At 39.2% G+C, this 288358-nt stretch overlaps 15 protein-coding genes across 27 annotated transcripts; 7 read left to right on the forward strand and 8 right to left on the reverse strand.

Moving 5' to 3' along the window:
• Window positions 1-200: 200 nt before the first annotated feature.
• Window positions 201-5231, forward strand: clpp (caseinolytic mitochondrial matrix peptidase proteolytic subunit). The gene is made up of 7 exons (XM_067478428.1): window positions 201-347; window positions 973-1074; window positions 1725-1796; window positions 1876-1972; window positions 3246-3433; window positions 3574-3679; window positions 4658-5231. Exons 1-7 carry the CDS (start codon window positions 336-338, stop codon window positions 4885-4887), a joined length of 807 nt encoding a protein of 268 aa, XP_067334529.1. The 5' UTR covers window positions 201-335; the 3' UTR covers window positions 4888-5231.
• A 774-nt stretch (window positions 5232-6005) lies between these two features.
• Window positions 6006-12757, reverse strand: aldh3b1 (aldehyde dehydrogenase 3 family, member B1). 2 transcript variants are annotated; one of them, XM_067478426.1, is made up of 10 exons: window positions 12607-12757; window positions 11553-11722; window positions 11194-11304; window positions 9464-9584; window positions 9145-9230; window positions 8850-8931; window positions 7867-8259; window positions 7577-7743; window positions 7398-7497; window positions 6006-6599 (listed from the first exon to the last, which is right to left on the reverse strand). In XM_067478426.1, exons 2-10 carry the CDS (start codon window positions 11712-11714, stop codon window positions 6412-6414), a joined length of 1410 nt encoding a protein of 469 aa, XP_067334527.1. In that variant the 5' UTR covers window positions 11715-11722; window positions 12607-12757; the 3' UTR covers window positions 6006-6411. The 2 variants fall into 2 exon arrangements, with proteins under 2 accessions (XP_067334527.1, XP_067334528.1); XM_067478427.1 differs by lacking the exons at window positions 9145-9230; window positions 9464-9584.
• Window positions 12758-14028: 1271 nt separating this feature from the next.
• LOC137100550 (serine/threonine-protein phosphatase 4 catalytic subunit B) lies at window positions 14029-19124 on the reverse strand. The gene is made up of 9 exons (XM_067478430.1): window positions 18966-19124; window positions 18066-18233; window positions 17554-17605; window positions 17412-17462; window positions 16720-16821; window positions 16279-16452; window positions 15981-16107; window positions 15334-15523; window positions 14029-15174 (listed from the first exon to the last, which is right to left on the reverse strand). Exons 2-9 carry the CDS (start codon window positions 18173-18175, stop codon window positions 15045-15047), a joined length of 936 nt encoding a protein of 311 aa, XP_067334531.1. The 5' UTR covers window positions 18176-18233; window positions 18966-19124; the 3' UTR covers window positions 14029-15044.
• Window positions 19125-19627: 503 nt separating this feature from the next.
• cln3 (CLN3 lysosomal/endosomal transmembrane protein, battenin) lies at window positions 19628-38405 on the reverse strand. 3 transcript variants are annotated; one of them, XM_067478433.1, is made up of 15 exons: window positions 38138-38405; window positions 38015-38051; window positions 36939-37035; window positions 36743-36820; window positions 34566-34645; window positions 33856-33941; window positions 31450-31522; window positions 30173-30316; window positions 28669-28811; window positions 25868-25917; window positions 25720-25788; window positions 25547-25602; window positions 25353-25446; window positions 23855-23995; window positions 19628-20957 (listed from the first exon to the last, which is right to left on the reverse strand). In XM_067478433.1, exons 1-15 carry the CDS (start codon window positions 38190-38192, stop codon window positions 20841-20843), a joined length of 1320 nt encoding a protein of 439 aa, XP_067334534.1. In that variant the 5' UTR covers window positions 38193-38405; the 3' UTR covers window positions 19628-20840. The 3 variants fall into 3 exon arrangements, with proteins under 3 accessions (XP_067334534.1, XP_067334533.1, XP_067334535.1); XM_067478432.1 differs by having other exon boundaries at window positions 25868-25920; window positions 38138-38404; XM_067478434.1 differs by lacking the exon at window positions 38015-38051 and having other exon boundaries at window positions 25868-25920.
• A 2714-nt stretch (window positions 38406-41119) lies between these two features.
• LOC137100553 (tryptase-2-like) lies at window positions 41120-43441 on the forward strand. Its single transcript, XM_067478435.1, has 5 exons — window positions 41120-41234; window positions 41792-41972; window positions 42203-42480; window positions 42861-43000; window positions 43116-43441. The coding sequence occupies exons 1-5, from the start codon at window positions 41183-41185 to the stop codon at window positions 43281-43283; spliced, it is 819 nt and encodes a 272-aa protein (XP_067334536.1). The 5' UTR covers window positions 41120-41182; the 3' UTR covers window positions 43284-43441.
• Window positions 43442-47445: 4004 nt separating this feature from the next.
• On the reverse strand, window positions 47446-56867 carry dus1l (dihydrouridine synthase 1-like (S. cerevisiae)). The gene is made up of 14 exons (XM_067478431.1): window positions 56764-56867; window positions 55267-55512; window positions 54967-55075; window positions 54799-54849; window positions 54589-54701; window positions 54325-54407; window positions 54079-54182; window positions 53790-53937; window positions 53307-53403; window positions 50164-50249; window positions 49848-50017; window positions 49715-49752; window positions 49094-49169; window positions 47446-48045 (listed from the first exon to the last, which is right to left on the reverse strand). Exons 2-14 carry the CDS (start codon window positions 55501-55503, stop codon window positions 47897-47899), a joined length of 1461 nt encoding a protein of 486 aa, XP_067334532.1. The 5' UTR covers window positions 55504-55512; window positions 56764-56867; the 3' UTR covers window positions 47446-47896.
• A 3684-nt stretch (window positions 56868-60551) lies between these two features.
• Window positions 60552-73401, reverse strand: slc16a3a (solute carrier family 16 member 3a). Of its 3 annotated transcripts, none has more exons than XM_067476011.1 (6): window positions 70282-73401; window positions 64935-65205; window positions 64657-64800; window positions 63063-63667; window positions 62762-62942; window positions 60552-62183 (listed from the first exon to the last, which is right to left on the reverse strand). In XM_067476011.1, exons 2-6 carry the CDS (start codon window positions 65155-65157, stop codon window positions 61801-61803), a joined length of 1536 nt encoding a protein of 511 aa, XP_067332112.1. In that variant the 5' UTR covers window positions 65158-65205; window positions 70282-73401; the 3' UTR covers window positions 60552-61800. The 3 variants fall into 3 exon arrangements, with proteins under 3 accessions (XP_067332112.1, XP_067332111.1, XP_067332113.1); XM_067476010.1 differs by lacking the exon at window positions 70282-73401 and adding an exon at window positions 67490-68257; XM_067476012.1 differs by lacking the exons at window positions 64657-64800; window positions 70282-73401 and adding an exon at window positions 67490-68261.
• Window positions 73402-73539: 138 nt separating this feature from the next.
• Window positions 73540-88714, reverse strand: csnk1da (casein kinase 1, delta a). Its single transcript, XM_067476014.1, has 9 exons — window positions 88241-88714; window positions 82489-82599; window positions 81261-81409; window positions 79349-79577; window positions 79016-79186; window positions 78732-78880; window positions 78039-78207; window positions 77757-77869; window positions 73540-76594 (listed from the first exon to the last, which is right to left on the reverse strand). The coding sequence occupies exons 1-9, from the start codon at window positions 88314-88316 to the stop codon at window positions 76544-76546; spliced, it is 1218 nt and encodes a 405-aa protein (XP_067332115.1). The 5' UTR covers window positions 88317-88714; the 3' UTR covers window positions 73540-76543.
• A 1048-nt stretch (window positions 88715-89762) lies between these two features.
• Window positions 89763-98263, forward strand: engase (endo-beta-N-acetylglucosaminidase). 2 transcript variants are annotated; one of them, XM_067476007.1, is made up of 15 exons: window positions 89763-89965; window positions 90877-90956; window positions 91049-91250; window positions 91966-92114; window positions 92549-92703; window positions 93416-93564; window positions 93751-93922; window positions 94016-94122; window positions 94255-94366; window positions 95726-95913; window positions 95996-96132; window positions 96295-96342; window positions 96654-96753; window positions 97054-97165; window positions 97259-98263. In XM_067476007.1, exons 1-15 carry the CDS (start codon window positions 89859-89861, stop codon window positions 97658-97660), a joined length of 2220 nt encoding a protein of 739 aa, XP_067332108.1. In that variant the 5' UTR covers window positions 89763-89858; the 3' UTR covers window positions 97661-98263. The 2 variants fall into 2 exon arrangements, with proteins under 2 accessions (XP_067332108.1, XP_067332110.1); XM_067476009.1 differs by lacking the exon at window positions 96295-96342 and having other exon boundaries at window positions 89764-89965.
• A 136-nt stretch (window positions 98264-98399) lies between these two features.
• Window positions 98400-105323, reverse strand: scpep1 (serine carboxypeptidase 1). Its single transcript, XM_067476013.1, has 13 exons — window positions 105170-105323; window positions 104801-104940; window positions 104196-104285; window positions 103853-104008; window positions 103605-103679; window positions 103097-103169; window positions 101438-101475; window positions 101219-101347; window positions 100160-100244; window positions 99894-100007; window positions 99640-99777; window positions 99374-99537; window positions 98400-98609 (listed from the first exon to the last, which is right to left on the reverse strand). Exons 1-13 carry the CDS (start codon window positions 105234-105236, stop codon window positions 98547-98549), a joined length of 1332 nt encoding a protein of 443 aa, XP_067332114.1. The 5' UTR covers window positions 105237-105323; the 3' UTR covers window positions 98400-98546.
• Window positions 105324-110631: 5308 nt separating this feature from the next.
• On the forward strand, window positions 110632-121431 carry coil (coilin p80). Its single transcript, XM_067478109.1, has 7 exons — window positions 110632-110917; window positions 111752-112592; window positions 113781-113870; window positions 116796-116843; window positions 116982-117051; window positions 120086-120174; window positions 120990-121431. Exons 1-7 carry the CDS (start codon window positions 110655-110657, stop codon window positions 121035-121037), a joined length of 1449 nt encoding a protein of 482 aa, XP_067334210.1. The 5' UTR covers window positions 110632-110654; the 3' UTR covers window positions 121038-121431.
• A 1591-nt stretch (window positions 121432-123022) lies between these two features.
• rab11fip4a (RAB11 family interacting protein 4 (class II) a) lies at window positions 123023-152240 on the forward strand. Of its 3 annotated transcripts, none has more exons than XR_010910853.1 (15): window positions 123023-123330; window positions 128559-128646; window positions 129724-129812; window positions 136993-137153; window positions 137304-137465; window positions 138844-138978; window positions 139502-139537; window positions 139760-139868; window positions 142599-142702; window positions 144531-144671; window positions 145684-145765; window positions 147057-147194; window positions 147666-147808; window positions 148528-148671; window positions 148769-152240. XR_010910853.1 is itself a non-coding variant. In XM_067477834.1 (15 exons), the coding sequence occupies exons 1-15, from the start codon at window positions 123079-123081 to the stop codon at window positions 148883-148885; spliced, it is 1905 nt and encodes a 634-aa protein (XP_067333935.1). In that variant the 5' UTR covers window positions 123024-123078; the 3' UTR covers window positions 148886-152240. The 3 variants fall into 3 exon arrangements, 2 of the variants coding, with proteins under 2 accessions (XP_067333935.1, XP_067333936.1); XM_067477834.1 differs by having other exon boundaries at window positions 123024-123330; window positions 147666-147812; XM_067477835.1 differs by lacking the exon at window positions 123023-123330 and adding an exon at window positions 123344-123362 and having other exon boundaries at window positions 147666-147812.
• A 4092-nt stretch (window positions 152241-156332) lies between these two features.
• Window positions 156333-170679, forward strand: LOC137099999 (zinc finger protein 646-like). 4 transcript variants are annotated; one of them, XM_067477538.1, is made up of 8 exons: window positions 156333-156557; window positions 160002-160255; window positions 160471-160717; window positions 163745-163834; window positions 166242-166475; window positions 166588-166761; window positions 167907-167943; window positions 168776-170679. In XM_067477538.1, the coding sequence occupies exons 1-8, from the start codon at window positions 156423-156425 to the stop codon at window positions 169141-169143; spliced, it is 1539 nt and encodes a 512-aa protein (XP_067333639.1). In that variant the 5' UTR covers window positions 156333-156422; the 3' UTR covers window positions 169144-170679. The 4 variants fall into 4 exon arrangements, with proteins under 4 accessions (XP_067333639.1, XP_067333642.1, XP_067333640.1 ...); XM_067477541.1 differs by lacking the exon at window positions 167907-167943 and having other exon boundaries at window positions 166588-166713; window positions 168776-169088; XM_067477539.1 differs by lacking the exon at window positions 163745-163834 and having other exon boundaries at window positions 156334-156557.
• Window positions 170680-183107: 12428 nt separating this feature from the next.
• igf2bp1 (insulin-like growth factor 2 mRNA binding protein 1) lies at window positions 183108-242348 on the forward strand. Of its 2 annotated transcripts, none has more exons than XM_067477474.1 (15): window positions 183108-183825; window positions 184995-185055; window positions 220467-220515; window positions 225529-225580; window positions 226582-226645; window positions 227877-228170; window positions 231101-231235; window positions 231323-231445; window positions 231549-231684; window positions 232376-232492; window positions 232713-232829; window positions 233372-233446; window positions 233546-233677; window positions 233820-233933; window positions 234693-242348. In XM_067477474.1, the coding sequence occupies exons 1-15, from the start codon at window positions 183651-183653 to the stop codon at window positions 234840-234842; spliced, it is 1794 nt and encodes a 597-aa protein (XP_067333575.1). In that variant the 5' UTR covers window positions 183108-183650; the 3' UTR covers window positions 234843-242348. The 2 variants fall into 2 exon arrangements, with proteins under 2 accessions (XP_067333575.1, XP_067333574.1); XM_067477473.1 differs by having other exon boundaries at window positions 183110-183825; window positions 232370-232492.
• Window positions 242349-248562: 6214 nt separating this feature from the next.
• LOC137100072 (proline-rich protein 15-like protein A) lies at window positions 248563-248928 on the reverse strand. Its single transcript, XM_067477693.1, has one exon. It carries the CDS (start codon window positions 248926-248928, stop codon window positions 248563-248565), a length of 366 nt encoding a protein of 121 aa, XP_067333794.1.
• Between the last annotated feature and the right edge of the window lie 39430 nt (window positions 248929-288358).

Raw genomic sequence — 288358 nt, forward strand, 5'->3', positions numbered from 1 at the left:
GTTTGTCAGGGGTGTACAGTGAGCAGCCTATAAATTTATTTTTTATGTTTTTATTCTTCACAGGAAATGAACCAAGGCCCATGAGTCTGAAAAAAATTAATCAATTGCGTAATTTTTCTTCTAGCAAACATTAAAAACACAGACCCGAACAACACACAAATGTGAAGAGCACCACCGCCTTTACTCTATAGAGAGTACATCGAACCGTCAGCTAGATGGCGCTAAGGAGATGCTCACGCTCTATTTGTTAAGAAGAAGAAAAAAGTTCAGAGGTCAAATTGTGCAGTGCTGGAGCTAAGTCAGACAGAGGGGGTTTAAACCTAAAATACTTAAAAATGCTGTTACGAGTGAGTACACCCAGCAGTTTTTGAACCTTGTCAACGCGGGACATACTTTAAAAATTGTTGTATATAAAATATGTGGTTATTTTAATTTTTTTCTTGTCGCATTAAGCGTGTTAGCTAGTAGGTAGATAGTCGTCTTAACCTGCAAGCTAGTAGCTTACACGTAGGTTGCTACGTATTGTCACGTTACTGATACTTTTCTTAAACAGAGACACAAGAGACAAAACTTGTGTTTGTCCTTTTCCATATTCTCAATTTGACATGAGCCGTTGTATTCGTATAAATAAAAGAGAACATTTTATATCAATAAACATTAAATACACATAAATCTGGATGCATAGATTTTGAATGAATGTAAGTTTGTGTTCTGTTGCAATGTTGTCATAATCATTTTTTTGCGATGTCTTACATAGAAAATACTTATGTAGGGTTGCACCGATTTGAAATTTGAAATTGATATATTACTAGCTATATTTACAGGTATTGTCATATGAAAGAAGATTAAAAGTTAATTGAAACCTATTTTTAAAAATGTATGATTTTATTGTGCCTTTGCAAACATTGTGTGATTAAATAGCAAAATTTGTAAACGGAAGAAAAATTAATTTTCTGCATGTCGTTGTCTTAGAGGGTGTTACACATCGGACAGCTGACGTTGAAACACAGCAGGTCCATCCACCACAGTCCTGTGTGGAAGAGTCCTCTTATACCAATAGTTGTGGAGCAGACAGTGAGTAAAATGATTGTGTGTGAGTGAGAAGCAACACTGTGAAGTGCTTTGGATAAAGGTGCAATTTAAACAGACCATTTACTGGAAACAGTACTTGGCAACACTTGATATATGATATGAGTATTTATTTGTTACTTGGTGATTCTCCATCAGTAAGTGCAAATGTTTTAATTTTTCTAGTGTGTCCATTCTCTTAGATCCGCACTTTATACCCAATCATCATACTGACCTGTTAAATAAAGTGTGAATAGTTGTAAAACAGCTTTACATATATCTTGGCAAATTGTTTATTTGGTTGAAGTCACACAGCATGCTTCTAACAATTTTATGTTAAAATAAAAAACTGTAAAGGTTATTTTTTGTACAGGTACTCTATATGCACAAATAGATTACCATAATAACATAGCCTATACTATATTTTAGATTTAATCTAATTTTAATCTGAGGTTGAAGGTCGGCCTTTAATTTTGAAAATGACACAACAAGGGGAATTTTAGTTGTGTGCCAGCAGTGATTGTCTTCACTGGGAGACAAACACAAACTAATAGGATTCCTTGAAGCTCTTTAGTTTTTTAACTAGATGTAGTTGATTTGTTGTTGTGATATAACAAAAAAAAAAAAAAAATACAGAATTCTTTGTTGTTTTTCAGGGGAGAGGAGAACGAGCATATGACATCTATTCTCGTCTCTTGAGGGAGAGAATCATTTGTGTAATGGGTCCTGTAAGTTTACTTCTGTATGTTTAGATGCATTTAGAGGAAACTGTTTCCCCTCACACATTTTTCTCTCCTGTCTGCTTAGATTGATGACTCTGTAGCCAGTCTGGTTATTGCCCAGCTGCTCTTCCTACAGTCAGAAAGCAACAACAAAACTATTCACATGTACATCAACAGTCCTGGTAAGTGAATACTACAGGAGACTGATGTAAGGTGTTGTAAACCAGCACAGTATCACTTTACTTTGCAGTTAGTCCTCAACAAAAAGGAGATCAGCAGGTAGGTTTCATTAGTAGGACATTTAGCAAGTGTTAAAGGGGCCTGGGTTGAATGAAATCAGCTGTTGCTGGTTGTGAGTGGTAAGAGGGGGGCCTGCTGGCTTAATGGGTAGAACATTGGGTGGGATGCAGAACGCCGCGGGATTGAATCCCACCGCACCACGTATGGTCTTGCCCAGCCACCAAGGGCTACCTTTGTGTCGAAGTTGCAGCTCTGTGGTCTACAAAAATTGACTCTTTGCTAAGTTGAGTATCTAAAAATGTAATTTTAAAGGATAATTTGGTCTTTCATTAATGGCATTTTCCACATTCCCCATGCAGACACCGAAAAAATGACAAAGTGCTTGTGCTCCCATTCAGTGTCTTCAGACAATGAAGCTCAATGGTTCTCTATATAGTGTCTTTATGGGAGGTTTAAGGGGGTTTATAGTTGTCATTACAAAATGTGGCATTATGATCAGATGCTGGGGGCCCTTTCTTCCTAACTTCAAAGGCAGTGCTTTAGACAACACAGACCAAAAAGACATTAGAAGGACAAAGGGCTCCACTGGGTGACAGGTTTCTTCGTTCCAAAATGCCAGGTTAAGATCTTCTTAAAAAAATATATTTTCTTTACTTTTTACAGTGGTCTTAAGCAAACAAGTTTCAAATGCACATGCATGAGATCCCTTAAAACGTAAAACATGTTAAGTCATGTTTTTTCTATTTTTCCTATTTAGCCCATGTGTTTTGGTATGAAATCTGTCTCCTACTGGATTGGTGTATCTGGTTGATGTGCATTAAATTGTTTTTGGACAACAACAGTCTATAGAATGATAATGAATGCTAATGAATAAGCTAATCTTGGTGTAGACCGACTGACATTAATATGGATATAGCAATTCATTGTTGGTTTGTATCTGTATGAAATTGAGAATTATATATATGTACAATATACTGTATGTAGAAATGGCCAAAGTTATCCTTTAAGATAAAACAGTTGTGGAAAGTTTTAGTTATTGGGTCATGGTCACTCCAAAGATGCTCCCAGGGTCAACTGGACAAATTCATTTTTTTTTTTCATTTTAGTGTTTTCCCTCCCTTTTGTTTTCCCTTTTTTCTTTTTAACATTTAATTAGACTGGAGTATTAGAGTTTAATGATGGCCTATACATTCAGCCTCCTCTCTGCCTTCCTAGGTGGTGTGGTGACAGCAGGCCTGGCCATTTATGACACCATGCAGTACATCCTTAATCCTATCTCCACCTGGTGTGTTGGCCAGGCAGCCAGCATGGGAAGCTTGCTCCTTGCAGCAGGAACAACGGGAATGAGGCATTCTCTACCCAACGCCCGCATCATGGTTCACCAGCCTTCAGGAGGGGCTAGGGTAGGTGGTCTCTCTAGATCCACTGGTGCTGATGTGGAAATCAACCACAGAGTGTGACAGCTGGGAAAAGTTGGTTAGGTTTTAAATATGATTGTTTCCCCTGTACCATTGAACAAACATTTATATTTCTGTGTGTTCAGGGTCAGGCCACGGATATTGCCATCCAGGCTGAGGAGATCATGAAGCTAAAAAGACAGATCAATAACATCTATGCCAAGCACACTGGGCAACCGCTGGAAACCATTGGTAGGTTTTCTCAGCTCTTCATCTAAAACCCTTGTTATGTGATGTTGAGGATGCAACAGCATCATTACAACACTTTTTTTAAAATCACATTTTTTCATTTACTGACACTGAGTGTTAATACTGACATTACATGTACTTTATGACTGACACATGTAACAAATAGCATATATAATTTCCTATTGCAGACACAGAGTCTACAATGGTGTAAGTTGAGAACCTTTCAGCAGATTTGAAGTTGATGTCCACAATTGTTATGGCATTTCTACTCAACTTAAAAATCTGAAGACACCTCAGAAAGATAACATCGCTTATTTAAATCATTTTCAGCACATTTTTTTCTTTTTACTATACACAGTACTCCAAATAAACAATGAATTGTCCTTACTTAGGTCTGTAACCTGGATTAACTTCAACATCAGTGCTATAGACCCATGTTTCTTACCAAAACCTTTTCAAAGGATTGTATCCAGACATTTCACTGCGCTGGGTGACCGGTTTCTTCATTCCAAACTGCAAAGTGAAGGGATTAAGAAAACAGGGTCCTAATGTTTATACAGCACAAACATGTTAGTCCAGGTTGCAGACTAACAGATGATAATTGTCAATAGACAGTTCGTTGTATGTTTGTCTTTATGGAGATTGTTAAAAAAAATACCAATAATTTAGAAAATTACTGGTTTTTATTATTAGTTATCCTTAACTGCACTGCTGTTTAGGATTCGTGTTGGGCATAAAGAAAGCCTTGCATCAGCTTGTCACCTTTTTTTTTCTGGTAAAAAATAAATTAATAAATATTTAATATGATGAACCCACAGAAAACCATTGCACAATTCTGCAGTTGGTTGTCTTTTAGCTTTACAAACACATTTAGGCCCAATACCAGTTCAAATTATTATCCTTGCCTCTCAGCTTTCTTGTCAAACTTGCCATAGACTTGATATTAATGACAATTCTTTTTTCCTCCTTTTATCTATTTAGATGGCGTGATGGAAAGGGATCGTTACATGAGCCCCATGGAGGCTCAGGACTTCGGTCTCATAGACAAAGTCCTAGTCCACCCACCCCAGGCAGGCCAGGATGAGCCAGAGCTGGTGCAGAAAGAGCCGGCAGCAGCAGCAGCCAGTTCCTCTCCAAGACCAGATTCTCTAGCCCCTGATCAGTCCTCCCCAGGGACAAATCCCCCCTCCTCATACAAACGTGAGCCATGAACACTAGAACGCAGTCTTTTTAAAGTTTTGAACACCTTGAACAGAACATTCACTTCATACGGAGTGAAATGAATACTAGTTTAAATTATAATTAAAGTTTTATGTAAATAGCTAATTTCTACATTCTATTAAATGAAGCTTAAAGAAATTATGCATAATGACAGTCTGCAGTTATTAGTCGCCTTTACTTTTTTGACTGTACAAGTTTAGGGGAAGGCCGTTAAGATTATCGAACCATCTTGTTCTGTACATCATTGCTGCATGTATGTCCACTCGAGAGGAACTTGTTTGACCCGTTTTTGAATATTCATATTTGTAATAAAAGTTGTGACCAATTTACAAAACATGGCCTATGCGTTAATTATCCACAATAGATTACCTGAATAGCAGTAACTGCTGTTACTGCTGCAGTTATTTAATGATGGGGGCATTTCATATTCTGACTACGTCCTGGATGATTTAAGGCGACACATGCAGATCAAACAGAGCTGACAACCTCTAATGATGCTATTAGCTCTCTGTAGAGAATTTAATATTGGAAATGTCCTTTAAGTGACCAAGTTAGAAAATACGTATGGATATGGACAGTTGTCTTAACCAAAAATAAATTGAAAAAACAAACCTAAAAACTGACCATAGTAATATTTTAAAAACATGAAAATTAGTACAAATAATTTGATTACAGAAATATTCAAAACTTTCCTATAGTTACCGTCACCTGCCTGCAATATTCTAATCGGCCTATTAGGAGAAAAATAGTCAGGCTGTTTGGTTTGGCCTTCATATTAATTTTTGAATAGACAGATTAAGTCAGATTTTATGAAAGAATCTACCTTTTTAGCTTTTAGATAAAATTGCTTCTTTGGTTAAAGGGTAATAATTTCATCCACTTCTGTGCATGACTGGCTTGCTTGGACTGGCCAACTGAATTAAACAAGTTCAGCAATTATTGCTGTGGCTTCTTTATTTCTCAGTTTAATCTAACAGCTAAAAATGTTAATCTAGAGTGAGAATAAAGTCAAGGTGACAAGACAGCCAGCACAGACCATTGGTAACCTGTAAGGACTCAAATAAATACAGGTGACTGGCTTTAATAAAAAAACAAAACAAAGGAAAGCTTTCATATTTTCAATTTTATTTAATATATTTCCATTCACTTTTTTTTTTTTTTTAAAAACTTGTTAAATATTTGTTGGCAAGCAGGTAAAAGCTAACACATAAACAGTCTTAAATGCCACCACTATTAGTTGATTAATAAAAATTTACCTTTGTACATAATGTGCAAACTACGGAACAGAACAGTGAAAAATAACAGAATATTTTTACATAGTTGAGAAATTACAGTAATATATCCAAGACATAAAACTAGACTTAAGTTTTATAAAAGTCTTATTTAGAAGATGAACTGAAAAGACAAAAAACTAGCATACAAATACAACGTGACTAAAAATATTTTCATTCAACGTTCATTCTCATGTCTACGGTATAAAAGTACTTCTCACACAGACAAACTCCCAGCTGTCATCACATTATGGAGCAGCTGGTCTTGGACGACGTGGTCCAACGCAGCCAGCTCAGTTTATCTTCAGTGTATGGTGGGTAACGCAGTCCATTTAATCGCTCCAAAGCCCAGCCCCGCAGCATGCAGGCCCGCTGGTGGCTGAACGTCTCAAAGCCCCAGCGGCCATGATAATTACCCCAACCACTGGCGCCTGGATGAGGAAAGTATAATATAAAGTGGTCTCGGTGAAGTAGCTTTTAAGTTTTGTCCAATACCTTTGATTTTTATTTGACAGAACAATACAAGTTAATTATAGTCTTGTCTGCTCAATAGTGAAATGGACCTCGCACAGAGAAGAAAACAGGGAAGAAATAAATAAAAATAATCCTGGTGCTATGAAAGATCAACTATACTAGTGGCATTTGCTCTAAATATGACGACAATCCAAATAATCCACCAAAATCAGCAGATTGCTAAACGCTGCACCACTTTAGACTTTGGAGATGAGCTGTCAACCCAATATAAATCAGAAACCTGCCGTGGACCAGAAAAGTCCCATTCTCAAACTAAATCCTGTGTTTCTATGTAGACGTTTTGGTTTGCACCCAAGAGTCGTTGCAGTGTTCAGACCTGCCTAAAGAAACCACACTTTGATTGGATTGAACTAGTCAAAGTAGGTTGGAAAACACGCTAGGAGTCTACAAGCACTACTGGGAGCAAATTGTTCACATTAACGGGGTCAAAAACAACAAGAAAGCCAACACATACAAAACTACATCTAGTGCTGCTGAGGCGGTTTTTATTTCCCACCAACTGAAACTTGACGTGATGAAACCAGAGCGAAAAAATTACAAGATGACTTCAACAGAAAAAACGTTCTTATAAGTAGTGCGATAGTATAATCAACCAACACAATAAACACACTCTGCAGGGTCCAAATACTTTTTACAGCTATTGTAATCTAACAGTAGTGACCTGGGAACAAGTTTTTGATCAGGGTGACACCTACCTACACCTCCAAACGGCAGCCCTGGCAGAGTCATGTGGACAATCCCATCATTGGAGCAGAACCCACCACTGCTTGTGTTTTCCAGTACGGTGTCCACCACCTTAGAGAAAAGAAATACAACATGAGCCAACACCACAATATATGATACTGCTGTGAGGCAGGAGGCTGTGGCTTCTTACAGAGGTCTCATCAGAGAAGACATAGAGAGCCAGTGGCTTCTCTTTATGGTTGATGAGGGCTATTCCATCTTCCAGAGACTCGACAGTGAGGATGGGCAGTATGGGGCCGAAGATCTCCTCCTGCATTAGAGCATCATCTTCAAGTACATCCACCACTACTGTGGGAGCTGAGGCATAAACAAAGCAGGTGTAATATCATTAAATTTAAAAAAAAAGTTCTTGTAACCAGAATCCACCCAGTAATTACAAGATTGCCATTAGTGTAATCATTTACCCGATTCCACACCAACCTATGAACTTGTCCTCCTGGTTGCTCTCTCCACCTATGACAACCCTTCCCTTTGTTTTCCCCAGCAGTTCCATCAAGCGCGTATAGTGTCGGAGCGACACAATGCGAGACACATCAGGGCACTTTTGAGGCTCCTTGCCATAGAATTCCTCTAGGGTCTTGCGCAGTTCAGGCAGCAGAGCCTCCCGCGTGGCTGGCGAACACAGCACGTAGTCCGGTGCCACACAGCTCTGGCCCATGTTGAAAAACTTTGCCCACACCAGGCGGTGAGCAGCGGCAGCAATGTTCACGCGTCCATATATGAAGCACGGACACTTGCCACCCAGCTCCAACGTCACAGGCGTCAGGTTGAGCGCAGCTGCCTGCAGGATTGTGCGGGCCACAGCCTGAGAACCTAGAAGGGGGCAAATTTTTAGGGACCACAGTCAATATGATAAGTCCTAGTCTCTACAGTTCATGAAAATCTTGCTACTAGTTTTTAATCTTGCTATGGAGTGATGCATTTTAACACTACGTTATTGACCTTTTCATTTTCTTAAGTGATTGCTCAAGACTGCAGATCAATCATTTTAATCACAACGGGAGGCCACTTAACTGGACTAAGTTGCACACTAAGTACTGAGCAGTGGCTCAAAATAAAAATTGTATGCATGTATATTTATTTACCTCCTTTTTTCTTCTCAATCAATTCTTGATAAGTCCATTTTAAACTTTCACACCCCTGAATTCATAAGTGATGTATCAATAAATAGAAAGGTCCGTGTCCGGCTACAGCATATGGATCTAGGGTCTGCAGCTACACAGGACAAACTTTCAAACTAAGCTTTGTCAAACTCCCATCTTTAAGCAGAGTGATGCTTTGGGTCTTGCTTGTGTCCTAGATAAATTCCTAAACTTTACGTCTCAGGATAAGTTAAAAAGGGCAATATGCCATGTGTTGGCATGTAAAATGCACCAGCACGCATTTGATCCTGAGGCCAGTACCCGTGTAGAAGATGTGGTCAAAGTGATTCCGCAAGAGTGCTTTTGTCTCCTCTGCTCCACCACGAACAACTGCATAACAGTCCTGGAAAATTAAAGAGACCAGTCAAGAGTCTGAACTGTGCTGAGCACTGTACTGTGATATGGCCAATATAGTTCAACAACCCCTCACATATTGTGTATTACTGTTTCCATCAGTTAAGAGTGTTCAGGTTAGTGTTTCAACCTATGGATCACTACTGAGAACTTGTGAACTTCAAGACTAACAGCTGCCAATAGTAAACTTAAACCACTTTACCTTAGAAAGATACTTGGGGACAAGTTCTGCTATTAGACTCTCTGTGGCAGCACTGACCTCGGAAGGCTTGAGGACCACACAGTTTCCTAGATTGAGACAGTTAAGCCTGACTGAGCTGACAGTTACATTGCACATTTCAAGTGTTGATGTTATGAGTCCAAATGGTGGTTCCTTAACCCATTAACCCAACTTAATTAAACTTTTGCTGTCACATGACACGTGGGACTAAAGAACAGCTGGTTTCATGCAATAATCATTTAATTGTGTAATTTGATTAAAATAATATATTTCTTTTAAAGATCGTTGCAGTAAATGGCACCTGCAGCAATGGCTCCAATCATAGGTAAGAAAATGAGCTGCAGGGGGTAGTTCCACGCTCCAATGATTAACACGACTCCTAATGGTTCCCTCCGTACAAAACAGTCGTCTAGCTTTGTGGCCTGAAAAGTGACATGTCAGAAGTTATAGCAACAGATTTAATTTTTTTGATTTTTATTTTTACATAAACCTGAGAAACAGCTCAGAGCAAGACCAGATAATTCATAAACAGATTTACTTTAATTCAAAGCATAAACTAAGGGCCCCAACTGTGCTTGGCGTAAAAGGAAAGGTTTACAGTTTACAAACAAACAAAAAAAAATTATAACCTCTCAGGTTTGTTGCTGCAACAATTTTTCGTGTTGATAGTGGCCATGCAGAGAGCTGTTCCTGAAGTTGTTTTAATCCAAGTGAACCAAACTTTCAAGTTCAAGTTAACTCCTTATCAAGAGGGACAATCAGCCAGTAGATAAAGTGATGTCTTTTGGACGAGCTGGGTGTGCTCACTGTCATCTAGGGCTTGAATTTAATCAAGCATCTGACTCCCTCCTAAGAATTGCACTGAATGCTAACCTAGGAGCAAACACTCCAACTTTAAACCTGAAGTGGTCTACTGGGACGATATGGTGCTATGAGGTTGTTTTTTATACATCTATCTATCTATCTGACTGTTCAGAGCTTTACATGTAAGAAACAGGGTTTTAAAAATCGATTCTATATTTTATGGGAAGCCAATGGAGAGAAGCTAGTTCTCGTAGTTTACTTCTTGGAAAACTATGGCCCAGGAATATGTCTTCGTATTATAGAACCACTAAGCACAAACTAGCGATGGGTTTTTCTAGCAGTTGAGGACTGTAGTTTTAAAACTGTGGAAAATGATGCAAATGACACAGTGGACAAAGTGGAGACTCGAGACTTTAAGGCAAAACATAGGTATAAAAAAAAATAAAAAATAAAAAGCCAGTGCATGACGCCACTGTGTGCAATTGTCCTCATATTTTTCCACAATCACATTAACACGATGAAGGGACATTTCAGTCTGATCTCACCTAGACCCTTGGAGCATGTGTGGATCTGTCTGGAAAGATGACTCAGTTCTTAAGTACTAATGTCACCTCTTCGACAACCATAGCAGTTGGAGAATCAGCTGTGCTTTCCGTTTATTGTGTGGCCTGTTGCAGCCCACCATAGCCTAATTTCCCGTATTCATCTGGTTAAAATGGGCAAAGACTGAAAATTCCTCAATCCAGATGAATATTGGAAGATAACGCAATTTGGATCATTTTAGTTATTAGGTAAATACACTTAATAAACACACGTTGGATAGCTGGTCAGGTTTTTTGTGAGTGCTACTGGCTGAAGGAGAACAGCAGCCAGTTAGTGCAGAAACAACACATCAGATGGATTTATTTCATTTAGGAAGTGTGTGCGACCATCATCAGGTAATCGCACAGATGAAATTGGGTTTAAATTAAAGGTTGTTTCATTGAGTTTGTGGTGAAAGACCACGGGATCAAGGGCAGAAAGTTATTTGTTTTTTTATGAACTTAATTCTTAGTGCAAAGTCCTTAACATGACTACTACTTGTGTTCAATTACACATTTTAAATTGTGGTACACAGAAGAATACAAATTAGCAATTCATGAGCCTTTGTCAACGACTTAATGGAGAGGAGGATAAAAAAAAAAAACATATGAAACATCTAATCTAGATCATCTGATTTGAACCTACCAGGCTTTTGTTGACGTACTCTGGCTGCATCCAGCTTTTGAAGTTGGCGATGGCATAGTGCAGCTCGTTGATCACCATGTCAACCTCAGACACGATGGCCTCAAACTTTGGCTGATGTAAAGAGCAGCAGTGAGAAAAGGACGTTGGAGCTCATTGAAATGTAGCAGACAATGTACCATACTGTGCATCGGACTGTGGTTTAAGTGTTTGTTGTTGTAGTAACAAACTTTAAAAATGTTGGAATGCAATAGAGTCTGGTTGACTGAACAGACAACTGGCTTGGAATTTGGGTTTGGTTGGGTGAAAGTATTAGAGAAATATCTGGTCCGTCTGTGTGTGGTGATGCATTGGCATAGTACCTTTGCAAGGTCTTTGTGCAACGCACTTAATATCTGTTCCTCGTTGTCTTTGATCATGGACATAAGCTTGGTCAGCTGTGTCCGACGAAATTGCTCAGGCATTGTGACGCCTGAAAGAAACGCTGAGCGCAACCTGTCCACAACCTGGCTCTGGGTTTCCATCCTTTCACCTGGAACACATGCAGAATCCACTCTCAGCTTTCAAATATGGCAACTTAATGGGGGGAGGGGGAGCAAACAGCCCACCGTGCTGTAACAGGCAAATGCTTGGTCTTCTTTAAGAGTTTAGCGGTTCTTTCAGCCAAACTGAGTGAATCAAGCGCACATTCATGGAATTACACAGTTGTTGACTGTTTCCCATTCAGACCGATGTGGCCTATGTAAATGACTCAGCAGAAAACAATGGCGTCATGCAAGGACTAAAATAAATTTAAAAAAAAATTAAAAATAAAAAGCCATTAGCTAATGGCTAAAAAAAAAAAAATCACGCTCGTCCAGCTATGAAACAGTGTATTCAAGAATTAAAAACACTAACTCAAAAAGGCCACGCGGAGCTTTCTCAGTCTGTGTTTTTTCAGCACGCGCCTGAGGTTTATTCCGCAGTTGGAAGAAGCGTCTGTTTGAATTTAGCTATGTAGAGATTTTACGGCTTCGCAGGATGTTGACTCGTTAGGAAAAGTAACAGCTAACTAGTGCTTCGGTGTTGTCACGGTGCCATCCGGCGAACTCACGAGTGTCAAAAGCGCGTGCAGCCACAGACTGTAAACCGGCGGTAAATAACTGTTTTTAAGTTCGCACATCAGACGATGTTTACTAGTGTTAATAAACGCAAAAAACCCTTTACGTTGTCTAATGGATGTGGTGTTGATGTAAGCGGACGAACACGCAACTAACGTTACACAGCGACTTTTTGTGTCGATTCTTATTTTATCTGTCATTTAACGACAACAGTCTGGTCCGTGACGCCATGCTACTCCTTCCCCGGAACTAACGTTAAATTAGCGCTTGGCAAATCAAGGAACCTTAAATAAGGAAGAAATAATGCAACGTTTACCTGTTAGTCTGAGCTTAATCTCTCGAACTACAAGCCCCTATTCTGCGTGGGTGTATGCTGAAGAAAGGGTTTTTCTGTTGGGTTTCCGGGTGCTTCCTGTTTTTTTTTTTTTTTTTTGTGACTACCAATTTATTCTGGAAGCGGGAGGGGAGAGGAATTGGTTGATCTTGAAAAACTACCAATAAAACGAGTCAGACAGCACACGGTGACCTTGCGTGTTCTATCTGTGTAGGAGCTGCTTAGTGGTCTGTTCAGAGGTGGCGTCTCTTAAGTCACTATTGTGCTTATCTTTCAAATGCTTCCAAAAGTCGCCTGATGATCACCTGTGGCACCTTTAATTGTCAGGGCCTAGTTTAAGAAACCAGACTTGTGCACAAAAAGTCCCGCAATTCGGACTGGTGGTCAAGACAATACAATGCATGCGGGCCAAGTCTGTAGATCTCAGTGAGATAAATGACCAAAGCTCAGACTCAAAACTGGGGATTATCATTCGGACACTTCACTGAGCTTGAGAGGATACATCAGGAAGAAAGAGATAAACTGCCGAAATCCTGGTGTAAGAAGCTTGTAGAGATTTGCCCAAGAAGACAAAGCTGTAGATGCTGCCAAAGAGGCTTCTGCAAATTACCTCATTAAGGGTCTGAATAACTTTTTATACATGTGTAAATATCTAAAATGTATTCACTATTATGGTTTACAAGGTGTAGGTGAATCATTTGGTGATTTATGAAATTCAAGTTAAACCTACAAAACACAGTCTGCAGGGAGTGGTTGACAATTTTCATCTAAAGCAACCGGATTAGTTGCAACCAGTGTTGTCTGTTGGCCCTTTAAAGCAGCTCCAATGGAAAAGCTGGTATTAAAAGTACGTCACTGTCAGCAACAGTGAGAATGAGACCAGTGTTGCTCTTTCACTTTGTCTTCTCACATTTTCCCAAATGAGCAACTGTCAACAACCTCACTTTTCGTCTTTAGAGACCTGTTCTACTTTAAAAACAAACCACATATTGCTTTATAGGACAGTGGTATTTTTTTGACCATCTTGCCATTTACAGGAGTGGAAAGTTTAAGAACATGTCACGTGTCTTTCAGTATCAAACCCAGTTTAATCAAACAACGACCAACTGTTAGGCTAAATAACTTTGATGTGTAACAGTAGCACAGGTCACTAAATCACACCTGAAAATTAATCTGCATTGATACAAAAACTTTATTCTCACAATATCAAAAATTGACAGACCTACAGAGATTTGTAGATTAAAAGGAATAGAGATGGAAACAATGGTGTGTGTATATATATATATATATATATATATATATATATATATATATATGTAGTGATTCCTATTTTCAGTCACTACATTTCCGGTATTCATGCTTAGTTGGCAGTTTATTAGATACACCAAGCTTTAACCAACAGTCTCATCACAAGTCCTTTAATACATTCTCCTCCATGAATATGATTACGTTCCATTCAACCAGTTAAAATGTGTTAATGAGGTGTTTTTATTTCGTCATTCATATGAATAAGACTAAAGTACAAAAAGTTCAAATACCAGTTGGTATAATGCGGTACAGTTCAATAGAAGCTTTCAACAATTTTCAGAGTTGGATCAACATGTCCCAGACAGTTTCAACACAAACTAAACATTTTCACCTTTATGAAGAGAGGTTTAGTAAAAGCCTGTTAGATTTGACAGACTTAGTTAAAGCTTGGTGTACCTGATGAACTGCCCACTGAGTGCACTGGTGATGTGTTGAGCAGCAGTGTATGTTAAATAGTAACAAAAATAGTTAAACAGAAAGATAAGAGCAAAAAGTGGTGGGGCATAGGTCATTTAGCATTTAATCCAGGCAGAAACAATTATACAACAACAAAAAAAATGCACTGAAGGAAAATTCCTTGTATGGTAAAATTGAAACTTCCAACAACTGCATATTTTTGAACAAAAAAAAAAAGAAAGAAAACAATTAGAAAAAAAAGAGAAGATCTAACTCCTTTCGAATGTTCCTAAAACTACATGATAAATGTTCATCATGAAAGGACACTACAAGGGTGGTGAGGGTTAAGTCAAGGAGGGAGCGTGTGGTATGTACAGAGTCTGAGAGGAGCACAACAGATGGAAATGGAAGCACACCGAGGGCAGGAAAAAAATGGCCATCTTATATCAATCAAGAGAAGTGACAACAGTCCTGGGCCCAGTATCCATCTCACCCCAAACCTATCACAGTGTATGAACTGTCAGGCTTGGGGCAGTATGGAAAAAAATCCAGCTCTACGAAGTAAAGCTGTGTGTGGAGCGTCATGAAGTTGGGCAGATTTTCTTGTCTGATTGCTGCAAGTTCAAACTGAGAACTGTCAAGCAGCAAGATGGAGGGCAGCTGGTGGGAAATGGTACCCGAGAATTTAACATGTCATGGCTGTCTGCTCAAAGGTTTTACAGGAAATAGTCAGCTACTGGCTTCTTGGAGGGGATGCCTCTGGTCTCTTGTGGTGCTGCCTCGAATATGATGAATTCCCTCTGTAGATGCTCATCCAGCTCCAAGATGGCTGCCACATTGCCACATCTGATTATCCAGACAGACACAAGTGTTTGAGGAATTTACATATTTGCAGTAACACACAAAAAAATAATAACAACGCAGAGGGTAAACCATATTATTAGAGCTCAGACTTTACAAACCCCAACAGAACATAAACAGCTGCATTCAAGTTTGACTGCCCACCTGTAGCAGTAGTTGGGTGCTGACCACACCGTAAGCACCGTCTCATTGAAGTGCCACTTGTAGCCCTCCATGACCAGTTGGTGTGCTCGACAAATCATGTGAATGTCATTGGCAGCGTTGAACTGGGCCACCACATCGCTACCAAACAAGTATCCAGCACCTCTGGGACTTACCCCCCACCCGGTTGTGTCTGAAAGCAGGGAGAGGAGAGAGAGGAAAAAAAAATAAAAAAATTAATCAGGTATATAGGTACAGATCTAATTCTGACAATGGAAATCAGGATTAGGGTCAGACTGTTGTGAAATGATTGCTGTATATAAAATAAAATTGTTTTTCACAGGCATGTTTGAGCGACATCTTAAATAATTGAGTATTTTCAGGTGACACAACAGAGCACACGCAACACTGACGCACACGCAAGTATGTTCCACAACTTTTACAAAACCTTAAGTGGCCCCCACCTCCAAATGTTCGCAGGCCTAGAAAATGCAATTGTTAAATTTATTAACTTTTCCAAGACTAAATATACCAAACATAGCCCCAACTGTCAATTTGTCTGTATCATGAAAAACACTATCTCTAAAAATGTAAAGATATGTCACCTAACAGTACAGTATTTAAAAAGGTCAAAAAAGTTTCCTGCTTACCTTCAGGGTCTGACCACAGGAGGTCACACATGGGCCCATCATGTGGTACTTCCTGTTTTCTGTCAATTGTCCGGATCTGGTCCAGTGTCTGAATGGAGGGGGAAAGGCCACCGTGCACACAGAAGATCTGAAGGACAGACAGAGTAATGGATGAAATCAAATGGAGGACTGGCTAAAAAAAAAAAGAGACTGACAAGTTACTCAACCAGATATTAGAAATATGACATTAAAATCAAGTAGTGAAGTTAGCGAATTACTAGTCAATGCCATGAAAATCAAACAAGACAATGCATCTCACCTTTCCGTCAATAATAGCAGAAAGGGACAGATAGTCAAATATCTCAGTGCAGTATCTCCACACAGTGACTGAGCCGTACTTGCGTAGGCACTCATCATAAAAGCCGTAGACCTGGGTGATTTGCCGGGACTCGTGGTTTCCTCGGATCAAGGTTATTCTATCTGGGTAACGTACCTTAGGAACAAAGTGAAAAATAAAGTTCGGATATAATTATGCTTCCATTAGCTACATAGGCTTTAGCTTTGAATCCGTGACAAAATTAAATATATAAATAAATATGCTTTACAAGTCAGAATAGAACATTTACACAAGTGACCACTGCTACACCGGGGACAAAATGGAGTAATAAATAACATTTAATCTTACTTTGTAACAACACACAGATGATTTGTGTGTTTAAGCATGGACAGAAGAAAAAAAAATAAAATAAATCACAGGTACCTTAAGAGCTAGCAGAAGAAGAAAAGTCTCAACGCTGTAGAATCCCCTATCAACAAAGTCTCCCATGAAGAGATAATTGGTTTCTGGTACATCTCCACCAACCTGCAAGGTGAAAAAATATATAATAATTAAACGGTTTACAAAAGCAATGTCTTATAATAAAAACCTTTCTCACTACACTGGACCTCTATCTAACCTGACCAAGCGGCATGTCCAACAAGCCAGACAATGCCTTTACCAACATGCGTTTTACTAGGAGAAAGAAATCACTATATATTCAGTGTTTTAGATGAAGCAGAAACCCAGCATCCAGCAGATAAAGTGAACATGCTCACCACCTCTCTAAATGCTATTAAAGTCAACTGCAGCTATTAAATAGATGTGGTAAAATTTAGAAATCTTTAATCACAAACACACAGAAATGTATTTTGAACCTTTTGTTAAGACAATGTATTTAATGATTGTCATCATTATTTCATCTACCTCAAACTATTTGAGCTGCAGTTAGTGTGTGCATTAAAACATGTGTAAGTAAAAACATCATTATATACACCATAAATGCAGGATTTATACTTCAGTGTATTGTGCTTTAACAATGCACATAACGAGTACAAACAATTTAATGTGAACAAAACTAATAAATAATGAGTACTTGGCTCGTACTAAACAATGTGAAAGATCGACAAACTTACTCTGAAGAGCTCTTTCAGGTCATAGAACTGACCGTGAATATCACCGCAAACCTATGGAGGAAAATTCAGAGAAACCTTTTAAGACTCATTAAACATTTTCAAATTCTGAACAAACATTTTAATGAATAAAATAATTACTTACTGTGACAGGAGAATCTACTCTCTGGACATTGCTTTCTTCAACCAGAATCTCTCTGTAAATACATCAACATAGACATTAAAAAATGATTTCATGTGCTAATTGGTAGATTTAAAAAAAAAAAAAGCTCAGTAACTGGGCATAAGAGAAGCCTAACTGACTTAAGTATTAAAGGAGTAAGCATATTATTGTCCATATTTTTGTCCAATAAGATCTATACGCCAGCTCCCCATTCTGACTTGCTTGTGACTACGATCAAAACCATACTGAATTCATACATATACATTTTATATTCCTAACAATGGCCAAAACATGCCTCCAAAAGTGCTGTTTTGTTTTACAGCATAGGTTTTATAAGGACTGATTTCAATCTGCTTTGCACGCGTTTTCTGCCTCCTACCGGCAAGGACATATCTAATACCAGTCACAAATCATGATGAAACCCACTTCTACATACTAAGCATTACAACCCTATGATTTTCTTGTTTGTATTAAAGTCAAATTTGAGGTGTTACCTGGCTTTGGCACACAGTGCTTTGACTTCATTTTCCTTAATGAGCTCACAGCGTCTGAGCTGCTCTATCTGTCGATCCAGGTCACTGATGTCCCCCATTGTCACACACATAGGGAGAGCTGCTTGCACACTGTGCTTGTACACACTTCCTCTCACACACTTGAGGTCACTGTAAAAAAAAAAATAATAATAATACCAGGATTGTTCTTCTCCTTGGAGCATCCAGTCACAGCAGAAATTCTACAGGACTCTTCAAATCTTGTACGTTTGGCTCAAGTAGAAATGAGGAACCGTCGATAGAAAATACAGCTACAGCCATTCAACAAGTCAACTTAAGACCAAACAACGCAACATTTGCTAACGGTAACTGTTAATTAATAAGATGGATTTGAGTTTCCAAAATCTGAGTCCCAACTGAAAGACGGAGACAATTTAACCAGCAAATTGAGAAACCTACCGGTTTACTTACAAAAATTGGATATGCCTCGGATAAAAATGACGTTAGTCGTCATAAAATGTGAGGCCTCTGGGCGTAACTGAACAGTAAGCTAACCATTAGCGCTTTAGCTTACATCATTGCTAACGACGTCAGCGAACAACTGATTCTTTGATAAGTTAACTTGGCCAACCATTTTGTTTAGGAACATTTACCAAATCGTTAGCACTAACGCCTGTCAAATGATTACAAATACTTAGCGTATTAATTAAATGTAATAAAGAAAAACAAATGGGTTAACTAGTTGACAAAATAATGTACGGTGGCTGGCTAACAGGAACAGACGGCATCAACACTGGTTAGCACTTCTCGGCTAACTCCGCGAGCAAGCTAATATTAACAGGCTGTGTCCAAACGGTTCATACGCTGCCGTTAAATTGACAAAACACATTCGAAGCCAATTACCGTTGAGTGCGTGGTAGCAGAAACTCAAGAAACAAACATAAGAGTATTTCATTCCGTGGATTGGGGTTTCTTTCGCCGTCCACTAGTCCCTCTTCTTCCCCTAATCTAGTGTTTGCCGGTTCTCGCCTGACGTCCTCATGAACTACAACGTAACGACTTGAATGTAACTTCCGGTTTATGGAACGCGCGTTTCGCACTTCGTCCAGAATTGAGGAAATAATATCATTTTGGTTTTATTCTTCCAAAAAATACTTTGTTGCAATGCAATTTTATAGTTATATAAACGTTCTATACAACTCTCTTGGTTTTAAAACAACCATAAATCAGCTTGAATTATTCGTAATATTCTGAAAATATTGGGAAGTCCCCCGCTGCAGCCTTTATTATGCATTTAATTGCTGTAACAAGGCTAATGTTCACAGGACTCCAGTTAATTCCAGATAATTTTATGAGACTTAATCACGGATTTCTAAGTTTCTAAGTGTAAACTGTAAAATTCAACTATTTACAGTTCTGTCACTATTGCCTCGATTTAGCCATACAGTATAAGAGCTGGTGTAATAACTACACTTGCACTTGACCAACAAATTATACTTTACTGTAGCTAAACATGATAACTGCAGGTTAGGTTCTAATATCTTTCTTTTGCATCATTAGTCAAGTCAGGTTAATAAGTCAATTTTATTTATATAGCATACATACAGGCATTGACACTTGTGCAGTAAGATCATATATTTTAATAAAGTAAAAAGAAATAATCCTAACAACACAAATGCCACGCAGAAACAGTAGCAGCAGGGTATAAAATGTTGGTGGTTAAAATTTCAGTAGGAATGTGCACATTGGTGTGCATTTGAGACATGTCGGGAGAAATTAAGTAAAATTACTATTATTTGAATAAACATGTAATCTGAGTATAGTATGTGGAAAAAATATATCAAAGACAAACTATTGTAGCAATGTTAAAAATCATCACATGGTACCCAGACACCACCACTGATTTGCAAATAATTTACACACATACAGCACATTTCAAGGTCCAAAATGAGAAGTGATACCCATTTTTGCATTCTTTCTTACAGTACATAAAATTAAAAATGTTAAAACTATGTTAAAGACTTTTTTACTGTTACAAATCTGGTAACTTTAGCCGTAACTTTTTGTATGACGACAAAATGAAAAGCAAAAAAAGGTAACAATATAGTTTAAAAAAACAGAATAATATAGGTCAGTAAAATTATGTCAGCTTTTGGTCAATTTCATGTTTGCTGATGAGTAACAGGGAACTCTTTAAACTTTAAGACAATGCGATTGTGAAAGTAAGATGCTCTATTCTGTCCTGTCTTTTAAAAACACCTTTCTTCAATAAACAATTAAAATTAAATGCCTTCATTTTGCTACATAAACTGAACATTTCTTACCAGGCTACTCATTAGAAGCCTTTCACCAGACTACCACAGGAAAGCTTTTATTTTGAAGCAGAGACAGGTACAGCTAGAGCAACTACTGTTGGTCTGAAAGACAAACTGCAGATTCATTCTCAAATTCTATAGCAGTATCATTTGTTTTTCTCAAAGGCTGTTAGTGCAGTTTGTGCAAACCAATACTCTCGTGTTGGTTTTATAATGCCTTCCTGTTGCATGGGAAATCACTCAAATCATTGGCTCTGCTCACATGAGACTCCATTGGTTTATCTCTGAAAGTTTGAAATAAAGGAAATAAAAAATGATTCCACACCTCTCCATTTGGCTTATTAATGGCGCTTCTGCAAAAAAAAAAAAAAAACAGTCAACATTTTTGTGTAGGAGAAAAGTGTGTGATTTTTATTCCAGGTAAAAGATGATTCTTTCTTCTGCAGGTTGTGTGGGGGCTGGATCACAGGTCACAGAAGTATCTGTGAACAGGAAAGGAAAAGGCTCCAGCCAGAGCAATACCCAGGCTGTCTCCTACACTGGAAGCAGCCATGGCAAACTCCCTGTGTCTGTCCTTTATCTGTGGAAGGAAAGAGTCAAGTCAGGATGGACACATGGGATCTTTTTATAAACTGAGAAAAGACAGCTATGACTCAACAGTACAGAATACTGGTGTTTTAGCATATGATTGGCCACATAAATACATTTCTAAAGTTGTTTTAATAAAGGGTGAACAGAATGAATATTATATTATATATATTTGCAGTTCTACACATGACAAAACTGCAGACAGAGAAGTAGTTGAGTGACTAGATAAAAGGAAGGGTATTTACATGGAGGAATTCTTCCTCATATTTCAAATAAGTCAAATTCAAACTGAAATTTAAACTAAACTCAAAACAGTTGTGTGTGCTGCTGAAGTCTAACAAATCGTTTTCCATTATGGCTTGGTTAAATTCAGTTCACACAGAGGACCTCTGCTGTGTCTGTCTGTAGAAGACAGCATCTTCTGTTAACATACAGTAAAAATCTGTTCTATCAGCAATATTTGAAAATACATCAGAGGTCAAAGAGAAATCTACTACTCATCTGCTGCATGTATACACAGATTTACAGTCACCAGGTTCTTGTAGTTCAGTATAAGGTTGTTCCCTGGTTACTTGTTACCATACTGTATTTCTTTGAGAAACCCGATGACTTATGAGCATGTACAGTAAATGTTGAGTGTAAAGCAGGGAAGGAATGATGAGCTACTCAGCAGAGAAACAAATGGACTGATGAAACAGATATAAAACACAAACTCACTGAAATGGTTTTGCTTTGCTTGTGTTCAACTCACTGATGTCCCTCTTTTTGGGCCGAAACACATGAGCCAGAAACACTGCTCCAATGGATGACATTTTTTCCATTGACCAAACAAAGTCCCTTGAAAACATTGTCCACATTCTTCATATTGTTACTTAACTTACTTAATTAACTTTAAATTTCATGCATGTCCAGCTCACCAGGAGAAGTAGAAGAAAGTGCAAAATCTGGAATTTATGGTGTTGTTTGTTTAAAATAGCAAGGTCCTCTCTTTTGAAATAAAAAATATATCATCCACTGGAGCAGTGTGCCTGGCTGCTGTGTTTTTAAATAGATTTTGGAACACAAGGGAAGTCTATGGCTCTAACACGCGGATCCAGGCTACAGGCTGACAACTAACCAAATGTAAGTAGAGATTCAGGTTTGGCTTTAGTAACTGTATGGTGAATCTGGACAATACAAAAATCATTTATTCAAGCTTCAAGCATGCCTGCAAGACATAAAGGCTTGGATGTCCCACAGTTTTTAACTTGTACAAATTGAAGTCATAGTATTTAGGGCCAAAAATCTCAGAAATATGCCGTCTATAAGTCTGGCCTCCAGTACTACTGCAAGGAACCTTGGGAGTTATTTTTGACCAGGATTTGTCCTGTACCACACATATATAAAATAAATCTCTAGAACAACCTACTTCCATCCACGGAAAATTGCAAAAATTAGGAGGGTCCTCTCTCAGTTATGCTGAAAAAGTAGTCCATGCATGTTACTTCTAGGTTGGACTACTGTAATTCCCTACTTTTAGGATGCCCCAGTAACTCCCTAAAGGGACTTCAACTGATCCACAATGCTGCAGCAAGAGTGCTGACTGGAACTAGCAAGAGAGATCATATTTCACCTTCACTAGCTTCTCTCCATTGGCTTCCCATCAAATCTAGAATAGAATTTAAAACCCTGCTTCTGACATATAAAGCTCTGAATGTTCAGGCTCCATCATATATAGAAGACCTCACAGCACCATATCATCCCAGTAGACAACTTCGCTCTCAGAATGCAGGTCTACTTGTGGTTCCCAGACTTTTCAAAGTTAGAATGGGAGGCAGAGCCTTTAGCTATCAAGCTCCTCTCCTTTGGAACCAGCTACTAGTTCAGATTCGGGAAGTAGACACCCTCTCTACTTTTAAGTCTAGGCTTAAAAACCTTCCTCTTTAATAAAGCATATAGTTAGTTATAGTTAGGCTGCTATAGGCCTAGAGTAGTGGACCCACCCCCCCAATGCACTAAGCCCCTTTCCTCCTCTTGTCCCTCTCTCCTCTCACCCCACAATTGTCACCACTGTATGACATTAACTCTGTGTGTTTTCTCCTGTACTTGTCTTTCTCCTTCTCTGTCCCCCTCTCTCTGTCCCCCTCTCTCTGTCCCTTTCTGCAGGTCTCCCCGGCTTTGAAGCTGTGCGTTTTCCAGTGTGCAGCTACTGGTCCTTACAACCTGCCTGATGTTTTGTTCTTGCTTTTGTTGCTCTTTTCTCTCTTCACTTTCCACTAACCAAAACTGGTACAGGCCAATGGCCGCCCAGCCTGAGCCCGGTTCTGCTGGAGGTTTCTTCCGTTAAAGGGACTTTTTCCTCTCCACTGTTGCCTATGGCTTGATCAAGGTGGACTTGTTGGGTTCTCTCTATACATCTTTATAGTCTTGACTTTATTCCTTGAGATTACTTTGTTGTGAATTGGCGCTAAATAAATAATGTTGAATTGAAGTGAATTTTTGGAAATGAACAAAATCCATTATTTTGGATTTATACTTGCGCATTTGAATATTTGTAGAGGAAAGGCTGTAGACTATGTGAATGGGCTATGCCATTCTGAGCATTTATACTTGTGTGTTGGTGTCTTTCACAGTGCAATTACACTGCCAAACTGGTATATGGCAGTGGGGTTTCTGTGCCACTGTGTTGATTTTCTTTGATTTTCTATAAACAATAGTGACTGAAACTGAGCAGATAACGCAGAGTTGGAGCTAACAGATGTGGAACAGCTGTTACTTTTAGTGAAATTACTGCAAGGTAGGAAAGAGAATCGACATTGGAGGAGACTGAGTCAAAAATACTTAGTGGAAAAATCAAAGGTGTTGCAGTCTGCATTGGTACACATTTTCATAGGGTTGGCAAACACTGACCTCCTTGCTGATGAAGTAGAACGTATTCACATACGCAGCTCCTCCTAACAGACCCTCATAGAGAACAATAACAAACACAAGCCAGGCACTGGGCAGAAATTGGTAAAGCACTGCGACAAATAAAATCACTGCATTCAGCACCTGTGGAGGGGAGAGGGGCAGATAGTTAATGTCTTTTCTATTTCACCAACAGGTCAATAATCATAAACTGAAGCTTCACAGGAATGTAAAATCAAAACCAGCAGAGGTGGCAAAAGTACACATATTCTTTTCCCAAAAGTAGAAGGACTCAACTTCTTTACCTAATTAAAAGTGAAAAAGTACGGGTTCTGTATGTAATATAATGTAATGAAAGCATAAAAGTAAAAGTAAAGACTAACAAAGTTAGTTAGACTAACACACCCCACACCAAAAAACTAGCATGTGAAGTATAACGCTGTGTGTGTGTTGCCTCCCTTTTCATTGCCAGCTTTAAACCTACAGGTAACAACGTGGTTCATCATACTTAGTCATCTACACCACTGTAACGGTCTACATGATGGTTATATACTTATTCTAATTATGTTACCCATATGTTCTCATACAGTATGTAGGTTTATGCCTTAAGGGTTTGCATCCATCTCCACCGAGGCACCAGCTGCCCAATAAAACGTTCCTTGGGTAAGTTGTTCTTTGTCGGATGATTCCTTAACTACAAAATTAGGTTTGCTGTTTGCTGTGTGAATAAAGTGATTCATTTAATTATATCTTTATGATGTTCATTATACATAAATCTTGATTTCACTTATAAATGTCACAAAAGACAAGCATCTTGTCAGTTTTTCCCCTCAACATTTCACATTTAGACACACATACACACACACAAACACACAAAATTATGGTGGCTGCCAACACAAGCTTGACCCACACACAGCCTGTTACAATGGGCGCAAATCCTGCCAGCCTGTCTGTGCTGGGTGCGGTTTCTATTCAAGTTGATATCCGCACATGAAATGGCACTAGCCGCTGGTGCCGACCTGAATCCATGGCACATTCCATGGCAAGTCAACAAAACAACACATGGAATCCAATAGAACAGCAAAGAGATACATAACATAACCTTCATGTTGTATATAGTTTGGCAACACTTATAAGATACAAGATATTTGAATAGAAATATTCTGTTAAGCTTTATGGTAATTTTTTTCACCATTGTGTTTAATTAGGATAAATTAATAGGCCAATATAATGCCACATTTGGACATGGTGGTGGCCTAGTGATTGTTGGGACTATTTGATAAAAATAATATTTAACATAGCTTTTTTTTAACATAACCACTACTTAAATTTATTGTCAGTTGTTTATCAGCTAATAAAAGATCAAAACCATAACCCTACCCAAATGCCCTACCACTAATATAATATTGTTTATAAACTTAAATAAAATTATATTGGCTAACAAAATTTGGACTCCAGACTGGACTCGAGTACTACTAGCATGCTATTCTCTGCTTCTCACCTGTAGCAGAGACAGAACCCAGATTTTCCGGATCTTCAAACAGCACAAAGAGGATCGAGACAACAACACACCAAGCTGGTACAGTGTCTGGTACCTGAGTGCACACACAAATAATAACTAATTTAAATCAATGTCTTTGAGCAATTAAAGTAAAGTAATTGCTTCTGGGTAAAATTCCAATAAGATTAACTGACCAGCGATACTGCTCTGCGTGGGACAGGGAAAAGTTTGGGAAATACAGCAGTTCCATCTGGAGAAGGAAACAACAGAATTATTACAAATTTAGTGTAAATGAGGAGGAGGTTTGGTTCATCTTATCAACATGTAGTGAGATGAGAGTGATGGCAGATGGCACCAGAGAACTTACCAAGCCCTGGTTGATGAAGTATTCAGCAAGGTAGACCAGCCCCAGAGGTAAGATAAACCTGAGCAACCCCTGTGCATAAGAATTTAAGAGATATAGTGTGTAAAAGCACAAATACTTAAATCTGAAAAACAGTAAAGGGTATACTCACTTTGATTACATGCAGTTTCTCTGTGATGGTGAGGGGTCCAGTGGTCCTTTCTACTGTTACATTCAGGAGGAAGAAAACATATTCTGTGTAGTTATTCAGTCACAAACAGCAGTACTTTAAAATGACTCCTCATTCACAGAGATTGTGAGAGAAATAGGAAGAAGAATCATATTCACACTAGTTACGTGTTCAACCTGTTTTGCAAAAAGAAATCTGACCATTCATATATATGAGTGTGTGTGTGTGTGTGTGTGTATGTGTGTGTGTGTGTGTGTGTATATATATATATACACACACACACACACACACACATATATGTGCAATTAATTAGGTTTTGATTCTTATGACTTCTAACCATGATAAAAACAAAATAATTGAGATGAAGTCATTACTTTTCCCTGCTCTGTTTAGTGGGAACTACAAAACAAGAGGCACTGTGTTAAAGCCACTGCAACTCATTTCTTTTAAAGTAGTAGGGTTCAGACCCTAACATACAGATCAAACTCTGCATCATGTTTAGTTCAGCCAAAGATTCTACACAACAAGGTGGCTCAACTGGTAGCTAAGCCTGTTAGCTTCCTGTCACATCGCCGGTTCCAAAAGTGCAAACCAAAAATAATTACAACAGCGATTCTTTAGGTCAGTGGTTCACTGCAGACTTTGCTCGGGGTTTAGACCCAAAGAGGCTAATATCCAGACTGCACAATGTATTACAATGAGTCTTTTTTTTTTTGACGAAATGGTTTTAGTGGGGGGAAAACGTGGTCCTCTTGTCAGAACTATATGGGTGCCTCTCTCTTCTAAGATCAGAATCTAAAGGAGAGTCTTTGGATTCTAACTATATACCATAGTGTAGATTGACAGAAACATGCTTTTTCAAAATTGAGATGCCCCAATGTGTCAAAGATGAGTGGGCACACAAACATGCCTTTATATGCTATGAAACCACTTAAGCGCACCAAACAAAAATTACACCAGGTGTTTAATCAAACGAATGCAACGACTGAGAAAGTACTAATCAATATGAATCCTGTTTGCACTAAGCAGCAGGTTATTCTGGCCTCTGTGAAGATTTAAATATCAAGAAGCAGTCCTTTTTTACAATCTATTTTTATTTTTGTTTTGGCTCAGTGTGACCCATCGACTGTAATGCACTAATGAAGTAGCACTTGTAGTGTTCACATTTTCTAAAGAGAATCATGGAACCTGTAATAAGTGCCTTAACTACGATATGAAACTCTAGCACTAATGACTTTTTACAGGTTCTGTCAGCACTGTAATAAATGGCCAAACTGTGGAAACAGTGGAGTATTTTAAACACTTGGGTACTATAATTGACAATAAACTGGAAAGTGTGCAAAATACAAACTTGTTTTACAAGAAAAGTCACCGCATCTATCTCATCTGCAATAGCTGGCCCAGATTCAGGTTCACAAACCCTGATGATGTTCTACAGATCCTTTATCAAAGTGTCTTAACATTTTCTTTGGTTTGGTTCTCTCAGTGGCAAATAAGAAAGGTTTATAAAACCAAGTGGTTAAAGTTAGCAGTAAAATCTTTGGAACTCCAACAACTTGTCTGAGCCCCACAAAGTCAGCTAAAAAGTACAGTCTGCTCTGTCTGACAGATATTATAATGGCAGCTCATCGTTTTTATCTGTAGTTGTAGAGGATTAAAATGAGAAGAAATATACTCAAAGGAAGGGGAAACTGCTGGCTTAGCAGTATCAACATCATTTATCATATTTGCACTCGAAAGGGAAATGTCAAATTTTAACGAATGCAATGTTTATCTTTCACAATGCTGACACACATCAGAATATCAGTAAAATCCTCTACAACGACCAATAATAATAATAATAATAATAATAATAATAATATAAAGCTGAGGCTAAATCCGACCTCATATCAGTCCATCAACAAGTCCGATCATCTACTGGAACTACTTATTGGAAGAGTTTGTGCGATTGCACAATACAATAATGTCAGTGTTCTTCCTGGTTTAGAATGAGGCAGAGTTGGTAATATCTCATGTGCACACATGTACATGCTCAGGCAGCACAGCTTATGTTGCAAATAAATAAATACATGTTAAATCTAGTTGTTTTTACAATAAATAATGAATAAATAAAATCACAATCCTATACTTTCTGGACTTTTTTAAACCGCTACATTGTCCACAGCATGAGAACTTTAACTGTGTCGTTGTTCCACTAAATTTTTCATCAACTGTATTTAGTAAACCTCAATAAAGCTGTATAAAAATATTTCATAGCTTTAAGGGATACCAGTACCAACTGTGAAGAGCATCATCCAGAAATGGAAGAAAAATGGACACACAGAGACTGGCCAAAGGAGGAAAAGAAGTGCTTGAGAAACTTGCTATAGAGCTACTTAAGAATCAAAATAGGAACCTAGATCTGGAAAAGCTGTTGGAATCACAATCTGAGCATCAAAGTGACAAATGTAACATTTGCTTGTGCATTAATACACATGTGAAGCTTGTACATCACAATTGATACCTGAGAAGTAACACCAGATGTTAGAAAATTGTGTTTTCCAGATGTGTTCTCCACACATCCTGTAAAAAATGCATTGTTATAATAAAGTATTAATGTTGTAGTTAAAGATCCCACCAGCCTGATGAGGTGGCGGTAGCATAAAATTTGAGGGGAGGCACCTGCCTTGTAATTCTCTATGGAGGAAAAAATGTTAATGTTAAACTATTAGCTTACCTCACTAGCCAACAAATCATTTTAAACAGTATTTTAGTAATGTCTAATGCAAGCGTGTGACATATACCTATGGTTGATCTTTCCTGCTCCTCCTCTTCTTCTGATTCATCCATCAGCTGCCGTCTGTCCTCTGAGCCCACCACAGCATATTCTGTCTCCCTGCTTCTCCACTGAGGTAACAAAGATGGAGGAACCAGCAGGAAGAAATAGCTGATGGTGGTTGGGATTGAAAAGTTAGGCAGTATGCAAGTATAAGCAAAGACATAAGAACTTGTAAAATTATTTCTCTAATATTATGAGTGTAGGACAGAAAGGAAGGAAAGGGTAGCGAATGTCTCTCGACTTTAGCACATTTTTTGTTAAAACTAAAGCCAGTTTGCTTGTTTTCTAGTATCTTTGCTCTGATTGATATATGTATATATTTGTACCGGTATTAGGCCTGTTTGGAGAAAGATGCCTTTTCAATTGCCCGTACTGGTCTTTTCTTTCTTTTACTTTTTTTACTGTACAAATTTGTGTTTTTACTTAAAGGGTAAACTTTAAACAAAAAAGTTTTTCTTTTTTCTGAAATCATACCACATAAAAAAAATATATAGGCTCACAGCACAGACTGAAATTAACACAAAAATGCAAAAAATGATAAAAATGTTTTCTCTGAACAAATGATAGTTGTTGTGGGAACTTAGCTAATGAAGGACAGCATGGATAACACACTAGGCTGAGAATCTAGGCTCCTTTTTTTTCTCTTTTAGTATCTATTCTATCTTGAACTTATGCCTTGTGAAACTGAATCATTTTCTCTCAAAGCAACTTGCTTGAAAGTCTACTCTGACTGTTTTTCTTGCTTTTATCTTACTTTAGGTCACTTTGAATGAAAAGTACCAGCCAAGAGAAATACAATCTAAATGTAAATGTAGCATCAGATGCAAGCAATTGACATTGCTAATATGAGAAATCTGGCCTTTGATGTTTACTCTTGATTGGGATGCTAGCTTATATGTATTTTTACTGCTGCCTCTTCAACAGCTCATCCACATATACTCTCCAATCTTCTGTCATGCTATGGAGAAATTTGTCTTTCTATTTCTCCCTGGTCCCTCAGCTTACACAGACCATGGCACATGTCTAAACCGGCTGCAGAAACGGCGATGGTGGTGCTACAAAGGAACTGAGGCTAATTACCACTGCAGTAAATGTTTTGGGGAGTTTATGCCATTTTCCAAGTCCATTGAATAGACACATAAAAGCAGAAGAAGAGGAGGTCAGCTGTATTTTAGTGGGTCTTTACTGGTTAGCTACATTCCACAATGGCACTGACGGTATGGTGTCAAACACTACTACTGACCTTTTCCTGTGGAAGTTACTGCTTTAGTTTAAGCATTGGGACAGTCTTTATTACAGGTAAAGGGGCTCATTTCTACTTAAACTAAATGAGGAAAACCTCCCCAACGAGGACAGAATGACAAAGTGATGAATAGATTCTAAACACATTATCTGGTTCATTGATCTCATGATTAGGTTTACATGATTTTAAAAATCATATTTTTTTTATTTGGTGTTTTTAATTTTACCTGATAAACATAAAGAATGGGACCACCAGCATGATGAGAAGTGTGACCCTAGCTGACAGACCAGCTTGGGTGAGGCCTGAATACAGTAGGGCTCCAGAAACACCAGCACCACCCGTACCCGAGCCCCAACCTTCCAGTACATCCCTGATATGGACACAAATTAAAAAACCAAGTTACAAAAGCACCATCAAAAGTTATACACATATACATGCATACACATGCTGGGTTAAATAGTCAGTTGCTACTTTACATCATAGCTGACAATCCCTCAGTGTTTTGCTGTTCTTGAAATCCATGAAATACTCCATGTTGTTTGTGGTTGCAATCACACCAGATGGCTGGACAACATACACAACAGGAGCCTTTGTAACTGTGACTTGCTATTTTAATGACACCAACTAGAAGTTGTAGAGTTCTTCAGACAAGTGTTTTGATCTAAGCACAAACTGGAGTTAATATTGAGACAGTCCTGAGAGAAGCATGTGAGGAGTGCATGGCAAAAAGCCTTTGCTTCAGTCTGATAACCTCAACAATAAAAGGGCTATTTCAAATAGCTAAATGTCTCCTATTTACTAAGTCAAAGCTGGAAAAAAATTACATGACTTCTTGAAATAGGCACAAAATATTAATTTCATATTAATCATAGGCCCCTGAATCAAATCAAAATTGCATCGTTGGATACTTAATTGTATCAGCAGACATCAGATCACTGGCTAAGAGAATCGACAAAACATTAACCCACAATGACAACGGCAATTCACACATTCACATTCTTACAATTTACACATCCTATTACTATGTAAAGTCCACTCCAAACTTAGTATTGGAATGGCAAGTGTTGTATTGTTGCCCAGTTGTGCAATATGTGCAATGCCTTTGATATGGACATAAACAGTTCTCTTTTTTGTGTCAATTTAACCTTTATAACAGTACTGCAGTTTTCACCAAAAATCAACCTTACAGGAAACATCTGTCCGTCACATTCCCAATACATTTGCACACTTAAAGTTTAATTGATATTATACAAAAGGCGCTATGTTCTATTTGTTCAATATATCTAGGTGTAAATTCCTTCAAATATAAAAGCTGAAATTATTAACTTTCAATCATAAACCCAAACGTCTCCAGCATACAGCAAAAACAAACTGGCCTTGCCAGTCCAACACTTTTAAATATTACCTGCCTCTTCATGCCAATTCTTATTCAAACTATACTTTAGATTTTAGTTACATATCAGCATTATTTCATTACTGAAAATTGGAAAAGTAAACATTTACCTGGTGAAGAAGACACTGAGAGACAGGAAAGACAGTTCTCCGAGTCCAGAGCTAAAGCTGGCAAATATCACTCCTACAAACACAGTGGTAGACAGATCATGTTGGTAAGAAATTTAAGTATGGACGGACATGTATTCATACGGTACAGAAAGGTAATTATCACAGGGGAACACAGTCTTTTGTTTGACAAATAACTTTTAAACTTTGAAGTCAACTTGGATTCTTATGTTTGCTAATGGATAAGCAGTTAAGTTGCACCTGAATCATTGAGAGTATAAGTCCCTGATCTAATGTTACTTTTTTAGTGGAATTTTACTTTACAATTGCTCAGCAGGACCTAATTTGTATTAATATTATATATTTCTAGCTTGAGTCAGTTTTCAACAGTTTGATTCACCACTGGAATGAGTGAAAAACTATGTTTTACCAATAAAACAGATACATGTAAATACCTGAATTCCTCTTCTAACACATATCAATTGGTTTAAATTAATATTTTTTAAGTATTTGTTTTTTTATTTTCAGATCAATGTATTATAAAAGGCATCAGAAAATTCCATTTATTACCTGCTGAATTTTGGATAAAAAAACTGAAAAAAGAAAAAAGAAATCCAAATAGTTTCTTCTATTGTAGGCTATGGATTGTTAAGGTGTCAAAATCCAAGCATCTGGCTATAAAAACGAACTTTCTCATAATCATGGCTACTTTTCAAGAAATAATTCCTGTTGGAATAAGGTAAGCCGCCTTCTAATCTATGTAATACACAAGGAGTCTGTGCTATAATTGTCTGCTAACAACTTCACTTTGTAAATTTAGAAATTAAATTTGCCCTGCAATACTAACGCTGCCACTGTTGTTTTCATTTACTTCACCCAATACAATGGTGCACTACACAGGGGGTAAAGTTTTGCATATAAAATGCAAATAAAAATAAATCAGAATGCTCTGCAGTGTATGCTACAGTCACTACTTTTTCCTTGCATTGATGGCACCATACATTAAAATAAACTTCACGTTGTGGATTGTGACATTCATCATTATCTTACAATCTGAAATGGTGTTAAATATTACTAGCAGCGACATTTCTTTAGAACCGCAGCTGCTGACGCTGAGATAAAATGAGAGGAAATGAAACGATAAATAGGATAAAATGCAGATTGAGAACCGAGGCATGCAAAAATATCTTGGGATCTTAAAATGGTGGTATACATTTCACAAGAAATGAAACCGAGGCAAATTTTTTTTTAAATGTATCTAATCCTTTATCTAAATTCTGAACAAGCAGCAATAGTATAGTTCCATCATTTTGGCTTTGTACAACACCAAAATGGATTGGACATGAAAGAGTCAACATGTACTTTTCAGACTGTCTGCTTTAAATTTTTAATTTAATTGTCAAAAATACTAGATGAATTACATTGGATTAATGCAATGCTCATCTGCTACATTTGCAGATGTGTAATATTAGCTTATTTGTTATTTACGAGTAGGCAGATAAAAGGTCTTTCAAGCAGTGGATATCAAGCATTTTGAACCTGCTGAAGTTAGGTGATAATATAAAGTCCAAATAGCTTTCACTGTCAGTGAAGTAAATCAACATTGGACAGTAAAATCTTAAAAGAACCTGCTAGTGATAAAGCACCAACCCTTGATATACCCCAAGTCCCCCCCCCCCCCCCCCCAAAAAAAAAAACACAACCAAAAACATTTGTGAGTCGAGGAACATCAAAAGTGCAGGCCAAACACAGAAAACAACTATGGAGGATGACTAAAGAGTTCTGGTAAAATATACCCCTTTGTAACAGTTGGTGAAATCTCTGGGAGGCACAGATTCAGTAGGTGCATATGTGCCAAAGATTTCACCACAATAAATACAGAGGGTTTACCTCAAGATATACTTTTACTGGTACACCTCAAAAGAGGAAGTCCAGATTAGATTTTGCTAAGAAACAAAAATACACATGAAAGTTGTTCGCTTGATAATATGACTGCAAGTTTAGGGTTATATTATATACTTTGATTCACTGGCTCTGTGTCTATCTGCACAGCAACCAAGGACTATTCTCAGGCAAAGAAGTGCAATGTTCAGTAATTTCTCCAACTGTGCTGCATTTCACTACCTGAAAGCAAAACTGAGGGCAACTAATGCTTCATACAAAGAGGAAATGAGGTTAGTAAAAATCTGGCAGATCACCATAAGAGAAGAAACTCAGCATCTGGTGATGTCTGTGAGTTCCATGCTTAAACTTAAGCAGAAATTTTGCATCTTGACTCGTTCAATTGTAAAGACACTGTGGTGGTGTACTTATAGCAAAATTGATGAGAAATTTGACCCTTTGTAAATACTTATGAACCCAAGTGTAAAACTGAGAAAAATTGTGCTCAGTAATAAATCCCGGCTTTACCTATTATACTCATCAACACAGATGATGAGAAGGACACAAGAAGGAAACTTGATGATGCCATGACGATGCAGAGCAAGACTCGGACACTAAAATTTAAAATGAAAATTAGGCACGAAACCTGGAATAAAATACTAAATATATGTCATTCAAAACATTAAAGGGCCATGTTTTATTTAAACAACAACACTCCTTCTGATCTTTTAACAAGTCACTCTCCAATTACAAAAAATTGCAATGTATCCAGTTCAAGACACGTAAAGTGACATTTTGTCTAATTCCATTAATATAAAAATATATTTTAATTTAAGATAAATACAAAGATCAAATTTAAACAGAAGCCAGCATGGACAAATATGGACAGAGCACTGGTAAATGGCTCCATGTTGCCATTTTTTTTAAATCACTATAAAGCAACCAACAGTGAAGAATTTCTGAAACAATGTGGGTTCATTTATACACATAAATTTAAACTCCACTGAGCCACTGGAAGAAACATTTGTGTACTGTGACCAACAAAGTATTGAGTTCACTGATAGCAGTGAACAAACTGGAAATCTTTAGTAAATGAAATAGTATTTTAGTTTTCCATGTTGTCACCCAGAGAGTAAAGCCATTAATGTAGTTAAACAATGGAATGTCTGCATAGGTACAAGTGTCACTAGTAACGGAAAGTAAACAAAAACAGTAGTTACAAGTAGTAATGATCTTACCCGTAAGGCATTTTGTGGATTACAAAAGGAGCAAACAACTTGAGGACAAGTGTTGGGAGAATGTCCGCTAACAGCACTGCCTGAGAAGAAAAGTATCAAAACTCTCATTTAGACTTTAAGAAATGCTGTTAAAACCTCAACATAATCTGGAATGACCATATTTACCAGGACAAAAGAATTAGATTCAGTCTGTAGACTGAAAATTTTTGGTTTTGTATATTTATTGTAATACTAGGTGGTGCATGTTTCCTGGGATATCTAACATTTGGTGCGTTTGACTGATGGAATGTGTTTGATGCAACTCAGATTGAGGAGCTTTTATCCAAGTTTGACTCTCTGATCATCATCAAGTGAAGCATCAATTTTCAAGGGTACAAAGTTACATACAAACACTACACAGGATAGAAAGACAAAGTTAATTCTATATGGTTTTAAGTTGAAAACAAAAAAATCTTTTCTTAGACTACACTTAACCAGACACACATATTTATTCTTCTGACTATGTGAGAAAACGCATTGACAAAATGCAAATCCCAAGTCCCTTATCTGAACCCTAACAATGAATTCTAACTCTAACCCTAAAACAGCGTTTTTTCACTATGTAAGGAAAATACTTTTTTGGGTCCTCTCTGTAGAAAGTACAATGCACGCACGCGCACACACACACACCCCCACACACTCGGTATAAACTTCTCTTCCTTTCGGCTGTTCTCTTTCAGGGGTCACCACAGCAAATCATCTGCCTATAACTCTGTCCTCTGCATCCTCTTCTCTCACACCAACTAACTTCATGTCCTCCCTCACTACATCCATAAATCTCCTCTTTGCTCTTCCTCTAGACCTCCTGCCTGGCAGCTCCAACCTCAGCATCCTTCTACCGATATATTCACAGTTTCTCCTCTGAACATGTCCAAACCACCTCAATCTGGCCTCACTGACTTTATCTCCAACACATCTAACATGAGCTGTCCCTCTGATGTCCTCATTCCTGATCCTGTCCATCCTCGTCCCTCCCAAAGAGAACCTCAACATCTTAAGCTCTGCTACCTCCAGCTCTGCCTCCTGTCTTTTCTTCAGTGCCACTGTCTCTAAGCCGAACAACATCTCTGGTCTCACCACCGTCTTGAACATCTTTCCTTTCATTCCTGCTGATTCTCTTTTATCACACAACACACCTGACACTTTTCTCCACCTGTTGCAACCTGCTTGCACTCACCTCTTTACCTCTACCTTTACCGTTGATGCTGAAGTACTTAAAGTCCTGCAACTTCTTTACCTCTGCTCCCTGTAACACCGTTACCTTATCAATGTTCCACTTGGGTCCCTCTCATTCACACATGTATTGTCTTGCTGCAGCTAACCTGTTGGACTCATTCTAGGCATGAAACCATATTGCTGCTCACAAATGTTCACCTCTGCCCTTAGCCGAGCTTCCACTACTCTTTCCCACAACTTCATTGTATAGCTCATCTGCTCTATTTCTCTTTAGTTGCTTCAGCCTCTGTAAACAGTTTATACATTTATACATATAATGTATAAACTGTTCTAAAAATATTTTGTCACTGGAGTTTTTGTCCAAGCCATCTGTTTCTGTTTTAGAGTTAACTGGTCCAAAATAGCTGGAACTGTCCTGTGTGGATACATCTGTCTATAGACCAATGGATTTAAGTAGCAGTCTATAAGGCAGAGGTTGGTATGCCTCAACTCATGGAAAAAAAACTGAAGAGACACTGCTAAAATCTTCTGTGTGCGATGGAATTTCCCAAACTTGGAAGACATTTTGATGACAAGTGACCTACTATCAGAGATGATTCAAAAACTTTTTTTGTGAGAAGTTGACCGGTTTTTCTTTTGTCAGGCCAGTTTGTCATTTAGCATCCAACACTGTGTAATCCTACAAAACTGAAGAGTGCAAGAAGTGTAAGTTCCTCTACTTTCATATACAGATTTAGTTTAGCATAGTAGTTTAAGTATTTATTTATTTATTTTATTACTTCAATTTTAATCAATATAAAACAGGGAAACTTTTTATAAATCCAGATGATAAAACCTTGGCAATTTATATATATGTCTTTTGTGCTGTTTAAAACAAAATCCTGTTATAGAATAATCATTAATTCATTTTAACATATACTGTACACTGATTATTTTATGTTGTGGTATAAATCTTCATTTACCGCAGTAGAGACGGGATTGCAGTCATAGCGACTACTGTTGCTACCATTCCCAACCTGAAGACCCAATGTTTCAAAGTTCTAGAATTAGAAGAAGAAATTTATTAAATATTATTTGCATTGAAGCTTTATATCTTAATAGACATATTTAGCCTAAACAATCACTGCTGATACAAAATATTTTGTGAAAATTTCTTACAGATGCTGTGGTGTTTCTGGACTCTTGTTTTACGAGGATGTCATGTGCAGCACTCAGCATTACAACATAGGCAAAGTTGTTGCACAATCCAAGGAACCTGTAAAGGTTAGATTAGATGAATAACTGACATGTAAACCACATATTCTTTTTCTCAGGAGGAAACAGCAAAAAATCTCATCTGGATCTGGATCTAACTCATACATTACAAAACTGTACATATAAAACTGCCATTTTTCACATTGTACCCCCACAAGCTATAGTTAGGAATTTAAATGTATTTGTAATTCTAAAGTACTTTTTCGAATATAAGCACAATTTTTTCATGCTTTCTTAAAATTAATCTTCTCTATCAGTGTTTAATGTTCTCAATAAAAAAACAAACAAACAGGAAAGAGGATTTCAGAACGTGACTGTTTGTGGCACTAGTTTTGGTGGTATTCACAAGGTACTGGGGTTCGATGCCTTCAGAGGTGTTTAACCTATTTACATTAATTCAGCTTGTGATGTTTGCATGCCTGGTTTACATTTTTTGTTTAAAGACTATCCAGCTTTATTTTGTAGCTTAAAAATGACTTTGAATTCAAATAGTTAATTAAATATTTTGTAAAAAAAAAAAAAAAACAGGCCTAAACATTATCTTCCCCTTACATTGTATTGCACTATTCTGATTAAGACATTTAAAAATGACCTTGTTTTTTAAATGAATAATCAACAATTAAAAGAACTCTTCTGCAACAACCTATGACCAAACATTATCAGGTCTGTTGGCTCATGGCACTAATGAAACTAAAACATTTCTTCTCATGGTACTTTGCTTCCAGTGTCTCTGAACTGCTGCTTTTTTATTTGCCAAATGACTAAATGTACTTTTCCATCTTTCACTGTTAAACTTGTCTGGAGTGAAGTTTATTTCCTAAGATCACAGATTGACCGAAACAGTATCTGGACATGCTGAACTACTGACAGTAAGAATACATACTATTGTTTGTCAAGTTTGCGTAAGTTAACTGAACGACTGTCAGTTTCTAGTAACATAAACTTTCATCTCCACCTTGTTCAAAACATTAGAAACTCACCAAAATCCAGCCCAGTTGCGCCACTGTGTGAAACGACCTATATAAACAAGTACAACAAGACATTTTGCGACGTGTACCAATAATGTTGGAACATTCTGTGACTTAGTCTATTCAGAAACCCACCATTAGTGTCAGAGGGTGGACCAGGATCTGCGTTGACGCTGCCTGACCGCTCCATGTTAGCTACACACGAGCGCAGACTAAATGTACTGAATTGGAACTATCACCAAAACGCATAAAATAATTCTAGTACACCTGGTTACACGTTGCATGGCTTATTATGCTTCTGCTATATCCACAAAATGCTAAATTGATGTTTACTAAATAGCGTCTATGAACTGCAGAGTGACAACTTCTTCTTCTTCTTCTTCTTCTTCTTCTTCTTCTTCTCTTCATTGGGCGGCTTCAAAACCCACGAAATAATGCATAGCGCCACCTACTGTACCGCAGGATGTAAAACCAGGGCACTGCATCGACTTCAGATTGCCTTGTAACATTTTAAAGAAGTGGTTTTAAAGAAAAGATCTAACGCTCTCTTTTTAATACATCTTGCCAAACGAGATTTAATGTTGTGGAAATATTCCTTGACATATCTATCCCTCTATTTCCACCATCGAAGCTCTCCAGCAACTTTTCTTCTATCACTGAAACTGCGTAGCTACTTCCCCATTTGTGGGCCTACGTTATAGACTGCACACCAGCTGCATAAAGTAAAAAGTACATTTATTTAAGTACTAGGGTGAGGTAAGGTATTCCACCTTACTTGAGTAATTCCATTTTCTGTGAGCTTATGCTTCATCTTCACTACATTTCAGAGGAAAATATTGTACTTTTACTCTAGATTCAAGATTCAAGCGACTTTATAGATTCCATATGGAAATTGTGTTGCCTTGGTACAGCTGCTTTCCACGTGAAAAGTGGAGAGCAAAAATGTCTCTTTTCAGCCACAACATGTAGAGGGTCCAGCTTCTCCCCATAACAGAACCAGCCCTCCTAAGTAGCTTGTCAAGTCAGTTACTGTCTGCCACCTTCATATAACTGCCCCAGCAAACCACAGAGAAGAAAATAGAACTGGCTACCACATACACTGAGTTGTACCTGAAGTCAAAGGTATACAGGGTGGAGAGAAAGGGAGATATAACTATCCCTTGGGGAGCACCTGTGCTGCAGGTCACTCTGTCAGACACAGTTCTGCAGATGAACATACTGGGGTTGGACAGTGAGGTAGCCCAGAATCCAGGCAACCATGGGGGTTTCAATGAGTAAGCTCTTTAATTTCCCAGCAGTACAGGCTGGATTGTGTTAAAAGCAGTGGAAAAGTCAAAGAACATAATCCTTACAGACCCCCCAGGCTTGTCCAGATGGGTTGTAGATGGAGTGTAGGAGGTGGATGAGAGCGTCCTTCACCCCCAGCTGAGGCTGATAAGCAAACTGGAAGGGGTCCGGAGATGGTTTCACTAGGGGGCCGGAGAAAGTCCAGGACCAGTCTCTTCAACACTTTCATGATGTGGGAGGTTAGAGCACCAGGTCTGTAGTCGCCGGGGACACTGTGGCAGGCCGCTTTTGGTACTGGTAGTAGGCATGATGATTTCCATCGCACAGGCAGCCTGTCCATCTGCAGGCTCAGGTTGAAGATGTGCTGAAGGATGACACATAGCTGTGGGGCACAGGCTTTCCTGATATAAGAACTTTAACTTGTAGAGAATATTTCGAGACCTTGTTTAGGATACTTAGGTAAAAAACGTGAGCACACATCACATTTTACTTTTACTATTCTCACCTGCTATTTTGTGGAATATTTTGTAATACAAAAAGGTACCAGATTTTGTACCACGTTTTAACTTTCGGCTCGTCCCCTCAGGGGTCGCCATGGCAGAACATGTTCTGTATGTTGATTTGGCATTTTATGGCAGATGCCCGTCCTGCCGCAACCCTATTTTTTCCTGGCTCAGGTCCAGCACCAAAGTGACCCTTGGTGGCTAGACAGGACCATACCTGGTGGTGTGTGATTCAAAGCCACAGCCTTCTACATCCCAACCCTGTGTTGTACCACTGAACCACCAAGCCCTGTTCTAGCCAAACACAGCAGATCTCCTTAAAGCTGCACATCCCCCCTATTTAATATTTTTATCACATCTCTTAACCTCAGACTAATGTTTCTTCATTTGGTTAACTGAGAGAGAACTGCTTTATTTTTATTTTTTTTTCCAATTACTTTGTTCCTTGCTGTTTTTCTTTAATGCTTTATTATTAAAAAAAAAACCTTGTTCATAACGTAAACTTGTATTTTTATACATCATTTCCACATACACACTGAACTCCCCACTATTTGCATCTTAAATGTTCTTTTGCTACTTCCTTCAAGTTTGTTTGCTTTTTATGCTTTATTTCAAAGTGTTTTCAAAGATGTACTTTGCTATTCTAAGAAAATGGACTTGAAGGAGCTGACACATTTGCTGGGAATTATAAATATTTATGAATTCACTAATCCACTAAACTTAATTAATGATTTAGATGTCCCTATTTTACAAGTAAGTTAAAAAATGGCATTAACAATTTATTGTTACTGTGTTTATATCATGCTTATACTTATTATTTTGCAACAATAGGAGTTTTAGGGTTGCAGATAAAATATAGAAATGTTAATGAAATACAATGATAATACAATGAGAAATTTTATATTGGGAAATTTACATTATTAATGGGGTCATGACAATAATTTTTTGATTTTATAAATATTTTCCATTAAACATTTCACTATTTTAATTACACAGAATCTCCCCACACGAGGAGACTTTGTTCAAAAAGTGATTTTAGAATCTGGCTTTAAAATGCTGATTATTATATGTAAAACACTTTGGACCAGAATATAATTAATTTAAATGACAACGCCTCGAATGCGCTCTTTTCTTAATGCCACAACTGTGTGATGAATGTGAATGGAACTTGAACTGCATTTCTTTACAAAATCTAAATGTAAATCCTTATAAATTGTAATCAAGAAAAATGCCAGTGTCTTATATTTTAACTTGAGTAAATGTTTGCGTGCCACAAGTGATTAGAAAGGAAGTGGAAGACTGATAAGAACTTCATCTCTTCAGCAGTGTATATAAAACTGCAGCTGCTCCCTTGCAGCCTGTGGATGTACTGCTTCACTCAGTCACAGCCATGGCTTTCTGCAAATTCCTGTCTGTGCTGGTGCTGATCCACAACATCACGGGTGAGAAAACAATTCTTAATATGTATTCAGTATATAGAGTTTAGCCATTGTTGAATTTTCTATTCGGCATCTACTTGTTGAAGACGTTCTAATAGAATCAAATGTTTTACCTTGATAGACTAATCGAAACTATTTAATAAATCATAACCGAGGCGGCAAAATCAGTAAAAAAAAATTTTTGTTACTTGAATAAATAATTTTTATGATACAAGCAGATGTTTGACGTTTAGGTGTGATTGTATTTAGAAATGCATGAGTGACTTAAATTGCTAATCGTATTTCTGTGATTTAAAATACACATGTTCACTTTCTTGCCAAGATGAGAGAGATGAGTAAATTCAAATAGCTTTATTAAACTGCAGATTTTTGGTTGTTAAATGTACAACTTGCAGGTCCTGCTGCATAATGCCCTAAAATAAATTACTTTAGGATTAGATAATATAAAACTTGTCAAATGACACCTTTCCTAAATTCTCTATGTGTGCATGTCTAAATATCTGATGGGGAAAACAAATAAAAAAGATAACCTTTCTAAACATTCCTTATTTCTTTTGTAGGTTTGCTTGGAGCTGAAGTTAGGACTGGTATTGTCGGTGGGAAGGATGCTGTGAAGGGCAAATGGCCGTGGATGGTCCTCCTAAACATCACCTCTGATGGCGTTACTAAGTGGCGCTGTGGAGGCACCATCCTCAACAATAAATGGATCCTAACTGCTGCAAACTGCTGGGATAAATCCATGTAAGTGTGTTTAACTTAACCCTTGTTGCCGTACAGTGCACATAGATATTTAATCCATGTGTATTATAAAAACTGATTACTACACTTTCATTGAAGCACTGCATTTTGTCAAGATCGGTCAAATACGATCGTTCCTATACATCCCACATTAAGTGATGTGACACATCTGTTAAACCTATACTCAAAATAGAAAACTACTGAATAGTGTATGTGTGTGTTTGTGTTGTCAGACACCCCGAGGCTAAGTTGTCTCGATCGGCTGCATGGATCGGCTCACATGAACTGCAGAAGAGTTCTGTTCGGTACATGCAAATTGAGTATGTCTTACCTCACTCTAAGTACCAAAACAAGAATGGCATCTTCCTAAATGACATTGCCCTGGTCAAGCTGAAGAAGAAGATAGATTTTCAGACATCTGTTCAGCCAGTGAGTTTGCCCAGTGTTGATGAAACCTTTGACTCATCATCTGAGTGTTGGATCACTGGCTGGGGGTACACTGGCACTGCTGGTAAGCTCTATATGCAGCAAATAAACACATCCACTCACGGTGGCTCTGCAAATCAGTGTCACTTTTAATAAATGGCCTTAGAACCACCTCCTTTCACTGTGTGGACGGTGTGTAAATAAATACATTAACTATTATTATTATTATTATTACTATTATTATTATCAGCTTAAGCACTACAGGTGTCAATAACAGAAAAGCAGATTACATGAACAACACAAAGAGACTGTGTCTCAATGGCAGTTTTCCACATGTATTAGGACAGGAGACTGTGGGACCTCATGACAAATTGTCTTTTGGATAGTGCTGGGTTGGTGAACTATGATAGGGTCCTTGGACCCCAATAATAACTAATGCTTTTGTGTGTGTGTGTTGCCATACAGTTCCACTGAAAGATCCAGAAACCCTTCAGGAACTGAAGATCAACATCGTCTCTCAGAGTGATTGTAAGTCACGCTATCCTGACCTGAACTCTGACATGCTGTGTGCGGGTGACATAAAAGGAGGAAAGGACGCCTGCAAAGTGAGTTTTACTATTCAGATGGCTGCAATTCGCCACTAAATCCTACACGCTGTGCCTTTAAAGACAATTTAAAAAAAGACGATAAGTGAGAATGTGTGTTTGTTGTGCTCCACAGGGGGATTATGGTGGTCCGCTGATGTGTCGTACAGCTGGTGGCTTTGTACAAGTTGGCATCATGAGCTCTGGGGGTCCTAATGGTTGTGGTCTCCAAGGCTACCCTGGCATCTACACCCGAGTGTCAAAACACCTGCAGTTCATCAATGACTATATACATCATGGCTAGATCTAAGCTGAGGTCTAAACCTCCAAGTTCAAGATGTCCTTTCTCCTGACTGTCATTCATAGCTTTTCTCTTTTTCTTTCTACTATCAGTCAATGGAGTTCTTCATGCTGGTTGACATCTACTCTGGTTTATTCAATGCAATAAAGCATTAAAGCATACGTCTCTCGGTGTATATATTGTACATAGTTACATTACTGCTGACTGGTGGCTCAGTGGTAGAGCATTGGGTTGGGATCCAGAATGAAGTGGGTTCAAATCCACCAGGTGTGGCCTCACCCAGCCGTGGTGCTGGTCTCAAGTCCAGACAAATAAATGGTAATGGTAAATGTTCTGCACTTATATAGCGCTTTTCTACCTATTGGCACTCAAAGCGCTTTACACTGCTTCTTATTTACCCATTCACACACACATTCATACACCGATGGGGGAGCTGCTATGCAGCTGGCCAACACTCACCGGGAGCAGCTAAGTTGGGGTTCAGTGTCTTGCTCAAGGACACTTCGACATGTGACCAGAGGAGCCAGGGATTGAACCAACAACTGTGAGATTGGTGGACAACCGCTCTACCTTCCTGCGCCACAGTCGCCCCAAATAAATTAGAGGGTTGCGGCAGGAAGGGCATCCGGTGTAAAAGCTCATGCCAGATCAACTTTCGGAACGTGTTCCGCTGTAGCGGAAAAACTGTGATCATACATTGATAAAAACACAACCAATAAGACTGAACAAATTACTAAATACATTTGAGTTTTCAAATTTAAACACTGTCACTTGTTCCAGTTCTCAAAATAAACTTAAGTTTGACCAGCTACAGTCCATCAACAGAACAAAAGCTACGGAACAAACGTTTGAGATCTAACATTCAAGCTTCCATTTTACATGTCTCACATTTTGTATTATATCACAATATTTCAGTGGCCAGACGGGACAGAGTTGGGGGTTGCTGGGTGACCCCAGTCATTCTAACCACCATCTTACAGAGATGAATAAATGATTAATGTTGTTGATCAGCTGATTAAGATCAGTGTCTGTATGTAAAGACACTATGTGACAAGGGTCTACCAATACAATAAAGTGGAGTTCAGCTTCTGTGGCGTGTCCCTTTAAATTCAACCAAACCCCACCGGTGGTTTTGATCAAAGATTTCTGTAACTATTTTTACGTTACCTCATCATGAAGCCGTTTATAAAAAAACTGGTTAATAAAATGACTATTAAATGACACACGTACACCAGATACACATACAGCTTACCACTACCAAATCCATCCATCCATCATCATCCTTATTAGGGTCATGGGTGGTGCTGGAGTCTATCCCAGCTATCATTGGGCGAGAGGCGGGATACACCCTGGACAGAGCTCCAGCCTATTTTAGGGCCTACAAAGAGCGAAGAAACAAAGACAGAAAACAATTCACACCCTAAAGCAACTTAGAGTCAGAAATTAAACTAAAAGCCGACCAGCTTTTACTGCTCAGTATCACTAAGGCCGATTCACTCACTAAATATATGCTTTTGTGCACTTTCTAGAGTAGTTTTAAAAACAAGAAACTGAATATATTTCTAATCAAACAAGAAACCTGACTTTGACAGAACATTGCAGCAAAAATAATAACTAATGTGTTTGTGGAGTAGTTTTCATTTTTTGTTTTCTTAATTAGTATTTATCTTGATTTTACTTTTCCTCTAACAGGGAGCAAAAGGAGTAAAGTCATTTCCGGCCAAAGTTCTTGTCCCTGCAGCTGAGATGAGCCTCCACAGCATGATGCTGCCACCATGTTATGAACAGGTGATGAGCTTTGCCATAATTGTTAACAAGATGTTTGTCCTTCTGCAAGCTTCTCCCATCCCAAGTTGTGTTCGAGTTACTACTAGGTCACTCATAACCTCACTGACTGAGGTCCTTCACATTTGGTTATTCTCTCCCGAGAGTCTGAGGGTCCCAGATGTATTTCATTTCACAATTATGGGGAACATGTAATTAACATGTACATGTAGTTCTATGAGATGAGTTTGTTGTGAAATGGCGCTAAATAAATAAGGTTGAATTGAACTGAATACTCCCCAAACTACAACCAAACGAAGCAGGTACAATATAAGTGGAAGCATCCTTTAATAACATGGGTGGTTTCCCAGAGCTGGATCTGGCAATGGCACCTAGCCAGTTTCACCAGAATCTGCAATGACAAGTTTTTAAAACTGTAGACAGGACACCTCCAACTGCAAACAAGGTTAATTATCCCTCTTTGGTTTATCAGTGGTGTTTTTCTACACACTATTCTTTAATCCCTAGTGGTTTTATACAGCATATTTAAGCCCTATTCTGAGCCCACAGAGGTGACTTATTGTTGAGATATCAAACCAGTGTAATGTCTAAGAACGAGGTGGGAGAAAACAGGAAGGACCTGTTTGCATGGACAGGGGGAAAACACAGCGCTAATCCAAACCTGGAAGCTGGTAAACATTTCAATGTCCGACAATTAAGTATCCAGTTCTCTTAATGCATTCAAGGGTAATACTAAGGGTAGCAGGGTATTGGGAGGATGAGTATAATGCAAATAAAAACAAAATGCAATGATTTGCAAATATCGTTAACCCATATTTCATTTACATTATAAACAGCATATCAGATGATGAAACTGAGACAATTTGCCATTTAATGGAAAGCTTAAGCTCATTTTAAATTTGATTGTAGCAACAACCAAAGCTTTTAAAATGGTCCGTAGCTAAATGGAAAACTGTTCTGTGAATCAAAATTTGAAACAAACAGTTCAAAAGCCTGCATCTCTGATAGCATGGGGCTGCATTAGTGCCTATGCAGCTTACACATCTGGAAAGACACCATCACTGCTGAAAAGTAGAGGTTTTAGAGAAACACATCTGTTTCAGGGAAAGTCTTACATATTTCAGCAAGACAATGCTAAACCACATACTGCATCCAGAACTGCAGTCCAGACCTTTCACCGATAGAAAACATTGGGTGCATCATAAAACAAATAATCAGGCAACAAAGGCCCAGAAAGTTTAAGTAATTGGAATACTGCACCAGAAAGACAACAATCCTCTCCCAAAGCTCCAGCAACTGGTCTCCTCACTTCCCAGATGTTTAGACAGATGTTAAAAGAAGGGATGCTACACAATGGTAAACATCATCCACTTTTTTGAGATGTGCTGCTTCCATCAAATTCAACATTAGCAAATACTTTCCTTGACATGTTAAAACGTCTCAGTTTCAACATCTGATATGTTCTGTTGTGAATAACATATGGATCGATGAGATTTGCAAATCATTGCATTCATTTTTTATTTACATTTACACATTCTCCCAATTTTTTTGAACTTTAATATTAAATGTTATGGGTTTTTGTAACCAAAATAAAAGCAAGTTGTAAACAAATACTTGGACATTTCACCTCCTAGGTTAGTAAAAATGGTGGAAACCAGCTACACATCACTACCAGCACCTGTGGATCTTCTTACCTTTTAGCAGTTAGACTTAGACTAGCAGTGTCCGCTTTAGAGCTAAGCTACATTTCTACAGCACAGACAGGAAGTCTGTACCAATCCTTTAAGAAAACAAGCATATAGTTTAAAAATGATACAAATTCTTAAGGTAATGAATTGGTATCATTCATCAGTCTGTATGTGCAGTAGAGACTTTTTCAGCATCAACGTTAGTTTAGCAAAAAGACTAGAAACATAAAAAATAAAATGGAAAAAAGTTAACACAAATGCTATCATGACAATATATAATTGTGTATTTGTCAAAAACTCGAAAATATGTTAACAGAGTTTTTTAAGATTATTTCATTTTCCCTGTTTTGGATTTTAGCTAGCTTTTAATCTTTATGCTAAGCTAGGCTTAGCAGTTCAACATGACTTTGATAACAAGCTTGCTGTACCAAAATGTCAGTATTCATTTTTAAACTGAATGCAGAACAATATAGGGAGGCAAACCCTTCCCATACCTTTCTTTTGTGTGTGTGTGAGCACATTTTAGACACAGCAGACTAAGCACCACTTTAAACTTGTTTCCCTTTTTTTTTTTTTTTAGGCAGTTTTACCTATGTACGTAAGTCAGTGAATTACAAACCAACCTTATCCGAAATAAACCGAAGTGTGAAGGACTTATGAGATTTGGAGGCTCAATAAAATTATGTCTAGACCACAGTAATAAAATCTTTTTTTGAAAAATAAAATACATGGAAAAAAGATATGGGAAAATCCAACTTTCCTAACCAAAAACAGACAAACAAACAAACAAAAAAACCAAACAAGCTCATTGTTCACAAGGAAAACCACATTTCATTATAAAAATTGTTTTGTTGGTTTGTCATTAATCTCTTATTTGTGCAATGTCCAATACAGAAGTTTCTTCTTGTAGAACACCCAGAGTTTACGTAGCAGCTCTGTATACTATCCAGTATCATGGAGCACACACACAAATCCGCTTGCCTGAAGTATGTATATCTATTGCCTAACGTATAAGCTTGTCTGTCACGTCTTCATTACCAATAAAGTTTTTCAAAGAAATTGCTTCAACTGGCTTAGTCCAAATTGTACACGTGACAGGTGGGAACGGTACTAACAGCAGTATGGTCTTGCTCTTAGCAGCAGCTATGCCTGAGCCTGCTCCTGCTGCTCTGTGCTAGCATCTGGTATCGGCTGTGGCGAGTTGTAGCTTTTCTCCGTCTCTGAGTTCTCCTTCCTCTTGTCCTCCTCAGCTTTCCATTTCTCTGCCTTGGTCTTGAACCTCAGTCCATGGCCTGTCAATTATAGATCACAAAGATTTTATTCATTCAACATCATTCTTCCAATTAATGTTCCCTTATTTGGCATTTGATTGATGATGGCAGAGAGTGCCATCGACCATGTTGGTGTTTAATTAGTTGGAATTCTGGTGAATGTGGAGGCCGTTACATACAATTCAGATCCTTTCCACAGTCAAACATTCAGGAATCCGGGCCCTTCATTTATTCAGGTTCCCCCCCTTTAATTTGTTACAAATATACAAGACAGGTTGGAAAACAAATTTTTCCATTGATCTGAAAAAGATCATTGGAAAGCTTTCATGTTGGCAGTATACATAAATGATTAATGCTGAAATACACCAAAACATGTTTAATGGTGTGCTGATGCATTTGTGTTGCTAGGAGACGAGGGATTTGTTGGGGCCTACAGCCTCTTGTCACTTACTATATAATTTACTACTAGCCAGCTTAATGTGATATTTAGATAATGTATTCAGTAATAAAAGAGAACACACCAATTTGTGTTTTAAAAAGCTGTTATGCTTGCTGACTGAGTGTCCTGACACAAGACCAGAAAGGTTTAACCCAGTCTCAAATTTTAAGACATTTTTGATGGCACAAATTTCAAAATAAGCAAATATATATATAAAAAAAAAAAAACAGTATATTTTATTGTTTTAAAATTTGAAATTTTGTCTCTCTAATATTAATAGTGAAAAATTAGTTTAAAACTATTTCTAAATTATTAGGGTATTGTTTACGGTATCAATTCCAATTAGGATTCTGCTTATCAAATCAGGATTTAGGGAATCTCAGTTTTGAATATTATATTTCAGGGGAGAAAACATAACCCAAATATTTCAAGAACATAAGTTAGCCATTTATTTAATGCACTATATAGTAAGTGTCAACTGTGATAGAGGGGTCTTTTACCCTTCATTTATAAAACAATTATTTGACTCAGATTATACATTATAATGTTAGTGATCAAATGATCCGCATATGTCAAAAAAAGCATTCACAGGTTGATTATAGGTGTGTGTGTGTGTGTGTGTTTACTGACTTGGACAGTCTGCCACCTCTTTAAAGGCCTTCTTCTTACAGCATCCTCGACACAGGTTGAAGACACACTTATTTCCCTGCAGAGCAAAAGAAAACAACTGTTCATGGAGGCAATAAAATAAATGGAGGACAAATCTTTTACTTTTCATAGACAAGTCCTAATGTATTAGTGTTCAGCTAACTCTTCTGTAGAATGGCTGTCTCTCCACACGGAGCTAATAAAGGCAAGACAAATATCAGCCAATAAACATGTATGGTTGGTAAATCGATACAAGTTTTTTTTCTATGCAAGACATCACAAATAAGTGCTATTATAACAATCTTACAACAGCAACAGAAATTATTCTGGTCACAGATGCAGCAACATGTGCAATGGCCCTGGAGCTGGAGGAGAAATGCAAAGATTCTCTGCACTACTGTAGAGTTATGTCTCATCACTGAGACGCATTACTCAAACAAATCCAAAGCTGACTGACTGATCAATATGTTGTGCATAATCTCATTCAAACGTTGTTTCTCCTCCAATGTAAGAGAAAGAGAGACTGAGGAGTAAAAAGACTAGTAGCTGCTCTCATCATAAAATATCAATAATAATATAAAGTCATCAGAACTGACTACTTACCTTTGGGTTCCCACACTGTTCACATTTTATGTACTTGGCTGTGGGAAGAAAGAAAATAAATTTGTGCTTAAACTACTGAGTTCCTAGTTCTCCTAACACATCTGATCTGACAGTGTTTGTGGGACAGACTCACGTTTCTGTGTGGGACAGAAGTTCTTGTTGGGGTTGCGGGATCTCTTCTTCTGCTTATTTTTGGAGAGTGTGTCAGCTGATCCATCAGAGTCTTCTAATGCTCTTTTCTGGCACACTGACTTTTTCACCTCTGAACTCTGGCTGTTACCGTTGGCAACTGGCTCCTTCGGCCTGTAGGATGTCATGAGGATACATTTTATGATATGTAGAGATAAAATTCTCTTCATAGGATGTATGGATGTGTAATATAACCTTATGAAACCGCCCCAGTGAAATGTTAATATAGAGAACAATCAAACCAAGTTGTGCTGACTCACAGGGGTCTGACGTATGGCTGGCAGATCCAGTGGGGGAAGGGCAAGTTGCCCTTCTCGTTCACATTATTTCCTTTAGTGATCTCCTCCTGTACACAGACACATGCAGTTACTGGTGTTGAACACTAGTCTCTCTCTGAGCTAACTTCAATTATTACCTCATCTAAACCAACAACCTGTCTGCTAGACCCTATTCCAACTAAGCTGCTCAAGGAAGCTTTACCCTTAATAGATACGTTCATATTAGATATCATCAATCTATCTTTAGAAACAGGCTATGTACCACAGGCCTATAAGGTAGCTGTAATTAAACCATTACTTAAAAAACCCTGTCTTGACCCAGGTGTTTTAGCCAATTACAGACCAATATCTAATCTCCCCTTTATTTCTAAAATAATTGAAAAAGTAGTCGCAAAACAATTATGTGATCACCTCCATAGGAATAATTTGTATGAAGAGTTTCAGTCAGGATTTAGAGTTCATCATAGTACAGAAACAGCACTGGTAAAAGTCACCAACGATCTTCTCATGGCCTCAGATACTGGACTCATCTCTATACTTGTTCTGTTAGATCTTAGTGCCGCATTTGATACCATTGATCATAACATTTTATTACAGAGACTGGAACATGAAATTGGAATTACAGGAACTGCACTAGGTTGGTTTAAATCCTATCTGTCTGATAGATTTCAATTTGTTCATGTTAATGATGAATCCTCCATGCACACAAAGGTTAGCTATGGAGTTCCACAAGGCTCTGTGTTAGGACCAATACTTTTTACTTTATATATGTCCCCTTTAGGCAACATTAGAAAACACTCCATAAATTTCCACTGTTATGCTGATGATACCCAGCTATATTTATCTATGGAACCAGATGAAAATAATCAGTTAATAAAGCTTCAAGCATGCCTACAAGACATAAAGGCCTGGATGTCCCACAATTTTTTACCTTTAAACTCAGACAAAACTGAAGTCATAGTATTTGGGCCCAAAAATATCAGAGATATGATGTCCAACCATATTGTTACCCTAGATGGCATAAGTCTGGCCTCCAGTACTACTGCAAGGAACCTTGGAGTTATTTTTGATCAGGATCTGTCCTTTAAGTCACATATAAAACAAATCTCTAGAACAGCCTTCTTCCACCTACGGAACATTGCCAAAATTAGGAGCATACTGTCTCAAAGTGATGCCGAAAAACTGGTCCATGCATTTGTTACTTCTAGGTTGGACTACTGTAATTCCCTACTTTCAGGATGCCCCAGTAACTCCCTAAAGAGCCTGCAATTAATCCAAAATGCTGCAGCAAGAGTGCTGACTGGAACTAGCAAGAGAGATCATATTTCACCTTCACTAGCTTCTCTCCATTGGCTTCCCATTAAATTTAGAATAGAATTTAAAACCCTGCTTCTTACATAAAAAGCTCTGAATGGTCAGGCTCCATCATATATAGAAGACCTCATAGCACCATATCATCCCAGTAGACCACTTCGCTCTCAGAATGCAGGCCTACTTGTGGTTCCCAGAATTTCCAAAAGTAGAATGGGAGGTAGAGCCTTTAGCTATCAAGCTCCTCTCTTGTGGAACCAGCTCCCAGTTCAGATTCGGGAAGCAGACACCCTCTCTACTTTTAAGTCTAGGCTTAAAACCTTCCTCTTTAATAAAGCTTATAGTTAGGTATAGTTATGCTGCTATACGCTTAGACTGCTGGGGGACCCACCCCCCAATGCACTGAGCTCCTTTCCTCCTCTTGACCATCTCTCCTCTCCTCTCACGCCGCAATTCTCACCACTGTATGTCATTAACTCTGTGTGTTCTCTCCCGTAGTTGTCTTTGTCCTCCTCTGTCCCCCTCTCTCTGTCCCTTTCTGCAGGTGTCCCCCGGCTTTGAAGCTGTGTGTCTTCCAGCGTGCAGCTACTGGTCCTACCAATCTGCCCGATGTTTTGTTATTGCTTTTTGTTGCTCTGTTCTTTTCTCTCTCCCCTTTCCACTCACCCCAACCGGTCGAGGCAGATGGCCGTCCACCCTGAGCCTGGTTCTGCTGGAGGTTTCTTCCGTTAAAGGGAGTTTTTCCTCTCCACTGTTGCCTATGGCTTGCTCCAGGGGGAATTGTTGGGTTCTCTTTATATATCTTTATAATCTTGACTTTATTCTGTAAAGTGCCCTGAGATGACTTTGTTGTGAATTGGCGCTATATAAATAAAGTTGAATTGAATTGAAAAAATTGAATAGTCTCACTAAACAGCCAGATAATGTGTCCAGATCCAGGCTACAGTTAAATGTGGAAACAAGTCATAATAACCAAAGACTGACTTAAGACTTATAATGTTGGGGTGGGGCTCCACATTAGAAGTCACAGGCTTTATTATAAGGGACTTCGATCCAGTATTAATTTTAGTACGTTCCCGTGTGCCACAAGATTAACTGAAAAGTTCTGTTGACAACCTCAGTGTACACAGGCATCCAGGTTTGTACAATGCAAACCCGGATGCCTGTGTACACTGACGTAACATTAGAACACAACTCAGATTTGAATTGTTTAGTGACAGATCCTTCCTGTTTTTGTTGCAGTATGTTTCAGTAGGATGACGGCAGAGGGAGAGAGACAGAGACAGCAAATCTGCACAACGTAAACTGAATTAATTGTGAAGCCTTTCTGATGATACAAAAAAAAAAAAAGCCAATTACAAACATGCTTATGTCAGAGAAATCAGCATTTTCCAAGAGAAATGATAACCTGTGGGTATCGGATGTGGACAACTGTTGCAGGTGATCTTGTAAGTAATCAGAGCTGCTAGTGGAGGTCAGGATGAGAGGGCGATATAATGCATCAAAATATGTTGATATAAACAATATCCTATACCTTTATTAAAAACACAGCAATATAACATAAAAGTCGATATATCACTCACTCCTAGTGGCAACTGAGCTTGCTTGAGTTTCCTAGAGACATTTTACTTCTCCTTTGTTTTCACCACACGTTGGTTTTTCATGGCAACCATCTTGCCTCAAAAAGCCCATCTCAAATGGACCCTCCTTGTCTTGTCAGATGCAGATGGACTGCTGAGTCTCGCCATGTAAAGCTGGCCCCCCCTTGCTGTTCCAGGCTTCACTCACAACATAGTATATAAGCTGGGACATACCTGGCATCGCAGCCTCAGCTGTTTGCTCACATCAGCCAAAGCCTCCAGGGTCTTCACCTTGGCCAACTCCTCCCTGAGGTCCTGGTGAATCTGCAGCCTAAGTACGCGCATGCACACACACAGACAGTACTGTTAATATAGCAGGGACAAATTGTCAACTGGGCATGATGAAATATTTTTAAATTTATTTGATGTGACTGTTATTTGATGTGACTGTTAAGATAAAAATAATTAAAGAGAAATCTCTGTATGGGCTCATCTTGTGCCCCCGTGATATACAGCACATTAAAAACTCATATGCCGTACATCTGAACCCCGGTACTACAATAATATTTCTACTAGTAGTAAAAATACTGTACCACTTAAACAGGTAGCTGAGAGACCAGTTGTTAGTTGGTATGGTATTTGTCACAGAGGTGATTAGGGCTATACAGTATTACGTTCAGCCCAGTAAGGCAAGTATTTGTACCCAGAAGGACATACGTGTAGTGCCAGAGCTTGAAGAAGTGGGCTCGTACATAAGACAGACTGCAGGGAGGATACTGCTTCACCAATTCGAGATACTCCTCAGCCATCTCCCACACTTGCGGGCTGCGGCCCTCAAACACTGCTGGGTTATGGAGGTTCCCCTCTAAGAACAATAATTAAAAAAAAATGCAGAAATTACTTTCAAAACCATTTAGTAATGCACATTATCTAGTATCTCTGAGCCAAATATAATACAATAGGAAAAATGTTGTCCATAATTACAGTGTAGATATGTTTTCCGTACCTGCACTCATAACTCCCTGCACTCCTGTCTCCTGAATGCAACGCTCCACATCACACAGGTGCTGAATGTTGCCATTAGCAAACACTGGGATATTTACTGCCTTCCTGTAGCAAACGGATGCCAAGGAGATATTCAGCACTGCAAGGTATTTATTAATGAGGCTTTCAGTTACTAGACTGAGACTCCTGGAAGCTGCTGGACAAAATTTCAGACTAAATGCTGTACAACAAAGGGGGGATAGCTCACCGTACTGCCTTGATGTGCTCCCAGCTAGCGATACCAGTCATGGCTCCTTTCTGGTCTTTGGTTCTCCCATGCACTGTCAGGAGCTAGGAAAAGACAAACGTCAAAGTCATAGTTAGGATTTTAAAAGATGCAAAGGCACAAAAAAACCACAATATGGATGATTGATATCTGCTAACAGTACCAGCTGAAACTTTAATATGAACAACAGTGATAACTACCAAAATAAAGTAAAAACTAAATCTTGAAATAAATGTATCACCGTACCTGACATCCAGCTTTTTCCAGCATCTCGGCATAACGGACGGTCTTTTCAATCTCCTTGAACACACGGATCTTACATGTGATGGGCACTGAGAGCTTTTCATTGGCTAATCTGACTGTAAAACAAATGCGGCATTTTATTTTGACATGGTAAAACTTTACGTTTTTGGTTGTTTATATATTATATATGAAAGAAAAGATGACAAGACTTACCCATTTTCTCTAATAGCTCCCACTCGTCTTGAAGAAAAACTCCATAGTGCCCTTAGAAACATCAGAACAGGTTAGTGTTCCTTTAACTGTTTGCATCAGTGTCTTTTTTATGTAACCACCAGAGAAGTCTAGATTTTAGGGGTGAATTAAGGTAGAAGCCGTGCACACCTCTCTTAGCTATCATTTGAGGACAGCCCAGGTTTAGGTCTATAGCGTCGCAGTAGTCCTGGGCAAGCAGACCCGCTTGAAGGAACACCTCTGGATCATTGGCACAGAACTGAAATACAAAGAATGGAGAGTTGTGACTTTTGTTCGACATTACATGAGGATCAATATATAGCAATTGTGCATGAAATGATAGAAAGTAATTTGTGACAAGCCTCTGATGGCTGCAAAAGAAGCAGAATTTAGAAAACATGGCATTTCCACTGACAATCTGTGAATGTCAGTGCCTGTGTAGGTCCTGACCTGGGTGATGAGTGGTCTGTCCTCCTCACAGACCTCGTTGTAGAGGTTTTCTTTACGGTAGTTGGCATCGCGCACAAACACCTGAGCGTGCAGCATGGGCGTGTAGCAAAGATGAGCGCCATGCCGACGGCTCAGCAGGCGCCAGGCGAGCTCACTCTGGTCCACCATGGGAGCCACCACAAACCTTGCCTCTTTCAGAGTCTTTCTCCAGAACTCAAAGCCCTGGAGCTTAGGCATCACGATTCACTTAACCACGCAAGAGACCACAAAAGTTAATTACAGAGTCCACAACAACAGTTCTGCTTGGAAACAACAAACACATCAAATCTCCTTCTGCCTTGCTCTCAAATGTTTTAAAACCAACTGTGAACTGTGGTGAAAGGAGAAAGTAAAATGAGTTCGTTAAGAGTTGAAAGCTAAGAAAACTATGTTCTTTCATGTGTGTTGTCTGGGAGGGAGCTCAATGGTATAGTACGCCCTCAATGTCAGGGTTGGAGTAAGACTGGGGTTTGGATAACCGTCATTATAACTGCCAATCACCTTCTTCGCCCCCTTTGTCCAAATGCTTACATGCCATAGTGGTTCTATGACACAATGCTCACAAGTATCTGAATGTGACTCTATCATTAATATGTTACACATGATGCACAGCAACTTTGCTTAAGGTTAAAACACATCATACATGTTGTTTCTGCTTAACTGTATGTGGGAGAGTCTCCCTGGAGAAAAACCCCTGGTGACTAGTCATATGAAATAACACATATTCACACTCTTTCGACCCCAAGCCTCCTTTTATGAAGAAGGCGATGAGGCAATGTCATTACCTCCTGTACGTGCACAAAGGAGGACCCATATTGACAACCCTACCCCAGCCCACCCAATGCCATGTCAGGACTGTACCCTTTGTACAAGATATTATGGCAGAAAATTAATGCACTACATCAATGTAATATGAGATAGATACACAAGCAGCTACAACATAAGCTCCACCCAGTGGTTCTGCTGTTGTGATGCTAAGGTGTGAATCTCATGGATTTACCCTGCATTTGAGTCACACAGATAAACAGCCAATTATCAACAAACAATTCAAGTTTTCCTACGTCCAAGAGGAACAACGGTCAATTTTAGGTGGAAGAATATAGTTATGTTTTTCACGAATGTATCAAACACTACATATATCTGATACCTTTTAAACAAGGCAAAAATACCTCTAACGTTAACACACTTTCGCAACAATACGTTGTGCGGACTTTGTTAATGTTTTTCATACCAGATCAAGCTAAAGCTAAACTCAGTGCCACGAACTTGACATGTTTTACTCCCGTTGGAAGCGTTACCTAGCTAAGCCAAGACGTGCAGCTAGCACATGACTTGTACAAAACTATACCCAGTGCAACTCAATAGTTATCAGTTACGTTTCTCCGGTGGCATTATACACTAATCTGGTCACGTACCAACTGTATGTAACAATACGTGGCGTCACAGTTTGTGTTTTACCTGTTAAAGTGAGAGATTTGGAGAATATTCTTGGCGCAGCACTTTCCAACTCAGTGCCACGATGAATTAGCACCGACGAGAAACAGTGACGCCGATTTTTCTCTTTTCAAATTGAGACGCTTCCAACGTTCGAATTTTATAATATTATATTCTTCTTAGGCCACATCCGGTCCAGAATAACCGACTTTATTGACCTCATTATTATTATGAAAACATTCATATCCATGCTTTAAAATGTTAAGACTGCAGACTTTGATTTACCTTAAATAATGACTGAAGTGGTTAATTATTTTAAATCCCTGAAATGCCTGGCAAATAAAAGCAGATCGACCTCTAATTTTATAAAGACAATTTATTTTATAAATGAAGAAAAGGTTGAAAAGTGGCCTTATTTTAAGACAATATATACATATTTATATCGATTTTAGTCTTTTGTTTTTTTCTGTTATGGCTGTGTTCTCTTGGTGCTCACATGGTGTTGATGCTGTAGTCTTGTCAGTTATTTATCACTTGTAATTAGAAATCGGCGTCAGAAAGTAACGCCGATTTATTGTTTTTATTGTTGTTGTTGTTGTTGTTGTTGTTCTTCTTCTTCTTCTTCCTTTTCTTCTTTTTTTCTCCCCCCGCCCCATTATCGCCCTCTTCTAATTTCATTTTATGGAAGAAACGTGACAGTACTTTCGGAAATATATTTAACTAACCTAACATCATATTTAGGTTTATTTAGCATTAAATGAAGAGTTTTGGTATCAAAACCTCACGTTTAGTCTAAATTGTATGCAGACAAAAAGTTCTAATGGTCCCTGTACAGTTATTATAGGCTAAATAGTAGCTTTTTTTTGTTCTTTCGGCTTATCCCGTGAATTCAGGGTCGCTACAGCTGATCATTGTCCGCATGTTGATTTAACATAGATATTACACTGGACGCCCTGTCTGAAGCAACCTTCTCCAATTTCTTCTGGGCTTGGACAGGCAGAGCTTGGGATGGGAAAGGGCTGTTAGGGGTTCAGTGTCTTGCCCAGAGACACTTCGACATATAGCCAGGACCAGGGATCGAACCACTGACCCTGTGGTCCATGGACGATTTCATATAGTGACATAAAGAGTATTAATGTGTTGCATTTATAGTTTGTATATGACATGTTTAGTATTGTTACATATAACATGACTAACTACAAATTAAGCTTCAAAAAGTAATATGATTCCAAAACCTGGTTTAAAATAATTAATTTGCCTGTTCACCACATGGATTCTGTCATTGAAAACATACTATAAGCTTCACATATTTACAATGTGAGGTTTTCTGTCACACTATCTGCCTCATAACCAGTTCTACTGCAGCTTATACACAGCAGCTTAGTCACTCTGGGACACACAAACATTGTATTTTACTTTTACTGTTACTTCAAAATGTTTTTTGCTGAATATCTAATACTGCGAGCCCTATACTATGTATCTGTAAATCATTTATAAGTCTATGTTAAATGATCAAAACGAGGATAGCACAGCCTGAGCAGAGTGACACTTCATATTAAATCGCACATGCTATTCATCATTGAAGTCATTCATCACCATGGATACGGAAAGGTAGATGCATCATTCCCCCAGCTGTTATGTTACATTATGTGTTGTTTTTCTGCAAATGCATCGCCAGTAACAGAATAAATCTCACTATAGTATATTATGATAGTAACAAGTCTTTTGAGTCTGTTAAGGACCAATTAATGTTTTTATTCTCATTTTACTTTTACATGCACTGTGATTTTAATTTCTCCATGAGGAGGAAATCAGAGGAAAAAATGAGAAATGTTAACATGCAAGATCTGTGTTTATTGTGGTGCTCAGCTAAAGCAAAAACCTCGAAAATAATGAATAGATGCTTGTCCTGTAATGATGTATTGTAATGTAAATAAAAATATAAGGGAATAAAGTTGCAATGTTCTCACATTTTGACTTTCTTTTTCCAGATTTAGGAATCACATGATTTCAGAAGTGCATTAAGCCATTTCGTCTTAACAGCCATACAACAATGTACTGTGTATTTAATATTGACCTAAGCTGATATAATGGAGGTTGCATTGCTTGGCAGTTACAGTCTCCTCTGCATCATTTCCTTATACTCAGTAAGGACTGTTTAAATCTTTTTCGGAAATACTCAGATCATACTTATACAGTGACTCACATTCACACCTGAAAGGTGCCCAGCGCAACCACAGTCTGACCTGCCGGCCACTAAGCAGCTTCACTGGAGCAGTTAAAGCAGCTTTTTCATTGGTTGCCACAGTGGAAAGTCTGGTCCGCACCGTGATTTGGCACAGTTTGATACTCATGGTGTCAGCGGTCAGTGTGCGCTGACTTCTGCAAAATTGAGCGAGTATAAATTTGTTTTTGGGACAAAAAGGGCTCAAACAGATTGACAGTGTTGCCTCTTAATGAGACATTTTTGGACAGAGTAAATGGTCGGCACTTATATAGCGCTTTTCTACCTTCTGGTACTCAAAGCGCTTTACACTGCATCTCACTCCAAACCATTTGCAGTCACAATCACACACACCGATGGGGGAGCTGCATTGGGAGCAATTAAGTTGGGGATCAGTGTGTGAAAGTGATGTACAACAATCGCAGAAAGATGCAAAAGGACTCAACAATGAGGAACAAGACCTAAAAGTATGCAAAAGAGACGCAAAACGTCCAAAAATAAACACAATGCAACTAAAACCGACGTAAAAGAGCCAATATTCCCCCATGAAATCTGCCTGAGCTTGCACACTTTGAACATCATAAAAACACTGCAATGCTCCCAAAAGTTAAATATTTCAGGTTTGTGAAGGAAACAGGAATATTTGTCAAATGGACACACAGCCCCGGTTTGCTTCACACCCATTCACTCACACTTGCCTCCACCCTGTTGATTGGTACATCTCCCTGTCTCCACACACACACACACACACACACACACACACACACACACACACACACACACAAACTGGATTCTTGTTACAATTGACTATAAGAAGTACTCACACACACACACACACACACACACACAAACTGGATTCTTGTTACAATTGACTATAAGAAGTACTCATTCTTATCCCTCTGTGCCAGATTATCGGATCAGCTTCTTTTTGGTATCTTTTGCTTTTCTCTTGTTTAGTCTCTCTGGTCCTGAAGTCTGGTCCACTTTTCATTAGCTTTGCCCATGCTGTGCATATTTAGTTTACCTTACTGTCTTTGTTTTTAGTCCCCTAGTTCATTCTGCCTGATTCATGTTGAGTCTTTTTAGTTTCTTCAGCTTTCAGGTTCCATCTCAGTTAATTCATACTAACCAATGATAGTCTTTTTAGACTTTTGTAGCCTGCTTCAGGTTTTGGCTTTTAGTTAATTCACAGCTCACACAACCTGATTCTTATCTCCTTTCTCCTATTTTCTCAGTGTAGCTTGTCTTTTCCCTATGTTCTTGTTTTAGTTAATCTAGTGCCTCGCTTTATGTAGTCATCCAGTCCAGTCTAAGTTCATGCTAATTCTGTCTTCCTACTGAATTTTTATTTAGTTACCTTAGTTTCTGATTTTTTTAAATCCTGATCACACTGCATTTTTTCTGGTTCCACTAATAAACTGAATCCCAGATGGTTCACATTCTGAAGAGTCTTTGGGCAGAGACCTCAGGTCTTTATGAAACAACTACAGCTGGAGGATAGATAGGAAACTGGGATGTTTAGAAACATCGAAAGTCACAAATGCATTTAAAATACACTCATCATTAAAGAAAAGGAGTCCAGAGGAGCCATAATACCAACTCTTTAATACTGATCTGACAGACCCCACCTCTCACCGAGAACCTCTAATCCGCTTCGACTGTGGAAACACAGACCATATGGGAAGATGCCTTTGCTTGGATTAGACCAGATAGTGAGGGGATTACAAGCCTTTCGGGTTTGTTCACAGCAAACACTAAACACTTGAAGCATATGTTCCTACTTAGACAACAAAGCTGTCCTGACTCTTCATAACACACTGTAACAACAAAAAAAAAAAGCATAATTATGTTTTTAAGGACCGATCTGACATAATTCAAAATTTTTCTTACCGTCAACAAATCAGGTATAAATGATTAAAACTATTTAAAGTGATAACAGCAACACGACATTGAAGAAAATACAAAGACAAAAGAGAAAACAGGAAAATTCATAAAACGAAGATACTGGCCAAAACACAACAAGAGAACACACAACTGCATTTCACAAAACGTTTTACATAACAGAAATGAAAAAGGCCATTTCTCATTATGTATGAGGTAGGGACAACACTGCGTACTTTTGTTGAAGTAAACCTTTACCATCAGGCTCATGGCTCTTATGCGACTGGTTGAAGTATTTTTTATACTTATGCTGATCTTCACTTACTTTTGTTCGGTCCAATCAGGGACAAGCAATGTTTTCGTTATCTCAAATGTCATATTTTGTGAAATGTCAGGTGAAACATTGTTGTGTTTTCCACACTCTAAAGCGCTGGTGTTTCAATTTGAATAAAGTATGTTGCTGAGTTCATGCAATACTGCTTGTTCTGCACTGGTGGTTCAACTGGTGATAAAAGGTTGGACAATGAACTGAAGACATGACTCTGTTGTGTCAGCTTCAACTTAGCTTAACTTTAACACATGCAGTTGTGCCTTCAGCCAGTAGCAAACCTCAGCAGTGAGAGCTGGATGAAGAGTTCATTGACAAGAACAATATTGTTCTTATTGTTGTAATATTGGTCTTTTTGTTGGATTTGTTGACACTAAGAATATAGAACTTTTCTTTTTTATTTGCAGGTGAGTACATAAAAAATCTATGAAACTCAAAGTTACATTGCAAAGTAGCAATATAACTGAGCTCATCTATGTCTAGTACTAACTACCACATTTAAAAAAATAAAGTGATAAAATACTGCGGACATATAGTAAATATACATATATATGTAGTAACGACTCTTAACATTTGCTAAGGCAGTGACCAAGGTTTAAGCAATAGCTCCTGTCCAATACTTTCCTGCTCACAGGCATGTTTCAGGGCTGACGGTCATCTCACCATTTGTTTGAGGCTCTTTTAAGAATCTTTTCACTTCCTGTGAGTCCACTGTTTCACTTCCTGGCCTGTGCTCCTCTGCTTTCTCTTTACCTCTCTCCTTCTCATCCTTCTTTTGCTCCTTCTCCTCGCCTTTCTCCTCCTCAACGTTCTCTGCGAGTCTGCTGCACACCTCGGTCTTCATTTCATCATTTGTCATTGTGATGTTCTCAAGCTTGTCTGCTGGTGTTGAAGTCTTCTTTCTGATAAACAAAAGGTTACAAGTAGCTAGAACCAAAGCTGAGAGGACCACCTCACTCCCTGCCAGCAGGAAGACATACATGTAGTTCTTGGTGGCATCAAGAAGTCGTCCTGAAATATAGGAAAGAGACACAAGCCTTAGGATATCAAACGGAAGAATGCAATCAAACAGTCTTTTGTTTTCTGAGATACTGGGATCCTAATTTATATTCACAGTTAAAAGCTGGATAATACGGTGGCCCTAAAACCAGCAGCTAGCAGCTAATGGAGAAAAGACATGCAAATAGACAAAACACAAGCAAATCATCAATTTGACAACACAGGTGCAGCATTAAGAAACGCGCTGCAAAAGCAGAACCATTGTGAAGACCACTGTTATAGCAATGCTTCCAGGGAACACTAGAAAGTAACAGACATTTAGATTTGTAAATGTATTTAGAGTTTCTCCCAGAGCCATTTCCATTGAGTTGTGGTTTTGCCGTGAGCTCTCAGGTCCACCGTATGATAACATACAGTTGCACTTGCTGTGTATTTGTCCAAATGTGTGTGTGCACCATTTCTCCTAGAAGTTTAGTTTATACATAACTAATTTGCACATGCAAATATGGTTTGTTTTTAAGGAAACATCATGCTAACTAGATTTCCCAACTCTCATGTCGGTGCATGCTGTAATTCTGTTGCCTACTGACCTGCACCCGGTGGCCCCACCAGCACAGCAATGGCCTCCATGAGCAGGACCAGCCCAATGGCACTGGAGAACTTCTCAGTGCCAACTATTGCCATGAGAACCTCAAACTGCAGCGCTCCCACCATGCCGTACGAGATGCCAAAGAAGACACAGAAAACCACTAAAGATTTATAGTCGTTGGCCTAAGGACAAGTATGAACATATGAATGAAAGGCAAAGAGGGACCAAACCAAGCATGTGCAGGTTTTATCAAATGACTTAGCAGTTCCTTTCCAGTGCATTGCAAGCAAACATTCACATACCTGTGACCCAATCAGGTCTGTAACCCCATTGAAGATCATAGCAAAGCTGAAGAGGTAGACACAACGAGGACGCACCCATTTGAGTCCTGCAATCACGCCACACGTGGGCCGTGCAAAAATGTCAATGAAGCCCAGTATAGTGAGCAGCAGAGCTGATTTGGTGTCTTCATTTCCCAGCTCCTTGGCATAGCTCACAACAAACACTGGAGGCACAAACAATCCAAGCACCATGATGGATGCTGCCACAGTATAGATGACAAAACCACAGTCTTTGAAGACAGAGAAATCCAGCAGTTTAGCTTTGGGCTTCTTCCCTGATGGTTTTGTTGTCTCTGCTTTGTCCTGTTCTAGGCCCTTGGCCTTGGGGGACAACAGAGGCTTCATTAGGGCCCCACATACGCAACAGTTAAGTAAAAGGCCACCCAAGATGAGGAAGCCCCCCCTCCATCCGTACTGGTACTGGAGGACCTGGCCAAGTGGCGAAAGGCAGCACAGGGCCACAGGGCTTCCTGCTGCTGACAGCCCGTTAGCTAAAGGACGCTTTTCACTGAAGTAGCGGTTAAGCATAATCAGAGATGGTTGGAAGTTCAGGGCTAATCCCAGACCTGCAGAAAGCACAGAGAGTTTTATGGCTCCATCGTTTAGTGAAAACATGTAAAGTGCAAATTCCCCAGAAGAAGGCTGGTCAGTCTCTTGTTTCATTGTAGGATGTTTGTTCCAAACCTACAGACAGATCGGCGTTGCACCAGCTGCTCTTAATAGAAATTGATTGATTAATATTTATACACACAGATTACAGTGTTACAATCAAAGCGTTTCCTGCTTTTCACATTCTCCATAAAGGTTCCTACCTGAAATCCGACCCCACTGTAAGAATTTAGGGCCATAATATACAGACCTTGTTTTGTGGAAAATCTGCACATCAAATCCACCTGAGGCTCCTATTAAATTTCAGCAGTCCGCAAGTTAATCGAATTGAAATTTATCAACTTTACAACATTTTAAAGTCAAAAGTCACTCTTTTTTCTACATGATGTTCCTGGTGCCATGTTAGAATACAAAAGTTGTGCCTCCATTTTGTTGATTTTACAGTGACCGGCTCTGCACTTTGCGAGTAACTTGGAGGTGAATTTGTACATTCAACAGCTGCAGTATTTTTGCAGCGGGAGGTTTCGGGATACAATTTGACAAAACTCGACAAAACAGCATTTCATGGGTTTTCATCCAGACAGTGGGAATTTGTTCCTGCATCTGTTCCTGGCTCTTGTTTGGGCAGGTAGTGGCTCAAAGTGATCAAATTTAAAATAAAAACATAATTTGAAGATTGTGACTATTTCTCATACGACAGCTGATGAGGGGTAAGTAGAGAAGAATACGTGATCTTTATTTTTCTGTCAGCTCTGTAGAAACAAATGACTAAACACTTGTCTTTATCTCTTTTATTTAATATTCTGCAGATTTTAGATCAGATATAAATCTTGCTGACATTGGCCCCCACAGCCTTATAATCATAATGGAACTAGCTGGAGCAGCAACACTGAAAAAGTCACTACACTTTATTGGAAGGTAGGAAGCTTTTAGCAGACAGTCAGACCTGTAATGACCCCAGTGGAGAGGTAGATGTGGATGATGCAGGTGGAGAAAGAGGCCAGGATCATTCCCAGAGATGCAAAGACCCCACCCACCATCATCACCGGACGACAGCCGAAGCGATTGACCAGCACACTACACAGAGGACCTGGACAAAGTGTATTTAATCCAGTCAGCTGGGTGTGTTTAGGGGGCGTCGTACAGATATTGGTGTAAAGGTTAATTGCAGGGCTGCAAAACTCCAGCTGTTGTGTATGTGGTGTTGTACACGCAGCAGCCTACCTGTGCCATACAGCATGGCCAACAGTATGGACGAGATCCAGGCCGTGTCGCTGTATCCCACACCAAACTCCCTGATTAGCTCTTTGAAAAAAACACTGACTGCTTTGGGGAAAGCATAAGAGAAGCCCGTGATGACAAAACAGCCAGCCAGCACCGCCCAGCCCCATCCTCCGTCTGGAGCCTTCACTCCGCCTGTGTCCACGTCAACCGCTACACCTCCCATGATGTTTTATTGCTGTTATTGCTGTCTTAATGGCGGCAGACCAAGAAGCTAGAAAAAGAGGAAACTGACAATAAGTGCTTGGATTCTCAGTAACTCCATCCTATTCAGTTTCACACTTTGAATATTCGAATAATACATGATAGTGTCTGTGGCTAAAACACAAGGTTCCTCTTTCCTACATATTGGAGTGTCACTAAAACCCCTTCAGTAGTGCCATGTTCTATGTGTAGCTGTCCAATAACAATTTCCTCACAGGATTCAATACAGTCTCTATTATTAATAGTAGTATTAATATAGATCTGAAAACCAGGCTCACAGGGAAATACAAGCAGGTCCAGCTCAACACTGCAATACTGATGCTTTTATATCCAGCAGAAAGAACTATTCTAATGCTCTCCTCTCCGGTCGACCCAGATACCTCATAAACCAGTCACAGTTTCAGAACTCTGCTGCCTGTCAGCTTCTGTAATAATTCAAAAATTCTTTGACCCACCTTTTAGCCTTGCTTTGGATTAAAATATTATTATGTGTGCTTCTCATTTATTGCCTTTATTTAGATGTCATTTATGTTACTTTCTTTTATTCTTTTTTCTTGTATGATGTTTTACTCCTCATTTTTATATGTTTATGTATACTTTAATTAAATTAGTTTTACTGTCTTAGCATTTTTTGTAATTTTATTTTTTTTTTCGGTCTTACTGTCCTATAGTCTCATAACCTCATCTGGTGGTTGTCATTGACTTTTTTTTTTTTTAAAGTATACTTATGTTATGGACATTATCATTATCACTGTTTTGAATGTTTTTTAGCTTTTTCTGTCTTTGCTTCCTACACTTTTCTTCAGCTGTCAATCATCTGTGCTATATAAATAGTTTTGTTTGATTGATCGATCGATTAATTGACTGATTTGAAATACAATAACCTTGAAAAAGAAACAATTATGCAACCACCTGTACAGGAATAATTTGTATGAAGACTTTCAGTCAGTATTTAGAGTTCATCACAGTACAGAAACAGCACTGGTAAAAATCACCGACAATCTTCTCTTGGCCTCAGATAATGGACTCGTCTCTATACTTGTTCTGTTAGAGCTTAGTGCTGCATTCGATACCACTGATCGCAAGATTTTATTACTTATTATTTACGTAATAAATATTACTTATTATTAGGTGAAGTCTCTCTGCTGTTACTGTTCAGATAGTGAGGAAGTGGCTCTTGGCTCCATCAGCTCATTTACAAGCTCTTGATGGAGACAAATGAGCTGGTTGTGAAGTAAAAAAGGAGACCAAATAAGCCAGCACCCCGGTGTCTCTGGGAAACATGATCATTTCAAGCCTCACAGTACCAGGATTGTGATGTGAGCAGTCTAAAAAAAAACATGGACCACCTGAGCCTGAGTGCCTCTCCCCAGGGTCATTTGTTGGATTTTTAAGCAACCATGAGCAGATCTGCAAACACAAAGGTCCTCTAAATGTCCTTGCATGGCAGACGAGGTATTCAAGTTACATCTGCGCCAGAACCTTTTTGTTGCTACTCTACCAGAACGTCTACACAGTACCTCTCAGTTTAAAGATTTAGAGCTCATGGTTCTGAAGTTATTTCCATCACATGTGGTGCCTCTCTGCCATTTTATCCCTTGTCAGCAAACCCGTTTTGATTAATCTGCTGTCTACTACATGTCCAGTGATAAACAAATGGTCAAAGCAGACAAAGTTATCAACTAACTAGTGAAAATGTTTGAAATATTGGAAAAATTACTCCAAATGAATCCTGCTCGTGCTTGGAGTGAAAATTTGATTTTAAAATATTGTAATTGTTAAAAATTTCACAGAAATTGACACTTTAATGTAATGTTATGTACATTGTCACCAACATCATTGCTGTAAAAGAAAAGGTATGAAAATATGTCCTTAAAACTAATGTAGAGGTAATGTCATTTATGTTTATGCTTCTTAAACAAACAAGTTATTAGTTGTTAATTTGATAAAAGGTTATTAATTATTTCACTGTTGTCTGGTAAATACCATCATCTGAAAGTACTTGGAATTTTTCTTCAGTCATTTTAACTTCGAATGGAGGTTTGTTGTTGAATTGTTGAAGGTTTAAGGTCACGCATCACATCCCTGTTTACATCACGAGCTGCACGTCACGAACACGCGAGAAAACCCACAATACTACATCAATTATATCGGATCCGATGTAAAAACGGGGTTAATAAAATCCGCCGGTCGCCGAGACTAAGACAAACTCCGTCCCGCGTCCCTCCCCTCACTCCCTTGGACATTACAGGAGACATTCGAGGCCCACAATGCGACAAACTGTTGAATCTTACCGGCTGATGCGGCTTAGACCTGCTTTCCCTCCTCCAGCGTCCTGCCTCAGCACCGGAGCCGCGTTTCTCCATGCACGTCTGCCTGCAGACCGTGAGCAGGACAGACAGGGCCAAGTCCCGATACTGGGTCCTAACGCCTAAAGTTCACTGTCCTCAGACAGCGGGGACTAATAACGGCCGTGATTTTGAGCGTTTTGTTTGATTGCAGTATCGGGGAGACTAGCTGGACTAACGCTGGTATCAGTTCTACAGAGAAACGCTTGGAACAAGATCACTGTAACCATGTTTTTCTGCATCGTGTAGGATTCTCCAGCATCTCAGTGATGTGGGTAATAATAATATTCTCCTGTGATAATTAATAAACAGCAGGACACTACGGTACCAAATTTCACTGGATAACTTCACGCTCTTCTTCCGTGTCACACATACAACCGTCCGCCGTAACCCGGGCAGGTAGGAACTACACTCTTAATCAAGGGACACATAAAATAATTCAAATGAACACGTCAATTTGTAAATAAAGAACTGTAGCTGATGATAAAGTAATAACTGTAAATAGAAAATCAAATCAAATCAACTTTTCCAACATAATGTTATGAACTTAAAATATATATTTTGATTGTGTAGAGATTTAGAATCAGAAATACTTTATAAATTCCAGAGGCTCCATGTCAGAGTAGGAAACTGTGCATAAGAACATGACATATAAATATAAGAAGAGAATAAAATAAAAATTAAATATAAAGTTAAAAATGTAATCAGAGTATCTCAGAGGAAGGAGTTATGAAGGTTGAAGGCCTGGAAGCAAGGATTTCCTGTGGCACTCAGTATTACACTTTGTTAGTATGAGTCTTACACTAAAGGTGCTTCTATGCATCACCAAGCATGTCATGCAGAGGATGGGAACCATTCTCCCTTCCAGCTTGGACAGCATACTTCTGCTTGACACTGCTGTTAAAATGTCTGGCAGGGTTGTGTCAGGAAGGGTATCCGGCATAAAAAATCAACATGTGAACAAAAGGATCCACTGTGGCGGCCCTGGACTCACAGGATAAGCTGAAAGGCCAATAAATAAATAAATAAATAAATGATTAAATCATGGTCAGTTTAATTTGGATTTTATGCCAAATATTTACAAGGAAAAAAACTTTTTTTGCATCAATGTGAAAAAAGATTTCTACAGGGAAATTTCAAATGGAAAAAAAAAACAGTAACTGAAATATTCCCCTCTTTAAGTCAGTATTTGGTAGATGCACCTTTGTGTGGATCTTAATCAGCTTCAAATATCAAATAGCAATGTTTTACTCTTCTTTGCCAGACAGATTATAAGCTGTGTCAGGTTAAATGGCTGTTGTGAATGAACAGACATTTTCAAGTCCAGCCGCAAACATCCACCAGTTACTTTTAACTGTTACACATTTAAAAAGATTAACAGTTTTCAGCTTGTCCCCACAACACAATGTGTTCTGCATGTTAATGTGGAATGAGTTTTTACACTGGAAGCCCTTCCTGCCATCACCCTTCAATTTTTGTATGGACTTGGAGCCAGCAGCAGGAGGGACACACCTGGTGGGATTTGAGCCCACAGCCTTCTGCATCCCAACCCAATTCTCTACCACTGAGCCACATGGCTCCCTATAACTGTTCACCATTTAAACTGCAGAAATCAGTTGGACAACAACATCTGGGCTGGGAGTTGCATGTGGAACAGCTATCAGCTACCTAACATTAGAAACAGTAAGCAACTGATGCATTGGCTTATCAGCTGATGCAGCTCTGAGGCTACTTAAAAAAATAAAAATTAAAAAATTAAATATATATATATACATATATACATTTATAGCTTATTTTTACATTTTAAAGATACTCTCTTCCCCCCTTCTAAGCATTAATGCTGTTTTTTTAGCGTGTTAGAACCCAGCTCTAGTGTAAGAGGAAATGTCTCATTGAGGGAAAAGAGTTGGACACAAACAGAACAGCATCTCCCAGGATGTGAACATGACGTTCAGAAATTTGATCAGACAGATTTATCAGATTTTGACTACAGTTATGTTATAATTAGACTGTGTCATTTAAAACCCACCTCCATAGACTAGTCAGACTTTTCAGGAGGCTCAATGCCCAAAGGTACAAAGCCGGGTGACACATAGGCTTTTTATATGTTGTAAATACATATAACCTGTGTTTAAAGTAAGCGTAAGATGTTTAGTGCTCAGACTAATCTGTTCACTAATCTGTTGCTCAGCTTCGCCTAAATATAATGCTGCCTCTTTCTCAGTACATAAGATCTGCAGAACAGCAAGAAATGCAGAGAGTCAGGACCCTAGATTATGTGGTCAGGACACATTCAAACATACCGAGTTAACAATTATTAATTTTAGAAAAGCTTATTATTAATTTCATTACTGTTTTGCAAATACCATCATATGAAAGTTCTTGGAATTTTTTTTCTTGTAAAATGACCTGGAGAATATTGAGGTGTATTAAAGTCAGTTTAATTTCAAATGGAGTTTCCTTGTCGATTAGTTGTATGTGAACTAAGGTCGCTACAACATCCCTGTTTACATCATGAGCTGCACGTCACTACTCTGTCACGTCACTAACATGCGAGAAAACCCACAATCATACATCAAATTTATTGGACATCAGCGGACCTGATGTAAAAACGGGCTTAATAATATCCGTGAGTCACCAACACTAGGACAGACTTCGTCCTGCGTCCCTCTCCTCAATCCCTTGGACATTCCAGGAGACATTCGAGGCCCACAATGTGACAAACCGTGGAGTCTTACCGGCTGATGCTGCAAAGAGCGTCTGTCCCTCCTCCAGCGTCCTGCCTCAGCACCGGAGCCGCGTTTCTCCCTGCACGTCTGCCTGCACACTATGAGTAGGACAGACAGGGCCACGTCCTGATGCTGGGTCCTAACGCCCAATGTTTTAGTCCCATTATTTTAATAATGAGCGTTTTGTCTCAGTCTTGTATCAGTTCTCCAAAGAAAAGGTTAGAACAGGATCAATGTGTGTGACTTAAATGTTGAGGTGCAGCATCTCCCCTAAAAACTACAACCATTCGACTACACAGGCTGCTGCCCCCTTCAATGTTTCCCATAAACCAGCAGAACCTTGATGATAGTAGTTCATAAACATTTCAGCTGATGATGTTTGCATTTTATTCAGTTTGAGTACTTGGGAGAGGCGGATTTTTAGAAAAGAAATGGTCAAAATTTAAAAAGAAATTTGTGGTATCTGAACGGCTTATGTCTTCAGCTTTTTGAATCCTAGAGTTCAGTTCAGTTCACTTTTGTTTGTGTCATGCATATATTAGTGCTGAGCCCACAAGAACTGACAAAACATCATAAATACTGTAGCATCTTTGGCATGAACACAATATTATGTTATAAACAAAAAACTCTCCTATCCCAGTTTCTGCATACAAACTCCAATAAGCTCAAAGAAAATGATTTCCTTAAACCTAATTCATTACTAACTAATTACAAATTGTAGCCATTTTACAAAATACAACAACCCACATTCATTAAATAATCATATAATGAGCAATAGAGAATAGAAAAGACTTCATTTTGTCCTCAGAGAGCCGAAAAACCGGCCTCTTTCTGTACCTGACTTCCAAAATCTGCTGCAGAGTCTCCTACATGCCTAATTACCAACATTTCATCTGGGATTTTTCTCACTGCAACTCTCTCTTAAAACTTTGAGTGCTGAAGAACATTAGATGTCTGTACAGTCTCTCATTTCAGCTGCTTAAGCCTTCAGAGGAGGCCAAGGTGTCTTGGTGTCCTTCCCTACTATAAGCTCCTTCTTAAAAAGTCACTCATTTTTTGAGAACAACCGCCAGATTTTACTTGTGCGGTGTTTTGTTCATCTTTAATCTTTTTAAACGGTAAAATGGTAAATGTTCTGCACTTATATAGCACTTTTCTACCTATTGGCACTCGGAGCACTTTACACTGCTTCTCATTCACCCATTTACACTCACAATCAGATACACTCACACAACAACTGCAAGATTGGAGGAAGACCGCGCTACCTTCCTGCGCTACAGTCGCCCTTTTTTAAAATAATGACTGTTCTCCAAAAGATATTTAATAAATTGAAAATATTTATTTTTCACACAGTTAATTGGAGTGTTCTTGCTCTTTGTGCACGACACTGATTTACTAGTAACTGAAACTTCTAGATCCATGTGTATTTATACTGTGATCCTTCAAAGACACTCACTGCGCTCAGGTCATCTCCATTTACTGCTTAAAGGGTTTGTATGAAGTTTGTTTGGGCTGCAATCCTGTAACTGACACCATTAGAGGCCACTAGAGGGCACACGAACAAGCTGTTAACTCAACACTGACACACCTTTACCTTCAGAACTGTGGAAGTGAGAGTTATCATGATGATGGACACATTGACCTGTCTATGTAAAGAATCTATGGCTCACAGTCAAAGTCTACTTTTTTCCAAAGCTTTTTCATATAAACAAAAGTATAGGACCATTTTCCTGCTTTGTCAACAACCGTCACTAATCACAGGTCATAACACAACTGAGGAGTTAAAGAACAACAACCTTTATTGTCATTGAGCACTTATACTTTTTGCACATACACTATATTGCCAAAAGTATTCGCTCACGCATCGAAATAAATGAATTCAGGTGCACAAAGGTCCATAAAGACATGGATGAGTGAGTTTGGTGTGGAAGAGCTTGACTGACCTGCACAGAGTCCTGACCTCAACCCGATAAAACACCTTTGGGATGAATTAGAGCGAAGACTGCGAGCACTGTGTATTATGTATTTCATAAACACACTTCCCAGAAGAGTTGAAGCTGTTATAGCTGCAAAGGGCCGACGTCATATTAAACCCTATGGATTAAGAATGAGACATCACTAAAGTTCATATGGGTCTAAAGGCAGGTGAGCGAATACTTTTGGCAATATAGTGAATATATTACAGTGAAATTGTTTCTCTGCAAAAGACCCATCCCCTTGTATTTGCCATGTGTCTGTTGAATGAGCTGACAGTCAGTGTTGAATTTCACCTTGTGTTTGGGATGAAGCCAAGACTTACATTTAAACTGTAACTGAACCGACATGAATTAATTGAAGACTTTCAGTCAGGATTTAGAGTTCATCATAGTACAGAAACAGCACTGGTAAAAGTCACCAACGACCTTCTCATGGCCTCAGATAATGGACTTGTCTCTATACTTGTTCTGTTAGATCTTAGTCCTGCATTTGAAACAATTGATCACAATATTTTATTACATGAAATTGGGATTAAAGGAACTGCACTAGGTTGTTTCAAATCTTATCTATCATACAGATTCCAATCTGTTCATGTTAATGATAAATCCTCCATGCACACAAAGGTTAGCTATGGAGTTCCACAAGGCTCTGTGTTAGGACCAATACTTTTTACTAGGTTGGACTACTGTTAATTCCCTACTTTCAGGATGCCCCAGTAACTAAAGAGTTACTGGGGTTACCAAATCAACTAAACAAAATGAAAGAAAACAATAAATCATCCATCATAACATGATTTACTCTCGCTCACTGTATTACTAAAACATGTTCAAAACTAATTATGTTTATTTGACCAGATGCAGAATTAATGCACCTACAGATTTTTGGAATTGTCACACATTAGCAATAAATACAAAATGGAGTTGGGGCTGATGGAAATGTTAGTTTTGCAGATTGTTCGGGACTAAGTTTTACACCGAGGGGGACATTTCATGGCAATATGTCCAATAGTTGAGATTTCACTGTTAACCACGTTCCCGGTAATAGAGTCAGAGCATGACCAAACCTAATGGGATGCATCCTATGGGGAACATGCAGGTAACTACATTTCATGGCAATCTTCTGAATAGTGGTTTATTATTTTAGTGTGGACACTGGCTCTTCAAAGGAAACTCAAACCGTGCTTCACAGGGTAAACATCACCTATCAGAATTTTCTTTTAAAGGACCAGTTCACCAAAATTCTTATGTGCAGTTTCATTTCAGCCAGTCCAGTCAATAAAACGACTACTAATATAAGTACTTGTTAATTTATTTACACAAATTTAAAATACACAAATACAGTGGCAATACAAATAAGAAGAAAAAGTCTGGTGGGAGTGGAGAGAAAACATTCCCAAGAATCCAGTTATGAGATGCATTGCGGCACATCAGCAACCATCTCCACTGCACTGAGATAACAAAAACAAAAACTAGCAGACACAAAAGACTGAAAAGGAATCTATTGTCCCGTTTAAGTGTACTTGCATGTATCATAGCCATCATCAGTGAGACAAACAAGTTCAACCATCGTTTTTTTTTTTTTTTTTCCAAACTCACAGGTGAAATATATATTTATATATTTAAAAAACTGCCTCAAGCAGGAACTCTAAAGGAGCGGGGCATTTCCAGTTCCTCCATACACTGTCGTCATCATCCAAAACCATTCAGAGGCTCACCTGGATGAGGTAGACAGAGTAGGCACACCCAAAACACAACAACTGAACAAATGTACAAATTACCACTACACTCGTTCTGCTTCAACTAGAGAAAATGGCCTACAATACTTTGCAACCATTCTACGACATAAAGAATCTTCTACTTCAAAATCTGCACATCGGGTCAGCTGAACGCTCAGGAGGACAAATCACCAGGAGGAGCCACATGAGGCTTGTAGCTCCAACGTTGTTGGGACTTGGCCTTGACCTCCATGTTTAAGACAACACTTAACTCTCCAAAACCTCCTCGCTCCCATTTAGCCCGAAGTTAAAGCACATCGTCCATCTTACACCTGGATTCTCACAACTCATCTTCCTAAAGTGGGTTTCGAAAATTTGTAAGAGCTCCTCCAGGAACAGTTTAATTTACTCTGAGTTTTATTCTTGCCATGAATATCTTTAATAGTGATTTTGAAGGTGCTGCTGTCTTTTCAACAGCTATTCCAACTGTGCAACTAGTTTCCTGTAGTTCTATGCCGAGAACTACATTATAGATAAGTGGCATCCAACTTTCCTTTGCCTTCCTTCTATTAAAGTTTCTCTCTACGTCTAGTTGTTTTGGAGGCACAGGCCACCAAGATTACCGCCTCCACAGTACGAGCATCCACATGACATCATCAGTAATGGAAATGTGCAGATGAATGTATTTGGAGCAGTTCAGTTCAGTAGAGAGATATTTTGATACATTGAAAGCAGAGGAAATCTATCAATTTACATGTTTTCCCCAAACTAGAAACATAGAAAGCTAGTTGATGATTTAAATTTCATTTTCAATTTTTACAATAAAACCTCTGTAGTGTGGAATTTCTGTAACCGGAAATACCTCGTGTCTGCTGTGTTGCCCAATTTGTTCTAAATAAAGTTTTGGTTTTCTATGATTTATTCACCGTTTAAAAAATAAATAAATTGGCACGCCAATTTTATAGTTTTATATCTTTTAAAGAAACACTTGGCAATTTTGTGATGTTTTCCCATAACTTTATGAAAGCACAACGTAAGAAAAAGCTATATTGAGGCATTCAACGTTGAAATTCAAGTAATCCCCATGACTAAAACAGGTGTAATGTGTAAAAGTGGTTCAGTGTACCTTTAACAAGGCCAGATGCCAAGGGGATGTCACCTAAACTGCCTCTTCAAAAGGTCGTGTAGTTTAATAGTTTAGACATAGCAAAATGTGTGATGGCACATTACCAAATTATTTACACCCGGTCAGGCTTTAATAATGGATTGAAACGTTGCTTGATCTTTATCAAACTAACTCGAGAGCAGTTTGTCATGCGCAACATTTCTTCACATTAACCTCGCAAAGTATCAAAAATGTAACATCGTTGTGCCTCAGTCCCAGTTTTAATTCTGTCTCCTCGATGGCTGCAGATTATTAGAGAGTCACATCCAGACAAGGAAGTTGGAACATCCTCAAATGTTGGTCCAAGTGATGAGTGTTTGATGACGTCTAGGTCAAAGCAAAGGACATTTATCTCTCTAAATGGACTTAATGGCGTGAGGTCTAGGAGTTGGACCAGTTAAAAACTGAAAAACTATCTTGTTCGACCCCCTCCCCTGTATAACCCTAAGACAGAAACACACGTACACAAAATCCACATCACTACGCAACATGTTAACACACCCCATCCATACAGTACTGACAGCTCTGCCTCCCCACTATGTCACTGTTACTTTCACAGCTTCTCCACAGCAGCAAACTGGAGTCACAACCTGAAGACATAAAGAAATGTGCTAATGTGCTGCACGTTTTTGGATTTACTACAGTATCCTTATTCCTACGCACATGAGGAAAACCAGAAGAAGAGGAGAAAAAACAAAACCCAACTGTGGGATCACCTTTAAAAAACAGAATATCAAAAGGCCTTATATCCCATTTGAAAACAATGGATGTTATCCTACCATTAAATTTAAACATCCACATTGCCATGATGGATCATGTGTCTTCTTGATTTCATAATAACAAAAGTTCCACAAAATATTTTCAATAACTAAGAGACTTGTCATTCTCCATATTTTGACCCTTATAAAGTCTGACCAGTGGAGCATATGTAGGAGAACTTTTAATACTAAAGAATAAAATGTAAAACCAAACTTAAAAAAAAAAGTAAAACAAACAAACAAACAAACAAAAAGGTGTCAGAGAAAAGGGAATCCATGGCTTCTTCAACAGTGAAGAGGAGCAATGCAAGTGTTTCCACATCTTCTGTGGGAGGAGAAGAATAAGGTTGTGGCTGCTCCTTTGCTGAGGTGGGTAATGCAACCAACTGCACTCCACCCACTTCTCTCTCTCTCTCTTCTGTTTCACACACACACACACACACACACACACACACACACACACACACACACACACACACACACACACACACACACACACACAGGGTTGTGCAACTCTTCCTGTGTCAAGTGAACCTTGATTCACTGTTCACTGTGTCATGTAAGAGTCCAGTGTATATGTGTGTCTGTGTATATGTTTTGTGCGTGCAGATGGTGCATGTTGAGGCCTCCATGGTGCACAGGTGGAAGGGAAGGTTTTCATCGTGGAGCTGCAGACTGGAGGCCACTAGGTGTGACCCGGGACAGAGCCTTAAGAGGACAAAAGAAAATTATTTCATTACTGATGTGTCTAAATCAAATAAACCCACTGCTTCAAATAGATCAGAAGGTCCTTCAATAACTACACAACTGTCTACAGGTTTACAGAGATTGCATATTAATGCATGCTACAGATTTTAATTACTCAGCAGATTGGGTTATTCATGAGCTCTGATCAGCGAGATCAAACAGCCAATACGCAAAGGACGACTTTTGTTCAAGGTTTACCGGGGTGAGTGATATAGACCAAAAAAATAAACAATAAAAATCTTAGTGTTTTCACCATACTGGATGATTCATTACTCCAGAATATTTTTCATTTAAACTATATGTTGTTTGACGGTAACTGGGGCCAGACGTGCAGCACTGACAAAAGAAAATCATCACAGTGCTGTTCTCCTTTAAGTTATTGGAAACACTGTAATGACTGAAAAAAAAAGACAAATCTAAAGCAAAGGCATGCAGAACCCACTTAATGCAGCCAAAACACAGCTGACCTACACTCTGCACTGACCCTGAATGCCTCCAAAAACCACGTAGCTATTGTTAATAAGCGCCTAACAAAAAGATTTCAATGTAGACATGGTTTCTTTCATATTGTGAAGTCTGCCTTTTCCATAACACTAAGGAAAGATGACTTTATTTAATATTATTTCATTGCTTTTACCAGACTGATAACTAGCAAAGCTCACATCTCCAAGGAAATGCAGACAGCAGCTTCCATTACTGTCGTAACTCCAGAATGTGAGAGACATAAGAGGATTCACCAATCTCCATGCAAGGGGGTTTTTCCCGTCAATCAAAAACAAAAGTTTGGATTAATCAAATTAATTCAATATCTCACCCAGATATGGATAGTGTCTACTTTAAAAAGGGGAACAATCAAATATTTCACAAGTAAGAAGGGATGGTCTGTGTCCTACACTGTCTGAAAAAGACTGATCAAACAATACACACTGAATGTTCAACTGTTATATATGGTTTCTTTGTTGAACATGTGTTTGCGTGTGTATTTTACAATATTTAGTATTGTTTAAATCAAAGTTTCTCTCATCTAAGAAATCTTGCTGAACTGTGTAACTGGGTATGTCAGAAATAGTAATATCTTTTTGTGCCTAAATTAGCATAGTTCTGTCGCAGTTTCTGTGTTTACCTGTGAGGTGGACATACGAGATGTGTCCTGGCGCCCTGTCAGGTCTGAGGAGGAAATGTTGACAGGCGCCCCACGATGAAGACGCATGCTCACTTTCCTCTCTTTCTCTAAACCTGAAAGACAAAAAAGAAATCCACTTACTATAATGAAGAACTTAAAACTGTAGTGCTTTAATAACTTGGCCAATGAACATTGAGATGTGGTTGTAACAAAACACAAAAGTTTAACACCTTTAAAGACGCACATAATAAGCTGAAGAAAAAAGTGTGTGTGTATGCTGACCTGTGTGTGCGGTGGGGTTAAGTGGGGAGGGGGCTGCGACTTCCTGAGCTGCCCTGGCTCTTCCTGAAGCAGAAGCCATGCCCCTGGCCCCGGGGTTTCTACTGTGTCGCAACCTCTCTTCCCGCTCCCGACGCTCCCTCTCTGCATCCTCCACAGCCCGATTGGCACCCTGAAATACACACACACACACACACACACACAATTTAAGTCTAAAAGTGAAAAGACATCAGTCATGACACAAGCTCTGTTACAAAAGCTCTGATCTATCACTACGCGAGACATTTTATTTAGCATGCTTTGGGAGTGGACTAGCATAATATTTGTTTTCATCTTTGTTGCTGGTAAAACTGGTTTGACTTGAGGTGAAGTTAACCTTCTGTTTTTATTGCGCAGTTAACCTTGTACAAAAAGGTACAAGATCAGACCCATCAAAAAAGGTAGCGCACACCATGGCTTGTGGTTTTCCTGTAATTAAACTGAAAAGTACTGTAACTATGACAGAATCTTATGCAGTTGGAGGCTCAGAAAAAAAGCTGGAAAGCGGGACTTTAAGTTGAGATTAATTTCTTAGACGTGTATAGTCGTGTTGGTGGCAGCAAGAATGCTGTTGTTCTAGTGGAACTAAACTAAAACTACATATCAGAGTCAATTGAAACTGAGATGACTCAACAGTGTGTGTTAACACAAACTTACAAATTTTAGCATGTTCCAGTCAAACACATAGTCATATGAGAAGCCCTGTCTGTGGAAGAGGTTCCTGAAGAGCTGGCGGAGATACGAGTAGTCAGGTTTGTCATCAAACCGCAGAGAGCGACAAAAGTTCAAGTAGGTGGCAAACTCCGCTGTGGAAAGCAAGAAGATAACAACTTTCACAAACCGACTTCCACCAGAAAGAGCAAAAGAGGACACACACAAAAGACATTTTACTGAAATCCTACAAAGACCAAATAATACACATTAGTAACAGTCCAACATACATGGGTAGCCCTTGCAGAGGACCTCAATGGGAGTGGACATTTTCTTCTCACTGATTCGTTCGTACTTCTGCCTCTTGGTTGCAGCTTTGAGGCCCTGCCAGGGAAGAGAACCCAGGTTGAAGTACATGAGGACGTAGCCCAATGACTCCAAGTCATCCCGCCTGGACTGTTCTATAGACACCGAGAGAGAAATGGTAAATGGTCTGCACTTATATAGAACTTTTCTACCTATTGAAAGAAAGCCATTAAAGAAAGACCATAAACTCAGATCCACAGGTTATGTGAACACTATTTGTAGCAGTATTTCTTAATTTTGTGAAGGACAGGTCTTACCAATGCCCAGATGGGTGTTTATGGAGGCATAGCGGGCTGTACCAGTCAGATTCTTGTTCTCGCGGTAAGGGATGTGCTGGTGTGTGCGAGCATCACGGTATTTCTTGGCCAGGCCAAAGTCGATGATGTAGACCAGGTTGCCTTTCTTGCCCAGCCCCATCAGGAAGTTGTCTGGCTTCACATCTCTGTGGATGAAGTTCTTGGAGTGTATGTACTCAATACGGCTTATCTAGAGGGAAATGCAGGAAAGGAGGAGACATGGTGGAATGTCAGAATACTGCCGTGGTGGATTTGGCTATGACCTCAATTCTATCCATCTGTCTGTCTTAAGACAAACAGCCTTTGTACCCTTCTTTTTCAATTAAATTCAACTTTATTTATATAGCGCCAATTCACAACAAAGTCATCTCAGGGCACTTTACAGAATAAAGTCAAGATTATAAAGATGTATAGAGAAAACCCAACAATTCCCCCTGGAGCAAGCCATAGGCAACAGTGGAGAGGAAAAACTCCCTTTAACGGAAGAAACCTCCAGCAGAACCAGGATCTGGGTGGACGGCCATCTGCCTTGACCGGTTGGGGTGAGTGGAAAGTGAAGAGGGAAAAGAAAAGAGCAACAGAAAGTGACAACAAAACATCGGCAGATTGGTAGGACCAGTAGCAGCACACTGGAAGACAAACAGCTTCAAAGCCGGGGACACCTGCAGAAAGGGACAAAGAGAGAGGGACAAAGAAGAACAAAGACAACTACGGGAGAAAACACACAGAGTTAATGACATACAGTGCTGACAATTGTGGAGTGAGAGGAGAAGAGAGAGGGTCAAGAGGAGGACAGGAGCTAAGTGCATTGGGGGGTGGGTCCCCCAGCAGTCTAAGCCTATGGCAGCATAACTATAACTAACTATATGCTTTATTAAAAAGGAAGGTTTTAAGCCTAGACTTAAAAGTAGAGAGGGTGTCTGCTTCCCGAATCTGAACTGGGAGCTGGTTCCACAGGAGAGGAGCTTGATAGCTAAAGGCTCTGCCTCTCATTCTACCTTTGGAAATTCTGGAAACCACAACTAGGTCTGCATTCTGAGATCGAATGGGTCTACTGAAATGCTATGGAACTATGAGGTCTTCTATATATGATGGAGCCTGACCATTCAGAGCTTTATATGTAAGAAGCAGGGTTTTAAATTCTATTCTAGATTTAATGGGAAGCCAATGGAGAGAAGCTAGTGAAGGTGAAATATGATCTCTCTTGCTAGTTCCAGTCAGCACTCTTGCTGCAGCAATTTGGATTAATTGCAGGCTCTTTAGGGAGTTACTGGGGCATCCTGAAAGTAGGGAATTACAGTAGTCCAACCTAGAGGTAACAAATGCATGGACCAGTTTTTCAGCATCACTTTGAGACAGAATGCTCCTAATTTTGGCAATGTTCCGTAGGTGGAAGAAGGCTGTTCTAGAGATTTGTTTTATATGTGAGGTAAAGGACAAATCCTGGTCAAAAATAACTCCAAGGTTCCTTGCAGTAGTACTGGAGGCCAGACTTATGCCATCTAGGGTAACAATATGGTTGGACATCATATCTCTGAGATTTTTGGGCCGATATGCTATGACTTTAGTTTTGTCTGAGTTTAAAAGTAAAAAATTGTGGGACATCCAGGACTTTATGTCTTGTAGGCTTGAAGTTTGATTAACGGATTGTTTTCATCTGGTTCCATAGATAGATACAGCTGGGTATCATCAGCGTAGCAGTGGAAATTTATGGAGTGTTTTCTAATAATGTTGCCTAAAGGAGACATATATAAAGTAAATAGTATTGGTCCTAACACAGAGCCTTGTGAAACTCCATAGCTAACCTTTGTTTTAGTTAAAATACAACTCAGGAAAAAAACGGGGAAATACACATAGACCTAGTGACTCTCACCATCTGGTCTGCCAGTAGCAGGACTGTCTTAAGGCTGAACTTGCGAGAGCAGAAATTGAACAGGTCTTCCAGACTGGGCCCAAGCAGCTCCATCACCATCACATTGTAGTCGCCCTCAGCACCACACCACTTTATTGTCGGAATACCCACTAGCAGAGAGGAGGGAGATGGAAACAGAAGAAGAGAGAACATGTATTACTTTGTTATTTATTACTGCTGTTTTAAATGTGACCAAAGTTGCTCAGCACCATTTAGTATCTGAGCCTCCATTTCCTAAAAAAATCCTATCATGCTGAAACAAAAATACAAATGCACAGTTGTGCTTTCAGAGACAGAGCCCCTCTACTACTGTACATACTCAATTAGACAGTTTGTTTTGAAGCGAGGAAAACTACTAAGGCTAGATTGAATTCATCAGCCAATAAAGTAACCATAGTTAGAAAACCTCATTGTGGTTTGGGCTGTAGTACTGTTACCATGAGGTATTCAAACATACAGACTTAAGTGTTGTGTTCTTTTTCCCCTCTTTCCCACACTTGCCATTTTCTAATGTTGCCAGTACCTGACAGTGTCTGTCTGGTGGGTGATTGACTGCTTTGGCCCAGACTGACATACTAGTACTTCAAACTATTAGATGGACTGCAATGGCATTTTCTACCGACACTGATGGTGCCCAGAGGACCAGCGATTTTGACTTCTGGTTTTGTTTTACGTTACCTCCGGTTTTCACCACCATCAGGTCTTGTTGTTTATTTTATGACCAAAATACCTGCCAGTCTAATGTAACTGTTTACTAAATATGTCATATTACCACGTTAACATCCTCAGTAATGAGAAGTAAATTTACTCAATCCAGTACATTTCAGTGTGTGGTACTTCTGTGGACTTCTTAAACTACATTTACTTGACAAGTGTAACAAAACATGTTTTTATATTTAAATTAACAAATTTAGTTGGCCGAAGTGGAACAACAAAATCACAAACACACTGTAATATGGGTTGAATGTGGATGCACACACACCACTTATATACACAATATTCACCCGTAGTTAAGTTAACTAAGTTAGTTTATGATTGTCAGAGGCTGATTTACAATGATTGATAGATGGTAGCTTATATTTGTGAGTGCCTTTAACTTTTAATGTGGAGCACTTAGTTCATAAAAACAACAGCAGAGTCTTGCCTAGCAGGATTTGTATGTGCAGTATGTGTCCTAGTATTCCAGTACCTCCACCCTGCATCATCTTGTAGATTTTGCTCTCTATGTGGAGCTGTGGATGTTTGGTCTTCACACATTCCAACTTGATGGCGACCTCCTCTCCAGCAGAAATGTCAGTGCCTGGACAAGGACAGACAAACACATTAGCATCAGGGTATCACATAATGTCTTGCTGTTTTAGATGGGCAGCATATAAAGATGACCTATCCAATACTAAATACATTTATGTAGAAGTTAGACGAGCAATTATCTCAGATTAAAGGATATGTTTTCTTTATTCCGTGTTCATCCAAGCTTCTTACTTTAATGAAGCAAACTATATATTAATGAAATAGCTAGATCATCTTATAAATAGCTGCTACAATTGAACAAATTGCTGAGGTGATCGTTAAACGGAGAAGTCCTGCTTAAACAAGGAAATATCAGCAAAGGCAGCCAAAATGGAAGAGAACCCAACAATCTGGTCTGTATGTAGCCGGCTGTTCTTTCATGTACCTACTTGTACATGCAGCCCTAATTCCTCAAAGCTTTTCATTTTTCAAGTCCTTTAACCTTTGGGAACTGACCATTGCAGTTCTGTGTTTACTTAAAGATCTGTGATTCAGCCGCTTCCTTCCATGTTCATGGGGTCCAGTTCCCTCCAGAGAAACTGGACACCTAGTTACATAATGCCATTTCCCACTAACACATGGTCTCATATGGGCAGCAGTGGAATTCCAGAATGAAGCATCAATGATTTCTCAGTATAATGACATCTGGGTGCACCGAGCTGACTGGGTGGAGCATTCTATTGATGTCACGATAACATCTAAAGTCTAAACCCTATATGATGTAAACACTGTTTAAAACTGTTTAATTACTGCTGAAAAAAGGCAAGTGGATTTGTGGATGTACTAGGTGGATGATAGATGGATGGTAGATGTACTAGGATGTATTTGGTGCTGTGGTTTGGCAGGAAAACAGAGGCTTGACACAAGGTAGTTCTGCTGCTGATCCAACTAAATTAAATGGCATTGACCTACACAAATCCATATCCACATCAGTATCACAGCTGTTTACTAACGGGTCATTTCACAGAAACAACACTATTCCATTAGTCTTCATTATGGGCTACTACAAACAGTAGTATTAACAACTGTTCAAAACCCAAAGAAACAGAAAAATGAACATGAGAACCAGTAACCAGTGAATGTGGTTCCAGTTGAGGCTGTGTTTGTTAGTTATTTGACTTGAAATAATTGAAACTAATAAGTAAATATCAGACCAACTGCAAACTCACCTCCTTTTTGGACCTTGCTGCACATATTTGTATTTATAATGATCTTTATTATATTAAACTATATTGAAACTTATATTAAACTACATTGATACAATGAAAATTCATCAATTATTTCCAGTGAGGGAATTTATCATGTCAACAGCTTGGTTCCTCTTTTACCTTACTGTAATTTGCAGTGTTAGTCTTCAGTTCATTTACACTATTTGATATTCTGTTCAACATTCCAAGTAATTGATCTGCATCCAAAATACTCCTTATGGATACTTCTAAATTTCACATTATTAAATATGACAATACTGTTTACCAGTATTGATACAGTGAAGCTGGTAAACATGGAACTTATTTAAACAACAATTTTTGCTGTTTTGATGGTCAGGTTTTAATTACTTATAAATTTCATATATTAACTTAATTATACAATTAATTTATGTACTAGTGTGTAACTTCTGAATTTCACACCAGGGATAATTAAAGTCTTGCAATCATACCGTACGATATTTACCTCTGAAATGTATTGAAATCCAAGTATGAATCCAAATGAATTAAAATACTCAAGTAGAAATACCTCAAAACTACACTTAAATAAAATACCTATGTAATGTACTTAATTATTTTCCATTTCTGGTGATTTAAATACTAAGTAACAGTACATTAAGATGGAACAATTTTTGCTCTAATAACATGTCATATTTTAATTTTCTAAACAAGATTAATAAATAATTGACAGGTTAGTTAACCGTGAGGAACCATAACAATGACATAATGTTGGTTTCAGTACAACAATGTGAAACACACCCAAAGTTATCAAATACTCCTGAAGACGTCACGTTCTAGTCTGGGCTTAGCCATTACTACAATCACTCGCCCAATCAACAAGAACAGTGCAAGTATCTGCTCTATCAGCTCTTCATGATGTGCGCCACACATCAGTAGACTGTCTTCTTTCTCGTGTCATTGGAATTTGACTTGTCAGGACAGAATTTTCTGGGGAATGCAGCCCCCTGATATCAGAGACTTGAGGCGTGCATGTATACAGTGTGTGTGTGTGTGTGTGTTATTGGTGAGGTGGTGTATTTTATCCTGAGTGCTGCCTGCTGCTGGAACATGTTCAGGCACATCTTTCTACACTGGCTCACAAGGCAGCAAAAGCGCAAACTATCTTAAATATGCAATGAATAAATAATATTGTAAAAATTTTAAGTAGTAAATCATCAGTCAATATGAATATGAAATTAAACGGATTCTGTCAATTATTTACATACTGATAAAATACTATTTGATGCCACTCAGTATTTGCATAATGATAATTACGACAGAAATGTAACATGGCCTACGTGAACATAACAAGCCTTATTTAAAGTTTTTCTGAACTGAAAATTACAGCAAGACAGACTGATGATGTGAAGCAAGCCCAGTAGGACCAGTCACATAATGCTAACACCACTCATTCCAAATACTGAAACGAGGGGGCGGTGGGCCAATATTTCTCTGCTCCCAATTTTCTGAACAGCTGTCACAGATGACGTCAAAACGATCACTACAAACACGTCAACTTTTGAAAAATGGCAGAAAGGAGGCACCAGAATGTGTTTGACAACTGAGTCACCGTAAGCATTAGTCTGAGCATGTCACAGGTTTTTTGTTATTGTTACAGCTCTAAACAATCCCCCCCCCCCCCCTTTTATGCTGCTTATGTAAGAGGACACATCCCTTTTGTCATAAACTGCAGGAAGTGTCACTTCACTACATACACTCTAGGGCCTAGTTACATTTTTTGTTCAGGATCTGTGCTTTAGCATATTCAATTTGCACTAAAATAATAAATACTTAATTGCTACTTTAATTTGGGAATGTTTTCATCAATATATAAAGAACCTTGTGTGAAGTGCAAGGACTTCTAAGTAAAAACGTCATAATGACGATTATACAGGCAAAACTATGTTACAGGAAGTTGCATTGCCAAAATCAACTGTTGGGTATTTTGTTTTTAAAAAAAACAAAAAAGCAGACGTTTGTGGGTGTATGGGTTTCATGTGCTGATGTGACAATAACTCCAGTAACATATATTAGTTTAAAGCATGAATATAGGGATTAACCCCATTTAACCCACTAGGACATAGTTTTACTGAATTTGGATACTAGATTCACATGGCTGCTTTTTCAGCAAAGATCTCCTGCAAACTGGACTAAACGCAGAGTAAAATGCAAAGCCGACAAAACACTCTCTTTATAGGATACGTACATTTAAAAAGGTCTGATAACAGATTGTTATATCCTGCAGAAAGAAAAATCAATGGACACGTGGAACTGTAGAACAATTGTAAAAGCTAAATTTACTAATCAATACTTGGCCATTTTAATCAGTAATTGTTCAATTTTGCTGGAGCACTCGGTTAGATATCTTAATCATCCTTATTATTATTACTACTATTATTATTATTATTATTATTATTATTATTATTATGACTTCCGTACGTTTTTGGCATCCAACTACTTCGGCACAATTTCAGCTAGAGACACTGTCCAAACTTAAAAAGGTTCAGTTTATAAAAGGTCATTATTGCTTGAATTCTGATTTTTAAATATCTTTTATACTTTTTAAGATTTGTATACTTAATTTTTGTAGCTCTGATGATGTTGTTGATGATATATCACATAACTGCCTTTAAGGTTTAGCCTATATAGGGAAGGGACATTTCATTTCAGCAAATGCAAAACTTTCAGCTTTTTCAGCAAAAACAATTTTTTTAGCGCCCGATCCTTCACGTTTTCTCTCAAATATACCGTTTGTGTGTAGCAAAACACTTGACTGAAGCTTCAACTCCCATTTCTCACCAATTACTGCCCACGCAACATCCAATGTAATAATCATTGCAAACAATAAAGCACAATCTCCAGAATTTATTGGTTAGTATATCAGACTGTGTTGGACATGAACAGTTACAACAAAGTTAATTTTCGTATATCAAAATGACTGCGGCCGTCAACATTGAAAAAAAAAACGGAACCACTTACAAATAAACACGAAACAGGTTACTCCAGTCTAGCCACAGCAAGACTGCTGGTTTTAAACTGTTTACTGCCATCTTATATAGACACACAGTTCTATAATATATAGTCACAAGTTACTATGACAAAGTTATTAAAATTCTGTATTCAGTCAATTAAATCAGTTTGACTGAAACTCAAACTTTCCCACACAACACACAATAAATAAAACACAATCTGGAGTAAATTTTGTTAAAAAAAAATAATATTAGAAGTCACAGCTAAACTATTTGTCAATTGCTAAACTCGAACACACAAAATCTCAACAATACTGCACTGAATCATATGAGCCAGATTGTGTGGGAGTCCCAACACTCCAGTCCGAGTACTGCTCCCTTCAGAGTGATCAGATGTCAGGTAAGGAGCCAGCAAAAACACTTCATAAATTAACAATTTCTCTACTTCCCTGTTTTTAGGTGACTTAAGCTCAGACATGTGATCGGCTGGAAACACTGTTGCCAAGAGCTGTGGACCTCCAACATGCTCACCAAGAGGATGCATTATAAAAGAGGTGCTGGAAGTCAATGTCCAGTGGGGGTCTCGGGTGTTTCACAGCTCCATGTATAGATTCAGTGCATGTTTTACTTTTGCAGATACAATCCCAATTTTTTCTCCAGCTTTAATTCAAGGTAAGACGATCGGATCATAAAGCTATAGCCTTTGTAGATGAACTGAGAATAAGAACGAGTCCCCAACATGCAGCTACACGTATGAACCGTGCCTGACAACTCAACCAATACTCACCAGGCCACGGAGTCTCGTCTGTTCAAACGCAGTCCCGTCGACCCAAACTGGATGCCACAGACGTTCTCACGTGATAAATAACGTTGTTACTTTCAGACATTACCCTGTAAACCTTCCTGCGGAAATCAAGCTTTTTGTGTGAAACCATAATGTAGTTACTATGCTAGGTAGCATTCAGATCAACCTCCTGCCAGAAGAAACTGTTGTATTATACGCGATTGTAACGCTACAGCTTCAGCAGCAGCTATATTATGTCATTCGCCACTTCAGGCACGAATGTAATCACCAATAAAAGCCTAATCGTGCCGTCCTTGTTCCGTAGTGTAGCTTCCCAGTGAGCAGAAGTAGAAACTCAAGCACTAACGTTAGTGCTTCGCTACGGACTGATTGCGGTTCACTTGGACATTAATCTCCAACTATTACAGCCAATAGATGTTTCTCAAGCGTGGCACTTGAGGAATTAATTGCTTACTGTTAAATTATACAACGTTTCAGAGGACTTGTTGTTGCTAACGTTAGCGGTTTCACCAGAGTAATGTTTAGCATTAGCAGCAGCTGGTCGCCTATCAGCTCTTTTGAGGAACCAGAGAAAAGCAAACAGCTGGCAAACTCGTACAGTTATATAAACAGTGGTGTAGTAAATAAAAACACATAGGAACAACACAACAACTTTCTTTGATTATAAAGTACCTAGGTAGATGTCTCCAAACGATCCACTTCCAATTTTCCTGCCCAGTCTGTATCGGTTCCCGACTCTCAACTCCATAACCAGCAATGTGTGATCGGCTAGCAAGCAAGCTCGCTAGCTCCAAAATGTACAAAAACGATAAGTAAAAGCCCGAGTCCGTTTAAAAGTAGAGTGCAAAAAAGAACAAACGCAAAAAGACTTCTTCAAGAGACGAGCTGTGTCTTCTGTAGGTTGTCTCCGGATGAAGTCGGCGCTCACAGTCTTTCGCCACTTGTTTTAAAATATCACTAACCTCATATTGTAGCAATACTAGGCTTGTTAAAAAGGGTTAAGTGTGTACTTTCTGCTCCTGTTGGTTTTGATGTCGTTCGGCTTTAATTCTGCACGGATGAAGACGGATGTTAAAAGGGCAACATTTGGGTCTGTGCTCGTATCGTCTCCCTCTTGCTACTGTCTCTTCTCTGTGTTCAGATCCTGTTTGGTGAGCTTGTTGGCTGTGTCTGACGTCACTTCCCGAGGAGCCTTTCGCTGGAGACTGACCAACAGATACCACTCTCGGTAACAACACGATCTAAAATCCTTTATCACCGCCTGTAAAAAAAAAAAAAAATATAACATAGGACGATTTAAACACTTCTTATTTTTATTAATGAAGTACGGGTCCGCAAATAGCTGAATTGAATCCGCAAACATTAGATTTTTTACAATAAATGATATTTTTTTCTACTGTAAATAACTTATTTAAATCTAAATTCAGACGGGAAAGAGTGCAGTTTATAATCGGTTGTCTTTAAGAAAAACCTAACCTGAAACTCGTAGCCACCAGTTTCACCTCCGCCCCCTTAGTGGTGGTTTTCTGATTTGCTATTGGGGACAAATCTTATCGGAGTTAAAGTGTCTGGTACTGCACAATAACAAAAGATGGGTTCCTTTGTCCAGCTGACCGCAGGCCTTTCTCTCATGGACAGTTGACTGAAAAAGTTCTCATAATAAAGAATGAAAAATCATACCGTTTTCTTCTTCATGTGCGTGTGTGTGTTTGCAATACAACTTGTATACCTGTATAATTGTTAAGTTACTAAGCAAATAATATAAAAAGGCATTCTATAGAAATTAATAGCGTAAATGTATTTACACTGTGGAATCTGAGCATTGTTTAGCAATTTGCAGTTTCTTACATTGTCAGCGTAAACCAATACGTTACTTAGAAAAGTTATGGTATTACATTTTAGCGTGTTTTGTACTCGTGCATTTTCCTTTTTATGCAACAATTCAAGGAAGTTGTGTCTTTATTCTGAAGGATTGGGGTCAGAAGCGGTTTGTTGTCGTTGCTGAACGTCTTTCTTCATGCATTAACAGGTATAAAATACATTCAGCTAAATACGAGACACGACGTTTTGTCTGACACAGATCAAGTGATGTTCTGAGGTGAGCTGAGCAGAGCTGGAGCAGAGAAAAAATACCATGACAGTCTTCTTCCACAAGGGGGCGGTAAAACGTGTTTGCCCACGGAGAAGAGATTAAGTGTTAACTGAAAGAGGAAGAAGAAGAAGCAGCAACTGCACTTCTCTGTTTCCTTGTTCCTAGTATTTCTACGCTTTCTCGGCTTCGTTGAAGGAAATGGCTCTGGCTGTGGATGCAAACAAGAATCCTTTGCGAAGAAAGCGAGAGGACGGGAAAGATAATGAGGATGTCGGTGTAAAGAGGGACAAAACGGAGCCCACTCGGTAACGTTACCGCTTTTACTTTTGATTTCATGTCACAGAGTCTACTTCCTGTGAGTTAACGGTGACTGAACTAAAATTTCTAAATCAACGGGTTCCTAGTTTTATGGTTTCTTTATAACGTTACTTTATGAACAATGTAGATTTTAAGTTAAAAATTTCAACACTCTTTCACGCATTTTAACAATTTTAACACCCTGGCTAACGAAAAGTTGCTCTTACAGCTTAGTAATTACTAATGTAATAAGTATAAGCAAGACAATTGTTATTGAGAATTAAAAGTCATAAAGTACAAATGATTAACTTTCTCTTAAGGCTGTTTTATATGAAAGTAGCAGCCTACTAGAATTCCTTAGTACCGTTATGTGACATTTATCAGATGTCTACATAATTCCTGACCTTAAAGCGATGCTCCTGCAACTAAGTAATGCAATTACACTAAGCGAGAGTACAATTAAATACACATCTCTGGTTAATAATTCTTCACCTCTAAGCTGACGTAACCCAGGACATCATCAGGGTTATTTTCTCGTACTTGATAAAGCTCATCCTGAGCTACAACCGGAGTAATGATGTCACTGTATCTTCACATATATACAAACAAATTACAAAATGTTTGACGAGGTTGTTTGGATATTGTTGTGAGCCTTGTTTGTACATTTGTGTTGTTTATTAAATGTCACAAACTGTGACCTGTGACATCATCAGCCTAATCAATGTACCTGAGCAATCAGCTTGCACAGCTGGTATTTATTATTGATTGTTTATTTCTCGTCTCTACTTGCTGCTGTGTCCGTTTTTGGTTGAATACTATTGGATCTCCAGTTTAGACGTTTTACTACTCCGATTTATATTTGCTGTACAACAGAATATTCTCAGTTGCAATCGAAAATGCCAACTTTTCCTTTCACCAGGTTGGAGTCTTGTTTGGATCAACCTATGGATTCAGACAGTATCCATGAAGTTATCAAGTATATAGCTTCACCATTACCAGGTCAGGTCACTATATTGCCAGTATTCCAGCTTTAAACTCTGCCTGAATTGACATCAAACTCCAATAACCTTCCTCATTCTGTTCTCTTCCAGCCAAACATTATGATGGCGACACCACTGAACCAATCAGCTGTGGTCTTCAGACTTTAGATGAGCTACTGTCATGGAAATTAAGTGAGGCAAACCTCTTTAATGTGGCTGGAGTCCCTCTGGCACTTCGGGAGCCTCCTCTAGCCAGTTGTCCACGTCGGACATTGGTTTCTCACGACATGATGGGCGGGTACCTGGATGACCGGTATGAATCACACTTCCATTCATTATCTGTGAACACTTATCCTGTTTAGGGTTGCAGGGAGCTGGAGCATATCCCAGCTGCCATATTAGTCTGTCTCAACACAATTTAGAGCAGAGACTACTAGAACTGTTGAATCTTAAATGCTAAAGGTCCCTTATCTTGTCATAATCAGCATTACTGAGGTGCAGTGCTGATGTTGGATGGAAAAGTGATTTGACGGCCTGTGTAGGACAGTCAAGCTTAGAAGAAAGCAATTCCCCATCCTAGTGGTCATATAATGTAAAGTATCTGAAAAAACACTGACACTGGCCTCTTTTGAGTAAAAACGCTGTTCATGGCACGTTTTAAGCCATAAAAACAAAAAGTAAATGCTGGGTTGTGTTACTCCTGTTATTCTTTGTCTTGCCTATATTAAGAGATGATCATAAATTTGAACGTCAGCCAATTATGCTGTGCACTGTTGGGTTTTTCATTTTAAATACATTTGTTTACACTTTTTGTAAATTGGCTACACCAGGTATTTTGGAATGTGGTACAGTACATATCAAATCATTATCATTTGGGCTCAAATTATGTTTTATGTGATCTTGTGAAGCCATTTTTTAAAATTTCGCTGTAATGATGAACATATGTCAGTATCTATTTGGTAGTTGTATCAAATGGTACTGTGGCTCTTGTGCTATAATCTCTGTCATGCTTTCTTCTGTCTTTGAAGGTTTGTTCAGGGAACAAGCTCAGAAGCTCCGTACTCCTTCTACCACTGGCAGTACATTGATATTTTTAATTACTTCTCACACAACCTAGTGACTATTCCTCCTGCTGTGTGGACCAATGCTGCACACAAACATGGAGTCACAGTTATCGGTGAGTGTCAAGGCTCAAAATAACACAAAAAGTGTCCAATTTGCTTTCTTTTTTACTTTACCGTGATAACCTGTCTGTAATATGATACAACATCATGCATTTGGCACTAGCAAATTATTGACATAAATTATACTGCTGCAGCTCAAATTATATCTTATCAGCAAAAAAAAACTATTTGAATTGGCTTTGATATCTCGTCTGTCTGCCAATGTGTGCTCGCTTCTAAAAACCTTTCTGACAAATATTGCACCAACATGAATAAGTCACAACTTAAGAAACGATTGGCCAATGTTAATTACAAAAAAACATTTATTTTGAAATATTATAATATTATGTAATCTGACTATTTCAAACTTTTTTCTAACAAATATATAAATGTTAGAAGATATTTGATTTCTGTCATGTTTTCTGTCACCATTTCTGTTGTCTTCTAGGGACATTCATCACAGAGTGGACTGATGGAGCCACCATGTGTGAGTCCTTCCTGAAAGATGAGGAGTCGTACAGGGCAGTTGCTGATAAGCTGGTTCAGATCAGCTACTCTTATGGCTTTGATGGCTGGCTCATTAACATTGAGAACCCCCTAAGTGTAAGTCAAATACTTTTACAATGGCCCTAACCACAATACCAAGAATTTCTCATGCTGAATGTGGTATTACAAAGTATGTGAACTATTTGGAAGGGCCTGGTTTTCTAGATAGGTTAGTCATGAAGTGAGATCTGATCTTCATCTAAGCCAAAAGCAAAGAAAAAGACAACGAGACTCATGCAAGAGCCACTCATGTAAACAGGTCTGTTGTTTGCCGCCACAGACAACAACAACAGCAAACATAATGCTAAATTAATATTCTGTGAAACTTTACTAAGCGTACAGTACAGAGGGGAATGTATTATGTTATGTTACTATCAAATCAAATGGCTGCACAACTCCTTGTTAACAGGTGTCACTAATACGTTTGAAAAATACATTTGAAATGAGGAATTTCTGACAACTTTGTCCAGGTAAGAGAGTTTGATGTGAATCTGATGTGAAACAGTCAAATGAACAAGACTCACAGACAAAAGTAGAAGTGATTTAAGAAAAATGCTTAAACTAATAATACTCAACAAGTTCTATCTAAACAGAGCTCTACTCCTACATGTCCACTGTGAGGAACATTGGTCCAAACTTCCTCCTCACACAGATAGAACTTGTATGAGGTTATTTCTGCACACGGAGGGCAAACCGCTTTTTCTTCCCCTTCATAGTATCCTCTGTTACAGTCAACAAACAGGCTGAGGGTGATGTGCTCTGCTTGCAGGAGGCGGCAGTGAAGAACACACCTTTGTTCCTCCGGTATCTGACCGACCAGATGCATGAGCGAGTCTCTGGCAGCATGATCCTGTGGTACGACAGTGTCATTGAGAGCGGACAGCTGAAATGGCAGAATGAACTCAACCAGTCCAACAAGTAGAGACATTTTTCTTTTGTGAAAACATTTTGCAAACATTAAAATTAGTCACAAAACGCAATATAAATGGTAAACCATTACATTTAGTTAATAATAACAGGCCCATTTTGTAGACTAGTTTTTTTAGTTCATAAATTTGTTAATAACTTACCTATGAAATACTTTATGTGAATGGCTCATATTAGGATGTATTTCGATGCCTGTGATGGTTTCTTCACCAACTACAACTGGACTGAGCACAACCTGGAGTTGATGAGAGATTACAGTGAGATCCAAGGCCGCTGGGCTGACGTTTACGTCGGGGTGGACGTGTTTGCTCGAGGTGATGTTGTGGGAGGAAAGTTTGAAACTAATAAGGTACATACTGTGGATAATGTACGTCTGTTTGAGCATGAACTTTAATCCCTAGCACATCAATGCCACTAAGCTTCTTGTTCCTTTTGTCTGCAGTCCCTGGAGCTCATCAGAAAACACAACTTCTCTGCAGCCATCTTTGCTCCAGGCTGGGTGTACGAGACCCACGATGACAAGACCGAATTCTGCAAGAATCAGGACAAGTGAGATCAATGTGACATTTACAAACATGTTAACCATTACATGAGTACACAGATGGACAACAACTGTGTGCATGGTAGTTGGTGGAAGGAGAGAATCCCATTTTGTCTGAGATGTTCCCTAACGTCTTACAGGTTCTGGGCTCTACTATCAGACTATCTGTACATCCACCGGCCAACTTCATCTCTCCCCTTCATCTCCTCCTTCTGCCAGGGCTTTGGGAAGGCTATCTACTGCAGAGGAAAGGTACACAAGGAGTTGGGGAAATAGAACACTGTTTCTAAAAAGTTGGGCTGCTGTGTCCATGAGTAAGAATTTTCATAGTCGAACGTGAATCGTCACGTCCTCTGTCTATTAAAAAAAAAAAAAAATGCGACACTGGTTTTACATTTTTTCGCACCAAACAAAAGATCTAGTTAGGTTAGATGTAATATAATAATTTTGGTTGCTTTAATTTTGAAAGCAATATTTTCTCATTATTGCTTGATAAAGGATTTCAGCTGCTTAACAGTTCAGCTCCTATTTTATCACGTTTTTTGATTTATAATGCTCCTAAAGTTTTAGGTAGGTAACAAGTCTTGACTACAGGTAGGTTGGTTTTTACTACAGAGCCCTGCTGATCTAATATGTGCAGAAAGTGGTTGGACATAGTGTTCCTATAATAAACAAACCTTTCATGAAAAAGATGTTGCCTCGATGGCAACATACATCTAAAATCTGTATGTATCTTTCATCATTAATCAGGCCTTCTAAGATGTGTAAATTACCCAGGCTGTGTTCATTAATGCAGCCCCACACCATTGTAGCTGCTGAATTTTGACTTTGACATGTGCACTGATAACAAGTCAGATGCTAGTTGCAGTTGTCTACTTCACCTCAGTCCATTTTAAATGAGCTCAGGCTCTGAGTAGATGGTAGCGTTTTTGTATCTTGTTTCTATATGGTTGTTTCTGTGCACGGTTCGGTTTTAACTTACATTTGTGGATGCGGAGACAAACTGTGTTTATTGAGAGTGTTGTCCAGGTGTACGTGCAGTGATTTCCACTACAGAATCATGTTGTGTCCTGCTCTGCTACGTGATAGGCCTGATACGTCGCGTCATACTATTTACAAACAAAATATGTCTATAATGATTTGCAAGTCACTGTATTCTCTTTTTATTAACATAGTACACAATGTCCCAACTTTTTTGAAAATGAGGTTGTGGATAAGACCACTACTGGAATGATATTTTAACGTGTACAATATTAGATAAAGTGCAGGTAGAAAAAGCCAAGAATGGTGCGACACAATGAAGTGAATACAAAAATACTTTTTGTTTTCATTTGCCATCATTTACATCAGTTACGTTTTCAACAGTCTACTTACAGTGCAATTTTATTCACAATTTGTTACAACTCTTAACTTTGGCTATACACAGCCCTACATGGATCTGGCATATTGCGCCCCTCTGACACACTTGATAAAAATGCTTCTCTCTGTGTATTTGTTCAGTTCTAGTGCTAATGAATATGTGACCACAGTGCTACAGTGTGAAGTTGTTCCATAAAACTAGTAGTATCATGTATAATTTGCTTGCTGGATTACTTGTTTCCATGCTTGCAGCATGAGACGAGGAGGAGCTGGTTCAACCTGACTGCCCAGGAGGTGCAACCGCTTTACTATCACAGAGAGTTGGAAGGTCAAGGCTGGTTGAGAAGCCGGGGCTGCACGGAGGATGCATGGAATGGTGGTTCCTCGCTGTTGCTGGAGGGGCTTCTCCCGGCCTCTGAAACATCACCAGTTTGTGCCAAGTGTGTGTGATTTCTCTTCACCTTTTCACATTGTGGGAAAAAGGTGATCTTACCATTGCTCTGACTGTTTTGTACGTATCAGGATCTTCTCTCTCCATGTACCCCTGCTATCCAACACCCTGCTGGTCCTCGTCTATAAGGTTTCTGCTGGGACTACCGTCTCTGTGGAGCTGAAGACAACAGATGGTAGTACACACATGGACATTACAGATGACAAACGTGAGTTACAGTCCCCCCATTGTCCATAGCAACCTATCCTTTGAAGGGTGATTATGAGGTGCAGGAGGTTATAATGAGTTTGTATTAATTATTATGACATGTAAGGCTCTTACTGTGATGCATAATGTCTCCTGTGGTTCTGAAAGGTGGTTTGTCTCTCAGACTTAGGCTTTGGTTATTTGACTACAGAGTTAAAGGACAAACATGAAGGTAAATAGGCTCTAAATACAAATAAATGTACAGTGGTGCCTGAATGGGTTATGACCCCCTCACCTTGGACTGTTATCCTGCCTCCCCTGTCTTCTTTACACACATACACAGCCCCAGCCGGCCTCACACTCTTTCACACACACCTGGTGTACCCACCTGATTTCGGTTTCAATCCTCCCTAGCCAGGTTGTCTTGGTGGGTTCCGCTGGCTGCCACACACACCCAAACCAGAAGAGGTCTCCCCTCCATGAGTTTAATGTTCAGTCAGTTATTTCCAAGTACGAACTCAACGTGTTTGTTTGTGTCTTCAGTTACCAGTGTTTCTCCTTCATTATTGCAAGAGGGGCACCCACTGCTGAGCCACTTCTCTCAGCTGTGTGAAAACTCAGATCCAGATGGCTGGTTGGTGAGGTAAGGCAAGTTGCCTACACACAAGACATAATGTGGGGAGCACATTAGCAGCAGTAGCTCCGAAGCTCTGTAAAAGTCTACACAGGAGGTGTTCAAGGAGCCGCACTGATTATATATCCCCTAGAAACACACCCATCCCAGTATCAAATCACACTGGTTACACACAAACACAGGAAACTGGGCTTAATGCATACGGATGGATTACAATAAAAGCTTGTCTGTGTGAGACGGGGGACTAAACCCCTGAAACATTTAGTTAAATCCATGTTGCTTCTGTCCTCTACATATCACTGCCTGCAGATTTTGGCAGTTGGAGCTCGGTAGCTGTGCTCTGAGAGAAGTTTCTTTGAGCATCCAGAAGAACGAAGAGCTTCAGGGGACACCCTTCAGCTGCAGGGTGGGAGAGATCATGGTGAGACTTTCATTTAGTAGTGAATGTAGTATAGTTTTAACACCTGAGAGTTCTTCTCTGTTTAATCCCCTTGTCTCTGTCTCTCTTTACAAGCTATTGGATGTAGCCAATTTGCAGGCTCCCTCTGATCAGGTTCAGGGCTTGTGCATTTACGATGTGGTGTGGCTGCGTGGTGCCAGTAACTCCCTAGATTCCAGCTCTCCCATACTGCACCTTAATGCCACCTTGCGCTGGCAATACCCTACTAAGCTTGTACGCTACTTCAGGGTGTACTGGCGACATCTAAGAGGACCCAATCCCCGAATCCCCTCGGGTCAGCTGGTTTTGGTGGGACGGGCATATTCAGATCTGTTTCGGGTCACGGAGCTGGCCGTGCCGGAGCCCCCTGGCCTGCTGGAGCTGGTGGTGGAGCCAGTGATCAAGAATGGCTTTTCAGTCCCAGAAAGCCACTGGGGACGAAGAACCCTCAGCTACTCAGAGGACATCAAACAATGACTTTAAATAACTGTTACCAGGGTGTTGCTCTTTCTCTTTCAGAAATGGTGCGGCAGAAAGGAGTCTGTCGAACCATTTTCAAGTTAAGACGAATTATCTTTTTAAATGCTTACTCAATTTTCTCAAGCTTTTGAATCAAATCAAACCTTTCATTAGAGCTGTAGATTAAATTATAATAGTTACACAGTTTGCACGTCACCAATTTAGCAAATTGCAGCTCAATGTTTAAAATAGTTGTAATTTCCCTTACATCGTGTTCTTTTACACTGGTGGCATACAGAGCCAAAATTATGAAAATATATGTGGACTTTTACGGTATGTGCCTAAGCAAATTGCACCTTCAGCCTCTGCTGACACAGATTTCCCTTCATGTTAAGGATTGTTAGTGGAAAATTATGCCTTTTGAGGATGACATTGAAATAAAAGAATACTTAGTCTCTTTGGAATAGGCAGGAATAGAAATTGCAAATACTTGAAAAACATTAATTATAGTACCTTGTTAAATGTATATATTATACATATATATTTTACAATGATTCTTTTGTTCAATGTCAGAAAGTGACTTTATTACAGTATAAAATGTATTAAAGGCTTAAAAGGTCATTTACTCTTGTTGCTTTGAGTCCAACGTTAACTGAGATTATTATTGGTTTGAGGTTCACTTGTCTTGTTTTATGTCATTTAGTACTGATGGCTGTGAATGAAATAGCCCCCATAATAAAGTTACCCTGAACCTTAATGTGGTAAAAAAAAAATCTTTATTGGCATTGGTGCTGAAATTTACACAAATCATTTAGCAGAAATTCGAATTCTAAAAACTAAAAACAAATGTCATATGATCATTGTGATTGTCAGAGCCATTCCAGCTGGCATCAAAGTGGGGAGATCAGACCTGATTAGTGATCATCTTCAGCATCTGCAAGGCCATAGGTCCCTGGTCTGAGGGAATCTGTGAAAACAGAACACTTGCAATTTCAAAACTACACTTTTAATTCTTGTAATGTACTAAAGTTACATCATTTCATTTTGTACAGTGTTTAAGGTATTTTAACAGTAAACACCCTTATGCCTTAAAGGTTGCTTTATATTTTTTAAGATCCCTGCACATGCACGGTTGTTAATGACATGTATTGTAGTTAACAACTGTTAACCGTACATTCCATATTTAAAATTCTTAATCCCCAACTCAGTTCTGTAAATTGTGGAATCAATTTGTCTACTTCTGTGACACTTGGGATGGGTGTTAATGAAAAGGAATAAAAAAAAAAAAATGCCAGTCTCCTTTAGTGGCAAAGTAGTTTTTTTGAGAAGGAAAAGCAAAGCTGTCGTCGTGTTACCGGGGCAACAAAGCTGAAATGAGCTCACGTTGGAGCAGGTAATATTGTTATAGGTCAGTGATACAGCCACATTCAGAAAAGTGCAGCCAAAATCAAAAAGGAACTCATCTCAGTTTACTTTAAACGTGAAGTCAGGGACCTTCCTAAAGTGTTTATCTTCTGTATGTTACTGATCTTTAGACCAGGTGGCAGTTAGAAGTAGCCAGCATCAGTGTTGCACAATGATGCACACTTTCTACTTATGCTATTTGTTGACAATAAACATAGACACACTCAGCAGCCTTATTATTAAATGTTATCCCATTCAATAACTTTCTGGTCTGAATCACAGTGTGTGTTGTATGTGTATTCCACAAACTGAATACACATGTATTACCATGTGACCAGCTTTGAGGATCCAATAGAAAGCAAAATTCTTGTAAGTCTTGTAGAAAGCTCCTGTGATTCCTGGGGAGGTGGGGTCATCCAGGGCAGTCCACCTTAGCTTATTAAATCCAGGTAGGCCCTCCCACTTCAGCCGCTTCACCCACAGCTCCTGACCTGTGAGTACAGAGTCATGAGACAGACCAAAATACACGTTAGAAACCTCAGCAGTTTTACATCACACTGACAGAAAACATAAACCAGCCGTCAGTAACTTACCCATGGTGTCCACTATGAGGTCCAACTGTCCATTGTAGACGGTCACATTGACTCCAGCAGTTAGCAGCTGGTCCACTATGTCCACTACTGGTCTCATGAAGTCTCCTGCCATGTAACTGAACACCTGCTCAGCCTGGCCTGGACGAAGCCCGGAGAGAGGACAAGAGAAGGGAATATGTGTACAAAGTTAGGAAAGTATCATGGATGTCAGGTGACAAATCATATAGGACACAGTAACTGTTTGGATACAGTACCTCCCCAGGTGACATTGTGAGGTATGATACCCAGTTTCTTCCGGATTGGTCCGTTCATAAGCTCACTCAGTGATTGGGCGTGGAGGGGAGCAATGTGGCGATGTGTCTGCAGAGCTTGTGGAAATGAGAAACATTAGAACAGTGCAAAACTTTAAAGAGATATCATATTTTAAAAGTTTGAGCTAAAAAAAAGATCAGATACAAAGATACAGATGTTTTGTTTTTTTTACAGTATAACATTTCCTGAAATTATGATATTCTCTTACCAATGTAGTTCGATTCTGCTGAAGAGAAGCGTCTCTCATCCGGTTGTTGAGTGAGGATGTTGTAGAAGTTCACTCCATTGGTGTTCTGCCAAAACAAGACTACATCAAAGCCTGTTTGTCAGTACGCAGCATGTTACATGATAACGATGATTTCCCCCCCCAGTGTCTGTCTTCGTTGACAGTCAGTAAAGAAATAAAACTAAATAAAATAAAATTGTCAAAAAAAAAAAAAAGGCCCATTGTGGATTTTATGAAGTACAGGTATTTTCCCATTATAGTATAGTATATACAGTAATACAAGAAAAAGTAAGCGAAGCCTTTGGATGCATTTATGTATAAATCTGTCTAAAATTAATTAATAACAGACAAATGAGTATGTTATATGTGTCCATACCAAATACATCTTTCAGCACTGATGTGGAAAAGTTGACCTTGAGTCACGAGTTAGCAAAGAAACGAGTCCAGTCAAAGAAAAATAATGTAGTAATGGAGATTATTTAGTACCGAGGCTCTTTATTTTCTACCTTAGGTTACTTTTTCTTTTTAATTCTACTTTGGAACTTGGATATGGACAGTCAAAACAAGCATTATACTACATTTCATACTTTGTATGGTTGTGTATGTGACAAATGAATTTAAAATTTTAATTTCAATAAAGTTGGTCGCGTGGTGACTCTCTCTAGTAGTGGATTACAGCCAGAAAGACTCCAAAAACATAATCCCAAAATATTAAAATTAAAAAAAAAAAAAAACCAGATGGTGATAAAGGCTCAAAAAGAATTAGGGCTTATGGTATATGATGTCTAGTTGCTCTCCCCAAAAAATAAATAAATAAATTACTCAAACAGCTCACATTGTTTTTTTGCCTGTGTTCCTAATAAAAGGACACATTCAAAATCAAGCCTTCTTTAAAAACAACCACATTTTAAATGAAAGCGTACAGGCAGCTCTGACAGCAAACCACCAGGAATTTAGCGCACTGTCTACTGCATAAGTCTCTGTGTGTGAAAGTGTGAAGCTCTTCCTAACAAACTGTGGGTGCTGTGCTGCGAGTCCAACCTGCTCCACCACAGTCTCAGTCACAGACCACAGTTCAGTGGCCTTCACAAACTGCTGCTGCTCCACGGCCTGCTTCACCGCCTCCGCCGCAGAGTTGACGTCATCCAGGCCGTAATCATCCAGCAGCGACTACACAGAAAAGACACCATAGCCAGATGAGAATTTGAATGCGTCCAAACATTTATTGACAGAAACCGTCACCTATGGTTTGTTACTTACAGTGGTGTAGAGGTATTGTCCCCACGTCATGACAGAGTCTGTGGATGAAGCACAAGTGTTAACAGTGAGCACTTCTTCACCTACCAGTTAAAGAGAAGGTTCTAATTATTCTAATGTTCATCCTCCCTTTAATAACATACTCAGTAGCACTTCCTGGAAAAGTCCCCATAAATATAATAAACGGGGCAAAACAAATTTGTGCCATCCCTCACCTCCTGAGGTCAGTGATACTCTGTCAACAATTTTCTCAATGTGTCCCACTTATGCTTTTACAACAGGTAATCTGTTATATGAATCTACTCCACAGCCCCAAGAATGCAGCTAAATGTTATAGCCAATTCCCAGCCCACCATATCCCACTCAATTAAAGTTGTTTTTCGACAGAAAGTTTTACCTTTGTAAAAGGTAAAACCTGCCAGGTGTGATTTTCTAAAAGTTGAATCACGTCAACTGGACTTTCTCCTTAGCTGGCAACGTTTCGCTACTTCTTAAATGTGAGGGGCCACCAGTGTCAAGAGCAAAGCATCAGCATCATTAGTGGTGATCCTACGTTCCAATGGGACCCAGGTAAAGAATAGTACTGAAGCCCCCCAAACCAGCCCCCCTGTGTCCCCTCAGGTTGAATGGGTATGATACTGTGGGCGACTGTGGCCAGGAAGGTAGAGCGGTTGTCCACCAATCTCACAGTTGTTGGTTCAATCCCCGGCTCCTCCGGTCACATGTCGAAGTGTCCTTGAGCAAGACACTGAACCCCAACTTAGCTGCTCCCGGTGAGTGTTGGCCAGCTGCATAGCAGCTCCCCCATCGGTGTATGTGTGTGTGATTGTGAGTGTGAACGGGTGAATAAGAAGCAGTGTAAAGCGCTTTGAGTGCCAATAGGTAGAAAAGCGCTATATAAGTGCAGAACATTTACTTGTAGCTGCAAGGGGCCGTTGATTTGGGGACAGGTGTGGTGCACTGTAGTGTCTTTATGCAAAACATGGTAATTTGAGTTGCCTCCTCCCCTTTCATGTAACCACAAATTAATCTGTTCACCTTCTCCATCTCTCACAAAGAGATGGCTGAAAGTTTCCATCCAGTTCTCTTCTCCTGATTAGTCTCTCTCAGTAAGAGTTTATTTCATACAAGCTGTTTCAGTCAATCAATTAATTGGCAGGTATCCTCTACACCAGAGCCCACTGTCCTTTTGAAAGCCAGTCTTCCCAGGCTCCTAAAATTTGACAGTCACCGACCTTCAAGTCTGCATGTAATGACGAACTGTGGTTTGTCCTTACTTACTGTAGTTAAAGGTTCTTTCTATAGTACAGGTTACTACAACAATACAAAAATGACACTACTTCAGTGCAGTACCACTGATGGTCTCAAACACATGAACAGGACCAGTTACCTCGGATTAGACATACCTATTTAAGGTGACTCTCTTATAAAGTTTATAAAATGTATAGCTTATGAAGATTTTGCCATTGGTTTAGCGAGTCATCATCAGCAAACAGCGGCAGCTTTTTCAAACGTGTGCTTTGTCTGCTTATTGCATAATTCAATGCGAGTCGTTTTCCATAGTTTGGTGTCTTCAGAATGTTAAGTCTGGAGTATTTGTACTGTGAGTCCTTAATAAAATCCAAGTGTTGAGAGTAGGTGTAATGTCTCAGTAAAACTTACCCAGTGGGGAAATCCATGAGTCTCCAAGGGCCACACCAGCAAAGTTACATTTCACTGTACCTTGTTTTATGGCCTTGATGCATGAGAGAGACACAGATTAACCACACTATGGGAGTGTCATTTGTATTTTTTCATTTTAGTTTGCTCATTTAAATCAAAAGAATGTAGGATATTGTAGCAGAGTTTGCTGATTAGATTATCTGAAGTTTACCTACAGATCATAAACCAGTTGGGATGAAAACAATATTAGGTAAGTAAATTAGTAACCGGGCAATACACAAATCCAAATCCATCCGCTGCACATCAGCTCCCAGCATGCATGTGGGGAAATACTGTTTTTTAAATATCCCAACCACACGGATTGGAATAAAGAATCACGTCTTCCAGTGGAGCAGTGTGTCTTGCTAATGTATTTTTAATTATAAACTATACTTCCATCATTTAACTTTAATAATATCTGTGGGACATGAGGGGGAAGAGATTGTGACTCGAAAAGCTGTCAACTCACCTTGGTCAGTTCCAAGGAGATAGCAGCTGCCATCTTCCCTCCATATGACTCAGAGAAGATGTAAAAGGGAATGTTCTGCAGAAAATAAGCAGTTGAAAATGTAGCTGTGGCAGCTATAGTTCAGTATATGCTTCCTGTATAAAATGTCGTTTGAGAGACTTCTTGCAGCATTACTATTTATTAAAAGACATCTTTTTGATTTAATGTGTATTTTCTCTTAGCTCTGATTCTGTCTCCATCCGACATACCTGGAACTCTGCTTTCTCTATGAAGAAGTTTTTGAGCAGCACCAACATGTCAGCGGCCACCATAGCCACATTGGTAGTGTAGGCACTAGACCGGTCAGTGTAGCTAAAGCCAGTTCCCACAGGGTTGTCCACAAATAACACACTGGCTGCCTGGACCTGAAGGTTACACACACACACACAAATTGCATCTTTTCAACATTTTACAGACTTATTAGTTCCAGGACCTTTTCATGTTGGAAATCTTCTTTATAAACACCTCTGAATAGTCTGAGCTTCATTTTCCAATAAGATTAAGTCACATTTTAAAATGAGTTCTGCAGTGATCCATACACCACTATCTTACCCAACTTGTCTTTCTGGGCTCTAGGTCCCTGTTCAAAGGTCCAATCTCCTCAAAGTTTCCAAAGCCACTTCCTGATCCTCCTGGTCCCCCCTAGAGACACGTGGACAAAACAGTTAGACAGATGCACGAGGAAATGAGATATTTAGCTGAATTCTAAGATACATTTATATTTATATACACACACACACTGTATATACAGGGTCACAAGGTAATTCACAAACTTTTTATAAAACAGTGTTTATTGAGCAGTTCCTTCATAGATTTTCTGTCTTCTAACAAGACTGCTGGTTTTTTTTTTGTTTGCTACCATGTTGGTTTTCCTATTTTAAGATGTGACTCAGTTCTAACCTGATGGGACTAACATGAACTGGAGCTATGACTCACTTCTAAATAGTTTTAAAAAACCTATTTTAGTTTCAACGGTGTGCTGAATGCACCACTGCTTTCCCAGAGTTACGTGATTTGGAAATAAGCTTGCTGAGCCTTATAACCTGCTTCACGTCACATTTCGGTATTTGCATTTCACTGTAAAGCTGCATCCAAACAAATTTGCAACTTGGACTAGAAACCAACTACAGTCACCCAACACAAAACATCTCTTCTACCTGCAGCCACATGACCAGAGGCAGCTCCTTGTATCCTGCAGACTGGTTATCAGCATAGTAGAGCCACCAGAACATGTGAGCTCCGTCTCTCACTTCCACATAGTTCCAGGCTTCTTTGCCTGTCAGAGGACTGGAAAGACCTGCGTAGGATTTTTGGGTAAATTGTTTAACTTGGTATTCAGTTACAATGTTGCTCACATTCTACTAAAGAAGCAAAGCAACACAGGCGTTTGTAAAGCTGAGTTTTAGTTTCGGAATTAGCTGAAACAAGACAAGAAGTAACACGATCCCTGTACTTTATTAATATCTGCAGAGCTGGTTCCAAAACATTACATTTAAGCAATATAACGAAGAGGTAATTTTTCATACCTTTACTGATGATGATGATGATACCGAGTAAATACAACAAACTGATGGTTGCTCCTGTCAGGCCCATTGTGAAAGGCAACTTTGAGCAGATCTGTTCAGCACCGCTTCGTTGCAGCAAGAAACCACGTGACCACACCCGGAGTCAGCTGACAGGCCTCGTGCTTACTTTCTCCCTCCGTAGGAGAGTTAACTTTGCTTTGTGTTGTTTGCGATGTTGCTCATTTAATGGACAACTATGGCAATGTGTTGCCTTATGGTGGGTTCTCCCAAAAAAATTGAAATTCAATATATGGAAAAGAAATACAACATAATTATAGGAGCTCTGCCAACCACTGTAAGAACAATGGTGAAGGAAGAAATGGTATATTCCAGCGGTTTCCCATAGTCTGTGACAGCCAGAACAGAAGGGGACAAAACTGCACCAACAAATCCCTTAGAAATATTTTGTCAAGCGTCTGCCAGCCAAATCCTATCAAAAGGAAATATACAGTGAAGGGATTTGAAATTTCTGAAATTAAAAAAGACTATATTTAAATGCCATGAATATTATTTAATTTAATTCAACTTTATTTATATAGCGCCAATTCACAATAAACTCATCTTAAGGCCCTTTACAGAATAAAGTCAAGACTATAAAGATGTATAGACAGAACCCAACAATTCCCACTTGAGCAGGCCATAGGCAACAGTGGAGAGGAAAAACTCCCTAGGGGTGAGTGGAAAGTGAAGAGACAAAAGAAAAGAGCAAAAAATTGGGCAGGTTGATGATAAGTAAAGGCTCTGCCTCCTATTCTACCTATGGAAATTCTGGGAACCACTAGTAGGCCTGCATTCTGAGAGCGAAGTGGTCTACTGGGATGATATGGTGCTATGAGGTCTTGTAAATATGATGGAGCCTGACCATTCAGAGCTTTATATGTAAGAAGCAGGGTTTTAAATTCTATTCTAGATTTAATGGGAAGCCAATGGAGAGAAGCTAGTGAAGGTGAAATATGATCTCTCTTGCTAGTTCCAGTCAGCACTCTTGCTGCAGCATTTTGGATTAATTGAAGGCTCTTTAGTTACTGGGGCATCGTGAAAGTAGGGAATCACAGTAGTCCAACCTAGAGGTAACAAATGCATGGACCAGTTTTTCAGCATCACTTTGAGACAGGATGCTCCTAATTTTGGCCATGTTCCGTAGGTGGAAGAAGGCTGTTCTAGAGATTTGTTTTATATGTGAGTTAAAGGACAAATCCTAGTCAGAAATAACTCCAAGGTTCCTTGCAGTAGTACTGGAGGCCAGACTTATGCCATCTAGGGTAACAATATGGTTGGACATCATATCTCTGAGATTTTTGGGCCCAAATACTATGACTTCAGTTTTGTCTGAGTTTAGAAGTAAAAAATTGTGGGACATCCAGACCTTTATGTCTTGTAGGCTTGAAGCTTGATTATCTAATTTTTTTCATCTGGTTCTTTAGATAGTGTGGAAAATGTTACTTGAGTGTGCCTTAATGTTTTTGGTTTATTTGTATTAATAATTTAGTTTCATATGTAACCTGTATAATTATAGCTTAAGTGCACAGAACATATTATGACTAGAATATTGTGCAAATAATAGTAGGATTGAATAAGTCGAGTGTGTACGTGTAGGGTGAAGAATGTATGTGAGTTGTTTTACAGATACTAAAGCAGGAGGAAGCTGAAATAAGGAACAAGCTGCAATGGCTGCAACAGGCCAAATAAGGAAGAAACTGCCAGAAGAGCCACACCCGGAAGGGACAGCTGCAGCGGCAATAAAACAGACTGACTATATAAGATGGTATCGAATGCAGCACTAAGATCTAACAGAACAAGTATAGAGATGAGTCCATTATCTGAGGCCATGAGAAGATCGTTGTTGACTTTTCCCAGTGCTGTTTCTGTACTATGATGAACTCTAAATCCTGACTGAAAGTCTTCACACAAATTATTCCTATGAAGGTGATCACATAATTGTTTCGTGACTACTTTTTCAATTATTTTAGAAATAAAGTGGAGATTAGATATTGGTCTGTAACTGGCTGAAACACCTGGGTCAAGACAGGGTTTTTTAAGTAGTGGTTTAATTACAGCTACCTTATAGGCCTGTGGTACATAGCCTGTTTCTAAAGATAGATTTATGATATCTAATACGAACGTATCTATTAAGGGTAAAGCTTCCTTGAGCAGCTTAGTTGGAATAGGGTCTAGCAGACAGGTTGTTGGTTTAGATGAGGTAATAATTGAAGTTAGCTCAGAGAGATCGATGGGTAAAAAGCAGTCTAACAGGGATTGGGGCCTTATCGATGACTCTAGCACTGTTGTAAATGAAGATCTATCTGTAATATTTAGGGGGAGGATCTGGTGAATTCTTTCTCTAATAGCTACAAATTTATTCATAAAGAAAGTCATGAAGTTATTGCTGCTCAGAGTTAAGGGAAAACTAGGCTCAACAGAACTATGGCTCTTAGTACGGGGGTTGTTCTTGTTTTCTTCTATTAATGATGAATAATATGATGTTCTGGCATCGCGGACAGCTTTGTTGTTCACAACATTTTCACTTAAGCACATGCTACAGTGGAATTTTTTCCTAACTGCTATGTAGTCTGTTATTATAAATCTATTTACTGTCAGAATCTACATGAATGTTAAAGTCACCCACTATAATGACTTTATCTGTGCTAAGCACTAAATCAGACAGAAGATCAGAAAATTCAATCAAAAACTCTGAATAAGGGACTGGAGGACGGTACACAATAACAAATAATAGTGTTTTTTGAGTTTTCCAGTTTGGGTGTGAAAGGCTAAGAGTAAGACTCTCAAATGAGTTATAACTATGTTTAGGTCTAGGAATTATTGATAAGCTACAATGGAAGATTGCTGCAACTCCTCCACCTCGGCCTGTGCTTCTAGGAACATGATAATTAATATGACTTGGGGGGATTTACTCATTTAGATTTACATATATTTCCTGATGCAACCAAGTTTCAGTGAGACAAAATAAATCGAATTGATGTCTCTATAGGTATGTGGGAGTTGAGAGTAGAGAGGCGTGTAGGACTGGATCTCTGCATCCTAGGCTCAACTCTGGATTGTCATTCTTTTGGTTGTCTAATAAAACCAGCCATCTAAAGTAGGATGGATGCCATCTCTCCTAATCAGCCTAGGTTTTCCCCAAAATCATTTCCAATTGTCTATGTAGCCCACATCGTTTGCTGGACACCACCTAGACGACCAGCGGTTGAATGACGACATACGGCTGTACATGTCGTCACTGGTCAGATTTGGCAGGGGGCCAGAGAAAACTACGGAGTCCGACATTGTTTTGGCAAAGTTACACACCGATTCAACGTTCATTTGGTGACCTCTGATTTGCGTAATCGGGCGTCATTAGCCCCCACACTTCACTTACATCATTGAATTTGTATTTTTGTTTTACCAAAATATTTAACTTCAAGCTTAAAGTTGAGGCATCTTATGAGGTGTATTGTTAAGTTTAAGTATCTTTTATTCAACTGGAATAATTCCCTCTTTGATGTGTGCAGCCAGCAAAGTAAGTGTATTTACACCTGCATACTGCTATGAATTTTATTTACGTTGTCATAAAACGTGTAGTCACTATATGACCTGTTATATGTTGGAATAGTTCGATGGTGGATATGATTAACGTCAAGACCATCAAGTTCTAAATAAGTAATAAGAATAAATCCATCCATTACTCAGATACTACGATGTTGTGTATTTCCTCGAGGGAGTGACACTATGTATCACACCCCTTAAACACTAAAATTGCATTTTGATTTAAATCATTGTATTTTCTTTAAAAAAGATCTTGACAATTTAAATCACTTGTCTTTCCACTGTGAATTGGTAATGCAGATACTTTAATTTAAAGCTCTGTCTGAACCACTGGAGTGAGTTTACACTGTGGAACAAGTCAACGGAATATGTAAAAAAACAAAAACTGAGATTGATGTCACTGCTAAATGACTTTGATTTACTTTTTGTGTATTGTGCAGGTCAGGGTTCCGAAAAGTACAATTACAGTTATTAGATTTAATAAAAGGGAAAATATGAGCCACACAAAATACAAAAAGAGCCAGATAAATAAATAGGTGACGATTTAAACTAACAGAGGGACATTTTAAATGGGATTGGGATTCTCTGTATGCCATTGCAAAGTCTGGGGTTGGATTGTTCCATGGCTCAGATCATTATCTGGGCCTCTTACTCAGAGCAGTTGTCCTGGTTGGTTGCTCAGGTAATTCACATTGTGCCAGGTGGTAAATGGTCTAATGGTCTGCACTTATATAGCGCTTTTCTACCTATTGGCACTCAAAGCGCTTTACACTGCTTCTTATTTACCCAATCACACTCACAATCACACACATTCAGACACCGATGGGGGAGCTGCTATGCAGCTGGCCAACAATCACCGGGAGCAACTAAGTTGGGGTTCAGTGTCTTGCTCAAGGACACTTCGACATGTGACCGGAGGAGCCGGGGATTGAACCAACAACTGTGAGATTGGTGGACAACCGCTCTACCTTCCTGCGCCACAGTCGCTCCGGTGCAGTTTATAGAATTCACATATACTTTATAGTGTTTCTAGAATGCAAACTTCTGGAGGCTATATTCGAATAAAAATCGGAGTTACTGTGACTCAAGTTCCTCTCAACATGACATACTAGTAGCCTACACACTCGAGAGACAAATTTAAAGGGCAACTTTACCTATTTTCACCTTGCTTCCTATGGTTAAACTAAAAAAAGTATGATATATGGGGGTGGTGGTGGCTCAATGGTAGAGCAACAGGCGTAAAAAAAAAAACACATGCCAAATCGCTTTGGCGACCCCTGGAGGGACAAGCTGAAAGCCTTTATTAATAAATAAACGGGAGTTTTACCCCCACACCAACAGAGGGCAGTGTTGATGTGTTGGCTTAAAAGAGAACACTTTCAGGTTAAACGAGATTTTTTCCTGCAAATAAAAAAAAATAAAAATCTGCTTCTATTTTAAAATCTCTTTACTCTGAAAATATCAGACTAAAAATCAGCAATATCAAATACAGTATAACGTTTACATTAATACACTCATGAGTAGTAGGGAACCAAACACATTAGCTATGATTGCTACTCCACTAAATTTAAAGCCTATCTGAGCCCTGTATTAACATTTTGTTTTTGAGGAACAAACTATAGATCTTTCAATTCAGTCAACAATTTCACAACTCTTAAATAGCATTTCATACATTAAAGATAATAATACTTTACTCTGTTCTGTGCTTTATTCAACTTTGACAAATGTCAAGTTATTTATTATTGCCGGGTGTCACAAGATATGTTTTTTTTTTTTAATTTAGTTTTTGTATGCTAACGCGCGTGGTGGTATTTATTTATTATTAGTTCTTTATTTTGAAAAACCAAATCGGAATTACGTCGCTTTTTTTCCGGCCGCGGAACATGACCTGTGCATTGTGGTCATGGCTGCCTACAGCAACGGTAACAGCAACAGCTTCATCCGCGTGCGCTTGTACTTTGACTACCCGCCGCCCGCTGTCATTGATAGCCGTATGTGCTGGCTGCTCGTGGACATGAACACATGTCGCGTGGTGGCGGATCTGGAAAGTATAATCAAAGATAAGTTTGAGTTCAGCCGCGGCAGCATCCTGAACCTCTTCATAGATGACTGCTACCTGCCGCACACGGAGAGCATCTATGTGGTGCGGGACAACGACAGTGTCAGGTACGTGTTGACTGGCAAGACATGTCCCAGGGCTACACTTTGGCGGTGGTGGTAGTTGTATGTGGTCCACAAACTAACCCCAACAGGCCCCTGGACATTTCTGGGGTCCAAGGCAACGACAAGCACGGAGCTACGGCAACTTCACAGCCCTTAAGTGTTGGATGGTTGTGTTGGATCTTGGTGTGTAATCAGTCACTGTTCACTGTTACTGTCACAGGAAACGGTTATGAAGTTTACATTGTGTCGTGCTTGCATTAAGCAGTTATCCCAATAAAACTCATGATGTCCTCCTCAAAGTTTCTGGAAAAATGTAGTGATGCGTGTACTGAAATGGAACAATAAAATCTAAAATAAATATGTACTTAGAGAGTGAGACATTTTTGGGGGCCTGGTGGCTCAATGGGTACAGCATTGGGATGGGATGCAGAAGGCTCGCCCAGCCATCAAGGGCCTTCGTGGTGCTGGTCCTGAGCCCCGATAAAATGGGAGGGTTGCAACAGAAAGGGCGTCCGGCGTAAAAACTGGCTTCTCTGAATAGGACATCGCTTTATTCCCTGAGGGGCTCAGGAAGATTTAACTTTGCCATCAGCAGCAATAGAAATAATTCCTACACCACTTGATAAAACCTGATTTGATCTACTTTTTCTGGAGATTTCATCTGCTTAAAATGTCTTTCGTGTTTAGATTTATCCGATTCTATTTCAAATAATAAATTCTGATGCTCCAAACTGATACATTAATATCTTCTCATCTGCCTCTGAGCAAAGTGACAAAACCATACAATACATTTTCTGAAAATGCTGTTATAATCATTATAATGTGTTTGCTTTCCAGGGTGAAGGTGCACTGTCTGACGGAGGTGAATGGGCACAGCAGCTGTCCAGACAAACTAAGTAAAAACTGCAAAAAGCGACGGAGACCCACAGAAGAAGATGACCTAGGAGGACACGTAGAAAGATCAGAGTTTAAGGAGAAAAAATGGAAAAAATTGACCGAGAGAGGAGAAAGCCTAGAGGAAGGTGCCAAGCAGGCTTCAGATGATAAGAAGAATAAGATGTCACAAGGGAACATCGCAGAGGAGAATGTGAAGAAGAAGAAAAAGAAGAAAAGGAAGAATATAGATGAAGATTGCGCTGCTGTCATCCCCAAACCAGCTACATCTTCCAAAAATATCCCAACTAGGCTCAAACACTCAGTTAAAATCACTAAGAAGCCGTCAGCAACACAAGCAAACACGAAGACCGTCTCTTCTTCAGATTCCAGTAGCAGCTCAAAAACCCCATCAAAAACCAAACCTATAACCTCCTCTTCTCCCAAATGTAGAACGAAACACATCTCAAAATGTCAGGAGGCCCCCTCAGTCCTGCAGCCCACAAACTGCACACAGAAACAGGCTGCCAGCGCAGCCACGTCCCCAGATGTTGTGGAACCTTGTAACGCGCACAGCGGAGAAGAGTTTCAAGCGGTTAAGCAACAACTGACAGAGCGGCAGGCAGGATCTGATGTTGGTAGTCAGTGGCTTGGTAAAGGCTGCGGCAGGGGGAAAAACTGGCATGGTGGTCCTGGGGAGAGAGAAGGAGGAGGTTACAGCAACAGCTTTGAGTTCAGCTATAGTGGAGCTAACAAGCCATCTTACCAGACTGATTCACTGACCAACGTGTCTGTGGTCCTCAAGGTTTGTCTACACATGTCATCACCTGTATGCATGTGTCTGTGATTCCAAGACTAGAAAGTTGTATAGTCAGTGTACAACACTATAATATAAATCCTTCCCCAGGCTGTATATTTAAGAATAATAGGTCTGAAACTGACCACAAAAGTCAAGGTTGAGAACTAATCATGGTTTTTGGGTCACAGACGTTAGAGGCATTAGAGGGGGGCAAAATAATGTAGCTCACTTTTTCCATTCATGACTTGGGATGATTTAAAGAAACCAAAAACTAAACTAAAAAAGAACTTAAAACAGCATTCAAGATATCCAAGGTTCCTACTTGGAACACGTAAAGGCAAAGTAGTAAAAAAAGGACAAACAATAATTATATAACTTCAAATGCTTTTTCACAAACAAAAAATTATCATCATCTAGCACATATACATATTGCTCATATATGGTAAAATGAAATCTTGCTTTCATTCTAACGGGGGGGGGGGCTACTATCATGATGGCAGTGTGAGTGTGATACATTTTATAGCATTGTTATTAATTTTCAATTGATAACAATACGCATACCTGACGAACTGCAATTCGCTTCACTCAATTGCTTAAGAAAAATAGTTTTCTTAAGCAAAAGATTATTTTTATATTGGATTTTGAACATTTTACTGACATTTTATTTCGTCAATAAGAAAATATGATACAAACTCTAGTAGTGGTCTTTGTGTAGCCTTGGTATAGTCCTCCATAATAAAGATCCAAAATTTAAGGCTTTATGTCTTTTTTTTTTCTCTGTGGTATTAAATATAGATACAAACTTAAAAAATGTTGGCATTATACTAAGTTGTATATTTATCATACAATGATAAATGTATCATTTAAAAAAAAAGGTACTTTTACTAATTAAACGTGGGCAATAAGTCAGACTACTTACAAACGGAGTCATTGTGTTGTAGAGCTTCAGTTTTAGGAAAAAAGTAAGATCAGACTGATATTTCATTCTAACAGTTTGCCTGCTTAGCTTACCTGTTTCTGTGTTTTCATTATTAACGTTAGCAAAGAAATACCTTTTGGAAAAATGACAAACTTGTGTAGCTTAACGTTTGAGCAGAAAAATATATTATTTAATCTGTTCCTCACACTTTTTGGTTTAGAAAATCTTAAAACATGCGTATTAATAATCTCTCCTGCATTTGTCTCTGAATATAGAATGGTGCAGAAAGTGCCCCCAAACCAGACTACAGCTCTATGCCCCTGCTAGCTGCCCCTCCACAGGTGGGGCAGAAGATCGCCTTCAAGGTAAGACTAGTTTCAAACTGAGAGATGTTCAGTAAACAGGCAGAACAGACAGTCCCCATACTGAAACTGTACATGTATGTCAGACAGAAGAGCCTGACGGTGGACAGTCATTCACACACAGTAACGCTGCATCGTTTGTGCTGCAAGTCACAGCACTACTGTGTGTTATCAGTACTATATCAAGAATGATAGCGTGACATAGCAGCCCTAGTATAAAAAACCCCTGCAAAGTAAGATATATGTTTCATCAAGGTTGATGCGACTGATTCCCAACCTGCTGTCACTACCAGTACCTCAGGATATTTGTTGAGCCTTTCTTAAAAATAAGTATGGTTTTGTTTAGTTTTTTGGTTTTTTTTTTTTCCTAAAAATATAATATATAACATATCATATTATGGAAAACAGGCTTGAAAACTTTCTCAAATTTATGCATGATTTAAATGCATTAAGCAGCACTTTCTGCTTGATTAGTAGCTTTGGAGTGTTGTCAATTATTGTAAAAGCTTACAGCTATGGTAAGCATAATTTTTCAAATACAAAAATGCTCTCTAATTTATTTTAATGTGGAAAGGTGCTGTCAAACCCTCCCGGGACAAACTCGCTGAACAGTACTGGCAGCAGTGCAGTACTGGACAGTAAAACTTTTTGCACTGCTGACAAATTAGACATGAATTCAGCTTGATTAGTAAGATTTTAGCATTCTCATTTTTTGTAATCTTAAAACAACATGTCTACCTGTAGGGCTGTGCAGAGTGTAGTGGATAGTAAAGTATGAAGGGAAGCTGTATTAGACCAGGGGGAGAGAGCTTGGCAGAACAGCAAGGACCGATTCTGAGTCTTGTCCTTTATCCTAGCACTAGCAGAACTGCTGTCCTTTCCTAAAGTGTGTGTTCATATTGTCCACAACATCACCACACAGATTTTAAAACCAACCATGGATCCTCTGTTCAAGTTGCGAGGCTTGTCAGTCAGCACCCTGGAATAGATTGTTTGTCTTTGATAGACCTCTGTTGTTGTCCAAAAGCACCAGCCAGACTCACTACTTCACTGGATGGAACATATTTATTCATTTTTAAACATGTGGTTGACAAAATGTTTTTGAGAAAACGTTGTCCAACATTCTCTGAATAAGCATTGTACCGTAGCTAGTCACATGCACATGTGTGAGCTCTCTGGTGGCATTATAGTTATAATATTTACAGGGTTGTTTAAAATAATAGCAGTACAATGTGACTAACTAGAATAATCCAGGTTTTTAGTATATTTTTTTATTGCTACGTGGCAAACAAGTTACCAGTAGGTGCAGTAGATTCTCAGAAAACAAACAAGACCCAGCATTCATGATGTGCAGCTCTTAAGGCTGTGCAATTGGTCAATTAGTTAAAAGGGGTGTGTTCAAAAAAATAGCAGTGTGGCCTTCAATCACTGAGGTCATCAATTTTGGGAAAAAACAGGTGTTAATCAGGTGGCCCCCTATTTAAGGATGAAGGATGTTCACTTGTTGAACATGCATTTGAAAGCCTGAGGGAAATGGGTCGTTCAAGACATTGTCCAGCAGAACAGCGTACTTTGATTAAAAAGTTGACTGGAGAGGGGAAAACCTATAAAGAGGTGCAAAAAATGAAAGGCTGTTCAGCTAAAATGATCTCCAATGCCTTAAAATGGAGAGCAAAACCAGAGAGACGTGGAAGAGAAGACAACCATCAAAATGGATGGAAGAATAACCAGAATGGCAAAGGCTCAGCCAATGATCAGCTCCAGGATGATCAAAGAGTCTGGAGTTACCTGTAAGTACTGTGACAGTTAGAAGACGTCTGTGTGAAGCTAATCTATCTTCAAGAATCCCCCACAAAGTCCCTCTGTTAAAAAGAAGCCATGTGCAGAAGAGGTTACAATCTGCCAAAGAACACATCAACTGGCCTAAAGAGAAATGGAGGAACGTTTTGTGGACTGATGAGAGTAAAATTGTTGTTTTTGGGTCCAAGGGCCACAGACAGTTTGTGAGACGACCCCCAAACTCTGAATTCAAGCCACAGTACACAGTAAAGACAGTGAAGCACGGTGGTGGAAGCATCATGATATGGGCATGTTTCTCCTACTATGGTGTTGGGCCTATTCATCACATACCAGGGATCATGGATCAGTTTGCATATGTCAAAATACTTGAAGAGGTCATGTTGCCTTATGCTGAAGAGGACATGTCCTGAAATGGTTGTTTCAACAAGACAATGACCCCAAACACACTAGTAAACGAGCAAAGTCTTGGTTCCAAACCAACAAAATGAATGTTATGGAGTGACCAGCCCAATCCCTGGACCTTAATCCCTGGACCTTAATCCAATCGAGAACTTGTGGGGTGATATCAAAAATGCTGTTTCTGAAGCAAAACCAAGAAATGTAAATGAATTGTGGAATGTTGTTAAATAATCATGGAGTGAAATAACAGCTGAGAGGTGCCACAAGTTGGTTGACTCCATGCCACACAGATGTGTGAAGCAGGTTTAAAAAACTGTGGTCATACAACTAAATATTAGTTTAGTTTCACATGATGCTAAATCCTAGAAACAAAAACCTTTGTACAAAATAGTTTTGAGTTTGTACAGTCAACAGCAGACACTGCTATTTTTTTGAACACACCCCTTTTAACTAATTGCCCAATTGCACAGACTTAAGAGCTGCTGGGTCTTGTTTGTTTTCTGAGAATCTACTGCACCTACTGGTAAGTTGTTTGCCATGTAGCAATAAAAAATATACTAAAAACCTGGATTATTCTGGTTAGTCACATTGTACTGCTATTATTTTGAACAACCCTCTATGTTAACCAGTGGACCGGTTTCATCACTTAATTTAGTGCACAATATTATGTTATAGCAAAAAACCTCCTTGTGTCTAATTGTAAGCTTTATTTCCTATGTGTGTTCACAGCTGCTGGAGCTAACTGAGAACTATACACCAGAGGTATCAGAATATAAGGTGAGTGTAATCAGTAATGTAAAATGATTGTTGATACAGACTTGCTGGAAAAAATCTTAGAAAAGATCGTTTCAAGTTAGTCTTTACTGTTCATCCTTAATGGCATCACACCTCTAACCATGTAGCTTTAATTTGTAGGAGGGAAAGCTTCTGAGCTTTGACCCAACTACCAAACAGATTGAGCTGGAACTACTCCATGTTTCTCAAGGTAGGGAAGAATTCATCCCATATATCAACTTGCATATTAATTTATTTAAGTCTTAAACTGCAGGGACATTTTCCCAACACAGGAAAAATAGTCTTGAGGAATCCAGGCCTATTGGGAATAAGTGTTTTCTTTCTTACTTTTTTGTTCTTTTTTTTTTAATCTCTGGAGTTGGATTGTCTTCTGTTGACGGAGACATGCTTGAAACCCGGCGATGATAGTATTTTCTCTGAGTTGCTTTCTCCTGGATGTTCTGTTCTTCATGCTCCCTGTTCTACTGGCTGTGGTGGAGGCTTGGTAGTGGTTTTTAAAAATGGGTTTTAGTTGTAAACCAGTTTCCAGTGGGAATTATCTTACCTTTGAATATAGAATAAATGAGTTTGCTTTTTTAACTTTTATTGGATTCATTTGATCTTATTCAATCCTTGTCTAGTCCTTCTCATATACATGGACATACACAGGAACTCTCTCTTGCTATGAAGGGCAAGAATGATTTCTTTATTTCTGATCATTTCCCAGTGTTATTTAACATTTCCATTCCTCTTCATTTTGTTTGGATTTTATGACAAATGGTAACCCTGTAATATTGATCTTATATTGAAATATTGAAATAATATTGAAGTCTATCTATTTTTTTGTGCACTGGAACCTGTGGACTTTTTTTTTTTTTGCTCTCTCTCCATATGTGTGTTTATGCGTGTGATGTATGTTGTGTTGTGACAAGGCGAACAGGTGAATGTATTGATTGCTGGCAGGTATGTTGGATGTTGTTTAAAGCCTTTTCTGTCAGAGGGTTTAAAATGCAGTGTCTCCCAGTCCAACCCTGGACGCTTCTATCTCTCGCTGCCAGTCCACCAGACACCACAGTTAAATGTGTTGCAAATGACGTTTTACTTGTAGCCTCAACATACAGGAACTATTCTGTAAGGGTTGGGTTAGCTTTTTGTTTAAAATCTAATTTTCTCCTGTTTATTCGTAAGGAGTTTAGCTAAGTTAATTGTATGTTTTGTTATTTTTGCCTAGGTAACCATAGGGCAACTAGTTTAGCTAGTTTAGCCAGGTAGTTTAGTTTTGTTTGTTCTTTTGCTGGACCCACCTTGAAGTAATTTGTATTCCCGATTTAAAGAAAAAAAAAAGTGCAGTAAATTGCAAGGGCTGGAATTTGTTTGTTCTGGTGATTTTGTAGGTGCTGGGATGAGGGGTGTCTCTATATGTGTAGCAGCCAGGGTGTAACAGCAGCCTGAATTATATTATCTGTCTGTGCTCTGTGACCTCCAGCCAGACAAACCCCTCCACTGAAATTTCTTTAAACCAAGACCCTAAAATTTTCAAAAAACATCGCCCCACATGCTCCAAATCAGCACCTTGCATTGCAACGATTAACAGCCTGGTGTGGAGCAAACAACCTGTCTCTGAACGTTGACAAAACTAAAGAGATGGTTGTGGACTTCAGGAGAGCACAGGGTGACCATTCTCCATTGATCATGGATGGATCCTCAGTGGAGATAGTCAAGAGCACCAAATTCCTTGGTGTTCATCTGGTGGACAACCTCACCTGGTCAGTCAACACTAGCTCCATCACCAAGAAGGCCCAGCAGCGTCTCTACTTCCTGAGAAGGCTGAGGAAAGCCCATCTCCCTCCCCCCATCCTGACCATGTTCTACAGAGGGACCATTGAGAGCATCCTGAGCAGCTGCATCACTGCCTGGTTTGGGAACTGCACCGTCGCGGATCGCAAGACCCTACAGAGGATAGTGAGGACAGCTGAGAAGATCATCGGAGTCTCTCTGCCCTCTATTATGCACATTTACACCACACGCTGCATCCGCAAAGCCAACAGCATTGTGGACGACCCCACACACCCATCACACACACTCTTCACACTCCTGCCATCAGGAAAGAGGTTCCGAAGCATTCGGGCCACCACATCCAGACTATGCAACAGTTTTTTCCCGCAAGCCATCAGGCTCCTCAACACACAGAACTGAAATAGAACTTAAACACACTGCAAACCGAACTCAGCACATTCTCATCACTCACTACTCATCTCATTCCACCACCACTTATTTATTATTTATTTACTTTTATCATTCTACATTTACTGCACTACACTGTTTACCTGCTGTTTTTTTTTTTTGCACATTCCAATGCAATTGCACTTTTTTTACATGCTGGACATTTAAATGCACTATACCGTTTACATGCTGCTCTTTTTTTTAACACCCCTAGCACACTTAACTGAACTGTACTGTACTGTAAAATAGTATACAGTAGGTTTACTGGTCGGCACTGTCTTGGGTCTTGTGTCTTGTGTCCTGTCCTGTGTTACTTGTGTTGTCTGTCTACACTGTCCGTCTGTACTGTTTTTTTCGTCTGCACTGTTTGCACTTGGTTGCACTCGATGCACTTTATTATAGCTTGTGTTGTTTGTAGCACCTTGGTTCTTGGAGGAACGTTATCTCGTTTCTACTGTGTACTGTGTACCACTGTGTATAGTAGAAATGACAATAAAAGCCACTTGACTTGACTTGCAGCTGGTCAACTGCACATGCGCAGCATTTAAGAGGGAATTACAGAGACTCTGCTCAGTTGGACAATATTTTTAAGGGTCTTGATTTTTGGAATAAAGAAACATGCCGATCAGTGTGTCTGGCTGACACATGTCGGAGGTCTATGGCAACAATGAACAAGGTAATCCAGGCTGTAAACTAACCAAACTTGAGTAGAGAAGATTTGGTTGTGATTTTATCATGGTGAATATGGAAAATATGAATATGGTAGAAAATTAAAATGATCCTTTATTTTACATTGTACTACGGCCGTGGCTATATGTTGAAGTGTCTGACACTGATAGAAATTGGGGAGGGTTGCGTCAGGAAGGGCATCTGGCGTAAAAACTGTGCCAAATCAACATGCGGACAATGATCCACTGTGGCGACCCTGAACTCACGGGATAAGCCGAAAGGACACAAAACAAAACAGTGTTTTTCAGTGGATCACATATGTCTTTATTCCTAACTTTCTGCTCTTCCCCCAGCTCCTGCAGAGCCTGGGAAGTTTGACCTGGTGTATCAGAACCCAGATGGCTCAGAGACAGTGGAGTATGCTGTGTCCAGAGAGGCTTGGGTAGGCCTTAGTGTTTAATTACTACTTTCTTTGTAAGCTTCAACACAGAAATTCTTAAAATGGTATACATTCTTATACATTCAGGATTCCACAGCAAAATAAGGAATCGTAATTATTTCTGGCCACTAGGTGGGACAATAATAAGCCGGAAATATAATGTGACTTTTGACTATGCTGTTAGATCTTGATCAGGGGGTAAAGCTGAACAATCTCTGTGTGTGTACAGCCTAAGTTGTCAAACTTTGTTGTTCATCACCATTAAATATTAAGTTCCTAGAGATGATTTTGTTATGAAATAGAGCTATGCAAACTAAATTGGTGCTAAAGCTACAGCGTTATATATTTGGGAGTCCTACAAGGGTGTGCCAGGAATTTTGTAACATTAATCTTAAACATAGGTTCAGGATTTGTAAGTCTGCCCTAAAACAGTGTTGATCTGCCCATATGTGAGTGAGAAAAGGAAGCTTTTCATTTAGAAGACAATCACACTGTAAGAAACTCGGCTCAACACGACTGTTTTTAAAAGTTGTGTAGTAGCCATGCTGAAGTTTATATAACCCTCATTTAAACTTTCAAGGCCATTGTGGGTACATTAGTATTGTTTGAAGAGTAATGTGAAACAATCTGAACATGTACGTTAGGTTTAAAAACCAAAGAAGAGAAATTTCACTTTTTTATTTATTTTTTAATCCCTATCTTCTAATTTAAAAGCCCTTTTGAGAAAGTGAAAGTCTTTGTTTTATTACTTATCCAAACAGAAGAAAGAACCACAGTGATATTACGTAATCATCAGTGTTTTTACTTCCCTCCCACAGGTAACAGAAAGGTGGGATTCCCTGCTGGAGCCAAGATTAATCATCTAAATCTAACTTTGAATTTGCCTGGTTGATAAATTTGTTTTTCTCTAATTAGCTTTTTCTTAAGGTCCTTCAATTTGTTTTTCAGTGCCCAGGTTACTTTTTCACAAATCTTCTGGGTGCTAAGAAACGATTATGGGTGTTCAATAATCATCACTTTGTACTGAAGAGCATAGCAAAGTACTGGGGTGGATATTGAAAGTTTTTATAACTGTTAATTTTAGAATTGGGTTAGATGTCATGCTTTTTATTTTTCTACGTTGCTTTAATATGTAGTTAAAATAGGTCGCTGTTTCCAGGTCTGGGACATAATAGTTTTATGTTTTGTACAGAAATGTAACTGTGAATACCAGTCTTGTAAATACCGCTTTCTAATAAAACCCTGTATTGTCTGCTTTCACATTAGGGATAACACCTGTTGTATAATTCCAGTGTGGAAGATTTGTTTTTTTAATAGATGCTTATTTCTGTCAGTAAATATAGAAAAAGGGTTTAAAGATGGAGTCTATATCGGCGGTAACTAATAGGCCATGTGCGGTCCTGGTCCGGACCCAGACTATATCCTGTCCGGATCCAGAGCTGGAACCACACATAGAGACTTGTTCAGTTTTGGCGGAGATTACATTTCGACCGGAAACTCTTCTGACATTGTTAATACAACGCTACTCGGGGACATTGTACCTGTTATCGCTTTAGTCATGAGGAGTGAGATTAGTCAAGGTGACAATTTGAGCCAATCACAGGCCGAGTAAGGCGCGTCTCACTGAGTAGAGGTGCGGAAAAACTGCATTCCGAGTAAAAACCGACATGGACAAAAGAAACGTGAATGAAAAGTGGAGAAACTGTAAGTCAGTCTGTCAGTCTGTCATGGCTAAATGGCGAGAGGTTGTCACGGAAAACCTTTAATGTTTATGTCTCCCACTCAGTCATCTGCTCTGAGACTGTTCCAGTGGGTAAAATTTAAAATGTAATACGTAACAATGGACAAAATTAACCACTAAATTAAGCACAGGGCTACAGAAAAAAGAGATCTTGAAGTCAACTACACTCTAGAGTTTCACAGAAAAAAGGGTTTTAAAATAGCATTGAAATATAGCTTTTTGAGTTTGATTTGAGTCGTCTTCACTGCAGATGCCGATGACGGTGCTTCTTCAATATAAATTAATTGTAATGTACAACTAAATTATAATGCAACTTCAACATGATGATGCTGCAGACTTGTACATGAGGACATGTTCTCCATTCGAACCTGCTTAAATCATAATTGACCACCGCTGGTAATGATGCCTACGTCGAAAGTATGACCTGATGAACACTTGTGTCAAAGTTAGAACATCTACTTAACGTATTATTTAGCTTACTACATACAATTAAAGTCAATTGCTGCGTCCCAAATATGCAGCATACTAACTAACTATTGTTTTTGCATACATCAACAATTTACAATTATAGCAAACTATAGTAGTTGGATGTTGATAAAGAAATATATCATTAAAATGACTAAAGTAATATGTACTCAAAGTTGATACTTTTTATTGTTTACTTGTAACCATGCAGAGGAAATCCACTGAACAGTGTTAATATTAAAATGTATTGTGACAGTAGCACTAACGTTAATAGAAAACATTAAACAATTTCACTCGTTGACTTGAGCTACAAAGCTGCTCTGTTCACCTTAATCTATCTATTATACCAAACCAATTTCTACTATAGCTACTGTTTATATACTATATTTAAAAACAATTTGGATTATTTGCATTGCAGTATTTTTTTTTAACTTATTCGTTTATTTTCTGAAATGGAAAGTTTTAACAAAGCATCTGACGGAGAATTCGAAGTAAATATATGCCTCATATTAATGTACAATTTTAGTTAGTGTGGCATCACACCGGGATGCAGATAATTAGCGGGTGGCCTGTGACGCACGGTCTCGTGTCCAACATCGTAAACCATCGCGTTTTTCCGTAACTTCCGCCGCCTCCTCTGCGACCGATGCAGCTTACGTCACAGCAGTGCTGAGCACCAGTGGGTTTGAAGGGAGTTGAAAATGAATGATGATGGCGACCGTCATTCCGATTCTCCGACAGTCATTTGGAATACAGTTACTTGGAAAAATAGGACTCCCGCCGACGAATCAAGCTCTGCAATGGAAAAGCAGTTTTTCCCCGACCAAGCACAGCTCTTACAGTTTTTGAGGAGGCTCAAAGAGGTTTTCGACGTCTGTGACGAGGATGCTGACGGTTTCATCCGGGTGGAGCATTTGGTGGACCTTGGTCTTCAGTTCGGTCAAGGAGACGAGGTGAGAAGCTCTAACGTTAGCTAAAGGACTGGGTAATTTTAATGTTAGACAGTTAATTTTTATTCTGTGCTTTCGGTTTTTTTACATTCACATTCATTCCGTAAGGTCTTGACAACAACAGATAGTCTGTCCCACTGTAACGTTAAATGTCACAGGTGCGCTTAGAGGTGTTAGCATAACTAACTAACGCTAGCATTTACTCAATGACGTAAGCTAGTGGTGCGATGCTGGAGGACAAATATCTCTAATAACAGATGCCTCCTAAAGTTCTGGCATTTTGCTTCTTCCCAGTTCACGTTGTCTCTCTATTCATTGGAGGGTATTGTCGTGTGCGTTTATGGAATTTAAAACCCCGCGAGGACCGGTCACTTTCTACCTATGATGCTTCAATCAATACTCTTCTTATCTAAAGAGTTGTATAAATTGAGGCCTGTACAAGGAAGTAATTGATGTCCATACGTGGTCTATTCGGTTGTGTTGGCTGAAGAGGGGACCAGGAATCAAAAGAAAAAAAAAACCAAGTTTTCTCCAAATTTTTATCCATTTGCCAAAACAAACCGTGTTTACGGTCTTCACATGTGTAGCCTAAGGTCCCAGGGAAAAAACAAATCCACCAAAAAGTCTAGATTACACAGAAAATGAACCAAATTAATTATTCCAAATACAAGTAAATTTTTACTAACTCAAACAACAGTGTGCCAGTGTGTGTCAGGTTCAAAATGGCTGCCAGCAATGGTAAACAGGTGTGTGTGTGGTCAGTATCAGAAACTTATCAAGTTGGTGTTTTTATTTGAAAGTACACTGTTTTTCATTGATGGATTATAAGAACATGATATGACTTGGTATGCTACAGCATAGTTCTTAAACTCATTACCCTCATTATTAAAGTTCATTATTAAAAGCAACATATGTCAAACTGTCTCTGGGCAAGACACTGTACCTCCAACAGCCCATTGCTATCCCCAGCTGTGCAGTGCCGGTCCAAGCCCGGTAGAAATTGGGGAAGGTTGCGTCAGGAAGGGCATCCTGTGTAAAAAAAGGCAAATCAGCATGCAGACAAATAAAACAATAAAAAAATAAAACCAAATGAGTGCTTGGCAGCTATAGAATGCTGTTATGCACACACAGTATTTAACAGTTCCGCCTTACTTTAAAAAGATGAAGCTAGAGATGAGCTATATATATATATATATATATATATATATATATATATATATATATATATATATATATATATATATATATATATATATATATATATATATATATATATACACAGACTTCACTTGTTGTAAAAAATAAAATAAAAGTTATGTAAGATAGTACAATTTTGTATCATGTAAAAGTTTAGGTATATTATACTTGCACATAATTTGGCTGTTTACTGTAAGTTAGGAATAATTCAGTCAAAGAGTTTGTCTCAGAATGTTTTATTTGAAACCTTTATCATACCAAATTTACCCGCTTTTCACAGTGTAGGAATGTTTCCATATGGAACACCACTACATTGTAAGATATATGGGTCATGGTTTGTTCACCTGAGACTCGTATGACACCCATGTTACAATAGGGTACAGTGATTCTGAATTTATCAATGTTGGATGGAATTTTTTTTTTAGAGAAATTTTACTCCTCATTATTTTCTCACTTTTCTCCTGCGTTGCATAAAGGCATATTATGTAGTGGCTTTTTGAAACGCTATAACTTTGTTAGATTTAATTTGAATGGCCTATGGACTGCTAACATTTCCTGAGTCTCAGGTGGACTCCGAATGTAAATATTCATGGACATTCTGATAAGCATGAAACCTCAATAACCAACAGCCTGTTCCATATTCATCATATGCATAATCACTTAAGTCTCTATTAAGATCACATTGAAAAATCCTAAACTTTTCCTTCAACACTAGGAACGCTACATCTCAGTTGTGTATCCAATGTGCCATTTCGGGGCTCAGGGTACAAGAAAGGTGCAGCAGCTAATGCTGTTCTTAGTACCACGGACAGCACCCTGCCAGTTGTGCCAGAGCACTTTCCATGGTACTGAACTTGAAACTAGCAGGAGACTGTGGCCAGATTGAATCCCCTTTATTAAATGTTCTCTACTACTTTGTATGTTCTCCCTTTGCTTTTATAACTTTTTCCAATGTCTTTGGGTACTCTGTCAGTAGTGTTTTAGTCCTTTGAGGTCTAATTTAGTCCAGTATTTGTCGCATAATTCTTCCATGTATTTCAGATTGCTTGGTTGTCCTCTGTATATAGACTTTTTCAAATGTCATTCACAGGCTTTCAAAATTATTTAAGTTTGGAGACTAAAAAGGCCTTGGTAAAGGATTCACTTTATCTTTTTTTAAACCATTTCTGATGGGCTTTGCTTTGTCCTTTGGATTATTACCTTGTTGAAGGACCCACTGTGTCTCTTGACTAATGGTAGGAGGCTTTCCTTTAAAAAATTTTTTGGGCTGTGTTCATTCTTCCTTCCACTTTATGCAGAACTCTAGTGCCTGACGCAGACATAAATCACCAAAACATTTCTGACCCTCCACCACGTTTCTCTCTGGGGTTTTTTTTTTGTTTGTTTTCCAAGACTTGTGCAGACTATACTTCAATGTGGAGATGTGTACTGTTACTCAAGTTGCCTCTAATGACCTTGTCAGGTCAACTGCTGTAAATTTTAGATTTTTATCTAGCTCTGGAACAAATTTGCTAATACTTCTTTCAGTTATTTTTCTTAGTTGTCCACTCCTTGAAAGAGTCTTAGTGTGTCACATTTATTCCATTTCTGAATAATGGTTTGAAAGTTGTTAGTGGCATCCCTAACTGCTTTGAAATCTATCTATACCCCTCTTCACCTTTTATTAATGTTTACTAATTCTATGTGATGTCTGTTTGAAGCTTTTTTTCGGATCCCATTTTTTTCGTTGGTCTTTGCAAACTGCTTAAGACTGTCTTTGGAAATCTACCTACTTGCACATTTAAAGTGCAAGCCAAATGAAACACACCTGCTGCCACTTTTCAAGCTTTAAATGTGGACACTAATATTTTTATTTTATTTTACCATAACATCGATACACTCCTTGACCATTTTTGTTACTTTTGATGATAAAGGACATTATTTGTTGTCAATTTGTCGAGACAGTAACTGAACACAGTGAAGCAATGGGAATCAGTAATCGATGAGGCACATTCTAGATGCCACTGTTGGCATCCAACAGTGAGGATGGATTTCTTTTCCTGAAACTGTCATGGCGGTTGAGCACTAGGAACACATCACTAAAAGTAACTCTGCCGTACTAAGAGGAAGCTGCTTCCTTCTCCCCTTGCATAGCCTCCTCTCGTCATGTGGTCTTTGTCACCATGGTAACAACAGCTTCACAAGGATTGTAGCTTCCTGCAGCATGTCAACATACAATACAAAATCATTGTTCCTTACTCTATAGTGCACATCCACAAACACACAATAGAGACTATTACAGTACAAATGCAATGTTTGTTAAATGAAAATACTATGGATTTTATTCTGTCCAAATGTTTTTCTCTGTATTTGTTCACTATTTTTCGGATTGGGAAAACATAGGTTTTCCTGTTTGAAAGCATCATTTAAATCCTTTCTTTCAGCCTTACATTATGTGTTTTGCATATTGAATTAAATCTCCTCTGCAGCTCCAAGCATGCATTATAATTTTAGTAATACAGTTAAAGTTGCATATTAAAGGTTAATTTATAACCTGGTTGTATTTTAATAAGATATTTCAAACTCAATTCTGTTTCTTTTTTCTTTCTTTTTTTTTCTTTTTCTTTTTTTTTAGGTAAAAGCCTTTTTAATGTAAAAGAATTATGTTTTTTATAAAAATACTATGGAAATGCTAAAGTTTTATTTTGCTCTTTACAATCTGCTGCACTCTTCACAACCCTTAGTTAGTTATTTCATTTCAAGTATTTATTTTAAGTCTTTAGACTTTAGACTAACTAAAACTAAGAAATGCTGAGGTATCATTATGTGTTAATAACCAATCAGGACATAAAGCGTTTAAAAAAAGCTCCACCTTTACCACACTACACATAATATATCACATTTTGCTTTGAATGGGGTTGTGTGACTGCAGACTGCTCAGAATGGCCATGCTGACTCATTATTAAGACCACTAATGTTTTAATGGCCCATCAGTGTATTTGCCTGTGACACAGTCATCATTTAGGCTCTGTGTTGCACCACAAGAGCAATCAATGAAGCTAAACAGCCCCATTTCCCCAAAAAGCTTGGTCACCGTGTAAAATGTAAACATAGGCAGAAATGAATAGGCTACAGAGTATTGTTTAAAAAAAGATGTAATTTTAAACAGTGGTAAACATGCGTTTTTGAAATAGGTTACTGTCATCAGATTTAAAGTGAATCAATATTTTCCCCCCAAAAAATGTTTTTTTAAACATATTGGATTGAAACCATTTCCATTCTTTGACACCAAATTTTAATAGCTCAAACATATTTTGACAATCTAATTTAACTTAAATAAAATTGTAAACTGATAGAAATCTGCAGATGTTAGGTTTTTCCCTGTTGATCTTCTCCTAGGTCTTCTTTGCATCTGTCTTCATACAAGCTTGTTGCTGCTTTTGCGAGTTTTGTCTTCAGTTTTGCCTTCAGTTACATAACACTTTCAGCAGTAATATCATCGATTTAAAAACAAGGAAACCAGCTCCGTTGGGCGCTAAACATGCCCACACCATTACACTGACTCCACCATGCATCACTGATACATTGGTACTGGATGGTTCACATTATGAGCAGCTCTTCTTCTTTTGATCTTTTTCTCATCTGTCCATTAGATGTTGTTTCAGAACTCTACAGGCTTTTACATAACAGATCTCCTTAATGATGTTGCTGAAGTTTTCTTTATGAGTTCAAGAGCTCTCCCTTATAAACCACAGTTGTTATTAGTTGTGCTCTGGACCTTTTGATTTTCCTGTGCTCACGAGTGTGTTTTGTTTTTGAAGAATGTACCAAATAGCAAATTTGGTCACACTGGTGTTTTATAATATTTAGAACATTTTTTAAATTAACTCCAGACACTTTATTTGATTATTTGTAAATCAGCCAATAAAGGAATAAAACATAACTCTAAAGTAGGGGTACGATGTTATAAAAATGTAATTCCTACATATTTCAAACAAACTATCCTATTAAAGTGGACTGTAAATATAATATGAAATACTTTTTGTCTCTTGCAGGTGAAGAAGTTGACCAGGTATCTGGATCCTAATGCTCATGGGAAAATCAACTTTAAAGACTTTTGCCATGGAGTGTTTGCTATCAAAGGTAAGAAATAATATGTGCCAATAATACTGAAACTTTAGCTGATAAAACCACCTTGATCCCATCCATAGCCTATCCATTCATCCATTTTGTTTTTACCCTTTATCGTGTTTAGGCATGCAGGGGCTGGACCCTGTCCTAGCTGTTATTGGGCATAAGGTGGAGGGTACACCCCGGAAAGGTCAACAGTCCATTTCAGGGACACACTTAGAGACATATAATTCTGACCTTTTTTGGGTTGATATGTTTCTCCAGGTCTGCAATATACATTTTGTAGAAACATAAATTGCAGTTTTACCACCACCACTGCTAAATGAAAGATTGTCTGTGCTGATTTTTTGCTTGTTTCACTAATATTCATAAAAAAATAATAACCACAGCAACTTTCTATGCTGTTCCACCTCTCGAACTCTGAACTGAGCCTGCTGTTAGTCTACAAATTGTAGGACTGCTTGTAATGGAACAATGCATCTTTAGTGCTTAACTAGCAGACTCTTTTACAGGGACCCCTGTCATGGAGCAGAGAGTGTATGGGTTTAGAGGAAACATCCATCCATTGTTTGTTTCTGCTTATCCTGTTCAGGGTCACGGGATGGCTGGAGCCTGTCCCAGCTGCCATTGGGTGGGGCAGGTCACCAGACTCTCTTAGGACCAGCACAGGGAGATCATGCAAACTCCACACAGAAAGGCTGCAGCCAGCCAGGGATTTGAACCAGGGACCTTCTACCTTTTGAGGTGGCAGCACTAACCACTCCATCAGAGGAAACGTATGCATCTTAATCAAAGATAGTTCTGTCAAATTACAGATTCATATTTAGAGAGTGAGTGATGAGTGCGTAACCTTCCACTGTACCTAGAGTTTTGTTAAGCTCAATTATCTGACCCCTTCAAAATGATGATGAACTAAAACTGAAAAGAGAGAGGGATGCAACAGAAACATGGAGAAAGTAAGGAAGGTATATAAAAAGGGCCCAATTCAAACTTACTTTTTTTATTCATTATCTAATTCCAACTAATGTCAAACATTTCTGTTAAATTACTAAAGTTTACTAAACGTTCTTTCCTTAATTTTTCTGCTAGGTTGTGATGAGATACTGAAACTAGCAATGGATTCTCATAGTGCTACCTCCAACCGGCCATCTGTTACGGACAATGGCTACATTTACCAGGTAAGATCTTTTCTCTATCTCCTAAGCACTTTAACAGGGATTCTTTGAGTTTACTCAGAGTTCCAGCAAAATGTTCACTTTCTTATTAGAAAAAAGCTCCAACGCTTATTGTACTGTGGAGAAGTGTGGTGGAAGCCTCCTGTGATACAGGCTTATTGTAGCACTGGCAGCAGAGATATTCTAAGTATTTTGAGACTCGCCCATTTTAAGCAATCAGAGAAGAGCAATAATTTATGTCAATCTGATGGCAACCAAAGGTAGTATGTTTAGTAGCGTTCTTATTTGTTGTATTTTCATAACTATAAACGTAAATGTACAAGGATGCAATGATACTATCTGGGATGTTAATTTAGTTCTAAAGACTTAAAATAAATACTTGAAATGAAATAACTATAAGGGCTGTGCAGAGTGCAGCAGATTGAAGCTTTATCAGAGCAGGGACAGGGAGGGCTGGGTAGAATAGAAATGACTGATTCCAAGTTTCATGTTAGCACTACCCTAAGTGACAGACAATAGATTAAAAAGTACAATATTGTAGATTCAAGATTATTCCACACTTGTTGCCTTGCCCTTCCTCTCCCTCCTCTGTGATATGTTTTACACTATGCTATGCTATGTGCAGCCCTTCAGGTTATTGTAAAATTGTGATAAATGAGAAGCTGCAAAACTTAATAATCATACTAACTGAAATGCTCTGATCGGTTAGAAGGGCAAGACTTTCAAAAAACTGTTACAAGTGAATATGTCTGCACTGAGCAGTGCTGTTCTGTAGGTGCAACTTCATGGAAGCTGCCGACAGCATCTCTCCACGGTAAGATAAGCATTAGTTTGTGTCTCCTAAAAGTTTTTTTTTTCAAAGTTACATACTGTACTTTTAAGAACATAGGTAGACTAAATTAAATTATTGACTAAATGTATGGTTTTTACAAATGCAGTGTTCAAACCACACACAAATACAAAACAATTTGAACAAATGTAAAACAGTTTCACAAATAATTTAAACTTGGATATATATGACCATTTAATGCAACCGCAAGGGGTACAAGCCAGTGTCTTCTTGTGATTCGATTGTGTGTTGAAGACGAAGAAGGAAAGGAGGAAGGTGTGTTTGTAGGGAGATAGAGAAGAGGAAAGCTAAGAATGTAGGACTGACAGTAGGGACTTTGAATGTTGGGATTATGACAGCGAAGGCTAGAGAGTTGGTTGACATGATGCAGAGAAGGGAGGTGGACATACTGTGTGTCCACGAGATCAGGTGGAAAGGTAACAAGGCTAGAAGCTCAGGGGCAGGGTTCAAGTTGTTCTACCATGGGTCAGATAGGAAGAGAAATGGAGTAGGAGTTATGTAATGTGATGGGCAGATTCGGTCTTCAGGACAGGAACACAGAAGGACAGATGGTTGTAAACGTGGCAAACAGGCTGGAAATGGCTGTAGTAAACACTTTCTTCCAGAAGAGGCAGGAACATGGGGTGATGTACAAGAGCGGAGGTAGAAGCACTCAGGTGGACGACATCTTGTGCAGACATTGTAATCTGAAAGAGATCAGTGACTGTAAAGTATTGGTAGGGGAGAGTGTAGCCAGACAACACAGGATGGTGGTGTGTAAAATGACGCTGGTGGTCAGGAAAATGAAGACGAAAAAGGCAGAGCAGAGGATGAAGTGGTGGAAGTTGAAAAAGGAAGAATGTTGTATAGTTTTCAGGAAGGAGCTGAGACAGACTCTGGGTGGTCAGGAGGTGCTTCCAGATGACTGGACCACTACAGCTAATGTGATCAGGGAGACAGGTAGGAGGGTACTCGGTGTGTCATCTGGAAAGAGGAAAGTGGACAAGGAGACTTGGTGCTGGAATGAGGAAGTTCAGGAGTGTATACAGAGGAAGAGGTTAGCTAAGAAGAAGTGGGACACTGAGAGGACAGAAGAGAGTAGACAGGAGTACAGGGAGATGCAGCATAAGGTGAAGGTAGAGGTGGCAAAGACCAAACAAAGAGCATATGAGGACTTGTATGTTAGGTTGGACACTAAAGAGGGAGAGGTGGATTTGTACAGGTTGGCCAGACAAAGAGATAGAGATGGGAAGGATGTGCAGCAGGTTAGTGTGATTAAAGATAAGAATGGAAATGTATTGACAGGTGCCAGGAGTGTGATGGGAAGATGGAAGGAGAACTTTGAAGAGTTGATGAATGAGGAAAATGAAAGGGAACGAAGAGTAGAAGAGGGGGTTAGGAGCAGGACAGGACAGTGAGAGGATGCCTGAGGACTGGAGAAGAAGTGTATTGGTGCCAATTTTTAAGAACAAGGGAGATGTTCAGAGCTGTGGCAACTACAGAGGAATAAAGCTGATGAGCCAAACAATGAAGTTGTGGGAAAGAGTAGTGGAAGCTCGGCTAAGGGCAGAGGTGAACATTTGTGAGCAGCAATATGGTTTCATGCCTAGAAAGAGTCCAACAGATGCAGTATTTGCTTTGAGGACGCTGATGAAGAGAGAGTGTGGAAAAGAGGTGAAGAGGTGAGTGCAGGCAGGTTGGAACAGGTGGAGAAAAGTGTCAGGTGTGTTGTGTGATAAAAGAGTATCAGCAAGAATGAAAGGAAAGGTGTTAAAAGACGGTGGTGAGACCAGAGATGTTGTTTCCGTTAGAGACAGAGGCACTGAAGAAAAGACAGGAGGCAGAGCTGGAGGTAGCAGAGCTTAAGATGTTGAGGTTCTCTTTGGGAGTGACGAGGATGGACAGGATCAGGAATGAGGACATCAGAGGGACAGCTCATGTTAGATGTGTTGGAGATAAAGTCAGAGAGGACAGATTGAGGTGGTTTGGACATGTCTAGAGGAGAAACTGTGAATATATCGGTAGAAGGATGCTGAGGTTGGAGCTGCCAGGCAGGAGGTCTAGAGGAAGAGCAAAGAGGAGATTTATGGATCTAGTGAGAGAGGACATGAAGTTAGTTAGTGTGAGAGAAGAGGATGCAGAGGACAGAGTTAGATGGAGGCATATGATTTGCTGTGGAAACCCCTGAAAGTCTACCACCATCTGTCCTTCTGCATTCCTTTCCTGAAAACCAAATCTGTTCATCACATTCTCATCACACCTGTTCCCTTCACATACATGTCGATTGAAATCTGCCCCAATCACCACTCTCTCACCTCTGAGGATGCTCTGCATCACTTCATCTAACTCACTCCAGAATTTCACCTTCTCTTCTATCTCACATCCTACCCGTGGGGCAGAACCACTCACAACATTGAACATCACGCCTTCAATTTCCAGCTTAGGACTCATCAACCTGTCTAATACTCTTTTCAACTCTAGATCATTCCTCACAAACTCCTCTTTCAGTATAACTCCTACTCCATTTCTCTTCCTATCTGACCCATGGTAGAACAACTTGAACCCTGCTCCTAAGCTTTTAGCCTTGTTACCTTTCCACCTGGTCTCCTGGACACACAGTATGTCCACCTTCCTTCTTGTCAATGTCAGTTAACTCTCTAGTCTTCCCTGTCATAGTCCCAACGTTCAAAGTCCCTACTGTCAGTCCTACATTCTTAGCTTTCCTCTTCTCTCACTGCCTACGAACACACCTTACTCCTTTCCTTCTTTGACCAACAGTAGTCCAGTTTTGGTGGCAGTCGTTGTTAACCCGGGCCCCGACTGATCCGGTATGGGAGTCATTTTCGGTGTGAAAGTCATGATTTGCATTTTTAATCGGCATGTGTTTTAAGTCGGATGCCCTTCCTGACACAACCTTCTGCATTTATCCAGACTTGGGACTGGCACAAGAAGACACTGGCTTGTGTCCCCTTGCGCTTGCATTTCTCTTTTGAAAAATGTCTGTTCATATTGAATTTGATGCCAGCAATGCATTTCAAAGATCCTGGGGGTGGGGGCATGTTTACCACTGTGTTGCATCACCTGTCCTTTGGCAACACTCTTTAAGTCAGGGGTCATCAACATGGTGCCTGTGGGCACGTAGATGAATATCATTAATTTAATTAATTATTAATAACATATAATTAACAGTAAATTGAGCAAATTTGTTATTTCAAAAGTGCGTATTAAACTGGTAGCCCTTCGCATTAATTGGTACCCGAGAAGTAGCTCTCAGTTTCAAAAAGGTTGGTGACCCCCTGCTTTAAGTGCTTGGAAACTGAGGAAGCTAGTTTCACTCTTTTTCTACATTCAAAAATAGACTTTAAGTTAAATAAAAATCAATGCATTCTCTTTTTATTTAAATTTTACACAACCTCCCAATTGAGGAGAATGAGTTTGAATTTGAAAGTCTCTATTTTTCATCCCATCCTGGTTTTGGCAATATGCTTTGATTCCATCGTTCACAGCAGCTGATAAAAATACAGTTTATGAAGCTATCATAAATAAGTGTGTGTATACTGCACTGCATGACTGTAGATATCCATAGACATTGGCCAAACTGAACAGTTGCCTAGCAACGAGGGAAAGAGCTTGAGATAGAGGTGTGGCTTTATCCCAGCAAAAACATCAGTGTGTTTTCAAATGTGAAGGAGCAGCAGTGGTACAGTATGTGTGTTAGGAATGCTTAGGTTCAAGGGAAACCTTCAAAGTGTCCAAGATTCTCAGATTTCAGATATTATCACGTGGATGACTAAGACTTCCTGAACATCCAAGCTTCAGGAATTCAAGATTCAAGATTCAACAACTTCATTGATCCCATAGGGAAATTGTGTTACAGGAATATCTGTTCTTCATAACAAAAGGATACTATATATTTATTTGGATGACACAGTGCCACATACACATGAACACAATTATGTGAAATATGGCTTGGAATTGGAGAGGAGAAACAGAACACATACAATTGGTAAGGTGTGTGTGTGTGTTGGGCTAAAATAATTTTTATGAAATTTTTCTTTTCTTATTGAAAATGCCATTAAATGCCATTTAATACCTGTTTGCAAACACAGAGGGACATAAGAATGAAGAACCAGTTCACATTGATTAGTTGTTGTTTGTGAATGAGGATTTAAAGACTAAAGCTATATTAAGCTGGGTTACGGTGTGTTATATCACTGTACTTTGTTTACCATGTTTTCATCTAGTTTTGCTGATAATGCAGGCTGCATGGTTTTTGGAGCAGGCCTGTGCAGTTCTGTAATTGCAGCTGGTCTGCAGACATAATAGGGCATTATTATATAGCATTTTGTCTTCCAAAATAATCAGATAACCAGCATGTTTAAAGATGAACATGTGGAAACCTATTACACATACTTTAGACAGATCCACAGTGGCAGAACAACAAAAACAAAAATTCTCTGTTTACTCTACTTTCATATCACTTCACACACTTTCCATTTAGACAAAAATATAATGGAATATGTATAATTGATTAATAAAAGGCCCCTCAGAGAAAGAGAGAGAGTGTGTGTGTGTGTGTGTGCGCGCACGCTGGGTGAGCTTGAAGCCAGACAGTTATGATTAATTTATAGACCTTTGGTTTCTAGCAGATTGACACATTAATAAGAATTTTAGTTTTAAGGGGAAAAAGGTTTAATTGTAACTACAATCTTGGGATTATTTTGTAATATTGAAAAGCCATTAAAACCCATTACATTTATCCAAATCATTCTTCTAAATGTTTTTCTCACCTGTTAATGATATAGTTACTAATGTCATAAATCATAAAGCTCAGACAATTTTCCCATTTTTTTTTTAAGGATAATAACTGCACAGATGTCTTTGTTGTCCAGCCTGAAATGTAAAGCATGTGTATTGAGGACAAAGGTGAGAGGAGGGATAAGTAACAAATGGGGCTTTATTGAAAGATGAAGGAGGGTAAACACAAATGAAAATCGCTTCTTATAGGAGGACAGGAAAACATACACAGGGACTAACTTGATTAAAAATATACAGTAGTATGCAAAGGTTTAGGAACCCCTGACAATGTCCATAATTTTTAATTAAAAATATTTGGGTGTTTGGATCAGCAGCTTTATTTTGATCTATCAAATAACTGAAGAACACTGTAATATTTCAGTAGTGAAATGAGGTTTATTGGATTAACAGAAAATGCGCAATGTGCATTAAAATGAAATTAGACAGGTGCATAAATTTGGGCACCCTTGTCATTTTGCTGATTTGAATACCTGTAACTACTTAGCACTAATTAATTGGAACACACAATTGGTTTGGTGACTCATTAAGCCTTGGACTTCATAGACGGGTGCATCCCATCATGAGAAAAGGTATTTGAGGTGGCCAATTGCAATTTGTTGTTCTCTTTGACTGTCCTCTGAAGAGTAGCAACACGGGGGTCTCAAAACAATTCTCAAATGACCTGAAAACAAAGATTGTTTAACATTATGGTTTAGGGGAAGGCTACAAAAAGTTATCGCAGAGATATAAGCTGTCAGTGTCCACTGTGAGGAACATAGTGAGGAAATTGAAGACCACAGGCACAGGAAGCTGTATGGGAGAGTGATGCGAAAGAAGCCTTTTCTGCACACACACCACAAATGCTTGAGGTATGCAAATTTTCACTACTGAAATATTACTGTGTCCTTCAGTTATTTCATATTTCAAAATGAAATTGCTGATCCACCCAAATATTTATAAATGAAAATCATGGACATTGTCAGGGGTTCCTAAACTTTTGCACACAACTGTAACAGAAACCGTCATAAATCAATAACCAAACCAAAAACTTAAAAACTAACAGACAGTAATAAAATAAAAGCTACACAATGTGTCTAACTAGAAACAGACTAACAGACATGGAGCGGCTGTATCTCAGTTGGTAAGGCGGTCGTCCATGTACCAAAGGGTCAGTGGTTCGATCCCCTGTTCCTGGCTACATGGCGAAGTCCTTGGGCAAGACACTGAACTCCCGGTGGGTCACGTGAGCACCTTGCATAGCAGCCACCGCCATGTGAATTTGAATCAACATTTTAAAGTGCTATATAAGTGGCCATTTACCACTTAGACACAAACAGACAAAGAAATCTCACATTGAAGGTGAATCTCACAATGTGCATGAATGCAGGTGAATGTTAAAAGACAAACAAGGCAAACAAAACAGGACAAACTGGTGAGGAACTGTGGGGAGAACTCCGTTTAACATGCATACGCAATATACTAACCAGCGCTGATAGAATGAGAGGAGGAAGGCCGTACTGTACATGCACTAACATTTAAATTCCTTTGCATTTACAGAATGGCGTAGCCAAGCTGGGCCCTCCCATCATCATGTGTACCCAGTCCTACCCAGAGTGCAGTGTGTATGGTGGCTGTGGTGCTGATGGGGAGTGTGACATGGACAGCAGCGCTGAAAACGGCAACAGCTCTGACTCTTTGGAGCCAACACACCAAGACAGGTCATTTACACTATATGAAGGCCAAATTAGTGCTTCTAGCTTCTAACGCAGATTATGTTGGACAGTCAAAGCTCATTGTTTTATTTAGATCTCTAAAAATAAATCAACCTGATCATTAATATTTGTTGTTTACTACCATTGTGACCCCAGCCACCAGATTTGCTCAGCGTCTGCATCCATAATCTCTGGGGAAGAGCAGTTTGAGGACTATGGTGAAGGGGAGGATGTGGATTTCACTCCCAGCAGCCCTTGCCCTGAAGATGACACCCGAACAAATGGATTTTCCGACCTGGGATCCTCACTGCCCTCTAGGTTGGTCATCAAACTTAAATCACTCTCCCTAAAAATCAGTTTTGTTTTTTCTAACAGAAATTTTTATGGCAGATATTTGGATTTGCCATTGAAGAAAACTTCCTTTAGAATTGTGTCATTGTTCTGAACTACTTACGAATTCTACACTAAGTAGACCCTGGGTATGTAGTATTGTCAGGGCTTAAAATGAAGGCTCGCCCACTTGCCTGGGGCAGGTAAACTGTATGTTCAGGTGTGTGGTAAGTTCAGGTATGTGTCATGCAATTGTCTGATCAGGCAAGTGAAAATTAAGGAGATGGTCTGCAGTGTTCCCCACCATTGTTTTTTTTTTTTTTTGTGTGTGTGTTGCCTCATCACAGTATAACCATTTAGCGGTTGTAACTCAGTTGGTAAGGCAGTCGTCCACGGACCACAGTGGTTCAATCCCCGGTCCAGGCTATATATGTCGAAGTGTCTCTGGGCGAAACACTGAACCCCCAGCAGCTCTTTCCCATCCCCAGCTGTGCAGTGCAGGTCCAAGCCCGGTAGAAATTGGGGAAGGTTGCATCAGGAAGGGCATCCAGCGTAAAAAACTGTTCCAAATCCACATGCGGACAATGATCCGCTGTGGCGACCCTGACCTCAATGGATAAGCCGAAAGGACAAAAAAAAAATTGGTTACAATCTTTTGTTATTGTGGAGTTTGATTTTTGTGTCCACAATGTCTCATTTCAGGTGAACAAGAGAGCGGGTATTTTTCTTTTTTTTTATTTGATGCTCTCTTATCCTGTTTAAAAAAGATCCAACTCTGCTGCAGTTAAAAGAAGCTGCCTGTACTTTTTTCCTAAAGTAGGTTATTTTATATTTTCCACAGCAGCTGTGCCACAGTCAGCATTAACTTGTTAATGAGAAAAAACTTCATACTTTTTTTGACCATTTCAGTAAATAAATGACCGTTTCTACCAGCTGAGCCACAGTAGCCTTGATTTTGAACATTTATTTTAAAATAATATTATTTTTAAAAAATGTATTATTGATTTGTATGTTAAAATATAATAATTGTCTGAATACTTCTATTGAACCTTTAATAGGCCTTTATTTATTATTTTGGACTATTGCTATTGGGGAAGTAAAAGATCCAAGAAAAATTCAAAATAACTTTTGAGTGTGCTGGTGAGTCACACCCTTTTTTCTTTTTTAAACCACAATGCCGTGGACAAAGCAAATGGGGAAAACTGCTGATAACTGCAGACCCTAATTGTAGACAGTGGTGAGAAAGAAAGGGAAAAAATGCCTTACAGACTGCACCTTGTTTTGTACTTCTCTATTACTGACTGATCTATTAATCTCCATCTTTACATGGTAAATATGGCACCTGTTACCTGTTTTGAATTTGCAGTGCGGGGCAGACCCCTCAGAAGATGCGGCAGCTGTACAACAGTGAGCTGCTGGATATCTACTGTTCTCAGTGCTGCAAGAAAGTAAATCTACTCAATGACCTGGAGGCTCGACTTCGAAACCTTAAAGCCAACAGGTGGAACACAGACATACACACGCACACACACAATCAACTCAACATAAAAACTCCTTCTGGGATTTTTACATTGACTTATATCTATTTACTTGGAGACTTGCTACTTCATGCAAACTTACACCAAGTCATGACAGTAAAATTCATGCATTTGTCCCTGCTGCAAGAGTGTGTAATCAGGTTTTTAATTCCCACAATCTGAGTAAAATATTTCTCACACACATCACACACCACGCACATCACACAAATAACACGGTCTTATTCCTGGTACCAGACACTGCACCAATATCAAAGGGGGAGAAGGAGCCGTTGCTATAGAAACTGTATTCCAATCAGGTGGCGTGACAGATTTGAAGCTATATTTTGCGTTGCTTTGTGTAGAAAATTGTCATAGTGCAACATCAAAACCCCTCTTTGTGATATAAAAACACAGACGTGTGCATGACAATATTGGAGTTATAGAACAGGTGGATTATTAAAAGCAGTTATTAAAAACGTGTGTGTGACTTTCCCTCTTTTGTTTCAGTCCTAACAGAAAGATTTCAAGCACTGCATTTGGGCGGTAAGTGGCCACTAATTTAATTTAAACAATTAAAATACTGCTATGAATCTGCACAGAATGAGGAGAGTAGCCAGTAACTTGTATCACATGTCAATGATGGGTTTAGCATGTAGTGGAGCGATAAATCGAGTCCTGTAATGGAAGAGCAGCTTATGCAGCTTACACATCCTGTATATCAACATCTTCACTGGGTCATCACATTTATGTTTTTCCTTCCTGCAGTCAGCTGTTTCAAGCCAACCACACTGCTTTCGGCTCCAGTCAGGGCAGCAGCACAGAGGACCTGTTCACAGATAGCATTGACTCTTGTGACCTTGACATCACTGAGAAGGTACATGGTATTATTACAAATTACACAGGGAAACCAGGATGTAGGTCAACACTGATTGATTTCATCACATATTTCATGTAAAGTTTATTAGTATTAAGAAAGTACTTGAGATTTTGGTAAAAGTGGTCTGCTTATGCACTCACCTGAGCTTGGGAAGCTTGCGGTTCCGTGTCTTGCTCAAGGACACTTTGACACGCAGGAAGGACCAGAGGTCAAACCCTAGAGCTTGTGGTCTGTGGACGACTGCCTTACCCAGCAAAGAAACAGCCCCAGGCATTTTTATCTCTTCTTAGTGGTGAATGCATAACAAAATACTTAAAAATACCCAAAATATAAGATGGAACAGAAAAAAAAAACAGGGAAATTATGACAGACAGTAAACGCAGACTATAAACAAGAGCATAAAGTGTTTCAGCAAGGCACACTGGTGTATACATAAATGTGTATCTTATACATGGAACTTTGCTTTTTCAACAAATTTACAAAAAACTTACTTTATGACAAATTAAAACCAGATGTCTACAGAGTAATTTGCAATAATTTAATATATAAAACAGAAAACAAGGTATTGTAAGTAAATACATGACTAGTAAAAACAGTGATTTAGGTGACTGTGGCACAGGAAGGTAGAGCTGTCGTCCACCAATCTCGCAGTTGTTGGTTCATCCCCCGGCTCCTCCGGTCACATGTCGAAGTGTTTGGAGCTCAGTAAATATAATGGTTCCATAAACTTCACAAATTATATCACATTAGTTGACTACATTTAGCATAAGTATATTATAGGTTTAATGCAACCAGTAGGGGGCACAAGCCACTGTCTTCTGGTGCCTGTCAGACAACGCTAGATGGTGGTGTGTAAAATGACTTTGGTGGTGAGGGAGATGAAGAGGACTAAGGCAGAGAACAGGAAAAAGTGGAAGTTGAAAAAGCAAGAATTTCGTTTTCAGGGAGGGGTTGAGACAGGCCCTGGGTGGTCAGGAGGTGCTTTCAGATGACTGGACCACTACAGCTAATTTGATCAGGCAGACAGGTAGGATGGTACTCTGTGTGCCATCGAGAAAGAGGAAAGGGGACAAGGAGACTTGGTGGTGGAACAAGGTCATTAGTGTATAGAGAGAAAGAGTTTAACTAAGAAGAAGACACTGAGAGGACTGAAGAGAGTAGACATGATTATGCAGCGTATGGTAGAGGTGGCAAAGGTCAAACAAAGACCATATGAAGACTTGTATGCTAGGTGGGACAGGGGGAATTGGACAGGTTGGTGAGGCAGAGAGATAGAGGTTGTACAGAAGGTTAAGGTGATTAAAGATAAGGATGGGAATGTATTGACAGGTGCCAGGAATGTGATGGGAAAATGGAAGGAGAACTTTGAAGAATTGATGAATGAAGAAAATGAAAGAGAGTGAAGAGTAGAAGAGGTGACTGACGTGAAGCAGAAAGTAGCAAATATTTGTAAGAGTGAAGTGAGGAGGGCGTTGAAGAGGATAAAAAGTGGAAAGGCAGTTGGTCCTTCTTGTTTGCTCTGGTGATGGACAGGCTGACAGATGAGGTTAGACAGGAATCTCCATGGACTATGATGTTTGCAGATGACATTGTGATTTGTAGTGAGAGCAGGTGGAGGAAAATCTAGAGAGGTGGAGGTCTGCTCTGGAAAACAGAGGAATGAAGCTTAGCCGCAGTAAGACAGAATACATGTGTGTGAATGAGAGGGACCCAGGTGGAACAGTGAGGTTACAGGGAGCAGAGGTGAAGAAGGTGCAGGACTTTAAGTACTTAGGGTCAATGGTTCAGAGCAACGGAGAGTGTGGAAAAGAGGTGAAGAGGTGAGTGCAGGCAGGTTGGAACGGGTGGAGAAAAGTGTCAGGTGTGTTGTGTGATAAAAGAGTATCAGCGAGAATGAAAGGAAAGGTGTTCAAGACGGTGGTGAGACCAGAGATGTTGACTTAGAGACAGTGGCACTGAAGAAGAGAAAGGAGGCAGAGCTGGATGTAGAAGATGTTGAGGTTCTCTTTGAGAGTGACGAGCATAGACAGGATCAGGAATGAGGACATCAGAGGGACAGCTCATGTTAGATGTTTTGGAGATAAAGTCAGAGAGGCCAGATTGAGGTGGTTTGGACATGTTCAGAGGAGAAACTGTGAATATATGGGAGCTGCCAGGCAGGAGAATAAGAAGATACTGTATATTATAAGTTTAGTGGATGATGAAGGGAGCAGGTGAGTTGTCCACAGGGAGTGTGAGGACATTGTATCTACAGATTTCACCTGGTTTATAAGCTGCTTGATAAATTTCTCCTGCTCTCCTTATTGTGTAAAGCTTCACCAATGTGGTATTCCTTCATAATTTGCTAACTATTCCTTTAAACTTCACCACTGCAAAGGTTTGTGACCATGCTCCTGATTTACGTGGCTTTGGGAGACTTATGGAGAAAACATTCATTTAATAAATGGCTTTACATTGAGTATGTTGTGGATCTGGATCCAAAACTTTTCTACTGACAGGGTTCAACAAAAACAACAACAAAAAAAAAAACAACAAAAAAGTTACATTCCATGTGTTATTTGTCTTTGTGGTCAGCCCTTTAATGGCTCAGCTTACACTGAGTGAAACTGTCTTACAGGTGTATGAAAGGACTCAAATATTAGAACTCTTTATGGTACAAAGTGTACAAAGAAAACGATAGCCCTTTCCAGCTGGAGGATGACATAAAACCCTGTGTGTCTTCCTCAGGTCAGTTATCTGGAGAAGAAGGTTGCAGAGCTGGAAAGCGACAGTCTGGCCAATAGTGACCTTAAGTCTAAACTCAAACAGGAAAACACACATCTTGTCCACAGGTAGGAAAACAAACACACTGGGTCCTTGAAATATGGCTTATTAGATTTTTAAAACAATTGTTCATGGCAGTTCACATTTTGATAGGTCAACAATTATGTGTAAAAATTAAAATGACAAAAACCTTTTTTTGACTTTATAAGATGTGAAACAGCATTTTATAAAAAATAAACCACCACTGAATATGAACTTACACATACATGTTGCAACAGTGATGCACATGTATTGTGGTGGGTCAGTTTACATTATGCTTGTAAACTAGAAAATCCTAGAAAGCACCATGGAAATTTATCACAAGAATTGCCAAAAAATAATATGCCCAAACATTTGACCATTCAGATACAGATGTGTAAAATGTAAATAAATACAGAATGCAATGATTTTCAAATCTCTTCACAAATTGTATTCACAACAGAACTTTAAAGAAAAGATCAGATGTTGAAACTGAGAATTTTTAACATTTCAAGGAAAAGATTACCTCATTTTGAATTTGATCACAGCAATATCTGGGTGATGTTTACCATTGTGTAGCATTCCTACTTCTTTAACAACTGTCTGTAAACGTCTGGGAAGTGAGGAGACCGGTTGCTGGAGTTTCAGGAGAGGAGTTTTGTCCCATTCCTGTCTGGTGCAGCATTCTAGCTGCTAAACAGTCCTGGCCTTTGGTTGCTGGATTTTTTGTTTTATAATGCCTTTTCTAATGGTGAAAGGTCTGGACTGCAGGCAGGCCAGTTCAGCAGCTGGACTCTGCTCCTGCAAAGTCCTGCTGTTGTGATGGCTGCAGTATGTGGTTTAGCATTGTCTTGCTAAAATATGTAATGATGGGAGTCTAAAACCTCTATGTACTTTCAGCATTGATGGTGCTTTTCCCGATGTGTAAGCTGCCCACACCATAGGCACTAATGCAACCCCATACCATCAGAGATACAGGCTTTTAAACGGTCTGCTGATAACAAGCTGGATAGTCCATCACCTCTTTAGTCCACAGGACATGCTGTTTACAAAGAGAATTTTGAATTATCTGGCCAAAGAACCATTTTCCATTTTTCCTTCTTCTTTGCATGATACAGCTTTAAACATACATTTGTGGATTGCATGGTGACCTGTGTTGACACACATGATTTCTGGAAGTGTTTCTGAGCCCATATGGTGATGTCCAGTAGAGAATCCTGGTCACATGCATCCAGTTTTGACCTTTGACTTTGTCCCTTGAACACAGAGATTCCTCCTGATTCTCTAAATTTTTTGATTATATTATATACTGTTGATCGTGGGATCTTCAAAGAGTTTGCAATTTTACGTTGAGGAATATTTTCTGAAATTGTTCCACAATTTTTTGCTGCAGTTTGTCACAGATTGGTGAACCTCTGCCCATCTTGACATTCGAGAGGCGCTGCCTGTCTGAAATGCTCCTTTCATACCCAGTCATATAACTGACCTGTTGCCAATTAACTTAATTAAGTGTCAAATGCTCCTCCATTTGTTTTTGATTTGTGGCAATTACTTTTCCAAGATCCAAGATACTTTTTTGAGATGTGTCGCTGCCGTTAAAATCAAAATGAGCTATTTTCCATGAAATGGAAACATTTCTCAGTTTATCTTCTATTGTGAATAAAATATGTGTGGATGAGATTTGCAAATCATTGTATTGTGCTTTTATTTACATTTTCACATCTTCCCTATTTTTTTGAAATTGCGGTTGTATTTGTTTATTTGGTAGGTATTCAGTTTTCACTTCTGTTATTTTGGCATCCCTTTTTTATAATGTAAAATAATTAGCAATATGTTAACTGCATTTACTCCCACTGTGTGTCTGACTCTGCATATCAGGGTCCATGAACTGGAGGAGCAGGTGAAGGATGCAGAGGCAAGGGCGGATCAGAATCTCGAGGAGGAGATGAAGAGGCACCGGGAGGCTTACAGCAAAATGGAAAGGGAGAGAAACTCACAGATAGACCTTCTCTCTAACAAGTTACTACATCAGCAATATGTTAAAGATGAATTAACATGTTAATCATAATGCAGTCCTTGAAAGATGCTGTTGATGGGTTTGCTTCTGGCTCCAAGTCAAAAACAAAAAATTTCTAGTGCCCCTAGTTAAGCCGTGTATTACAAAACTGCAATGCCTGTCGGTCTTTCTGACTTGGGCGGGGATGTTTGTTGAACATCATACGTATTTCTCCCCACCCTTGTTTATAGTGCCCCTCTCTTTACTTTAAGCCGTCAAATAAAGGCAACATGGCCAAAACGTCCATAACTTAATAACATTTTTAAGATTTTTAAGCTCAACAAGAGGCGACAGTGGTGCAGGAGGTAGAGCAGTTGTCCATTAATCCCCCAGTTGTTTGTTTGAGTTGCTCCCAGTGAGCGTTGGCCAGCTGCATAGCAGCTCCCCCACCGCTGTGTGATAGTGAGTGCGGATGGGTTGGAAAAAAACAATATGTAAAAAAGCCCTATATAAGTGCAGACCATTTACCATTTAAGTGGTCCATGCTGTACACAACTGCTACAGCTAAACATCTTGGAGAAGGTTGCTGCTTCTCTCCATCTTGTCAGATCACCAAGTATCTTATTCCACAAAGTACAACCCAGGACATTTAAGAGTAAACATTTACTTTGACAGGGTCACTCAATAGATTCCCCCTTTTTCATTGTGATGTTTGGTTTTACCTACTGACCAAATGAACTATATGGTTTTCTGATTATCAATCTAGAGATTAAAGTTAGCTCCATACAGCTCCTTGCAAACACTACTGCAGAAAACGCTGAAACCAGCATCTTCACTGACTCTTTAATGACTTTGCAGTGCAAAGTCATTAAAGTTTCTTGTAAATGTACATTCATCTGTTCATTTGTCCACAGGTTGTAGTGGAGATGACATTGCCAAAACTAATAACTGAAGTCCTGTTAGATACTGTAGTGACAGTGTGTGTGTGTGTTTGTGTGTGTGTGTGTGTGTGTGTGTGTGTGTGTGTATGTGCAGAGTACAGCAGCTAGAAGAAGACAATGGAGATATGAAGTTAAATGTGTGCAGACTGAAGTCTCAGACAGAGAAACTTGATCAGGTCAGTGTTTACTTTCTGAAAGCAGAATTTCAGTTTGTTACAATGTCGGTTTCATTGTTTGTAGCTGTAGCCATTGTGTGCATTGGTAATGTGACGTGATAATAACAAGTAGATGTGACCCCAAATACATGACGATTTAATCTAAAAATCCTGATTGCACCTGCCAATTTTAAAGTCAAATTATAGCAAAATTTGGGTCTGAGACATGGATTATTCCATTCTAGCTATAAGTGGATGCTCATTGTCTGAATGATTTTACATGCAACTGTGTCGTTTCTCGAGATATTCATCATCTATAGCATATATAGGTGTAAATATCAGCCTTTAAGTAACTCTTTTAATACAAGTTTTTAAATAACTCATGAGTTTAATTTTAAAATCTCTGTCCTATCACCCTTAGGATGTAAATTGAGGTCTAAGTTGAGTTGGTCTTATCCCGAGTCTATTCCCTTCACCAGCAACAGCATAATGCAATGTATATATCTATGCACATTTTTGAAAGTACTTACTTTTACTTTTAATTCTTACTTGTTTACTATTGTATTTGTATTATATGTTGTTGGTGTTATTTAATAAAATGATTGTAAAAGGATAACAAAGCCCAAAAAACCAAAAAATACCGTAATTAAATTTATTATATTTGAGCACACAATAATGTCTAAGTCTAATTTTATTTTACTTTCAGCACTAACTGCCTGACAAATCTGTGGCATTCTACTAGTTTGAATGCAGACATTAAAGTGCGGATGCTCTTAAATTCATTGTCTATGTCCCTCCCAGGTCTTATTAAAATAAGATCATGACCAGCAAACCAATAGTATGACTTTAGATTTGCCTCTGTAGCTATAGTTAGAGTGACATTCTATTTTCCGTGTAAATTAAAACTAAAAATGGTCAAACAAATGCCAAATGAAAATATGGATCATTGAGCAAAAGAAAAAAAAAATGACTGTTAATAGGCAAGATTTAATAAATTAGATTTCATTATTAAAATTTAGGGAAATTGCTAATAATATGTAATAAAACTGCTCAGATCTGAGCATGCAGTTATATTTGCTTGAAGTAAGAACAAATCATAGTTGTCAAACAACCAGGACATTTAAGAGTAAACATTTACTTTGACAGGGTCACTCGATAGATTCCCCCCTTTTTCATTGTGATGTTTGGTTTTTACCTACTGACCTATTTTTCCTCTGACCTAAAAAACAAACAAACCATGAAACAATGAAACCAACAAATTAATTATTTTGATAACTTTAACCAGGTGTTTCCTGTCCTCTTTCATTCTCAGGAGAAACAAAGGATGACCGATAAGCTAGAGGACACTAGTCTAAGGCTGAAAGATGAGATGGACCTTTACAGGAAGATAATGGATAAGCTGTGGCATAATCGCCATGATTTTCAGAAAGAGAAAGACTCTATGCAGGAGGTAAGGTAATCCAGCTAACTCTGCTGAGAAATGGAAAATAGTTTTAGGAGTCCACAGGCTGTGGACTGTAAATTTTAGTGGATCATAAATGCAGAGTCTGAATATATGAGGAACGTTGCATCCCCAAATTTAATTTTCGCATTTTTATTTACTAAGTAGATTTCAGTACAGACTGTCCATACATTTTTCAAAATGCTTCACTGCTTTGCATTTATGTTATAGATTGTCATTTAAATTGATAAAATTGGTTCTGGGTAGCACTGTGGTGGAATGGTTTTAAAATAGTTTTTATCTTGGTTTCATTTTGGTCATCAATCTACTTATGACAAACCCTGAAAATAGTGTGTAATTATATGCAATGTCAACTATTTGTACTATACTTGGAATGCTGTGTAATAAAGTCAATGATAATTTTCCACACCATGGACAATAAACTATCGTAAACAGACTTAATTAATCTGCTCCTTGCAGCTTATCGATGACCTGCGCCGGGAGCTGGAGTATCTGCAGTTGTTTAAGCTGGAGATGGAGCATCCTGGAAAGGGAAAGGGGCTGTCTGAGTATAACACCAAGACCAGGGAGATTGAAATGGAACATGAAGTCAAGAGACTGAAGCAGGTTCACATGCACAGTCCACAAATGTTTATGTGCACTAAGTTCCACACATTGTGTATGACATTATTTGCCAGACATTCTGTTTCTTGCTCTCTGTTCAGCAGCTATTACATTATAAGAAATTGCAGCACTGCCCAGCCAATGAACAGTCACACACTATACTGTAGTTTGTTGGACTGCCTTTAGCTTTTGCTGTGGTATCATTTCAGTGAGCTTATGTAGCATTGAAAAGCATTTTTTTCATCTAGAGTTGCAGTCATTTTTCACCAGGCTCTTGTATTAATAATTGAAGAGTCTGACTACGAAGTAAATTCTCCTCTAGCACATCCCAGAGATCTTGGCTCTGTGGTCAAATTACTGGCTACAAACACTAGATTTCAAATAGGTGTTATTATAAGCAATATGACAAATCACGGGCATCCCAGTGATAGAGTGCTTAGTGCGGCTGCCTGCCAGCTGTGGCATTTCCGTGTGGAGTTTGCATGTTCTCCCTGTGCTTGCATGGGTTTCTTCGTGGTACTCTGGTTTCCCACAGTCCAAAGACATGCATGTGAGGCACATTTATGGGCCAAAGTACATGAGCGTTCATGGTACAGTAGATGATGCAAAAAGAACAAAAAGAGTTTGTACTGCACAGTGTGGTCTCCCCATCACAGCAACAGAAAGGTTTGTCCAGAGTCTCCTCTTAAAAGGAAATGTTCTTTATTTGCTACCTTAGGAGAACTACAAGCTGCGAGATCAGAATGATGACCTTAATGCTCAGATTCTCAGTCTGAGTTTGTATGAGGCTAAGAATCTGTTTGCTTGTCAGACCAAGGCCCAGTGCCTGGCAGCCGAAATAGACAATGCATCCAGAGATGAGGTCAGTATGATGCTGCTGTTGGTCAATGGATAGATGTAATTACAATTTTTGAAATGAATGTTCTTCTAATGCATTTCTGTCTGTGTGTCCATCTCAGTTGGTAGATGCTTTAAAGGAGCAGGAGGAGATCAACCTGCGTCTGAGGCAGTACATGGACAAAATCATTCTGGCCATCCTCGACCATAACCCTTCTATTCTGGAGATCAAGAGTTAAATGCCACATACATCTGTTTTGCAGTATAATTGTGAGGGTCTTCTGATACTTCTCAGCCCTTACCTTGAAGTTATAATCCTTAAGATTTTTGTCCGGGTTGATTTGACAGTACACTCGGTTACTGGTGGGTAAAGGCAAGAGTAGTTTAATCCTATAGATCCCAGAATTTTGGGGGCAGCAGACACTTTTAACAGCTTTGAAATAAATCCATCTAAATATTATCCAAACTGCTTATCCTGTTAAATGTCACTGTGGTGCTGGAACCTATCCCAGCTGTCATTGGCTATTATCACAGAGCCACACATAGATGCCAGACAGCTTTGAAATACAGTAAAAGTACAACTGGGAGCCAAATAAACTGATCTTGTTTTACTAAAATAAATCGGTCATTAGTCAGCCTTACCCATAATGCTTTGAGCAACAGCAGTTGATTTCATGCTGCATACTATGCCAGTAGTTTATCTGTTGAAACTGATTTGCAGGTTAGTATATGCATTTTTTGATTAATAAGTTAATCAGTTTATTTTTATTTCTGACTCGTGCATGGAGATGGGGTGAATTATGGCAACTGATAAAAATCTAGGTGGACAAAATCTAGTTCGTGTGTTTACAAACATTTTAGATTGTCAGTAAACATTCCAACCAGGGAAATGAAAACTACAAACAGCAGTAAATGAATGGCAATTAATGCATTAAATGAATTTTGCTGAAAAAAATAAAACAAATTTTCCTTAAAAATCTTAAGGATTATAACATTACACCGGAGGCCAAATTATTATTGTCCCAAATGTTCTTATTAGTCACTGTTGCCCAGAAATGTAGTTAGTCTCACAGATGTTTGTCTTCCTCTAGTTGCTAGGAAACTCAATGACGACGCTCAAATTCCCTAGCACCTTACACTAATTGTATCCATCCCAGCTAAATGCTCAACCCTAATCTCAACCTAAACTTACTTCTTACCTGAATCCTAAAACCAAGTGCTAACCCTCAAACAGTCCTAAGAAATTGTGAGCATGCGCCAAAATATCCTCACGATGACTGAACGATACTGAATGAACTAAAGTTTATCTCCACAATCCTCGAAAAACCAGCACATACTTGATTATATAAATGTACTGTTTATCATTCATTTGCACTAGAACCAAGCACTTGTTTATGATGAAGTCTGTCAGTCACTGCAGCACTACATGGGGACTAGAAAATATTAGGGAGTACACAAATTAGATATTTTGCTATTTACTTTACTCGTTGTTGATAATAGTTCTGTTTGTTCAATACAGAGCTCACTAGTGATTTAGACTAAAACTTAGTGTAGAACATAAACAATAAGTGGTTTAAAGGACCACAATGGTGTTTTGCATGTTTACCACAAACCATTTGCCAAAGTAGTCCATAATGTTTTAGAATTCTGAATATCCTGTCACCATCTTCCATGCACCCATTAGTTTCTTTTAGGTCATAGTTGTATAAAACTCAGCTTGTACAGATTTGTTCAAGTTTGGTGTACATACTAAAGTCTTTGTCATTGTCACTCATATTACTGTGCCTGTTGAGCAGATCTTAAAAAACAACCTACCAATATAGACAAATGAACTTTGATATTGTGGGGTTAAATGTAAACTAGGAAGCATCAAAGTAGGAACACTTAAATATAGTCTGAGAATTTGGGGATTTGCGTTCCTTGCTCAAGTTGCACCACACAATTTAAGCACGATGTTATGTCTGGGTGGTGGGTACAGAGATCGTGTCATGGTGTAGTTGGCTTGGCTTAGCATAGGGACTGAAAGCAGTGGGGAAAATGAAATTGCACCTTTAAAGCCCATGGAGTAATAGGTGTTATTTTATTAGTCTGGACACACAAAAAACTATTATACTTATGTTTATCTCAAATAACGATTTAAAACATGAACACTGACTTGAGCCTTAGTGCACATCTCGTATTTAGTTGTGATCAGATGATTGTGTTGCTACCCCTTAACACAACCTTATGTCTACATGATATATGAATAGATGCTTTATATGACATCCTAAAACTTTCTAGTAATATTAAAAAAATGTTACATGTTACAATAAGTAACTACTTGAGTTACCCTTTAATGGACCATTCAGTGCAGTGTCAAACCTTTTCTTTGTTAATGGGGTTTCTATAGACTCTTCCTAATAAATATATTTATAGGTGCCAAGAGCCAATGTTAAGTGCCAAATCTGAATTTTTTTTACTCCTTTAATGCAGCAGAAAAGTTTACAGTTGCTGTTTTCTGCAACCCTGGACTTATCTGGATGTAACCTGTATGAGAACCCAAAAAATATTTGGGAAAAAGTACTGGCCCATTTCTCTAAAATCTCAACTATAAACCAGAGCATTAAGCCATAAAGTGCACCGCAGCTGTGCCAAAAATGCTCAGCGTGGGACACCTTGTAGCCCCCAAATGTCAGCTAGATACTAGGACCAGCTAGCTATCTGCTACTGTAATACAAATAACGTTAGATGTAACTGTCCGTACAATGACGCGAGCATAACTTTCTGATTACTAGAACCAGTACAAAGGAGGAAAATGCAGTGGGGTTGATTTGGGAGGCCTTGGGAGACCAGATCCTAGGATTGCCTCTAATCATATATGTGCATGAGCACTTGGTTGATAAAACCCACATGGTTTCACACTCTTGACCATTCATATTAAAAATCAAATTTGATCTGATTTAATCAATGGAACAATTTTCTGATATTACACCTAAAATCCAGGCAAAATTAAATTGGTGTTGCAAATTTGACTAGGTCACCATAAATATTTCACTTGCATGTTTCTTTTAACCCCTAATGCGACATAGATAAGCTAATCAAATGCACAAAAAAGATATTCTTCAAGTGTGTCACAAAAGCACTGAGCTCCTATAATAAGCACTATATTATGAAAGTTTTGCTCCATTGCACAAATAGTTCACCTGGTAATTTTTTTTTAAATAGTTTACTTGTTCTTCCATTTTGTTCCTTTTGAAATCAAGATATGAACTAGTATATTTAGGCAGTCCGGCTTTCTTTGTTGCATTCATGCTTTTTAATAACCACTTTTATTTTGCTGTATTTGTGATTTCATACATTGTAAATGTTGTACAGATTCTAGTTACTATTTATGTGCAGGTCATTCTACTTATTAGTCTCTGAGAGATTTAACACAATGAAATGTGTTGTGCACTCGTAAAATATAGCACACAATCCAAAATATTTACATGGAATATTGATATTAAAAATGGAAAAAAAAAATTCAGACTGTCACATCTCACATGTGTTCACATTGATAAGTGGCTATGTTGTACAAAGTACATGTGTAAATAAAATGTACTTGCTTTGGCACGACCAAGTTGGCCCTGGTTGTTTTGTCTGTAGTGACATTCAGGATTGGACAAACCTTTGTACCGGACCCACCTCTTTCTACATGCTCTAATTTTCTACTGTTCTCAAACCCTCAGCCACAGTTCACTCAGTGACAGGTGTTGAGGTCTCCTCTCATCTGTTCCTGAAAATCTGAATTTGCCTGGTAACCTGAACCTGACTGCTTTAGATCGTCTCTTGCTTCATTTACTGTTTGTAACCGTCTCATTATTGAATCAGTGTCTGCGAAACCTGCCTGCCTGATCTTTGAACTTAGCTTTTCGTTGGATATTGGATTCTGTCTCTGCCCTCTCCGTCTGCTTCAACCTTACTCTCTGTGTGCATGGCTTTCAACCAGGCCTGCCCCTTACCTCAGACCTCACTATTACCTGCTGGAGATCTCACCTGTTGGTTGTGGTCCTTCCAAAATGCCAGCAAGTCTGCAGTAGAGATTATAACCTCTCGTAGTCCACATTCATTGTTGAGACACGCTGCAACTTAACCTAAGAATATCACTCTTGAAGACTGTACTCACGTGATGTGCCTCTCCAGATCTCTTTGTCTCACCTGCTCTCACCACTTGGGGACACCAGATCCCTGTTAGATTCACCTGCAGAAAATAACCTTGGACATCACCCCCTTAACCTGTCTGCCGATTCCCAAACTTCTCATTCATTACACTTCCATCCATCTATTATCCATAACTGCTACTCTTATCTAGGATTGTGGGGGAGGGCTCGAGCCTATCCCAGCTGTAATTGGGCAAGAGGTGTGGTACACCCTGGACAGGTATCCAGTCAATCTCAGAGCCAACACAGAGGCATACACAAATAACCATTCACACCCACAGGCAATTAGACTCTAGCTCTGTTGAGCCTGATATTCCCTTAATTTTTAGCAGCAATGACCTCACGACTGTCTTTACAAATAAAATTGTAGCTATCAGGGAAAGAATTCACCAGGTCGTCTTCCCACATCCTACAAATAGATATTCATGTACAACAGTGCTAGAATCATCAATAAGGCCCCAATCCCTCTTGAATGCTTTTTACCCATAGACCTCGCTAACTTCAACTATAACTTCATCAAAATTAACAACATGTCTGTTAGACCCTATACTCAGTAGACTGCTCAAAGATGCTTTACCCTTATTAGACACATCTATTTTAGATATTATCAATCTATCTCTAGAGACGGGCTATGTACCACAGGCCTATGAGGTAGCTGTAATGAAACCAATACTTAAAAAATCTTGATCCAGACATTTTAGCCAATTACAGACCAATATCCAGTCTCCACTTTATTTCAAAAATCCTTGAAAATGTAGTTGCAAAGCAATTATGCTACCACTTGTACGGAAATTATTTGTTTGAAGACATTCAGTCAGGGTTTACAGCTCATCAAGGCTCTGTGTTAGAACCAATAATTTTTACTTTATATATGTCTCCTTTAGGCAACATTATTAGAAAACACTCCATTGCTATGCTGATAATACCTAGTTGTATCTATCTATGGAACCAGATAAAACAAATCAATTAATCAAACTTCAAGCATGTCTACAAGACATAAAAGCTGTGCAGCCATTGCAGCTTGTTCCTTATTTCAGCTTCCTCCTGCTTTAGTATCTGTAAAACAACTCACATACATTCTTCACCCTACACGTACACACTCGACTTATTCAATCCTACTATTATTTGCATAATATTCTAGTCATAATATGTTCTGTGCACTTAAGCTATAATTATACATGTTACATATGAAACTAAATTATTATTACAAATAAACCAAAAACATTAAGGCACACTCAAGTAACATTTTCCACACTATCTAAAGAACCACATGAAAAAAATTAGTTAATCAAGCTTCAAGACATAAAGGCCTGGATGTCCCACAATTTTCTACTTCTAAATTCAGACAAAACTGAAGTCATAGTATTTGGACCTAAAAATCTCAGAAATATGTTATCTATCCATATCCTTACTTTAGATGGCTTAGGTTTGTTCTTCAGTACTACTGCAAGGAACCTTAGAGTTATTTTTGAACAGGATTTGTCCTTTACCTCACATATAAAACAAATCTCTAGAGCAGCCTTCTTCCACCTACGGAACATGGCCAAAATTAGGAGCATCTTGTCTCAAAGTGATGCTGAAAAACTAGTCCATGCATTTGTTACTTCTAGGTTGGACTACTGTGATTCCCTACTCCCAGGATGCCCCAGTAAAGAGCCTGCAATTAATCCAAAATGCTGCAGCAAGAGTATTGACTGGAATTAGCAAGAGAGATCATATTTCACCTTCACTAGCTTCTCTCCATTGGCTTCCCATTAAATCTAGAATAAAATTAAAACCCTGCTTCTTACATATAAAGCTCTGAACGGTCAAGCTCCATCATATCTAAAAGATGTCTTCGCTCTCAGAATGCAGGCCTACTTGTGGTTCGCAGAATTTCCAAAGGTAGAATGGGAGGCAGAGCCTTTAGCTATCAAGCTCCTCTCCTGTGGAACCAGCTCCCAGTTCAGATTTGGGAAGCAGACACCCTCTCTACTTTTAAGACTAGGCTTTAAACCTTCCTCATTGATTAAGTTTATAGTTAGTTATAGTCATGCTGCTATAGGCTTAGACTGCTGGGGGCCTCAGCGAAGTCTTTACCTTCTGTCATCCCTCTCTTCTCTCCTCTCACTCCACATTTATATGCCACCACTGCATGACATTAACTTTGTGTCTTTCTCTCCCGTAGTTGTGCTTCTTCCTCTCTGTCCCTTTTTGTAGGTGTTCTCGTCTTTGGAGCGGTTTGATTTCTAGTAGGCAGCTACTGTTCCTATCAACTTGCCCAGTGTTTTGTTTTTGCTTCTTGTTGCTCTTTTCTTTTCTCTCTCCACTTTCCACTCTACTGAACTGGTCAATTCAGATGGCCGCCCACCCTAAGCCTGGTTCTGCTGGAGGTTTCTTCCATTAAAGAGAGTTTTTCTGTCTTCACTGTTGCCTATAGGCTTGCTCAAGGGGGATTTGTTTGGTTTTCTTTACATGTCTTTATAGTCTTTACTTTATTATGTAAATTGCCATGAGATTACTTTGTTGAGAATTGTCCTACTATATAAATAAAGTTGAATTCAATTGAACTCAAGTGAATTAAATGCCCGCAGTCAGCTAGGGATTTGAACTGTGGACCTCCTAGCTATGAGGCAGTAACACAGACCACTCCAACACTGTTTCTGCCTCTTTAAATAAACTTTTTACAATAAAATATTTTCAGACCTTATCTGGAGGTGATTTGTATGTAAAAGTTGTCATCTATTATTTACAATCTTTATAATTCTAAAGATGTGTGTTCCCTGTTAAAGAAATAATTGTTGATAGATTTAAAATATGAAGCAACAAATGGATCCGGCTACAATTTAACTGGAAAATGGGATTCAGTTACTTGACCTGGCTTGTAAGTGACCAGACTTAACTAGAATAATATGTCTCACCTAATTGAAACTTCAACAAAACTTTGTTTCCCCTGTTTTTGTTATACAAACAAAACAAATATTTAAAGTTTTCCTTGTCAAATTATATTTAAGCTTTTCCAATTCTTTTCCAAGGTTTTATAATGAAAGTCTTACTTAGGGTTTTACGTGTAGTTAATAAATGGTATATTCTTATCACCTATGTTCCAGAACTACAGAATTTTGTCATGGGATATTTGAAACAAAACTCATTTGTTGTACAAATGAGGCTTACACATATATATCTTTGTCTTTCTTTCTTATCTGAACTATCTGAAGTTTCATCCATACTTTGGTCTGTGATCAAAGATCTAAAAAAGTGGATGGCAGTGTTGGTACAGTTCCACAAAAAAATAAATAAATTTTTTTTACTGAAATAATTAAAAACTGAGCAAATGAATAAAAGTTTTTTTATTCAAAAGAATATTTAATAATACAACAAAGGCCAAGTCAAACAGCAGAATAACTACTTTTTATTCAGATTTGAACTTCGTTTGCGGGTTTTACATACTCTCCCACTCCAGTTCAGCAGGGGGCAGTAATGACTTGCATGCTTAGAAATGTCCGCCGCCAAAATGCTCATTTTACAGAAGAAATATTTTTCTTTTCGGAAGAAGATCCCGACAAAGCGGCCGTGTTTCTTTTCAACCTGAAAAAGTCGAAGAATCAGAAAACCGACGATGTATGCCAGGACAAATACCGGGAACACACATGGAGACTTTCAGGACAGAAACGGAGTAAATTATGTGACATCGACAGAATCCTTCGGCCACTGTTCTCAATTGTTCTGGAAAAAGGATCCCAACGACTCCGGGGTAAGAAATCCAGCTGCCCCTACCGTTAGCTAGCAAGCCCAGCCGAGAAGTAGCTGTATGAAACAGCTAATGGAGCATTGTTTTACTGCAGAAACAGGGGGCGAGGCGTCTCTTTTAAGACGTGGTGAATGTCTGTAATGTAGTTTAGCAACGCCGGCTGATGTGAAGCTAACCTTAACGCCACATAATAGCTACCTTAGCTTTCTGCTAACGTGCTAGCTAATCATGTTGAGCGGTTCATGGCCTAACTAATGTGGCTCTTAGCTGTCGAGCTACCTACATGGCTAATAAATTGTGAGCACTGCACACTGACTTGCACCGATGACACCCAACGGAGTTTGAGGACACTGGAAGTGTTTACGCAACATAAAGTCGTTGCTAAGGTTTGGAGATGTCCCACAGAGGTGTGGGGTAAAAACACGGCTCAATGAAGACAGGCATCTCCGAGCTAAGGCTAACACCAGGCAACACTGGCTGCTTCAGCCTGAGTAGCTCAGCGTACAACAGAGACTGCAAAACAAGGCAGTGCTGGGAAGCAGTGCTCCTTCCTTGCATTCTCTCCATAAAACTGCTTTTGACGTTAAGCGCCAGTATTTGGGCCCATAATGATTTTATATGAGCAGCAAATGTGGGGCTGTACGTATGAGGCCTGCTATATTGTTACCGAAAGGCGTAAAGTAAACACGGCCAGGCTGCCACTCAGGAAACTGTAGCGGAAGACGCCCCGCGGAGGACTTTGAAAGACCTCTTTGTGATGCCAGACTGTGCGGTTCACTCATGGTCACTCAGCCCACAGATTATCTGAGCGGCTCACACAGGAACCACATATTGATTTATATATCTTCACATTCTCCTCCATTTGAATGTGGGTGGACATAACAGCCTACTCCCGTGTCAGCCACACAAAAGTCTTTCATAGTAGCTGTTTCTGTATATTATGAATGTTTTGGTGAATTTGGTAAGGAAATGGCTTAGAGGTCAGTGAGAAGTAGGTTCTTACAAAAGGGTTTAATTTTTGACTTAATGAATTAGACTTATTAACAATCATATTGTCAACTGAGTTTTTAAGGACAGATTGCCACATTTTTGTCTTCGGTGTTACTAGATCTTTTTACATGATTTGGCTATGTCAGTGCTCCGATAAAGAACTCAGTGGATTGCAAAATGTGATCATACATATGTGATGTAATATATGGTGAAGATGCAGAAATATTACTGCCACTAGGCAGACGTGCCTGAGGGACACTAAACGCACCTGTCTTACATATTACATACTGATAGGACTGTTTGTCCTGATAGCAGAATTAGTTTGTTACAGGAGGTCAACCTGGTTAACTTGGGTTGTTGTGTATTTGTTTGTAATGTTCTTTTTATTTGTCTGTATTGTGTGTGCATTTACATTATGAGTGTGCAGTACATGTGCTGTCAGTCACAGCCTGTCATATTTTTTGTTGCTGTTTGTTTACACATATAGATTTTAAGAACGTGGCCGGTGACAGCTGCCATTAATTGTGAATGGGACTTGCAATTGTGTGCCATTTGTGGGACTAATTCCAAAATTCCCCAGCTACATTAAATAGGCAGGTTAAAAAGGTTACATTTTATGCAAATCTCACTGCACTCGGGACTTAAGGTGACTTGGGCCAGTATGATGGGATCTACTCGCTGCCATTTTTGCAGTTAGGGCTGGTTTGCTCATGTAAAGATGCAATTTACTAACTGGGCAGATAAATTGGGTCTGTGTGAAAATGAGCAAAGAGAGATAAGGGTCACTACTGGATTAAAGTTTTTTTTTTTTAGGTGCTTGATGGTACTGTCTTTGTAATAGGATGCTTTGCTTACCCAAGGCTACATATTTTCCTTTGGTTGCACTTTTTGTCATGTACAGCACAACTTAGTTTACCCTGTTATCTATGGAATATCTGATGATATGTTTTATAGATTCTTTCATGTATCACACATCACATTCAGCAGATTTGCTGTATGAGAACAAGCTTTTCTTTCACATTCTACCATTGTTGTCAGTGGCATGGTGTTTTGTTTTTTTTTTTAGTTTTTTTTTTAAAGCCCTTTGTTAAATTTCTTTAAAGTTCATGGATATGCATTACATTACAGTCTGACTGTAAGTGCTGGTCGGTGAAACTCTTCATCATTCTAGCTCTGTACACCACCACAGGCAGTTTAAAATAAAACAGTGAAAATGTGCCATAAGTATAGACTGTCAGCTTTCATTTAAGGGTTAGGGGCTGTCTGAATTGTGTGAACTGTTTAGGTATTATAACCTTTTTTTATTTAGCCAAAGTTGGGTGACTCAAAAAAGTAATTGCATATACCAAAGCCAGGGATGTGTTAGGCTATTCCCTTTTTAATTATTTAACAAATCAGCAGATAAAACAAGGAATTGAATTCAAGTTTTGTCTTTGAAATTAGTAATGTCAACATGAAGTCATCATTAGACTAAAAAATTCAGAGAGATAAGGTGTGAGCATATTATCTATTTGGTACATGCTTAAAAATACAGAAATCAATAGTCACTAAAAGGCCCTGAAGACTGGAAAACGGCTGTGGTGTTTGGGAGAAGCATTCAATTACTATTGAAGAAAAAACTCTATGACAGTTGCTTAGATCAAGACCTCTAATCAGATCAGCCTCTAAGACATTGGTGGTATCAGTGCTAAAGTTAATAATCAAGACTTTGCCAGAGAAAATACTTGGGGTTTACTACACAATTCACTCAATGTAAACCTAAAAATCTGCAAAGGGTTTGCAACCAAGACTTAAACTAAAAGGCATATTAATAATTGTTGTGTTACTTTTAAACCTCTAAAATATTGATGGTCTTAGAGATGGGCATTACAAGTATTTTGGAGGATGAATAAACAAGGCATTGAGAGTTAATTGTTTGACTAATCTTGACGTAAATTCTGTTGGGAGAACGTAGGAAAGATGGTTTCATTCCACATAATGAGTTTTACATTGTGTTGTCCAGCTTTGTAAAATAAAGCCAAAAACTAGCTTTGAGTTATGCCATCAGAGGACTCAAATAAACAAAGAAACAATGTTTCTATATGATATAAAAGAATAAATGGCTGTGAATAATCAAATATTTGATTATTGATTCACATCACTAGATGGTCTATATATAAAAATGTATGCAGAATATAAATATATATATTTAAATTACAGTTAAGTCTACGGCTAATTCTGGTTGTTTCATTTCAAATACACTTAGTTAGTTTATGGAACCCAAAAAACTGATGGTGATGATTAGTATCTGTGTCCTTTGCCCAAACATTTTAAGACCTAACTGTATAAATGAAGTCAAATTAAATATGTCATAACACTTCAAAAATATCAACAGTAAGGAAAATGATAAATTACTTAGTGATGAAGATTTACTTATGAATGAGTTGGTGGTGTTGATTTCCCTATTCTCTATTACAGCCGAGTTCGACCATCAGCTGGTGCAATCAGCTTCCTTCATCTTCAACAGCCCTCTCCAGCTCCAGTCTTTCGTCAGCGTCACTCTCCAGCTCCAGTCTCTCCATGGAGTCTCAAGCACCAGCGCCCACAACAACAGCATCAGATGATATGGAATCTGATGAGAGGCCATATGTCTGTGATCTGTGCAACTGCGCATACAAGCATGCTAGCTCCCTGCTCAACCACAAGCTCACCCACAAGACTGGAGACTTCAGGTAGGGACACGAGACCATCTTAGATGTGTAGACAGAGGGATTGTCTGTTTTTATGCCAAATAAAGTTAGGGCCAAAATGTTAAAGTAAAACAAAACTCTTAAAACAACACCTCACTCCTTATAAGTGATTGTAAATAGTGGCATTGGTTTATTCCCTGATGTGTCCTAGTCCCCTTTCACCTTTTATCTCCACCTATTTGTTGTCTCTATAACAGGTGCGACTTTTGCAGTAAACCCTACACCAACTACATGTCCCTGCGTAACCATATGCGAATTCATGGTCAAAAGCGCTACATGTGCGACCTGTGTGGGAAAGCTTTCCGCCTTGCGCGGTACCTTCGCAACCACCAGAGGATCCATGATGACGGACCCAATCGGTTCGACTGTCCCTCCTGCTGCAAGAGCTACAGGACCATGCTTGAGCTGGCCCAGCACCGGTGCACTGCTGCTGCATCTAACCAGGTGGGTCTGCATCACGGGGCGTGGTGGCAACACTACAGTCACAGCATGAAGTTCTTGGGATCTTGAGGGACTCGTCTAATGTAAAGTAATTTAGGTTCAGGTTTTACACACACACATAATGAACATGGAGTGACGACAAATGTGAAGATTCAAATTGGGATACTCATGATGGGAACCATCTCATCAATGTAACTTAAGGTAAAATTAATTTACTAGTTAAATTTGCAAAATATTGTTACTGTTTACCATTTCTGACAATGTTATTATGGATTGGGACTGAAATCCCAGGGCTAAATTGTTAAAGATCAGAGGGTCTAAAAGCTTTAACAGTATTGGTTATGGAATCAGTACTGTTAAATTAAGAAAATAGACTTTATATTATTATTGTTGCTACCAAACTTTTGTATTGCACATTTTATCTCACCAAGTCAGGTTTTGATTAAGACATTTGGTTATGATGTATTTTCACTATTCGCACTAGTCCAGAGGAGATCTCTCTCTGAGCCTGTGTGTGAAACCCAGGAAACAGCAGAAGTTTGCTATGTGTCTTATGTGAACTGAAGCTCTAATGTTTTTGTTTTTTAGGGTGTAGTTGTGATCCAGGTGGAAAGATGCAGGAAAACTTTTAACAACCACCAGCTTGTTCCATATGCATAAAGTTCCTATTAAGACCTGGTTGAAAAATCCCAAACTATTCCTTTAATTATTCACAATAGGACTCCAATGAATGACTTTCTACTGTTTAATTTCACAACTATGTTTTGTGAGAATCAGAGGTTGTGTAGAGTTCTGTTTTTGAGACTCCCCTTCTCCCCAGACACAAAAGCAGGAGTACTTTGAAGCATAATTCAGATGGTAACCTCCTCTTCAGCCCACGATGACAACTTGTGGGTCAGTCTTTGTGAGAGAAACACACAGAGGTAGAGGGCAGAGATCTGTTTTGTGGGGAGAAGTGGGTTTAATGCGTGACATAGGACGGGATTGTGTTTGGAACGATGTATGTTGGGATACAATATTATTGCTACTATAAATAGTTTGATTGTGTTTTCTATCAGTCATACAAAAAAAAGCATTGGTAATTTTCCAAAACACCTAGACATTGTTCCTAGCTGTTTTTTAAACAGGAGGAAGTGGGGCGTAGTGGACTATTGTCAGTGAAAGTTTTATAGACCTTGTTTTCTATTCCTTAAGTAATAAATTATATATTATTATATAAGTATAATAAGTATTCCCCTCTTCATACCAGCACAGTACCTGGTTGAAACTTTCACACATTTATTGCTACAGTAATTGTTGTTGATAGTTCCTGCAATAGCCAGAGCAAATGTTTCCCCCTTCCATCTTTTTCACTCTCAATTTTGAAGGTTCGATTTTTCTTTGTACAGCACTAATTGTCACTGCTAACTTTGCCTTTGACATGAGCTGTTGACAGTATAACACATGGTATCACCCACTTGTTCCATCTGCAATGCAAAAAGCAATATTTCTGCAAAGGAGTAGCTCCTATATATATTTTTTTGGTCCAATGTGTTCGGAAAAGTCTGGTAGAGCCAGAGAATTCATTTATTTGATCACTATTTATGTGTGTGGATTATTCGAAAAATTGTATCTATAAAAAAAAAAAACTTTGTGTGAAAAGGGAGTGGGTCTAATTTTCTGACGGAATTGTACAAGTTAGGATTGGTTACAAAAATAAGATTTAAAAAATAATTATTTTATTATTATTTTTGGGGTTTTACAAAATATTAAGAATTAATAAATGCTACACATAAAGTTGTTATAATAAACTCCATCAACTTTGACCTTTTTTTTATTAATAACTGTGCATGTTTTGATAATGACCATAATTGGGAATGTTGGTGAGTACTTTTCACCTTTGTACTGTAAAATGCAGATAATCCACGTTGTACTAGAGTAAACGATTTGAAGTGTTTTTGTTTTTTAAAGGCCAATACTTGTACTTTCACTTGACTATAGAATTTGTTATAAAGTTTTGCTCAGTGACCTTGCTGACCCTTGTCCTCCATGACACTGTGAGCACCACTACTGCTGAGGTTGCAGCTGATTGTTGGATACTCAAAAAGAAACCCTGATGCCAAACTCACCTGAAGTCAGAAACAGTGGAACAGGTTAAAGGACCTGTTCTAGGACCAAAATGTACTAATTCAAATTTCTTATTCTTTGCCTTTTGACAGTAACAACTTACTTTTGACTTCCACTGAAAAACGCTATTTATGCTGATATTCAGTCCCTCCAGGATTTTGTTAAAAATCAAAGGTATCTTGTTCCACTGAGAATAAACCTCACTGTTTTGACTGTTTCAAGTGGTGCACACACACACACAGTCTTTCACTTGCACCTCTGGTGTGAGGCAATCAGGAAGAAGAGAGAGTGTAGGTGAAGTTTACAGAAAAGTAGCAGTGATCAGACAAAATTGTGTTGGCGGGCAGAATTCACAGGGATTGGTTGACTTTGCATTAATTTATTGTGACCACAACATCACACATTCATGGAGGAAGACAATAATGTAACACTCCAATAGATCAGTTCCACTTCCCTCCTAAATGCCCACTCCTTTCAGTTCCTACTCTGCCACTTTACTGTGTTACAGAAAATAACAGTAAAGTAAACTCGTGCTCCCGCTGAAGATGTCATCGAAGGGATTTTGTCAGACTGTAATGTTGCTGTGGACATTGTTTCACATCTGAGTATTAGTTCTAGTGAAGTATGAAAAATTGCAGTAGGTGTGTGTGTTTGTACGTGGGTGTGTGTGTAAATACATGTAAAATACTGTAGAACATTTTCCTTGATCCTCTGTTCTCTCTCCAGCTCCAGTTTTTACAACGATCATGTTCTGTAGAACTTGCTGCCAGCTTTCCTGTAGTGACAGGGTAAGACCAGGACTAGGCTAAGTTTAGGGAAAGTGTCAGGAGTCAGATATCAGACATTGTCCTCACAAGTACAGTAATCCAAATTTATATGTGTGTCTGTGTGTCTGTGTGTGTGTGTGTGGGGTCGGTTCATAAGAACCGGTTCAACTGCCCGTCCTGCTTTAAGAGCTACCGAACCATGCTGGACCTGGCCCAGCACCGCTGCAGCGCCGCGGCCAAAAACCAGGTTGGTGTGAGAGTGAATGTGTGTATCTGTGTGTGAGGCAAAAGCCAGAGGATTGATGTTTAGCTATGAGGAAGGAACTCATACACGAGTATGATGGTCAGGATGTATAACTGCTGATTGTGCCTGCCTCTGATGGGAAGGGTCTCTTACAGTGTGGCTTGTGAATCGAAAATTATTCTCACTCTTTAGCAGCAGACGTATATTAATAATATCCTCATGGTAGCGTTAAACTAAGTGCACTGTTTGCAATTTTATGCAGAGAAACAGGAAATCTGTGCCATGACTTTGTCATGTGACTGTAGATAATAATGATAGCTTTAAAAGTATGTGTCTGCCTGTTGCATGTATTATCCCAAAATAATATAATCCCAAGACACTGGGTTGTGCCCCCCTGAAAGAGAAAATTCTAATTCCTTATTATCATTATTTATTATTATTATTATTATTATTATTAAAGGAAAAACGTCATCAGTGAAACTAGGCTAAATACATAATTATCTCTATCTCTATTCAACTGCAGCATGTTCTATATTTATCATACAGTAGCTGCAATTGATTTGCTTTTGAACAAATAAACTTTGCATTAATCACCGGAATAGGTTTTTAAATGATGAACAGTATAGAAATCTGAATATCACTGAACCTCTGTCCCCCTCTTTCTCTGTCATGTTACTCTCTGCTAAGGAGGTACCCTACTGGGAGGGGGCTGTTAGTCAGAAAGTCCAGTAGAACTTGCTCAGCTTAAACGTTACTATACAGTAGCCCACACACTCAGCTTTCTCTTTAGCGTGTTCTTAGTAAGAACCGATCAGCCAGCCCCCTCGCTGTGATTATTGCAACTGTAGGTGAGAGATCACAGGCCAAGCCATTAAGTCTTTCCTCACCTGGGTTCCCTCTGTTCCTCCCCCCCCCCCCCCGCTCTGCATGAGGAGCCGTTAAGGGCTACACTCAATCACATAGACCGGACACAGAGGACAGACTGCAGCATGAACTATGTGTCCTGGTCTGGTAATCTCACTCACTATTCTCCTGAAGTGCCAATAACATGCATTCAGCAGCGTTACAGGCACAAATATTATGTGCACAAATAATTTTACACATTCGCATGCGTTGATTTTAGTCGCATGTGCAAGTGAAATGCACACACGGTAAACTGCAGGTATCTCTGCACAGATATTTTATTAATCTGCCTCGTGGGTGCAGGCATCTCCCAATGCTGATTAATTAAAAATGCTAAATTAGCCTAATTGATTGTCCAACCCATCATTTGGTCAACCGCTGACAACTAACATAGTTTTCTCTTGTTTTAAGTCATTGTTTTGCTTAATTGGTAAACTGTATGCAATTTTTTTGTGTAATTAAAATGTGTATATATGTCTTATAAAGAATTATACTTTTTTTTATTAATTAATTAATTCAATTATCTTGTTGTGGCAGGAACTAGGTGTGTAAAATGTAAATTATCAAGTTAAGACTTTACTTCATCACAAAAGGCTTATAGTGGCTTCATAAAGTACCTCTTCATAAAGTACCTCTTCATAAAGTACCTCTTCATAAAGTACCTCTTCATAAAGTACCTCCCTTTTTTTTTTTTCCCCTTTTCATTATGTTGTATAGGTTTAGAACTTTTTATTAAAATCAAAAACTGAAATTTTTCCTTTCCCAGTGAGTGGACCCTTTGCTTAGGCACCCTCGTCAAGGTCATGATCAAGTTTTCTTTTAATTATTTTTATGTTCAGACTCATCGCAACTGAAGATGATTTAAAGCACTTTGTGTGAATCCAGCCTTTGAATCGTGTCAAACATAGTGAGGGGGTCTAAGTACTCTGTGAAGCTAATGAACTTTCAGAGGCACAGTGAGGCAGAGTTGAAGCTTTCAGGTTTACTGTAGCCCTAAATGTTCAGGGGAAGGTCAGCGAGAAGATGTTATACTCCCAGCAATCATATGGTCAGATGACGTGTCTTCAGTACTTGGTATGGTTAGAAGAAGACAGATGTAGATTCATGTTAATAATGGAAGTCAACATTTGGTATGGTTTATTAAATCTAGATGTGGCAGACTTAAATGGTTGAGTGTATTTGTCTGTGTGTGTGTGTGTGTGTATGTGTGTACAATTTGATCACTCCATCCCCTCATATCAATAGGTTTACAGACAGGTTAGTGAAAGGTAGTGAATCTGTGACACGGCTGAAATATGTAAACTTTTACACTGACCTGTCACTGATTCAGTGACACCAGTTCATCACATTCATCTGTCATCTCTCCTCTGCTTTATCTAAATATCTCTGGTCACAAACTGTGCATTACTAGCATGCATGTGGTGTGAACAATCTATATCGTGAGACATGCTATTTTAAAATGTCACTCTCCCTCCTGTCTTTTTAATCCACCCCTCCTTCTGTCTAGTCTGGTGGTCGTCGTTCCAATTTCTCCTCCACTCCTCGCCGTCAGCAGCAGCAGCAGCAGCAACAGCAGCAGCAGCAGCAGCAGCAGCAGCAGAACAGTGCTAACTCCATGATGCAACCACAGCATGGAGGACACGGCCAGCAGGAAACTCTGCCCTCCCACTGTGTGTCACCAATGTCTCAAGGAGGACAGGGTGGCGGCGTGACCGGCCAGTCTGTGCCAGACGCGCATCAGGTACAGAGGAGAAATCCGGTCACAGCAGCAGGATCAACCCTGGGGAATCATTACAGGTTTATAATTGTGTAGTTGCTATGAGAGGGTGTGTTGATCTTCTGTCTCCCAACAGGGCCGTCCCAACTCTGTCTCCTCCCAAAGCAGCCAGCAAAACATGAGGAGCTCGTCCTCCAAACATGTTTCCTCCTCCAGCGCCACCCCGTCCTCGTACTCTCTGCTTCAGCCCCTGGTGCCTGAGGTAAAGGAGATGAGCTCGGGATACACTAGGCTGAGCGCCAACCCCATGGTAGGAGAGCGAACCGCCACATTGTCCCCTAACTGCTGGCTAGTTGCCTTCTCCCTATCTGCCTACTAACATCAGGAGCGAGGGACTTGTGTTGGAATGCTTTGTGTCCACTGGGAGCCTTTGCTCAGACATTTGTTAAATTTCAGTGTATCAGTAGAGACGCCTGGTGGACAGGTTTTTTTCTGAGATCTTCTCAGTTTCCTCAGCTGTTTTCTCTTAAAATGTATTTGGGCACAGATGGAAATATTGTTCATACACCATTTGGTAATGATTTAGAATTAGGAGCGAACTGCCTCTCTGTGTTGTGTGGCTGCAGTAAATGAGAGCTACACATAAACGAGTTGGCCTAAAATTAAAGCTCGTCAGCCAAAGAAGATGTTCAAGATACCTCATCAGATGTGACTTAAATCACCAGCAAAACCCCATTTGCAGAAAAGTTAGATCTTTTTCTAAAATTCAATAAAAAGTGTGACTTGTTAATTCTTTTATACCTTTATCTGACAAAAGTACAAATAAAGTATTTTTATTCTTACCATACTTTTTATATTGTTCACAAATTTGACAAGAATTTGATGCAACACACACACGAAAACGTTGGGACAGAGGCATTTTAACCACTTTGTTACATCGCTTTTTCTTTTAACCCCACTTTTTAATTCTTTGGGATCTGAAGATACTAATGGTTGTAGTGGAAAATTTGCCCATTCTCGCTGGATGCAAGTCTGTGGTTGCCTTCTCCTCTTTATGATGCTCCATGCAATTTCAGTAGGAGATGGATCTGGATTGCAGTAGATCATTTGAACACACTGTTGAAGCACATGCTGAATGAATCCTGGCCATATCAGAAATATCCACAGAATTCTTGCACACATATTCAACATACATATACAAGTCACCAATGCCATGGGCACTGACGCACACTCATCACAGGTGCTGTCTTAAAAGCAAGCTAAAATGTGAATTGGCTGACTACAGAAAGCGTCCTACCCGTTATGGTTCATCTGTACAGAACATACATGCAGTGCAAGCGTAATCTGGTTTTTCTACCACACAAATATTTTGGAAGCCTGGCTCACAGATGTTAAATGAATATTGACAGAAAATGCCACTTTCTGACTTTTTTGGCTGTGTTCATGTCTCTGCAGAATGGAGAAGCAGAGAGACCGTGTAGGAGGAGAGAGGGTAAGAAAGGGGTGAAAGACACCTGATACACAGAGCAAATTGTGTAATTTGTTATACTCCACAGTGAAAAGTTACTAAATTTTATGTAAATACACTGAAATCACACTGGTCAGTACATCTACTTAAAATCTTTTATTTTTGCTTGTGTCAGATAAAGATTTGTTTTAATAGCATTTTAGAAAAAGTCCCCACTATTCTGCAGCAGGGTTGTGTCATGATGTAGGTTGGAAAGTCTCAGTTCTCACTGTCCCTGAAAGGAAGTCCTCACTTTCAGCTCTGATCTGTAGAACCTCTCTGGCGGTAGGAAGCTCTCTAACAACACTAACTTGGGGCTGTGCCATTAACTCAGTCCTGGATTTCTCACTAATCATTTACTTGGTCTGTGTTGCGCATCTGGATGTTTGGATTGCACATGAATTTTATTTTATCATAGACAGAAATACTTTTAACTTAAAAGCAACAAAATGTATCAGATGATAATTGATGACATAGATTGGATTTTTCATTGGTCACAAAAGGTCTAAATGACAGCAGATAAAATAAGATTGGTTGTGCAGCTCTGCTCCTCTACATGTTCTGTATCGACAACTTCACTGTTGCTTTCTGTATTTTCGCCCTTGGTTTTATTGTCCTCACTGGTTCTTGCTTGATTCTCCAGACAGCAGAGTTGTTCTGTTCTTCCTTTACTTTTCCTCATCCATTGGAATTTCATCAGGTCATCTGGTGTTGTTGCAGTCACTCCACCGTCCTAATTGTTAGGCTTCTTGTTCTCTAACGTAACTCTTTGTCTATCTTTCTCATCTCTCCTGCCCTTCCCCACTTTCTCCTACAGCCAAAGCACCAGGATGCTTTTTCTCTGGCCCCCCAGCGGCCCCTCACAACCATCAACCCCATTGGCCACGTTCTTCATCCGAATGGAGCCCCAACGCTCAAACCCTCCCCCGTGCCACGCACCATCCAGCCCATGCCCTGGGAGCAGCGCTCCCTCTACAATCAATGAGATGCCCGAGAACCAGCCCACCACCACCTTTTAATGCCGCATCCACCATCACCACCCCCACCACTCCCATACAACCTCATCCTTCCCACGCATTTTGGATTCAGTGTCAAGAATGGAGGACTTTGGACGCCTATCCAACGCCTCACCCATCCTTTGGAGCATTGAGTTTGGGAATGGGGAAGGGCATCATTGAGAACTAGTTGAGATTGATTACCGAGTAGTTAGGTTTGAGAAATGTGTTGCCTTGACCCTTATGTATGATCTATGCCATGTACTGGTTATAAGTTAAAATGTCTGTCCCTTAATCTGTCCTCTCACCAAGAGTTATTCTCCTTATCCCCCCCCCCCCCCCCTCCCACTCTAGTTATGAAAATATTTATCCTTCCCATTATAATTAGTCTCTCCCCAGCCCTGTTTTCCATATGTTAAATGATACCACCTTTTTCTTTTTAACAAAACTTTATTCCAAACCCTGAATATCAGGGATTCCAGGGCTCCACCATGTCACAATGTCAGAGTAAATGTGACAAAATTCCCACTTCGGTCCGATACGGTTTTAAACTTCAAACCTTTTGTGTCAGTGAGGCTTCTGGAAAGTAAAGGGATAGAGGAACCATGAACTTTTTTTTTTTTTTTTTTTTGTTAGTTCGTTTGTTTTATTTTAAACAAACCCCTTCAGTGTACTCCAGAATGAACATTGTGTATATTGTGGGTTCGGAGATGGCCTGACTATTTCAAAAAGCCTCTTCCGTTCTGTGACGTTACAGCACCAACAGCAAGCACCGGGAACTACAGTTCTACCTGCCAGTTCAGCTTCTCTTGGTGGACTGAAGCCCTGCTGTTGACCAGGACCTCCTCGTGACTCAGCCCCAGGCACTAAATAAGGACATTTTGGTGCAGTGACGTTCTTCTAACACACAACTGAAAGCTCACTTTTTCCTAAACTTGCATCCGATTGGTGGCTTGTTGTTACTGTAGTTTTTAATGATCCGTTGGCTGGGAATCAAGTCTAGATTAGTCTCCGTACTTTTAATTTTTTTTTTTTTTTGGTTCCAAACTGACTGTTACCATGTTTTCTTTAACGTTAAAGCACTTTATGACAAGTGCTAAATAACGATTACTGTCTCTGCCACCAACCCCCTCCCTCTAACTATAGCTGTGTCGGCTGTAAAGAAGTAAAGAACGCTTTACATCAAAACCTTATCACAACTCGCTCACACGATCACCAGTAACACCACCACCAGAATTGGGTCTGGTTTGTGCCGTTAACATGGATATATCTGGAGGCTAAAGTGGCCAAAATGCAGTATGTCTGCAGATCTGGATCCCCTCATCTCAGCTCCGACACACCCTCCAGTGTTGCTTTTCCTGTAGGGAAAAAAAAAAAAAAACTCGTCATGCCTGCATCTCGCTGCACGCAGGATAGATGTAGTTAACACCTAGCGACAGGGTGTTTCAATAAGCAGCCAGTCATGGTTGGCTGGATAAATCCAAATAAAGACAGACAAATCTGTTGATGAATAACAGTCATTCAACCAGTATGTTGGTCTTTTAGGTTGCCTGCTAACATGGTGCTCATTGAAATACCCACAATTCTACTGATGTTGTATTTTCCTTTTTTAAAGTTTTCTATTTTTATTCATGACATTTTCATTGTTGCTTTCTCTCTCCTTGTAAAGTGTCTTTGAGTATTTAGAAAAGTGCTATACAAATAAAATGTTTTATTATTATCACAATCAGTGCTGCTGTTCTTCACAACTCAGTAGAATTAGGGCTCTGACTTGAAAAAAAATCCCTTTTAATATGAACAATTTTCAGAGCTACAAAGGACATGTGAAGTTATTTAAATGACGTGTATTCATTAGTCTGTGCATGTGCGGTTCCGTGATGCTGAAGACGCGTGTAGCATGGTCGAAAGCTCCAGAACAAGCAGGTAACAACCCAAATATCTTTCTTTTCAGAACCTTTTCATTTCTGAGTAGTGTAGAGTTTAAAAACAGCAATTAAAACATCCACGTATTTGGTATCACATAGAATTAGTGGGTTTAAGTATTTATATTCTCTGCATTTAAGCCACAGATGAGACTTACAAATAATGACTTTGGATGAATATATAGAGGACTTGGAAGGTGTCCAGCCAGCTGTTTCCCAAACTTGCATATACAAAGCAACATCTACTGAAGGAAACACTTGTGACTGTTGACAATTGATGTGAGCGGTTCTTTCCTAAGATTTCAGTAGAAGTCTTTGTTGTCCTTCCTGAATCTTCAAATTCAAACGTTGATTTTTCTTTTCTTCTGAAAGATGGCTCCCTGCAAATTTGGTGCTACTTTCTAAAACACACAACAGGATGCATTGGACAAGACTTAATTACCTGTATAGTGTAACTAACAGGCTGCAAAACTCCGACGTTCTTCTGATTTATTTTGCTGTTAATAATGATAACTGCACATTTCGTTCTGAAAAAATCAAGTACAACATTAGCTAATTTTAACTATGTTTTTATTAACATTTAATTCCCTACCCGGTGGTTCTCAGTCCTGCTCCTCGAGGCCCTGCTGCTCTGCTTGTTGGTCAACTACACACCTCTGATTACCTGGATCAGGTATCTTCAGTTAAATTAGGAGTTGGAAGATACCATCCTAGATGAGGAGGAGCGGGGGGAAACAAACGGTAATAGCATCTTCCAGTTTCTGGAGGAGCAATCCCGAGGACCAGAACGCATTGCTTTGGTAATAATTCTCCAGCATGGTGCGCTGGCTGGTGTGATGATGATGTAAGTACGAGTCTAAGAGCCCAACCACAACTTCGCCCCAGGGCTAGTAAAAACTAAAGCCAAGTAATCAGAAGGAGGCCTCCCCCATGTTCAGGAAGACATGGTTAAGTACACAATGAGGAAGTACAACCCAAACTGACGCCATTTGTGTTCTGTCTGCAAAACCACGAAGACACACTGGTCCAAGTTATGGTGATGTATGGGACATACCAGCTTCTGTGGGACGAGAAGACATATTCACGACTGTATTTATTAAATAAAACTCAGCATCTGGATTATTACTTTTAAGTTTATTTGTTATTAACTCATTTTCCCCTATGCAGGGACGTGCCTAATATTATTAACAATTACTACTAATACCAATATTAATAATGCATCTACTACTAATAATAATGAAAGATTATTGTCTTATGACTATTGATTCGTCACCCTAAAGTTAATTTCATCCCAATTTATAAATGTATATTCCCCTAAACAGCGTGCCCGTAGCGGGAACGCGCACTCGGATTCCCCTCTTAGAGAAATGAATGAGCCAACTCGCGCGCTCTTACCGGGCTCATTCCAGACCTGGACCTGTCCCCAGCTGGGACAGTCCGCTGCGAACTGCAATGAATTCATGTCCCCTCACCGGTGGTCGCAGAGTTGGTTCAACATCGACGATATTTAGTGATATAAAATCGTTTGGCTTTTCGATGGCCAGGCTCATTTTGGGCGTTTTGGGGCCTCGGCCGGTCCGGTCCTGGTGTCAGAGCCGCTTAAACCAGGCGGCGCAGCACGTCTGTGTCATTCTGAATAATTAAAGAGGATTTAATTAATTTATACTGAGTGCGTTAATTAGCAACCGCTCGGGCGTTTGGCGCGCGGTACCGGAAACGTTGTTTTGCGCAAATGAAATTCAATATAGCAATTTTAATAGAGTCCTCAAATTAAATCGATTGACTTTTATTAGGGAAATTATTTACCGATGTGTTCTCGTTAATTTAGATTTAAAAAGATTACCGACAGCGTAAATAGACGCCTAAAAGTTGGAAGTTAGTCGCTATAAACCGGAGTTGTTTCGCGGGTTAATAAATAAAAAGAAAATAGTTTTGACATACATAAATTCAAACCCCAAAAAATCAAACAAAAAGATTTTGTTTCGTTAGAATAATGTGACGTTTTTTTTTTTCTCCGTCCGGCCGTTTTGGACTCTTTCGACTCTCCAGGCCTCCAAGCGGAAGGCCTCAGCACAGGCCCGCCGGCAGTGACGCGTCGCGCCCGCTTGGTGGCGGTAGCGGCCCAGAATGCAGAGACAGAGGACGCTGATTCTTCCACCCTGCAGCCCGTTGACACGATCCCACCGCAGCCGCCGTCAACAGCTTAGTGTGTAGCTTAGTAGTTTCCAAAGACCAAAATAAAATGGAGGATCTCAAAGGAAACAACGTGAACATTGTTAGAAAACAATTGTTGAGCCAAAAGTATTTAAGAGTAGAACCCGAGTGAGAAGTTCCTGTTCACTCATGAGGGTTTATTGTTCTTCTGGAGGAGTTGGTTCATCTTCTTCTTCTCCGCCTTGTTCTTGGGGCAAAAAGAAGGGGCTAATTTCCCCCCTCCCCTCCCTCTTCTCCATGTCTCTCTCCATGTTGTGTTCTCAGTGGAGGCAGCACAGTTCCTGTCGCCACATGACGGATAACGGACTTGTCTGTAGATCGAGCTCAGGGTCGGTGAGTCTCATTCAGTCTCAGTTAAACTCGCTCAAATTCTTACGTATTGATTTTATTTCGCTCATCTAGTCCGAAGCCAGCGGGATGAAAACCTGCAGGCTGAATTGAAACCGAGCAGCACCAGGGACTCAGAGACCGGTTGTACCGTAATTAAGTGAAGCTCGGAGCAGGAAAAACAGTCCGGCTCCTCACTTAGTGTCCAACATATATTAGCTCTGACTGTCTAGATCCAGTTAGTCAGTTTAGCTGACAAATTGTATTCGTTGTAAACATTTCTGGTTGTTTTGTTGTTGTTGTTGTATTTTCATTTCTTAAAGTTCATGTGCTTTTCTTTTTGCCATAGATCATTACAAACGAGGCTGCATGTAGCTGTGGTTAATTTGATATTAATCCAGTTTTAGTTTTGTGTTTCACGTAGAAATACACATGTTTCTATCAGTCATAGAGCTCATATCTACTCCAGAATCACCTTGGCAGGTCAGTTGATTTTGATGTTTCTTTTCTTGTTCATGGATGTTCGTGATAGAAAACACTCTGGTTTGTTCTTGTTCTTTTACACCCTTTCTGATCACAGTGCTTCTTCTTGCCCCTGTGATGATTCAGTTCAGAGTTTCTGCTCGATTCTTCAACAATAAAGGCCCTAAACTCCACATGAAACCTTTCTCACTGCTCTGTGCAGACACTGCTGTCGATATAAAGAACATTTTCTCATGGTTCACAGCCACACGTGAATTTTCCAGCGACGCAAAGTGTTCAGTCTGACTCTGGTTTGATCGTCTGTGAATGTGAAAATGTGTTGGTGTGAAAGACTTGAACCTCCCACAGATTTTTCAGATCTCAGGTTGTGGTGAGAGGTCAGACTGACGGAAACTCTTATAGATTAGGCTGGAAGAGGAAAAACAATTGCATTGTTCTCCTGTGTTATAACAACAGTGATTGAGAAGTTTCAGTCTGTGGTAGAATGTAAAAACATTCATTTACTGAAGTACTGGATGCATTTAAGACAGTTGTATTAAACCTAAATATTCGTTCATCCTTGTATTGTAGCCTAAAGGTCAGAGGCAAATATTGTAATTATTATTGCTCCATTACATTTGTGAGTGGTGTCAACAGTATACAACTTAATATTTTCCATACAAAATGATAATCTTACAATAAATAAAGAATAAATTGTTCAATTTTACTGCACCAGACTTACTAATAAAATACTTGCTATAATATAATCTGGAATACTGTATCACTTGTATGGCTTTTACCCTGAAGTACGTTTTGCATCCAGTGGTAGTATTTTACAATGGAGTTCTACTTTAATTTACTCATGTGGCGTAGTACGTACTTTCCTCACCACTCTGTTAAAGAAACACTTTTCTAAAGCGGAAATAAACCTTCATTTCTTAAATCATGAAAGATTTATTACCACCATTATTGTTAGTGATGCTTCTTCAACTAACAGTAGCTGTTTCTATATGTCACCACAGGAAGTGAAACCTATGCACGAAATGTCAGTCATCTGTTTTGGAAGACTGGATGTGATGACATAAGCATCCAACTTCACTGAAGTGGAGAGAAATTAAACAATATTTAGTTTCACAATTGTCAGCTTAAAACCATCCTCGTCACAGTCCAATCTGTCCCAGGTTTGTCCCGATTTTTGGTTAGTTTTTATCTATAAAAATAGTTAGTGAAACATGATGAAACAAATCTCTAGGAAGCCAATGAACAACAGGATTTCAATATTCAGCTCATCATGTTTTGGGTCCAGTCGTTTTTGCATCTAAAGCGCCTGCTCGCATAGTAAAATGAGTTTTGTAATAAATACAATAATATTTCATGCTGCTCACATCAGTTTCTTCCGCTGCTGTCACCTCAACCAAAGCTTTGGTAGCTTTACTGAAACTCAGTGAATGAGGACTTTTCAACTGTCTTCCCACTGCAGGAGGCTGGACAGCTGGTTAATCATCACATCAACACAACAGCAACACTAAAATATGAAAAGTAAAAGAACTAATCTCGTTATTAAGTTATTAAGTGTTTACTGAAATTATTAAATTTAGGCAGGAAGCTGACTGGCTTTTTTTTTTAGTATTTCATATGTTTTAAAGAATTTTATACATTTCTATTTTTACAGTTTACATGAAAAAAATCATGTCTATATTAATAAAGAATTAACTGATTACTGTTGATTGATTACTATTAAACCTGCCATTGTTTAACTAGTTGTACTTTGAATTCTAATTTTATATATTGCTATGAATACAAATTTTGGAGACAAAAAATGACTATAATTCATTTTGAGGTCAGTGATGACAATGTAAAACTTAAATACAATTTTTTCAAAATCAGAATCAATGTTCTGTTTTGTTCTAACGTGGCAGCTAGAATATAGGCTGCAGAAAGTAGAGTGACCTTTTGTGTGTTTTCATATTTAAACAGCTAAATACTTTCTTGGTAAAGGCTGAAAGTCAAAAAAGCATGTTGGTAGTTTGAATCCTTCAATAATAATTTCTCCTGCTTCATTAATGGGCATATTTGACTTGATGTTACCACCTCATTCAACAAAACTGTTGTGAGCTTTTTTCCAGAACCTTTGACGCTTTGAGCATATTTTTTTTAATTTTAACATGCGGTTTGTTTAAGACTTTTGTGAAAAGCAAATTAGTAGAAATGGAGAAACTGAAAGAAGATTTTCATTCTTGAACTCATGATATTTTGTTCTGCTTTCTTTTAAAAACAAATTGTTCATTTGTGGACAATGTGAGTATTTTTTCAAGCTGTTTTGATGAAACAACACTCGTGCATGATTACACTGTCCAAACATCACTTGTTTGTACTTAATAATAGGAGTAAAGGTCAATTTATTTTTCTGACAAAACCAAATGTTTTGTGGCGATTAAATATCCCATGTTGTGTAAACTCATAGTTTGGTTAAATATGATTTCTTAATTTAATGATCTGACTCAGGTAGTTGGTTGAACTACAAACAAGTGTCGGCTAAATTAAAAGACCTCTTGTGTCAACTTAGTAACATATGTTCACTCAACTCATGTTTGAGGTTTTGAGAATAAAAACTAGAAAGTTTATGTTAAATTAGCTTGAAAATATACAAATGTTAAGTTATTAAAAAAATAATTGATTTCACTAACATACCTGTATGATGACTTGAAGGGATGATGCACAGGTGAATTTAAAGCTGCTTCATTTTTCTGTTGACTCATGTTGGCCCACATCCAATAAGCTTATCAACATGAAAATCCATACTTACTGCTTTTATTACTAATAAACCTGTACACCAGACACCTGTACACCCAATATGTCCCACACACTCCGAACTAACTGCACTGCTTCGTTTAGCCTCTTCAGTCACCCACTGGTCAATCACCCGAATTATTTTGACTGTAAACATTCAAGCCACAAAGAGGAAAAAGCCTGGAGGTTAAAATAGCTAGAAAGTGTCTCTGAGTTTGTCTAAGCAGACATGATAGGAATAACATGACATTTACTGCTAGTCAGTCTGTGTACAAACTGATGGAGGATCTTATTGGTGCAGCAGTAAACATCCTGTGTTGTAGCACATGCACATGGAAAGCATTTGAATATATTCAGTCAACACATCTGAACTGCATTGACTTTCATGAAATTTGTTCTCTCTGAGATTAAAAAAAAGCTTAATTAACACTACATTTCATTAAAGGACATTTATATGATCACAAATACACAAATGTTTTAACATGTGTGACTCAAATATAGTTTTTTGCTCTGTTCACCAAAGATAAAAGATGCCAGTATATGAGCAGAGCTTTGGAATTTGAAGAGTCCTAAAAGTCAGCATATGCGCATGAAAAATGTTAAACTATTTTCTCTTATCTTCTCATTAACCTGAGGAACTGTGATGCCTGGATCCCAGTATTTGGTTTTGAACAAAGACTTGTCTTTCAGACTAAGTGACCGTCTCAGCGTGAGCAGCCTCATCTTTACAGTACAGGACGACTAATGAGGACTGTTCCTCTCACTGTGTTTGTTTCAGCAGGGAGGCATTGGTGTTACACAACAGCTTTTCTACCTGGACACTCTGGAAGAGGAACCCAGTGTCTACAAATGCAGCAGAGAGAAAAGCCAAATTAAGATTTGCTAAAATGTTGGTAGGAGTTAGAGGCTCTTTGGATGTGAATGCTCCTTTCGCCTCTAAAAAAAAAAAAAAACAACAACTGTGCAATTTGTAAATGACAGTCAAGTCACCATATTTCATTAGAAGTTTAAAAACATTTACTCGTTCCTTAATCCCTGAGACAGAGAGAGTCCATCTGAGCATGTCAGTCAGCTTCAGTCTGGTCTGCAAATCCTTCATTGAGAATCTGTTGATTTTAAAATGTGTAGAAACATTTTTTTATTTGTAAATTTGTAAAACAAAACAACAACAAAAAAATATCAAAACTGTCTCTCACAAATATACATGAGTCTTTTACTAAAACAGCCAGTTATTAGTTTTATACAAAATCAGCAGGAAATAGTGCATTTGTTGGGGACTATTTTCAGCGGCGGATTAATCGTCATTTGGCCTCTAATGAGTCTATTGTGGGAGCGTGAGGGTGAATGTGGGACTGACTCAAAAGAAGCTACATTGTTTGTGCTAATGAAGGAACTACAGTGTGTTGTGAATAGTTTTTGGACAACAGTGGAGCCCTGTGGCACCAGGGTTTTATACACACAGTACTTGTTGAGTACAATCAGGAGTGGTTTGAGTATTTAAACAAGGAAACTGCAGACTGATACTTTAAAGCTAAGTGAAGCTCAGGGACAAGTTGACACCATCTTTTCCACTGACTTCTGAGACGAATGTAGCTCTACTGCTTTTTGTTGTGATTTTCATAATAAAATGGTTTTTTCTCTAATCTTTCAGTTCCTAGCTGCGCATAACTGGAATGCTTCAAACGTCTGATGAGCTTATACTACACGATCCTGAGGCTCCATGAGAAGCGAGAAAGCTTCTTCTCTGTGGCTGAACTGTACACTGACATCACTCCCATGACCTCTGTCCTAATATTCAAGTATTAGTATGTGAGGTGGACAGTAGTCTTTGGAAGCTTTTTTCTGACAGTTTCGTTGCATTGTTGCATCACGTGAAATGATACAGTAGCAGCAGCAAGTGATTTTCTTTTTCAGCTACTTTATATACAGCTACTAAACTATTCCACTACACTACAATAGTTTTTACTCCAGCACCTTTCTCTGATTACATTATTTATTTAGCAAATTCAGATTCTTAATAAAATTACAAAAAAAAAAAAAGTGTGTAATTAGTGGCTGTGACTTTGTTGATCCCAAATTTAACCACAAAATGTTAGATTCACAGGTAACAAAAACAATAAAGCCTCCACAAAATATGAAATGAGGGATTTGAGCCAGTACTTCTACTTTTACTAGTTGCAGTTATAATACGTTTCTATGGAGTTTGTAATTTGGAATCACGGTCAACCTGCTTTTCCAGAGCTCCCCCAGATTATATCATCTGAATTCCTAATGATGAAGAACTCCTCCGGGTGACATCATCCGGAGGCTTTTTGCAGCTAGAGGCAGAGAAATGTTTCAATATAATGAAATGAGAGCAAGTTGAAAATTGGTGACGTCGCCCTTTAACACACTGCACTTTTGCAATGAAAGTACTGCGAAACAAATTCTAGAACAACACTTTTTTTCTCTGCACACAACAGTTATATAATCGTACATAACATGCAGTCATCCAACATTTCAAGTGAGGTGGACACAAAAAAACTAAAGTAGTAGGAAAGATCAAAATGAACCCCTCTGACTTTTGTCTTCTCCCTCTGCATTCCTGCCCAGTTCACCCTTTTTCACCTCTGCCTTTGACCCCGCCTAGCCACCCCTCCCCCAAAACACACACACACAGTTTTTTTCTATTTATGAAGCTTCTTTAGGTTTGTTCACTGGTAGAAAGTGCATTTACTTAAGTAAAACTTTACTTTACTTTACTTTACTGTACTTGAGAAAAGGGGCCCCTAAGCACAGAGAGGTAAAGCAGCCGCCCCACTCCTCATATACAGGCCCCACAATGCCGCTAGAAATGAGTCGGCCACAGTTTGTTTTTGTTGGTCATTGTTCAACACTTTTTCGTCACTTTTTTGGGTTATTTTTGGGTTTTAGCTCTCTGTGTAGTTGTCTCGTATCTATTTTTGGTAGTGATAATGTATTTATGTCTGTTTGGGCACATATTTTATATATATTTGTGTTTACCGTGTTTGCTTTTTTGTTCTTTACTCAAGTCTATCATTTTTATGGTCATTGTATCTTTTTATATACCATTGTATGTCTTTTGAGTCCACTCTGTGACCTTCAACACTCTCCTCGTATAGAAGCTCCGGCCAAGCATGTTCTCTCCTCTGCTTGTGCCTGGAAGGCCTGTTCTGCAATATATAAGGTTGTAAAAATTGGCTCCATTGTTTCCAGCTGCAATATTAAAGTGATAAATGCAGCAATATGTATAATATACTGACATGAAATCAGTGCACTTTTACTTTTTGTGCTAAAAGTAAATATTCTGAGTACCTCTACAATCACTTCTGTGTACTTTAGGGAAAAGTTAATTTACAGATTAGGGCTTCAAAACACAGTGTGTAGAAACTGTTACAGATCAAACCAAACAACATCACACATGTTATATATATATACGGTTCTGGACTGTTAGTTGCACATGAAAAAACATCAGATGAAATCACTTTAGGCTCCAGGAAATGATGGTGTAAGATTATTAACAGTTTAATTGCTACCTGGAAGATTAATGACAAAAATCTTTAATTGCAGCCTAAAAATCAATTCCATTGATACAAGTTGTGACATCAGAATGCTACACTTGACACATTACACTTCAGTGCATCAGTAGCAACACTCAGTATCAATATATAGCTAATAGAACACTCACTGGTGCGTTGTCCTGCAACACAAGTACACACTGATAATACTTCCTTTTCATTGTGGAACTTTTACTTATACTAAAATATTGTTATTAAATTGTTTAATAATCCATGATTATATAGGTGCATTATTAGGAATAGTGACATAAACTTGTATAGCTGTTACAATTTAGATTTCTGAAATGTAAATGGCCCAGACAGATGACCTTTTAAAACAGACGTGGACAAAATAAGAAAAGGTGGAATGAAAAGCTAGGAGAAGAAGTCTCTCATGAGGAGGATACAAGGTGAGTAAGCCTACTCGGGATTTGACAATACGCACAATGTTGTACCATCCTCTAATAACTGTTATAGTAAAACAACAACGAAAAGCAAATTTTTCATGATCCACCAGCGTTAACAGCAAACACGATTTGCTAATGACAGAATAAGAAAACAAGCCTGACATGTGAGCTTAACCTTATTTGCCTTAATAGATAATATTCACTTTGGACAAGAACAGAAGTAGTTTCCTGATTCCAAGAACATATTAAAATGTAGAGATCTAGTTCAGTGTAATGACAGCTGGGTTTATCCCTGTGCAGTGGGTGCTCATCGAATTATAGGGATGTTTTGCAATAGAAATTAGAGAGTCATCAGATCAGTTTGGAGGTGAAAAGCCTGAAAAGGTAGTTTTATAAAATGTAATATACACATACAGTGGGCCAAAACACATACATACACATAAAAAGTAATATACTATGGTTTCCATAGCTTTAAAATATGTTCATACCTTAGATTAAACAATTAGATTAGATATAGAATTACAATTTTCAGTTTTCAGTCTTAATTTAATTCAATGCTTTCATGAAACTAACACCATCACCTCACACTCCTTTGACTCCTCAAAATAAGCTTGTCTGTAAGCCATCACGCTGTAAAAAAAAAATGGGGGGGGGGCTGGAAGGAGTTCAGACTATGTCAGGACAAGAAAAGAAAAGTTGACTTGTATGTTGTGAAGGAGCAGTGGAGAGGGAATGTGGAGTAGCTGCAGGGCACGAAGACAGAATCCAAACTCAAACTGCTCCAACAAGGTCTTTTAGTTGACACTACATCAGGAGTGTAGCATCATTTTAAACACTCACACTTTACTCAACCATCTGGAAGCCATTGTTAGAACTATACAACTATTAACAGCATATATATGTATATATTGTAGTACTTCTCAGTGTTCTCAGTATTGTAGCCTTGCAGGCTGATTAATGCCTGTATTACTGGGACTAAGATGTGTCATTCGTATGGTTTTGCTTTATATGAGATAAATTTAAGAATATGTGATGTGGTTGTGTTGATTTCATACATTTCTGCTCTGTATTCAACAGCCTGTAGCAGTATACTCTGAGGACTAATACACAGGCTATTAATCAAGCTGCTATATTCTTAGAAAGAATTTTAGCTTTGCTTGGTAGGAAAGTGTTGCTGTAAAACCACTTCTCGTGATACATTGTGCATGAACAGGAGCCATTGTCTAACCAGGGCAGAGCAGAACAGTAGCACGTTGCCTTCGAGCGTTTTCACCTTGGTTCCAAAGTTTAAATACCGTCTCCCAAAGAGCAGAACCCAACTCCATAGATGTCGAAATTTATACCCAAAAAACAACAACAAAAAAAGGAAACAGGGAAGGGTGAGATATGGATACAGTTCATGCATTATGCGGCAGTGTAAGCTCGAGTCAGGCCTGCGCATCACGCACCGCCTCCATTTTGAGAAGCCTCAATCCTCTGTGTGGTGTGCGCGGTGCTGGAGCCCTTCACGTGCGCCACACTGTCACTTCCTCCGCACCACGCGCAAACACGGTTTTTTTTTTCTCATTTTCCTTCCACTGGAAGTCACGGCCTTACTGAGTTTCCCTTGTAGAATCCGATAAACTTTCTTAAAAGAAGGCAAACTTTCACGCCAACTACGACACTCGTCTCGCTATGTGCTGCTGTGTTTGAGTAGCTTATAGGCGCCATATCCATTTGTTTTTTGTTAGTGTGACCGTGGGCGAAAGGCAACAACGAGTCAAAGTGAGCCGAGGTTTTCTGCAGAGTCCATCGCGGCCCTAAAACAAAATGGGGCCTGGAACCTTTTGTTCTCCCGCAGAAAACTGCCCAAAGTTCACCACAGGTCGTTTACATAATATCATGACGACCAACTTCTACACCAGGCATCATGTTCTAGTAGAGGGCGGGAGCAGCGAAGAGGTGGTGCTGGGCTATAGCATAACAGCCGGTGCCTTGTTATTTAAATGTGAAACGTCTCTGGCCACCTAGGCTTCAACTCATAGCAGGGGGTGGGGGAGCAGGGCCTAGTGAGCTGGGGCAGTAAAAACAGTCCAACGCCCAAAGGTTGTCCACTCTCAGCTCCTATAGCTCACAGAAGGAAGTCCAGTGTCTGTGTGTGTGTGTGTGTGTGTGTGTGTAGCTTCAAGCAGAAGCGCGTTTAAGCGCATGTGTGTCACGTAGTGTTGCACTCTCAGCGTACCGTGCACACGCAGCCTAGAGAACGGAGCGAGCACGCGACCGATTTATTGGGGTCCCCGCCTGCGTGTTGCCAATGCGCGCGCACGGGGACACGCGGGCTCAACTAGTGAATACCCTAGGTTAAGTGGGGGATGCCCCCTCCCCTTCCCCGTCTCTCTAACATAGGCTACTCCAAACAAACCACGTGGTTTCCTCTTTCCAAAAAAAAAAAAAGAAAAAAAGCATGAATTGGAGTCGGTGGAGGGGCGGCGTCACCCTTCTACCGGCAGCAGGCGGATCGCTGAAAGGGGGACGGGTAGAAAACTAGAGCGAGAGAGGCGGCGAAAGAGGAAAACTGTTCTCCTGACTTGATCCCGCCATAGTTTTTCCCACTCGTCCACCACATACCCATCATCAAATCCACCCAGTACGAACCACCTCCTCCAAAGTGCGGTAGAGAGGCTGTAAGCGGCTGCTTCTTCGTCTGCTGGGGCCGGCTGCAAGTCAGGGGATTTCGTTTCTTCTCCCGCTGCACTTATTCATCTGGATTTACTCCTTAAATAAACGGCACCATCTATTTTTTTTTTACACTTTTATCGAAAATTAATATTTACCCCGTTTTGTATTCGTGTTTAGATTTTTTTGTCTTAGCCATTTCTCTCTCTCACGTAATTTCTACTTTCACTTAGTGTCGTAAGTGTGACAATATCTTGTTGCGCTATTAGCACATTTAGGAGAGAAACTTTTTTATTTTACCGGTGTAATTTTACATCTTTTCGTTTTTCATTCGTTTTCGGACTTGGGAAAATTAATTCCACCATGCACAAGCTGTACATTGGGAATCTAGGCGACGGCGTGACTGCTGAGGACTTAGGAAAAACCTTTGACGACCACAAGATCCCATACTCCGGACAGTTTCTAATGAAAAACGGCTACGCATTTGTGGATTGTCCGGACGATCACTGGGCCATGAAGGCAATCGAGACATTTTCCGGTAAGTTGGAGGAGTATTGGCTGCCCAAGACCCCTTCCACCTTTAGTTTCATTCATCCTAAAGAGGAGCGGTAGACCCGGTGTTTAGCCGCGGCTGCATGCCCACCTTCAGCGGTGTGCCCCAGTTCCCCTTTTTGTGCACCTCCGACGCACCTTTCCGTGAGCATTTCAGTTAAAAAATACATTCGCACAATTATTTTTCCTAGCATCCTAACGAAGCACAGTGCACGGAGCGCTACATGCCCAGGCGAACCATTCAACTTTTGTAGGGGGAGGGACGCACGTAGTGTAAACGTAAAGCTAGCTACTGTAAAACCTGAGGCTGTGGCGAACGTGAAAGCTCCACTTTACAACTCTGTTATTTAGCGAAGCTTGCAGAAAACTGATAAATCAGGCTTGTGCGTGCATCTGGCTAAAATGTGCACGTGAGTGGCATTTAGACGTGTCACATAGCATTTGAGTACACTCCTTTTTTTTAATATAGAATGGATCCTAACTGGCTCCCCTCCCCCTTTACGCCGGCTCTCCACTATGACAAAGATAGAAGAAAAAAATCTTACCCCGTGTACTTATTACAGCAGGCCTCACACCGCATTGTATCCCAAATGATCAGTGAGGAGCACGAGGAATGTAAAAGCGTAAATTAAGTCCATCGCCTCAGAACTTTGGAGCCTATTTTTCATGGTTTCCTACATGTGTAACGTGAGAAAGCAAGGTCGACATGCTAGTCAGCTCTTCTTCTAGGCTACAAGAAACCCCCTCGAAGCACCCAAACTCCCAGAGCACCCCCATTAAACACGATGGGAACTTTATACATTAAAAAAAAAACCACTCACCCAGCCCAAGTTTCAGAGTGAAATTAAAACAGTATCTCTAAGGGCTTAAATGGCTAATAATGGGATTAAACTAGGTGCTCACAAGTCACTTGTTCCATGACTTGTTAGTTCAGTTTTGGGCCCTTTGAACAACGCCGCCTATCACATTCTTTCTTAGTTCTGCTTTGGTTTCTTTCTTAGGGTTTTAATAAGCTACAGGTTTGAAAAAGTTAGCAGTTAGCATGTCTGGTAGCTCCACAGGCTACCACATAGGTACATGCCTGCATTAGCTAGTAAACAGTTAGCATGTGTGCCAGTGCATTTTGAACATTTTTGTAAAATTTTTGTTTTTCAGGTAAAGTGGAACTTAATGGGAAACGCATTGAGGTCGAGCACTCAGTCCCCAAAAAGCAAAGGTACCAAACAGCATTCACTACTTTATTCCCCTCCCCGTCTCTAAAACCCCTTTTCAATTGCATCACCTTGTCCAAACCTCTTCCTTCCACGATTTCCCACATTAAATTGCAATACGGGATAAGGCGGCCCTTTGTTTAATGGCGTCTGGAGGCAGCGTTCAGGACTGTGCTTGAACCACTTTAGGTGGGTTTGTTGTCTTGCTGGGATTGTGTGGAGCCTCAACTTTTGTCGGTCATAGCTGGGAACGTGAACTGTGACAACTTCAGGCAGCTGCTCGTCGTGCTGTTTTAGTAGAGTTCATTTTTCTTTTCAACGTGCTGGTGTTGGCTGAGTAAAGTAAACAGTCATAGAATTAACAGTCTTTACAGAGTTGCTACATTACACTTTAAACACATTCTAAACTCTCGTCATCACATACTTACTGATTTAACATGGCTTAAAAATACCATGGGATAGAACACATTAGGACATGTGCATGTGTTGTCTAGATGTTCCGGTTCGGCCCACATTCGGCACCTTTTAAGCGGAGTTGGGAATTCACACCCCTAGTAATTGCGTAAACACACGTATTTGATGCCTGTAGCCTTTGATGTAGGCCACGTTACGTGTACGCGTTTCATAATCCCATTTACTTTATTCACACTATTTTGTTTCGACAGCTTCACGTAAAATGCGTATTTGAATTCATTTTGCATTTAGCTTTTAAATAATTTCATGTAAAAGCACAGCTGTATATATTGGATTTTAGTAAACACTAGTAAGAATTTCCTTAAAGTATGAAAAGCTCTTTTGTCATGAAAAATGCACTTAAACGCTTTTTAGCAGCTCGTGATTGCAAAGCCTCTAAATGGAGGTGATTTGTGTTTTTGAGAAGAGAATTCATTACCACAGGATGTAAACTGGGGTCCACTGTAAATCAGCTGATCTGTGCTGTTCGCCTGCAGACCATCGTTCATGCCTGTAACCCTTGGCATAGATACGAGGTGAGCTGAGCACAATTGTCTTATGTTCGCTATGTGGCCAAATGTGTGGTCAGATTCCACAGATTTCAACGTACTGATTAATTCCCGGCTTCAAATAAATGTTCACACAACGTGGAGCCACTGTACTTGTGATTTGTAGGTTAAATGTGGGAATTGTCCAAATTTCCGCTGTTTTTTGGCGGCCGCTCGTCGCCATGAAAGCAATCCATACATGTTGCAACATGGCTGTGGCGCAAACACACCAGCAGCGTGTTATTTCGTTTTGTATTTTTTACTTTTTAGCTTAATCACACAATTAGCGTCAAGCTGCAGAAGCAGGTCACTCGCCATGCTCAGGGAACCAACATGGCAGCAGGCTGTAGTTCTCCCAGCGGCTCTGTAAATTATTCTGATTGCGCTGTTTTTGCGCAGGGACTGTCCCAGACCTTCTGTGTGATAACCTTGAGGAGCCATAATGATAAAGGTGATTTGTGAGATGAGGGGGCCACTTTGGGCGAGCTGAGGCCTTCTGTGATTCCACAACACGTGGTGCCTCCGTGCAGAGAGGAGTCACTCCACATCAGGGAGTGAGGGCAAAATGGCGAAGCTCTGAATGAAGCAGGAGCAATGTACAGATTGTCGCCCTCCCCCCTCTCTCCCTCTGCGCGTTGTTTCGGGTTTCCTCAGCGTCGGACTCGCCTTGTACCAAGAATTTGAATAGCTAATGGAATAAAGGGTTTGAAAACGAGCCACCGCAAACAACATTTTGGAAGACCAAATTTAAAAATGGTCAACCGAATTATCCAAATGATTGTTTAAATATTTGTGTCAAACATCTGCTCAACAAGCGGCTTTACGTCCATTCAGGCGCGTGTGTGACGTGGAAGCGAACCCAAATATATTGAATCATTGAGTAAATGTTTAAAAATATCTACGTTGTTAAACGACACAGTGACGTACTAATTAATTATCGTTATTTGGAGCTAACAGGTGACTACTTTTTGCTTTTAACAGACTTGCGGAGTAAATTAGGCAGAAATGGTGAACTACAGCATATTTCTACATAAACTTGTTAACAAACAGCAGTCATTCACATTATTTCCATTTTAAATCTCAACTTCAGAGAGACTGTCCACGTTATTTGGCGTGTTGCTGCTCATGTGTGGGGCTTTCAATTGGTGCAGCAGCCCAAGTGTTTGTATAACAGCCAGAGTAATGTGATGTAGTCTGACACAGACCCCCACTGGAGGCATGTATGGGAGGGGCGGGAGTTCACAAGGAACTGAACCATTTATTTAAAAAATAAGAGGTGGTGGTGGGGGTCACCTTGCCTGTAACTACAAGTTCTAGGGTTCCAAATTCTTCTGTTCACTGTGTGTGTGTATGTTATAAAATGGCTGATGCGAAATAGTGATGGGAGTTTTTAAACTTCGAATGTTCAATATGAAGTTTACTGAAATGTGTGTTCGACTACAGTGATTTGCAGGACGTTGGTGAGAAGAGTTTGGGAACACAGGGAAGGACTAGGAGTCGGAAGAGGAAAGTGTGTGTGTGTGTGTGTGTGTGTGGTGGGGGTGGGGTTAGGTGTCAAAAGAAAACAAGCCATCTTTTCTGGAGAAGAGTGTATAGAATGCCTGTAGTCAGTGATTTTGTCTGTCTGTGTAAAGCTCACCTAACTCATCAAAACCATTGTAGTTTAAAAAAAAAAAGTTTGTTGGATTCTTGTGGATTCAGTTGTCCAACACATATTTGCTTGCAGCAATAAGCACCAGAATATAATTTTTAAACGAAATGTAACATTTGAAAAATACTAAGAAAATAGTACACGCGTAGCACAAATACATATGTAATTATTTTAAAATATATTTGATTTTCCTAAGAGAATGTTTATTGAGCTGAGCACAGTTCTCCATGTTCACTATGTGGCCAAATGTGAGCTTGTGCATGTCAAATTCACAGATTTCAACGTACTGGTTAATTCCTGCCTCAAATAAATGCCTTCTAATGGATCCCTCCTCTTTTGGATTTATTTAATTGTTGCACTCATGCCAGTGTGAGCGTAAGCGCTTAACTAGTATATAACTTTCAACATTTGAGCCACAATCTTAACATTTGGGAGATAGAGGATTTAATTAAAGAATCCAAGCAGTGGTCAGGCTTTCACTGGACAAATGCATGGTGAAAATTGGGTTAATATGTGATTATTATTATTATTAATGTTTTACACAGAGGCTTGTGTGTAGTATCTGTCTAGTTTACCTGTTTGTGTTGATGGATGGATGAAGATGACATGATTAATGAACTCCATGTGACCCAAAAAGAAATGAAATTTGAATGCTTGATTATTCACCAAGAAGTTGACTATATTGTGCAGCGAAGGATAATGTTCAGAAGCATCTGTTCATATGCATCTTTTGGCTAGTGGACATGGAATGTTACTATGTGATCTGTTTCATCATGACTAGACACACAGACCAGTTGTATAAACAGGGACACATTTTTTTCGGTTGCATGTTAAGACAATGTGTGACATTCACCTCTTTTCACATGCTCAGATTTTTCCTTTCTAACACTAATTTACCAGTAAGTGCCTTCCCCTTCACCTTCTCATATTTTAGTCACCAACTGCTTTGATGTCTTTTAACGTAATGTATTTCTAAAGGTGAACTATTTCTATTTTCAAATAATTCTGGGTGTTAAATTCCTTTTATACTTGTAGGTAAGTTTTGTGATATGGTTTCGTTTTTGCACGAATTGGAACAGGTAGCTTTATATGACAATTTAATGGGGTCTTGGCTTATGCTAACGATCAAACAGGCAGCTTCTTATGAGCGGGTGACATCAGTCAAAATGAAGTAAATTTGTGCTGGTAAGAGTTTGGTCAATCTGAGGAAGAACACTTGTATGAACGAACCTCACTGAGCAAAAGCCAGAAAACTTTAGGACCAGAATAAAAAAAATTTCTTGAACGGCTCTGAATCTTTACCAATAACAGAAGAAAACCGCTGGTAAGCAACTTTACTGAGCAGCTCTCTGGTAGTCCCCATTACAGGAGTACAGCTAATCAGATATATCTTCTGAATAATAAAAAAACACAATAACAGGATTCAAGTCAAATATGAAATATATCAAATTCATATCAAATAAAATGAAAGAAATTTTTCAGTAACTTCCTTTTATGTTATGGATTTTTGTTTTCAGCCTTTCTGAGACAGGCATATTTTATTTTAGAAGATCATGAACCCATCTTCCCCTGACTCTACTCAAATCGCTTCAATAGTGTGATATCTCCATATCACATTAATTGGTTCATACAATACCATCCCATTTTCTATAATTATTTCATTGCAAAATTGCAGGCAAGGTCACAAATTCTCTGTTACCGCTGATTAATTAGCTTTATGTCTTTGGACAATCAGGGCTGACATTGTCTTCAGCTTCGGTGTCACTTTTTGGATTATTGTCTCCATCACACCTCTGCCTTTTGCCACTAGTGTAGCAGCATTTGGGGCCAAGCAGAAGCTTTATAAAATTAGGAACTTGACGTTCTTTATGGCTGACTTAAAATCAGAGGGATCAAGATTAAATATGAAGCCACCAGTCACAGTGACGTCAATTTGAAAAACCACTTCAGTTTCAGGTGCTAAATCTGGGAATACTCTTTATTATCCAATATTAGTAGCTTCAAACTCAAATAGATTTGTTTTATAATGCCTAGTGTTATTACATATGCATCTGCTCATGCCAGCAGTAGAGTGAAGCTAGTGTATCGCTACACCGTGTGACTGAGACAGTTAAATCATTTTTTGACATGTGGCTCTGTCTTTGCTGCACCATGACAACAAATGGTTGATTCTTCAGATGTTTGGCATCATTTTATAGTTAATGTTTACTAAATGTTCCCTCCAGTAATACAGTTGTATACGTTTTGAAATCTCTACAAGCTACACAATCATAGCATGTGGTACATCTACCTTGCCTGCTGTTGAGGTTCAGTCCACGTTAAGACTAAAAAGCTCCACTAAGTAGCTTTTTCCACAGCTTTCAGCAGCATTGCACAGTCTACTCCAGTGGACAGTTTTCTTGGATGTGGGCTTTGAGTTGGAAACCTTCTTCCTTAAAATTATGCTGTTCACCTGGTCAAGAATGAGCTTTGACGCCGTACATTTCTGTTGTTGCTTGGACGTTTACGTTCTACATACCTAAACTCTACCATCTTTTCAAACCTACAGTTTATATGATTTATAAACAAGATCAATTCAATTTATGGTAAAGACAAGCCACCACACCAGCAGTTACCAGCTGCAATTATTTTAAATTCAAGCAAATGAGAACCTTTATATTGTAGTTCAGGATTAGTGTGGACATCAATTATGCGCAGTTCAACAACACTTTTTTTCTTATTTAATTTACCATAGAGATGCAAGGAAAAGCCTAGAGAAACACTTGGGTGTTGATAGGAAAAATAATTTGGGGTCCCTTTAGAACCCCATGGCAGATCTCAGTCACCAACCCCATCAGTACAAGCTTAGTTTAAAAGGATGTCCAAGAATGGTGGATGCGCAGCGTTGAAGTGTCAAAGTCAGATCATTTAAATTATATTTTCAGCATTAGTAGCATGATGTAGAAATGTAGGACCCTTTGGTCAGGGACAAAAGGTAAATGCTTAAGATGGTGTGACGTGATTCTATTATCTCGTCAGCCCACACAGAAGAAAATATTTCTGCCAAGCACAACACTCGTACACAAAGAGCAGGGACTGTTTTAATTCACACCAAGACACATGAGAGTAGACAGGAAATGAGGAGTTGACGTTGGGGACTGTCTGATTGAAGTTGTCGATGTGTTTCTCATATGTTATTACAGACACTTCAAACCAGCCATGTTTTCATCTGGACTTCCTGTCATTGCATCGATAGACTTCTTTTCTTTTGTTATTCTGTCATTAGCCTTCTCCATCAGTTTCTCCTCACGATATACCCACACTTTTGCTTCCATTTCTACCATTTATTAAACGGTTACACAGCTTTGATTTAAACTCAACACTGTCTTGACTTGGAGCTGGAGTTAAATGCAAACCAAGATTGATTTGGTGAATTGATTTGGATACATTTAAAAAATAAATTCTTTTGTCAGCACTTTATTTTACAGGTCTGTTACTTCCTCATTATTTCTCTAAAGTTTCCTAGGAATAACTACATATTTCTGAGGTTTGACTCATTTTGTGCTGAGGTATTATGGGAATTAATTTGAATGAAAATACTGCTCCATGTAAAAGCACTGAATATTATATATGTATTCATTTTATGGAAGCCACATTTATGGTGTGAACTGTTTGTAAAGACATTTCACATCTCACCTGCTTTCCTGAATATAAGTCTTAGCACGGTGTTGCTAACTTGGCATTTAGAAATAACTGGAAGCTTCTCTCTATTTACTAGTAATTATCACCAAATGATGTACATTATACTTGCCTCCTGGTAATTGTTGTCTTGACTAAGTTACTTGAGAAACTTCTTAGTTATTAGTGATTTAATATTCAATGTTTGTTTGGCCACGGTGGACACATTAATTCTTATCCTCAAGAGGTTCTCCTGGTAAAATAAAATAAATTAATTTGACTTTACAGACCCATAAAATAAAACGGTACTAGGTATTTTGTACACTTTGTTGGCAACAGAATAACAGTACAGTATAAATGGCTCGTGAGTTGAACAAATGCAATAAACCTAACATAAGCAATTATAGACATTCAACAGCTTTAACCTTCCAAAACCCCAGGTACGGGCTGTGCCCATGTCTAGTCTAAATAAAAATACTGCTGTTTTCCTAAGGGATAATTAGAGTGACAGTATATCCTAATTTTTACTCCTCACACTCAATATTTTATTCTAAGACTTCAAACAAATGCACACACATTCTTGATCACTATCAGAACTATGACCTTTTTTAAAACCCATATCGCAGTCAGTGTCTTTGTGTTACATTGCATGTAGCCTCACTCACCTTCTAACATTCTCTGTTTGGAATTCAGTCTCAGTGAGTGAGTCATGCAAAATTGGAGAACAAGTAGTTCCATCACTAGTTAGATAATTGGTTCATCAAGTATTACTGCATTGCATATTAGCTTCACCCTTATTTCTATTGTGGTTACTATGGGTGCTGTGCCAACTGACTGTTCCTCAGATGTTGCTCCTATGAAGCAAGTAGGAAGGTGCTGTCCACATGTGACCAGTTGAAATTCATTGCAAGACATGTGAGCAGTGTGGTAGCTTTATGGCCAGAAACTGGTTCAGAATCAGCTGAAATCTCACTGAAACGTATGAGTCAAATCCCAACAGCAACAACAAGTTTAATGCTTGTTGGTTCGCTGAGATTGACTATATAACATCCAGATGATGTCCAGATTCATTCCTAACTGCCATCTGCATGCGTTCGTAACATTGTATGATCTGAAGTGTCCATTCTGCTCTGCGTATGGGGGCCGGCTTCTTTGCAGGAAGCATTTCTTCAAGTTTCAGTCTTTAGCAATAGAAAAATCAATTTGGAGTCAAATTTGGAATGCACAGGTCAGCACTTTAGAAATATATTTCTTCTGAACTTAAAGGAACTGATCAGTTGCTATGTTGCAAGAATGGCATTGTTTCTGATGCTGTTTAGAAATCCTCTTTCAGTTCACACTGATTTACTTGTGTGCTTTGCAAATCTGAGCGTTTAGTTTCATGTGTTTTTGTCATGCTTCTATTTGTATCTGTAGCTTTTAGAGGCTTATGTTACTGACACTTAACTTCAGTCTAATGATATGTTTATCACAACTTCAAACCTTTTCCTCAAAAGCGGCAGTTGTGTTCCTTTTTTCCATTTGTCTGGATTATGTAAAGTGTGTTGCAACTTTAAATGCACTCAAAATGTACCATGCACGTGCACAACTCTCTCTGTGTGTGTGTGTGGCCTTTTACAAAACAGCACAGAGAGTGAGAGGGAGAGTAGTGAGGCAAGGAGGAGAACCAGGCCATGGTCTCCTGTCATGGCTGGCAAGGAGAGGCAAGTGGAGGAGGGGACAGTGGGCGGAGGGAGCAAGGGGGGTGCGACCAATCATCTGGCGGTAGAACTTGCGAGGAGTGAGGAGGGGGGCGGTGGCTCGGCACTGAGACCAGAGCAGTGCACAGGTCCGTCCCACCCTCCCTGCTCCGCTCGCCCACACACATGCTCTGACTCTCCTCTCCCTCTCTCTCTGGTACAGTTTGTTCATTTCGCTTTTCCTCTCTTTTGTTTTTGCTTTCATTCTCTCTCTCTCTGTGTCTCCACGTTCCCTGCTCCACTCCAGCCTTTTTCATGAGACAGTAATATGTGGACATAAAGGCAGATGAACAAAGGGATACAGAAAGAGAGAAGATAGATGCATGTGTTTTAAATTAGATGTTGGCTTATTTCTCCAGCGTCTTGGCCTTGTTGGATATCGCTGACTTCTAATCAGACCTGACAGCCTGCTGCTACTCTACATGTTTGTCCAGTGGTGGAACAGTGGTCAGTCAATGTATTTTGTGGTTTTGTGGCCTGTGTTTGCACTACACAGAGAGAAATTGTTGCAAAGATAAGGGACATTCTTTGTTTTTCCTTTGTTAACTGACCAGCATGTGTAATGGGAGGTGGTTGTAATAGATATTAGTTGGTGAATAGATTACTTTTAAGGATGGAGTCTGTTCATCTTTATCTTTTCTACTATACTGCAATATTGATTGTTGGAATGTGTAAAAGACCATTTTAAAGTTGGGGTGAACAGACTGTAAGAGTGGAAGATATTTATTTGCTAGAAGTCATGACTACTAAAACTTTTAGGGCTGCACTGATTAATCAGGAAACAAGAACTAAATACAGTGGGTCAATTGGTTTAGTCGTTGAAATTAGGTTTTGATGCTTTTCTTTCACATAACATTCATAACAGTCTTCTAACAGTTTAGAGGTGTTTGACTGTCGGCCAATAAAAGCCCATTTTCTCTGTGGGGAAATGGCAATTTGTGTTACTGCAATAATGCTTACAATAACCAGCAGCTGCAGCTTTAGTGTCTTTGACCAAAGCTGGGAAGTTAATGTTTACTATTTTTACCTACTATATTTCTATTTTACACTACTTGTACTCCACCCCATTTCATGTGAAAATATTTTTACTTTATATTCTACTACATTTGTCTGACAGCATTACTTTCTTCCAAATACGTAATAAATATTTTCTGAAAACATATGATGACCCGATAAAATGCGATAAGCATAAAAATAAAACTGACACAGTAGTTTAATATCACTATTCCATTTCAAAACAAATAAATATATCACTTCAAGTATGTTTTTATGTGCATGCTTATATACTTTTACTGTCGAAAACCAAAATGTGGGACTTAAACAGGAACGTTTATGTTTTAGTAGCTGAACATCAGGTGTGTTTTAACACAGGAGCGGTGCTTTGGATTTTGCTGGACAAAGAGGAATTGTAAGCTTCTAGCTGCTTAGAGAATGAATATGTAGTTATGAAATTTAACATGAAGGTCTCACCAAATGTTGGTTCAAGTTTGGGAAAGATTGTGTTAAATAAATAAAGATATAAATGAAGCCAACCTTTTATGCCAGAGCATAGAGAATAGTTTATTTATACCGTACCTATACCACACGTAGTTTACCAGCAGTTTAGTGTGGATATTTAAGTGAACAACTGCATTGTAAATAACAGTGTTTGACTCAGTGTTAATGCTAATTGTCAACATTTTTTTTTTCTAAACATTCAATATGAAAAAATCAAATTAATTCAAACAAACAGTTTTAGAGTTGACGGCTACACAGCTAATATTAGGCTTTGTTGGTGTTTCGTTCATACATTGGTGCAGTTTAGAGTTTGGCATAGCATGTACAAGAATAACAGGCACATGCACAATCAATGTTTTAGTTATTTTTTTTTGGAATAATAATTTATAATTATTATAATCTTATAATATTAATATAATATTATGTTATGTATAATATAATAATTTAAGACAAAGTTGTTACGTTTCTTGAGTAACTTGTTGGTGATTATTGTGTTAAACTTGTATTCCAGTATATAATAGTAAAGGTTTTATTTCTTGTGTGTCTTGTTTTTAGGTGAATCACTTGGTGTTTTATTCATTAATCAATACATTGCTAATGAAGTTATTGGCCATAGCGGCTTGTGAGCTACAGCTGATGTAGTGTTGGAATGTGCTGCTGTGTGTGTGTGTATGTGTGTGTGTGTGTGTGTGTGTGTCTGTCACATGTATGCTGTAATGTGTGTCTTTTATTTTTAGTTTACACATCTCCCCTCTAAAGTTATCTGATTAAATCTAAAATGTGTTTTCCTTCCTGCTGCTACAACATGTCAGAGGATATTTTCTAGAAATAAATTAAATTAAGAAATTTCAGACCTGACAATTGTTTTCTTAAACATTAAAAAAATTTAATAACTGTGAAGTGACTATTTTTTACTTAATGCATACAAGTTATTAATCAAATGGAGTACTGTGAATGTACTTCTACTATTGGAGCTTAGAAGGAGCTTTTTCAATAAAATCGTGTGGTAAATGAGTGCATATACACTTTGTAAAGATGAGTTAAATGAAGAATGTAGAGCCAATTGAAATACTGCTTTTATCTGCATTATGGGAATGTTAGGATCTAAGGTTTTTGGAGCTTGACCCATATTTGGGGCTAAAAGTCTGTATATCTCAGCATGGAATGCTGAGTAGGTCTTTAACCAAGACGAGTAGGTGGAGTAGGTCTTTAACCAAGGATGGTTAAATAGTTTAGGATTATAAATGGTGAAGGAAATCAACATATTTTAAGTCAGTCAGTGGCTTCAGCTTGTCCCTTTTTTAGGGGTTGACCAAGCCGGATACCCTTCCTGCCGCAACCCTTCCTGCCGCAACCCTTCCATTGTTTCCGGGCCCGGGATCGGCACAAGGGTGGCCCCTTGGTGGCTGGGCGGGGCCCACACCTTGTTGGGATGGGATTCAAACCCGCGGCCTTTTGTATTTCAATCCAATGCTCTAGCACTGATCCAACAAACCCCGATCAAAATATATCAAGCGTAAGCTAATAAAGTTGAATTTTTACTAGAATAACTTGAAGATCAAGCACTGTGATAGTGTAAGCAGCCATAGCCACAAAGAGAGACCAGAAATTTAATTTTAAAAAAGATGGAAAGTTGTGATAAGAAAGCTTTGTTATACTACGGCTACAAAAAGGAAATGTGTGTGTGACACAGTGAAACTGTAGAGATACAAGAGAAACATGGCCTTATGTAGGTGAAGGGGTAATGGAGTCCTGTCTCTTTAAGAAGACCCCCCTCCCCCTCTCTCTCCGCCCCATCTTTCTGATTGTTTCTTCTCTCTGGTTTAAACCATCTGTCTCCCTCTCTTTCTCTCTCTCTCTATCTCCTACTCTCTTTTTTGTTTTTTTTTGTTTTTTTTCCCCTCACTTGTTCTATACGTCGCACTTTCACTCACTAAAAATAAATTGGGCACATGCACACATCTGGGTACACGCATGCCACACAGCACATACATGCACAACGAACAGCTAGAAGGAAAGGAAAGATCAAGAAAGAGAGAAAGAAGTAGGGGGAAGGGTGGACTGTTGGGGGTAGGGAAATTGGGGCCCAGGGGTCGAACCTGCTTGGTGGATGGGGCCCCTCGTGTGTGTGTGTGTGTGTGTGTGTGTGAGTGTGTGTGTTGTAAAAAACAATTAATGTATATTGGAGAGCGTCTCCTGCTGACCTGCCCTTATCATCATCCATGGTCATATCAGCGTGAAACACATTGATGTGCATCTTTGTTGTTGTTTGAGGTTTTTTTTTGGTTTGGTTTGGTTGGTTTTGGTGTGTAAAATGGGTCAAATAGTTCTAGTTTTGTGAACCTTCTATCTGTTCTAGATCTAGTTTCTTGTATAAGAGCAGAAGTGAGGTTGTGTGATTAACATACAAACGCTTTTGTACTCTGTTGTTCAATTGTCAGTGCATGTAAAATAGTAAAATGCTGTGCGTTGAAAATCTGCATTCATGTAAAATCCAGAAATTGGGCGTCACTTTGAACAACATCCAGACCTTCACTGTCTACAAGGAAATGTATGAATTGCAAAAAAAAAAATCAGACATGCAATAAAGGAGAGACTGATTTACATACGAGGTAAATTATTAGTACTGTGTCTTCTTTTCCAGGTCTTCCAGACTTTATTTCCCTTTATCTTTGTCTTTAAAATTGTTACCATTATATTTTTGAAAAAGCATGAATATGTGTTTTTCTTGTTCTCAAATGGCATGAATGTGAATCCATACGGTCCTAATTGTAGCAGAATCACCTATGCATTACTTTAGGGCAGTGGCAGTTGCTCCACCCATATAGCTGATCTCTTTAAAAAAAAACAATCCACTACAAAAACTTGTTTTAGTTTGCTAGGAGTGAAAATGTAGTGGTCTCAGGAGGTTCTCATGTGACCCTTTTTCTATGTTAATTAAACAACCAGCTCAAATCCTATAAAATCCTCTTAACTTTAAGCAATGCAATTTTATTATTTGATGCTGGTTGTTAAAAAAACAGAGTAGTGTTGAAAAAGGGAGAATAGCCAAGTTAGTTTATTTTACATATGGATTTAACTCTACAATAAAGAGACATGTTTTGTTTTTTAAGCCAATGTATTGTCAGATTAAAAATACTGATCAGTTTTTTTGCCTCATTATCAAATTGAAGATCTAGACATTTGCAACATTAAAATCAGCCTGTAACTTTCTGCTCTAAAAGTCTGAGAAAATGTTTCTTACTATAGGAATATTTGTTTTTGTTGCAAGCATGTTTGTGTGAAGAGTAGAGACATGACAAGGACACGATTCATGATCCTACCACATATACCTAGACGTTAAGATAGTTTTCTTCATACTTTAGGATCCTCATTTTCCCTTTTTTCTTCTGGCACTAAACAAGTCTTAAAAATGTGAATTGTTATGGTGTTGTGATGTAGGAGGAAGGGTTGGGAAGAGAAAGGAGCAGTGAGGAATCGGTCCAAAGTCTGAACCAATGAGATATCAGTGTGTGAGTAGAGGTCGTGTGGTTGGACAGGCTGGGTAGAAGGGTGGGATTGTTATAGAGTCTGATGGTCTGATTGGCTGGTGTAATTGTTCAAACTGTGGTTCGGATATGTTTTCAAAAAGGTGAAGAAAATGTATTTTATGTGTGTCAGAGGTTTAACCATCCTTTCAGTAGGTAGACTTGGATTTCATGGAAGCTGTCAGGCTCGATCTCCTGTCAAAGAGCAGTTGCATTGCTTTTTTTACCTGATCTTTCTTGTGTCTTTGTTGGTACATGTTTCAGCTAAAAATCAAGACCCTGATTCTGTTCAACTCCTCGAATCTGATTTGCACTAAAGAGGTTTCGAACAGAACAAACCTAAGTTCAGCAACTACACAGGCATAACTCAAATGATATTGAAGAAGGGGATTTAAAAGAGAGTAAGTAGGAAAAATGCTACCAACGGGTTTATTTTGGCATGAGTCAGTGTCAAGAGGCAGAAAGCAGACCTAAAAAGTCATGTTACAGACAAAGGCGGAGTATATCACAGCCCCTTTTCCTTTTGTAAAATAACTTAACACAAGACTTACATTGATAGCAAACAAGATAGCAACCTTGGTGGAAGCTGAAAATAGTTTCTTCATTGTGGTGAAATAAAAACGCTTTCCTTTCCAGTTGTTAATTGGCTGAAATGTCATCGGGCTACTATATATTGTCATGTTGAAAGAGAGAAGAAAAACATACCTGCAGACTCAAATTCAATTTAAAAAAGACTTGTAGTTCTACTTTCATAGCAATTAACATCTTAAAAACAAGAACAGCTGGAGGTGAAATAATTTGAGGTGTGCATGCATTACAAAGTCATTTAGAAAAATCTGCATTCCTGAAGATTCATTATTTGTACTAAGTTGAAAGGTTGGGGAACAGCAATGTGTTTCGTAATTCTGGGAACTGTTAAAAACATAGAAATAACATAAATGTTTAAAAAGTATAAAAGGAGAAGAAAAAAAAACACCTACTTTCTCTATTTGTTTAGAATTTGTTTAATTATTATAATTTCAATCTGTAGATAAGAGTAAAGTGAACTAAAATGATTGCTGGTCGTTCCACTTCCTCTCCTGTGTTTTTGAGAACAGCCCTGGCGTATACTCAGCCATTCAATGAAGACACAGTAGAACAATTGTAGAAAACTGCTTCATGGTAAACTCAGGCTTTTGTCCTTTTTTCGTATGACCTTTCACCTTTTACCTCTCCCTCCATCAGAACTCTTCTATCACAACACTTCCCCCACAGGCTTACAGAGGATATATGTGTGTGTGTATGTGGGAGTGGGCGGGCAGGGGCATTGCCCCTTGGACCTAAATTCTTGACATTTTTTCAACGGTAATGAGAGAGAAACTGGAGATTAAGGATCCTATAGGGCAGCCATGCCTCTGATTGGATGGCAGGCATTTTATGCTGGGCTGTGATTGGCTGAGAGAAGTTACTATAGTTGCTCTTTTACATATGGAACTTCCTGTGCTTCCCTCTTTCTGGTTCCTGTGTTTGTGTTAGTGAGTTGTGTTAGTGAGTTCATACTTTAATCACTAATGAAATCAACCTGAGAAAAGAACAGAAATGATCCACTTAAGTAAAAAACACACAGATTTAAGACATTTTTAAGAAGGGAAAAAATGAGTTTGTAAACTAACAGTTGTGACCATTTTAAACAAAATGGTCCGTTGCTCTTCATACTGAAAATGTTCCATTCTAAATATATGGAATCTAATTTTCACTAGCCTCCATTGACTCCATTGGCAATCATACATTTGTCTGGCTGCACATTTAGCATGAATAGTACTTATACTATGAATGAATACTTCACATGCATAATCTCACATAAACGGCTCCAAGACTTGCCAAACATGGATGCATCTGAATATTTCAATTTTAAACTGAGTTTTTCCATGAACTGATGTTTTATTCTAATTTGATGGCTGTATGAAAGTTCTAATGTTAGAATAGGTTAAAAAGCCAAGTAAACTCTAGGTCAGTAAGTCTGACAAATAAATATAAAAGAAAAACAAATGACTACACATAAAAATACTACCACATAACACAATGTAATGAACTTACCTTTTGTGCTTTACACAAGGCCTATATTGTGGTATTTGGGTTGTGTAACGGACTCTGAGGTAATGCTGTATTTACATATTTAACCACACCCTATGAAATACAAGGGGGGGGGGGGGGGGAATAGGGCAAAGTGCTTATATTGAAACATAGTTTTTCACAAATAATAAAAAATAGTGATTTATATTTACACTTTTATTAAGTTGGTTGATTTAAAAGACACAAAAGAGTAGAAACATTGGAATCGTACCCCCATGTTATTAACACAGACTTTCTGTCAGGGTTGTTATTTTTCTAACCGTAGAAATTTCCCTCCTGACCCACAAAAGACATTCTGATAAATGCACAATTGTGTAAAGTCAGTAATGTACCCTTTAATTTATTTCCTTAAGGACATAGTCATGTACCCTGAGAGGCAAAATCCAGGGTGAAAATATTCTAATTAACACTTTCCATTTTTCTAGTGATAATGGTAAAGGAACATATTTATAAGTCTTAGTTAATGGACAGTTTCATGAACAGAAAAAATGGAAGAGAATCGGAGCTCTTCAAGGACATAAAGACTATTTTCTTTAATCTATTTATTCAGTCTCCTATCTGAGAGCTAAAACGAACCAAATGACTGGTTTGCTTAGGTCACACTGCAAGATTATGGGTTACACATTTTTAATGTCCTACCATGCTACCTACAAATAAACTGCATCAAAAGTGCCACAAACGCATTTTCTTTTGTTGTGTTCGTACATCAAGACCCTTCCTCATTCAGTGAGTGTTATCTTATTAACACATTTCAACTGTTCCCTCGTTGCTTTATACTCTCCGAGTTATCTGTCAGAAACATTGTGCTGTCAAATACCACTTTATCATAAGCTTAGATTGTGTCTTTGTAAAAATGAGTCGGTGATTTTAGTATGTGGTTTAGTGCAGACATTTGGATGGGGGCCTACACAAAGTAGTGGAAGATTTTTTTTTTTTTTGTCAAACCAGCTTGTGTTTACAAGTTATGATTTATTTACAATTTTAAAGTTTATGTTGAGTTTGCTTGAAAATAAAAACCTTCTCAGGAAAACGATTAGACCTGTTAGTTCCCCTTTTAAAATGTAACAGTGAATAGCAATGATTGTGAATGTACATTTTACATTTAGTGAAGTCTCCTAAGCTCTCAGCAGGCCTCCAATAAACCAGGATATGTTAGATTGATGACCAACACAGAAAAGAAAACATAGTTATACCTCTTAGATACACTGTTTGACAGTCTGTCTTCTCTGTTGTCCAAACATACTGATAAAAGTTGCTGTGTGAAGAATAAGAGAAACGTGTAACCCTTTCTCTTCTGGACAGTCACTATGGAAGAACTGGGTACTGTTCACATCCAACAAGTGCTTCATTATGAGCTTTAAAGCATTATTTTATTTTCGGTTTGGACATCTTGTTTCAAGGCACATTTTAGTTATTTCAAAGCTCCAAATAAATAAATAACCCACTCGACCAAATTTCCTCAAAGTGTAGTGTTTCTATACTACTTTAGTGCTGCTAAGTGAGCTTGATCATTTCATTGTAGAGTTATATTCCTGCTTTCTCCTGTCTACATGTGAATGTTCTCTACACTCAACTCCAGCTTCTTCCCAATTTGGACTCATGGGAGAAGGAAATATCTCTTTTGACAGAAGTGCCTGCCAAATGAATGTAATGTAGCAGCGAGTACCGTGTGTCCTCACTCAACAAAATGCTTTGACAGACTGCATGTCCTATATTTAGATACAGAATGATATATTTTTTTTTTTATCCAAAATGGAGTAACTGTGTAGTGTTTGGGGCTTCGGCACTGAGGCCAGTGCTTTCAGATGACTCACTGAATCTGTCTGCTCCAACATGCTTTCACCATGAATGTGAATGTGTGTGTGTGTGTGTGTGTGTATACGCGTGTATGCGTACAGCTTCTACTGCTGAGACTGAGTACAAGGTTCATCAGCTTTACATTTACAAGGAAGAGTTGGAAATGGATTTTTATATGGTGCTTGAGTAAGATGGATCCTTTGTACATGTAAAACCTGGGAAAGGCACGTTCCGTTATCTTGGTGTATATTTGGTTATCTTTGGGCTCGACACAATGATAGGCATGTAAAAGGTGGAAAACCCTTTCTTAATACCCTCATGCAAGATGAGAAAAGATAGAAACTTTGAATTTGTGGCCATTGCAGGACTTGCGTCGCCAGGCTCTCAAATCAAAAAGCTACCATTTCGACACAACAGGCAACAGAACAGGACAGATTCTACAGCCACAGGTGCAGGAAACATGTCAGATTGCAATGCAGACTTGTGCGACATGTATGGTACATATAAGGTGGCGTTTTCTGAGAAATGGAGGCAAACACTATAACTATAGCAGGGTGAGTTTGAAAAGTTAAGTGAAGCTGGGATGGTAGGGATTAATTTCTGTGGCTGCTGATTTTAAAATGCAGTGTATATGTGAAACAAAAGTTTGTTTGTTTGGTTTTTTTTTCAAGCCTGGAGGGTCTGAAATGAAACAATCTTTTACATATTTACATTACTGTAAATATGAAGAGAATGCAATGATTCATGAACATTTGAAAACTTAAAGTAGGCTTTTAGTTGCTCAATAGCTCAGGGTCCCTTTTGTATTTTTCACTGTTGCTTTCATTGTTTTCAGTGAATGTGAGGTCTGGACTGCAGGCAGGTCAGTTTATTGCCCAGAGTCTTTAATTACTGAGCCATGCTCTTGCATGCAGAATGTGATTTGAGATTGTGTTGCTGAAAAAAAAAGAAAAGAAAAAAAAACACTTAACCTTAAAAAGGATGTTTAGATAGCAGAACATTTTAATTCAAAACCTTTAAATTGGCTCACAATCAAAGAAGGTGGTGAAGTTCGTAGTCTTGTTTTATGGTTGTTTCTTTGCATGGCGGAGTTTTAACTTCAGGTTTTCAGAGGTGTTCCTGTGCCCATTTTACAATGAGAAATTTTATTCTTTCTAATAGGACAGTCTTCCAAAACATAATTATCAAATCATTTTTAAAATCTCGCTCAAAAACTATTAGAAGTGAATATCTGTTTACTGCTGCCAGAACTGTTGAGGGTCTGGATCTCTCTGAGGCTTTAATGCAACCTCTCCACATTAAGATACGTTTTGGAACAAGTTTCTGCTGAAAAAGAATTGAATTCAAAATGTTACATACTGGAGTTTTAAGTTGTTGTAATATTTACCCAGATTGAGTTGCTCTTCTTATACCCAATTTATGATACTGACCTGTTGCTAGTTAAGCTCATTATTTGTTCCAAGTGTTTTATTTGAGCATTACACAACCTTCTTAGTCTTTTATTGCCCCTGTTACCAAATATATATTTTTCAAAAAACACATTTTCCGTTTCAACCCTGGAATTGCCATCTTTGTACTATTCTTTATCCTTTTATTGACATCTGATACGCTGTCCTAAATTTTGTTAAACAGTTGTACTGTGTAATTTTCTGTCTGGAAATGTGTTTATTTTTTTCTTCTACATTACACTTGTGGAGCTACCAGCAGCACACATTATGTATGTTCCTTCCAAAACTAGCTGATAAACGTCGTATTTAAAATTCTGGGAACATGCATGGAAACACTGCACACACCAACTGCTTCCTAAAGTGCAATTCTTATTACAGAGTAACCAACTTGTCCACAGGCTCAACTGTACAGTGAGAAATAATCATGATCTACTTTGTAGTCCTCAACATTTTCTTTTTCTTGATCAACTCTATAATGACTCAGTTTCTGGTGTTTCCTGGCTCGTTCCTCACGTACCACTTACACTTTTGCACTATAATATAAAGTGTTACCAGCTGCTTCACTCCTTTGCTCATTGTCAACTTTCCTCCTCTCCCTCCTTCTCTTCCCACACAGGGATTCTCAAAGAGTTAAAATGGAGGCTATGCATGTTGGTCACATGTCTTGCACACAGGCCTGCATACCCATGAAGACCTTCATAAACACACTCACGCATACGCAAACATATATGAGCTGCAGGTGGAAGAAGCAAATGCCCTCCCCCCCCCCCCACCCACACACACACACACACACACACACACTCCCGCACATTTTCTCCCTTCTTCCCTCAGCCACTCCCTCTTCTCCCCCCCTCTCTCCCTTTGACGTGGGTGTGTGCAAGCCAGTGGGTGTGCATTAACACACCCACTTCATTGGCTCACGTGGTTTGGAGGTGTGTGTGCATCTGTGTGTGAAGGGAGGTGTCACACCAGTTGTACATTGTGATGTTGGGCGGGAGCCTTCCAGAAGATACTGTGTGACAGCTTGATGAGCTTACATGGAACAGACGAAATTGAAAGGTCTTGTTCTATTAGCAGAATTCAGTATTTATTTTTTGGGGGGAGGGGGGGACAAAGACATCCTACTCTGACAAGATGATTGATGCGTAATACAAATGTATTTTTGGGCCACTAAGGAACTGACAAACTGACAATATGTTTAATTACTGAATCATCTATATTGTAGCAGTAATGTGTATTAAAGCTAAAATCCAACTCTTCTCTTTTTTCCAGCTTTAAATGTCAGTTGTGTGTGTTTGTGTGTGAGAGAGAGAAGCTTCAGTGTGCAGAGCACCAGTCGATCTAATGGCCCAATTTTGTGGAAGAAAGGTGAAATCCGCCCTCAGTTTACTTGTCCCCACTCCCCATCTCCTCAGCTCTACTCAGTGCTCGAAACAATCTTTCCTCTCACTGATGAGGAACAATTCACACCTGCAATTTAGACTTTTCTGTTGTTTTTCTCATTTGATTTGTATTGTTTTCTTCCAGTCCACCTTAGTTAATGAAGCAAGCTGTAGTGAACAGCCATTGCACAAAATCTTCCCTTTAGTTTGCTTAATTTACTTGTAATGTTTCTACATATTTGCAAATTCAACGATATTTGGAAAGATTAATATGAAAGTGAAAATGTTTTTTTATAACTAAAAATCAGCAGCTTGCTTTTTAGGCTTCAAGAGAAATAAGCAATGAAGCTGTCTGCACACTGACAGCCTACAATTTCACTATTTAAAGTAATTGTTTTGTCAGAAAATTCTCAAAGAAGGTAGGAGAGTTAGAGCATAGTGCTCTAATTATTACAAATAAATTAATTTGTTACTGTTCTGAACATGGCTAAATAATAGATTCTTAAAGTTAAGTTTTTCTGACTTGATTACAAATAAGTCCTCTTAATCATGGAAGCATTATCATATCATATCAAGTTATAATATTAAAGAATGATACAAGCCTGATACTACTTTTTAAACTGTTCATGTACAGACATAAACCTTGTGAACATGAAATTCTCTGGTGTTCACATACTATTTTTACACTGAATTTAGCAGGCTGTCCTCACCAGAAATACCAAAAAAACAAACTGTCCCATGAACATTTGAACATTTAAGTCCATTTCATGAATAAGTCTGCAAGTTACAATTATTGAATTGGAAAAATGTCATAAACAGAAATATAATTTCCAATTAACGTAAACTTTAAGTTCACTCACTAAGCAAAAAGTCTGTTTCATGAATCAACCTGCAACTTGCATACAGTGTGTGTGAATCAAATATTGACTGAGGTGGGAGAGTGTTTGCTTCTACTACTAGTACTAGTAGTCAATTTGTTTTAATAGCAGTGGAAGTAGTCTGTTGAAATGACAAATTACTAGGGAAACTAGTTTTGTTCCGTGGAAAAAACATATCAGATTACTGCAATGTAAAGCAGAGCTTGTAAATATGTCTTACACGACCGGAGGTGGAGGAAGTAAACAAACTCTGTATTCAAGTATCAGAGATAAACAAAAACAAAAAACTAAACAAACGCTAACAACAATAACGTGAATGTACATTACTGCAGAAATCTTAAATGTGCACATCATCTTAATCACTTTAAAAATCAGATTTCTCTCTATATTTACTGCTCAAATTTGTTAATGTTCATTTGATTTACATTGTTCACAAATTGAGGTTTAGTTAGTAGCAAAAAAAAAAAAAGAAAGAAATATGCTAAGCATGGGGGAACAGAACTTTTTAAAGGTAGGAAATATTTGTTCACATTTTCCAAACAGGAAAAATAAGACGATTAAACAAAAAAACTTGAACATAATTCATATAAAAGAGTCAGCAGAGACAGGAGTGAATATGGAGATGATGACATTTCAGATATTTATGGAGAAACATCTGGACGCAGTGGCTCAGTTGGTACCATTGGAGGTTCTCGCCCCGCTCCTCCTGGCACTGACCCCCAACAATCCATCCCCAAGCCCGGTAGAAATTGGGCAGGGTTGTGCCATAAAGGGCATCAGGGGTTAAAACCAAGCAAAATCAACATGTGGCAAACTTGAACTTACAGGATAAGCAGAAAGGACTAAATGGTAAATGGTCACTTATATAGCGCTTTTATCCAAAGCGGTTTACAATGTTGATTCCCATTTACCAATTCACACACACCGATGGCAGTGGCTGCCATGCAAGGTGCTGACCTGACCCACCGGGAGCAACTTGGGGTTCAGTGTCTTGCCCAAGGACACTTCGACATGTAGCCGAGAGCGGGGATAGAACCACTGACCCTGTGGTACAGCTGCCCCCTTCTCCCTTACCAAAATAACTAAGTAACAAAAACTCTAAAGTTCTGAACAGTCTTTACTCTGTCACTCAGAAACGGGATTATACTCACGAAAAGAACAGATCTGCCTGGAAAAAAAAAAATCGGAATGGAGCATTAAAGTGAAATGTGAAATGTAAACATAGATTTGATGTGGGAAAAGAAGCTGGTTAAGTTCGAGTGGATTTTAAACAATTTGTAAACTAACAGCTGCTTCATCCTACTAAAATCTCAGCATTTATAAATTATTAAATGTATCTTTAATTCATATTTTGTGCTACAAAAGCTATTTTAAGCTGTCGGAAAAAATATAGTGGGGTAAAAGGTAGATTTTCCACTGAAGGGAGTAAATGTAACAAAATAGAAATACTAAACGAAACTACACTTCAAAATTGTACTTGGGTAAACATACTTGTTTTCTTACCACCATTCAAGATTCAAACAACTTTATTGATCCCATAGGGAAATTGTGTATGTTGCACACGTTGCTTTACACCATTTAAGTTTTCACTTAATGTAAAACTAAACAGGTTATGGCTGTATTAACATACAACCTTTATTTGAAGTAGTAAACAAAGCAAATTTCCATTAGTAGTAATTTGAAAATCGGCAGATTTCCTTTTGTAATACTTAGTCTGCAGGGTCAGTTCCATATTTAACATTAAGAACTTCCACTTCCAAAATCAGTACAAAGACACGATCTGAGGCTGTTCCCACCAACCAGTGTTATAACTGGGGAAATAACCCATTTAATATGAACTAAAAACTCCAGAAGTTTCCATCATTAATGTCTTCTTCAAATTACAAAATAGTCTCTGAAGAGTTTTGCGCCTCAACAAATCCATCTGCAATGCTTTTGTTTCTGTGATGCTTCAGAAAACCAAGCTGATTCAACAAAATTGTATGTACTGTATAATGGTTTAAAGTGTAAAGGGCATCATTAATATGACACATTTCGATTGATAAAAAAACTGAAAAATGTGGAGAAATAGAATTTGCATACTTTCGATTTACCGGGCAAACACACAAGAACTTAAGGAATAAGACAATTTAGATATTTTGTTTTATTTTTCAAAGTAATAAAACAATATATAGGAAGGAAACAAATGCCATTTAAAGCACCTAAAATGAGCCAAGCCATTCAGTTTCCACTAAAAACCTGTAGAATGCTCTGGACCAAGGATCTATTTGTTTTCTCGAGTACGAAATAATTTCTTCCTCATAGTAATGTTTTGGCATATTGTTCCAGTTAATATGTTGTTTCATTACATATGAACAGTGATTTTACAGTAGCAGCAGTGCTGGTATTTAAATTTATATTTTGGTCTTAACCCTCTAATACTGCAGTCACTTGGTTTGCTGAAATCAGAGTAGCAGAGAGAAGCAGAATGACTCAGTCAGCCCTCTGCTGTTCAGAGCTGCAAACATCGAGATCAAGGAGGCGAGGCTCCTCTGTGTGTGTGTGTGTGTGTGTGTGTGTGTGTGTGTGTGTGTGTGTGTTAGAAGACGGGCCCCTTTTCTAGCTGCTTCTCTATAGGCTGCTGTTCGTCCCGCCCCGTTCTTTCCTGATTCAAAACAAAATGTGCGCTGACGTCACATGCACGCGCACACACACACCCACACATACACACACCATAGACAAAGCAGGAACTCCTTCCTTTTCTTCTTCCTTCTTCCCCCATTTTGTTTTTGAGGAGGGGAGGATGAAGGCTGAGCCCCTGTCTCTTTGCATTCACTCATTTAAAAAATTAAAATGAATTAAATTTAAAAAAAAAATTTAAATATATAAAACTTAATTTAAACAATCTCTCTCTATATATAGATATAAATATATATATATATATATATATAAATCTATAGATATATATTATATCTCTATAGAGATAGATAGATAGATAGATGGATAGATAGATGGATAGATAGATAGATAAATCTGGATATTTATATAGATAGAGATAGATATTACACAGTGAATGGCAGGAGAGCATGTTTACGTAAAACGTGTTAATTGGTGTCTTATGTTCAATCAAACATTAAAACTATAAGCCGTATTTTTTATTTAGTTCATAGAAAAACTGCGCACACCAAAAAACATTGACAAATGGAAAAATAGGTGATGGGGGAATGGTAATACAGTCCACTTTGATTACAAATGAACGTATAAAGACTGTCACTGTGCATGATAGGAAAAATTTGAATTATCTATCATATTTCAGCTTGAAAACATTACAATACATACTTTGAAGTGAAGAGTAATAGAACCCTTCAGCGAACTGGACATTCAAAAACTTAAATGTCTGAGCCTGTGTTTAACCTGATGCACATTAAAATAATTTAAAGCGAGATAAAATGTCACAGACACTGCCTCAGGTCAGTATGTGACTTTGTCAGTGCTGACTCCATCACAGCTTTGTTAAAAATTGATTGTAAATAAAACTTTTGCTTTTAATCGCTCTTTCCCTTAGTTCTTGCAGCTTCTTAAACATTAAAAATGATCTGTGTAATTGAATGTATGAAACTCATTTAAGACTTTTAAAAGATGAAGTCAGAATGAAAATGTTTACTCAGAAATAGTGATTTCTCTCAATTAGAAAAGCAGCAGGTAATTTAATAAATCAGAAACACATAAGTATGTTGCCTCTAAGGTCTAAACACTATGTTAGATGTTTTTTATTCTACATTTTTGTCTGTCACAATTTCATTCTTTAAAGTAAGTTTTCATGAATTAAGGATTTGTTTCTGTTTTAAGAACAGCCTATATCCCCTAAACCTACTTTATTATGACTTTAATGTGAAAGACTCTCTCTAATTACACAGCTGTTACTCACAAACAATTAGTCTTAACTAAAGAAAATTACAAACAACTAAATTCATCTTTAAAGACTTTCAAATCAGTTAACTGAAGTATATTTCTTTCGAACTCTCCAAACTTGTTACTTCTAAGTTTACATTAAAACTATTTTATTATTTACATTTAAGCAGCATTGCTATTATCACGTTATTTACAGTGCTTTTGGAAATAATTGTGAAATAAGAAATTGAAACTGAAGGACTTTCAAACATGGTGTACTGCAATTCTGCTGTAAATGCTTTAGTTTTCCGTTTTGTTTAATTTCTTAACCACGTTTTAAAATTGTACTTATGTACTAATGTACTTTTTTTTCTGCAATCCTGGGGAAAGAAAATTCTCCCCTGGATTCTTTTTTTTTTCTTGTGCCCAGCTTTACCTTTACATTGTACTAGTTGTACTAATTCTTTGTTTAAAAACATTTCTATTGAAATGTTTATTTTTTCCATATATAATAATAATAATAATAATAAAAGGACAGAAATCAGATACTATAACATTAGAAATAAGTGGAACAATTAAGTCGGGGCTGCAAAATGTCCAAATAACTTTAAAACCAGAACATGCTTGATTAGAGTTTTTAATCAGAAGTGATTGTGTAGCCTCCCCTCAGTGATGTAAAATCATATAGTCAGCTCAGGATTAAAGCTCTTGTTGGTCTAGATCAAAAATAAACATTTCCCAAACAACTTTTCCAATCAGGATGAAGTTGTTAACAAAAGTGTTTTCACTTATTCCTGGTTTAGGGGAATTTTAATGTCACTTGACCTAATTTGTGATTAGTCTTATCACTTTAATGTGATGGCTGGAGTCTTTATTGCAGAGTCAGATGAAAAAACATTAAGCAGTTTGTTCTTTCTCAAACGTCACATTGCCAAAATATCTCCTCTAGGAAACAGTCATGTTGATTTCACCTAATATTAACTATTAATCTATGAGGGTTTAATAATGTTTTACAAAAGGAAGTGTAAGTGTGAATTTATTCCCTCATGGACGCATCCTGATAAAAAATATTTTGTTTTTTTAAATATATATATATATTTATTTATATATATTTAAATATTTTCTTTATTCTATCTATTCTATCTTTCTTTCCATATTATATTAAGCTCGTTTTAATCTTTCAGTCTTCTGCCATTTCACATTTCGGGGGCTTTTCTGTGAATTAGAAACAAATGCAGCCTGTTTTTAGAACGACTTCGGCGCCTCGTTTACCGTTTTTTTTTTTTTCAACGCCAATAACTCATAACGTTAAATCTTTATTCCCAAATATGTATCGGTACATTATAGAAAGAGGCGTTTGTAACGGCTCCCACTGATAAACGCTAGAAAGAGCCGCCAAACTTAACTCAAACCAGGAAGAAAGGCTTCAGTTTTCTCTCCCTGCTGCCAAACCAGAAAAGCAGGGACTCCATTATGTATTTCATGCTACACATTCTATAGTACAACTCCTCCTTCTCTGTTCCTCTCTGCTCCCCCGCGCGCTGCGAGCCACAAGCAGCCCGTCGCGCGCCTCCCGCCGCTGTAGTAGTCTTTACGTAATTTATGAATGAAGGCACGCGCGCACCCCTTGTCTCTGCTCCACACAGGCAGTAATAGATTCAAGATTCAAACAACTTTAGTGATACCACAGGGAAATTGTGTCGCCTTATTACAGCTGCGTTCCACGTGTGAAGTAGAAAAGAAAGGACGGTGCAGACTGTGTTTGCGCGCGAGTGTAATGCAATATGTGCTTACATCCCGCCCCGCATATAGATTATATCCAAACAATTTCTGCTTGAAGAGTATTCCAGCCTATAGATTGAAAATGTGGCGCGAGCCTATACGCGCACACGAATGGAGGTGTGTCCCCGATTTATCAGCGTGCATTTTACTACTTCCTCCCGTGCTGACACAGCAGGCCTACGCTAGATACATGGCTTAAACATATATCAACCAATTATCTCTGAATCCACTTGTACTAAAGGGCCACGGTGTCAGCTAGGAGATAAACTAACGGCTGGAAGAAGCAAGATCCCATGTTCACGTAATGGCGCGTATGCGCCGCATGTGCTCCATTCTGGTGACTTCTCCGCTGTCACGTGTCTCCACGCTCATTGTAGTAAATGGGCGTTGCCTGATCAAGATGGCCGCTCACTGTCTCTCACATGGATGTATAGGCAGTGTATGTGTGCTTGAAGGGGAGAGGCAGAGAGTTGGGTCTATCAAACCCAAAGAAATATGTCTTTTTCCACACGTGTGTACATGCGGGCCACCAGATTTATTGCACGTATGTAGATTATCTCTGGTAAGCCTGCTGTCGTTACCCGTCCTTAAAGCCATAAAAAGGTAACTGACGGTGGCATAGAGTCACTGTTACAAAATATACTCCCCTTTTCTCTCTAACGTTAATTACGGTTAGTAACTCAATTTTGTCCCACGTTCACACCACCAGATGTGTATATTACAGTTATAACAATGTTGCATGCGACGTCCCAAGAGTGAACGTACACATCGAGGTTTTTTTTCCCATCGAGCAGGCCAAAATTTAACGAGTAAGGCGTTTTACTGAGACCACTCTTCAGGTTAATGCTGCGCCCACCACTGCGGCTGTAACACGAAATGGCTATAGGCGGCACAAAATGGCGAGAGTGGAGGAAGGGGGAGGCTGAGGCAAGAGCTGGTGGACGAGTTCATCGTATCAATCGCTCTGCTCCGGTAACATGCTTTAATATACCTGAATTCCTAGGAACAACACTTTATTGTTTTATAGGATTATTTTAAGTGTTATATGTAGTCAACGTCCCGTCACCTGGGGTTTCAGTTCTAGTCGACTCATTTAAACCAACCTGTAGCGTCACCTTTTGAGGTGTCGATCTGCGCACTCAAAAGAGCTGCCTGAGCCTCACGCTTCCACTTTCTCAAAATGGAGAGTCTCGCTTCCCCAAAATGGAGGCCTGCCGCTCGAGCAACAGGCGGGGTCAGGGTGGAGAATAGAGTGCGAACTTTGACCCACACTGTGGGACCCTGCTCCTCTCTCTTCACAATGACTAACACTGCTGGCTTCCGTCGGCCTCACGGCAGCATTACTGATAATAGTGCTACAATTACAGGGGATTATTATAAAATATTATGGAAAGAAAAATGTATACATATTATAGGAATATTTATGATCAGCTGTTTAGGTCTTACAGAGCAGTTTGAAGCATTTCCTTTCCTCCTGCCACCTTTTTACTTATTTTTACAATACAGAGGACTCTGAAATTAAGACTCCTAGAGGTAAAATAATGCAGTAGAAATAGTTCAAGTTAGAAAACAATGCTTTAACCCACTGCCCTACTGCCATTCTTTATCTTTCTCTCACTCACACACCTACAGGATATAATGCTTTTTAACACTTAAATGCCATTGCAGACAGCACCTGAGCTATCAGCCGGCTTCACTGTGCAAATGGGGGGCATGGTCAGTTTTGACTGGACAAAATTCTCTTAAGTTGGGTTTAGTGTACAAATGAGATGGCAGCAATTTACTGCGATGACCTTTCCTCTATAACTGTGACCCAATCAGGCATTGGTGACAGCTATGACAGGGCAGCTTGCTGTGTCTGTGTCTTTCTCTGCTCCTCAATATTGTTATATTCTTGTGCAGAAATAGTCAGAAACTTGAGTCTTTAAACAGCCTGCTTTGTCCTGTCTAATGGTGGATGTAGTTGCTGCCTTGATTTTGGCATGTGCTTCCTGTGGTATCAGCTGTTAGACACTACTAACCCAGAGAACTCCATCAGTTAGTTCAGTGGGAATTTACCCTTTAAAAGCATGCTTTCCTCTTCTATCACGCTTCTTTTTTTCACACGTATTTACTCGTGTTTACAGCTGGCAGCTGCCACACACTCTACTTCACTGACTTCACTGCACTCCTCTCAGGTTACCCCCCCCCCCTCTCCTTCCTCATCTTCCTCCTCCCTACTCATTTTCCTCTTCCCCTCCTTTCGCTGTCTGCCCTGTCTATTTAAAGCTCTTATACTGTGTTACTTCCACTGGATCGTTCTCTTCAGCCTTCAGCGCTGAGGAAAGGCTGAGCAGAAAAATTAATCCAAAATGCTGCCGCAAGAGTGCTGACTGGAACTAGTAAGAGAGATCATATTTCACCTTCACTAGCTTCTCTCCATTGGCTTCCCATTAAATCTAGAATAGAATTTAAAACTCTGCTTCTTTGATATATAACTCTAAATGGTCAGGCTCCATCATATATAGAAGACCTCATAGCACCATATCATCCCAGTAGACCACTTCGATCTCAGAATGCAGGCCTACTTGTGGATCCCAGAATTTCCAAAGGTAGAATGCGAGGTAGAGCCTTTAGCTATCAAGCTCTTCTCTTGTGGAACAAGCTCCCAGTTCAGATTCGGGAAGCAGACACAGTCTCTACTTTTAAGTCTAGGCTTAAAACCTTCCTCTTTAATAAAGCATATAGTTAGTTATAGTTATGCTGCTATAGGCTTAGACTGCTGGGGGACCCACCCCCCGATGCACTGAGCTCCTTTCCTCCTCTTGACCCTCTCTCCTCTCCTCTCACCCCACAATTGTCCCCACTGTATGTCATTAACTCTGTGTATTTTCTCCCATAGTTGTCTTTGTCCTTCTCTGTCCCCTTCTCTCTGCCAGGTGTCCACAGCTTTGAAGCTGTGTGTCTTCCAGCGTGCAGCTACTGGTTCTACCAACCTGCCCGATGCTTTGTTGTCACTTTTTGTTGCTCTTTTCTTTTCTCTCTTCACTTTCCACTCACCCCAACCGGTCAAGGCAGATGGTCGTCCACCCTGAGCCTGGTTCTGCTGGAGGTTTCTTCCGTTAAAGGGAGTTTTTCCTTTGATCCAGGGGGAATTGTTGGGTTCTCTCTATACATCTTTATAATCTTGACTTTATTCTGTAAAGTGCCCTGAGATGACTTTGTTGTGAATTGGCGCAATTCAACTATTAATATAGTTGAATTGTATTGAATTCAATTGAAAAACTCCATGGGCCAGATTCATAAATCACAGTGTAGATTCACACACACATCCAAATGCTTTCTTATTTAGCAGATTTTTATAACTGCACACGTGCCTACCGCTGTTTTTTGTAAATCAAAATCATTGTAAACATTGCTTGTGAACAAACTTCATTTCCAGTCTCACTGTTTTCCCTCATTTGCCTTACAAATGCCCTTAAACAAGTTTCCATTTTGTTACATATGTGGCTGCTCCACTGCTCATTAGAGCTGTCAGTGAGAAGTACAGCAAACAATTGCAGTTACAAAGTTTTGCAACAGCACAAGATGTCAACATACATAGGATTATGGCTATGAATATCTCTAGTACCCATTAATATCTCGCATGTACATGTTGCCATCAGTGGACTGATTGGTCATTTTTATCTGAAAGCTGATCAATGATTCATTTATAATACTTTCTAGAAGCAGATGCTTTACTTCACATTTGAAAAAACAACTATTCAAACTTTGGCTTATAAATGATTTCATGGATTGCTGTAAAGATTTGAAAACAATATCAAGATCAGGAAATCTGACAATACACCCAAAAATGTTTTTATAGAAACTGACATCTCTCATTTTATAATGAATCTCATGATATAACCACGGTTTTATGTATAAGGAAGTTAAAGGAAGGCAGACAGTAGGTGGAGGCAACAGAGATAATCAAAAAGATAAGACACGTTATACTCTGCTCCCCGGATATAAGGACAATAAGATTGTGGGCAGTGAGTAATTGATAAACTACTGAGATGGACACTTTCTGTTTACATTTCTCTGTAAATGCTGTCCATAGTTCTAGAAATTAATTTGTGGTTCCTTTTTATATGTTGTAAGTACTCAGGAGGGGGCGGAACAAGATCACCTATTAAACAGTGGTAACAACCCTTAATTTGAAGTTGTATTACGAGGTAATTGATTCTGGGTTGATGACTTTATAGGGTTCACACAAATGCTTCTGTATTGTGTAAACGGGGCCTGGTCACACAGTTATAGAGCATTGCGTTGGGATGCAGAAGGCAGGGGGTTCGAATCCTACCTAACCCAGCCACCAAGGGTAACCCTGGTGTCGGTCCTGTGCAAAAACTTATCCCAAATCTATCCCTGAAGTGACATGTCGAAAGCCGTTGGTTTTGCTCCCGTATTTTGTAGCTTGTTTCTCTCTCTGGTTTCTCTCTTCGTGCTATGTCAAATGTAGCTGCTGAAATGACCATCTCTGCAACCCTGCACCATGAACGTGGTGCGGTGTTGGAAGAGTCAGTGGGCAGAGCAGTGAAGGTACTTAGTTGACTGGGAGATGGGTAGATGGAGATGGCTGGTAACAAGGTTAGTAGGAATGCATGCTGATGGTCTTTGGTTGCTGGTCGACATTGGGCAATAAAAAATTAATCTGTGATTTTATGCTGGTTAGGAAGCTCTTATAAAATATTAACCTCCTGCACTTCTGGGCTCCTGCAGGTTTAAGCCAGAATTTGCTTTACACTAGGAAGGAAGTGAGTTACGTAGTAAGGGTTGTAATTGTAGCAGATTGATTACTGCAGTTTCCAGAATAATTTTCACTGGAGATTTTCAGTCATCCAGGTCATGGAAATCTCAAAGTTGCTCATGATTGGTAACTGGATTTGTTTGAGGTTCTTGAAGACCATAAAACAAGCTTATGCATTGTATTTGTTTCAAAGATCCATAGTCCCTAATTATGCAGCTGCTGCTGCTACTAACCCCAAATCTATCATACAGCCTATTTGTTGTTGTTTGTTCTGGAGAAGAGGATTGTGTCAGCCAGTTTGAGTATAGACTTTCAAACATTGCCAGACTTGTGCATTTAAGACGTATCTTGCGGGCGACGCATCAGTGTAGTCAGTAATGCTTCACACAACTAAATTGTTCATTTGCGTCATCGACCGCCTCTGAAAGTGTTGTGACGGATCAGATAGATTTTGATGATGATGTCATGCCTAGGCAACAAACATGCCTCAACTTGTAGCTCAAAGTACAAACTGTAATGATTCAGAGTGTGACGTTGGCTTGGAATTAGGTTAAACCTGGCTCAAGGTTTCTAAAACTATGCATTGTTCTATCACTTTTGAGTCTGCGTCGCAGATTCGTTTATTGTGGCAGGGAATGTGGTCATAGTACGTTCGTCAGTGAAGTCACTTCAGACCCCTGCAGACAGCTGTAAAACATTCAATCAGATTATATGTGTGGGTCTTGATGGGAACTCTGCCATACACATATATTCAAATACATAAGTTCTGACTTTCAGAGCCTTGTTTTATCTGAGATTTAAAATATTAGCTTTTATTACTGCACCTGTTATTTTTTTGTCTGTCCGTGTAGCTGGGAACAGTAGCTGTTATACCTGTTTAGAGCATAAAAGATTAAAAGTAGCACTACTACTAACCACACACTGTTTCTCTGTAACGCACACACACACTTTCTAAGAAACTTTTGTTTTATTTTTGTAGTCATTAAGTGTCACAACACAAAGTGTATAAATGTAGATGGTTATGGGCCAGTAAACCACAACAAACTGTTTCTAGAGCCTTAGTGTGGAATTTCTAGTCAGCAACACGATCAATAAATGCACAAAAAGTCAACTGATGGCTGTTTGTCCTGAGTGAACACAAATGTTAAGCTTTTCATTTGTATTAGTTTTCAACAAATGAAGATCTGACTGTCAAGCTCAGCAATGTTAATGGTTTAAATTGTCACAAAGATAAAGAAAGCAGGTTTTGTATTTGATAAACAGTTTACAATTTCTATAAAGATAGATTATTTTGCTTCACGCCAAATGTGAAATATTATGTTTCTCATTTGTTTCTGTTTTGTTTTTGTACCCATGTCCATACAAGCTATTAAAAATATGCTTATTTGAAAATTAATCTCATGGTAAATGAATCACAGGAAAAGTGTCTTGCACGTAAATATGCAATCGCTGGTTTCCCATGTGATCTTATCGTACTTATTCAAAGTCCTCAAAGTCCCTTATCAGTTGTTCCACATTAACATTTATAATTTGTTACAAATGTGAAATGATCCAGAAGTTATTTCACTTTGCTGTGTAACTGTTTCAGGAAGTTGCTAAAATTGTTTAACAGTCATCCTCACCATGCCAGTGTTGGCATGGTGACTGTTTAGAGGTGCTCAGGTTTGATGACCCCACAAGGCTCCAAAACTGTGTACAAGCTGTAGCAGTAGCAGCCACAGCCTGTATACAGCTGTAGAAAAGCATTTCATTCATTAAAGAAAAACAACCTGAAGTTTTCTAGAGCTCCGTGTCAGAGGTACAAAAACAGCGCTGTAAGAACTGAAAGTGTTGCAATGCTGTGGTTGAATTTTATGGATCATACCGGGTTTACATATCACACTCTTGACTAATCATTTAGGCTCATGTTGCATTTTGTGGCTGTGAGGGCTGGGGCAATAACCCTACACTGACTGACACACCTCACTGTGGCTTGGAGGCCCCCCTTTGTCTGGTCCAAAGAGATCTGACCCTTGGCCTTTGACCCCTCTTAGAAGCAAAGCCTTCCTAACCCCCTGCTCTTCTTCTTGGACCACAATCTGTCCATTTTCATTGCTGCTTTAGTTTCTCGTCCTCTTTCTCTCTGGTTCTTTGTCCTGCTGGAGGTTTGAGCTAAGTACAGATTTAATGCCTTCACAGCTGAGGGAACCTCAACAGCACCAATTTTAACATCCATCCAACATCCAACTTCACACATTTTCAAGCTTTATTGACTGTGTCTATTCATGTTTGCATATTGATGCTCATCAAGGATGAGATTCTTTCTTCAGTGGTGCAAATTCTAACTTTTAAAAGAGGCATTATATACTGTGTAATGAACACACCAGATACTTGCAATACCGTTTTAAATTCTACAGAAATGGTAGAATTCACAGGTGCTTAGACCTTCTCTCCTCTGTCTGCCTGAGAAGGGAGATTACCCCCAATGTAGAAACGATTTCAGATAAAATGAGTTAACGGATAACTGAAAAAGCTCATAAGCAAATGTGAACCATGTTGTTTTGTTGTACGTGCACCTGCCCATCCATCTTTTTTGGCCAACCATTGCTAACCTGTTGCTATGGTTGCAACCAATGCAGGGTAGGGTTGTCAGGTGTCAATGGCAAGGGTCAAACAAGTCCACAGATGGTGGCTTGATGGGGGTTGGGATTTGTATGGGGTGACGGCTTGGAATGGTGTTGGAGAACATAACAAGGAGAGGATGTGTGAAATTTTTCTTTTGTGTGTGGTGAATTCATGGTGTGTATGGTGGAAGTTATGTATGTGGATGTGTAGAAAAGGGTCTGTGGAGTTGCTGATCAAGGATTCATTTTTTTTCATTTTTCAATGCACAAGACTATTCTTTTGGACTGAAGCGATCTGGGGTGTAGGTGGGTTTTGTAGTGGAGGTGGAGAATGGAGCCTGTTCTTCGATGGGCTTCTTCAGCAATTACTGTCTTAGAATGAACGATGAAACCACAATTGATAAAATCCCTTCAACCCCAATCAGTCCTCTTATAACTGAGCAACACTCAAGCATAAGTGTCTTCAAGAGTTCGCTAGAGTTCAGCGCCAAAATCTCAAGGAAATGAGAGTGCTTTGTTTTTTGTTTGTACAAAAGGGGAGTGAGGGTCATTGTCAAGTACGTTCATATGCTACAGTAAAGCAGTTTAAAAAAAAAAAAAAAACCCACAACAACTCTAACAGAATAATCAGCATCACCAAACCTCTCCGTGCACCTGACTGGCCAATGTACAGACTGCGGGGACTGTTGCACACATAAAGTCCTCTTATTTGGCACACTCCCCTTCCCCCCATCTTGTGTGGGCGGTTAACCAGGATGCTGTTCCACTGCTTGCTGGGGTTCAGTGGTTCAGTGTTTTGTTTTTTTTCCTCCAAAAACTGGAGCTCAAGCCCCAAAATGGCAGACTATAGCAGTTAGATTGAGACGTAGGATAAGATGCACATCCTGCTGAATGATGTGGCTTCAATCCTCCCAACCAACCTACAGAGATGTTTCACTGGTCATGTCAGAATCCAAACTAGCAGCCAAGAACGAAATGTTCCAGTTTTACTGGGTTCAAAGAGACATTGATGCAGATGGTGAAGGGATATTAGGACCTCATGGGTGATGGGTTGGGATGATACAAGATGTATCTCCCTGAGAATCCCCAACTGGCTTACTCATACTCAACTGGTCCATCTGGAAGCAGTTAAAAATACAAAAAGGCCTGTTTCTAAAGTGAGAGATTTCAGCCTTAATTTCCAGCAGTCACACAGAAATCAAATGATTGAGGATGGGTTATGCTGTCTATCGTTGCTCATGTTTCAACAAGAGTATCTACTTTAAACTAAAAATGAAGGAACTGAAGTGCAACATTGGATGAGAAGATACTGATGCCTGATGGTGGGCCAATCTGGCGAGCTAATGTGATAAAATCCCTGCTTTCGTGGCAGCTTGCAATGATACAGTATATTGCCAGTGAGGATTGCTCCTTAGTTGAGTGTGATTAAAAGACAAGTTAAAACTGAGACAAAAAAATTTATGTCTTTGAATTGTCTTAGTGAAAATAATCAGTGGGGAATCACACACCCACCCAAACAAGTCTGAATCCACTAGCCACTTTCAATGTGTACCTGCCAAAATATCCTAATTTTCATAAATTTTCCTCTAGTGTCGAACTCAAAATTGTTCCAGTATAAATCACAACACCCCCTTATTTTGTCTGAATGTAAAAGATTTGCAGATTATTTTTAACTTGCTAACATTTTCTTCCTTTTCTCCACAGAACCAAGAAACTGCAGATCAGAAACATCCCACCTCACTTGCAATGGGAGGTTAGTCCCTATTTTTCTTTTTAATGTTTTTACACAGTCTATTACAGTGACTTCACACCTCTCCCAACCACATCATAGTACTACCACCCACAACATTTTCTCTTAAGGCAGCAAAGACATAGACTCCAAAATATATTTAACAAGCCCTCATGCTTACCAGATTTCCTATGTAGTCTTTTTTTTTGTTGTTTTGTTTTATTTTTAATCTAGAAATGTTCTAGATTATGTTCTGTCCCCTTATTGTTTCTAATTGCCCTTGGTGTTTGCCGAATCGCGTAAATAAACAGCTGCCCATACTATTAAAAGGATATTTGCTGTATATATATCTCTTAAAGAGTAGCACAAATATTGTGGATGGCCAGTCATTCATTTCCATTCAATGAATGTAGGCCTATGTTAGGACTAAGACAGCTGTGTCTCAGAAGGGTCCAGAGCAGGGTCCACTAACTGCAGGTTCTGCAGTTGCATCCCTGGTCAGCACTGGTCATTGGTGTCCGCAATTTCCATTAAAGACGTAAAAAAAAATGCTTTGTAAACTTCAAAAAACACAAAGGCCAGGTAAATGTTAGAAACCTACACAAAGAAATTGCTGGTTCTAAAAAACCACAATTGCATATGGAAACAAAAATCAGTGCCTCCAGAATATTGCAATATTGCAATTGTTGAGTGCAACACTTTCTTCAAGCAATCCACTGTGGATCCTGCACGACTTTGCCAATTAAAACATCATAAATACACAAAACTATTGGCTATTGCAAAATCAGGCTTTTTGGGGCTGCAAAAGTTACAAAAACATACCTGAAATCCAGAAGGGACAGAAGAATGAAACCCTGAGATCACAATGCTGTGAAAAAGGAACTGCTAACGACCCAGAGCACTGCAGCTCATCTATCATTGTGGTGGTTCTGATATGACACTTTTTAGGACTTTCACAAATGTCTGGATCAGGCCTTGAGGAAGAAAATCACTTCAGAATTCAGAACCCCTCAGAAATGTACAATACCAATCATCCTGATGCCTGGATCTGCCTTCGATAGATTTAGCAGCCATCTCCTACATTCTGAAGGTGGTTTCAGGCAGCGAGTGGTTGCTACTGTAGCTGCCTACAATGTGCTCTGTACTAAACTATGGCAGAAGGGTACAACACCATGCTCCTGGATACGTTCGATTTGAACACACTGTACACCACAGGCTGCTGCCGTCCATTCTCCACCTAGGGTGATCTCATGACCCAGCTCAACAGAGCAGGCTCAAGCCTCTAGCAGTGAAAATGGTTAATAATATCACATGATTAATAAGGCTTTAAGTTTTAGTAACTAGTATCATAAATGGGATTAACATTCACAGATAAGAAAAAGAAACTGTAAAGCAGATGCCCCAGCACCACTTCTCTTTCACTGGTTATCAGGTACCTCGGCAGTTGTTTCACGTACTCTTCTTTGCAACCACATGCTGCCGTCTTAAAACAATGTAAGTAACTGCTCACTGTCAGAGGATAGTACATTGAAGCACGTGATGCTATGACTTCACTGCAAATATATGTGTGACGTTTGTGGGTCATAAAAGATGATTTTAGTGGAATCTATTTTGAATCACAGGGGAACTGATGATTAAGCTCAAATCTATTGATGGTGGTGGGTAGTCACCATTTGAGTTGGATGTTTAATACCAACAAATATTACGTTTCTATTCATTGTACACCGATCCAACTTTAAAACAAAAGGGATATAAACATGGACATCTGAGCAAATGTTGAGCTAAATGTGCAGCTAAAACCGCACTCTACAAATGATAATAAAGAGAAATCATAGGCATTTGATCTTCACGAGTAAATGAACCTTTCATCACTTCTAAAAATGTTTTTGACAGATTTGTTTATACGTTTTTTTTAAAGATTATTAACTGTTACTTAAAAGAGTTTTTTTTTTTTATAAACTGTTTTCTACTTTTTTCATCAGTGTTTAAAGATGTTCTTTTCAGGCTGCATACACTTTCAACAGCCTCCAATAATGTTATGTTAATGCAGCCTGCAGGAGGAAACCTAGGACAGGGTTGCTCAGATGTATTTAAAATGTTTTCCCAGTCAAGATCAGACAGCAGTGGCTGGAATATTTTGGCTAAAATAAAATGAAATTTAAATTACATCATTTTAAGATTTCAAAAGTAAAAATGATACAAAAAAAAATCAAACTGCTTAGGTTCAGGTATGTCAGATTTTCAGTCAAATATTCTAAGTCAAAATCCTAATATAAATGTAAATAGAGTGTGAAGTAGTTTTTTTAGACTTTCTCGTCAGGGAAAGAACATGAAACAAACTAGTACTTGGATGGTGGAATTTGGGCGACTAATAACTTTACTACTCATGTTTTGGAGTCAAACAAGCAGCAGGAAAAGTTCTGGAAATTGCAACAAAAACAGTTAATTAATTCATTATTTGCCATGAAACTACATTAATATGTTTCAGACTTTGTTCATTTCTCACGTTGATTGGCGAAAAAATCACAGGCTCTTCAGTTGTGTCCTAATTATGAATCTAGAAAACAACTTTAATCTAAAATTGCTCTGAAAATTACACACTGAAAATCACCAAGTCAACAATCGTTGCCACTCTGTGTCACATTACCTCAATACTGTGCTCTGAGTTGCTGAATGGATTTTATTGTTTCTGCTGTAAAATGAACTTTAAACACATTGGTAGTTAAGATTTTTAGAAACCAAATGGGTCTAGAATGAAAAATTGACTTTAATAACAATATTCCCAGCTGTTTAGTTTTTGTAAAGAAGGCTGATTTTTTTTTTTTTGCAAATTAACTCTTCAAATATTTTCTGTTCTTAGAGTTTTAATTCTCAGGTGTGAACCTCCCAAGATTAGATTTGTTTGCTACTAACTAAAGCCTCAATTAAAGAATAGAAGAAATGAAATCAATGATGAGGATTTTTCCCAGTACAAAGTCAGAAATAAGGTTTTTGAAGTCTTTCTTTTCTCGAATCTGTACATGAATAAACTTAAGACCTGAGCTTTTGAGATTCATGCAGAAAATGTATTTATGACGCATGTATAAAACAAACTTGGACTAGACTTGTAAATTCAAGTTCTCAACAGCATCAAGTTCAAAAGTGTTAAAAATACTTAAGTCGAAGTTATGCTCAAAGAAATCACTCTTAGTGCAGTCAACTATGCAACTGTAGTGAAGGTAATCACACAGAAAAAAGGGACATTTTTTTAGGGTAACATTATTGTATTCATGTGCATTGTCAAGAGATGATTAATGGATACAATTAGTGATTTATAGAAGATGTATAAATTATGTATTTTATTGCATTGGGATTTTAGATTTGTGATCAAACTAAACAAGGTTGTTATGTAGTTAAAGATAATACAAATGCATTTTTTAAAATTCAGATATTTAAAAATTTGGGACTCTCATCATTTCCCCAAACACATTTGTTCACTTCACTTTTTAACTGTTGGTTCACCAAACAACACTGATTTACAGGAGACAGGAATGTTGAAGGATCATTATCCTTATTGTGTTTTCTGAGGGTGTGGCAGCCTGTCGGTCTGGTTCTGCAAGCAAATGCCTGTGGGAGTGGCTCTGTGCGTGTGGACCATTTACATGTGCCAGGTCCTTCCTGTCTCCGCTTCACGGAACCTGTCACTTGTGTCCACACGAGGGCGACAGAGCTCCGTTACACCTCAATGTGTCAGATAAGCCCCACTTTAGAGAAAAACAATGAGTTTACTCTGAGGAGAGACAGGGGTCAAAAGAGAACCTAACTGGGTACAGAAATGCCTTCAAATGCTTAGAAGCCATAAATATTAGAAATGCGGAGCAAAGTAACGAGCGTGCAATGAATCAAAACCATAATCAATCATCATAATTATAGATTAAATGTCTAAGGAAACAATCAGAGACACTTTGGTTGAAGCAACATGCATAGTTCATATTACTCTAGTTTTCAATGTTGTTTGCATTTGAGTTAAACATTTGATTGAGTTACACAAGTTTTTTCAACATTAATAGGTAAACAACACAAAGATCACATTACGCTTGTTTTCAAAATCAGTAATTGCTGATGTATTGTAAATTTTTCTCTCAGGAGTTATCTGATCTTTCCTTCTTTTCTCTTTAAACCTTTTTGTTTGTTTGTTGGCAGATTCATAGTAGTTTAACATTTTACACAAATGGAATAACGAATAAAACTGAATCACACTGGGATATTTTAAAAGAGTGAGTGGATCAGATATAGGTTGAATACTTACATCTGATTGGCTGCTTCTGCTCTTAGAATGCATGTGATTATTAAACGTGTTCACTAATCTGCTTTAAATTAATGTAACATTTCTTTGTAGGATAAAGTCACTTGTAGCACATAACTTCTGTGGCCCCTTCACAGCATTTTAAACATCATTATAGGAATAAACAGTGAATACCGGCCTGTGGGCTGCAATCTGACGCTCGCACCACTTTCAGTCCCATAGCATGAAAATCTGTACCCTGTGTACACGGGGTCTCAGTAAGTTTCTAATTCCATGGTGATCTCTATGATGTACAATTTTCACAGGGACTAAGACACCTGATATTCTTTAGATTAGATAAAATATGCTGTGATATTAATTGTCATGTAAAAAAACATTATTGATTAAAATACAGTACAGAAATTTAAACAACCGTTAACACCTGACGGAAAGTAAAATGTTTTGACTCAGGAGCAGCAGCAACAACATTTAAGGGTCCTTTTGTTGTTAAAGTGTATTTGAATTTGTCTTTTTTAATTTTGATAGACAATAAAAAACGTGTGTATATTTATTGTTTCATTTTTGCTGTGGGGAAAAACATGAAATAAAATTAGGACTCGTGAACTGTAGCACTTAATTGGCATCTGTCAGTAGAAGTTGAACTAAACTCTTTTAACATCATGGTACAACCACACAAAATCTGTGGTTCTTCTGTTTTCCACCTGAACTAACAGTGCTCCTTTTTTCCTCTCTTCTCTCCATCTCTGTCTCAGGTGCTGGATGGTCTGTTGGCCCAGTGTGGAACTGTAGAGAACTGTGAGCAAGGTAAGACCACTCAGCTTCACCCTCACTAAATGCTAAGCCTGTGTGATCTTTGCTCTGCTCTCAGTGCATCATTAACATCTCTGATCTGCACTATCATCTACACTTTTCAATTGCTTTAATTTCTCTTCGATATGCATCTAGGTCACCATTCCAGTCAAACTGAACTGATTGCACATGGTTTAGGAAGAGACACACCTGTGCACATAAAGTCCCACACTTCAGACTGCATGTCAATATCAAATTCAACTCTTTAGGAATAGCGGTGCCTCGGTTGGTCAGAAAGAGTTGGCTAAACTGCAGAAAGCCAGATGTGAGAAGCTTGTAGAGAATTATTAACCAAAGAAGATTCTGAGCTGTAACCGCTGCCAACGAGGCTTCCGTATTGGAATACAGGAAATAAATGTATTAATGAGTTTATTTAATAATGAATCAAATACAGCTAATTGTGCTCAAGTAGAAACAAAAGTGTCTTATGACCACATCTGGATTTTACTTGGTGGTTCCATTTGCAGACTGATTAGAACACATAGACTAGCTATGATGTGATGTGTGTGTATTTCTTAGATCCATTAAGATTTTCTGCTAGTGAAAATTGTGAAAGCAGAGTTTAAATCGGGACATCTGCGAATCAGCATCTTAGTCAATGCGTGGGTGAAACCACGATTCAAGATTCAAAGTGTTTATTGTCATATGCACAGATAAGACGCATGTTTCCCTGTACAATGAAATTCTTACTTTGCCCTCCACTCTAAATGTCAGACAGTAAGTCAAATGAGAATAGACGAAAAATAGAAATAAAATACAATACAAATAAAATAAAAAATAAGAGCAGTAAGGCAATAAAGGTGAGGTAGTGCAGCCTGGAGCAGCCATTTTTAAGATTTGGTTGTAACAACTGAGGTATTCATAAAACTCTTAAAAGTCACACTGTTTACAGATCCAGATCCAGCCAACGGTTTTTGACTCGTTATTAAACGTCATCATGTCTTTCTCTGTCTCAGTGAATACAGACAGCGATACTGCAGTGGTTAATGTCACATATGCATCGCGGGAGCACGCCAGGCTGTAAGTTCTGATAACTTTACTTTTTTTCTTTCTCTATTTTCTCTGTAAAATTAATTTAATAAAGTCTTTTTTCCACTGTATGTGCATGTTTATGCTTCCATTTTATTGTTGTGTCCTTATTATATATTTTACAGAATATCTAAAAGTGTGGTAGAGATAGCATCATGCCTAATATATAGAGAGCCACATATAATATAGGTCTGTGTAGACTCTCTAAAGAACATTTTTAGAATGAGTAGCAAAAGAAAAATGTCTTGGGATAGGAAATATAGGAATTTATCAAATGTTCTGTCACTGAAGTTGCAGTATGTTCAACACTCAAATTGTGACATCTAGTGGTCATTACTGTGAACTACAGCTGGGAACATGCGCTGACAGCTCATTTGGATAAAATGCTTTTCAAAATAAGTAGTTCCTGTCAGATTAACATAGCAGGTTAAATTTAAGGAGCAGAAGATTTTCCTTTAAAATGTAGTATAGTATAAACTGCAGAAGACATGGTCTGCACTGCTTCTTATTCACCCATTCACACTCCCAGTCACACACACACACCGCACCGATGGGGGAGCTGCTATGCAGCTGGCCAACACTCACCGGAATGAACTAAGTTGGGGTTCAGTGTCTTGCTTAAGGACACTTCGACATGTGACTGGTGGAGGTGGAACCAACAACCGCTCTACCTTCCTGAGCCCCAGTCGCCCACGAAAACTGCTCTAAACTGCATTAGAATTGTACTCAAGAGCAGTACTTGGTCTGTCCTACTCATTTCAATTCCATTCACCAAATTCACCTTTTTTTTTTTTTTTTATCCTCTCAGCAGAGGTGAAAAGTATCTAATTGCCTTTTTCAAGTACTGTACCTAAGTGACATTTTCAGTTAATTCACTCCCACTACAGTGTAGGGGTAAATATTATATGAATTCCGCTACATTTATTTGAGGGCTTTCTAAGTAAGTACTGTGCTGATAAAATTATTCTGGATAAATCAGCTGTCGGCACATGAAAGGGTTAAAATAAGCTCCATCTTTACGGTTTTCATGATAGTTTTTGTAACTTTTCATGAGGATTGAGTACGTGTTCTACTATGTCTGTCTGCTGTATTTCTAACTATCAAGACAAAAATAATGTATAAATGTTCACCATAAAGATTTTAATGTGGTCTCTATGAAATTAATTGCATACATTCCGTGCTGTGAATGACCCCCTTGCTCCTTGTGTTGTGTTCCTCTCAGAGCAATCCAGAAGCTGAATGGATACCAGTTTGAGAACCACACCTTGCGTGTGTCCTATATTCCTGATGATAACGCTGAGCTGGAGGGAGGACAGAGGGGGCCTGATAATGGCCGACGTGCTGGTTATGGACCTCGTGGTGGGCCCCGTGGAGGGTCCCCGAGCTCCGGCATGCCAGCCAAACCTCCGCATGGTGACATCCCTCTAAGGCTACTGGTACCCACACAGTATGTTGGAGCCATCATCGGCAAGGAAGGTGCCACCATTCGCAACATCACAAAGCAGACACAGAGCAAGTGAGTACAGCATCTACCTTCACCTAATACATCAACACTAGGGTTGACTATATACTGTTTGATAAATGCACATGCTAATACACTCAAGGGCACAGAATATATTCATGCTAACCTGCCTAATGTGGGGAAATCGCTGCTGTGGCAGTAAAACCCCTAATTTGACACAGCTTGAATTTATTAAACACACATAGCACTCAAATAAACATCACTTGAAAACCTGTCTCTAACAGGATTTATACTGAAAATTACCCTGTGATTCAAAACCATCAGAAACAGATAGCAACACTTTGTCCTAAACATTTAAGGTACAGAGTTGGAACATCAAATTTCCAAAGTACAACGTATGTTGGAATGCTGCAGTACAATAGAACAAATTATATCCTCAATTACATAAACACAAAAAAACAACACAAAAAATTGAAAAAAGAACTAGAAATTCTTATTGATACATAGCAGAAGGAGAACATTTTTACTGGAACTCAGAAATAAACGTGTTGTCGTGGCAAAAACTGTAAGGCAAGTTAGGAGGCAAAAAGGCAACTTAGAAGTGAATGATAACGGTGAATTTAATCAGCAAAATAGAGAATCATCCAGAGCAGAACAGAACTACACTCATGAGTGGCTCAATCTGATTGACCCAGATGTGTAGGTTGTTCAGCCTTTTATACATACAACTCAACAGCTGGGTTCACACAAAGAACAAAGGGATGAGTCAATGCAAATCAACCTTCGTACAATGTGATCAGGAGTCTTAATTAACAAGTTCATGTTACTTTGTCCTTTTGTCTTCATTGTCTTTTAAGTCCTTGAGATTGATGATTTGTGCTGGTTCCCGTGGGCTCCCTTCTGGGAAGCAAATGTTCAGGTGTAGGTAGTTTTATAGTTGATATCTACCTAACACACTTCTTTGTGTGGCCAGAGACATGATGTCTTACTGGGGAGCAAAAGGTGAGGAGGCACTGGTGTAAGCACGTTTGATACTGGGTCTGCCAGAAGTGTGAAACAGTGAAACAGTGTTACCTAGATTTTGAAATTTCCCTCACACGTGTCACATGTGGAAATATACACATGTGGTATTTTATTTCTCCAAAAAAAATGCCAGACATCAAATTTATGCATCTATCCACTGCTAGAGGTAATGTGGACAAACAGATGAGGACGTTATCCACATAAGAGAATTCCATGATTTGCAAACCAGTGTTTCAATTCAAAGATTGAAACTGAAATATGGTAGATATATATATATTATTTTTTTTTATTTGCTCATTTTGAATTAAATGCCCAAAAAACATTCAAAAACAAGTTGGGACAGGGACGTGTTTACCGCTGTTCCCTAAGCTCACCCTGTGCTTGGGAGCTTTAATTTTGAAAGGCTTGCCATGTTTTTTTTCTTCCTTATGCTCCAAATGTTTTCAGTGGCTGACAGGTCTGAATTGCAGGCAGGTAATACGCACAAAATGTGGTTTCAGATTGCGTTGCTGAAATAAACAAGAACCTTCCCAGTAAAAGATGTTGCCTGCATGGCACCATCTGTTGCTCCAAATCTTGTGAATGTAGTTTAGCATTATTGAAGCCTTCACCGATATCCACGTTACTCCCACCCCATTACACACGCACCATCCACCAGAGAGCAGTAAGCATTATGCTGCACAACTTTTCATTTCTGACATCAAATTCAAACAGTGCAAATATTTGGTTGTATTTGGTTTCTGAGTTTTAACAGTTGATATGCTGAAAAAAAAATTGCAAATAGTTGCATTTTCTACCATGGAATAAACTCACATCTTTGTCTAAATTAACTGTAGCCATTAAAAGATGCGTACATGCCATATTTGGCATTTGTAGTTAAAAAAAAATACTGCATTTGTATGTTTAAATAAATTGTAAATCATTGCATCCTGTTTTTATTTACATTTTACTCTGTCCCAACTTTTTGGGAAATGGTGATATTCTATTGAAAATAGTTTATTGGCTTTTTTTCTTGTATATGTTGGGTATTTATCACTATGGCAGACACATGTGTTTTTACATTGTACAGTCTCTCTCCAGCCAGTACAATATCATGTGTGCTAAAGCATGAGTTGCTGTAAGAGAGACAGAGTTTATTTGACAAAATATTACTGTTACAAAGCAGCATGTTTGCCCACTGCACAATGTCAGGGCCAAAAAGTACTGGTTTCATCATTTTATTATCTTATTAAACAGCACCAAGCAGACTTACAACATCTCCCCTTGCGTACGTCTTTATAAAATTATAGTAACTTAATTTGCATTCACTGGATCATGCAGTCAAGTGTTACAATCTTCCTGCAACGTTGGCTTTTGCAGGCTAAATAAATAAATCTACTAAATCTACCTAACACAAGTTAAGCACCAAACATTGTGACTTGAGAACTGAACCCCAAAAGATTAGACTAAAGCATTACATGCTTTCACTAATAGTTCAGTTTTTAGCACATTTTAGAATCCTACTTCACAACATAATGGTTTTTTGATGTCTCTAAAGCAGGGATGCATGCAGAGTGTGTTGTGCTCTGGTATGTACATCAAACTGGGAAAACGCAGTTTAACTGCACCTTTTTACTGAATATTGGGGATGGGAATAATGGTGTTTGACAGGGTGGTATTATTTCTTTTCTTTTAACATGTGGATGAATACAGTCAGTGACATTAAATAGTGTATAACAGGATGGATGGTTGATAATTTTATATTTAACCACCAACCATATGCAGATAATTTAGATGTATAGTGAATGTGAAGATCCCCTGCAAACTGAACACTGGTGACTCTTCATGACAACAGTTGCAGGCTGTCGCACGGTCATGAATTAATTAATTTAGGGGGCATGCATGTAAAACTCATACTGGGGAAACTCTCATTTTACAGATTTTAGATAAATTATAAAGCTTATTACAATCTTTACCTGCAGGATCGATGTTCACCGTAAAGAGAATGCAGGTGCTGCTGAGAAGCCGATCAGCATTCACTCAACTCCTGAGGGCTGCTCAGCCGCCTGCCGCATGATCCTTGACATCATGCACCAGGAGGCTAAAGACACCAAGACGTAGGTTTTCAACAAAAATGTTAACAATGTTAAAGTTAACAATGTAGTGTACTTTAATACCCTGATGTGTGTTTTTTTTTTTTGCAGGGCTGATGAGGTTCCTCTGAAGATTCTGGCTCACAACAACTTTGTTGGACGCCTAATTGGAAAGGAGGGACGCAACCTGAAAAAAATCGAGCAGGACACAGACACCAAGATCACCATCTCCCCGTAAGTCGCACTTGCACACGGTGACTGCTGCTAAATTCCCTTTACGCTGGTCACTGAACACTGATCAGCTCTATCAGTAACCACCGCCGTGTGATCTGTACAGTCTGCAGGACCTGACCCTGTACAATCCTGAGAGGACCATCACAGTTAAAGGCGCTATTGAAGCCTGCTGTCAGGCCGAGGTGGAGATCATGAAGAAGGTTAGAGAGGCCTATGAGAACGACATCGCTGCTATGAATGTGAGTCTACATGTGCACACAAACACAACTGCATTTCCGTAGAAGCTCGTCAAACACACGCTAACGAACAAGTGTCCTAAATGGTCACTAGATCTTGGGATGCACTGAGCACATTCTGGGGCTATGACAAGCGAACTTCCACGGCTCCTTTATGAAAAAGGAAATAGCATTTTCTAGTATGCAAAAGGAATATGTGAATAAAGAAACTCTCATGGATATTAATGCTAGATGAAAACTTTTCTTTATGGCAAACCACGCAGTCAGAGATTTCATACACTCCAATGGCTTCTTGTCTATAGGTTACATATCAGAAATGATTACTCTGAGTTGAGGGTTTGGAGTGGGTCAGACAGTTTATTTGATTTGAGGATCGTGCAGAAAGACTTCTTGTGTGCTGCTTTTGTTTTAGCCAATGGCCGTGCTTACTTTTATTTAACTTTTATTGTGATTTTTATTTATTTTTTATAACAATTGTATGAACACGTCCTGTAAATTGTTCCATCATCTTTTGTAAAGTGTAAAGCAATTAGTTTAATTTAAAGTTATGTAAGGTTTAAAGGTTGGATTGCATGTATTTGCCCTAATCTCTGGGAATAAACCATTTCCCAGTGAGTTTAATTTGAAATGGCAGATTGAGTTAGTGCAGGAAACTGCATGTGTTTCTAACATGCAATCTTCTCCACAGCAACAGACCCACCTGATTCCCGGGCTCAACCTGGGTGCACTTGGCCTCTTCCCCTCTTCCTCCAATATGCCACCACCTCCACCTGGAAATTCCGGTGCTGGTGCCCCCTATGGCTGCTTTGGGGTAAGAACCACAGGGAAACACAATGTGGGTGAAGCGAGATAATGTAAATATTAGTTATGTGGAATTTTCCAAAACCGTTTCTGAAATTGTCCATTCATTATCTTTTCCATTTGTCTTCCTTTTGTTAGTCTTTGGGAGACAAATTATTTAGTAATTTAGTAAATAATGACTGATGTTCCAAACTGACTCAGCTCATGTTATGAACTCTTTGTTTCTTCAGGCTCCAGAGCAGGAGACAGTGCATGTATACATCCCAGCACAGGCGGTGGGAGCTATCATTGGAAAGAAGGGACAGCACATCAAACAGCTGAGTCGCTTCGCTGGGGCTTCTATCAAGGTGTGTCATTTAAACCTGTTTACCACACATTCTACATGCTAAATAGGGAGAGATGGCTATGGGGAGGCAGATCCCCTACATTGTTCAAAGTTATTGTCCTCTGTATTTACATTCTATTCAACATAGGCACTGGAATTTCTCTAATCTCTTTCTCTCATTGTCTACTTTTTACTGATAGAATCTCTACTCACTGAGGTGACCCATTGTCATTACAATTCACTCTCAGCAATAAGAATACAGACCAGACTGCTTTTTTTTTTTTTTTTGTAAAGCCAAAAGTAATTTTGATCCAGGTCTAACTGCAACTGCTGAGGACCGACAGCAGTGAGTAAAAATTAGAACAACAATCAAGCTCCCTGTGTGGTTGTGAATAATTACGAAAGAGAAAACAATGTCATTCTTAGAGCTCTGAGATACTTAAGACCAGAATTGTAGCCTGAGAACTAATGCATACGTGGCGTGATACATATTAGTTAAACTAAAAACAAATTTAAATCCTCAATCATAAAATTATAGAATGTTAACATGCTCTGCTCTTCCAGATCGCTCCAGCTGAAAGTCCGGACTCTAAAATGAGGATGGTGATTGTAACAGGACCCCCTGAGGCTCAATTTAAGGTAAATGCTAACAAGACATTGCCAGTTGACTAATTGCATTTTTGTTTGGCCGAGAGTCTAACAACATGGATTATTAACATCTCTCTCTTGCTCTTACAGGCTCAGGGTAGAATCTATGGCAAACTAAAGGAGGAGAACTTCTTTGGGCCAAAGGAGGAGGTCAAACTCGAGACTCACATCAAGATGGCTGCAGCTGCTGCAGGACGAGTCATTGGAAAGGGAGGCAAAACGGTCAGTAACACAAACCCTGTGTGTTTTGTCCTTTTTGTCCCACATATTAAGTTCGTATACCACAAGAACTGTGCCATGAGTTCTCAGTATTGAATATTGTCATTAGGTCTGTTAAATGTCTTACCAAAACTTGTTGTTCCAGGTGAATGAGCTGCAGAATCTGACAGCAGCTGAAGTGGTGGTCCCCAGGGAACAGACGCCTGATGAAAATGACCAGGTCATTGTCAAGATCAATGGACATTTCTATGCCAGCCAGGTATTACCCCTACTGAATAGGCTTCAATATATGTATTCTGCATATATTATATTATTATATTTTTTATTCTGTCTACATTAATATAACTTATTCTGTTTAACAGAATGCCACTAAACGTTGTCCTTTTTGACTGATTCCAAAACACACCCCTTTCTAAGTCTACAGCCTTATTTTAGAAATGAACTTATCATTTTGTAAATATATTGAAACTAATATTTTCTAATGGAGGCCACATTCAAAGTGACCACTTCATGCTGTCACTAGCATTACAAAACCCATTTATCGTCATTTATCATAAGACAATTGGCATCTATCTGTAATTTACCAAACAAATTTCATGTGATTACCTTTCTTGACCAGATAAATCTTGATGCAACTTGGCACTTATGTTTTTCTAAATTAATTCATAGTATACCGCAATGGCAGATACCCCCCCCTTTTTTTTTTGTTGTTTTCCACTCTTACTTGTTACTCTACTTTGTACACTTTGCATAGATGATACTCAATTAAATCTTCCTATCAACTTTATCAACATTACCTGGTGTTTTCTGCCACTTCAACAAGCATCTGTTTTGGCCAGGAAATATCAGTGATCTACAGGAGCAGCCGAGAGAGAGAGAAAGATTTATCGATTATAAGGTTTTTTCGTTAGACTGTGAACAGTTTGGCATTAACTTTCATTTATTCTAGCTGATGGTGACTGTTACTCATATGTCCTCTTGTTCTAAAAACCATCTACATCTCTCCTCTGTCCTGTAGTTGGCTCAGAGGAAGATTCGGGACATCCTAACCCAGGTCAAACAGACACAGAAAGGAGGCATGGGCCCCGGCCCTCACCCCCAAGGCTTCACAGAGATGGGCAGTCCTTTGCAGGGACTGACTCAGGACAACCAGCCACGCAGGAAGTGAGGGTCTCCATACTCTCCTCTGCCATGGGGAAACCCGGCCTGATGGACAGACAGACCGACACGCATGAACGGATAGACGGACGGATACAAGAGAGCGATACACGGACCCAGCGATAGATAGGGAGAGATATAAAAAGGGAGGGAGTACGCCCGATTTGCCAGAGAGAAAGAGAGGCATTTAGAGAAAGAGAGATAAATTCAAAAGATGAAAGGAATAATAAAAAAAAAAAGGTTTAAGATTAAAAGAAACTTGAGAACTAAGACCAGATGCCAGGCCAGAAGAGAGGCTGATTGGGGATGGAGGGATAGAGGAAAGGAGGGATGAGAGAGGGTAGCATTCTCCTAGTGTGCCTTTGGTCAGGGCTGCAGTCAGGTCCTCATCTGCTGTGATTTAAACACAGTTTTTGCCACATGGGTTCGAACAACATGGGCATCATTATTAATCATGTAACGACGGAGCCTTACTGCCTTACTACATGGGGTCTTGTGCAGAGAGGAGACCCTGACTCGAGACACACTAGCAAGAACCTGTTTGTCCCTCTGTCACCCTCTACTGACTTCTCCAACCATCTGCAATCAGTCCTATATTTTAAGGGTGGTTTTTTTAAACAGAGATATATGTATAGAAATGTTTTATTCAGAGCTATTATTGATAGATTACAGTGAGGCAGAGCTGGGAGAGGGGACGGGGAAACTGCTGCAGTGGTACAAGGGGATAAGTTGCAGGTCTGGTGCTAGACCACCAGCCCCTATCCCCATCCCCAACAAGAGTCTAGAAGAGGGGCCGCAGATGTTAACACTGCTCTTTAAAAACCTTTCCGAATAGTGGAAAGACTCGACAAAAAGAAGAAAATGAGGTTGTAAATATATAATCTTCATGTAAATGTTAACAAATGCTGCGTCTTGCCGTCTTGCCTTTTTTAAAGGGGTCTTCTGTATATTTCCCAATCTCTTATCTATTATATGTAGCATAATGGAAGCCTACAACGAGGCCAGAGAATAGGAAGTCACTGAGCACCCCCATCCACATTTAGTTGTGTGGCGGAAAAAGCCCAGCAAGAGACAGTACAGGGCGCAAAGGTCGCAGCTGGTCCTGCAGTTCTATTGTAGCGGCTCAGCTCACACATGTGAAACCATTATGACACAACCTTATGAAAACAGCCAGCAGCTATGCTAGTTGGCTTGCGACCTGCACCTTAAATGGCATATTTTATATATATTATATATATATGATATGTGAGTTAGCCTGGCCCCTCCAGTGAATGTACTAAAGGCAGCGAATCAGTTGTGAGGTTTTGCTAAACCTGTATGAAAAAGTCCTGCAATGACAGACAAACAAGGTGTGTCTGAGACTTTCTGCTCATTGTCTTCATCCAGTGCTCCATAGTCAAGGCCAGTCTTAGACAGGATGCCTTTCTCCTCAGAGGAGCTTAGATCAACTCTGCATTAAATTGGCCTTTGTTTGTCACGAAAATGGCATCTAAGGTTTGGAATAACAAAGGAAGTCTGAGACTGCCCTTGGCCAAGTGTGAAAACCAAAAGCAAAGTCTTCCAAAGCTTGTTGCCATGAGTTCAGAGACGGTTCAATCAGACGGAGGGGAGTGGCTTCCTCGTTCTCTCTCCCAATCTGCCGAAGGCCTATGGGCAGAGCCTCCACACCCTGCCTGCATATGATAATGAGAGGGTGCAGCCTATGCATGGACGCTCTTGACAAGATTAGAACAGATTAGAGAAGAAATGAAAAAGAAAAAAACCTACCTCAGGGTAAAGTTACCTCAGTATTCCTAACTTTTTTTTGCTTGCTGGTGTTTTATATAAGAAAAAAAAGAAAAGAAGAGCTGATAGTCCTGAATATTTTTTATTTTTTTAAAAAAAAAATGTATTTTTTGTTAGGTATTTGTCTTGTTGCTTTGGTTATTCTTTTCAATTTTTTTTTTTTTTTTTTTTTTGGTTTCTTTATTTTGTTTAGTTTTTGCTTTTTTGGTGTGACGATGGCTGAATGAGTTCAGAATGACAAAGAGTGTTCTTTTGAATTAAAGCAGACAGAGGTAGACGCTGGCCTTTTTTAGGTTAGAACACATGCTCTCTGTCTTCCTGAAGTGTGATTGTCTTAGTGAAGTGATGCCAATGGGGAGTCGTATAAATTGAGCAGGCGGGTCCTAAAGTACTCAGGGTTTTCCAACACGACTGTTTCCAGAGGGGGTGTGCTAATGGTTTTTAATGACCCATCCCGACTCCCTTTTCCTGTGTCTACTGGGCTGCCCTGGGTACTGAAGGACCCCCTTCTTCTGCCTTCCTGAAGCGCCAAACATTATGAGAGGGCTTTAAGTGTTCAAAACAGTAGCTAAGAGGTTTCTCTCCCACAAAGAGGACACATTCATCCTGTCTTTCCTTACCTTTCTCACATGGAGGTTAGGAACATGTCAGACCAGAGTTGTGGTCACAGCAATAGTGGTCCATCTACTGCATTCTATCCACACACACACATGCACACACACACACATGCACACACACAAATGCACACACACACTCACACACACACACACACACACCTGAAATAGCTCTGACTTCTCTGAATGTGAATATTTATTACCTGTGCACTGACCACGACACCTCAGATGCTCCCTGTTGGCTCCGTGTGTGTGTGTGCGTGTGCGTGTGTGTGTGTGTGTACGTAAAAGTGAGTGATGCAAGTGTGTTGATTGGTTTTAAATGTTTGTTTCTGTCAAAAGATGTGGTTGGGAAAAAAAAGCAGAAAAAAGTTGGACAAGAACCTATCTATGGCCCTCCATCTGTTTTCCAGATGGTTATAAGGGGGGATGAAATCTTACAACCTTCCTTGAAAAAATGGGAGCGAAAAGAAAAGCAAGAGGGTTTAAAAACAACAGTAACACAGCAGAGTTTAAGATGAAAACCTGTACATAAGATGTTAACAAAGGTGATCATACTTTTGTATTTTTGGAGAAAAAAACCCTAAAAATCAGAATGGAAAAGGCTGTTGACTGAACGATTGCACCAAGCGGAGTCATTTAAGGTCACTGCCAGAAAACTATTCTATTTAATGTCTTACCTGTGCTCAGTGACATAGTGTACACTGAAAAGTATCTGTTGTGTCTCTGCTTCCATTTTTTTCCAGAGGTGGTTACTTCACAGCCTTCACATAGTGTGTCCTGTTTCAAGTTGCCACCTCTTTCAATCCATAGAGCTCTGTTCACAACCACCAAGACACAGTATATTTAGGATTAAATATTCAGCCTGCAGCCGTTTGGATTGGTTAGGAATAATATCAGTTATTTGTTTGGTTGGATTTTAGTTTGGACAATACAGCAAGCTTTATTTTGACATGACATCTGGGGACGTATCGTTGCACTAATTGATGAAATATGCCGACAACGTCAGACTATTGAAACAACTGAAAACCTCCTGTAACACCTGATGCAGTTCTTTAAGGAAAAATATGGAGAGTGAAGGGAAAAGGAGAAAGAGTGACAGGAAGAGGGGAGAGAAGAGGGGAGGTGGTCAAACATTTGCTTTCTATCCCATTAGCAACTATGTTCCACCATCTTCTTTCACTTTTTTCCTTTGTCTGTCAAAATCCTCTCCTAATTCATTTTCACCTTCAGTACTCCAGGAAAAAGTGTGAGATGTTTATTTACTTTTATTTTGAAAGAAAAAAAAAAGTTTTTGGAGTGGGCGAGACTTCCAGTCAGGGTCCCTTGCCCTCTCTTGCGCTGGTCACCATCGTGTTCGTTTTTCTCACTTCTGTTCAAGACCTTTCAATTTCTTACTTTAAACACCTTTTTTTTTTCCCCTATCAATGTTCTCTCTTTTTGGAAAAAAATGAAAATTTGATGTTTTATTCTTTTGTTTTTGAATGCACACATTTATTAACACAACAGCTACTAAATACGACGAGCTACTAACATTTAGGTCAGGATGTGACAGTATCTGTGCCAAACACACAGGAAGGGGGAAAGTCCAAAATGCAGTATTGATCCATTTCGAGCCTATAACTTGGAACACTGAACCTAATTATGACAATTTCAGTAATATTTCCAAGTAAAAGTTCTTACATTCTGATGGTGGTATCTCATCTTGGGACTGAACTCTTCATCTTTTGGTTTTGTATGTGCAGTAGAGACAGTACATTTTAGGTTTGTTGTTGCCACAGAAACCGAAACTGAGACACACAGCATTTGGCAATGAGCCAAACAGCTCACCCAACTCTTAGCTTGCATCCTGACAGGGACAGAAATCAATAGATCTTTCTCATGTTTGGCAGCATGAGGTGTTGGCTCTTTTCGACCGCAGGAACCTGAAACCTTCCATGACCTGAACATGTAGGGTGAAGGCAGTGACTTGTGACTTGTTTGATTGTGTTGTTAATTCTTTGATACGAGACGGCTTTTTTCTTTTAACCTGTCACGGGTGACAGCTCACAAGCACCCGTCCTCTCTCCCCACAAGTTCCTGGAACTTGATTTATGCTGCGTCACATTACTTGTGGAAGTCAAAGCCCCGAATGAAGGCTCACCTGAGGTGACCATTTTCCAGTAAACCAATCTCTTATTGCCTTGTCTCCAAAGCAGATAAGAGGACAGTGGAAACAAAAGCAGAACCTTAAATGTAGGGGTCCAGAAGTTCCTGCAGTGGAAAACTTTTTTTTTTTTTTTATTTCGGCTTATTTCGTGAGCCCTTCCTGACACAACCCTCTCCTCCCGGGCTTCAGACCAGCTGGGGATGGTGATGGGCTGTTGGGGGTTCACTTTGACATGTCTAAAATATGAAATATCTGCCACACTAAAATTTAAGCAGCAAAATTAAAGAATTTTAGTGTGTTAAACACATTCTAAGCCTCTTTCATGGACCATACCAGTGCACGTTTTACCCCGTTCATTGTTGCTGACTATGTTGTGAAACACATCATTTCTGTATGTTTGTTTCCATTTGTTTCATAATGAAAATCCTCTATACTGGATTTAGATTATGGGTCTTAGGACATAACCTATTCTGGACCCCCCCCACATTGGGCACCATTTCTCTAGAACTTCTGCAACAAGAGTAAAGTTAATCGTCTCCGGTGATAGAAATGTTCTCACAAAATTACAGTGAAAGGTACAATATGATGCTTTCATTTGGCATTTCTAACCAGCATGCATTGTGTGCTTACTTTCACATTATGCAGTCACTCTTTGTTAATATATAATCATTTTACCAACTTGGAACATGCTCAGCATTAATACAAAGCATGTGAATGGGCAAAAAAAAAACACTTGTATCGTCCTTGGATTTAAAGATTGGATATTCAGACTCCAAAGTCTCTTGTTTGAGGCATCCGAGCACAGAATCGCGTTATAGACCTTTAAAAGATGTAGCTCAGCCCTGACAAACAGGAAAATACTGTCTCCAAGCTCTTGTGAGGGACGTCTGCCATAAAGCATCGCAAACTCCTCCGTATTGTGTTTCCCCCGTCCTTTAGAGGAAGTGGTCTCTCGACAAATGTGAGACAAAACCGAGACCTAGAAGAGGGACACACAAACTAGACAAGACAAAAAAAAAAAAAAAACCACAACCTCCTGACACATAACTAGGAACGCTACCTCAAAATATGAGCAATCTCAGTTGGAAGATTGTTTTTTCTTATTTTCTTTTATTACAAACAGATGAGCAAACAGTCAGTCGGACAAACTCACAGACATAAAAAGTACAGTCAGTCACAAGTTTGTGTTTCCTTCCACTCTTCAACGTTAATTTATTTTTGGCTATTAGAGATGGGACTGTTAAAAGAAACGAGTAAATAAAAAAGCAGAAAATGAGACAAAAAATAAATAAATAATGGACACGTGTTGCAGGGTGACGTGACGGGACGGCAACTGGGATGAGCCATTTTAATAACCTTAAATAAAGGGTTAAGGTCGGCTACATTCGATATCTACTGATTTCAACAGTTTCCACACGGAGACTAAAACCAACATCTTGAATTTGATCTCACCTGTTCATTTGTGGCATAGACCAAGTTTGTTACCTGACGACTAGGAAATTTGACACAAACATTTTTTCTTTTTTTTTAAAGGAGCTCAGAAGGCTGAAACAACAATCCTCTTTAACAGCCTCTAATGTGCATTGTGTGCTACACATAACAGGGCAGAGATGTTCCCTTCAGTTGTTAGTTCTCTGTTTGAAGCTCCATCCCTTTAAACATACTGGGGTTAATTGTTTTTTTCTGAGACATAAAGTGCAACGTTTTCACTTGTATTTTTATTTGGTTGATTGAAAACATCGGAAGTCTATGTCTAAGTCAAATCAGGTGTAGACTGAACTTTGAGTAGAAGCTAATCATTGTTTCTGTATAGGAATTGTTGAAAACAGTAAAAATCCGTTATTAACTGTTCAGAGCCAGTTCTAGTCAGTCACCTCACGTCAAATCACAACTGAATGCTGCAGGGTTTTTTTTTCATTTTTTCATTTGTACCTGCCACCTGAAACTTATACTGAAATTACCCCCCACTTCAGCTCCACCCTGCAGCTCCACTTCCCCTCCCTGTAACTTTTACCTCCTGAATTAAGGGGCACGACATCTGTAACCATGTAATTGTTTTGTTGATCTACCTCTTAGGAATGAAATAGGTATGGGTAAATTTTTGTTTTGAAAAAGAACACAAAAATTGTGGAAAAAAAAAAAAAGTTGCTTGAAAAGAAATATAGTGAAGTAAATTGGGTAGCGGCATCTCCATTTACTGTAGTGGATAGTCTAAAGGAAAAAAAAAGTTTTACTTCTTCCAAAGATGATTTAGTTTTCTTTCTCCATTCTTACTTGTTTTGGAAAGATTATATAATGGAATGATAAACTGAAAGGGGGATACAAAAGCTTACCACCTGCATTTAATTTTCTTCTTTAAAAAAATCCAACATTTCTTTATCAAATGTGCATTTGTTTTGTTCATTAAACTTACACTTTTTAACTTCAAAATGTTCCTCATGTTTTATTTCTGGTTGACTTCTAATGTTTCTCTCTCTTTTTATGACAGCAGATTGTATCTCTTGTGTTTGGGTGCAATTAGCATTTTCTTTCTCTCTGTGAAAAGCCTACAGTTAGAGCGCCCTGCAAGGACCTTCTCCACTTATCAATGATCTATTATCACTTCTAATTAGTCATTTGAAAAAGCAAAAGGACCTGTTATTTTAACTGACTGTGCTGCTGCACGTGGAAGGACGGAGAGAGGCAGTCTTTCTCATGCTGCTTGTTAAACCTGATCCAGGCTCGGCCACCTAACTTAGAACTGAGCTTTCTATGTGCTCTGACTGTGCTGCCATGTGAAGACTGATGTCTAAGCTCCAGAGATGCAGCTGAGAAGGGTCAAGTCTCCTTCCTTCCACCAGGTGGCACCTGTGGTCTTCACAGTCTATGGACTTTCACCCTCTGCCTACCTGATTCCTTTAGTCCTCATAAATCCTTGTAAACAAAACAGAGCATAGATATGAATGTGTTAATAAATGATGAGAAAATGGACCCTCCTTTTTCTTTGTGTCTCTTTATCTGTCCATCTGTGAGTGTGTGTGTGTGTGTGCTCCTGTATAGCCAGCAGCAGTGTGAGGAACAGTTTGAATGTTATACTAGTGGAGTGATGTTAGTGCTCAACCCCCCACTTTCATAAATCATATTCAGTTCATACAAATCATTCAGCCATATTCATCCAAGACATAAATAAAAAACAGTAAGTAAATATATAAATCATAAGTAAAATAAATATACGGCCTTACTGCCCACCAATGTCCAGCCCGGTAGTAATTGGGGAGAGTTGTGGGGAAGTAAATTGGTTAATAGCGGCATCTGCTGGATTATAAAAAACATTGCAGGCGACGTGGATGGTCTCGCAAGCATGCGGAGACTGAACTTGGTTCACCCCTTCTGACATGTAAAAAATGGTCCTGTTTACATAACCAGCTGATAATAAAGTGCTAACTGAATGAAAGAGAAGTGTAAATATTCCAATTAGTTTGAATATAACCCAAATAATATGACTATGACTAATAGTAACTAATAGTCATTTTGGTTCATGTCACTTATCAAAAATAAGTGAAAGTGGGAGGGCTTGTGTACTGTGAGGGGAGAGGCAGGGTTTACACATTTTTATTAAGAAAGAGAATTTTTTTTTCTTCAGTTCAAAGCAATTGTGTCTCTTTGAAACCAGCTCTCCTCCTGCCTTGGAAAAAAAAACTCTCTTACACAAGGTACGGATGAGGTGGGAGTACATGAAAATTTTAAAGCAAGTTTGTAGAGGTGCATTGATGAAGTGCTCCTGTTTATGTAAGACAGCTCTGTGGGGCAGAGCACAAATCTTACCTGCAAATACAACTTAAAGTTAATTAATGTGAAAAAAATGATTAAATCAAGAGTCTGTCAGAAAGGAATTGAACACAAAATGAACACAAATGAAAACTGAAACAGGGAAGGAAAACATTTATCTTGGTGTTATATATTCAAAATGATGCAGACTGTTGGTTTTTCTCGGTGGTTCCATAAATATCAGTGGATAATGTGCATTTATAATTTAGGAATGTAATACTTTATTGTTATTAAATTCTTTTTCAATGGATTGTTAATTATGGTTTTTCAATTGGTTTAGTTCAACCAAGGTGTTGAAACAGCTACAAGAAATAAAGCTGTACTGAAAATAATTATAAAACTTTGTGTGTTTTTCTGAAATGTTCGTGTTTATCAAAATGTATGTAAATGTGTTGAATGCATATAGTTTTTATTTTCATGAAAAAGATTCCAGGGGCATGCAATGCACAGCCGTGGGCTGAAGTGAATATGAGTTGCCACATGTAGGACTGATTAGGTTGTGACACCCTAAGATTTCCACTGGCCCCATCAGGCCACACTTATGAAAAACGTTCTTTTCCACAGAGGGGACTTGGAGGGGACTCAAGGGTCAAAACTCCTCCTTGTTGGTGTAGTTTTGACTATGTGTAATACTGAAACTACTTTTTCCAGAAGTAGATACATATGCAGCAGGTTCTTCTCCCACAGTGACAAATAATGATGCCGCTTCCTCTTGCTTTGTCCTACCACGCGTAGGCTTTGGCATCGCTATTTCACACCACAGAAACAACTTTGGTCACAGATAGAACTGCATTAGTGTTTGGCAAACTTCCAGGTAACAATAAGTTTGAAAATAAAATATATAAAACCACACTGTTAAATATCTACTGTACACATACATACTTTCTTACTGTAGTAACCATGGGCAACGTGTCTTCCGTGCACCTTGACCAGCGCTTTAGGTGTTCGTCATCAGCACGTGCAGTAATGCCCAAGGACTGGACAAAGAGCCAGTACCTTACTTCTTGGGAATGACAATGGACTAATACATATATATTACCCCAGATTGTAAAAACCAAAATATGCTTACTTTAAAGATACAATATGCAACTTTTTGGAAATTCAGCTAGGTGAGAGACTCAAGGCATCAAATACTAATCCTGTGTCAAAGCCTGGTATGGCCAAGAGGATGTCGGCAGGGGACGGACAGGGTCGGACTCAAAAACTTTAGGACCAAATATCTCTGCTCTGCTGTCAGTGCTATTTGTTGACTCTGTTGACTTTCAAGATGCCTTCAATAACTGTCCACATTAATTTAAGTTATAAAATGCAACCGCAAGGGGACACAAGCCAGTGTCTTCTTGTGCCAGTTCCAAGTCTGGATAAATGCAGAGGGTTGTGACAGGAAGGGCATCCGACGTAAAACACTGCCAAATTAAACATGCGAATCATGACTTTCACACTGAAAATGACTCGGTTCGGGAGTCGGGTTAACAACAACGGCCACCGGGGCTGTTGACCTACAGGTTACTGGTGTTAATTGGACTACTGAGAAGGAAGGTGTGTTCGTAGGCAGAGAGAGAAGAGGAAAGCTAAGAATGTAGGACTGACAGTAGGGACTTTGGATGTTGGGACTATGACAGTGAAGGCTAGAGAGTTAACTGACATTGACGAGAAGGAAGGTGGACATACTAACCCTGACCCTTCTACCATGGGTCATATAGGAGAAATGGAGTAGGAGTTATACTGAAAGAGGAGTTTGTGAGGAATGTTCTAGAGGGGAAAAGAGCATCAGACAGGTCGATGAGTCTGAAGCTGGAAATAAAAGGGGTGATGTTCAATGTTGTGAGTGGTTATGCTCCACAGGTAGGATTTGAGTTAGAAGAGAAGGAGAAATTCTGGAGTGAGTTAGATGAAGTGATGCAGAGCATCCTCAGAGGTGAGAGAGTGGTGATTGGTGCAGCTCTCCACACTGACCCACTGTCAGCGAACAAGTAAAGCATTGTTTTTCTTTGCAACCTCACATGGAAGGTATCACTTCTAGGTCAGGACGCTGGGTCAGCATGGCCATTCTGCAGCTACACAGCCCCATAGCAGAGAAAGCTTCTTTAAAAGGAGCTTGGTGGTCTATTAAACAGTAGAGTCCTTACATGCAATGTTCATTTTTTTTCCACCACATCCATAAGTGGTTCACTTCATGCAGTGATACACACACTTCTCCGGAGTGTCTAACTTGAGATTCTCAGTAAATTTAAATCCGATGAAAAATTGGACTCTTCCATTGTTTCTTACCCAGAAAGAAAACTGGAAATCCTGTGTTTTCTTCAATCTTGCCTTTTTGTTTTGCATCAATGGGCCAAAGGAATTTCTGTTTATGTCTGAGATGATAAGGACACATGTCTAATGTTAGTGTTAAGGTTTAAAGTCCCTTCTCGTAATTTAAAAGTCTCCAGAGTCAGTGGTAGTGGGGCTAATTGTAACCTAATACACATTTTGCAGAAAACACTAGTTTTACCTGTTCTCAGGTTTCATTGCTCTTGTTCTTGCTGTAAACTTTATAAGGAGATTATACAAAGGATTCATGTTCTGCTCTGTGGTGAGCGGGACTGTGGCCAGTAACGATCGACTGCTTATATCGCTTCCATTTGTCTTCACTTTTGCGGCTTTTGATGAGTTACATCTTTGACATTTTACCCACCTCCAGCACAATGTCGTTTGGTTTTTGGGATGAAGCCATCAATGGACGAGAAGACGCTACACTATTAACAATCTCAGGACAAATTGTAAATGACTGACAGCTTGTTCAAAGTCCTGGAAAGTGTTCAGATATGAGTGGACACACAAACACATGCCTGTATCAGCCCTACAATTAACACAGCAAGCAGTAAACCTGCTCTGCTCCAGTTATAACATTGTGTGACAGGTGTGTGACCCAACCAGTGAAACGTGCAAGACTAGCATAGGCTGTAATATTTATTAATTCATGTTTGCTCTGCAGTTATTACATTAATCTATTCAAATGTAAGAAATGTTTCTGCCTAAGGGTGTGTGCAGGAGTCTTTCAACATTTCAATCTCATTAGCACAGCATACCTGTAATTATTTTAGACTTTCATTCACCATAGTTTGTCTGCCTCCATTTTACCAAAAATATGGACTTTGTATGTACATGCATGGCTGAAATTGACCATTTTCATCCCCAGTGGACTGAAGACTTCTTATTTTAAATAGCTGGGGAAAAAGCTTTGTTGAAAAAAAAACCCATTGATGTGTGATGGGGTGTGGGAAGTTAAAGTCCCCTGCTGTGGAAGAATCAATGTGCTTTTCTTTTCTACAGCCGTTAGAACTAAGACGTATGGCCACAGTTGGTAGAGCAGTCATCGACAAACCCCAGGGTCAGTGGTTAGTGTTTGTGAAGTGTTTGTGTAACATGGTTATAAGTCTCTTACACTGTGATCAACTGCTTCACGTGAACAATCGAACTGGAAGGACGAACCATTCACCACTGAAGTCACTGAATTCATCGAATAGAATTACATGAATTGAAATTATATAAAAAATACAACACATATCTCAGGTTGTGATGTATCGACAGAGACGGATGTAATTATCAATGCTTATATCTAGACTTTTGTAACTCCCCAACATCTCACAGTTAAAAAAAGCAGCTCAAGGTCCATGTGTTTAGTGCCTTTATTCCATTGATTGTATTTTATTACATTTTTTTGGAACACTTTGTGGCTTTTGCCCCAGAAAGGTGCGATGAATAAAATTTGATTAATTACAAATATATTTACATCAAACGTTAGCATTTTTTTCATCCACTAAACCCCAAAACTTGAAATAAAGACTCAATCTGTGTCAGGAAGTAGATTTCATTGTATAGCAATCAATTAATATGATGTTGCTGTTCAGCGATACAGGTGTGAAGTGTATTTGTTTGAAAGCTGCAAAAAGTCAAGTGAAAATAAATTGTAACTCATGATTTGTGGCAATGTTTATCACAAATATCAGACTATGAAAACTAACTAATACATTTTTGATCCTGCTTTTAGCACTAGAACATCCCTTACAACCCTGGCTCATTAAACTTCATTAACAGTAGAGACGTGTCTGATTTTGGTCTGTCAACAATTTTGACCACGTAAATCAAACCTTTATTATTCTCACACATAATGTACAAAGTGCTTTTAGTCCTAGCTTAACTTTTAGTTTAAACTTAAGCCCCCGCTCCAGATTAAAAAATTGTGCATCTTGATTTTTAGTGACCAGGATTGATGCTGTTATGATGGTGATGGAATAACAATGAAAAATAAGTTGGAAAATATTTTTGTTACAACATAAAAGTAAGTTGTAAAAAAAGATTCTCTTTCTAACAAAGAATGCTCCTTACAATTTTTTACTTAGGTTGTCAGAACCACGCTGCCAAACATTTATCACAGAAATCCTCACATAAACATTAAATAACCTAAATAATAAACTATAATCTAGTCTGCAACTATTGAGCTTTGCCTTACAAATTTTGTATACATGTACCCAGGTCTCTAAATAGCTTCATCCATCACGGGCAGAACAAAAGGCTGCAGAGAAGGATTTTTAAAATCGAAACAAGTCAAAGGGTCAGAAAGCAGCATTTTTGTCACCATACAGTTAAAATCTGTAAACCATTACTCCAAAAAAAGTGGAGAAAAAAAAAAATCAAATGAATCTGCTGCTGCATTCATCTGTGGATTTCCAGTAACCAGGTCATGTAAACTCCATTTCCTGAAAACGCTGATTTCTCTCAGTAACCTTGTCACTTGAATGCATGTGACAGAAGGGAAAATTGCACTCAACACACCCAGTTGTTCTTAGGCCACGACAGATCCTGTTACATAACCCATCCTTTGACTGGAAGGTCACTGGTTTGATTCCGGTGCATTGAGACAGTTGCTGAAGATAGTTTAGAGAAAAGGTTGCATTTACACTGCCCTCTGTTCCACCAACTACTGTAACTAAATTCTATCTCTTATTTGGCATTTCTTTTATTGGTCTTTTTTATTGGTCTATTGATTTTATGATAAAGCAGAAGCTGTAAAGTTATGTAAACCTAAGTTCAATAATTTTTGTAGCAACTTAGACAAAACCACAGCTTCCATTAGTGTGGATTCACGGGCACTTACATTATTGTACTTTGGTACATTTTTACAATGTGACACTTATTGTACATCACAACTTTGAAAATATTTATCCTCTTAAGAAGATAATACGGCTCTATTAACTGACAAAGCCATGAAAATCCTGTAACTAAACAGTTTATTTGAATGAATTTGTGATTGAACTTTTAAGTTGTTATCTATCATTATTATATCGCTATTTCTATTCATTTTTGGAATATTTCGAATTTTGTGTGTCCTGTCACTTCCCAGCCATCTGGTTCTCGTCCCTTCCAGGGTCACTTTCTGGAAACATATCTGGATTCTCTGCCAGTGTGGTTCGCACTTTTTTCTTCTCCTTAAACCTTCCAGAGTGAGACACTTTCACATGGCGCCCTTTGCTGGCTGTCGTTTTATCTACGATCCTCTCTAGTCGAGCATTCAAATGGGGGTCCTGCACAGTGTCGTCTGTGTGAGCGGCAGCTCCGATGGATGCCCCTGACCCGTGGTGGCCAGAGGCAGCAGCGTTGGAAACAACCTCTGCAGGGATTTCATACAGAACCTTAGGCTGGGATTTTTTTCTCCTGAGGAAAGTCAGCTTCCACCAAACTGAAGATGACTCTGCCATGATGGACGGATGGATGGTCTGGAGAGACAGAGAGAAAGGGATTCAATACACATTTCTCTCCACCCATTACACTGTTAAAGCTTCAGAGTGTGGGTCATTTGTGTTTGTAGGAGGTCATGAAATGTGAGCGTATGTATGAATGAATGAATGAATGAGTGAATGGATGTATGTACAATCAGAGTTGGCCAAACTGATCTTCCGCAGCTGTTTTTTTATGCATTCTTTAATTATACCACACATCTGTTAGAGGGTCACAGGGAGAACGCAGCACAACCCCAGCTGACAATTCTCACTTTTGGAAAGAAAAAAAAAATACAGTAAGACACAATGATCAAGTGAAAGGGAGAGTAACATGTTTGGGCAAACCTGAAACATAAACTTGTTATTGCTGTATCACTATTGAAAGTGCACTACAAAGTGTGGCACTGGGATCAATGTATCTTGAAAGAATTAGTAAGTGACTTAGAACTCGTGATCACATTTCCTTCTTTTGCTCTCTGTGTTGTGGACCATAGCAGAGGATGCAGACATGCTGAGTCAATCTAATTTCACCTGCTGAGAATGAATTCAAAAATGTTTTATACACTGTTGGTCATAAAGTTGGAATAAATTATTTTATCTCTCCTCATGAAATAATTGTGTATATCTAAGTGTATATCTTCTCAAAACTTTATTGATCAGTTTCTTCCAAACATATCACAGTGAAAAGAAAAACACAATTAACCTTTGCAAAAAAGAGGAATGTGTCTAAAAACAAAATTATTCCAACTTTAAGGACAACAGTATATATTAAACAAATATTTAATAGCTGAACTTTAATCCCAGCATCCATGGTAACCTGAAGATGTGCAGCAAGGGCAATGCATGAAGAAACGTAAAGACCCTAATCACACTCCAAAAACACAGGTAACCAAACTTCATAGCAATACCCACAACGTGTTTGAGAACTTCAAGAACTGCACCTGATAAATCCCAGGTAACTGCACTCCAAACTTCCAGATCTGTCCACATGTGCAAACAAAACAAACCCTACATACAAAACTGAACGGACTGCAGGCCACAGCAAAACGATCCCCTGGCAGTTTCTGCAAGGAGCAACTGCCAGATTTAATATTGTCAATTCATAAAAGTAAAAACTACAAAATAACCCAAGTGTGTGTCTTGTCAGGGTTCCTACAGAAAGGCAACCAACACACCTCATCATCTTGGTCTAGTCCTTTCCCAATTTTTAGCAGACAGCATGGAACCACCACCTTTTTACCTGCTTACATCGGTAACACTGGCATCGCCACGCTAACATGCTGATGTTAGCATTTAACACAAAGCGCAGAGCTGCAAACTCTTGTTTGACTGTGAATACAACCAGGCTGTTTTCTCTGCTTCCACAGTTTATGCAAAGCCAAGTAATCACAGCTGTATGTTTCGCATGTTTATGCATATTGCATATAAAAGTAACATTGATCCACCTTTTTTAACTATTAGCAAAAAAAACTAAAACTAATGTTTTTCCTAAAATATCGAATAACAGAATTTATAGGAAGAGAGTTATTCCAATGAAACCATGAAGATACAGACCAAAACCAATATATAAATCCAACAAATACATAGGGATGTCCACATATTTTTGGTGAATTACTGTTAACTCCTGGATATACGCATGTTTGTATGTTTACTACTACACAATAAACCATATACATACTGTAGCTCTACATATTAAAGTGAATGTTTTTGGTATATTTCTGACATCCTGGTAAGAATAAGTAACCAGCTAAAAATAGTCTTAGTGCAAAAATAACAGAGGGGGGAAGGAGAAATGATCCACCAACACTAAGTTGTTCCATTATTCAGCCTTTTGAAAGATCAGCATCAGATCACTGTCCCAGCTGCTGTGCAAACTGGTCGGAGGTGAGCTCCTGATTCCCTTCTGGCCCCAGGGCAAGTTTTTACAGCAGCTGAGCAAACAGAAACTAGAGCTCATTGTTTTATTGTTTCTTTTCTTTTCTCTCTCACTCTCTCTGTTTCATCAAGACATGATATGCTCAGCTGTTGTGGAAGTGCCTTTGTCTCTTTTGATGTAGGTTCTATACAAGCTTGAAGGGATGGCAAGGATCAACTTCCTATAGCTGCTATGTGCTCTCTGTCAGCCGCTTCGGACGCTGTCACGCCATTCGATGTTATCTGTAGGGACTGCTCCCATGATTGTGTGTCAGTGACTGCACCCACCCGTTTGGACAGAAGGTGCATCTGGTTCGCAATGTGATGTTTAATGTGGCGTCTACAGTGACATACAACACACACACATTGGAAATACATTGCATATTGCTTTCAAAACAATATTGGTAGTGAACATAATATTGATTTAGTGCACTATGATTTAGACTTAAAAGTGTTGAGGACATGACTCGATGCATCATGTGATAAGACATTGGAGGAAAAACAGGAAGACTCTCATAGGCAGAGACTACTGGTTTGAGTAGGGGTGGGGTCAGGCCAAGCATAGTAACACTTTGCTGCGTGGGCAACAAAAAAATAGCTGACCTATTTCAGCTACCTGCAAAGATTATTGCAGCAGTTGCTCACTGTTCCTTCTTCAGCATAACATTACATCAGATCCCTCAAATTCTTTTTCTTCTCCAGAGTTTTTTTTTTATACAAAGCCTTCATACAGCAGCCTTCAAAGAAAAATACCCATCAATTTAAAAACAAAATATAAAATACAAGTTTGCCCCTTAATATAGAGACATTGAGGTGAAAAGGTTTTGTGTATAAAGAAGGGTCAACAACAACCTCCTCCCATGCGACTATTGTACAGTTCATACATGACAGCAAGGTGGCACACAAATCCTTGCTTCCTTTCCAGTGGTACCATAGGAGGGACTGAACAGTTGTGGCGCAGTAAATTAACCCAATGCCAAATGAAAAGACCTTTGTGACAAAGGTCAAAGGTCACCAGCTCAAACTGCTTTCATGAGCAGCCAAACTGCCATAAACATGGTATTTATGGGCACATTACACAGTACAGAACCTGGTTGTTTCACTTTCAAATAAACTGATGGTACTACAAAGAAATATTCTTCTAATTCCGTTCTTCTCTGACAGTCAGTCCAGATGGAGCTAGTACAGGATATCCAAGAAATGCACAGTCCACCCGAAGATTATTAACTATGTTTACAACCTGTCTCTAAAAATGGCAAATGTTGCTCAGCCCATCACACTCGTCCAACTTGGTAAACTCTTTATTGCCACAGTGAGGTTGACATGTTTGGTGTGTGAGGAAATTTCTCATCAACTCACGGATACATTGCCATGAATTTTAAAACATTTAGTATCCACACACTCTTCAGTAAGTCACATGTCAAGTGAAATTTTAAAAATGTACTTGCTTGTACTACATATTTTAGTGTAGTATGATGCTAAGATTATGAAAGTGATAGCTTCAGCATGTCACTATGAGCAAATTACCATTTACTAGCACTTGACTCTGTGTACTGTATCTTGGAGTAACACAGGGCTGCAGAGTATTGTTCTATTTAATTGTTGCTAACTTTCTTCCCAAAATTATGAAAACAACATGGTTAATGGCTTTAAAGTACTTTAAATCTCAGTATTGCCATTCATTACTGCTATGTTCATCTGTCTGACAAATTTGTAAGTAGTTAATTAAAGTACTTTAATTAATATCATAATATTAATAATTTAATATTATTTAATATTTAATATTAATTCTTGGCTTAAAACCTTCCTCTTTGATAAAGCTTATAGTTAGTTATAGTTATGCTGCTATAGGCTTAGACTGCAGGGGGACCCACCCCCTGATGCACTGAGCTCCTTTCCTCCTCTGTCCCCCTCTCTCTGTCCCTTTCTGCAGGTGTCCCCCGGCTTTGAAGCTGTGTGTCTTCCAGCGTGCAGCTACTGGTCCTACCAACCTGCCAGATGTTTTGTTGTTGCTCTGTTCTTTTCTCTCTCCACTTTCCACTCACCCCAACCGGTCGAGGCAGATGGTCGTCCACCCTGATCTGGTTCTGCTGGAGGTTTCTTCCGTTAAAGGGAGTTTTTCCTCTCCACTGTTGCTTATGGCTTGTTCCAGGGGGAATTGTTGGGTTTTCTCTATACATCTTTATAATCTTGACTTTATTCTGTAAAGTGCCCTGAGATGACTTTGTTGTGAATTAGCACGATATAAATAAAGTTGAATTGAATTGAATTGAAATTTTATTATTAAATATAATTTAATATAATTTAATATTTTGCTTCAAAGTTTCTACCAAGAAAGAACCAAAGTTGGAAAACACTTTAAGGTGTATTTGCAACAACTATTACTAACCAACTACTTTGTCCTATGTGCTTGTATATTACTGCACGTTCCTAATGTGGAGCAGTTCTTTCTTTGATAGATAAGGTTCTATAAAAATTAGCAGCGCAGCATAGCTAATAAGTTACAATAGCTTTCTATATTTTGAACCTTATGGTTTCCCCTATCTACAGTCTCAGCAGCTTGCTACTGGTCAACAGTGCAATTTGTCATGTTAAAATTGATTAAAGGTGAACTTTAGAAAATGTAAAACGCTGGTTTGGAATTTAGGTTTATAATGTAGAAAAATGCTGCTTACTAAGACTATTTTTAGCTGGTTACGTACTCAGAAATATTCATAAACATCCACTTTAATATGTACAGCTAGAGTATGTATATGGTCTGTGGTTATCGATTGCACCGGGACAAATAAACAGCAACTCTTGAAACTGGGAGAGAAGTGTGCTGGATGAAGCAGTAGAATAATAGCATTTGTTAGCTGGGAGAAGAAACAAAATGAAAAAAGAAAACCTTCTGCATTACATTCTGTAATGTTTAATAGTGAGATCAATAAAATGAAATCACTTTGATAACTTTAGCCCTTCAGTCAGCTGTAGTTGAATCAGTTCAATGGAGAGATTTACAGAGATGAGGAGATGCTCTTGTTTGTCTCTTAAAAATTCAAAATGCTACTACCAGTGAACGTACAGAAGATAAAACATGATTATACAGGGGTCTTTTCTGATTCAGTCCCTTCATGACTTTGTGAAGTTGTATTTGCAATAATAAATTCAACCAGCCCCCTGTGAATTCTGTGCAGCCTTGAAATTCAAAACATAGCAACAAGCATCACAATTTGTTGAAAGATAAACTTCTGCAAAATCTTGGAGGGACTTTTTATCCGACCTGCATTTCACAACATATGAGATAGAGTCTGATGCATGTCCCTAACGAGTGTTCTCTCGTACCATGCCAATAAAAACATATTTGCCAGATTTCTGAAATTACACTGATGTGGTCAAATAACCCACAGTCTTCCTGCATTCAGTGTCAGGAAAACATGGGAACTGTCCCCCTACATCTAATATGTGACATGATTCACTTCTGTCTGATGCATCAGTGCCTTTGCTGCATTTTATTATTATATCTGCTGCAAGTGAAAAGTTATTTCCACATTATTAGCTTATTAGATATTTTTGGATGGAAACTCTTTATATGTAAAATAACTAAACATGTCAAATAAATGTTGAGAATTCTTTCCTGATGGAGTACAGTACAATTAAGCAGTGTAAAATGCAATACTCAAGGGAAATATATAGATCAAAATACATAAATAATACTTCAGTAAATGTAGTTTTTCATTACTGGACTCACCTGTTTGAAATGGACGTGGAGCTGGAACTGTTGCTTCCTTCCAGCTGCAGGTTAGTTCACTGCGTGTACCTGTCACTCGCTAAGCTCTTCACTCCAAAGTAGCAGGGAAACTGAAACTTAAGTCTCACCTGACAGTTGTTAATCCCTGTTTCATCAGAGAGGACAGTCCACCATCCATTTTACTACACAAAACCCAAACGGAGTGAAGTTAAATCTTGTATTTTGAGGAGGCGCTGAAGTGAGCAAAGTTAGAGAGAAACAGCAAAACAATATGTTACTGGATGGTAGGTTGCTTGTTTGTCGTCCTCTCTGTACGTCTGTCCTCAAAGTGCTAACAGCTGCTCAGAAATACAACAGATATGGAAGTTTACAGGAGCTGTTTTCTTCCCAGCATGTAATGTGACACAAGCCTATGTTCCAGGTTTCTGTCCGCATTCATTCCTCCGTCTGTCTCCTGCTGCAGGTGCTGAGCTACAGGTGCAGTGCTTAGCTCCTCCCACTCCATCTCACACACACACAATAAACAATGGCATTGCATGCTATTGCCAAACAATGCCGGCTTCTTTAGTGATAAGGTGGCAGCCATCAGCTAACAGTTCCCTCCTCCGAATGATAACATCCTGTTAACCTCTTCCAACTCTGCATCGTTCTCCTCATTTTCAACTCTGACTGAGGATGATGTATCCGCCCTCCTCCTCTCTAACCATCCGGCCACCTGCTCTCTGGATCCCTTCCACTCTACTAATGCCAGCTATCGATGCCATGAATCATGAACACATTTCTCACAATAGGCACGTTTCCGACTTCATTCAAGCAGGCCCAGATTACCCCACTGCTTAAGAAGCCTTCTGTTGACGCCTACCTTGTGAGTAATTACAGACCCGTCTGTCTTTCTCCATTTCTGGCCAAGACCATGGAACGTCCAGTCTTCAATCAACTCTCAGACTTCTTATCCAAGAACAACCTCCTGGATGTCAACCAGTCTGTCTTCAAGATTGGTCACTTCAAAAGCCGCAGGTCAGTCTTCTGTCTTAATCCTACTCGACCTATCTGCAGCCTTTGACACTGTGAACCATCAGATCCTCTTGTCCACACTCTCTGACTTGGGCATCTCTGGATCAGCTCTAGCCTGGCTTCGGTCTTACTTATCGGGACAAACAGGTATCCTGGCAGGGGCATGTTTCTAACTCTCATAGCCTCTCTATCGGTTTTCCAGCTGTACTACATCCCTGGGTTCTATCGTCCGCTCACATGGTTTTCCTATCACTGCTATACTGACGACACACAGCTCTTCCTGTCCTTTCCCCCGGATGTTTCCACTGTCTCATCACGCATTCTGTCTGTCTGTCTGACATCTCAGCTTAGATGAGAGAGAGACATCTTCAGTTGAAACTCTCCAAGTTCTTGTCTTCCCAGCCAGACTTTCGACACAACGAAACATCAGCATTTGATCTGCAGTGATTATCCCCACAAGGACGGCCAGAAATCTAGAGCATGCAGATTTACCCTTTACAACATCAAAAAGATCAGATCCTACCTCAGGGAATATACAACCCAACAATGAAACCTTTGCAGATGATCCAAAATGCGGCCATTCCTGCTTATCTCAACTCCCTCATTTAGGTCTACAATCCCTCCCATCCACTGAGCTCTGTCAATGAACGAAATCTGGTGATTCCAGCACTGCACAGAAGTGACCAAGCAAAAGTCTTCAGCTCAGTGATGGTGGAACGATGTACCAAATTCTGCACGCTCAGCAAACTCACTCCCAATATTTAAAAACTGATGAAAACAGAACTCTTCTGCAGATAAAAAAAAAACACCCTCCTTTCTGCTCTTTGTTGCATCTCGTGAAACGTAAAAACTTCTTCTGATAGGACTTTGATATTTTCTCCTTGATGTGAATTTTTGCTTGCTGTGTACCTCACTTGTAAGTCGCTTTGGTTAAATGTGTACTAAAGGAATAAATAAATCTGCTGAAGGGATTCTACGTGGGATTTTTCACTGTTGCTGAAAGTTTGTCTTCATATCAGTCGTGACCGCTTGAGGAAGTAGGACACAAGTTAATAAGTAACCACGTTATGATCTTCAGCATGTTCAGGGAAACGAGAAACTAAAACACACATTATGCACTTCTGCACACACACACAGGGTCTGGCTTTGTATATTCAAATCTCGTATGTGTTTACTCTTTTATCTGAAAGTCTGCACTTGTTCATACATTACATCATGCATATACATTCATACACAACATCACTCAACACTATCATTAAGTACATTAAGTTTACAGTTATATTTAAAATGTATTTTATATAAGTCTAATGTGCATGTTTTCATTAAATTACTTAAATAATAACAGCAGGGATATTTTGGTTCTGGTCAGCCTGAGAATATAGTGGCAATGTGGGGTGGGACATTAATTAACTAAACAGAGAGGTTCTAATTAGAACGTGACCTTTATTGCTTTGCAGTAAAAGAGCCCATGCAAAAACAATAATTCAGTCAGGACATCTCGTCTCTGCTGCTTTTATTTTTCCACTTCACTTAAATGTAAAAAAAGTGTTGCTGCTTTACCACTATCTCTGTTGACATCTTATAAGACCTTCTAGATGCTTCTTGCAGAACAGAAACCCTCTCTACGTGTGCAGATCTCTACAGTTCCATCAGTATAGCTGGTGTGTGGGCCCATTTCACTCTTAACTTTTTGCCTTGCACTTCTGCACGGATCCTTTTTTGGTGACTGAACCCTGAGCCAACCAGTTCCTTTGTCGCCTGTAGCTAAAACACACCAATATGAAAATTCCGTTAAAGACATTTCCCAAATTGTTTTGACACAGAGTCATCATGTTTGGTTTCACCTGCTTCCTCCTTTTCAACCAGCCCTCCTGTTCACTGTTGTGCACTGCTTCATGACACTCACTAAAATAATGAGCATGGATGTTGTGCAATTATGAACACATTCATTCTTGCTGATGGTGCAAACACTGCTGAAAGGGAGCTCGCACATGGTCGTACTGTACAATGGAAGCACCGTCAAGCCTGCAACTACATTACTCTGTGACAGCAAGTTATCTGATTTTATACACAGTATGATTAGGGGCAGGAAGGTAGAGCAGTTGTCCACCAATCTTGCAGTTGTTGGTTCAATCCCCAGCTCCTCCGTTTAAATGTCAAAGTGTCCTTGAGGAAGACACTGAACCCCAACTTAGTTTTTCGAATGAGAATGAGTGATTAATGTTTAATAATCACTCATCACTCAACAATAATGTTTATTTTATCAGATGTGCTTCACTGCCACTGTCTCCTCCTCTATATGTCGATGAGTCCAAGACACTAAAACCTAGGTTGCTTCTTGTGGGTCAGGCCCTCAGCTTGCATGGCAGCGTGTGTGTGTGTGTGTGTGTGTGAATGAGTGCATACCATTTGCTGAATACCCAGTAAAAGTACCAAGTGATCTAAAAGGTCTCTCATAACAGTCCCATCTCTTTTCTTTAAAAAACGTGGGCCTGATGTCTTTCACTGCATTGGACCACACCCAAACCCAAAGGAGAACACTTGAGTATTACCCTATTTTTTATTGAACCACTCCCCTACAAAATAGCAAAGAGCCATTCATTGAGGTCTGTTTTGTCCCCATGTTGAGGGTAAAATAATCACTTGTCTATAATCCATTGGAAACAAGAGCTTTCACCTTTGACACAAAGTCCTGAGAATCAGCTCTGCACATAATATTTGGTTGAACTTCTAAATGTAAAGTTTACTGCACTTATATAGTGCTTTTCTACCTATTGGCACTCAAAGCACATTACACTTAGTAAAAAAAGGATCATTTCATAGAGGCACAGCAGAGGTTCACCGATCTGTAGAAAAATTGGGGGACAATTACAGAAAAATGTTCCTCAACATAAATTTGCAAAGACTTTGAATATCCCAGCATCTACAGTTTGTTAGGATTTAGTTTAGCGTGGACCCAAGAGCAACAAGGCAAGAGACGTTCAGTGACCAAGATCGAGTTTATTTAAAGATTCCAACACAGGAAAGAGAAGAAAAAAAAAACAAAACTCCTATGAAGGAAGACAAACTGGTAAATCCCAGAGGGATGACTAAGAGACTAGAAAACAAGGAATACAATCAAACTGAAACATTAGAAATTTAACAAAGGGACGAATAGACAAAACGCAAGGGCGGAATGGGAGAGTAATGGTTATGATTGTTAGTTCCAAACGATTAACTGAACACAGGAAAGCTGAAGCCCTCTGGGAGCCAGACAGGAGGTCTGGAAGGGAGCCGGACAACGTCGGCCAGAGGCGTCGACCCGCTCGGAGACAGGTACAGGACCAGAGCCAGAGAGGCAGGTTCAGGGCCTAGGCGAGCAGGTGCAGGGACTGGGCTGGGGCCAGAACCGGAGCTGGTGTTGGCCCACTCAGAGACAGGAGTGGGGGAAGAGGGAGTATTACTCGACCCAGGACCAAAGGCAGGCTCAGAAGGGACCACGATGTGGATAGGCAAGGGCTAGGGGAGGTTGTTCACGTCCAAACTTGGCCCTGAAGGCCCCTGAGGAGGCCAGTACTTCGACTGTCCCCCTCCCGATCAATAGAACTTGACCTAATAATGTCCTCCATCTGGCGGGATGTGGCACAGCAGAACTCAAGATCTCTGGAGGTCTCCCTTTTGTTTTGAAGGGTTGCTAGAATCTGACAAATCACAGGAAATTGTTATTGCTGCTCTAGGTTCGATGCTGTATGAGCTGGTGAGTCTGTTACAGGGGTGGCGTTGGAAGGAGGTCCATGGCAGGAAGTTTGAGGTCGGGGGGAACAGGTGTGGCAGGATCTCCGACGTCTGCATTGGCAGACCGCCAGTGTTGTCCGCCATTGGCCCAGGATCTGAAAGTGGCAGTTCAGGGGTAAGTGTGGAGGTTGTGGTCTGGTGGGAGGTTGAATCAGGACCTGGAACAGGAACAGGTGGGCGGCTGACGTGAAACAGCACCCGACCCAAAAATGGGGTCCAGGACTGGAAGTGGCATGGGTGGTGGTTTTCCCGGGATGATTGGTTTAGTTTGAGGTTTGTTTGTTTTTTTTCCTACGTCCAATTGTTCTCTATATTCAAGCCAGAACTCTACTACCTCTGCAGGTTTCATAACGAACCCCTCCCGTGGGGTTAGGGTCGGATCATTCTGTCAGGATTTAGTTTTAGAGTGGACCCAAGAGCAACGAGGCGAGAGGTTCAGTGACAAGATCGAGTTTATTTAAAGATTCCAACACAGGACAGGAAAAAAAAACAACCAACCTAAATTTAGTGCTATGAAGGAAGACAAACTGGTATGGGGTGGCTATAGCTCAGTTGGTAAAGGCAGTTGCTTACGGACCACAGGGTGAGTGGTTCAATCCCCGGCCCTGGCTATATGTCGAAGTGTCCCTGGGCAAGACCCTGAACCCCTAATAGCCAGCCCCCCCCAGACCCCCAGCGGTCCAAGCCCGGTAGAAATTGGGGAGGGTTGTGTCAGGAAGGGCATCTGGTGTAAAAACTGTGAAATCCAAATCAACATGCGGACAATGATCCGCTGTGGCGACCCCGAACTCATGGGATAAGCCGAAAGGAGAGTAGTAGAAGGAAGACAAACTGGTAACTACGACTACGAGACTAGAAACAAGGAATAGACTCAAACAGAAACACTAGAAATTTAACGAAGGGGTGAATAGACAAACGAGAGGGCGGAATGGGAGACTAAGAACTAAATCATAAACCATTAAACAAAAACACAGAAACTTACAACATAAACTCTGGGGAGCAGATGCAAATGAACTACAACAATGATCCCAAGCAAATAACCAAACACAGGAAAACTAGACATGCATGAAATCTTCAACTACACCTAAGTAGACTAGAAAATACGTCTAATCCTCATCTGACAAAACCCACACACAGTAAAAGACTAACAAACAGTGTAATCTAAAACCAAACACAGGAAAGAGAGTCCACATCAATCTTGAGTCAGGTATAAGGAAGCAGCATGTTGCATGGATGACAGTCCATGGACACTGATCCAACACTGAAACCAAGGGGAGAGCTGGGTTTAAAAAGGGCAGGGGACCAGGTGAAAGCAATTGGGAGCAGTGATGATTGGTGAAGCTGGAGGCATGAACTTGGGGGCTGGAAGTGGAGAACAGGAAGTACAAAATAAAAGTCCAGGACAGGAAGTGAGTGGGAGTGTGGGATCATGACAGTGTACTGTATGTGTAAATGTGTACTCTGTGTATGAATGGGATTTTTCAGGACCTCAGGCAGCACTGCATAAAAATCAGGCTGATTACAGCAATGAGAGATTCTCTACTGGACACAGGCTCAGGAACACTTCCAGAAATCACTGTCTGTGAATATAGTTCGCTGTGCAATACATATTTTGAACGCATTTCAGAAATGCTGCCATGTTTTCTGGCACAAACTCATTTAAAATGGTCTTAGGTGCATTAGTGCCTATGGTGTGGGCAGCTCACACATGTGGAAAGGCACCATCACTGCTGAAAAGTACATAGAGGTTTTAGACCATCATATGCTCCCATGCAGACAACGTCTCTTGCAAGGCCTTAAATATTTCAGCAAGATAATGTTAAACCACATACTGCATCCATCACAACAGCATGAGTTTGCAGGAGAAGAGTCTGGGTGCTGAACTGGCCTGGTGCAGTCCAGACCTTTCACCATTAGAAAACATTTGGTGCATCTTAAAACAAACAAACAAACAAACAAAAGTAATCCAGTAACAAAGGTCCAGGGAATGTTGAGCGGCTAGAATCCTGCATTGGACAAGAATGGGACAACATCCTAAACTCCAGCAACTGGTCTCACTTCCCAGGAGTTTACAGAAGAGGGGATGCTACACAATGGTAAACATCATCCTGTTCCAACTTTTTTTAAGATGTCAGGGGCCACTCAGTGCCGGTGCCAAGCCCAGATAAAATGGGAGAGTTGCAGAAGGAAGGACATTCAGCATGAAAACTCATGTCAACTCAACATGTGGAACACATTTCTGCCGTTGATCTTTCAATAAAATATGCGTTGGTGAGATTTGCATATCATTGCATTCTGTTTTATTTACATTTTGCACATTGTCCCAGTCTGTTTTAAATTTGGGTTGTAGCTTAAGTCATCTTTTTTGATCCTTGTTGCCTCAGAACCAAGCAGCATTTTTTCGTTGCATGATTGCAGCGACGGTGTCTCAACATTTCACCCCCTTAAGTGTGATTTGCTTTTGCTGTTCTGTGACACAACCCAAACACAAAGCTTACACTAAAGCAATGTCCAGTCGCCAAAGGAAATGTTGCAAGGGGAGAATCACCCATCTTGGTGTTTTAATGCAGATGAAGTTAATTGTAGAAAAAAGCCAGACATGCAAGTTTGTGTGTGTGACAGGTCTTTGCTGCCTAAATCGATTGTATATTGAGTACTACGTCTTCCTACATGCTAATAGAACAACACATCTGTTTCTATCTGTGATGCTGTGTTTCAATGCAAATCAGGAACAATGGCACTGCTGAAAATCCACCTGCTGTGATGCTGTGAGACCCTAAGACATCTCCCAGGAGAGTAGCTGTTGTAAACGTATACGGGTCTAATGGTTGTCTCTGCAGTGGGCTACACAAAGCCATAGGAGGAGGTTTGTCCTCTGTGAGTATCACAGAGTCCTATTTACCCATCAGCACCTCTCCAAATCAGGAACAATAGAACTGCTGTGATCCTAATCTGAATGTCCTCATCTCTTTATCCAGATGCTGTGGCCTTTAAACTGTTTTTCATAAGAGATAATAGACTGGTTTTGCTTCTTTCGTCTTTGATTTCCTGTATTAAAATAAGCAGTGCAGGATTAATAGATGCACACAAGATATCTCCAGAAAAGTGCACACAATCACAGTTAAGGTGACACCCACACTGATTAGAGATGATGCATTTTGTCACCAAGAACTGTGAATTTCATTTGCACTGGAATCAATACACCTAAAGTAGCACATTCAACCAGCAGAGAATGTTTATAACCTCAGTGACAGTTTGGTGATCACCGTATCTGGTTTAAACTACACACAATAGTCAAATCTCTATTCAAATCACTGTGACTTCCTCTGTTACTATTGACACTCAGAGAGAAAAAGATTCAGTGAGACAGCTTTAATGAACTGATGATGTAAAGATAGAAAGAAAGAGTAACACGAAGCATCGCACGATAACACACATGTAGGCTTGGAGCAGAAATGGATTTGATCAGCAGGGTTGTTCATATTTTCAAAGTTCTCAACTATTTAATCAGTTAAGTAAAACATACCTAAAAACTTCCAAAGACTTGTGTTTTTTTATATATATATCCAGTAGGAAATACCAAGTGAAATTAAAAACACACTGATACATATTTAATGTATAAATTGCAATGAAGAAAAAAAAAAGAAAATATTTGAAATGGAAATGAAGGAAATTACAGAGAAATAATAATTAAATAATGTGACATTAAGAAGCACAGACAATAGATTCAGGCACTTTTTTTTACTTTCAGTTTGGAGGTTGAAGTAACTTTTTAGACGTTTTCCATATTCTGGGCTTTGGGTAGAGGTTTGCACATGTTTTGGTCAAGCAGCAACATCATGTGGTGAATTTGGTGAACTGACACAATCTGGGTGTCTGCCTTTCAAAGTGCATGTTAGAAGCGAGGACTTGTCAAAATAATCCTAGTCAACATGAGATTTTAACAAAATAATGAATGAAGGAATCAGGAACAGACCATTTTTTGGTAAAGATAACAATTTAATAATTTAACCAACTGGACACAGTCAAAAATAAATCATGCAGGTGTTGTTCATGCAGGTATGGTTTGATCTAATATATCATGCTATTCTCTGATTACCTTCTTTACTCGTGTTTTAATCTCTCCGAGCTCAGTCAAAACTGAAACAACCTTTTGGATGAAACATTTTCCAGATCCTCAAACGAGTCCAGTTACCATGGACGACAACAGGATAATCATTAGTTACATTACAGCTCATTAGTCTCTGCAGCTGACTGACCTGACTATGATTGGTATCTATTTGAATGTAATATATCCTCTGTGACATTATGCAAAGCCAGTAGTCCTAGAGAATTAGGGGTTATCATTACATTTTATATTGATATGTCATAACTGTGCCAAAAAGATCCCAACACAGAACACAAACTGGCGTGCTGCATTTCCCAGTTGTCCAGCAGAGGGCAACAGAGACCTGACATCAGGACATTTTCTGGAGGTGCCAGAGAATTAGCTCTGTTCTGAGTTAGTGTTGCACTTTTCTATAAAGGGTCATATTTTTTAGATTTCAAATTGAAATAAATTGAAAATTAAAAAAGTAAATGCAAATTAGTGTTGAAAAATAAGGTTTATGCCCTGCTCATAATAAAATGTTTGCCTGAAGAGGGTCTGAGAAGTTTATTCACTACTGTATGTGGACACCTGATAGGGACAGGTCTTCCACTACTGCTCAATAGCTGACCTCAGATGTCTCTTCTCTCAAAGCAAAGCCATGTGGTAAATAATTGGCTCAAACATGTATGTCTGTGCCCAACAGGCACCTGCCACAGCTGCAGAATTAAGACAATGTCAAATTACATTACTTTAATGTGCACTGATGGCTACTAGATGCTGGTCCGTCACATGAAAAGTCATTGGCAGCTACCGTATGACAGAATGGTGGGTCGTTATTAGCCAGTGTGTGGTCAAATCAGGCAGCGTTAAAGTGTTGGGGCAAACTAACACAGTGTCTGTGGAGCAGGCAAAAAGGACGTGTAAAGACTGGCTCAAGACTTGGTGTATCCATAAATTTCCAACCATTAGCAGCAAACCTCCAGCAGAACCAGGCTCAGGGTGGGAGGCCGTCTGCCTCGACCGGTTGGGGTGAGCGGAAAGTGGAGAGAGAAAAGAAAAGAGCAACAAAAAGTGACAACAAAACATCGGGCAGGTTGGTAGGACCAGTAGCTGCACACTGGAAGACACACAGCTTCAAAGCCGGGGGACACCTGCAGAAAGGGACAGACAGAGGGAGACAGAGAAGGACAAAGAGTAAACAAACCGAGTTAATGTGATACAGTGCTGAAAATTGTGGGGAGAGAGGAGCTCAGTGCATTGGGGGGTGGGTCCCCCAGCAGTCTAAGCCTATAGCAGCATAAGTATAACTAACTATAAGCTTTATCAAAGAGGAAATTCATATTGACAATCCACATAGATTTTACCTTCTTATTTCAAAAAATGTGCAACATTAGAAAATGTATTTACATTGAAAATAGATTAAGATTAAGATTAAGATTCTTCCCGAAATAGGCAGTTTCCTCTACAGTAAAAATATACTCTTAGTCACATAATTTCGCACATTATGATATTTTTTTAAGATTTATATCATTTAAAACAATATTTCAAGTGTAAAGTAGCTGTTGTAACTTGGCTCCTGTAGCAGGAGTAATCAGATTAACCCAGTCAGAGTGAAAAGGTGGTATTTCCACCTATAATACTTTCAGTACAAGGAGAACTGACCAAATATTTATCAGTACACATAAGTAATACTCATCATGTACATTTAGGGTGAATCCACATGTTTTATGACATTAGAATTTTGGAACAGTTATGACAGATTCTATCTGCAAAAGGTGGATTTTTTTATTTGTTAATGATAATGTTGAAGTAAATTTACATAAGTTTTGTATTTGGCATTTGTTATACTAAGCAAACATTCATTCATCAACATTCATGTTAAAATGTATATACAGTTTATTACATTATGTTTGAACATGTTTTGAAATTTGAGTGAAAAACCTTTTAATCGTTTTCCCAAGTTTTTAATGTGGCCCCCAGATTTGCCAACCCCCAAGTAACTTATGTAGACCTGCTCCTGTGCTCCAGTCATCTGTATCATAAATGCAAGCACACCGAAATCTGACGACGATGATGATGGTGATGAGTTTTTTATTTTTATTTTTACTGGTCCTCTGAATGTATTTGATGGTATTTCTAGAAACAATCCAACACCAACATAAGGTTTTGAATTTGTTGAAGCTGATCACATTTACTCAACTGTACTGTTTGGTTGACAATGTTAGGAAATTCAAAGGCTACACTGTTGTAAACAGTAACTATTTTAATTGGACAGATTATTAAATATGAGATACATTTCCATACCAGCTGATATGTATTCACACTGTGGTCATTAGAGCATCTAACACTCATCCATTTACTGTGATGCTAATTTATGTGCAATGTCCCCCAAAACAGTGTAGAGGCATGAAGAGACATGTAACACACTGGAAATTAACATTAATATTAAATTAGCTGGAAAAGATCAGCAAAGTCCATTTCCTTTCTTTTTCTGCGTCCATATGTGGTATCCTTTCCATTTTGTCCTGCATCCTCCCCCACCTCTCCTTCTGCATCATATTTCTCCATTACACAGGATTTTGTTCTGTTAAGAGAAAGTTTTTCACTGTTTTCCACCAGTGACGATCAGTAACTGTCACTGAGCTACAGCCCTCTCTCTCTCTCTCTCTCTCTCTCTCTCTGTCTCTCTCCCTCATACACACACACACACACACACACACAAAAGGCCTGCAGAGTTTTATGTATTTTATGCATGTCTAGGTAAGATACAGATCCACATCAAACATGCTACCACAGAATGCGTCACCTGACACACACAAAACAGCATATCTGTTTGTCCCTGTGGTAATGTTCCAGCTCTGTCAGAGGAGAGGATGGATGGAAGTGAAAGTATAAGGAAGCTAGTGGGGATTAAGCGATGAGGTTAAGTGGTGCATGAATAAAGAAAGAAGAAACCGAGAGGGAGAAACATGGCTTCTTACAGAGCAAAAGAAAGTTTGAGCGGCAGTAATAAAAGGGAAGGGAGGGTAAGTGGGTTAAAGATGGAGGTGTGGCAATCAGGAAGGAGAAAGGGATGGAGGGAGGCACGGGAGGAGGAAAGAGATCATTAGTCTACTTTAGCTTCTGTTATGAAGATAAAGTGAAGCCTGCCTTTTCACCTTAACCCTTTCATTTCAGTGCACTTTGAAAAGATGCTCAACTAACCTGAAATCAAATACCATTAAACAAGAGTGACACCCCAGATATTCCACTGAGTATGAAGGCTCTGTTTGGAATCATACAGTTAACAAAGGAACTATTACTCATTTAAAGAAATTATTTTTAAGGATGTTAAAAATTAATGAAAGTAAACCAATGTCTGAAAATGTCCCGGATAATAATAGTTTAGCAAATAGCGAAAAACCTGGAGAACATTCTCTACTGAGTAAAAGTAAAAATAAAGAAAAACATATTTTAACACAGCAACTGCATTTGGAGGCTTGACTGGGGGAGGGGAAGCCCCCCCAACCCTAGAGAACGGTGCAAATCCAGCTAGATTCCCAAAGCCAGCACCGGCACTGTGAAGTTCATCTGCTCGTGAAAAGCTAATGGCCCGGTTTTTGAATCTGATTAGAGAGAATACTTTGGAGACAGCACAGTCAGAAGTTCCACTTGCCAACCAAAACAAGAACACAAAAAGCTGTACAGTATGTCACGACCTCAGCTCCTAAATGGAGCGTGGAGAATGTTCGTTACTTAGGCTACTGTTGATTGGCCTACAGATATAACACATATCAGATCAAAATATATGTCCAGGACTTGAGGGAAGGTGGGGACTCGAAATAAAGAATATCAAACAAATAATATGGTTTCTGAAAAATTAAGTGTAAGTCTAAAAGCTTTATTGCTTTGATGTTTTCTCTTTGGCTTAGATTTTTGCTGCCTTGTACCTCACTTGTAAGTCGCTTTGGATAAAAGCGTCTGCTAAATGACTGAATGTAAAATGTAAATGTAAATGACAACCAAAGTCTGTACTAAGGGGCGACTGTGGCGCAGGAAGGTAGAGTGTCGCAGTGTGTAGAGCGCTTGTTCACAGTTGTCAGTTCGATCCCCGGCTCCTCCAGTTACATGTCGATGTGTCCTTGAGCAAGACACTGAACCCCAACTTACCTGCTCCCGGTGAACGTTGGGCAGCTGCATAGCAGCTCCCCCCACTGGTGTGTTAGGCTACTGTTCATGGTGAGTGTGAATGGGTGAATGAGAAGCAGTGTAAAGGGCTTTGAGTGCAAATATGTAGAAAAGCACTATATAAGTGCAGAACATTTACTTTGTGTTATAGGATTAGGTTGTTTGTTTACTGTTTGACTGAAACGCAACATGCTGAATTCAGAAAAGTTCATAGAAAAAGAGATTTAATTTTACTTTCTCTTGATTGGTTTATATTTAAAGCTATATTTTCCCTGTCTTCAGGATTGATCTAATCCTAATGCAGTTGGTACTTTGCAACTAATTAGGACGTCCCCCAAAGTTGAGCCTTCGTGTTTGTTTTTAAGATTAATTCCAAAAAGATTTATATAGACTGAACAATTTAAATAAATAATAAATGTAACCTGTCAAATAACATAAAAACCAGCCTGGGGTTTCAGGCCATACCTAGTGCTGGGAGATGGGGAGATTTTCTTTTGTGTGAATTGCTCATACAAATCCCTGCTCTGGCCTGTGGAGGCACTGTTGAATGTGACCTTAAACATACACACATCTGCAGGTCCCCTCTTGGCAAAAATGAAAAGAACTTCTCTTTGGTTTTACACATTTTTAGCATTGGTGTCTCTGTAACCACATGATCCACTGTTAGATAAGTTGGCAAATGTACAAACACACAATCCAACACACTTGAGGTACTATTCCATCCATCCATGATCTGTATCGGCTTCTCCTGTTCAGGGTTACGGGAGCCTGGGACCTATCCCAGCTTTCACAGGGCGAGAGACAAGGTCCACACTGGACTTAGGGTAATAATTACCCTTTTTCATTCATCTTCAATTTGATGCACTCTGATCAGAGATATTTGTTCATGTACTGCTCTTCACTTTGACTTTCCACATTACAAAATCAACAAAAATGAATTCAACTTATTCTAAAATAGAATATTGTATTTCTTAAATCAATGTAGTATATTAAGATTTTAAACTCTATGTTTTGAGTGTCCAATTTTCCAAAAATCCGAATATGACTTCTGCACCGAGATAGAGTAGCATCCTGTCCAGGCTCTGTGTCACGCCTGTGACTTCTAACAAGATATATAGATTGATAATGGATAGAATGATGGATGAAAATGATTTTCATTTATTTATTGGGTTTTGGAAGGTCTGTAACAGGTGAAAAGTGAAAAGAACAGAACATATGTGAAAATATTTCTGAGATAATAAAAACATCCCCGCACAAGCTTTTGTCATTCAATGCTCAAAACTTAAATTCCCAAGATATATTTTGCTTGAGCTGATCTGCAAAACACTTTTGCAAAAGTAATCATGTAGAGAGTTTAGCATGATCAGACTCTAACAGGCAGGAACAGCTGTGTCATCTGCATAACAGTGAAAGGAAACACTATGTCCATAACGCACTGGTCTCTTTGTTTTCGCTCGACTCTTTTTTTACCACTTCATAGTCAAGGTTTTTATCCCTAACACACGATTTTCATCTTGCCTCCCATAGTTGCAAAATGCAGCAGCACATAACATTTTTTTCTATCAACTATGCAAAGGTCTCATTCATGCGTACACCTTTTCACTTCAATTCATTTCAATTCAACTTTATTTATATAGCGCCAATTCACAACAAAGTCATCTCAGGGCAATTAACAGAATAAGGTCTAGAAAGATGTATAGAGAACGATTCCCCCTTCTTCAGCAAGCACTAACAGTGGAGAGGACCAGGCTCAGGGTGGGCAGCTCTCTGCCCATCACCATCAAATTTTAAAAATGTAACTTTCCTCAACCTCCTATGCAAAAACATGATCGATTAAAGTATCTGTCAAAGGACTAAATGTTAAAGTAAACGTTGCATATATGAAAACTTGTTAATTGGTTTTACACAAAATAAGAGAAGATGTCATCTGAATGGTTATTCAAACCATGTTATGCAATGTCTCTCCATCCAAGGTCCTGATTGGTTCAAATTGTCTCCACTGATGAGGAGCTACAGTACATGTACACCGATATCTGATTAGAACAACTAACCCTGGCACAACATTATTTTAACTAACTTTGCTTAGTATGCAATGCTGGACTGTGGCTGTTTCTTGCTTGGACATTTTCAAAAGCTCTGATGTATTCAGGCATGATGGATGTATATCGCACACACACACGTGCACACACACACATACCCAGAGAGAGAGTTGAAGTTAAACAGTGCTTAGATTGTGACACCGCCATCCATTACACAGAAAAGGACTGTGTGTGTGTGTGTGTGTGTGTGTGTGTGTGTGTGTGTGTGTGCCAGAATCTGACTCTGCACAGGTCCTCTCTAAGTGCATATGAATATAAGCCTGTGTAATGTCACTTAAATATTAAATGAATTAAAACTATATCATCTTATAATAATGTATTATTTTAAGTGTAGGCTTTGTTACATTTATTTTTATTTCAGAATTTTCAATGAGTAGCCACCTCTGACATTCAGACTCACAAAGTTCCGCAGATTCACACTTGGTAGCTGCCCAGTACAACCACAGTCTGAGCGGTGGCCACAGAGGAGCCACCACCGCCGATCACGGTGAGGGGAGACCGAGCACTTCCTGTTCGCTCAGTTCTCTGTTCACAGTTTCGATGCAAAATGCAGGTCTTAGAGCACAACCTTAAAACTAAACCCTGTGTGCTGTAGATATTTGATCACTGCAACAAACACCTGCACCTGGGATTTTCTAATCAAAGCCCCCAGACTATTGGCCCCATGCCACTCTGTATAAAAAGTACAGTAACAGCATGGGGGGAAAGGTCCTGGTTGTACAATGGTGGAAGGTGCTCCCTGACTCAGTTGAACACAAACTCTTTGCAATCTTCTACAATCTTAAACGAGTAATATTGTGCTTTTTCATATTCTTCAGTTGTAACTTAACTGTACTGATGGTGGGTGTCCAAATTAATATTATCCAAAATATCAGCTGAACTTATGTAAAAAAAAAAACAAAACTCCTGACTTTTGCTAAACACTCACAAAATATACAGCTGAATCTCATCAGTTCATAAATAGACCTCTGATGAGGGTCCACACACCCACAACATACACAGTTGAGCCCACCCACTCTGTTATTACATCCATGGGTAAGCTGGGAAGCTCTGCCACCAGTCTGCTTAGCTAAAGAGACGGGAGCTAAAACAAACTGTTTCAGACTGAGCTAAAGAGGAGATAGTGCATAACAAGGAAAACATATTCATTTTTGTAATAATAACCATTGAAAACAATTTTGGTGGAGCCTCAGAAGAAAAATAAAAATCCAACATTATGTAAAATGTTGGACATTTCGAAAATGTAAATGTCACATATGTGAAACTTTGTTGTATTTTTGTAGAATTTGAGATTGAGACCAAACAGTTCCTCCTCTCTGCCTTTCTCTAGAGCACCGTGTACGTGCACATAAGGCAATGCCAAACTTTAGAGGGTACTGCTTGGTATTTGTGCATATACAGACCAACCTTGATGATTAGATTTATGAAAAGTCTGATGTCTAGGTAAGTTGAAAAAAGTGACATCAAACAAATTCATCCTGCCTGTGAAAACTGCACAGGCAAGTGCTCCATACATTAACTTGAATTATGAACTTGAGGTAATTAATTCATTTGTTTCTGAAACTGCAAACATAAATATATTAAACAAAGCACTTTCTATTATGTGTGTTTGATCAGCACTTAAAGAAAACTGTGAGTGATGGCACAGTGTTGAGCACAGATAACACCCACCTCATGTTCCTCCTTCTGCTACCATTAATTTGACATTTGACAATGAAATTATATTTAGATTGTAGCCCCATTTTAAAAAAAATGCAGGTACAATGTGTGTGTGTGTGTGTGTGTGTGTGTGTGTGTGGAAGGTAGTGGGGGGTAGTCAGGGCTGTTAATGCTGCAAGCCACTGAATGAAACAGTGTGGGGAGTCGGTGAGTGCAGATAAAGCCCTCCTCATGTATCAGCCTGCTCACCTGTCTGCAGCCAGACCGCTGTAATGGATAGACAAGAGCCGCAACCATCACTCATACTCACACTGTCTGTATGTGTGTGTGTGTGTGTGTGTGTCTGAGTGAGAGAGAGAGAGAGAGAGACTGAGTGTAAGAGATAGGTAGAGATGGGAGTGTGTGTGTGCTTTGTGTAGTTTGGTGGTAGTGGGGGTGATTATGTGTCTGCAAGGGTGCATGACAGAAAGAGACAGAGACAGAGTGTGTGGCTGTGTGTACATTTAGGTGTGTGCATTTGTGCATGTGTGTGCTGAGTTGTGTAACTCCTGTCTGTCTTTCTGTCATTTTGATTGATACCACTAACACTGACACCATTTTAATAAAAGTCTCTCTCTCGCTCCAAATTTACCTCTATTTCTTTTCTCTCTCTCTTTCTCTCTCTATCTGTGTGTGTGTGTGTGTGTGTGTGTGTGTGTGTGTGTGTGTGTGTGTGTGTGTGTGTGTGAGGTAGGGGTTGTGGGAAGGGTCATTGGTGGACACTGGGTGTTGTGATGGACAGCTGGCAGGACACACAGGGTGCTGGAGCAGTAATGGTGATTCAGTGCTGAGTCCAAAAGGGAAAAAGAAAAGAAGTTGGGGCTTTTATTGTGGAGTCATGAGAGCTTTTATTGTGAGTCAGATTTATGCTTGTATTACTTAACCGTGTGTCACCGAGACTGTAAAACAATTGACAAGCGCAGCCAATAATAGTGTTGTTTTTGTTATGTTAAGCTTTGAGGAGACATGCAAGTGGATATACCATATTCAGCAAGGGTCCCAACCACACTATTTCCTGTATGTCCTGTCCCCACATTTGGTGCCAACACATACACACATACACACCTACACACACACACACACGCACACAAACATACGCACACGCATAGAATAACATTCATCTATGCATATATACTAGAAAACCAATCTAGACAGACTATTCTTGTTTAAAACCAGATGCCCACATGTCTTCCCTTTCAAACAACAGGGATTGTTGACATGCTGACCCCTGGGACCTGACCCGGGGTTCAAAGGTCAACCTCACAGCCTGCTACCATTGCCACAGTGATAAACGACATCCTTAGTGTGTGTGTTAGTGTGTGTCTGTGTAAGACAGAGAGAGAGAGAGAGAGAGAGACATAAAAGAGCATTTTTGAATGTGTGTGTGCTTAACGGCACTAGTACGATCGATTTAGTGCATAGAAAGACAGAGAGAGAGTGAGACAGAGCAATGAAGGGAGTTTCATTGTGTAAGTGTGTGCATGAGAGAGACTTTGTTCTCCATGAGTAATAATGTGGACAAAAATTCTGATAATTTCATCAGAATTTTCCTAATGTGATTATGGTGAAGCAGCACATTCTGTCTGTAAATGGGTCAAACACAGGACCTCACACAGTTAGGTTGAGCCCCTTTTTATTGCTGCCCCAGTGTTTCTTTTTACATGTGCTCCAGCATTCCAGGATTATACAACCAGATACCAGAAGAATTCAAGTGAAACCCAGTTGAAGTTAAAGAAACACACGTGCACACACATGTGAAATGCAGTTGACAAGCCCATTAAAATAGTTATCCAGTGCGGATGCTTTTGGCAAACAAAGTTATGGTAAATGTTCTGTACTTATATATATCGCTTTTCTACCTATTGGCACTCAAAGCGCTTTACACTGCTTCTTATTCACCCATTCACACTCACAATCACACACACACTCACACACCGATGGGGGAGCTGCTATGCAGCTGGCCCACACTCACCGGGAGCAGCTAAGTTTGGGTTCAGTTCAGTGGGTTTGCTCATTGTGACCAGAGCAGCCAATGACTGAACCGACAACAACAACTTTCCTGGGCTACAGTCGCCCTGTTCACTGTTTCACTGCAACTCATTCCTTTGATGTGCAAGTAATATGATCTTTTTGACTAGTTTTTAAAAACCCCGAGTGCATTTTTTAACGTGTCATATTTTACTCAGCCAAAGTTGTTAAGATTTGTCTAACCCCACCTCTCTGATCGCACCTTTTCCCAGATTCCCCTTCATCCCTCAGTAGTTGATTAAGAAGCAATTTGCATAAACTTTGTATTATACACTTATAAATCATGCAAATTCTTTAACACCACATGTTCACCTTGGTTAATAGCTGCTGCTGGAGATGCACTTAAAATACAGTACAGTCTCCATATAATGATCTATGGAGTGAAGTCAGATCCAGGGTATAAGCTGCTGATGAACAATTGAGCTTTAGACAATTTTGTCACATGAAAGATGAGATTGCAGCCGAATATATGGACAGATGATTAGAGCAAAAATATTCTGCTTATAAATAGCATACAGGTAAAGGCTGCAGGCCTTGTATTGCCTTTCCTTATTATATATATATATAAAGAAAAAAAAAATATATATGTATATACACACATACATATAAAAGTTTTTAAAAATGAACACCACCCTGAACAAAATGTACTTCGCTCACAGCCTTTGACAAACTAGAACCATTTTGCAAGTTATGCTGCCTAAATGCATTGTGGGAGCAGGATTAATGTGTGTGTGTGTGTGTGTGTGTGAGTGAGTGTGCAGTCAGCAGGAGACAGGGAAAACAGCAGTAGCCTCTGCAGACATTTTCACAAAGAAAATAGATATCATTAGCTAGCTGCTGCACACACACACACACACACACACACACACACACACACACACACACACACACGCAGATGGACACTTACACACCCAAATCTCACAGTGACATAGTGATGGAGTGTCAGGTGCTTCTGGCTAATTTCTGCCCCACTGTGTGTGTGCAGCAGAGGTAAAGTGGATGATACGAATACTAAACAGCCAGCTAATGATAACTTTTGTGTGTGTGTTTTTTTGTGTGAGTGTGTGTACCACATTAGAGGCTGGATGAAATAAAATGCCTCCAGCCATTAGCTACCTAACACACCCTCTGCTTCCTGGAGGGAGAGACATGGAAAGGCATGGCGACAAAGACAGAGACAGACAGAAGGGGACTGGACACCTTAGAAAATAATACCAATAACACAGAATACGTTTTTTTGTAATGTGGTTTAGATTTTTAGAATTTATTTCAGCATAATCCAAAAAACCCTCCAAGACAAGACCATGTCTACAGCTGTGCCTACGGTCAGGCTGTACAGGAAGAGGTAAACACCCTAACCAATCACAAATTGGGCGACTGTGGCGCAGAAAGGTGGAGCAGTCGTCCACTAATCCCACAGCTGTTGGTTTGATCTCCGGCTCCTCGTCTTACGTGTCGAAGTGTCCTTGAGCAAGACACTGAACCCCAGCTTAGTTGCTCCCAGTGAGCATTAGCCAGCTGCATAGCAGCTCCCCCATCGGTGAGTGAGTGTGTGTGTGACTGTGAGTGTGAATGGGTGAATGAGAAGCAGTGTAAAGCGCTTTGAGGCCAATAGGTAGAAAAATGTAGGTGAGTCACACCCGTCTTTTTTAAAGTAAATACACTTTACTAAAACAACTTAATCCCCAGATCTAATTCCAGTTCCAAAATATTTGGTGGGATGTAAAGGAACTGGTGGCAGCACAGAAATCAATAAATATTAGTGAGCTGGGAGCCTTTACACTAAAGAAATTGGCTACAGTTCCAAAAAAATGTAGTCAGACATTGGTGAGAAACTACAGGAAATGTTTATTGGAGGTCAAAGAAGCTGAAGGTCGCTCAGCAAAATATTGATTTTGGGGTTAAATAATGTTAACAATGGGCCTTTTTTGAGATAATTTATCTTTAGTATCACTAAAAAGCATATTAATGCTATATATCAAAAACATTCAAATATTCATAATTAAACTTGTTTTGACTATTATTAGTCACATCACTAGGATGCCTGGCTGGATAAGAAGCTGAAGGATTTTGATTGTGTCTGTGCCTAATTTTACACCACTTATCCAACAATATTTTTGCATCTTAGACCATTTTTTCACAAAGGGCCTTAAAAAGGTTAAGACCTGCCTGAAGGAACTGTTATGGAAAACTCTTTAGGAAAATAGGAAAATACATAAGCCATCTGACTGCAGGAAGTGCCTGAATCTTCCCTGTTTCATATGGTGTGAGGATAAGAGTAAGATTTGGAAAATACTCCCAAACTGATGGTGTTTGCATATGTTTTCAACATGATTTGCATTTGAATGGGCTCCTACTCCAGCATGAGCTGACCTGAAGTCAATCACAAGTGAAGTAATGATCCATGTGTTGTGCATTGAAGGGTATTCCTAATCAATAATTCTCAAAATCATTCACACGGGAAGGAGAAATTGACATGTGGGAGGGCAACTAATGATATAAATGTGTTAGCAACGATACTGTAAGTCAGCGATAGGAAAGAGGAGACACTCAGTGAAATGGGAAAGACATTGACGGCTGGTCAAAGGCCACAGAAGACCTCCCCAAAAAAATGGCATTTGAGCAAACGTAAGTAACAGGATTACATAATAGCAGAGAGGGAGAGAGGGGGAGGGTAAATCGCCAGGTGATCCTTTTAATAAGGGCTGCAACATTCAGTAAATCTGTCAGTGACTAGATTTCAAAATAGACCCAGCAGCAGCACAGAGGCCATAAACATAGTGATAGTTTCATAGAGATAATATAGATAATGCTTCTGTTTAGAAAACACTTGCAGAAGTATTTCATTCCTTACTGGAACTATGAGGCCGAGACGAAACAAAACAAAACAAAAAAACCCCAGAGTAAAAAGTATGAATGTGACCAGTATATTTCTTACAGTAATGTAACTTCATTATAGATCAGACTGCGTGAGACACTGTGACAGATATAGATGTTTGCTAAAACTAGCAGCTTCCAGATCATTGTTGCAGAGTTAATATTCAATTCATTTCAACTTTGTTTATATAGTACCAATTCAAAACAAACTCATCTCAAGGCACTTTACAGAATAAAGTCAAGATTATAAAGATGTATAGAGAAAACCCAACAATTCTCCCTGGAACAAGCCATAGGCAACAGTGCAGAGGAAAAACTCCCTTTAACGGAAGAAACCTCCAGCAGAACCAGGCTCAGGGTGGACGGACATCTGCCTCGACCGGTTGGGGTGAGTGGAAAGTGAAGAGGGAAAAGAACAGAGCAACAAAAAGTGACATCAAAACATCGGGCAGATTGGTAGGACCAGTAGCTGCACACTGGAAGACACACAGCTTCAAAGCCGGGGACACCTGCAGAAATGGAGACAGACAGAAGGGGACAGAGAAGGACAAAGACACAGAGTTAATGTCATACAGTGGTGACAATTGTGGGTTGAGAGGAGAGGAGAGATGGTCAAGAGGAGGACAGGAGCTAAGTGCATTGGGGGGTGGGTCCCCCAGCAGTCTAAGCCTATGGCAGCATAACTATAACTAACTATATGCTTTATTAAAAAGGAAAGTTTTAAGCCTAGACTTAAAAGTAGAGAGGGTGTCTGCTTCCCGAATCTGAACTGGGAGCTGGTTCCACAGGAGAGGAGCTTGATAGCTAAAGGCTTTACCTCTAACCTTAACTGTGTGTTTTCTCCTGTAGTTGTCTTTGTCCTCCTCTGTCCCCCTCTCTCTGTCCCTTTCCGCAGGTGTCCCCGGCTTTGGAGCTGTGTGTTTTCCAGTGTGCAGCTACTGGTCCTACCAACCTGCCCGATGTTTTCTTGTTGCTTTTGTTGCTCTTTTTCTTTTTTCTTTTCTCTCTTCACTTTCCACTCACCCCAACCGGTCAAGGCAGATGTCCGTCCACCCTGAGCCTGGTTCTGCTGGAGGTTTCTTCCATTAAAGGGAGTTTTTCCTCTCCACTGTTTTCTATGGCTTGCTCCAGGGGGAATTGTTGGGTTCTCTCTACACATCTTCTTGACTTTATTCTGTAAAGTGCCTTGAGATGACTTTGTTGTGAATTGACGCTATATGAATAAAGTTGAACTGAATTGTTCATGGAGGCAATGTCAGCCTTTCTGAGCTTGTTCTGTGATGTTTGCTTAATGTGTTCCTGCTCCTACAGGTACAGTATCTTAGGGTACAGATCAGTATAAAACTGGACAGCTCAAACAACTAATGCGCAACACTGGACCACCCTGCCATATCATAAATGTATTGTTATTAACATGATAATATACTTTTATATTTAGGTCTGTATTGTCACAATTTTCATTTAATCATTTTAGCTGTGAACACCACAGAATCTTATCTGAAAAAAACAAACAGTAAAGACAGTTGAGTGAATACTGAAGGTATTTGAAATGCTTTCAAAGTACACACACATTCATTAGAAATGTAAATTTAAAATGTAAACGCAAGATTTTTTAGGTTTTACACGACAAGGGAAGAAACAGAGGGAGAACAAACAATGTCGAATAATTGGAGATCCAGTTTATAATAATATAAAAAAACAGGGTCCAAGCTGATTCTGGAGGTCAGGTTTAATCCGAGAAACATGAAAGGTCAGGTGGATGCGCAGAGTTTTGGCCTCACTGGCACGGGATTAACCACTTTGGAGATGTGAAATGGTCCAACGAATCAGTTTCTTGCACTCAACTTTGAGGGGCAGGTCGAAGGGGGATAACCACACCTTTTGACAGGGTTGGTAGCAGGTGGCTGTGGAACAAAACGTGTCATTGTAGAAATTAAAACAAAAAACAGGGGGGTTTTAGGAACAGGAAGGGGTCTTAGTAATCCTGAGGGTCTGGACAGGAAAACAGATGCTGACAGACACACACACACATCACAACACAGCAGAGAATGGCCCTGACAGTTTTTAGGAAAATATTAGAAGAGGACCACACCCTGCACACCAGGAGCAACCTCAACCCAGATCAGAGCTGCTCCCTCCTGACTTGTGTCTGAACACCACATACTTCACCTACAGAGGTGACTTCTACAGACAGAAACATGGTTCTTCAGTGTCGCCTAATGTTGCCAACCTATACATGGAGGAAGTGGAGAAGAGAGCACTCAACTCCTTCTCAGGGACAGCACCAACCCACTGGTTCAGATATGTAGATGACACCTGGGTAAAGATCAAGATCCAGGAGGTGCATGCTTTCACAGATGCATGCACCTCGGTGTGCATTGGTGTCTTATTTAGAACTCTGTCAGACACTTTGTGTAAATTACATTTTCTGACTGACCCTATGCAGACTTGCTTTTAAAGATGAGGCGGCATTGCTCTTTTAACTTGGTAACTATCTCTATTTTAATTATTCTTTCACCTGTCAGTGTGCAGCTTATTGTCTGCAGCCTGTTGTTCCGCACATGTGCAGTTGGACCTGGTTATGCCTATGCAATTCAATCGGCATTCTCCGACCGAAATCCACCTGGGGAAGCAGGGTTTCCCTACTCTCCTAGCCCGATTTCAGAAAGCAGGTTACCTGCATGGGTATACATATAAATTCAGTGGTCAAAGTTGTTAATTTCCCTCCACTGCTGAAATTGACCTGGATTTGGCAGGTTGGCCGGGGTTAATGTGAAACCCTGAAAATGGTGGTGATTGGTATTATTATTATTATAGGTTTAAATATTAAATGCTTTGGGACCACTTTACTAAAATCTGCACAGGTCTGATCTTAAATGGCCTGGTTATATACCGTTTTTAACCCATGCGTTCATAATGTTACTTCCCATTCACCAACGATAATGACTCCCTGCAAAGGGCTGACCCACCAGGAGCAACTTCAGTGTTGTCCAAGAACACATTGACATGTAGGCCGAATGAACCAGGAGTCAACCCACTGACTCAGTGGTTTATGAACAACTTCTCTACCAACTGAGCTACAGCTGTTTTACATACACTATATTGCCAAAAGTATTCGCTCACCCATCCAAATAAATGAATTCAGGTGCACAAAGGTCCAGAAAGACATGGATGAGTGAGTTTGGTGTGGAAGAACTTGACTGGCCTGCACAGAGTCCTGACCTCAACCCGATAGAAAACCTTTGGGATGAATTAGAGCGAAGACTGCGAGCACTGTGCATTATGTGTTTCATAAACACACTTCCCAGAAGAGTTGAAGCTGATATAGCTGCAAAGGTCCGACGTCATATTAAACCCTATAGATTAAGAATGAGACGTCACTAAAGTTCATATGGGTCTAAAGGCAGGAGAGCGAATACTTTTGGCAATATAGTGTATGTTTTGTTCTTGTTTGTTATTGTAATTGATGTGGCTTTGCACACACAAAATTAGGCCATATATAAATATTATTTGGAATTTGGAAAATGCTCAGGACAGGACCATCCCCATTTAATATTTGGCTGTTTTTTTTCTACAATGGCACTGTTTTATATGCAGACACAATCTGTTTCAGAGGTTAAGAGGTGACACCATGTAGAAAGTGAAAGTTGGGGTGATTATGTTTCCAATATTAATGTAATCATGGAAAGCAGCAGTGCTCATCCATTTGGCAGCAAGTATCTCTTTATTTCCCTCATAAAAAGGGAAACATTTTGACTTAGTGCACAATTTTCTGCTCCCTTCACACTTTACCCAGGCACCACGAGTCTTTCTTCTTCTCATGTGCACTACAGGGGGGAAAAGCAACTCCAGTAAATATCCAGACCTGTTTCTCCAGATATTTCCCAAAGTTTATATGTGAAGACGCTCATGTAAAGCAGCAGTGATGAAAGAGCAGTTAGAATGGCTTTAGCTTGGTTTATACTTGCATCAAATATACCCAGCAGGTGTTGCGTACTACAGGCTGACATTGTGATTTGTAGTGAGAGCAGGGAGCAGGTGGAGGAAAATCTAGAGAGGTGGAGGTCTGCTCTGGAAAACAGAGGAATGAAGCTTAGCTGCAGTAAGACAGAATACATGTGTGTGAATGAGAGGGACCCAGGTGGAACGGTGAGGTTACAGGGAGCAGAGGTGAAGAAGGTGCAGGACTTTAAGTATTTAGGGTCAACGGTTCAGAGCAACGGAGAGTGTGGAAAAGAGGTGAAGAGGCGAGTGCAGGCAGGTTGGAACGGTTGGAGAAAAGTGTCAGGTGTGTTGTGTGATAAAAGAGTATCAGCGAGAATGAAAGGAAAGGTGTTCAAGACGGTGGTGAGACCATAGATGTTGTTCGGCTTAGAGACAGTGGCACTGAAGAAAAGACAGGAGGCAGAGCTGGAGGTAGCAGAGCTTAAGATGTTGAGGTTCTCTTTGGGAGTGACGAGGATGGACAGGATCAGGAATGAGGACATCAGAGGGACCGCTCATGTTAGATGTGTTGGAGATAAAGTCAGAGAGGCCAGATTGAGGTGGTTTGGACATGTTCAGAGGAGAAACTGAATATATCGGTAGAAGGATGCTGAGGTTGTAGCTGCCAGGCAGGAGGTCTAGAGGAAGAGCAAAGAGGAGATTTATGGATGTAGTGAGGGAGGACATGAAGTTAGTTGGTGTGAGAGAAGAGGAAGCAGAGGACAGAGTTAGATGGAGGCACATGATTCGCTGTGGCGACTCCTGAAAGGGAACAGCAGAAAGCAAAAGAAGAAGATGCGTACTGTAGGCAGGGGCACGGCCAGAGGGCCGGCTTGATTGGCCAATCTCTGCCAGTGTAACAAGGTGGTGAACTGACCAATCTAAAGCTGAAATAAATCATGATCATTAAAAATAGATTTTTTATATTACTATTAGGTAAATTTGAAGCTGTTTCCTATTTTCGTCACAGTTTTGTAGAAGTTGCAACCAGGTGGATCAGTGCGAAAGGATTAATTCTTACCTCTCCCCAAATGATTTTAATTGTTTGTTATTTATTATAATTATTATTATTAATTCGAGAGTTAATTTGTGCGTGTGTGTGTGCGTGTGTGTATCTGTGAGACACGTCAGCTTCACATTCTTTATTGTGTGCCACATACACCGTGGTGCAGATTGCAGCCACATGTCTGTCCATCCCTCTGACAAATGCAATTTCTGCTGTTCTGTCTGTGTCCCAGTGTTAACAGGTCATTTGAACAGGGCTTTGTTTAGAGGATAATACAAGGTGGTTCTCAATTCCCAGGTACATTGCACAGTCAAGTCCAACTCCTGTAGGAAAAGGCAATTTTTCTTTGTAGACATTAAAGGCACCTTCTGCCACACAAAGGTTAAAGGCCGAAGGTTTTCCTTCCGTATTTGCTAAATCTTGTCCAGGCTTTACTTGGAACCAACCTGTGTTTGATGCTGACATCTTGTCTAATGTGTAGGTCTGGCTTCTGATGCTGTCGTGGAGGGGTCCCGGATGGAAAAGATGGCCTGCTGTGCCTCATTTGAATTGTTTCCTGTGTTTCTGTCTTGATCCCTCATTTGAAATCTGCTGCTGTGGCCTTGCAAATATTAGAAATAATATCGGGGCAGAAACCTCTTTGGTGTTGGAAAAGCCCCATCACCCATCTCCAGGTGATGTTTGTTCTCCAATGACTCACATTACCTTGTTTCATTATTATTATTTGCATTTAAAATTTGGGAACACACAGTTTCTCTTCCATATCCACATTTACAGATTCTTGCAGAGACTCACATATTGAGTACACAAGAGAGACACAAGAGACAAGAGAGGTCCACATACAGTTTTGTCCACACACATTTGAAGTTTTGTAACAGTATTAGTGTGATATGCTGCTGAAGCCCTACATGTGTCCCATATAGAAAATGCTCATGTACTATATATAGCTGCACCTCTGGGTTCAATGTCTCAAACATTCTCCAGCATTTTTTCAATGCAGTCTGTAAAGTGATATTTTTCATTTCAACTGGGTAAATAAGTCAAACAGACAGCGCTGAAACATAATGTGGGCTTTTTGTGTGCTCGCATTTGTGAGTTGTATTTGTGCTCTGCTGGATGAGTGGGTGTGTTCTAACAAGACAGGATATTCATTAATTTGGGTATAATTGATCATCGGCTTCCAACTTTTATTACTAGGCTCCAAATGTGTGTGTATGTGTAAAAGCAGCGCGAAAGCAAAACGACCTATGACCTCCTACATTTGCTTGTTCAGAATATTGGTGATCGACCGGCTTCTCATGTTGACCTAGTGGCCGCCTCTGCGGATAAGTGTGTAAAGTGTGAATTTCCATCCAGAGACCCTGCAGCGTGCGAACGAAAAGAAAACACAAGGAGGCAACAAAGAATGTGAGGAGGAAATGCCTAAGCACCCAGTCGCACACATTTTAGCCATGAGTTTCCCACTGCACTACGATCATACATCAGGGCACAAGAAATACAAGATTGTGTAGGAAATATGTTTTATGTTCTACAAAAATGTCAGCCACATACAGTATCTTTTCATGCAGCTCCTTAGGCAGCTACGCAGTGAAACATTATACATATAAAAGATTTTAGTCCCATTGATTAGGCTCTTGGCATCGAGATAAATGTGTATATTTTGTAAATCCTGGTAGATCCAAGTGTCCACTTTACATGTTCGACCAGTTTAAAACTTCTATACAGGAGATATTTTGACATAAGGTCTTTCAACTTGAACTTCTGAGTTGAGTGGATACACACAACTCGTAATTCCACACTTCCCAATATGCATAAAGAGTTAAACATCTTTAGCATTATTTTTCATAAACAAAATTATAAACAACATTGAGAAATGGCTCGTTAAGCTGTGATTTGTAATTAAGCTAAGGTAACAAAATGTGGAACAATTGTACCCTTAGTGCCCTTAGAAAAAACATTCATCATTTTTTTGTGATATTGGATCTGAAGAATTCAAATTTGATGGCACGACTAAACTGCATATTGCCTACTGTAGTGTCTCAATACAGCATGAACATTTTGAAAAAAGTTTTTACTTTGTTTTAAGGTTGATAGTTAGTTACCAGAAATGTACATAATTTCATATTAATGGTTTTTGAGCACTAGAAAAGTTTCTATACGACTCAATGATTGGATGAAGCAGCTGCTCATGTTAGAAGTGGACCAGGACCCAGACAGCCCCTCTTTAACCCAGATGTAACCCCGCTCTTCACACAGACCTGGTTCTCCCTAATTACATTTACTGAGCAAGACCAACTCAATTAGCCTTGGTGTTTGTGTGCCAGTGTGTAGCTGTGTGTGTGTGTGTGTGTGTGTGTGTGTGTGTGTGTATAAAAGAGAGAGAAGGGGGAGCTGGGCAGCATGGCGCCACCACTACAACACCCTTCCTATCAGTGAGGCCCCTGTGCATGTGTTCCCCTTCTTTAACTCAATAAGGCAGCACAGAAGGAAAATTGTGAGCCTTGATATGGGGTCAGCGAGGAATTTAATTTTGCTTCAAAATTGTCATGGGGAATGGAAGCAAAAATTATTATTACACAGATAGATACTAATACACATCATTTTTGTACAAATACTGTGTTTCAAATGTTTATTTTCCCTAAACACGTTACAAATTGAACATCTGCATTATTGTAGACGACACTGGCTAAAGTGGTTATTATTGGATAAAACTTTTAATCCTTTGCTTGGTTTTTCATTTTGGTCATTTGTAATCAAAAGACATTTAAAATTTACATTCATATTTAATCAAGGTCTGTGTAGAAGCTTTTTAAAGAACTTTAAACTTCATCTCATTGGTTTTGGTTTTCTTTAAAATAAATTCAGGAGCTTGTAAAGCTTGTAAATGTTATTTAAGCTTGTGAACACTAGAATAAACTTAATAAGCTTAATTAACACAAAAAATGTATCTGAACAACTCAGACAGTGAATTATTTCATTTAAATCTTTGATCATAAACTACTGTATGTTCTATAAAAAATGCCTTAATGATAATAAGACAATCAAATTAATTACAATACAATTTGTAATTTGTACAAAATTGAATTTTATTTAAAAAATTACTGTTTTTATACTGTTACATCAGTATTATCATTTCATTTTCATTTAATTTCAATTCCAATAAATAATCTTTATTTGCTTACATGTTTTAAATATTTAAGCTCAAAGATGTTTTATTGTGAGTGGTATTAATGTTAGTGCACTGATTCGTCTTCTTGTTGTTCATTCATTGTCTTGCTGTTATCATGTCCTTTAAATTGCTGAACTAAATATGCTGTGTTACACTGCTAAAAAAATTATTTCTGTTATGTACTTAATTTACACAGTGAAGGCATCGGCATCAAAGGGAAATTAAACCTGTGGTAGCACAAGAAAAAGCATTTGGCTCTTCGTGCATTGGTGCAGACACAATGCACATTTACTGTTTAAACACCCACTTGGTCTCATTTTGTGCGATTATGTGTGCACACAAACACAAACACACACATAATTACGCAATCAAAACACAGTGAGAGAGATTTAGTGATGTTGGATTGGCATGTGACCAAAAAAATACTGACAAGCTTAATAACAAAAGACCCCTTCCCCCCTTCGCCCCCCCCTCCCCCCATTCTCTCTCTCTTTGTGCATCATCAGGTTGTGATCAAGCTCCACCCTCTTACACAACTGCTCTCAGCTTCCTTTTCTGCAACCTGATTGGCTGTCTGGGTTTCTCTCTCTCTCTCTCTCTCTCTCTCTCTCTCTCTCTCTCTCTCTCCCTCTCTCTCTCTCTGGCCACCCCTTTCCTTCGCTCTCTCACTCTTTCTAGATATTTCAGACCAATCATTGTCTTGGCTATCAATCAGCTCTGACAGAATGTGGGGCCCACATGAAAGGGACAGAGGGGGAAGGAGAGAGCTGGAGAGAGAGAAAATGGGGGCTAACGGCTGTTTTTCTTGCTCTCGCTCCCTCCCGTACTCTCTGTGTTTTGTTTTGTTTTTCTCTGCTTGGAGAGACAGTGATGGCAGGTTGGGCATTAATCAAAATAACCCCTTAGAATGGCCTCACACACACACACACACACACACACACATACATTTAGGTATTTCTGTAGTTGTGAGCACACTTATTTTAACTTCATGTCCAGCCACGCAGTTGTCCGAAGAATCTGATATCTAACACATAACACTTGAATTGTTACCTAAACCCCAAAACCAACTTTTAATTCTCAAAAGCTCTTTAAACATATGAGGACTGGACAAAATGTCTTTACTATGCACGCGAGCCTCTACAGTGATGATATCAAGAAATATGATAAGACATGATATGAAGGAATATACACACTCCTACGCACAAAGGTAACCACAAACAGAAAAACAGACAGTGAGTTTGTCTCTTCAGGGACAGATGCTCTCTCTCTCTCTCTCTCTCTCTCTGGGCTCAGCTGGTGGTATAAGTGTATTCAATTCCCTGTAGAAGAGGAGAGCAGCTGGCAGAGCTCGGCTTGAGTGTATGTGTGTCGGTTTGTGCATCAGGGGACAAGGACCCATTGGGGTCTTGTCTGGCTAGGTACCACCTGACACACACTTACACACACACAAAGATAGATAAATGTGACACTAAAGTGACGCGTGGAGCTGTGAAAGTGTCGCACCGCAGGTGTCATGCTCCCCTGCCATACTCAGCATTGTGGGAAGTAGACAACATGGTGTGGGGGGTCGGGGGGGTGGGGGGGTTCGAGAAGGTGGATGAGAGACGAAAGAAAATAAGAGCATAAAGGAAGCAGAGAAAAGAGAGATGCTGATGAAGAAAAGTGAAATAAAAAGCTTGAGTGAATAGAAACAGTGAAGGATATTATACAAACTCCGTGGTGCTGTGGGCTTTTCAGGTGACATTACGCCATCTGGCAGCCATTTTTAATTTCTGTTCTGCTTCTGAGAAACAATGGCATTGAGCACTTAGTTGTTGGCTTCATTTGGAACTTATCCATGGGTGTTCTTTTCACATGCAAATTCTAGTATGCAACACACATTGTAATATTACAGCACATTTCCACCTCGCTGTATTTCCACACATTTCACCATTTGCCAGTATTAACCCAACTGTACTGTTGTTGCCTGAGCTAAAGTCACAAACATGCTCTTGGTATATAGACGGGTTGAGGACTCTGGTCTCTGTGAGGGCCACAGCCCTGCTTGTTTTTCAACTAACCCTGTCCTACACACTACTCCTCCTGCTTCTGACTGACTGAACACAGCAGGTCCAGGTAAGCAGCAGATGGTAGGTATGAAAATAAGCAGGGCTGCAGCCCTCCAGGAGCATGGGTTCCCCAACCCTGATGTAGAGAAGTTGAAGTTACATCATGTGTAAGAGCACAGCTTTACTTGCTGTTTGCCAGTGCTGTGCATAGACAATGTTTGCATTGGCAGTGTCATTGTTCACATACGTCCTTGCATCGTTTGAGGATGTCTGGAGGACTCCAGCCTAATCGTACTTGGACGGCAATGGCTTTTTTCTAGTTCTGAACTTCCGCTTTTCCACAATATAAACAGAGGTCATATTGTGATTTAAAGCTGCTGCTGCAATTTGGAAAAAGAAATTAAATGCTTGTGTTCTACAATTCTAAGCGTCTGTAAAAGTAAACATGGATTTCAACAAGACCTCTTTAGGAATGGTCGTGTTGCAGGATGCTCTGCTTGGGTGTAGTCTATTGAACCTACTTTCACAGCAGTGGAGAGCACAAAATTACAATGACAAAAAAACGCATGTGAAGCCTCTGGAGTTCCCTTGTTTTTCTGGATTTAGTTTGCTTATACAAAAGCCTTTCTTCCCATAGTTACCTGATAGAGGTGGTGAATGTGAAAATAAGCAGTAAAGCTGTGAAGGCAGATTAGTCAGTAGATGAATCTCTGTGTCCCTCATGGATGATGTTTGATATTTTCAACAACCTTTATAGTTTCAATTAGCCACTTCACAACCACCTTTTTAGGGCATGTGCACATTTAGTATTTAGTGGCCTATCTGTATTAAACTTTAAGAATTTAAACTACTTTGTAGCCACATTAAAGATATGTAGGCCTCCCATTGTAACTAAGTCCGTACCTCAACAGCTAAGGCTTTAAATGTTTTTGCTTATCTTGTGTTGATTTATGGCCGAATTATACTTCTCTGTCGATACATGCAAACGTTGACGCAGGCCCACGCAGGGAAGTCAATTACGGTGATCCGTAGGCTGCTCGTAGAGGTCCTGATGTGCTCACCTCCCAAATCTCAACAATGTGTTGTCCAGAGATGGGCCTCGAACACGCTGATTGGATAATGTCAGAAGTCAGGATCGAAATGGGAATAGAACCAGATGCTGCTATTATAGTGCTTTTATCCCCAGCAGGTCACAATGTTGCTTCTCATTCACCCATTCACACACACACTCACTGACCCAACAGGAGCCACTTAGGGTTAGGTGTCTTGCCCAAGGACACTTCGACACATAGCCAGGAAAGACCAGGAATTGAACCACCACTCGTGGACGTCTGTCTGACCTTCTTTGTAGATTTATGATGGACGTTCACAGATAACCAGCACTAAGAATAAAGCTTAGAGGCTCCATGGAACATGTAAAAAATAAAAGCAGAATGCAATGTCAGTGATACAGCCGCATCAAAACTACAGGTTTGAATCAAACTATATAGATTTCCAAATTATATAGCCTAAAATTGATAGAACTGTCAAAAAAAACAATATTTTGCAAGTTTCGTGTTACTTCTCCTGGGGTTTGGTCTGTCTCTGTATCCCTGCAATCACACACTGTAGTATCCTGTAATTAACAAGTGACTTATTTAAGTTCCAGATTGTTAACTCTTAACTTAATGTGTATACAAGGCCTGCTTTCTAACAGATGTACAGTAAGTACAGTACAGGCAAACAACCCAAACAACTGTTGCTAGTTGAAGACCAAAGAGGAGATTTATGGATCTAGTGAGAGAGGACATGAAGTTAGTTGGTGTGAGTGA

Source organism: Channa argus, chromosome 15 (genome assembly GCF_033026475.1).
Source record: "Channa argus isolate prfri chromosome 15, Channa argus male v1.0, whole genome shotgun sequence".
Taxonomy (NCBI): Eukaryota; Metazoa; Chordata; class Actinopteri; order Anabantiformes; family Channidae; genus Channa; species Channa argus.

Coding starts and splice junctions, on each gene's coding strand:
- rab11fip4a (XM_067477834.1), top strand. CDS start 123,079: ATGAATGATGATGGCGACCGTCATTCCGATTCTCCGACAGTCATTTGG. Junction 139,869..142,598: donor ACCTTGACATCACTGAGAAG/GTACATGGTATT, acceptor TGTCTTCCTCAG/GTCAGTTATCTGGAGAAGAA. Junction 148,672..148,768: donor ACAATGCATCCAGAGATGAG/GTCAGTATGATG, acceptor TGTCCATCTCAG/TTGGTAGATGCTTTAAAGGA.
- aldh3b1 (XM_067478426.1), bottom strand. CDS start 11,714: ATGGAAACCCAGAGCCAGGTTGTGGACAGGTTGCGCTCAGCGTTTCTT. Junction 9,585..11,193: donor AGTACGTCAACAAAAGCCTG/GTAGGTTCAAAT, acceptor GTCACTTTTCAG/GCCACAAAGCTAGACGACTG. Junction 7,744..7,866: donor CCAGGAGGACAAGTTCATAG/GTTGGTGTGGAA, acceptor TTTATGCCTCAG/CTCCCACAGTAGTGGTGGAT.
- coil (XM_067478109.1), top strand. CDS start 110,655: ATGGCTGCCTACAGCAACGGTAACAGCAACAGCTTCATCCGCGTGCGC. Junction 116,844..116,981: donor CAGAGGTATCAGAATATAAG/GTGAGTGTAATC, acceptor TTTAATTTGTAG/GAGGGAAAGCTTCTGAGCTT. Junction 117,052..120,085: donor ACTACTCCATGTTTCTCAAG/GTAGGGAAGAAT, acceptor CTCTTCCCCCAG/CTCCTGCAGAGCCTGGGAAG.
- slc16a3a (XM_067476011.1), bottom strand. CDS start 65,157: ATGGGAGGTGTAGCGGTTGACGTGGACACAGGCGGAGTGAAGGCTCCA. Junction 64,801..64,934: donor GGCCATGCTGTATGGCACAG/GTAGGCTGCTGC, acceptor CACTTTGTCCAG/GTCCTCTGTGTAGTGTGCTG. Junction 63,668..64,656: donor CTCCACTGGGGTCATTACAG/GTCTGACTGTCT, acceptor TGCTTTCTGCAG/GTCTGGGATTAGCCCTGAAC.
- scpep1 (XM_067476013.1), bottom strand. CDS start 105,236: ATGGGCCTGACAGGAGCAACCATCAGTTTGTTGTATTTACTCGGTATC. Junction 104,009..104,195: donor AGCCCAGAAAGACAAGTTGG/GTAAGATAGTGG, acceptor TGTAACCTTCAG/GTCCAGGCAGCCAGTGTGTT. Junction 103,680..103,852: donor TAGAGAAAGCAGAGTTCCAG/GTATGTCGGATG, acceptor TATTTTCTGCAG/AACATTCCCTTTTACATCTT.
- igf2bp1 (XM_067477473.1), top strand. CDS start 183,651: ATGCACAAGCTGTACATTGGGAATCTAGGCGACGGCGTGACTGCTGAG. Junction 225,581..226,581: donor TGTAGAGAACTGTGAGCAAG/GTAAGACCACTC, acceptor TCTCTGTCTCAG/TGAATACAGACAGCGATACT. Junction 231,685..232,369: donor ACGACATCGCTGCTATGAAT/GTGAGTCTACAT, acceptor TCTTCTCCACAG/CAACAGACCCACCTGATTCC.
- LOC137100553 (XM_067478435.1), top strand. CDS start 41,183: ATGGCTTTCTGCAAATTCCTGTCTGTGCTGGTGCTGATCCACAACATC. Junction 41,973..42,202: donor AACTGCTGGGATAAATCCAT/GTAAGTGTGTTT, acceptor TTGTGTTGTCAG/ACACCCCGAGGCTAAGTTGT. Junction 42,481..42,860: donor GGGGTACACTGGCACTGCTG/GTAAGCTCTATA, acceptor GTTGCCATACAG/TTCCACTGAAAGATCCAGAA.
- LOC137100072 (XM_067477693.1), bottom strand. CDS start 248,928: ATGGCAGAGTCATCTTCAGTTTGGTGGAAGCTGACTTTCCTCAGGAGA.
- csnk1da (XM_067476014.1), bottom strand. CDS start 88,316: ATGGAGTTGAGAGTCGGGAACCGATACAGACTGGGCAGGAAAATTGGA. Junction 82,600..88,240: donor GTTTGGAGACATCTACCTAG/GTACTTTATAAT, acceptor GTCCTTGTCCAG/GCACTGACATTTCTGCTGGA. Junction 77,870..78,038: donor TAACCCCACCGCACACACAG/GTCAGCATACAC, acceptor TTTGTCTTTCAG/GTTTAGAGAAAGAGAGGAAA.
- engase (XM_067476007.1), top strand. CDS start 89,859: ATGGCTCTGGCTGTGGATGCAAACAAGAATCCTTTGCGAAGAAAGCGA. Junction 90,957..91,048: donor TATAGCTTCACCATTACCAG/GTCAGGTCACTA, acceptor GTTCTCTTCCAG/CCAAACATTATGATGGCGAC. Junction 96,133..96,294: donor GGACATTACAGATGACAAAC/GTGAGTTACAGT, acceptor TTTGTCTCTCAG/ACTTAGGCTTTGGTTATTTG.
- LOC137099999 (XM_067477538.1), top strand. CDS start 156,423: ATGTATGCCAGGACAAATACCGGGAACACACATGGAGACTTTCAGGAC. Junction 160,256..160,470: donor CACAAGACTGGAGACTTCAG/GTAGGGACACGA, acceptor TCTCTATAACAG/GTGCGACTTTTGCAGTAAAC. Junction 167,944..168,775: donor ACCGTGTAGGAGGAGAGAGG/GTAAGAAAGGGG, acceptor TTTCTCCTACAG/CCAAAGCACCAGGATGCTTT.
- LOC137100550 (XM_067478430.1), bottom strand. CDS start 18,175: ATGTGTGTGACAATGGGGGACATCAGTGACCTGGATCGACAGATAGAG. Junction 16,822..17,411: donor ACCTGAAAGAGCTCTTCAGA/GTAAGTTTGTCG, acceptor TTCACCTTGCAG/GTTGGTGGAGATGTACCAGA. Junction 15,524..15,980: donor CCTGTGGTCAGACCCTGAAG/GTAAGCAGGAAA, acceptor CCCTGCTTTCAG/ACACAACCGGGTGGGGGGTA.
- clpp (XM_067478428.1), top strand. Junction 1,075..1,724: donor CAATAGTTGTGGAGCAGACA/GTGAGTAAAATG, acceptor GTTGTTTTTCAG/GGGAGAGGAGAACGAGCATA. Junction 1,797..1,875: donor TCATTTGTGTAATGGGTCCT/GTAAGTTTACTT, acceptor CTGTCTGCTTAG/ATTGATGACTCTGTAGCCAG.
- cln3 (XM_067478432.1), bottom strand. CDS start 38,192: ATGGAGCGGTCAGGCAGCGTCAACGCAGATCCTGGTCCACCCTCTGAC. Junction 31,523..33,855: donor TGTGTTGATGAGTATAATAG/GTAAAGCCGGGA, acceptor CTGTGTTTGTAG/GAGTGATATTTGCCAGCTTT. Junction 25,789..25,867: donor AGAAACTGCATGTAATCAAA/GTGAGTATACCC, acceptor TCTTATGCACAG/GGGTTGCTCAGGTTTATCTT.
- dus1l (XM_067478431.1), bottom strand. CDS start 55,503: ATGCCTAAGCTCCAGGGCTTTGAGTTCTGGAGAAAGACTCTGAAAGAG. Junction 54,702..54,798: donor GGAGCTATTAGAGAAAATGG/GTAAGTCTTGTC, acceptor TTTGTTTTACAG/TCAGATTAGCCAATGAAAAG. Junction 48,046..49,093: donor AGAGGTGGCAGACTGTCCAA/GTCAGTAAACAC, acceptor TATAATTGACAG/GCCATGGACTGAGGTTCAAG.